Genomic DNA, 288,358 nt, shown 5'->3' on the forward strand with positions numbered 1-288,358 from the left:
AACCTTTGCCAATTATACATTAGGTAGTTCACTTGAAGTTGACTTGGGAAAATTCCCCCATCAAATGTTTATAAATGAGACAATTTTCATTGCATACTTACGTGGTCATATTTCAATAATATAATTTTTTTATTGATAATGATAAAAATTATTAATATTATGAAAAGTTTCTTTACATGTATGAAACAAAGTTTCATAAATATAAAAATTTTTTTTCATAAACGATCATATTCATACATTTTCTTTCATTAAGAATTTTAATTTTTCAAGTGTTTTACCTGTTGGAGCGAAGATCAATAAATTTAAAATTTTTTTTGTCTGTTTCTCTTGCGAGGCGAGCTCAATGATCGGAGATGCAAATGGAAAGGCAAAGCCAAAGATAGCAACACACACCAACCACTATGGGACGCGTCTTTGGTTAGAAAACTTTTAACCATAGTAGGTGTGATGGCTTCAAGGGCCGTGCGTTGGCATGTTGTATTTGAATCGTATTAGTAAAAGAGTTTTTGGTTTTACAACAAAAGGAAAGTCCTTTTACTATAGTCGAAGTTTCTAAAGGGTTTACGATAAACAAAGTTAGCTACGTTGAATAATACAACGTTTATGGATTACGTTTGATATGTTGAAGCAAAACTTTACACGGTTACGATAAAAGCAAAACCTCGTGATAAAAGTATTTTCTTTGTAGTAAAAATTTCCCAAACAATTTATTATTTTTTTTTGCATGCATACTTTGTTGGATCTCAGATCAATATTATTATGTGTTACAAACGGAATGACGCAATTAGTTTACCCCCATCCTATGGTAGAGCGTAGGTTTGGTACGTATGAGGTACGGATTGGGGTAAAGATTTGAAAATAATCACAAGTTGTATTTTTATGAATATTTAAGAATTCATTATAAAAACTGGAATGTTAAAGTAGACTAACTTTCCAAACTTGAGCACTAACAAATACATAAAAGAAACTATTAAATAAAGATTCAAAACTTGAAACTCTAGAGCTTAGGATTAGTAGAACAGTGCAGTTATGTAAAATTTCATAGGTAATTTGTTCAAAAATTAATTTTTTTAGTAAAATTAGTTAAAATTTTATCTCTATCGGAAATTTTTCTTAAATTTGATTTATATAGAAAATTTTTGTGAAAACTTAATTTCTATTAGGAAATTTTCTCAAAATTTGTATGGGAAATCTTAACAAAATTTTATTTCTATAGAAAACTAGATGTATCCTGCCCGCTCTGCTGCCCCTTCATTAGCCCCACGCAAATACCTGCCTACGGGAAATGGGACAGGTCCCAAACCTGTCACGGGATAGGTCCTCCCTCTGGCGATAGGGACCGGTCCCAGTCCTCCTCCTCTTACATGGAAAAAACCTATCACTTTTATATCGCTCGAGATGACGAATTGCCACCATTCTAACACCGAAGGACCAAATACCTCCCTACGAGAAATGGGACAGGTCCAAACCTGTCACGGGTTAGATCCTATGGTGATAGGGACCAGTCCCAGTTCTCGTCCGATTACATGGAAAAAACCTATCTTTTTTATAAGAGTTTGTCGCTCGAGGTGACGAATTGCCACCATTCTAACACGGTAGGATAGGTGCTGGGACAGTTCGAAAAGGATGAGTATAGTTTGCAAGTATTTTTAAGGGTGATAACAATTGTAAGCAAATATATTTAACGGATAAGCATTTTATCTGTTACTTTTTAAAAAATAATTAAGAATCTTAAGTTACCACAATAGAAACTTTTCATTCCCTATAGGATATGTCCTGTGACAGATAACTAATTCTCCAGTTTAGGAGCGATATATTTGGGATAATTGACTACACATTTGCTGTAGGGCTTTTATTGAACCCCATATAGCCATGATTGACAAATATCCACATTTTGGAAAGTGTTTTGAAGAGTAGGCAACCTCCTATAGCTTGAACCTGTTTTTTAATACCATATTCGTAGTCTACTTGCGAATACCTTTTATTTGAGTTATATTATCATGTTCGTCTTATATGCCGACTTGGGACGGTCTTGGTGTTGGGGCGACCCCCTTGGTAATTACACTCAATTTTTAATATTCGATAATCATACTCGTACTCTACTCTCAAAAACCTTTCATTTGGGCCCATATAGTCCCGATCGTTCCACTTTTGATTTTGGGCGGTTTTTTGTGCGTGTTTGGGCTTGGGGAGGGCCCTAGGTACTTGGATAATATTTATGACATCATATTCGTATTCTACTCTCAAATACCTTTCATTGGAGTCCCTTATTGTCCAGATCGGCCCACTTTGATTTTGGACGGTACTTTTGGTGCGGTTTTGGGCTTGAGACGGCCCCCTAGATACTTGGGTACAATTTTTAATATCAGATTCATACTATACTCCCGAACACCTTTCATTGGAGTCCTAAATTGTCGCGATTGGTCCACTTTTTATTTTGGGCGGTACTCTTGGGGCGACGCCCTCGGTACTTGAATCCAATATTCGACACCATATTCGTATTCTACTCCTGAAAACCTTTCATTTGAATCCCATATTGTCCCGATCGGTCCTCTTTAATTTTTGTCAGTACTTTTGGAGCGGTTTTGGGCTTCGTAGGAGTTTGAACCCAATTGGATCCAAAAACATCATATTCCTACTTTATTGCCAAAAACTTTTCATTTTAATTCTATATTGCATCGATCGGTCGTTTAACAAACGAACAACGCTTGCAAATTATTGAATTTTATTATCAAAATACGAGCTCTGTTAAGAAAGTTTATCGCGCGCTTCTTCCATTGACTGACGAAGCTTATTTTTGTCCCATGGGTACGTAAATAAGCAGAATTGTCGATTGTGGAGTTAAGATCAGCTAGAAGCGTTGCAAGCATTGGTAGAAAAACGAAAAAGTGACAGTTTGGTGCAGTTTATGGGCTGGTGGCATCATTGGACAGTACTTCTTCAAAGATGATGCGAATCGTAAAGTAACTGTAAATGCTGAGCGTTTGCCCAAAATGCAAGAGCATCACTTGCATGATATGTGGTTTCAATAAAACTGTGTCCCATGCCACACAGCAATTATCTGAATTTGATGCGTTTTTTTGAAAATCTTTCCTATAGTTCTTAAATATCACCCGTTATATACTTTATGGGGTCGCAGATCCATATTTCGAGGTGTTACAAACGATATGACTAGATTAATATATATTTTATTAATTTAAATTAGTGTATAAGAATTTGTACAATTTTATAGAATAAATATGGGTAAGTTTCATATTGAATATTTGAGAGGCATAAACCAAACTTACCGTCAATATATATCGCTCATATTTTGGAATAAGAGTGATCAATATATGCTTAATTCAATTTCATGGGCAATATTTTGATATACGAAACATAAAAAATTTCTAATTTCACACAACGAATGTCACAATGAATTTATTGGAAACCGAGTTTTGAGAACGTGTTATCGCACAAAATAGTGCAGTCAATTGGCCACCTTGGTCGTGCGATTTGACGCCTGTGGGGCTATGTCAAGCTCATCGTTGCCACTAAAAAAAAAATTTGTTCGCCCAAAATTTTTCAAAAAACCTACCTAATACCCCTCCCAGCCTACAAAATTTTTCAACTAAATAAAAATACACGCAATCTTCTTCTAATATAATATAAAACAAGTAAAGCCCGCCGAACTTTGAAGACACACTTTTTATCCATATTTGGTTAACATTTGGAATACAAGAAAATTTTTTGCGGGATATTTTTCTCTATTGGGTAAAGATGTTGATGTGGGCAAAACTACCCACTATTCTAAATTTTGTCAATTTAGGTTTTTATGAGTCCATGGCCTTATTAAGGTCTAATACAACACACTGTTCCAAATTTCTGTGAAATCTGGTTAAAAATGAGTTTCAGAAATCTGTCTAACTGTTATATGTATCCCAATATGATCCGATTTAGACCATACTCGACACGGGTATAGATAGGTTGTTGTTGTAGCAGTGTGTTGTACAACGAGGCGGCAACCCTTGCCGATGAAGGATTCCATCGCGACAACCGGATGCCATGGATGGGTACAGATAGGTCTAATAAAACTCTGTTCCACATTCCAGCGATATCGAGTAAAATTCACCTTCTAGAGGCTCAAGAACTTAAATCGGAAGATTGGTCTGTATGACCCTAACGCAACTCACTGCATCAGCAAATTCAGGTAAATGTTGCACCTTCTACGGGCTCAAAACCTCACATTAGCAGATTGGTTTATATGGCAGCTTTAATTAAATATACCCCAATATTGATCATATTCAGTCCGAAAATCTGGGGCTTATGACAACTCATTGATCTAAATTTCAGCGAAATCGGATAACAAATTAGGGTCTTATGAACTTAAGACCCTAAATCGGCAGATCGGTCTATATGGTAGCTATCAAAGAACTTAACCTGCGAAGAACTTAACCTCGAAGGAAGTGGCGTGACGGACGGACAGACACACGGGCAACGCTAAATTGTCTTAGAAATTTACTGCAATGAATAATATATTTATTCTGTAGAGTCGGAAGTGGATATTTGAATGTCTTGCAAACGGAATGACTATATAAAGTATACCCCATCTAACGGGGAGGTCACCGTAGCGCATGTCCGCCTATGACGCTGAACGTCTGGGTTCGAATCCTGGAGAGACCTTAAGAAAAAAATTTCAGCGGTGGTTTTCCCCTCCTAATGCTGACAACATTTGTGAGGTAGTATGCTATGTAAAACTTCTCTCAAACAAGGTGTCGCACTGCGACTCGCCGTTTGGACTCGAATATAAAAAGGAGGCCCCTTATCATTGAGCGTTAACTTGAATCGGACTGCACCCATTGATATATGAGAAGTTTGCCCCTGTTCCTTAGTGAAATGTTCATGGCAAAATTTGCATTTTTTATCCCATCCACCGGTGGTGAGTATTAAAATAAAATTTCTCTAAAAATCTGCCAAAATCGAAATGGGTTGTCCATCCGACCAAACCTTTAAAATTGAAAGTAAATGCTATCAAATTAGGTAGGAAAAGCCCCAAACAGCAAAGCTGGTCAAGTCTTTGGTCTATGTCCACAAGCCAGCGACGATTGATGAACTTCGTACGAATGTCGAAGGTGAAATTGCAGCAGATTTATGCTTGAAAACAGTCGAAAATTGGGTTCAGCGTCTGGACTTCTGCAAGAGTGCCCGTGGTGGCCATGCAAAAGAAATTGAGTTCCATACATCGTGCCATACATGTCATCGAACGTACTTTCACAGGAATAAAGAGTTTCATTGATATTCAAAACCGTTTTTGGTTTTGTTCGTTCTTTCGGAGAGGAATATTAAAATTTAATTCGCCTGTTAAGAATTAGGAATCTATCTGACCACGCAATAGTTTCACAATAAATACGGACCTAAGCATAAAGCGCCTCCTTTCGAGCGTTGGTAAGATAATAAGTTTCAAGCGGTTCTCGTAGGAAGGAAGAAATTCAGCCAAATTTCATGGTAAGCCCCTAACAATTAATCGAAGAAATTGTACCTGGACTGATTCAATCCCATGTGATTAGCACTTGTAGAATGGGCTACAAACCACACAACCGTATTCCAATGTAAGCCGGACTAAGCCTGTAAACAAACGCTTGGTCACATAAGGATCATCAAACTCCTTGGACCACCGTTTTATAAAACCCAACAACGACTTTGCCTTATTGATGCACAAGTCAATGTGCAAATTAAAACGTAATCGCCTATGACGCTGAACGCCTGGGTTCGAATCCTGGTGCGACCATCAGAAAAAAAAATTATCAGCGGTGGTTTTTCCCTCCTAATGCTGGCCACATTTGTGAGGTACTATGCCATGTAAAACTTCTCTCCAGAGAGGTGTCGCACTGCTGCACGCCGTTCGGACTCGGCTACCATTGAACTTAAACTTGAATCGGACTGCACTCATTGATATGTGAGAAGTTTGCCCCTGTTCCTTAGTGGAATGTTCATGGGCAAAAATTTGCAATTTTTTACCATCCAAAATAATACCAAAATCAGTAAAGGAATTCACGTTATCCAATTTATAAGAACCTATATAACAGTAGAGCCCTTCTGGAAAACCCTATGTAATTTTAAATTCCACATCACCACGCTTGCGCATATTAAGCCAAAAACTACTACGACTATTGTCACATTAAAATGCACTGACACGTTTGTCTGTTCCTTCAAACAACATCCTTTAAGTTTAAGTGTGAAGTTATGTCGTCATTGCTGAATGGGGGATGGCTGTTACAGTGTGCTTACTTTGTTCCACACTTTCAAACACATCCTTATTGTTGTGGGTGGCAATTGTGGAACACAAAATAACTGGGCGAGCAAAAGGGTTCCTGTGAAAAATGACCAAAGGCTTTCGAACAGTTTTAAGTTGGCGCTCGGTATAAACAGTCGGTCTTTAGCTGGTGAACAAGGATAATAGTGTTATTCACAACGGATAGTTAAAGTAAGAGACAACAGGAAGAAAGCAAGGATGGCTGGTGAAAAGAAACTTTCTAAGTAAACGGGAAACAAAATACGAAGCAACAACAATATGCAGTGTTGTTATTCATAGTTGTTGCGTTATTGTTATTTTTAAGCGAATCGTATGCTAGCTTCCGTGTCGGTTTTTTAATATAAATAGTCTGCAAAAGGACGTATTGTTGTCGTCATCATAAACACGGATGCAAGAAAATTAGAACTTTGTCATTAAGTCTTAAAGGTGTTAAAGTGCGGAAGTGTTAAATAAGTTATTAAAGAAAAGTCTCAATAGAAAGAAAATTAAATAAATATGTAACTTAACTATAAAAAAATTAAATAATAACAGAAAAATCTTTATACGAAAAATCTTACAAATTACAGTGAATTATAATTTTAATATAGTTCAGATTTTTATTTGAAAATTATAGTGAATTTTTTAAAATAGTAATAATTGTGCATTTTTTTAGTGAAAAAACTCTGTTTAAACAGAAATTTCCAGTTTTTCTAATAATTTTAATTTAGAAGTTCTCCCAATATAAGAAGAATAAAGCGGTGAAAAAAGAAATAGTGGTACTTACCCCTAAAGGATATATACAGCAAACAAACTCCAAAGTGAATTATTTTATCAACGGTCTAAGCCAAAGACTCGGCGATATGAATTTCACACGTTGTAGATTAAAGCTCTTGATTACCATTATGATTTTTGTTATCAATTATGGTGATAACACACGGAATACCTGCAAAGGTAAGTGGATTATCTTTCAATACAAACCAAAACAAATATATGATATAAAATTAAATACAACATTATTCTGATAGAAACGACAATCAATACAAAATAAAGAGAAAAAAATAAAATTAATACAAAACTTATCTAATCTAATCTATCTAATTTCAATATTTTATAAACAACTCAAATGTACATAAAATAACAAATTCTGTGAATGTTCGACATACATAGCAAAAATTCCTCTAAATTGGAATTCAAAAAAAAATTTTTTTAATTAGATTTTTATTGAAAATTTTTACGACAATTCAATTTTATAGAAAACTAGCTGACCCGGCCCGCCCCGCTGCGCCTTGTTTTACTTTATATGGAACAAAATTTTCCTTGCAATATTTATTTTCGACAATTAAAGAGCTTTTAGTGAAATACCATGCTACGAAAATATCCCATATGATATTTATTGGTCTACGAATTTAAGCTTGGATGTAAGGTGTACTCCATTCTTTAAATACTTTATTTCAGCCCGATATTCTCATGTTTTCTCTGATTTAGGGGTGTTTTCGGGGGTGAGGTGGTTCCCCAGACACTTGGCCCTGAAAAAATATCAGCATCGTGCTGTTCTTTCAAATACCATTTATTTAAACCTCATATTGCCATTGGTTTTGAGGGAAGTTTACATGATGAGGCGCCCCCAAATACATGGCCCCAAAATAGGTTATCAAATTCGTTTTTTAATCTCAAATACCTTTCATTAGAGCCACATGTTGGCATGATTATATTCCTATATTTGGATATCAAATTCGTATTCTACCCCCAAATACCTTTATTTGAGCCCCATATTGCGATGGTTGCTGTTTGTGGGGTATTTTTGGAAAGGGTTAGACCCCCAGAAAATTGCTCCCGAAAGTGGGTATCAATTCTTGCTCTACCCCCAATACCTTTCATTTAAGCTCCACATTGACATGGTCGGTAAATATGACCGATTTAGGGGTGTTTTAGGGATTGGGGTGGTCCCCCAAACACTTAGCCCGGAAAATATATTAGCAACGTGCTCTATTCTCATATAACTATATCTCATTTATTTGAACCCCATATTGCCATTGGCCTCAAAATTGGATATCAAATTCGTTTTCTAATCTCATTTAAACTCCTTATTGCAAAAGTCAGCAAATATGTCCGGTCGGGGTATTGGCCCTAAAAACTTTAAATATTTAGTTCCACTCTCTTTAAGACCCAAATTGTTTTGGTGAGCAAATACATCCTATTTGGGGGTTATGGTGGTAGGACGTCCCCTAGACAGTTGGTCCCTAATGTTCATATCAGATACGTGGTCTACTCCCACATACCTTTAATTTGAGCCCCATATTTCCATAGTCGGCAAACATTACCGGCTTGCAGGGTGTTTTGAGGGATGGGCGGCCGCTCAGTGAGTTGGCATTGAAAATATATATCGTATTCGTGTTCTACTCCAAAAACCCTCTTATTTGAGCCTCATATTGCAATAGTTAGCAACTATTTCCTACTTGGGTAGTATTGTGGGGGTGGGGTGGCCCCATAGACACTTTCCCAGAATATTGATATCAGAATCGTGCTTTACTCCCAAAGAGCTTTCATTTGAGCCCCATATTGCAATGGTCGTAAATTGTCCCCTTTGGGGGAGGTTTTTGGGGAGAAGCGGCCCCCCAAACACTTGGTCCCATATTTCGATAGCAGATACAAATTCTGCACTCAAATACCTTTTATTTAAGCCCCATAATCCCATGGTCAGCAAATAAGTCCTGTTTGGGGGGTGTTTTTTTGGGGAAGGGGTGGACCCCCAGAAACTTTCATTTAAGTCCCATATTGCCGTGGGCGGTAAATATGTCCGATTTAGGGGTGTTTTGGGGGTTGGAGTGGTCCCCCTAACACTTGGATCTACAATTGGATATCAGATGCGTTTTCTTATCCTAAATACCTTTCATTTGAGTCTCATATTGTCGTGATTGGTCTAAATATATGTTTGGTAGGTTTTAGGGTGGGGCGGCCCCCCTAGGTACCCCACCCGAAATTAAGATACCAAATTTTTATTTTTAGGGAACTATATGAGAGCACACAAAATTTCGCTTAAATCGCACCACCCATCTCCGAGATCTGGTGTTTCTGAAAATTAGGGTAAGGGGGAGGGTCCGCCCCCCCCTTCAGATATCAAAAAATGTAGTACCCTATTTTGACCACGGGATCATTATGCACCATCTGTGGAAATTTCAAGAAAATCGGTCCAGCCGTTTCTGAGTCTATAAGGAACACACAAACATATAAACAAACAAACAAACACAAATTGATTTTTATATATAAGATTAGTTGCCCCAATGTGCTCCCCTATACGCTAACGTAGCTTTTTTCAAATTTAATGTTTCTCTAAATATTCTCGGATCTGGATTACTTTATTTGTGTAGAGGCGTTTTGTGGTAGACCCTAGTTTCTTGTCACCACACAGAAAATATGAAAATTTATGTTCATTTAAGAAATTTGTACACTCAATTAAAAAATTCGTTGTAATCGGACCTATAAAGGAATTTGTGTTATTGATTAACAAGTTCGCAATTTGGATTTAGATTAGGTTAAGTTGAAAAGATTTTCACATGAAAAACTTACAACGGGTGTATCTCCTAAACTATGCGTCCTAGAAAGGATGGGCCTTAATTCGGTACTCCATCCAAAAAATCGGAATTTTATCGAAAATCCATCTGTTTTCAGATTACGGACGGCTGGAGGTGAGCGTCGGATTTTGAAGCAAGCGGCTCGCCACAGCGAGGGATACAAATGCAATCCCACGAAACCCATGCGGTAGGGGCGCTGGGCCAGTAACCCGCCCCCAGAAAACTATGAGAAACAAAGGAATAGTAAAAACACACCCCCCCAAAGTTGACGATCCACGCAAAAGAAAAAAGGACCATGATTTTCGGATCTGCACCTGGAATGTACGCACTCTTTATAGAAAAAGTGCAGTATACGCGCTGGCGGATGTATTAAAGAAGTACAACGCAGATATTACCGCCTTACAGGAAATGCGATGGACTGGGAATGGCGTCACTACAACACCAAACGGTGACGAACTATACTATAGCTGCCATAACACTAGGCATGAATTTGGCTGTGGATTTGTGGTTAGTCGCAGACTGAAATACCTTGTATCCAGCTTTACTTCGGTGAATGATAGGCTAGCCACAATCCGCATAAAAAACAAATTTGTGCCCATGCCCCGACGGAAGACAAGGACGAGTAGATCAAGGATATTTTTTCTATGAGCGCCTAGAGAGAGAATATAACCGCTGCCCCGCCCATGATATTAAAATCGCTCTGGGAGATTTTAATGCGAAGATAGGGAAGGAAGACATTTTTGGTCCAACAGTAGGAAAGATTAGCCTTCACGAGATAACGTCCAGTAATGAAAAACATTGTAGTAAGTAGCACCAGATTTCAACATAAAAATATTCACAAAGCAACATGGCTGTCACCCGATCAAAACATGATGAACCAAATTGATCACATAGTGATAGATGGAAAGCATTCATCTAGTGTGTTAGATGTACGATCGATCCGTGGAGCGAATATAGATTCGGATCATTACTTTGTTACAGCAAAGGTTCGCACCCGTTCGAACATAGCGAGGAAAGTACGATCTGATACTGCACGAAAGCTGGACATTGAAAAGCAGCAAACACAACAGATGGCAGCGGCATACTCCACTCGATTGACGCAAATGCTTGATGAAAGCACTCCTTGTTCCGATGATATAATGGCGCAGTGGCAAACTATTGTCCACTCCATGGAAAATGCCGCGAAATCCGTACTTGGGTACCGGAAGCCTCCTCTAAGAAACCCATGGTACGACCAAGAGTGTCGAGATGCTACTGAAGCTAAGAAAGCGGCATAAAGAGCAACCCTCCAATCAGTAGCAACGCGCCAGATGAAGGAGAGGTATCGGAAGAAAAGCAGAGAGGAGAAACGTCTATTCCGCAGAAGGAAAAAGGAAATGGAAAGACGTGAGTGTGAGCAAATTGAGATGTACAGGAGTCAGAATGAAGTCCGAAAATTCTACCAAAGCATTAAACATCAAAGCGATGGCTTTTGTGCAGGCACATCCTCCTGCAGAGACAAAGAAGGAAATCTGGTAACTGATACAGACAGCATGCTGAGGATATGGAAAGAACATTTTACCCAAATGCTAGTGTCCGACAATGGCGGCGAAGAGGATACCGCAGAACCAATTAATGATGATGGTATAGAGTGTTTACCTCCTAGTCAGAATGAGGTCCTTGTAGCAGTGACCCGACTAAAGAACCACAAGGCAGTAGGAGCCGACGGGTCGCCCGCTGAACTATTGAAGACCGGAGGCGACACGCTGATAAGGCGTATGCATCAGCTTATCTGCGCAATCTGGCTAGAAGAACGCATACCCGATGATTGGAACCTCAGAATACCATGTCCCGTACACAAGAAAGGAGACAAGACGGAATGTGCCAAAGACAGAGGAATAAGTCTCCTCCCCATCGCATACAAGATACTCTCGAGCGTACTGTGTGAAAGATTAAAACCTAAAGTTAATGAGATAATTTGGCCCTATCAATGCGGCTTTAGACCTGGTAAATCCACCCTAGATCAGATATTCACACTGCACCAAATCCTGGAATAGACCCGAGAAGGACAAATCAACACCTACCATCTCTTTGTTGACTACAAAGCCGCATTCGCTACTCCTTTACGTTCAAAGGTATTTCAAGTCATGTCTGAGTTTGGTATTCCTGCAAAATTAATAAGACTCTGCAGGATAACACTTGCTGATACGCGTTCCTCAGTAAGAATAGGAAAGAATCTCTCCGAACCATTTAAAACCAAACGAGGTTTCAGACAAGGCGACAACCTATCGTGTGATCTCTTTAATATCATACTGGAGAAGATTATACAAGATGCAGATGTGAATAGATATGGCACACTAATCACAAGAGAACACACGCTACTCGCCTATGCCGACGACATGGACATTATAGGTCGGTCACCGGAAGTAGTAACAGCAGCCTTTGAAAGAATCGAAAGAGTCAGTAAATATGGGTCTGGCAGTAAATTGAAATGAAACGAAATGGATGGTTTCAACTCCCAAAACGCATTGTACAGCCGAGCAGATAAAGAAAATGGAGGAAGTTGGGAACCACAACTTTGAGATAGTCCGTAACTTCATCTACCATATCACCGCCGTAATCGAAACGAATGACACCATTTTGGGATAAAGCGAAGAATAATACTGGCAAACAGATGATACTTTGGACTAAGTAAGCAGTTAAGAAACAAGGCCAACTCTCGATAGACGAAGATTATACTATACAAGACACTGATACTACCCGTGTTGTTATATGGTTCTGAGGCACGGCTACCTGTAAAAGCAGTGCCTGGAGTATTTGAGAGAAATCATTTCCAGATATTTATCGATATTTAATTTTTTAAATTTTTTCGAAATTTTATTTCCATAATTGTTTTGACTATATTTGGTCCACATATTTTATGGTTAGTCCTCCTATGGCAGCAGACACAGGATGTACATTAGGGTGGCGAACATTGTTGGTGTTTTCCAAATTGTAATCAACAACAAATTCTACGAAGTTTGACTGCAGAAATCATATATCTAATATCAAAGTCGAGCTTCCGCTTCTTTATGGCGAATTCGGGAGATCGATTTAAATTGGTCCAAAAGAAAAGTTTGCTGGCAAGCACCATAATACCAACTTGGGTAGAAATTCATAGAATTTGTTGTAAATTACAATGTTGACAATCAAATATTGTGCCACCCTAATGTACTTAATTGCGACACACTAAAGGTGTCTATGTGCTAAAATGGGGTATAACATTAATAATATTTTATAACCGTAAGTAGAATATCATTTCAATTAGCATATGTGGGGCCGGCCAGCCATAGCCGCTGTACGCAATAAAAGTGCGCGGTTAATATCAAGGTTGTGTGTCATGGGTTATGACCCAAAAACAGACAACTACAATTCCCATGGATGGGTGTTCGTAATGCAATAAAATAAGAAGCAGGAGTGTTCTGACAATAACAAACTGTGCCAAAAAATATTTTGAATATGTTAATTTGGAGTCTATGAGAAATTAAAGTCAAAGCTTACGACATTAAATGGCGGTAATGTAATAAATTCATCAATGGAATCTGTTAAAAGATATTTTGTATACGTAAGGTGCTTGGCTAAAACCATTTAATTTTTAATTAATGATACATATGTGGAATTAAACAAGTAAAAGCGTGTTAAGTTCGGCCGGGCCGAATCTTTGTAACCTTCAACCATGGATACTGCTAAAAATTTATACAAAATAAATTTATACAAACTTCTGCCAAACCAGCAAAAATTAAAGCTTCTAGGTACCGAACAAGGATGATCGAGAGATCGGTTTATATAGGAGCTATATCAGGTTATAGGCTGATTTGGCACAGTTGTTGGAAGTCGTAACTGAATATCGCATGCAAAATTTCCAAATCGGACAAAGGACTCAAGAAGTCAAATCGGGCAATCGGTTTATATGGGAGCTATATCAGGTTATAGACCGGTTTAGAGCATACTTTGTACAGTTGTTAATATACATAACAAAATACTACATGCTCAATTTCAGCCAAATCGAACAAAAATTGCGGCGTGTAAGGAATCCAGAAGTCAAATCGGGAGGTCGGTTTATATAGGAGCTATATCAGGTTATAGACCGATTCGGACCGTACTTGGCACAGTTGTTGGAAGTCATAACGCAACACCACATGAAAAATTTCAGCCAAAACGGGCAAAAATTGCCGCTTGTAAGGCCTCAAGAAGCCAAACCGGAGATCGGTTTATACGGGAGCTATATCAGATTATACACCGATTTCGACCGTAGTTGGCACAGTTGTCATAACATAACATAAGTCATAACAGAACACTACATGCAAAATTTCAGCCACATCGGACAAAAATTGCGGATTGTAAGGGCTCAAGAAGTCAAATCGGGAGATCGGATTATATGGGAGCTATATCAGGTTATAGACCGATATGGACTGTACTTGGCACACTTGGCTCCAAAATTGGATATCAAAATCGTTTTCTAATAACAAATACCCCAGCCAGCAAATATGTCCGTTTTGGGGTGGAGCTGGGTCCAAAAAACTATCAACATCGTGCTCCACTCTCTTTGGCCCCAAGTAGTCATGGTAAACAAATACTTCCTATTTTGGGGATTGTTAAGAAGGTGCGACGTCCCTAGATAGTTGGTCCCGAATGTTGATATCAGACTCAAGCTCTACCCCCAAAAAACTTATATTTGAGCCCCATATTCCCATAGCCGGCAAACATATCTGGTTTGGGGGGGGGGGGGGGGTTAGGATGTTTCGGGGAACGGGGCGGCCACTGAGTGACTCGGCTCTGAAAATAGGTGTATATCAGATTTGTGTTCTACTTTAAAATACCTTTTGCTTGAGCCCTATTTTACAATGGTCAGCTAATACGTCCCATTTTGAGGGTGCTATGGGGGAGGGGTGGCCCCACATACACTTTTTTCTGTTTATTGATATCTGATTCGTGCTCTACTTTCAAAGACCTTTCATTTGCATTTGAGCCCCATATTGATATGGTCATTAGATTTGTCCTCTTTGGGGGGTGTTTTGGTGGAGGGTTGGCTCCCTAACACTTGGTTCCATATTTGGATATCAGATTCGTATTCTACTCTCAAATACCTTTTATTTGAGCCCCATATTGCCACAAACGATACATATGACCGATTTAGGGGTGTTTTGGGGGCTGGATTGGTCCCCCAGATACATGGCACCACAATTGGATATAGCATACGTTTTTATTTGACTCCTTATTGGCAAACAAGGGATAATGGAGGAGAAATACTAAGCTAGTGGAGCTAAATCAAGTTTGAGTTTGATTGAGACCATATTTAGCTTGGTTGTTGGGGATCATAGTAGATGTCATTGTGCAAAATTTCAGCCAAATCGGAAAAGAATTGCGCCTTATATGGGCTCAAGAAGTAAAATCGGGAGGTCGATTTATATAGGAGCAATATCAGGTTAAGGGTTGATTAAGACCAAATTTAGCACATATGCTGAGAAGGAAAAGTCATAGGAGAAGTCGTTGTGCAAAAATTGAGCCAATTCGGACAAGAACTGTGCCCTCTAAGAGCTCAAGAAGTGCAATCGAGAGATCGGTTATATGGCAGCTCAAACTAACTTTTCATAGGCAAAATTTCAATAAATATCCTTTAAACGGAAAATTTCAATAAAATATGCTTTAGAAACCAAATTTGGCTCAGATCCGGGACCCTCTAAATAATTTTTCTAAAGACAAAATTTCACAGAAACTTTCTCTAAAGGATTTTTTTCTATAGACAAGATAAAAATTTTTGTTTGTTTCTCTTTCGAGACGATCTCTATGATCGGAGAAAGCCAGAGATCGCAACACGCACGCGTTTCGCAATTTGGTTTATAATTGCTCATCAGCCATATTAGGTGTGAAGGCTTCAAGGGCCTTAAGCTGGTTTGTTGTTATACCGAAATTATGTACTTTTCCCAATGCATGTGCTTCTGTGTAATGGCAGATTTTTTGTCTACACAAATTACACTACTCCCATGGTATGCACATGATTTTGTGTATCTGTTGGAAGTTGTTTTACAACGGCAACGGCTCTCGCTGTTGCTCCGTGTGCTCAGGTTGGAATCCCGGACATGCTTCGCCAAATTTTTCATTTTCAATTTTTTTTTTCCGCGTATTATTAAATTTTCCATTTTTGTTTATTTCTCTTTTGAGACGAGCTCAATTATCGGAGATTTTTATTTGCACATATCAAAAAGGAAAGCCAGAGATCGCAACTATGATATAAATACAACATTACTCGCGCTGAACAACCCTTCCCGCTAGCTGTTTCGGCAGAGCCCGGCCGGAATTCAAAACTGGGCACGCGGAGCAATAGCGAGAGCCGTTGCCGTTGTCTAGCGTTCGAAGCCATCAATAAAACTTTCAAAGGGTACACAGAATCATGCGTATGCTATGAGATTATATAGACAACAAATCTGTCATTACACAAACATATGCATTGGGAAGGAAAAAGCTAGCGGATAGGGTTGTCGAGCGTGGGTAATGTGGTGTTTATATCCCAGAGGCGTTTTCTCAAAAAATACGATATAAGTATAAGTACCAAAGACGAAACGCGTCCCGTAGCGGTTGGTGTGGGTGGTGAACTCAGGGTTTCCTTTTCCATTGCAGATTATCTCAGATCAGCTCGCCTCGAAAGAGAAACCTACGAAAGTTGTAAAATTAATATAATCTTCGCCCTTACATGTAAAAACAACTTGAAAAACAAGCAATGTAGCCATTCCACCACTTCCTTAATTGCAAGGATCTCCGCTTGGCATACACTGCAGTAGTCGGGTAACCTTCTCGATATGACCAGTTCTACAGGGTGGCTGATGAATATTGCTACAATGATGAATATTGCTACATTTTTTTTTCGGTGTATGGAATACATTTTTCTTTTATTCATGTTAAATTAAATTATTAAATTAATTATTAAATTATTATTAATTAAATTAATTAATTAATTAATTAAATTAATTATTAAATTATTATTATTAAATAGAAAAAAAGTTATTACATTTTTTTTTGGTAGCGGCTTTCATCAGCCACCCTGTAGATCTTTAGAGTACACCCCAAAGTCCACCAGGTCGTCTAGTTTGGAACCGTCCGTATAGAAGTTTATGTAGCTCCTATTACCAGGGATATTGTAGTTCCAATCGGTTCTATCAGGAATAGTTGTACAGTAATTTTTATCAAAAAGCGGCACAGGTAGGGTGTAATGCACACTGCCTGGAACATCGGATATTGTATCAAGGATAACACAGTGATGCCTTAACCTCACGGCAGTGGTCGCTGCAATTTGTCTAGCCATGATGTCCAGAGGCATAAGATCTAGAATTAAATTCAGTGCATTAGATGGTGTCGTTCTCAGTGCGGCTGTGATGCACAAACAAGCCATCCTTTGGATACGGTTAAGTATTGAGCAGAAGGTGGACTTTTGAAGCGCCGTTCACAAGACCACAACACCGTATAGCATTATAGGTCTGACAACTGCAGTATATACCTAGTACATGACCCGCAGTCTAAAACCCCAAATTTTGCCAGTGGCTCTTTTGCAGGTGCCACGTTATCAGCATACGCTACACATTTTTCTTCGAGAGACAATAATATATAGTAAATGGCTATATTCCAAAGTAGAGGAGACAGTACTCCTCCTTGAGGTGTTCCTCTGCCCACCCATTATTTTAAATCTACAGATTCAAAGCCTGCCGTAATGCATCTTTTAGTAAGTAAGTTATTAATAAACTTTCTTACGGTAGAGTTGGTGCCTAGAAACTCTAACTCTTTCATGATTGACGTCGGCTTTACATTATTGAAAGCACCTTCAATGTCAAGAAATGCTACCATTGTATATTCCCTGACAGCGAGAGAACCCTCTATGTAGCCGACTAGGTCGTGAAGGGCAGTTTCAGTGAACTAACCCTTACAATATACGCGCTGCAGGGATCTTTGTCCTATGATGTGTTTCTATCAACCTTTCTAGAGTCTTCAGCATAAAGGATGACAGACTAATAGAACGAAAATCTTTCGCTCATGTGTGGTTAAGTTTTCCTGCTTTTAGAATGAAAGTGACCGTTGTGTCCCTCCATCCCGGGACAGATATAAACGACATGGTGATACAAGCAGAATATATCTCCCTAAACCAAGGAGCCGGTCTATCGGTCACAGCTTGTAATTCAACCGGTGATGTATCACCTGGCGATTTAAAGGAGTCAAAACTTTTTATCGCCCAAAGGATTTTCGACTCAGACAAATTTTCCCTAATAACCTACGACGAATGCATATTAGTGATAACCTCTTCTCGCGCCATGTTTTCCGTTGGAGATTCTCCCGGGAATGTGTATAAACGAGTAGTTCTGGTGTTTTCTCACTAGACATTGTCCATACATATTCCGACTTCTCAATATATCCCATATATCGAGGATAGGCTCTTCCTTAGCCTAGAAGCCTCAGATGTATCCTCCACGGAGTTGCAGAATTCCACCCAGAATATGTTCTGAGCCTTTCTTAGCTCGTCCTTATATTTTCTTAGCTCAGCTTTATAGATGTTCCAATCGTGTAGTTCTATTGTGGTTTTCGCCCTGTTGAAGAGTTTTCTGCAGTCCTTCCTTAGACCAACCAGCTCTGTGGTCCACCATGGCGGTCGCGGTTTGTGTCTCTGCTAATTATATTCAGAATTTATTTTTATGAGCATAGTCCACGAATCATTCTTCCGCAGACTCATGGTTCCTGGACAAGAACCATGTCAAATTCTCCTCCCATCAGTAGAAACTCTAGTGCCGCCGAAGCGGCCTTACAATGGTGCAGACTTATATGCAGAAACCGGACCAACTGTTCCCTGCACGGGATAGCTGTGAGCACCACACAGTCTGGAACATTTTGAACTCAAATCTGTGCGGTGTTCATTGCTGTCACGAGAAGCTTAGCTGTGAACTACCGGGCGCGTCCACAGGTTGCGGATAGTGGAATGCTGCAATACGGAGTAGCTGTAACGACAATCGCGAACAATCAGCGGTATCGAGCGGAGAGTCTAAGTGAGGGGCCGGGCGGCACCGGCTCTTGCACAAATACTGAGTGCCTTTGATGCTCGATATGACAAGGCGAGTTATTGGCGCCTTTAAATTACAAAAGACCACTTTTTTCCCCAGGCGATCGGTCGTATAGACCGGAACGGCTTGCTCACATCAGGAGCATGACGAGGATCGGCACTTCGTTAGACTTCTGTTGCGTTAGACTACTACTCTGAGTCCCCCAGAAGTTCATCCTCACAACATCTGTTTAATCTAGTCATAATGAGTTTCCATACGCATTCAGGGGAAGTTAAGAAAGCAGTGGAGACACTGTTCTCTAGGACATTGGACACTTAAGGTGTGGACAACTCCTGCTTAGATGCTTCACTAGCTGCTGCTGTTGAATTCCGTCCTTCCCTGCTGGCGCACATCTTGAGCCAAATTCAACGGGATTGGGCTCAAGGCGCGGACCCTCCCCCGTCCCCTAATTTTCAGAAACGCCAGATCTCGGTAATGGGTGGTATAATTTAAACGAAATTTTGTGTGGTGTGCGGATGAGGTACCTAGGGGGGCCGCCCTACCCCCAAAACCTACCAAACATATATTTAGACCAATCATGACAATATGGGACTCAAACGAATAGTATTTAGGATAAGAAAGTGTATCTGATATCAAATTTTCGGACCAAGTGTTAGGGGGACTACCCCAACCCCCAAAGTACCCCTTAATCAGACATATTTACCGACCATGGCAATATGGTACTCAAATTAAAGGTATTTGCAAGTAGAATACGAATCTGATATACAAATATGAGACCAAGTGTTTTGGGGCCGCCCCTCCCAAAAACACCCACAAGTTTACGACCTTAGCAATATGGGGCTCAATTGAAAGGTAGTTGGGAGTAAAGCACCACCTTACATATTAATATTTGGGAAAAAGTGTCTTTGGGGCCACTCCATCCCCATAACTCCACACAAATAGGTAGTATTTGATGACCATTGCAATATGGGGCTGCAAGAAGAGGTATTTTAGAGTAGAACACGAATCTGATATATATTTTCAAGCCCAAGTCACTTAGTAGCCGCCCTATCCCCCCAAAATACCCCCCAAACCGGTCATGTTTGCCGACTATGGAAATATGATGCTCAAATAAAAGGTATTTGGGAGTAGACCACGAATCTTATATCAACATTCGGAACCAACTGTCTAGGGGACGTCTCACCATCATAACAACCCCCAAATAGGACGTATTTACTGACCAAGACAATTTGTGTCATCAAGACAGTGGAGCTCGATATTGATAGACTTTAAGACTCATACTCCAAATTGATAGCCACTTTCGGGATCAATTTTCTGGAGGTATCCCTTTTCCAAAATAATCCACAAACAGCAATTATTTGCTTACCATCGCAATATGGGGTTCAAATAAAGGTGTTAGGGAGTAGAAAACGAAACCCCTTCCCCATAACACCACCCAACGGATAAAAATTTTCCGACCCTGCCAATATGTTTGTCCTCTTTGGGTACTTAGACTACAAAACGAATTTGATAACCAATTTTGGGGCCAAGTGTTTGGAGGACGCCTCACCCATAAACTCCCCTTAAACCAATGGCAATGATATTTGAGAGAAGAGTACGACGCTGATATTATTTCAGGGCCAAGTATCTGAAGGACCACATCAACCCCTAAAACGGACATTATTAGAATATCGGGCTCAAATAAATTATTTTATGAATGAAGTGCATCTAACATCCAAACTTAAATAACCTTAAACACTCTGAGCAAATCCATAGGACAAAAAAGATCAGATGGGATTCAGATAAAGGCATTTATATTGATATACTGTTAGTCAAGCGATATACATTTACTCATTTCGTAGCATTCACAACAATCTCTTTGCTTGTCGAAAATAAATATTCAAAGGATAAGTTTGTTCCATATAAAGTATTAAAAGAAGGCGCAGCGGAGCGGGCCCGGTTTAGCTAGTTTCGTATAAAAACTTAAACCTAACAATATGTTTTTTATAAAACAAATCTTTGGTTTGTACCACCCTTATTGTGCCTGCATACTGAAAAAGAAGCTTATTTTTACGTACATATACCCATTTGGACCTAAAAGAGCAGTTTGCGTGTATGTATGGCCCCAAACATAATGCTCTGCATTCCCATACATAGAATGTCCATTCAAATTGTTTGTGTGGGAATAGGCGTCAGGAGGCGCGTCTTGTTTTCCCTTTGTCAGTGGTGTATTCCCAAACAAGTAGTTTGGTTAACCGGTAATGGCAAAGACCACCACCAGTTACGCGCTAAACCAGAAGCAAGCAAATATTATTTATTTTTTCCCCCCATCCCTCCACTTGCGGTCAGACGCATATAGAGAGATGGCACACCTTAGAAAACTGGCCGCAAGTCTGTCTAGCTACTTAGAAGGGTGGTAGTCCTTTACAAGAAAAACTTCATACTTTTCTTCATACTGGTGTAATGTAATCATCCAAGTTAACAATGACCCAACTCTCCCCATTTCTTTCAAAATCATTGACGCACCCGCTGTCTTTTTTCAGCTTGTTGTTTTGGAACAGCCAAAAATATTGAAATTGAAATATGCCCATGCTACCAAGTGGTTAGTTGAAATAGCTTTTCATTTGTATATCACATGCTTATGGGAAAACTACATAGCAAAAAAAGACACGCCACACCACAGGTCGGTCATTCAATCTGTCCATCATAAAATAAATCTTAAGGGAATGCATTGCCGTTGCGTTTAACCAATAATGTTTACCAATGGAGTCATTTCGTTGACTATCCCTAAATGTTAAAAATTATGGATTTTCCAACTTCCCCTTTAAATAGAAAACAAAATTTCCTTATGATGTTTTGTTGTTAATGAAAAGTGGCATTGGCATCTTTAAGATTTTGTATCCCTCCTCTGTTTCAATGACTTAGATATGCAGGGAAAATACAATTTGTTTATCTTTTACCCTAAACTTTGAAATGACTCATAGGGATGCAATGAACAAAGAACATGGGAAAACCCATAAGGAGTATGAAAACCCTTACATTTAAGATTTTTTCTCTACCACCCATCTATCATCATTAAAAAGGAGTAAGTTATTCAGGATAGAATTTCCATTAAATCACCATTTAATATCAACGACATCACAAGGTGTTGCAGCTAACTAAAAGGATAGAGAAAAGTGTCCTACATGATAATGTTTATGACATTAATTTAAGCCATGTACACATCTCCACCAAGAAAATTAAAAAAAAACTATTGAACTGGCAAAGTCATTTAAAATTTACTAAAACAAGACATTAACCGTACTGAAAACTTCTTAATTAAATCAAATCTTGCTTAAAATGTTGTGTGATTTAAAGCACTGCCTCAAGAATATCTCTTCACCTCAATATGGTTGCAAATTGCCCATGAACATTCTCTTAAAGAACTGGGGCAAACTTCTCACATATCAATGAGGGCTGTCCGATTCAAAGTTAAGCTCAATGATAAGGGCCCTCCTATTTATAGCCGAGTCCGAACGGCTTGCCGAGAAGTTTTTACATGGCGACGTACCTCACAAATGTGGCCAGGATTAGAAGGGGATAACAACCGCTGAAAAATTTTGAACCCAGGCGTTCAGCGTCATAGGCGGACATGCCAGCCTCTGCGCTACGGTCGCCTCCTTAATATGATTACAAATAGTACATATATCCCTGATCACCTGAGTCACGTACCCTGGCAAGCCGTCATTTCTTTGGAATCAGACCACCTCCCCATAATACTCACCATCAACCGACCACCCGACTTCATAACCTCTGAACGCCTGAAGTTTATCAATTAGAAAAGGATCGATTGGGTCGGCTTCAGAGAGAGTGCACCAATCGTCACTTTAGTGAGCTGGCTGCCATCTCCCTAAAATGGGATAGTTGATGAGAGGAAATTCCCCAAGTGTGGCCCAATTTCCCGGCGTAATGGGATTCGTTGGGATTCGTACGGTACCCACAGACCCAGAATCAGCGAGCTGAATCTGGAAATAAACAGGGCATCCAACGAAGATATGCAAAAATTTTGACTGGAACACTTGAAGCTATGTAACTGAGGTACCGTAGTAGTCAAGATGTGACTTACTGTAAAGTCACTCTCGAACCCCGTTGAAAGAAATGACGGGACCTCTGTCACTTTTGGCGACGTAACTGTGATTGACCCGAAGAAATGCGAGAAGACGAAGTTACGAATGTAATCCATGGGCGTAGGGATTCCTTCAGGGCGTTGAGCACCGACGGAATCTCTACATTAATACTAAATAATCTGGATATACTTGGAGTCGAGTACCTTAGAACTGTCCTCCACCTATCTTAGAACAATCTTATAGTATCCGATGTCTGGAAGATGGGCAGAGTGACCCCAGTACAGAAGCCTGGAAAGAACCGGAATAAGGGAGAGTCGTTCCAGTAGCTAAGACGCTTGAGGGACTACTCCTCCCGAGCCTCGTTACAGAACTTCCATTCGCCGCGAATCAGCATGTATTTCAAGGACTTCATAGGACCTCAGGCCCATTTTGGCGACGTAACTGTGACTGGCCCGAAGAAATGCGCCAGGTTGATCAATCGCAAATAAATTGAGTATTCCAACAGTTACAAGGCTAGGAGGAGAGCCATTTGTCGTATCCATGATCTACGAGGCGATGGACAGACATCACAATTTATCGTTGACGAAGTTAAGAATGTCATCCGTGGCCCCAAGTCATTCAAGGCATTGGGCTTCAACGGAATATCTACATTGATACTAAAGAATCTGGATCTACTTGGAGTCAAATACCTTACAACTGTCCTCAACCTGTATTTGAAGACTCTTACAGTACCCGATGACCGGAAAATGGGCAGAGTCATGCCGCTACTGAAGCCTGGATAGGGAGAGTCGTACAGACCGATCTTCTTTCTCTCACCAGTAACCAAGACGCTTGACGGACTATTACTCTCGAGCCTCGTTGGAGAATTTTCGTTCGCCGAGCATCAACATGGATTTCGAAGACTGCATAGCACAACAACTGCTTTGCATGCCACCACAGGACACATTTGCCGTAGCTTAATCAGCCTAAGCCATATGATAGGACGGTGCTCGTGGTACTGGACCTATCGAAGGCAATCGAAACGGTCAGCCATGCCAAACTATTTGAGAACATCGCCAACACGTCTCTCCAGCCAGGTCTGAAACGCTGGGTCGCGAATTATCTGTCTGGTCGTCAGTCTTTTGTGGGAATTAGGGATAAGAAGTAGAAACACCGTAGAGTGAGTTCCCAGCCTTGGGGAACTCCCTCTTTAACCTCTACCTAACCTCTATTCCACCACCTTCAGACGGCGTGGAGATCGTATCATATGAGAACGATTGTACGATCATGGCATCAGATCCACACCCATTTTTAATATCTGCGAGAGGTTAAGAATCTACCTCAGCCAGACGGCAAAGATCTTAATATATGCGGACTATGGTATGATCGTGGTATCCGGACCCTACCTATTGATGACATCTGCGATAGGTTAAACGTCAATCTCAACGAACTTGCCGCTTATTTCGCTGCCACAGATTTGAAGATATCAGCCACCAAATCTTCAGCCCATTGTCCACTATAAATACACGTGAGGTGAATGAGATGATTGTAAAAGTCGATGAAAAAACGATTCCGAACATCAAGTGTCCCAAAATACTTGGTGTCACATTTGGCAGCTATTATACATTCTCCACACATGGCACAACGATCTGCGATAAAGTCAAAAGTAGCAACAAGGTCCTCAAGTCACTTGCACTTGAGGTTCTGACAAATAAACGATGTTGACCACGTACAAAGCAATTGTCTGTGGTAAGTAATGCAGCGCCAGTGTGGTCTCGCCAGCTATATGACAGGCACGAATGCCGCTCTGCGAACTGCGACGGCCTGTCTCCTCTGTTCTTATATGGACCACCTTCATCAGGAGACAGAGATTCTAGCCATGCGAAGACATAACTACATGCTCCCCAAGCAATACTTCTGGGCTGATATCGCAGGGATCATCTAAATCATCATCTTATTGATGGGTGTCCATCGCCCAGAAGCCTTAAGGTGGATTTACATGATCTAGAGCGAGAGGTTCATCGGTACCAGAGAGAATCTCTAGATCAAGCGGCATATCAAGCAAGTTTAGACAACATTCACGCAGACACGGTAGCAGATGCGGTGAATAGCTTCCGGGTAAATGTAGTCCTTGTGGTCCGGCAAACTAGAGTAGTTCTGGCTCAATTACGATCCGGAAGATGCAGCAGCCACAACTCCTATAGAGCAAGGATTGATGCAACGCGCAGGATGTGTGTCCCAAACCTAGGACTACACGACATATGCCACATGTTTAACTGCCTAGCCAGACTCAGGACTTGTGTCTTGGCATAGGCGGAGCGATGAGGACCACGCCCACTAGGGCACTGGAGACTATTTTAGAAATCCGACCCATTGACATACAGATTTAGTGTGAGGCAGCCACTGTGGCTATGAGATATAAGGCGATGAGAGAATGGATTGAGGATGGGAGCAGCTCATACCATAGCGGTATAATCGAGGCGACGATAGAAAACCTGGAATAAAGGGAAGATTGCCGATCGGATACCTGAGATGAACCTTGAGGTCGAGTGGGAGGCACTGATGCCAGCAACACAGTCTTGGATTGATGGGATCTAATATTGCCATCTGGAAGATCATGTTACACGGATGGATCAAAGCTAGAGTGCAGAGTGGGCCTAGGTGTTTACATTGATAACCCAGGGACTGTGATCTGTTTTAGACTGCCTGGCCATAATGCGGTCCTGCAAACGGAGATCCGGGCGATCACGGAATGGGTGAGGTGGTGTGGTGCTAACGTGAGCGCGTCGAGTGTGAACATCTTTACGGACAGTAAAATTGCCATTAGGGCAATAACAACCAGGACGGTGAGGTCACGAACAGTCTTGCAGTGTAAGAAGGAGATTAACGCCCTCTCTGAGGATAGGAAAATCCGCATAGTTTGGGTGCCGGGCCATAACGGAGTAAGGGGAAATGAAAGGGCAGACGATTTGGCGGTGAAGGCCAAAGGACTGCCGTCAATAAACTTGGTTAACCCGGAACCTTTAGGGTCGACGAAGTCAGAGTTAAGGGCGTGGGCGACGAATGCCTATGCAACATCATGGAACAGCGAAACGGTCGGTAGGACGGCGAAAATCCTATTGGGGGGGATCCAGATCGTGAGAAGACGAGGCTATTACTGAAAGAATGAAAGAAGGAGGTCAGTATAGCTGTTGGTATCATGACGGGACACATAGGACTACGAGCTCACTTATGTAAATTTGGTGCGGCAAGTTATAGCATGTGTAGGGCATGCGCGGAAGATGATGAGACGTTGGAGCATTTTCTTTGTCATTGCTTGGCTTTCGCGTCCAACAGATATCGGTACTTAGGTGGAGACACAATATCAGACATGAAGCAACTAAGGGGAGTGGCATTGAAAACAATTAAGGATTTTGTAAGTAGTACGGAATTCCTAACTTAAAATTTTCTTTTTAGAGGGTACTTTATAGTTTTTAGAGTGCACAACAAGCCGATGACTGACTGGTGTATGTCCATAGTGACATGGGGCGGATTAATATCAGCACCCTCTTTTCAACCTAACCTAACCTAACCTATTCTTTTTATATAAACATGACCTTCTGATTTCATAAATTGGATCTCTCACGATCCCCGAATAAAAGTCTTGAGGCATTTTCCATCCGATTTTGATTAAATTTGGCACAGTGAGTTCTGGTAGACCCCTACCTAGGGATTTAAAGTGAAATTGACTTTTCACCTTTTTCTGATAGTCAAAAAGTCGACTTTTCGACTTTTTTTAAGGAGCCATATCGATTTAGATTTAGATACAGCTCACATATAAACCGATCTCCCGATTTGACTCCTTGAGCCCCTGGAAGCCGAAATTTGAGACAGGAAGTTGTACTAGGAGCCCCGATGTTCAAACAGAATATGGTTCATATCTAACTATATTTACATATAAATGCCATATAGACCGATATGCTGGTTTAGGGTCTTAGGCCCGTAACAGGCGCATTCATTATCAGATTTCGATGAAATTGGAAACGTCAGTTGTTTTAGGCCTCCCGATATCCGACTCTAATAGGGTTCAGATCGGACTTTATTTGGATATAGCTGCCATATCAACTGATTTGCCGATTTAGGGTCTTAAGCCCAAAAAAGACGCAATTATTACCCGATTTCGCTGAAATTTGAAATGGCCTCCCAACATCCGACCCAAATTTGGTGTTTATCTGACTATATTTAGATATAGCTGCCATATAAATCGATCTGCCGATTTTAGTCCTTGCGCCCATAAAGATTTCGCTACAATTTTGCACAGTGATCTATGATAGGCTTTTCGACATCCGTGCCATATATGGCTTAGATCGGTGTGTATTTGGTTATAGCTGCCATAAAGTCCAATATTGTTTTACAAACTTGAACAGTGAATTGTATTTATTAGACCACTTGACGTCCGTGACGAATTTGGTCCAAATCGGACCATATTTCGATATAGCTGCTATGGGTCATGATTGATCTATATATCAATATGACGGTTTTTGGGGGGGTGCGAACCCTATGCACCCCACTGGGACAATGGCCACCAATTTTTTGTTAAATAAGCTTATAAAAAAATTTGTTTTGCTTGGACCACCCATTTTCGAGATGTGGCGTTTTTGAAAATTAGGATAATAAAGTGTTCTTTTTTTTGGGGGGATGGCCCCTCAGAAATTGTGCCTAAGATATGGATATAAAATTCGTGCTCTACTCCCAAATACCTTTAATTTGAGCCCCATATTGCCATTGTCGAAAAATATGTATCGTTTGGGAGTGTTAAGGGATGCCCAAACATTTTCGATGTTGAGGTGAAGCGCCACCTAGATACTTGGATACAAGTTTTAATGTCATTTTTGTAATCTATTCCCAACTACCTTTCATTTGAGTCCCATATAGCCATTATCGACTAATAAGCCCATTTGGAGGGATTTTTGGAGGTGGGGCATAAAAATCAAGTCGAAGTAATGAACTTGATAATCTACACCCCAATACCTTTCATCAGAGCCCCATATTGGCATGAACTCCAATATGTCTGTTTGAAAGAGTTTTGGGGTTGGAGCGGCCCCATGGATACTGGAACTCAAGTTTTAATATCATATTCTACTCTTCAATACTTTTCATTTGAAGCCCTTACTGTCATTTTGGCTGGTGTTTTTGGGGTTTTGTGTTTTTTTTACTTTCTTTTTTAAACGCTCTCTTTCGAGTTATTTTTTTTCCTATAACGATCACGTTTGCACCTATAGCAACCATGGATTTTTTGGGAACCCACTACCATGGATTCTGCTAAAAATTATAATTTTATTCTACAAACTAAACTTCTGTCAAACTTCTGTCCAGGGGCCAAAAAATCAAATCGTGAGATCGGTTTATATGGGAGCTATATCATGTTATAGACCGATTTGGAACGTACCTAACACAGTTGTAGGAAGTCATAACAGAACACTACGTGCAAATTTTCAGCTAAATCAGACAAAAATTGCAGCTTTCAAAGTCAAACCTGGAGATCGGTTTATATAGGAGCTGTATCTAAATCTGAACCGATATGTTCCATTTGCAATCCCTAAAGATCCAAATCGATATTAAGCATCTATCTGTGCAAAATTTCAAGCGGCTAGCTTTACGCGTTCGACTTCTAGCGTGATTTCGGAGCTATATCATGTTATAGACCGATTTGGACCGTACTTAACACAGATGTAGGAAGTCATAACAGAACTCTACGTGCAAAATTTCAGCTAAATCAGACAAAAATTGCAGCTTTCAAAGTAAAACCTGGAGATCGTTTTATATAGGAGCTGTATCTAAATCTGAACCGATATGTTCCATTTGCAATCCCCAAAGATCTAAATCAATATTAGGCATCTGTGCAAAATTTCAAGCGGCTAGCTTTACGTGTTCGACTTCTAGCGTGATTTCGACAGACAGAAGGACGGGCATGGCTAGATCGATTCTAAACGACGATACGATCAATAATATATATACTTTATGGGGTCTTAGACAAATATTTCGAGGTGTTACAAAAGGAATGAGTATATAAGTATACCAAATTTTGATATAGCTACCATAAGGCCATAAAAGATCCATTTTTCGATGACCTGTTTGACTGACCTGTACTGGCGAGAAGTAGTTTAAATTCAGGTTTTATTTGTTGAGAAATGTTCTGAATTAACGGATGTCCAAATTATTGGGCTTTTTCAAGCGATCTGGATGGTTTGACGGTAGGAACTAGACAGCATCTTCCTTCTTCTGTTCCTGTGGTATCACAATGGACCAAAATGTCTAAAAAAAGTCTGAATGCAAATTGTCGCTAAAACCTTACCTACCTAACCGATGTTTTAAGCCTCATCGTGTTATTAAATGTTTCCTCGTATGCAAATGTGGAATAGGGCATTCTCCTCATTTTGGGTAACCTCATGGTGTGAACCTTCAAAAGACGATAATTCTCAACAATAATCCATGTACAGACTCTTTAAATTTTCAAAAACAATTCCAATTTCGTTCCACTGTATCATAAATGGCAACTAACAAATTCCCCAGAGATTTGTAACAAACCATACAATATGTTGATGTGCTGTGTATATGAGTCCCTCACTACCCTAAATTAATTTCAATGCAAACCATTTAAGGCCTATTTAGCTTCAAAATAATTTTAATTATATTTCCTACAGAGTGACGCAATTATTTCAATTTGAGTTTGAATTAATTAAACATTCAAGTTAGACTATTAATAAGGGGTAATTTTCCAAATAAATGTGCAAAATATCTTGGATAAGATAAATAATTTGGACCACAGCAAATTACATTGCACAAAATTAAGTAGACTGTTTGAAAAACTTTCCTTTAAAAAAATAAAAATTTATTAAAATTTTAAGCCAACATTTAAGTCATTATTTAGGATGCTTATTGTAGTCCCCCAAGTGTTCGTGGATTGAATTTCAGAATGTGGTGTTAAATGCTTGCAGATGGCCCGAACACAAAACAAGTGTCATATCCTTTGCTTAAGTTCAAAAAAAAAGGAAAATCCAAACGTGGTACATTGCATTGTTTGGGCGCCAAGCAGACGTCTTCCTTATGCTGGAATGTCATGGCATAGAGGATATTTTTCCCTGTTTCCTTTTGCTCTACTTTCCAACTAAAGGGAGTTTCATTCTAATGACAAACATTACTTTGCACAAAAATAACTTCACGCATACTCCACATACAGGCATACATGTATAAATATAATAGACTCACATTTTTAATATTTAACTGGGAGACGAAATGGTTGGAACATTCATGTGTGGTGCAGGGTGTTCAAAATCCTGGGTGTTTTACAAAAATTGTCTTCTTTCTGCAAGGTGCTGAGCCTTGTACTATCAGCAACAAACAAAATGACAACCTTCATGATCATGGAAATTAAGAGGGATTAAGAAGTAGACTAAGAGCTTGACTTTCAAATATGAAGAAGTATGTGGAAGTAGTTATACTCGTCAAACTCCTTTAGACAAAGAAAGCTCGTTCCGGCCCATAGAACCGATCGTCGCGGGAACGTGAAGCCCATTGGACGTTTAAAGGCGCCAAAGTTCGCCCGGCCTCTCACTGAGACTCTCCACTCAATACCCCTTATTGTCCTCGACTGCAGTTGCAGGGGGGCATACCACTATGCGAAACCTATGGACGCGCCTGGTATCTCCTAGTTAAGCTAAGCTCCTCGTGATAAAGATTGACATCACACTTGAGGTGTGCACTTGAGTTGTAGTGTCTCGCGTGAGTCATGCGATTCGTGAATTAGATCAAAATCCAATCACTATATCGTGCGTGACAGATATTAAATTAAAATTCCATGTGAGTGAGCGTGAGTGAGTGAAATCATGTTCACGACATGATTTCACTCACTCACGCTTATCGCGACTAAAGAGAAAATCACGTCACACGAGACACTTACCACTTACGAGACTCTCACGACTCCCAAGACACTCACGACACGTTTAACGAAAAACAAGTAAACGCGTGCTAAGTTTGGCTGGGCCGAATCTTATATAACCTCCACCATGGATCACATTTCTCGAGTTCTTTTCCCGGTACCTCTTTTTAGGCCAACAAATAATAAACAAAATAATTGCTATTCTATAGTAAATTATAATTAGACACGTATATTGAAGGCCATTGGAGAAGCCGTTGTAAAAAATTTCAGTAAAATCGGATAATAATTGCGTCCTCTAGAGACTCAAGAAGTCAAGATCTCAGATCGGTTTATATGGCAGCTATATCAGGTTATGGACCGATTTGAACCATACTTAGCACAGTAGTTGGAAGTCATAACGAAACACGTCATGCTAAATTTCAGCCAAATCGGTTAGGAATTTCGCCCTCTACAGGCTCAAGAAATCAAGAACCCAGATCGGTTTATATGATAGCTATATCAGGTTATGGACCGATTTCAACCATATCCAGCACAGTTGTTGGAAATCAAAACAAAACACCTCATGCTAAATTTCCACCAAATAGGATTAGATATGCGCCCTCTAGTTGCTCAAGAAGTCAAGATCCAAGATCGGTTTATATGGCAGCTTTGGCAAAACATGGACGGATATGGCCCATTTACAATCCCAACCGACCTACACTATAAAAAGTGCAAAATATTTTTTCGTGAGTCGTGAATGTCTTGTGAATTGTGATTTTCTCGTAAGCCGTGATTTTTTCGTTGTTATTGTTGTTGTAGCAGTGTGTTGTACACTGAGTCGGCAGTCCTTGCCGATGTGGGTCATCCGGTACGTACAACCGGCTGCCATGGGATTTTTTCGTGAGGCATCATAAGCCGTTATTGTCTCGTGAGTCGTGCGTGGGTGTGCGTGAGTAAAATATTCGTCTAGTGAGCGCACGTAAACGTGAGTCGAGTAAAATTATTTTCTCGTAAGCATGCGTTAGTGGAAAATCACTCACACGCACATCTATACACCACATAAATCGGAGCTCAAAGTTTCAGGCCGGTCATAGTTGGGCGCCCCGATAAACGCATTGGTAATGTGCTCGGATTACCAAAGCGAGGGTTGTGGACTCGATTCCCACCATACCCTTGGTCTGTTGCTACTATGGTATCACTAAGTGTCTCAGTGAGTCACTAAAGGACCGTCACTCGTACCTAGTCTCACACTTATTCCGTGCTGGAACGTTGGTCAAACGGCGAAAAAATTGGATAAAAATCCACAATTTTTATCTGTTGATCTGAGCGGGAAAAAATGTTCTAGACATTTGTAGAGTAGGACATAGGCTTTCAAGAGATGTCGTTGTTGGTCTTTATCTGTAAAACCGGGTGAGATACAGGCTGTCAGAGTTGACCACTTTCCACTTTTACTGACTCTCTTTAGATCCCTTCTATTCTTTCTTCTTTTCTATACTTATTGGGGAACATGCATCAGCAAGATACAAGAGATGGTAAGTGGTGATCTGTCCTTCTTGGGCCTTTCCCAGGATTTGGTGCAGTGCGAATATCTGGACTATGGGACGGCCCAGTAAGTAATCTCAACAGATTACTTCTCTTTAATTGGCTATGATCTACTGCGCTCCTTCTCCTTTCCATCGGACTTTTGGTCATTCCGTTTTGAGTCAACCACAGTGGTCGATTTCAAAAGACATTTTACGAATAATCTTTCTCTCAAACACTCAAATCATTTATTCTCTTGTGAGTAGTGTGCCATATCTATTCATATCCGCATCTCGTATAATCTTCACCAGCAGGATATTAAAGAGATCACACGATAGGCTGTCTCTTTCTCTGAAACCTCGTTTGGTATTGACTAGTTCGGAGAGATTCTTTTCTATTCTTACTGAGGCAAGCCAAATCGGAATTCTTACTGAGGCAAGCAAGTGTCATCCTGCAGATTCTTATTAATTTTGCAGGGATACCAAACTCAGACATGGTTTAAATTGCCTTTGACATATGGGGCTGTAGAAAGCTGTTTTGTAGTCAACGAAAAAATGGTAAGAGTTAACCTGTCCTTCTCGGGTTTTTCACAGGGTTTGAGGCAGTGTGATTATATGGTCTATGGTGGATTAACCAAGTCTAAAGCCGCAATGATAGGGCCCAAGCATACTATCTGCTTCAGTTACCAGATTTCCTTTTTTGACACTGTAGGAGAATGTTCCTCCACCAAAGCTATCGGTTTGATATCTGATTCTTTGGTCAAATATCCAGACTTCATTCCGACTCCTGTTCATCTTAATTCGCTTACACGCACATCTTTCCATTTCCTTTTCTTTCTGCGGAATAGACGTTTCTCCTCTCTCTCTCCATTGCGCCGTCATATCAAGCAGTTGCGTCATTGAAGTGCTGCTAACTACCATGTTATTTGCCGCGGTGAAGTCTATTAGCCTCAATCCATTATCGCAAGTTTTTTGGTGTAGGCTCGACTGTTGGACCAAAGATATTTTCCAATTTTCGCGTTAAAATCTCCCAGAACGATTTTAATATCATGGCCGGGACAGCTGTCATATTCTCTTTCTAGGCGTTCGTAGAAAATATCCTTTGTCTGTTCGTCCTTTTCTTCTTTCTGATTTTGACGAATTTGCCAATTATGCGGATTGTGGTTCGTCTCCCATCCACCGTAGTAAACCTGGGGACAAGGTGTTTCAGTCTCTGAGCAACAACAGTAGATACCTTTCTCATATCAATGAGTGCAGTCCGATTAAAATTTAAGCTCAATAATAAGGGGCCTCATTTTTTATGCCGAGCCCGAACAGCGTGACCCGTATAGCGACACCACTTGATAGAAAAGTTTTAAACATGGCAGCATGCCTTACCAATCTAGCCGGCATTAGTAACGGGGTAACCACCGCTGAAAATTGTATGATGGTCTTGCCAGGATTCAAACCCAGGCGTTAGGCGTCATAGGCGGACAAGCTAACCTCTGCGCCACGGTGGCCTCCAACTAGTCGCAAATCCACAGCCAAATGGCCAGATTTATGGCAGCTATAGTATAGGGCGTCACCTCTCGGTGTTTTTGTGGAGCCTTCCCAAGCCATCGCACTTCCTGTATGGGGATAATGTCTATCCTGTCTTTCTCCAATACATCCGCCAGTGCATATACTGCACCCTCTCCATAAAGAGTGCGGGTATTCCAGGTGCAGATAAGCAAATCATGCTGCTAAAACATTTGCAGAAGTCGTCAAAATAGTGGGAATCCGTTTTTAATCTTCGTAATTTGTTCAAAGTAATCTCTTCAAGTTTTCCGGTTGAAGGGCTTCTAACCCCACGCCCCAACCCATCTTTTTGTCGTTCTACGGGTGAACTCGTGGCACATTCTAGCTCACTACCTTTAACGGATCTTTAAGGTAGCTTCCCAGGTTTGTGTCCATATTCTAAATGCAGGAGGAACAAGATAAGCCTGGATTTTGCAAGTTAAAACCAATCAGAACCGTTGCTTGGTTTCCAACATCCCCAAGTCACGACTTCAAACTAATCCCTACGAAAATGGCTACACCACCACCACTCCTATTTTGACATTTCTGTGTACAACGTAACTAAAACCACCAAATCATCCGATGTCGAGTCGGATAGTCATGTTTCCGATACACAAATAACATCCATATTGAAATCCTCAAAAATAAACCTGCACTCTCATCAATTTATGTCCATATTTAGATCACCTTTGGACACTTTCATAAACATTTCGCATTTCATTTGACATTTCATCACCTATCATGTCATGACGATATGTTCCAGTGACTGTCAACTGCATAGCAATGCCGGATTATCATTAATATAATGTCGTGATCTATTTTAAATGGGGCATACAAACACAGACATTAAAGTGGGTAGGAATAATAAATACTTTCTTTTGAAAACAAATCAAATTTTTAAAAAACAAAAATATTTTTTAAGAAAATAAACTAGTAAAATTGTTATATAAAATGAGAGTATGCGCTGTTTTTTTGTTCCGAGTGGACTCAAAAACCATTTTCATGGAACTTTCACAGATGGTAGATATCCGCAAGGAAGGCGGATCCTCCCCCTAACCCCAATATTCAAAAACGCTAGATCTCGTTTTTCGATTTCGATTTAAACGGAACTTTTGTATACTCGCTTTTGGTAACCCAAAAACACAAAATTGGTATAAAACTTTGGGGTCATATAACCGAGGGGGACGCCCTACCCCAAACCCACCCAAACGGACATGTTTACCAATTGGGACAATATAGGTATCAAATGAAAGGTAGTGAAGAGTAGAGTTTGAACTTGTTATAAAAATTTGATCCCAAGTGTTGGGGGGCCACACCATCACCAAAAAAAACCGGCAAAAAATTACATGCTTACCGATTGGAGCAATATGGGCATCAAATGTAAGGTGATTGGAAGTAGAATACTAAACTTATATAAGAATTTGGGGTCAAGTCCCAGGGGGGCCGCCCAACCCGAAAAACCACCCCAAATGAACCCATGTAGGCCGATCGAAACAATATGGGATTCAAACGAAAGATACTTGAGAGTAGAATACGAAACTTATATAAAAATTTGGGGTCTTATACCCATGCGGGTCTCCCCACCCGAAAATTATGCACAAAATGGAGATGTGCACCGAACGGGACAATGTGGGACTCAAACGAAAGGCACATAAAATAGAATACGAAACTTACACACAAATTTGGGTCAATTCCGGGGATCGTCCACCACAAAATTAGGCCCCAAATGGGCATGTATACCAAAAGGAACAATATGGGATTCTAATGAAAGGTATTTGAGAGTTAAATACGAATATAAATTATTTTAAAATTTGTGCCATGCCAGGAAGCCACAGTAGCGCAGTATGTCCACCTATGAGGCTGAACGCCTCGGTTCAAATCCTTGTGAGATCATCGGAAAAAAATTTCAGCGGTGGTTTTCCCCTCCTAATGTTGGCAACATGTGTAAGGTACTATGTCATGCTTCTCTCCAATGAGATGTCCCTCTGCGGCACGCCGTTCGGACTCGGCTATAAAAAGGAGGCCCCTTATCATTGAGCTTAAACTTGAATCGGACTGCGCTCGTTGATATGTGAGAAGTTTGCCCCTGTTCCTTAGTGGAATGCTCAACGGAGCCGCAAACACTTAAGGGGGTAGCGAAGCACACTGGTCCAGCTAATATTTTATATAAAAACAAAAATTTAATTTCTGGAAGCAATTGTAGGTGTATGGATAAGAAATCCATCTCTACAACAGAATTTATGCAATGGAAGGAGGCAGCTTGTGTGACAAAGTCGAACTTGGTTAGTGTTGTATTCATTTCGTAACATTTTCGTCGCAATGGCTTCGATATAAGTACAACCTACTTATGAACGGCCTTTGAAGCCTCCACACCAAAATGGTATTTGATAATGGCCTCCATTACCAAGAGGTCGAAACGCGTCATACGATGGTTGGTGTACGGTATCCTCTGGCTCTTATTTCCCATTACATATAGGAATTTTAGATCATTAAGCTTGTCTCAAAAGTGTTATAAGCAAAGAAAAAATGAGATAAAAACAAGTAAACGCGAGCAAAGTTCGGACTGGCCGAATCTTGGGTATCTACCACCAGGGAATCCACTAAAGATGCACCCTTATTAACTGAGTTTGTATTTGAATTATCTAAGTCTCAATAAGTCATATCGGTACTTAGGGGGGCGATTCGGATAAAACTTGGCACTGAACATAGGTTTTTAGGACAAATTTCAGTCAAAACAGGTGAAAATTTGGGCTTCTTAGGTCTCAAGAAGTTAAATCCGGGGATCGGTTTATATAGGGGCTATATCTGTTTATATACCGATTCGGATCATACTTGGCATGGATGTTGAAAAATCAATATTTCGATGTGTTACAAAGGGAATGACTAGATTAGTATACCCCCATCCCATGGTGGTTGGTATAAATATATTAAATCAATTTTAGATAATTTTTAAGTCCAATGTGATATTGCAGTTGCGACAGACCTAGGCCTCTGGTGGGAATAGAACCCATGACCCCACCCCTGGCAATCCGAGCACGATACCAACTCTGCTCCCGAGGCGCCTTTTCACTGCACGCCCAGGACTTGCATATACTCCGAAAACCTGGCAGGAGGCAAGAGTGGTTTTTATACCCTCCACCATAAGATGGGGGGTATACTAATTTCGTCATTCTGTTTGTAACTACTCGAAATATTCGTCTGAGACCCCATAAAGTATATATATTCTTGATCGTCGTGAAATTTTATGTCGATCTAGCCATGTCCGTCCGTCTGTCCGTCCGTCCGTCCGTCCGTCCGTCTGTCCGTCCGTCCGTCCGTCCGTCCGTCCGTCCGTCTGTCTGTCGAAAGCACGCTAACTTCCGAAGGAGTAAAGCTAGCCGCTTGAATTTTTGCACAAATACTTCTTATTAGTGTAGGTCGGTTGGTATTGTAAATGGGCCATATCGGTCCATGTTTTGATATAGCTGCCATATAAACCGATCTTGGGTCTTGACTTCTTGAGCCTCTAGAGTGCGCAATTCTTATCCGATTGGAATGAAATTTTGCACGACGTGTTTTGTTATGACATCCAACAACTGTGCCAAGTATGGTTCAAATCGGTCCATAACCTGATACAGCTGCCATATAAACCGATCTTGGGTCTTGACTTCTTGAGCCTCTAGAGTGCGCAATTCTTATCCGATTGGGATGAAATTTTGCACGACGTGTTTTGTTATGACATCCAACAACTGTGCCAAGTATGGTTCAAATCGGCCCATAACCTGATACAGCTGCCATATAAACCGATCTTGGGTCTTGACTTCTTGAGCCTCTAGAGTGCGCAATTCTTATCCAATTGGAATGAAATTTTGCACGACGTGTTTTGTTACGATATCCAACAACTGTGCCAAGTATGGTTCAAATCGGTTCATAACCTGATATAGCTGCCATATAAACCGATCTTGGGTCTTGACTTCTTGAGCCTCTAGAGTGCGCAATTCTTATCCGATTGGAATGAAATTTTGCATGACGTGTTTTGTTATGACATCCAACAACTGTGTCAAGTATGGTTCAAATCGGTCCATAACCTGATACAGCTGCCATATAAACCGATCTTGGGTCTTGATTTCTTGAGCCTCTAGAGTGCGCAATTCTTATCCGATTGGAATGAAATTTTGCACGACGTGTTTTGTTACGATATCCAACAACTGTGCCAAGTATGGTTCAAATCGGTCCATAACCTGATATAGCTGTCATATAAACCGATCTTGGGTCTTGACTTCTTGAGCCTCTAGAGGGCGCAATTATTATCCGATTTGCCTGAAATTTTGTACGACGGATTCTCTCATGACCATTAACATACGTGTTTATTATGGTCTGAATCGGTATATAGCCCGATACAGCTCCCATATAAATCGATCTCTCTATTTTACTTCTTGAGCTCACAAAGGGCGCAATTCTTATTCGAATTGGCTGACATTTTACACAGGTCTCCAACATATAATTTAATTGTGGTCCAAACCGGACCATATCTTGAAATCGCTCTAATAGCAGAGCAAATCTTTTCTTATATCCTTTTTTGCCTAAGAAGAGATGCCGGGAAAAGAACTCGACAAATGCGATCCATGGTGGAGGGTATATAAGATTCGGCCCGGCCGAACTTAGCACGCTTTTACTTGTTATACCTAAGATAGGCAAGGCAAGTTATGCGACACCAAAAGGACTAGACCTATAAGCCTTACGTCCTTTCTACTCAAAACCATGGAACGTATTGTGGAAACCATGATAAAGAGTAGGACATCCAACGAACTGCTCAAATACAAACAGCATGCCTGTGTCAAGGGAAGGTCGATGGAGACTGCCCTGCACGAGGTTATGCATAAAATAGAAAAATCATTCGATGCCAAGACATGCACATTGGCGACATGCATTGACATCCAGGGGGCGTTTAATAATGTGCGGACCGACACATTGATCCGTTCCTTAGGCCAGTACCGGGTCGACTGGGTCCTTAGAGAATGAATAAACCATATGCTATGGAACAGGTGGATAAATTGCGTGTCCCATGACAAAAATATATGGGAGAAAGTGGCACAGGGCACGCCAAAGGGGGGCATTTTGTCACCACTCCTTTGGATGATCACCATAAATGACCTATTACGGATGCTGACTGCGGAGGGTATTGAATCCGTCTGATAGACGATGTTATAATACTTCTTAGAGGTAAGGATCCGAATCAGATATGCAGAAGGGCCAAAGGGTCTTGCAGATAGCATACGACTTAGCTATACCCAGACGTCTCAATGTTAATCCAGAGAAGACTGAAATCTGCCTGTTCACGAGAAAGCCGAAGGTGGGCCAATTTGACGTACCATGTTTCCTCAATAGAATGATTTCGATATCTGACCGGGTCAAATACTTAGGAGTGATCTTGGACAGAAAACTGAATTGGAAGTGTCACATTTAAGAGAGTACCGAGAAGGCTCACCGATTTTGGGTACTACCGAGAATAGTCCACTGGCTCTACAGGAGCGTGATTAGACCAATACTTACTTACGCCTCAGTTGTTTGGTGGACTGCGACGGAGAAAAAGCACAACATAAGGATAATACAACAGGTTCAGAGAACATGTTGTCTTTGCATAGGCGGGGCGATGAGGACCACGCCCACTAGGGCACTAGAGACTATTCTAGATATCCGACCTATTGACATACGAACATCTTTACGGAAAGTAAAATGGACATAAGGGCAACAACAACCAGGAGGGTAAGGTCACAAACAGTCTTGCAGTGTAAGAAGTAGATTAACGCCTTCGATTGACGATCTGACGATTGCACAATTCGCATTGTTTGAGTGCCGGGGGAATGAAATGGCAAACGATTTGGCAGTGAAGGCCAGAGAACTGCCAAAGCCTTTCAGGACGACGCAATCCGATTTAAGGGCGTGGGCGACAAACGCGACAAATACTGTGGAACAGCGAAACAGTCGGTAGGACGGAGAAAATCCTTTGGGGTGATCCGGACCGTCAGAGGACGAGGCTACTGCTGAAGGGAAGTAAGAATGAGGTCTGTATAGCTTTTGGTGTCATAACGGGACACATAGGACTAGGAGTACACTTATGCGGCAAGTGATAGCATGTGTAGGGCATGTGGGGAAGATGATGAGAAGTGGGGGCATTTCCTTTGTCATTGCCTGGGTTTCACGGCTAACAGACACCGGTACTTAGGTGGGGACGCGATACCAGACATGAACCAACATAGCGGAGTGGTATGGAAAACAATTAATCTAAATTATATGAGATTCGACCCGGCCGCACTTAACGCGCCTTTAATTGTTTATTTTCACTTAATTTTAAAATTTTATTTCAATTAAAGATTCTAAAACTTTTTCTTTCATTTATGTCTTCTTTTCAGGTTTTGAAGTTTACTTTCCCATGACTGCCATAGAGCTGAATTTACCCTTTAACGAGAAATCTCAAAGTATTTTCTCCAAGATACCAATTGGCCAATTTCAAGTTTTATCTGTCAGCGAAAATAGTCCAGCTTTGAATTACTCCTATGCCATGGAAGACAATGAACTGCTTAGGATAAATGAGACAAGTGGAGAAGTCTTTTTACGTGATGACTACAAACCACCTAAAGAGCCAACTAAATACACAATAACAGCCAAAAATGAACTCCAAAAGGAGAATACATCTAAACCTTCGCAAATGTCTTTGGAAGTGAGGCCCTTGTCAGAACAAGAATACTGTGAAGATTTGGAAAACATATGTTTTTGGTCTTCGGCCCAATACATTATTATGGAGGATATTCAAGTGCCCGCAAAAGGAAATTTAAATTTCAAACCCTTACTAGTGGGATCACTCAACCCCAGAGGTGCTAAATATCTTTGCCCTTATTTGGATTTAAGATATCAGCTACTGAATGCCTCCAGCATATTCACTCTAAGGAATAATCTGCTGATAACTCGTCAATCGCTGGATTATGAATCATTGGATTTTGCTCAACAAACCAATCTTTCGGTGGATATCAACTGTCTGGTGAAGATTACATCAAATAGAACTGAACAATTTCGTAAATTGATCAATATACAAATAATCGATCGCAACGACAATGGACCAGTATTGTTGAACGAGTCATCGGTGATCAATTTTCCCATGGAAAGTGCCTACTTTTATGTGGTAAGTTCTCAAAATAATTAAGTAAGTTGAGTGGAGCGGACGAATTGTTATTTCGCTCCGAAAGAATATTCTGCAATATGTAGAAGCTTGTTATTTTCGGAGAAAATTTTAAGCTACTCAAGAATAGCTACGATAGTGTTTTCCATAAGGCGGTTGATGATCTGCGTCTATTTCCAGTGGAGCGGTAGAGTAGGCTTAAAATGGACTCAAAAGACCCGACAGCGGCGGTGGTGGTATCAGGCTGTAGCATGTAGACTACTACTGAAAACTCGACTTGTGGAGCGGCTGCCCCAGGCACTAGCCGCCTGATCAGCAAGGGCTTTTGACGACGACACCTTCGCATGCCTATAATTAGCCTAGGCCATCATTCTTCTCCGGCAAACCAATACGATCTTCAAGAGGTTGGAATAAAAAAAAGGCGTATCGCTCTCAGGTTTATTGAGAGGCTTGGTGCGAATGAATTTTAGGCGAACTATAGTAATATGGGTTCAAGAAACTTTGCCGCTAAGAAAAGCTTGGTGATGGTAGTTGTCGACAAGGGAGAAGAACAGGGCTGCATACCTAGGAACACTTGGAGAGGGAAAATCAATAGGATTTCATCTGTATACATCGATGTCTTTGCGGATTTCCCTACGGGTTTGTGACGATACAGTCTTGTATCTCAATTGAGATGTATCGTTGCGCCCTAAAAAATTGGCGAGATCTGGCCAGGCGCACTGGATTTAGTCAAGAAGGAAGATATTCCTTCTCGACCAATTGCAAACGCTGGGATACAAAGGATTCCTCAGAATCCTGAATCCATACTGGAGAGATCCAATCTTTCAACCACCGACTGGAAGATCGGTAGATTGGATGAGGCTGACGGCGATAGGAGACATGCACCATTCGGAGTACACTCCGGCTCTCTCGCAAACCTCAACTAGTCTGTTAGAGCTGTATCCTTCGGATTCAAAAAGTTGAAACAGGTGTATAGAGTCGGTGTGGTTGTTTCAGGTTTCTTCAAATAAATCTCCACAATTGCAAGGCCGATTCGGCGGCACTAAAGGTCTTTCTGATGGCAGGAAGATTTGACGTGGTGCTTATATAGGAACCGAGGGTATGTGGAGGAATGGTTCGTGGACTAAATATTCCTGAACTCAAAGGTACGAGGAATGGAAAACACAGAGCCTGTATTGTTACAAAGAGTAGTCTTAATGTTTTTCTTCTCCCATTTTTTCATGTGACCAACACTTAAGGGATGTCCCCTATATATGCAGAAAGAGGGTCTAGTGTTTATTGACATTCGTCTTAAATTTCTGAACGTCAATGTCGGTGGGGAAGACATTAGCCGGAAGTCGACTCCACATACGAATGGTTCGTTCTCGGCAATGCATGGTTCAACTGACTGGCCAATCAATTACAAACGGGTGTGAGTTCTTGGCAAGTTTTGTATTCCTGGTGAACATCCTAACGTAAGGGATAGGATGACGAATATCCCTGGAACACACGCCAAGAAAATAACGATAGAGCAGTACAACGATAGCCACATTCGGACGATGTGCAAGAGAGGCACTAGAGTTGGATACTCTACTGTCCACAATCAACACCATCGCTTTCCGTTGAACCCGGTCAAGTAGCTCCAAGGATGGTTTTGAAGCTCCTGCCCATATATGAGAGTTATATTCCACCCTCGGCCTGATGTAGGTAGTATAGATATAGAAAAGATCAGAAGAGGTGAAATATTTCTTACACCGCCTAAGAAAGCCCAAACACTTGAATGCTTCTTGCGACATTTCGAATACGCTTTTGACCAGCGGACATCACATTGTATCGTCATGCCCAGAACATCAAGAGCAACTGATTGCTTAATACCTATACCATCGATAAATATCGACGATTGTAGTGGGTCAGTAAATCGCTTCTTCTGTGCGTTAAAGTCTACTCTGTTTATTCTACCCCACTTCGAAAATGGCGGACAATTCCTCAGAGAGGATCTCATCCATAATGCTTCTCCTGTCCACAATTTCTTGAGGACTGAGCCTATGGTCGAATGAATATGAATGACACACACTACTGTCATCGGCAAATGAGCAGACTGGATTCGAAGTCTGACCCAATAGATCGTCAATGAAAATAAGAAAAAGGGAAGAGGAAAGTACAGAGCCTTGTGGCACACTTGTGCCTTGTGTCAGTGTATAATCATCAGATGAAAACCCATCTACAACAACTCGTATCTGAGAAAGCTCGATATAAATCGAACGAACTTATTACCGACTCCAAAAACGACAAGCTTTGATAAAAGTGCACCCTGCCAGACCCTATCAGATGCCTCGGGAATATCCAGATCCACGACCTTACTCTTAGCTAACTGGTGGATACAGCGACTCCAACGTTCCGACAGAAATGTCATTAGGTCTCCCGTAGAGCGATTTCCGCGGAACCAATACTATCTATCGCTAAGAAGGCCATTGGACTCTCTCCAAAACCTTGTACAGCGCGGAGCATATCGCAATTGGCCAGTAATTCACAGGGTTGTTCGACCCACCGTTTTTGGGGATGGGCTGAAGATTGAAAAGATTATGTAATGGACGAGCAAGCGTCGAAGAACACTTACGAAGGACAAGTGTTGATATACCGTCCGGGCCCGGAGATTTATTAACGTCGATAAATTTTAGCATACATTCTGGCCGAATTTCCCTTCTAGACCAGAAAACGAAGCCCCGAATGATTCGCTTGTGTCAGCAATTCCTAGAGCCTAACCAAGGGGCAAACAGCGACCACCATGGTGGTACCCAGAACTGGTTCGTCTAAGAAAGGGCTGCAGAAAACTCTGATTTTCTCGGGAGTCTTGAGTGTCTCGTAAGTCGTGAGCGATTCGTGAGTTGTAAGTGGCTTGTGAGTCACAGGTGTCTTGTGAGTCGTAATTTTCTCGTGAGTCGTGATTTCACTCACTCACGCTCATGCACGAAGAATTTTAATGCCATCACGATCATGGATTTGGATCTCACTCACGAATCACGTGACCCACGCGTGATTCACGCCTGACACGCCCTATCGTGAAAGAACCCCAAATAATCATTACTATAGAAATTGTTTTGATAAGTTTCAGGAGGAGACTGTTCATCACTTGTTTTGTTAATTTTCAAGTCTACAGGGACATAGACTTTCCATCTAAGGGTTTTCTTCGAACTGGCTATCTTGCCAACATATCCTAAATGTTCCTTTGTAATTTAATATAGTATTTATATTTCCTTCATAATTTTTTCTTTTTCAGAACGACAATGTTGGTGAAAGAATTTTATTTGTTGACAAGGATTCGGTGGCCACCAATGTCCATCAGACGTATAAAATTATCAATGACACCAACGATTTGGTACGAGCAGTTTGCAATGTCTACGAAGGAGAATATCCCAGGAAAAGAAATACCATAATAAGCTGTCGTAAGTTTATTGAGTGAAAGACACCCAATCCATTTTTTATCTATAACTAAATGTTCTTCTTTCTCCACTCTCTACACAGAAATCCGATTTTCTCGGAATGGCATTGCCACTCAGCCCTCGTACTGTTTTGCTCTACAGGCCAGTGATGATACAATTGATGGACAAGCGAAAAACACGGTAATGTTCAAGAAATGCCTTCTTAAAAACTAAAATCAGGCTATTAATGTGATAAATACTCGACAACTTGCAACGTGGTTCCTGCTCTTTCTCGACGAACACCACAATAAGCGAACTCAGACAGATGGATAGAACTGCTCAGGCAGTTGCTAAATAGCTCTTGGATAAAAATAATATCGGAGCACCATTTTACCGTGGGGAGAAGTAAGATGGATAGACCGGATAGGCTTCTTGCTCCAGTGTCTTAGGCACACCAAGCTGTCCACTGGCTACTTTTGTTCTGGAGACTTGTTTATACATGACGTGACTTTAACACTACCTCACTGTAGTAGTGTAGGCTACCCTGTTTGGATATAAGTACCCAGCGGGAAACTTGAGAAGGACTCACATTTAGAAACCTTCCATAAGGCTTATAGTTCAACCTCAACAAAGCAAAACAAACTCTAAAGGCCCTTCTATATTTTGCCTTGCATATGACCTTTGATTGAATCTTTTTCACTTTAAAAAATTCACATCGTTCAAAAGAAGAAAAGAAAACCTTCATATTCGAAATCATTGTTCGGTGTGCGATAGCCCAGTAGATAGCACTGGCACTTAGGTTTAGCAAACAGAGGGTCGACTGATCACATCCCGGCGAAGGTAAATTAAGTTTTCGGAAATGTAAAATAAAAATAAAATCTCATTCTAAAAATAGATTTTCGGAGATTCCAAAGAGAAAAATTTAAAGTTATACTGTCTCTCTCAAATAAAATTGAGAGGGCATTTTTGTTTTCCTACACGTTCAAAACCTCCTCGCGCATATGGCCTTCTGTAAGCCCCACTTTTAGATATGAGAAGGGAAGACCTTACGCCTTGTTTAATAGCAAGGAGTAGGGAAGGTCTCTGGCATGTATTTTGACTCCAAAACAAGGCCTTTTAGAAACAGCTTTTATTCCTGAACTTTCCCGTTGGGTAGGTTAGGTTAGATTTAAGTGGCAGTCTGCCATCAGACTCACTTGGACTTTTCGTCCATTGTGATAGCAATAGAATGATAATAATAGAAGGAAAATGTCTTCGCTTAAAAAGCCCAATAACTTGCGAATGTTCACTTTCGCTAAATCAGACAGGTTCTCAAAGAAATGATAACCTAAATTGGAACTCCTTCTGACTGCTAGTACGGGACACACACTAAAGTATATTCTTCTTCGATGCCCTCACAGCTTCTCAAACGTCGTTGCTGGGAACTTTCAGTCTGTCAGCTCATGTCATGTTTTCCGATTAGACAGTGACCTGTCATGACGGACATAATAACTGAGAGGTCTTTTCTAGCCAATGACAGCAAAGCAGTAGACCTCTTCAAGTCTAGATTAGGCCACATAGTTTTGGAATGCTCACAGCATCCTCTTTGTGACCATCTTTCATTCGTTGTCCTTCGAGCCTGGTCCTGAAAACTTAGCTTACATAGAGGCATACTCACAGATTCCAGTATCCCTAGAATGTGTTGGGTAGTTCCTAGTCTCGCAAGCTCGTCCGCTTTACAGTTCCCTGGGATATCTCTGTGGCCCGGTACCCAGAACAGGTGATTTTTGAACTGTTCAGCAGCTCGTTGAGAGATCTCCGACAGTCGACAGCGGTTTTTGTGTTCAGAAATACCTTTTTCAGGGATTTAATGGCTGCCTAAAAAGATATTTATGCCAGTCGTCGTAATGACATTATATCTTAGCCATTCCACCACTTCCTTAATTGCAAGGATCTCCGCTTGATACACACTGCAGTGGTCGGGTAACCTTTTCGATATGACCAGTTCTAGATCTTTGGAGTACACCCCAAAGCCCACCTGGTCGTTTAGTTTGGAACCATCCGTATAGAAGTCAATGTAACTTTTGTTACCAGGGATATCGTACTTCCAATCGATTCTATCAGGAATAGTGGTACCGTACCTTTTATAAAAAAAAGCGGCTCAGGGAGGGTGTAATCTACACTGTCACGGCAACTCCCTTAACCTCACGGCAGTAGTGGTAGCCACAATGTCCAGATGTAGCATTAAATTCAGTGCATCAGATGGTGTCGTCCTCAGTGTGGCTGTGATGCAAACAAACCATGCTTTGGATTCGGTTAATTATACAGCAGTAGGTGGACTTTTGAAGCGCCGTCCACCAAACCACAACACCATATAGCATTATAGGTCTGACAACTGCAGTATATACCCAATGCATGACCCGCGTTCAAAACCCCCAACTTTTGCCAATGGCTCTCTTGCAGGTGTATAGGGCAAGAGTGGCCTTGCTTGCCCCTTCCAAAATGTTGGTTTTAAAGTTCAATTTCCTGTCCAGCAAAACACCCATGTATTTTGCGCTTTCTGTACATGGAACATTCCACCCAAGGAGACAGTAGGCAACTTGTGTCTATTGCTGAAAAGAACTACTTCTGTCTTGCACGGATTCATACCTAGACCACTTTCGGAAGCCCACTTTGCTGTTGCACGTAGAGCTTCCAGAAGTATATCATTTAGAGTGCTGGGAAATTTTCCCCTAACCGCAACTGCCACGTCATCACCACTTTTACGCCTTTTTCTTCCAGAGACAATAATATAATGTTAACGGCTATATTCCAAAGTAGAAGAGACAGTAAAACTCATCCGATCCACAGATCCCAAGCCTGCCGTAATGCATCTTTTGGTAAGAAACCCTTCAGCTCTTAGAAGCATCAATTTTCATCCGATTTTGCTGAAATTTGGAACAAAGACTTGAGTTCCACCTCCATGTCAAGTATGATCCGAATCGGTCTATAAACAGATATAGCCCCCAATATAAACCGATCCTCGGATTTAATCCATCCCCGGATTTGGCAGGAAAGTTGGAACAAAGACTTGTGTTACGGCTTCCAACATCCGTGCCAAGTATGATACGAATCGGTCGACCCCCATATAAACCCATCCCCAGATTTGACTTCTAGAACCCTCAATTTTCTACCGATTTGGAGGAAATTTAGAACAAAGACTTGACTAATGCCTTCCAACATCCATGCCAAGAATGATCCGACTCTGTCTATAAACAGATATAGCCCCCATATAAACCAATCCCCGGATTTGAATTCTTAAGCCTTTAGAAGCCTATATATTTACCTGATTTGGCTGAATTTAGCCCAAACCCCTATCTTAGGACTTCCAAACTCCATGCCAAGTTTTATCCGAATCGGTCAGTATGGTGATATGGCACCCCTAAGTACCGATATCTCGATATGACTTCTTGAGACTTCTTCGCTTAGCCAAAGTGACGCAGTGCTGTGTGTCTACTATCATCATGGAGGCTTCACTACACTACAATTCAACTGGCCTCAGTGTACAACACACTGCTACAACAACAACAATTCAGCTGTGCGTGGACGGGCGGATAGAAAGACGAACTAAACGGGCTATTACTGTGGAACTATTTATAAATTGGCCTTTTGCAAAACTTTTTAAGGCCCACCCTAAAAGCATCGTAGAGGGGTTCTGTAAGATCTCCGGACAAAATCACTGATTTAGCAAGCTTCAGCTATGCTCAAACATGATTTGAAAACTTCGATTGCACCTCAATGAAATGTTTATTTGCTACGTTATATTAAATTCGTCGTAAAATGCTAAAACGATTACACCATCCCCATACGTCTGTCTGTGATTCCATCTTAGATGACTTGTGTTTGGTTTTTCCTGTTTTTAAATTTCGACGCTAACTAAAGTGACATAAAATTGACCAATCTTCCTACTTTCTCCCATCTTCTAGGCCACCGCAAAAATTTGCCTAAAAACCGATCCCGAACTTATAGTCGAAGCTAATCATCCACAAGCTTTGCCCTTGCGTTCACGTCAAAATCGCAAAATGAGTGTGGTTAATACGGATGATATGGAACTCTTGAACTCAGATGGTTTTGGGCGTACCCTAACGCGAAGTATACCAAACACCTATCCCAAGGATGTATTTGTCTATCGTACCGCTCAGCCCATGTATCGGGTGACACAGCCGGCAGACTTTCGCAATCTCATTAGATTGCCCCAGTTGAAATTTACTCTGGTCGAAGATCGCAGTGATGCCTTTGGTATAACATCAGCAGCTGGAATTGTGTATGTTAAGGATATTGTGGCACTGAAATTCGCTCCGGAAACCATTTACTTGTAAGTGCATGAGAAGTTTTAAGGTTATATAATGCAGAGTACTTTTTTTTTCTTTTCCATCGTTCCTTAGTCTCAATGTTACTTGGCATGATATACATCAGCGCTCCTTTGTCATCAATGTCCATTTGATGGAAGGACGTCCCTCCAACGTCACCTGTGAGCATAAAGTCAAATCCAAAAGTCAGACCTGTGCTCAGATTAAATATCGCAAACAATGTCAGTTATTCTGTGGATTGGCCACTAATGGTGGCAGTTGCATTTGGCGAGGTACCAACAATGCTCGCTTTAGTTCCAATTATGCCTCTTGTGTTCCAAATGCCACTTTTTGTCCGGACAATATTTGTGATCCCCTGGAGGAGATTAATACATTTGCTTGTCCTCAGGATTGTACAGGCGGCAATCGAATACTGAGTCCCTTGGCAACGAATGATAAACGCAAAGGCATATCTTCGGCTTCGGGCACCTGCACCTGCGAAGACAATGGCAATTGTGCTTGTGCTCCCCTAGATGAGGATGAACCCAGACCGAAAAAGCGAAAACAACAGAAGAACGAAGCAAAAGTAGAACAAAATGCTTACCGATCAGAGCCGCCAGCTGTTAGTGAATCTCCATTGTTGGCTAATACCACGGCGAAGGATGAACCCCACAAGGTCCCCGATAGCCCTATTTTGTTAAAAGGTTTCGAGTGTAACCAAACATGTCTAGTTATAGCCATAGCTTGTCCAACCTTGCTGCTGCTTCTCGGCCTATGCCTGCTGGTATTTCGTGCAGGTGTCTTAAAAGCTGCTCGTGAGCGAAAGAAAGCCCATGAAGCTGCTAACGGTGGTAGCATGAAAAGGGATCTTTTAGACGACTGTGAATCACATTGTGGCACCCTACCTTTGGTGCAATTGGAAAACAGTTATACGTTCCATAGCTCGGTGGTCGATTCTAAATGGGAATTTCCACGCGAATCACTGGCCTTGGACTCGCTGCTGGGAGAAGGTGAATTTGGCAAAGTAATGAAAGGGTATGCCACAGATATTGGCGGCAATACCGGCTTAACCACCGTTGCGGTCAAGATGTTAAAAAGAGGAGCCAATTCTGTCGAGTACATGGCTTTACTCTCCGAATTTCAACTTTTGCAGGAGGTCTCGCATCCCAATGTGATTAAACTTTTGGGTGCCTGTACCAAAGGTGATACGCCCCTGCTTATTATTGAATATGCACGTTTTGGAGCTTTGCGTAGTTATTTGAGGTTATGCAGGAAAATTGAATATACTGGAGCAGAATTCACCGATGGCATGGAACCAATGAGTGTACGCAGTATTCTATCATTTGCTTGGCAAATTTGTAAGGGTATGGCCTACCTAACAGACATAAAGGTAAATATACGAAAATAAAAAGTAGATCAATCTTAGGATAACTAGTTAGTCAGGGTACACTAAGCACGGTAGTGAAGTGGATATAAAAAAATCTGCTAAAAATATAAAATTCGGTGGTACTTCCTTCGCAACTCAGATTATGGCAGAGAAATTAGACACCATTTTTCGAAGCTCTTAATATCAGAGCCCACGCAACTAGTAATTAGCTGGGCTAATGGCATTACCTTGCTTAGTGTACCCCACAGATTTAATCTACATCCTATACCCAGACTTAAAAATGCTCATAATATTTTGTTTTTATATTTTTATAACATTTCTAGTTGGTCCATCGCGATTTAGCAGCTCGCAACGTTCTTCTAGCCGAGGGTCATATATGTAAAATCTCAGACTTTGGGTTAACTCGTGATGTCTATGAAGATGATGCCTATTTGAAAAGATCAAGGGAACGTGTTCCAGTCAAGGTAAATTAATTAAATCAAACAATTAAAAGCGAGCAAAGTTCGGCTGGGCCGAATCTTGGGAGCCCACCACCACCATGGATTCTGCTAAAAATTTAAACAAAATAAATTGAGTTGAAGGGCATAATTTTATTCTCATAATAAACTTCTGTCAAACCAGCGAATATTAAAGCTTCTAGGAATCCAACAAGGATGAACGAGAGACGGCTTTATATGGGAACTATATCAGGTTATAGACTGACTTGGACCGTACTTGGCACAGTTGTTGGATGTCGTAACAGAACGTCGCATGCTAAATTTCAGCCGAATCGCACAAAAATTGCTTGTTTGTGTGGACTGAAGATGTCAAATCGATAGATCGGTTTGTATGGGAGCTAAATCAGATTATAGACCGATTTAGACCGTACTTGGCACAGTTGTTGGAAGTCATAACGAAATACCACATGCAAATCGGATAAAAATTGCGGCTTGTAATGGCTCAAGATGTCAAATCGGGACATCGGTTTACATGGGAGCTATATCAGATTATAGACCAATTTGAACCGTACTTGGCAGTTATTGGAAGACATAACAGAACATTAACTCCAAAAAAATTGCGGCTTCCAGGGGTTCAAGAAGTCAAATCGGGAAGTCGGTTTATATGGGTGCCATATCGAAATCTGAATCCAAACGACGTACATCAAAAGTTAGTATCTGTGCAAAATTTCGAGCGGCTAGCTTTACGCGTTCGACCGCTATCGTGATTTCGACAGATGGACATGGCTAGATCGACTCAGAACGTCGAGACGATCAAGAATACATGGGGTCTTAGACAAATATTTCGAGGTGTTACAAACGGAATGACTAGATTAGTATACTCTATATACCATTTCCTATTGTTGTTTCCACCGTTGAGTGGAAGGGACGCATATTTAATTCGCTTCGTCAGAATATTTTTGCACCTCGTACTAGGTACATGTTTTCTCAATAAATGTACAGCAACTCAGTATAGATTCAATAATATTATCCTCTAAGCAGTTAGAGGTCTGTTTTACAGTGTAAGTTGCAAATATGCCTACATTAAAAACTAACTCTTATGGCAGTCGATGATTGTCCAGAGTGGCAGTTGGGCAAGTGTGTTTTGGAAAACTACAATACAAAAGGAAAATACTCTTAAGAGCACAGTATCAACCCAGAAGACATTTGACAACTACTATTGATGAGTTTGGGTGGTACCAAACGAAATCGTGATCTAGAAAACCAGTCAAATGTTATTACAAGGCAAAAAAAAACATTTTCTGTCCAACGTAAAAAAAGGCCTTTTTGTTTTTCTATTTGTAATAGAAACAGATTACCCTATGGTCTGCAGCCGAACTATATCCGTTTGTATGAATTATTTCAAGAACGAATAATTTTAGCTCAAAATTTAATAAAAACAGATTACCCCGTGGTCCGCAAGGACAATATCCGATTGTATGAAATTTGATTTTCATAAAAATTTTCGTCATCATTTGATTATTGTTGAGTATTTCGATAAATATTTATTTCAGGAAAATTTCGTCGAAATTTGTGTTTCATAGAAAATTCCGTTAAAATTTGATTTTCATAGAAAATTTAGCCGAAATTTCATTTTCATAGAAAATTTTTTTCAAAATTTAATTTTCATACAAAAATTCCTCGAAATTTGATTTTTATAGTAAATTTCGTCAAAGTTTCATTGTCATAGAAAATTTTGTCGAAATATCATTTTCGCATTTTTTGTAGATTTCGTCGAAAATTGATTTTCAAAAAAAATTTCGTTAACATGTGACTTTCATAGAAAATTCGTCGAAATTTGATTTGCGTACAAATATTTCGTCAATATTTAGTTTTCATAGAAAATTCAGTCAAAATTTCATTTTCACAGAAAATTTCCTCAAAATTTAATTTTCGAAGAAAATTTCCTCGATATTTGATTTCTATAGTACATTTCGTCAAAGTTTCATTTTCATAGAAAATTTAGTCGAAATTTTATTTTCCTATATATTGTCAAATTTTTTCATAGATTTAGTCGAAATTTGATTTTCAAAGAAAATTTCTTCAAAATTAAATTTTTTCCAGAAAATTCGTCGAAATTTGATTTTCATAGAAAATTCGTCGAAATTTGATTTGCATACAAAAATTTCGTTAAAATTTGATTTTTACAGAAAAATCGTTGAAATTTAATTTTTATAGAAAATTTTGAAAAAAATTGATTTTTATAAAAAAATGTCGTAGAAATTTGATTATCATAGCCGTACCGCTCCGCAGCGCTTTCTTTAACGCTCATATGCCATTATTTGAGCCCTATATTGCAATGATCGATATAAAAGTCCAGTTTTGGTAGTTTTAAGATGAGGACATTTCGCCCCGAATGTGGATATCGATTCCGTGCCATTGAAGGGAGAGCAAGTCCGCCAATGATGCTAAACGCGTGGGAACAAATCCTGGCGAGAACATAGGAAAAATATTAAGTGGTGGTTAGGTTAGGTAAGGCAGTCTTGGATAGACTCCCTTAGACAATTCTAAGTCCATTGTGATACCACAGTAGCGACAGATCAAGGACTGTGGTGGGAATCTGGCAGTCCGAGCACGCTTCCAACTCGGCTAAAGGGGCGCCACTGTTTAACCACTTCTCGTGTTGGCGACATTTGTGAGGTCCCGGAGCGACACCTCTATGGGGGTAGTTTTTACATGACTTCTATTCATGGCATAGAATAGAAGTCATGTAAAAACTTTACCCCCATAGAGATGTCGCTGTGGGACGCCGTTAGGACTCGTAAGGACTATATAAAAGAGGCCCTCTATCAGTGAGCTTTAACTTGAATCGGACAGCACTCATTGATATATGAGAAATTTGCCCTTTTCTTTAGTGAAATGTTTGTGGGCAAACTGTTGCTCTACTCCATTTTATGGTAGTGGGTATATATGACCGGTTTGAGGTGTATTTTGGGGATGAGGTCGCCACCCAGACACTTGGCCAATAAAGTAAATATAAGCTTCGTGCTATACTCTTTACATGAGCCCCATACTTTTTACTGAGCCCCATATTAGCATAGTCGGTATATAAGCCATGTTTCGTTTGAGCCCTATATTGTAGTGATTGGTCTATATATCCATTTGACGGGAAGTGCTTTTTGAGGGTGGGATGGTACCTCAAACATTTCGCTCAAATTTAGATGTCAAATTCGTGCTCTACTCCAAATACCTTTCATTTAAGCCAAAAATTGCCTTAGTCGATAAATATGTACGGTTTGGAGGGCGTTTTGGGGTAGAAGGTATCAAATTTGTTCTTTACTCCCAAAAACCTTTCACTCGAGCCCCATATTTATATGTTCGGGAAAAAGTTCAATTTAGAGGGTGCTTACCCACAAACACTTGGCCCCAAAACTATATTCCTTTTCTACTCTCAAATACCTTTCATAACCTACAATAACCTATTTGAGTTGTTTTAAGGAATTTTAGAGCCACCTAGATACTTTAACACAAATTTTAATGTAACTATGCTAATTTAGGTTAGATTAGGTTGAAAATCGGGTGCAATATTAATCCGCCCTATGCCACTATGGCCATATACCAAAGCCAATAATCGGCTTGTTGTGCGCTCTAAATACAAAAAAGGTAACTTCGAATAGGAAAATCTAAGTTAGGAATTCCGAGCTACTTACAAAATCCTTAATTGTTTTCCATGTCACTCCCATAATTTACTCCCAAATTGTTTTCATTTGAGTCGCATATGAACCCCTATATTTCGTATTGATATTGTACGCCAGATTCGTAATCTACTCCCGAATACCTTTCATTTGAGCCCTGTATTGACATGAACTTTCAATTTGTCTGTTTGGAGGATTTTTGGGCTTAGGGCGCCTTCCTGGGTACTTGGAACCAATTTTTTATACCATATTCCTATTCCACTCTTCAATACCTTTAATTTGATACACATGTTGTCCGGATTGGTCCACTTTTGATTTTGGGTGGGGTTTTTGGGATAAGGGGGAGGGTCCGCCCACCTTCCGATATCAAAACCTTATATAGCCTATGTTTCCTTGCAGAGCAACCTACATAATCTGTGAAAATTTCACGATAATCGGTTCAGACGTTTTTGAGTCTATACGAAACAAACCGATTCATATATAAGATTTTCTCGAAACTTTTTTATACCCTCCACCATAAGGGTATAGTAATTTTGCCATTCCGTTTGTAACACCGCGCAATATTCGTCTAAGACCCCATAAAGTATATATATTCTTGATCGTCATGACATTTTAGGTCGATCTAGCCATGTCCGTCCGTCCGTCTGTCTGTAGAATACACGCTAAATTTTTGTAGGAATAAAACTAGGCGCTTGAAATTTTGCACAAATACTTCTTATTAGTTTAGGTCGGGTAGGATTGTAAATGGGCCAAATCGGTCCATGTTTTAATATAGCTGCCATATTAACCGATTTTAGGTCTTGATTTCTTGAGCTTCTAGAGGGCGCAATTCTTATCCTTTTTGGCTGAAATTAAGCATGAAACGTTTTGTTCTGACTTCCAACAACTGGGCGAAGTATAGTCTAAATCAGTTTGTAACCTGATATAGCTGCCATATAAACCGACCCCCAATTAAAATTCTTGAGCTTCTCGAGGACGAAATTCTTATCCGATTCTTGTAGCTTGTTTTGGTATGACTTACAACAACTGTGCCAAATATGATCTAAATCTGTCCATAACCTGATATAGCCGCCATATAAACCGATCTCCCGATTAGACTTCTTGAGCTTCTAGAGGACACAATTCTTATCCGATTTGGCTGAAATTTTGAACATATCGTTTTGGAATGACTTCCAACAACTGTGGCGAGTATGATCTAAATCGGTTCATAGCCTGATATAGCTGTCCCAAATTGACTTTCTGAGCCTCTTGGGAGCTCAGTTATTATTCAATTTGCCTCAAATTTTCGAGATGATGTTTTCCTATAACTTGTACGGCATGACAAGTACGGTTCATATCGGTCAATAACTTCATATAGCTCATATATATTAGCACGCTTTTACTCGTTTTTTTGTTTATTTGTTAACAGTTGCTCTGGCTTGAGGTCATATGTGAAACAATTTTAATTCGTTTTATTAACTTTTCATAGAAACATTTTTTCGGATTTAACTTTGATTTATTCCTTCCAGTGGATGGCCCCTGAATCCTTAGCCGATAATGTGTATACATCAAAATCAGATGTATGGGCCTTCGGTGTTCTTTGTTGGGAGTTAATTACTTTGGGCGCTTCTCCATATCCCGGCATACCAGTACAAAATCTTTATCATTTACTCAAAGGTGGATATCGCATGGAGAAACCTGAAAACTGCTCGGATGAAATGTAAGATATTTAGATGGGACAACTCAGGAAGCTCAATTACCTCATCAATTGTCATTTCAGATATTCCATAGTAAAAACATGTTGGATGGATGACCCCAATGCTAGACCATCTTTTAAATGCTTGGCCTCGGAATTTGAAAAACTAGTGGGAAATAATATAAAATTTTTGGAAATGGAAACAAAATCCTTTTCAAATCCCACCTATTGTCGGGAAGACGAAACTATCACCACGGAGGAAGACACTGCCGCTGGTAAAGACGAAAATATTACAGAGGATGCCGAAAATGATTTAGAGGAGCTGGATGCCATAGATCACTTATGGAAACCACCGAAAATATTATATGACATACAAGACTGTTCCAGTCGTGACACTTTCTCATTTTCCAGTAGTTTTCTGCCGCCCCCAGGTTATGACTTGCCAAGACCCTTACACGATCCCAGAACAGCCACACTGGGCTCGCGTTATGAAAATGACCTTAGGTTTCCCATGAGTTTACGCAAATCATCATTGGGAACGCCGTCGCGAGAAGTATATTCGTTGCCCGTGAAAAGGGGACGTTCGTATATGGATATGGCCACCAGGGCAAATATGGCCGAGAATTGTGACAAGGTTGAGATATCGAAGACTATATCCTTTAAATTTTCAAGTATACTCAACATGAATGAACAAAATGAAAGTACGGCCTAAGTATGATGGTCGTTTTAGATCGATAGACTGATTTTAGATGCATTTTTTTTTTTATTTAAGTATAAAAATAAATTTTGTTTATTGTTATAATTTTTTTTTTTTGAATAAAAATCATGTTTTTGCATTTCCTTTTTAAGCTACCTAGAAAAACAACAACAAATAACAGAACTTAAATCAAAGCATGATCTGGTGAACATGTGAACGTTGCACTATGATTTAAAATGCCCTTTTAAGTGAGTTTATGATTTAAGCAAATATTTATTGACAAAAAAAAACTGTAATGGATCCAGAATAGCGGAGTTGATAACATATTCGACTATCAATGGAAATAATAATCTGTAATCGTGAGTTCTCGTCTGCAACCATAAACCAAATGGTCTGAGCTACTTTACTTACAAGACCCTTAATATAATATTAAAATAACATAAAATTGTATTGTAATTCATTAATTAAATAAATAATAAACATTTATACATTAAACTTAACATACAATACTATCCTATTATTAATACAGATGCACAGAAATATGTGCAACATGGAAGTAGTGTAATTGTCGCAGAAAAAAAAGTCTGTCATTACACGAAAACACATGCATTGGGAAAAAGTACAGCTATTAGACAGGGTTGTCGAGCGAAGTTAATGTGGTAATTGTATCATAGAGTCGTTTTCGCAATTAATACGATTCAAATACAACACATCAATGCACGGCCCTTGAAGCCATCGCTCCTAATATGGTTGAAAAGTCTTCTGACCAAAGACGAAACCCGTTCCATAGTGGTTGGTGTGTGTTGCTATCTCTGGCTTTCCTTTTCCATTTGCAAAGAAAATCTCCGATCATTGAGCTCGTCTCGAAAGAGAAACAAACAAAATTAATAGCTTCTTATACGATATGGCAGTGAAGGCCACATGACTGACGTCAATAAAGTTGGTTTACCCGGAGCCTTTCGAGCGACGAAATCCTGGGGAAATTCGGACTGTGAGAAAACGAGGCTATTACTGGAAGAAAGTAAGTAGGAGGTCAGGATAGCTTTCGGTATCATAACAGGACACAAAAGACTACGAGCACACTTATGTAAAATCGGTGCGGCAAGTGATAGCATTTGTAGGGCATGTGGGGAAGATGATGAGACGTTGCACAGTGGGATAATATCGAAATAAAATAAAAAAAAATATGCCGTGTGAGAACGAGTAAAGAAATCTCTTGAAAATTCATAAAAAAAAAGCCGATTTCCAAGCCATCTTTGCCCGAAACGGGCATTTTGGGTGCCCGGGTAAAAAATTGATATGGTCAGATCCAAATATATCTTGGATAAGATATACTTGGAGCTTATTAGATCCAATATGATCTGCCATATCCAATTATATATAATTATATCTGATGCCATATATAAGTATATCCCGCTGAACCGATTTTCATGAAATTTTCACAGATGTCATAGTTTGAGCCCCCGGTGAAAAAAGGGTACTACATTTTTTGATATCCGAAGGGGGGGCGGACCCTCCCCTAACCACAATTTTTAAAAACGCCCCATCTCGGAGATGTTTGCACCGGTTTAAGCGAAATTTTCTATACCACCTCATGGAACCCCATAAACACGAAATTGGTATAAAATGTTGGGATCAACTAACCTGGGGGACGACCCATCTCAAAACCCAACCGAACGCAAATTTTTACTGACTGGGGCAATATGGGTATCAAATGAAAGGTATTTAAGAGTAGAGTACGAACTTGGTACACAAATTTCAATCTAAGTGTTCGGGAGTCTCCCACCCCCACAAAAACATCCAAACATGACACTTTCACTGCTTTGGACAATATGGGTATCAAATTAAAAGGTATTTAAAAGTAGTGTACAAATCTGACATACAAATTTAATCCTTGGTATCTGAGGTGCCTTCCCAACACCAAAACCCTCTGCAGGGCATATTTACCAATTGGGGCAATATGGATATTAAACGAAGGCTATTTAAAAGTAGAGTAAAAATCTGACATAATAAAACATTCCTCGGTGCCTGAGGGTCCTTCCCATCCTCCAAAACACCTCAACAGGACATATTTAACGATTGTGGCAATGAGGACATCAAATGAAAGCTATTTAAAGGTATAGTAAGAATCTGACATAAAAATTTATTCCTCGGTAACTGAGGAAACCCCTCCGCAGGGCATATTTACTGCCCTCGGTATCTAGAGGCTCAAGAAGTCAAGACCCCAGATCGGTTTATATAACAAAACACCACATGTCAAATCGGATAAGAATTGCGTCCTCTAGTGGCTCAAGAAATCAAGATCCCAGATCGATTTATGTGGCAGCTATATCAAAACATGGACAGACGGACGGACGGGCATCTAGCCATGTCGACTTATCGACTTAAAATGTCATGACGATCTAGAATATATATACTTTATGGGGTCTTAGACGAATATTTCGAGAAGTTACAAACAGAATGACGAAATTAGTATACCCCCATAAATCTGCACGAGTTTTTTTACAAAAATCCCCAAAATATCTGTTTCGGGCAAGGTGGCTTCCAAATTGGCATTTTTTAGTAAATTTGCTGTGGAGGCTACATATTGTTAGATGCAAAAAATTTTTTGCATTGGCTAAGGGGATATATGGAGTAAAAAAACATGTACCCAATTGGGGGATCTGGGAATTTTTGAACTGAAGGGATTTTGAAGTACATGTAGCTCCCGTTTGCTTAATTTTGGCTTACAAAGCATCTACAATATATCCTCTTCACAAACAAATAAAAGAAAAAACTAAGGTATTTAAACAATTTTTTTCATTAAACAATTTTAATCAATGAAAATACTTTTTTGACCAAAAAATTCAAAAAATACACTTTTTTCACATTTTTTGACATCCAAACTGTATAACTTTTAACTGAATAATCATCCGAGTAAAAACAGTTGATATGGTCAGATCCAATTATATCTGGCATCAGAAAAAATGGTTATAAAGGGTAATTTTTTAGCTATTATCTTTATGGCAACACTGTTTTGGTTTAAATAGCTCACGCACGTTTCGTGTTTCGTTTCACTGTCAAGCATCTTCAGGTTTGTCTATTATTTAACCATGAATCGTCTTACAACACACAGCGCTTGCAAATTATTGAATTTTATTCTCAAAATGCGTGCTCTGTTCAGAAAAAGTTCATCGCGCGCTACTTTCATTTCAAGGACGAAGCTCATTTTTGACTCAATGAGTACGTTAATAATAATTTTAGAGAGCATATCAGCCAGAAGCATTGCAAGAGCTACCAATGCATTCAGAAAAAGTCACAGTTTGGTGCGGTTTATGGGCTGGTGGCATCATTGGACGGTACTTCTTCAAAGATGAGGCGTAACGTAAATGTGAATGGTGAGCGCTAGCCTGAGATATATCCAACTTTTTTTGCCCAAAATGTAGGAGCTTGACTTGCATGACATGTGGTTTCAACAAGACGACAGCACGCGTAACAATGGACTTATTGAGAGGCGAGTTCAGTGAACATGTTATTTCACGTTCGGGAGCGGTCAATTGGCCGCCTAGATGCGATTTAAGGCCTTTAGACAATTATTTTGTGAGGCTATGTTAAAGCTTATGTCTATACAGACAAGCCCGATTCAATTGACGCATTGGAAGACAACATTGAAGCATTTATTCGGGAGAATGCCATAATTGGACTAAGCGGATGGACCATTTGAGGCGCAGTCACGGTCAACATTTGAATGAAATAATCTTCAAACATTAAATTATATGGACTGTTCTATCGATTCAAATAAAGATTTCATGCATTCTTCTGAATTTTAAAATCACCCTTCTTAGAAAATCACCCTTTATTTAAAAAAAATAACGTTTGTAGCGCTCTTATTGAAAAACCCTGTACAAAATTCATTGGGCAAAAGTCCCTCGTATATACTTCCGGGTCGTTTGATGTGTCGAATCCAAAAGTCGGGATTTTCCATATGTTTTGTCAAATAGTCGGGAGTCGAGATAGCCAGCGAAAGTCGGGATAGCCAGAGAAAGTCGGGATAATCCCGACCATCCGGCAAGCCTAACTTCCCAGCCTGACCCACTTGTCACAGACCCAGATCCCTCTGGACGCACCCACCTTAGTCGCAGAGTTTCTGGATCTGAATATTCAACAGAATCAAGCAGACGAAAGATAGAACACAACACATTGCTACAAGAACAACAACGTTCCGGGATTAATCCAGGATCATTCCTTACCAAGGACTGCGTTACACCCCCAAATCAGCTGCTACAACAACGACATCTGTTTCAATTGTTGTTAAAATTACTTAATATGGAATAAAAACTCATCCAAAATCTTGTCGAACGCCTTTTATGACGGATAATTATAGTGTATGGGCTTTCAATCATGATATATGTACTCTATATTAGGCTTTTACTTACCTTAATAATAACTTCTCGGAAAACGTTAGCTTATAATAAATGTGAGCGGTAATCCGAATTGCACTGAATTAAATTGAATTGACTGAATAGATATTTGCGCTAATAAACAAACAAACTTGATTGAAGAATGTCTATCTTTTATCTTTTGCTATTACTTTAGAATTTGCTTTGGTATATTACACTTTCCAATTGTCCAATTGCCAAAGTACCCTCCTTGTTATTATTGTTTATTTTGCATACCTTTAGAATATGGAAAAATGTATGTAAAATATTAAAATGTAAAATATTCAAATAAGAAGATATTTCAAAATTTAATTTTTTTATTTAAGCATTGAATATAATTTTATGCAACTGAAAAAATAATATTTTTTAGCAACTACCATTGAAAAGGGGAAAACATTTGTAACGAGATGTAACGAAATATCGATTCAATAAAAATGTTATTATTAATTCTTTGACAACATTTTCAAACTTTGTTACGAATTGAGTAAATCGTTCCTGCTTATTGTGTGTTTTTAGACAACGACGCGCTGTATTGCATCGTGAGGTTTCCGCAACCTTAAGACAGGTGCGGAATTTGAGCATTTATTTGTTTTACTTAGAAATCTGAAGCTAATCCAGTTGTGTTGATTATAAGAAGGAAAATATATGTATAAAAGTGCGGATTAATGAAGTGATGGTTGTAACGTATCCAAAGCACCCTGCCCAGAAAATTGAGTGGCCAAAACTCCCTGATCTTGAGTCGATGGAAATTTGACCCTAAATTTCGCAGAGTCGGCTTTGAGATCTGTCAGGGGTTGCAGCCCCAGTCATATCACTGCCAATGCCTTTGATGTCGAGCAGTAGTTCAACATTAGGACCACTTGTTTTAACTGCCAATTTTAATTATCCTCAACAATTTATAAGATTTTCTCTTTAGCGCCTGCTTAAAAAATCATTGAATGCGTTTTTCCCCAACAGATTATTTTTTTTTGTTTTAAATCTTATTTAAAATTTTTTTAAAAAGTCTTACAACTAAAATTTTAATAAAAACTAAGTCATTATTGCTATTTCTAACTGAACAACGAATCTCAATAAAATGTTGTGTTAAAATTACCTAATCGTCGGGAACAGCCAAATTTAAATTTGCCTTGCCAGAAACACTGCCAATGAACATCTCTTCGTCGCCACGCAAGGAGAGTACTTCGGGTCCAGTTCCCACCTTACGTTCGCGTATCATGGCACATCTTTCCCATCTAGAGCTCTGACAGTTGGAGCAGCAAGTTTTTGGTAGCCTAAATACGGAAGCCGTGCGATTGCCACAGTCTTTGCATTGGAAGAAACGTTTTTCGGCATCGACTACTTTGAGGGGATGTCGTTCCTGTTTACAACGATCGGCCGCTGAGAAGGCGGTATATTTGCATAATTTACATATAACCGCTTTGCAAGGCATTTTATAGGTTTGCAACATTTTCTCTTCCAAAGCCTCTTTTTTCTCCAGCTTGCTAAAGTATTTCTCCTGTTCCTCACGTTCACGCATGTCAATTAAGTTGGTGTGCGATGATGTGGCATCCATAATGCGTTGTATACGACTTTTACGCTCTTGCTCCTTTAGCTCCTCGTCTACTTTTTGTTTTTTTGCCTCTTGACTCATAAATTGCTCGTTGAGATCATCGATGGCCCTTCGTTTGCCGTCCTTGGTGCCACGTGTGGAATTGGGATCGGCTTTCTTTATGGGTTTATTTTTCAGTATGTCCAAAGCCTTTTGTTTTGCCATGGACGCCCGTCGCTCCCCGATATTAACCTCAAGAGAAAAATTTTCCCTAGAAAGAGATGGCGATTTGGCGCTAAAGGAAAACTCTCGATTTTTAAATTTTTCTGGTACAGCGGTGAATGATGTGGAAAATGAACTAGATGCAGCAGATGGTGTTGAGGGTGTTAAGGGCGTGCTTGGTGATTTTTTCTGACTACTCAATGACTCATTGGCCTTACTTGTTTGTGGTGTATTCGGTGTAGAGCTAGAGGGTGATCCACTCCTTGCTGATTCCGCCTGCAGAATCTGTAGCCGTTCTATATCTTTTAGCCGCTGTTTTCTTGAAGCTTCAACATTGCCAGCTATTTTTGAAACGGGACCTTCACGTGCAGCATAGGGAATAGTTGTTACATCACTCTTTGCTTTGGATGTATGATTGACGGAACCGGCAAAGGGCGATATGGCATATTCAGATAAACTACTTATTCTCTGGCTATCTTTGGAAGTCAACTTAGCGCTTTTGCGAGCCGGAACAGCAGTAAATGATTGACCACCATAGAAAACTTCCGACTTACCCAACACTTTGTCACGCAAATCTTGTAGTCCACGACCAGCATTGGCCGATTGCAATTCTGAGCGTTTGGACATTTTTGAGAATTCCTGCTTCATATGAAAAACACAAGTATCGCATTCGCTTAAGTTGACCAGAGCATTGCAAACTTCACCGTTACGTTTAACTGCCTTACATGCCCCCAAGTCTTTGGACTGGCCCAGTATCATCACTTTAGCCGCAGTATCTATTGACAAGCAAGCAACATCTTTGCTATCTGCACGCTTTTCAAAAATGGTGGGATTAAGTACAGCAACACAGGTTCCTTGAGCTGTTTTCCAAAGCTCCTTGTATGCTCCTCCGAAAAGAAATAATGACACAGTCTTCATTTCACCCTTTAAATCTGACAACTGCCATATACAAAATGGTTTGTTCTTCTTTGTCATTTGAGTGTTGCCCTTGCGAGTGAGTACTGCACCTATTACCCAATCTTTGGTTAGATCGCCCCTTTGCACATGAAAGGCAATGGCTGAGAAAGCCACAGGTTGTCGCCCAGCCATTCTTTCTTTCAAAAGGGTACTTGATACCAATGGCTTTATTATACGCAGACCAAATATAGGGTCCATGTACACGGAACTTTGGGTACTGTTTGAAGGAGTTGGGTGAGTATCCGCTAAAGTTTCTGGGTGTTTAACGGTTGCCTTAAAAGAATTTGTTATAAGCGTTTGTCTTTTTATGGGATTGTGAGGATTTTTTATATGCATATCAAAGTTTCCATTTCTCTTTTCCTCCGCCTCGTTTTGCTTTATGGCTGCATTGACTTCTTTCTCAATTCTCGACTCTTTAGCAGCATCATTCTGTTGCTTCAATTTTTTGTTAACATCCGATCCATACTCATTGTATTTTCTCTCCAGAAAATTTCGTATTTCTTCATCATCCGAAGAGTCTACATCTTCCATGCGACTCTCCACCTCTTTGGCCGCTTTAGAGGCCAACTGTGTATCCACTTCATAACTGAAGGCATCTGCAAACGTGCTGTCCTCACGTAGACGTGGCACACTGGGCTTACTTTTCTCCTCGTCAATTTTTTGTTCTTCTGATGTAGGTTTCCGGCCTTGTTCTTCGGCATCTGCGAGAAGTTTCTCCAGAGCCAATAATTCCGCATCATCGTCAATAGATTCATCATTGTTTTTTTGTTGGGGACTCATTTTTGTTGACTTTTTGATAGAAACACTAGTTTTTTATTCACAAATTCCACAATTTTCTTCGAAATAGGTAAGTAATCATGGAAATGGAAAATTGGCGCTATTTTCTATAGTGATGACAACTGGCTAGTTGTTGTAAATACAAAAGCAGTTATCGATAAATATAATCAATAAAAACAAATACGAAGTTTACACGAGGCCATAGAGTCACAAGGCATGCAACAGGACAATGTTATGTGGAGTTTATGTGATAAATTAATTTTATTCATATTGCTTATTGCTATTGCTATTGCTATTTTGACCAAAATTTTCCACTCATTTTTTACTTTATTTTGGACTCCCCTTTGTTTTTTAAGATCTGTTAAGTAACGATAACACATTACTGTTTAATCAATAGTGGGTTGCTCCCTTGATTTTTAGCGATAACTGATCTTGTTTACGCGGGACGCATACACTTTTAACAGAGGCAAGGAACACTAAGGAACAGAGGCAAACTTCTCACATATCAATGAGTGCAGTCCGATTCAAGTTTAAGCTCAATGGTATGGGGCCTCCTTTTTATAGCCGAGTCCGAACGGCGTGCCGCAGTATATGGATTTGTTATTTTCTTTGATTTTATTTATTTTTTCATACTTTACTTTCTTAACATTGAATTTCGTTTCTTAACCTTATTTGTCACAGAATGTGTTTTTCAATATCTGTCAATTTACGATTACATATTTCTTTGTAAACGGTAATCGATAGACGTCATTCATCGAAAAAAATTAAATGAATGTGAAGAAAACACCTTTGTTTTCACTAATACTATTACAATGACCATACATCAGATGTGCCATGGAAACTCTGCATTAGAATGTTTACAGTTTGAAACCATATGTCGATATTTTGACACAACTAGGCAAACGCATCCCATAAGGGGCTGTGTTTTCTTTTTCACTCCGACCGGTATTTTGTTTTTACGTGTACCGTCCTTGCAGACTCACAAGGAGTTACTATGGCGAAAGGAAGCCTAATATTGGAATTGTTGCTATTGGCATGTTATATAAGCTTGGCTGTGGCTACAATAACACCTGGGAAAAAACAAACAGCACCAAAAGTTAAGACCGGCCCATCCGATTTAAGCGTTTTTGACTTGGACTTGATACAACAAGAACCAACTTCAAAGGAAATATTAATAAACTGTGGTGCCTATTATAAAGATACCACAGTTCGAAATTTCAATGGAACGGTTTTGGGATTTGTTACACCGGTAAGCTTTTTTCCAACAGCATTACATCCCGCAACTAATGGATCTTCAAAATGTAGTGGAATTCACATGGCTACGATGTAGCAAAACTATTCGCCATGAAATTTGATATCATATCTCCAGTATGGTTTCAAATTGTCAAACACGGAGAAGCCTATAAAATTCAAGGAACACATGATATTGATGCACGTTGGATGAAAACGGTACGAGACAAGGGAAAAACTGCAATTGGGACTACATCATGTAAGTCTTTGCCAGCTACAATGACATTCATATAGACATACATATGTATATATGTATCTTTTTTATTTCAGTTTTTCCTAGATTTCTTTTTGAAAACTTTAGGAATGAGGATTTCAACAAATTGTTCACATCGGAAAAGGAAAAAAATAAACTAGTGAATGTTTTAATACAAACCTGCGTGGAGCATGGCTTCAACGGTGTTGTGTTGGAATACTGGTTGCAATTGGCCGGACATGTTAGTGACAAATTTCTACTTAAACTTACCATTGATCTCAGTGAGGCTTTAGCAGCAAGAGATTTAAAAGTTATACTTGTCATTCCGCCATATAGGCAACAAATGGAAAATATTTTTACGAGTTATCATTTTGAGCAATTATATCAGCATGTATATAAGTTTTCTCTTATGACATACGACTTTTCGAGTGTGCAACGACCAGGAGCAAACTCCCCTATGTATTGGATAAAGCAATCCATAGAGCATATAGTACCTTCCAAATCCGAGGAACAAAGAAGTAAGATTTTAATGGGTCTAAATATGTACGGTAATGACTATACACCCGATGGTGGTGGACCCATTGTATCTGGAGATTATTTGTCCTTACTTAAACACTTAAAGAAACGTTTGGTTTTGGATGAAAAAGATGTGGAAAATTTCTTTGAAGTCAAGTAGGTTTTTATTAAAACAAAAAAAAAATTGTCAATGATTTTATCGTTTTATTCTTTTCAGAACGCACACTGGCCGCCATTACGTTTTTTATCCTACCCTATTTTCAATACACGAAAGACTTAAATTAGCTCAGGAACTTGGAGTTGGCATTTCAATATGGGAATTGGGTCAAGGGTTAGACTATTTCTACGACTTATTTTAAGTTTTGCAATATCCAGTCAACTAAGTTGCAATGCAGTTTCAAAGAAAGTAAGTAAGAAAGCTTAGTAAGAACTTTTGGCATACAAATTCCCATGATCCTACTTGAACTCCTCGCTCTAAAGTATAATCAATGTAATAAAATAATAAATTTTATCGAAAGCATTGGTTTTTGGGTTCAGACTGGGACATAGAGTAACCCAAAAACTCATTCGCTTAAAAAATATTAAGTTTTTTTATATAATTTATTATGTATTTATTTTTGATGTAGAAAATAAAATATATTCATATAGGTACTATAACTTCTAACTCTTTTAGTATGCTTCCAACTGCTCCAACGGCAACCATTTTGAACTTTCTAATGCGTCGTATAGATTTCTATCGGAATCTAGACTCTCGCGATTCATTTTCTCCACATCCAGTGTATATTTATGCTCCACTAATGCATAGTTATCTTCTTCCTCTGTGGCTGCTGCAGCTGCTGCACTTTGCTGTTCGTATTGTGCACTGCGTTGTGCACTCCAAGCTTCTGCATGCATTGCCAATGTCTGAGGATTCGAATGGGATTGGGCCATGGTTTGCTGATAGTATGCACTTGTAGGATCCGCAGAACTAGTACCCGAAGCATCGTAGTAGTTTTGCCATGCATTGTAACCTTGCCAATATGTAGAGCTAGGATCATAATACTGTGTGTAGTCTGCACCACTTGAAGTACTGGTGGCTGTTGTTGGGCCGGAGCCACCATAACCGTAGTTACTATTATTAGTTCCCAGAGCAATGCCTAATTCACTTTTTGGTTTTGGTACAGCATTGCAAATTTTTAAAGGTTTTGATCCAAGACCAATATATCCATTCATATCGTACAGGGCAGACTGTTGTTCATCTTCAATGCCAAAACGTACAAAACCATAACCTTTGGAGAACCCAGAACTATCTATGATAACTTTTGCTGTCTTTATTGATGTGTACTTTGATGAAAATGCCTTGTACAATTGATAGTCATCCACATCGGAACTTAGATCTCCTACCCAAACGCTGAATTCCCTTTCGTTTCCAGGCATTTTATAGGAATTACTGGCACTGTTGAGACGAAAACGAACTATGGGATTTGTACCGGGAATTGGTTTTCCATTTAATTTATGCATTGCATCCATGGCCCTTTCGTCCGTGGAAAAATTTACAAAGCAATAGCCAGCTGGTTCACCAGTATATTTGTTACGCATTAGGCGAACCGTAGTTGGATCCTCTCCCATTTTTCGAAAGGCAGCAATTACGAAATTCTCCGTCATATAAGGCTCCAGCTGCAAGAAAATCAATAAAAGCCGGATTCAAGACCCCATAAAAGTTAATCAGACCAAGAACACAATAATCGGAATGCAAAACACATAGGAAATGATCTACTCTTAAATATTTGGTTTTAATACTTACGCTGCCCATCCATAATTGGCAGTGTACAGATGAAGACATGTTTTTTTTTTTTTTTTTTTGTTTGTACCAAACACGAGAAATTAATGTATTTACGGTTTGCCTTGTCGCTTAAACAATGCCGTCTATTTATTTATTTTTTGTTTTTTCAGGTGATGCCACCTAGCGTTTGTCCAGAACTTCTAACAAGCATATGGAATGTTCACACACAAAGACTAATTCTTACATCTGATGTACATTAGCAGTGTTTTGTTGTATTACTACAAAGTGCAGTATAATGAAATATGTATGAAAATGACATCTATCCAGGATAACGAAGTTCTGGATAAATAACCAGAAACGTACTACGAAACAATTTTCAAGTATTTTAAAATTAAAATTAGTATTATAAACTCTGGACCAAATGAACCATTTGCAACAGCCAACGACCTACATCAATAGCTGTGTTTTATTTTAATACTACAATATATAATGCAATGCACCAAAAAATTTATGGAAATGACATCTAACCAGCATTTACTGAATAAAATTAAGCCAAGCGGCCAGCCGACATTCATTTATTTTTTTTTTAATTGGCAGTACTTGGCATTGAGGATGTCAACTTGTTCTCCCTTTACATTCACTCTTTGTTTACTTTTTCTCTTATAGGATTACATTTACAATCGGCAGATTTGACATCCTTAATGAGCTTCATGGGGCCTATACACTTTATGTTTTCACATGTGACTTAACCTTTTATTAGTGAATACTGACATCTATCCAGGACAACGAAGATTTGGATAAACTACCAGTACAGGCTGCTAATATTTTCGTTTTCCACAATTGAAAACACACATTTTTCACGGAAACTCTTTTGAAACACTACAAAAATATCTATGAAAACATAAAACTTTTATGAAGATTTTTTCATAAGTAATGAGCGAATGTCCCACTGAATGAAATCAGCAAGCCTTTTTCCTTCAAAATCTATTTTCTAAAAAAAATAGTCACGAAAAAAAGTCGCGAATAACGAACATAGTACAAGCCTTTATGTAGAACATTTGTCGTCAGGATTGCCATGATATGTTTTGCACAAATAAGTGTGGCCACCCCAAGATATCCTCTATTGTGAATGACTAACAACTTAATAATATTAAAACCAAATATTTATAAAATTGCTGGCTATCAATACTAAAAACAACACGGCAATTGAGATTTGTGTAGTGTTTCAAAAAATAATCGCGAAAAACATGTGTTTTCAACTGTGAAAACAGACAAAGTACCAGCCATAAAGAAGCATTAAACACTCAAACAAACATTAAATAAGATAGAATAAGTTATTTTTTTTTTTTTTTTTTTTTTTTTTTGGACTTTAATCGAAATGGCAGAGTACGACTCTATATGCCAGGTTGTACTTCCTAAGTTGGTGTCCCCACCAACTGTAAATTAAAACACGTGTATTAAAAATACAGAATTAAAACCAAAGTACAGTTATAACTGTACTGTGTATAACGATGACTAAGCATCGAATCCCGAAGCGTCCGCTTCAGACGAATTCTAAATGCAAAGTGAATAAGTTATTTAGAAATAAATTTGTTCAACGTCCTGTTGCCCAAATTACCAAAATTATGCTACCCTTGGCTAGTATGATATCCATGTTGACAAACAACTCTGTTATAAATGGCGCGCGATCTGTACATCTATTAGTCTCTTTTACTCTCACATATCACAACGGTTTTTGCAAAATTCCAACAAAACATAAACCAAACAAAAATTAGTACCAATCGAAGTACCGAGTACTGCGACACAAGCATACATATATAGCTGCAAGAACATAAACAGTTATATCTCCATGTTTCCATTGAATTCATGTACTTTTGAGTATTTGCGTTGTAAAACTATAAAATAAATGAAAAAAGAAAAATAAAATTTGCCGGCACATCGTAATTGTTGAAAGCAAATCAAGTTCACTACACATTCCACCAAAATAGCGGCTGCAAACGGAATCATGGCACGCGATCGGGAGCCACCACAATCCCACACACAAGGAGCCACACAGAGCCAGGTGTCTAATTTGTGGAGTCAAGTTGAGAGCCAACCAATTGAGAACATAGTTTGGGGTCGACTCTATGGCAAGAACGTGAAAGTGAAATCACTGGGTAGGACCAACGATTATAAGATTCTGTATCTGAATACGTCTTTTTCTGTTGGTAACATTTTGTTTATTTGTTCTTTAAATTTTGTAAAAGATGTAAATTAGTATGTAGTAGTTTATATTAATTGTCCTTGGTGTAGATCTGTTGATAGATGCTTTTGTTGTTTGTCAAAGTGCGTATACATTTGGATAGAAAAGTGTGTGCTGTAACAATGGTATCCAATTACAAGCAAGCTTCTTGCACAATGGTCGTTGCTAGATTTAGAATTTGAAGATGCTATGGTACCAGGCTAGAAGGTTTTTATAATAATCTCAACATATTTGTTGCTGTACTGTTGAGATACAAAAGTGGTAATTTTTAGTTAAGTACATAAATAAGCCTTTGACATTTGTTATCTCTGAATAGAAGTTCATGATAACTGCGCTAACGTTGGGTTGCAGGGCGGATAGGTTTGGAGGTATGTAAGTGGTTTGGAGTAGGTAATACGACTCCGGCCCGGTAAGACACTGCAGCCCTGCATTTGGAGGTGGCGATCCTCGTCAAGTTCCTGTAGGTGAGCAAGCTCGTTTCGGTCCAAATGACCGACCGCTGCGGGAACAGTGTGGTTATTTAAAGTCGCCATAAACTCGCCTCGTCATATCGAGCATTAAAGGCTCTCAGTATTTGTGTAAGAGCCGGTGCCGCCCGACTTCCCACTGAGACTACGCACAATACCGCTGATTGTCCGCACCCTGTGGACGGGCCCGGCAGCTCGCAGATAAGCTTCTCGTGACAGCAACGTGAAAGCAACACCACATAGAACGGAACTTAATGTTCCGGCCTGTGTGGTGCTATCCCGTGCCGGGAACCGATTGTAAATAATTTACCGATTTTCATTGCGTTTTTGGTCTGGCCGCCATATATTCGGTTACATAAATAAGCTTTTCATAAATCATTCTTTAATTATTGAGTTAAAGACGTCTTACAGATTAGGGCATCTTGATCTATTGTGACGCTAACTAGATAAAAGAGACGGCCTTGTAGTTCCGAATTGATTGCTTTTAATAGCCTCATAATTTGCAAATGTTCACCTCTGATTATTCAGACAAGGGGAACTTCTTATTGCTGGTACGACATATGCAGACAATATAGGTTTTATAGTTTCCACCTCATTTGGGTGGTGACAAAAATAACCAGCATTTCTGGTTAGTTGTGGTCAAGTCTCTTTGGAAGCCTGGTGCAAGGAAAGATACGATTTATCAGTTTTGTCGACGTAGTGACTTACCCGCTTGGCAGTTCAACCGTTAATTGATTAATCATCCCGAGAGCGATAGGCTAGGATCACAGTCAGTGACAAAGTGGGGAGTAGAAAAAAATTTTCTCCAACCCCAAACCGGTAGCAGTTGGGGAGCAGGCAAAGAAATATTGTTCACTATTGGTCGGCAACGACTGTGTGGTATCCTCAGTTCAGCGATACACAGGGCTGTAAGACTTCTGTTCTACGATACCAACGTGTCAGATGTGGGTCATCCTTTTAACCAAAAGTCACACGGCATACGTAAACTGTTTATCTGTTTAGCTAATCTTACAATCATATCTCACTCGCAACAACCTTTTCAAGTTGCAGTGTTTTTATAGACTATCCAACAACAAGCCTTTCTGGAACTAACAACTCGTATATACAGACAAAGGATATCGCGGGATATAAACACCCGGTGTTTATCAATAGCCTTCTGCTTTTGTATAGGGCACGAATTACCTTTTCGACCTTTCCAGAGAGTTCGACTTGATTGACTTTCTCTGAAAGTACCCATGTCACGTTTGCACTTTGAATTGTAGAATTGTAATTGTTGGAGGCCACCGTAGCGCAGAGGTTAGCATGACCGCCTATGACGCTGAACGCCTGGGTTCGAATCCTGGCGGGAATATCAGAAAATTTTTCAGCGGTGGCTATCCCCTCCTAACTAGCGACATTTGTGAGGTACTTTGCCATATAAAAACTTCTCACTCTGCGGCACGCTGTGGTATTTGGCTCTTACCCTGGAAACATCCAGTTTTCTTCTCCTAGTGAGGAAAGGCACTCCTGCTTTGGGTAAACACACTTTCATATGAAAACGAAATAGAAAATATTATTTCATTTAATGTTTTCGTAGAAAGAGAATTGAGCTCTCAACCAGGGTTTTGATAAGGGCTGAGTATCTATTAAGGAGGATTTTGGGTTAAAATTTTTAATTTTATCTTTAAAATTTAATATTTTTATAGTAATTTTTGATAAACATTAAGATAATAAAAATCGGAAGCAATCCCATGGCACCTGATTGACCCGATGGGTTTTTTTCATCGGCAAGGGCTGTCGCATTAGCATACAACACACTGCTACAACAACAACATCAATCCCATGGCAACCGGTTGTTCCTACCGGATTGACCCGATGGAATCCTTCATCGGCAAGGCCTGCCGCCTCGATGTACAACACACTGCTACAACAACAACAATAACATAAATCGGAAGCATTTACACCACGTTATACTTACTGTGTTTTAGGAATATATAGTGCAAGTCATGATTAATCAGTTATTATTATCTGTCATCGCATGATATCGATAACTATTCAAGACATCTTTGCACCGAAATTCTCTGCAGAAGATTGGATTAAAATAAAAAACTTGCTGTGTTCTATTTTAATCCAATGCAAGAGCGGGGCAATGGCGATATGGGACTCAGCAACCGCTATGGCGCTCTGGCCCGTCGTCGACCGAAGGAGTTACTGGCTTTCGATAAGAGGTTGCTGAACCGGACACTGCCATAGGCTGCGTGGCAGTGCACCTGAGTATACCGCACAATGACTTCTGCAGACGTTTTCTTGATGAGAAAAAGGGGGAGACTATCAAGCACTTGCTCTGTTCATGAACGAGTCTGCTCTCCTTTCCATAGAAGCGGTTATTTTGTGATCTGGATGATATGGCGAACGTACCTCTGGGAGGTCTCCTCAGATTTGTGGACAGGACGGGATGGTTTCGACGGAGGGTACGATAAGATACGGCTAGGTAAATATGTGCTGCGTCAGGGATAGGCGTTTCACCCCCCGTGCTGATTGTCCATTCTTCGAGGTCTCACACCTTTCTCTTGTTTCTCGAAACTTTTCAGGCAGCTTCTAATATCAAAACGAATTTAAAAAACTTCCCTGTTCGATACATATATACTCAAATGTAAATATGTGCTGCGTCAGGGATAGGCGTTTCACCCCCGTGCTGGTTCTAAATTCTTCGAGGTCTCACACCTTTCTCTTGTTTTTCGTAACTTTACAGGCAGCTTCTAATATCAAAACGAATATAAAAAACTTCCCTGTTCGATATACATATTTTCAAATGTTCTTAAAAATCTAATTTCAACAAAATTTTTATAAAAAAAAAAAAATTTCTAAAAACATTAGTTATGGACTCTAATACAACTATGAACTTAAAGCAAAATTAATGTTGCATATGATTTGAATTTTAGATTTAAACAATGAAAGCTTTACTGCTGGTCGGGGAGAAAACAATGATCTTATGCTGACAACTAGTGACTTACCCGAGAAGATATTGTGCCGTATATCCAAAGTACATTTTATTATAAAAAGGGCCAATTGTGATCTCTCAAATCCAGTTTACATAGAGGTAAAACGAAAATTTCATTTAATAATGGATTCAGTTGATATATTTTTATTGCCATGGATAGGATCATTCACGTAATGGAACATTTGTTAACAGTGAACGAGTCGGTACCAATAGTCGTCGTATCTTACAGAACGACGACATAATTTCACTCTCTCATCCCACCTATAAAGGTAAGTTTTGTATTCCAAAAAATATTGCTGAAGCTTCAATATAGGTGGTTGTTTTTAGCCTTTGTCTTTAAGGATCTCAGCCCAAATGAAGCTATGGGCTTGCCTAAAGAAATAACATCAAACTATTATGTTAGTCGTAAGCTAGGATCTGGAGCATGTGGTTTGGTACGGCTAGTATACGACAGACGATCGTGCCAGGAGTACGCTATGAAAATTGTAAAGAAAAATATGTTAGCCACTAGCACAAACCCCAATAATTTAACTGATCCCAATAGGGTAATGAATGAGGCAAAAATAATGAAAAACTTAGATCATGTAAGTAAATGAAAGCAAATTAAAAACTGAAACAGAATTTTCCTCTTATTATTCTCTTAATCATTTTAGCCCTGTGTTATTAACATGCATGACATTGTCGATAAGCCAGATTCTGTCTACATGGTTCTCGAGTTTATGAAAGGTGGTGATTTACTTAATCGCATTGTGGATAATAAAAGATTATCCGAAAAAATTTCCAAATTATTTTTCTACCAAATGTGCCATGCTGTAAAGTATTTACACGATAAAGGTAAAAAAATAAAAGTATGAAGGGAGAAGCTTATAGAAAGAAATAAAATTTTATTTTACAGGTATAACTCATCGAGATATAAAACCTGATAATGTTCTACTAGACTCTGCAGACGAAGAAACTTTATTAAAAGTTTCCGATTTTGGCTTGAGCAAATTCGTGCAAAAAGATTCTGTTATGCGTACCCTTTGTGGCACACCTCTGTATGTTGCACCAGAAGTGTTGTTGACAGGCGGCCGGGGCGCTTACACCAAAAAGGTGGACATTTGGAGTTTGGGTGTAGTTTTGTTCACATGGTAAGTATTGCATATTTTAGAAAGGCAAAAATTGAGAAAAACTAAAAATTTAATCAGTTACCATAGGGCGAATATTAATCCACTTCAGTAATAGGCTTGTTGTGCGCTCTAAATTCTTAAAATACCTCGAAAAAGGTAAATCTTAGTTGGGAATTCCGTGCAACTTACAAAATCCATAATTGTTTTTCTCACCATGTCCCTAAGATGATTTATGCCTGGTATTGTGGCCCCACCTAAGCACCGTTGTCTGTTATCCGCAAAAGCCGGGCAATGACATAGGCCACTTGCCACACCTATTATGCATAGGTGAGTTCGTAGTCCTATGTCTCACGTTGGGATCAGTATTTGCCACTCAAGAAAATTATTTCCCACCAAAATTTAAGAAAAATCCTACAAGCCAAAAATGCGGTATATGTTTCCACACACACCACCGAAGAGTTGGCTATTTTGCTATTCCATTTGCAAAACATCAAATTATAAATTTTAACATACAAAATTTAAACATAAAAAGTAAATATACAAGATTTCAATGAACAACTGTGCCGAGTTTGGATAAACTGATCTCCCGATTTAAGGGATTGCTCCCAGAAATATGCTTTTACTACCCATTTTCGCTGCTAAATACTCAGACGTTGAAGGTTGCATACACCCTTCAACGTCTGAGTATTTACCAGATCTAAACATATTTGTATGCAGCTGACGTGTAGCCCTATTTTCCGTTTGAAGGCATTGAACAGACGAATTTTAAACGCACAAAAAAATCCGTATTTCTTACCCCGACGAAATTTGGAAAAGACCCCTTAACACTCGTAGGAGTTACTGTCAATAACAGAACTTACGCCTTTTTTCAAAAATTTTTGGTCCCTCAAAATCTATTAACAAATATACACACAGATAAAAATAATTTTGAAAAACAACAACATTTGTCGACGACGAAATTTGCAAATTTTACTGCAACAATTTATTTTGATTTCAACGACCTAAAGTACAAATGTGTTGTTGAAAGGCATTCTTGTCTCGCAACTTCAAGAGATACATATGCAATTAGACAAACTAACATGGTGTTAGAGCGCTGGTGGGGCATTCTATGAGAAAACGAAAAATAATAGGCAAACGGGCTCCCCTAAGGTCAACGAACCCTGCAAACGAATTAAGGACCATGGTCTGCAAAGTGCAGCATACGCACTGTGATATGTTTTGGAAAAGCTCAGGAAGTGTGATGGATTGAGAGAGCCGTCACTACAGCACCGAAGTGTGTGTGAGATTTCACCACTTGAAATGCACAAGATTGTCCCCCAAACTACAAGTGTGAAACCAAATTGATCACATTGTAATATATGGCAGCCATTCGTCGAGACTTTCGAATTTGCATCATTACCTTGTTGCAGCAAAGGTTCGCACCCCCCTAAGCTTAGCGAGAAAAGTACGATCTGACAGTGACAGTAGGTTGAAAAGCTGCAGGCCCAATAAATGGCAATGGTATAATCAATTGACCCAACTGTTTGATCCAAGTACTACTTTTCTCGTAGTACAACGCCTAGAGCTGGCAAACTATGAATAATCTCAACATTTGATATTTACAATACTTTTAATATTAAATGCCGATAGTATCGATACCAATATTTCAAACGAAAATGAGAAGTTAAAATCAGTATATCGATTTATATAGATGCAATATCAATGCACAGACCGAACAAAAAGTAATTTAATAAATTCAGTTGGAATGCATGGGAGGAATCATCGTACAAAATGTTAACCGAGACGGATTAGAATAACGCCCTCTATAGGCACAATGTATCTTATAGGATAGATTCAGTGTCGGATCGCTTATTTTTGTTCAATTTGCAAAAAAAAATGAACTTTGCCGACATTATTGATAGGAAAAAATCAATCGATATTCAGACAAAATAATGACGCAATGGCAAACCATGGTCCATTCTATGGAAAATGCCGCGAAATCCATTCTCGGGTACCAGAAGCCTTCCCCAAGAAACACATGGTAAGACAAAGAGTGTCAAAATGCTACTGAAGCCAAGAATACGGAATACAGAGCAATAATTAGCAACGCGCCAGCCATATCTGACGACGCTTGCTGTCATACGTTCGTCAGTAAGAACAGTAAAGAACCTCTACGAACCGTTCAATACGAAGCGAGGTTTCAGACGGGGAGATGCTTATCGTATGGAAGATTATACGAGATGCAGGTGTGATCAGCACCCTACTAACGAGAGATTTCTTATATGGTTCTCAGAATTCGGTCGTCGTATAAACCACGAGCTGTTTGACGACGTTAGCACAGTTTAACATATCAAAATATTAGCATTGCGTTGTCGAGGTCATTCTGTCTGAATGAACGAAGAACCTTCGGTGAAGAATCTTTTAAAGGTTAACATTATGGTACATGCACACCTTTTTTATGTAAATGAAACAATTTCCTCACTTTCTTTAATAACTCAATTTAAATTAATATTTCACATGTAAAAATATCCTTTTCAAATTTCCTTTTCAGTCTAAGTGGTACATTGCCATTTTCTGATGATTACGGTTCGCCAGCATGCGAACAAATAAAACGGGGACATTTTCGTTTTAATCATCCATCATGGAAGCAAGTTTCGCAAAGAGCTACTTCCTTAATTAAGAATATGTTAATTGTAGATCCCCAAAGAAGACCAACCATAGATGATGTACTACAAAGTAGCTGGCTCAAAGATGCAGACATGTTAAGAACTGCCAACAAGCTAATGAAAATTGAAGCTATGGAAACCGAAGATGAAGAGAATTTTTTAGAGCCACCCATGAAACGTTCCAAAAGATAATTTATCCATTTTTTGTTTTAAGTATATATGTTATTATTAATTATCTTTAAAAAGAATACTCTCGCCAGATGCCAAATAGAGTACTAATTTATTACTTTATTATATGCATTTTTTGTTCCTTGATTTTATTTTATTTTTTTTTTTTAATTATTTACATCATTCATTGGATATGAAGTGAAAAACATGAACCCCAACAACACATACAATATGCCAAAATTACATTGGACAAAATATTAATGTTCTAAATATGGCATTTGAAATAATTTGTAAGAGTTGTACTCTAATTAATTTTTGTTAGATGTACTCAGCATATACATTGTTACTTATTCATTGAATCTATTTCTATGATTATTATTACTTTTTTACCTCAATATATGTATGTATTGTACTGTTTATGTTGCGTCATTGTTATAAGAGCTTTTAAAGGCTTTTAGTATTCCAAACATTAACTGAAGGGCTGTGATTCGCCTTCATTTCAATAAACTTAAAATATTTTTATGCGGAAAATGTTCTAATTGGTTATACATATTTTTATAACGACTTTTAATCCTTGATCGTATGTGGACATATGTCTGGCAACAACACATGGGATAGCAGTGAGCACCACACAAGCTGGAACATTGACTTCCGATCTGTGTGGTGTTCATTGCTGTCACGAGAAGCTTAGCTGCGAGCTGCCGGGCGCGTCCACAGATTGCGGATTGCTCCATCCGGAGTAGTTACTGCAGTCGCGGACAATCAGCGGTATCGAGCGAAGATTCTGTAAAAGGTCGGGTGGCACCGGCTCTTGCACAAATACTGAGTGTTTTGTTATAATTTCCAACTTCCATGCTAAGTACCGGTCCTCCGATTAGCTGTCTACGACCCCTAGAAGTTAAAATGTTTGCCTGATGTGGAAGAAATTGAAATTGACTAAACATACCAAAAATTAAGGTCAGTATACTAACTTACAAAGAGAACAAAAACCTACCAATTTTGGTAGGAATCTACCAAAAACGGCAACAGTGATTACAACTACAGGGGATAATTAGCGGTATCTTTCTTAAATACTGAGTGCATCTTTCATAAATACTGAGTGCATGCTAATTAAATCCGGATTTAGTGCTCTCGTCAGCTGATTTTATGGAGGGAAAACTGATGATCGAGCCATGTTGGATTTAAAGAGCATTGCAAACGGAGTTTGATACACTGGATAACATTCCAGTGGAATACTTTAATGCTTGTTGCTTGTGCCGTTTGTTTACCTACGCAAGTTTTGTTTGGCTTAAGTCCTTTTTCTAATTACATTCCAATTCATTCGGATGTTTTTAATTAATTTATTTTTATTTAATTCGGAATAATTTAAAATCATGCAATAATAACACCTGATTTATACAGTTAAAACAACAGCAGTCATTTGAAGGCGCTGACGCTTTGATTGGGTTTACAACAAAAGTAGTTGCCTAGTCAACGAATACTGGTTATTAATTTGTTTTATATGTATATCCCACGAATTCAGCGTGTTTGCGCTACATATCAAAAAAATATACCAAGCTGAAGGTACACGCCGAGGAAAGTTCTTAAATTCGTGCTTGCGTAAAAAGAAAATTGCGAAATTCCAGTAAAATTTGCTAATATTGACAAAGCATTCACAAAGGTAATAGTTGTGTTAAATTTTGTTAAAAATGTAAGCTTAAAATCTTGAGTTTATTAAGTTTTCTGGCATTGAGAAAGCACCGGTGATTAATTTATCTAACCTCATCATGTTTTTTAAAAATGGCGTCGGCCGGTGAAAATATGCCAATTCCATTGACAATGAAAATGATTGTAAATGTGTGTTTGAGTTGAATTTCATATTTTTGTGTTTTTTCTTTTTTATTAGCACAAAACCGCGGCTTAATTTATAGATATAAAAAGCAATAAAAGAAAGACAAAACAAAATGGCTGATAATGATGATCTTTTGGATTACGAGGATGAGGAGCAAACTGAGACCACTGTAGCGGAAACGCAAGAGGCTCCCAAAAAAGATGTCAAGGGTACTTACGTGTCTATACACAGTTCGGGTTTTCGCGATTTTCTCCTAAAGCCGGAAATTTTAAGATCCATTGTGGATTGTGGTTTTGAGCATCCTTCAGAAGGTGAGAAACTCATTAGCTTTATTCAATAGTTTGACCTAAAATGCTACTTTTGTTCTTTTTTTTTAGTACAACATGAATGTATTCCTCAGGCTGTCTTGGGCATGGATATTCTCTGCCAGGCAAAATCTGGTATGGGTAAAACTGCTGTATTTGTGCTCGCCACCCTTCAGCAGCTGGAGCCCACCGAGAATGTTGTCTATGTTCTAGTCATGTGTCATACTCGTGAATTAGCATTCCAAATTAGCAAGGAATATGAACGTTTTTCCAAGTATATGCCTTCCGTTAAGGTAAGCGGTACAATACGAAATAGTTAAATGTTTACTGTACATTAAAGTTTTATTCTTTTTTACAACTAGGTTGGCGTTTTCTTTGGCGGTTTGTCCATACAAAAAGATGAAGAAACATTAAAGAATGTTACACCCCATATCGTTGTCGGCACACCAGGACGCATTTTGGCTTTGATACGGAATAAGAAATTAAATTTAAAGCATCTGAAACATTTTATTCTCGATGAATGTGACAAAATGTTGGAACAACTTGGTAAGTGCTTTATTATGTTACGAAGAGTTTAAAATTTAATTTGTGTCGTAAATTATAGCCAGATATTTTTAATTCCAATACATTCAGGTTGCAATCAAATTTCTTGAACATCAGATTAAAAATATTGCTAAATTTAATGATTGTATCCGCTTTAGATTTGGACAGATATTGCCATGTAGTCAGATGGTGCACCATATCATTTAAGCTTGTTGGTGACAAAAAAAATTAACCATTGCATACTAGGTTGAATTGAGCTGGTAACGCTGTTTGTCCAACTGTGAAAACAATGCAGAAAAAAACGGAATATTTGTGAAAACATGTGCGGAATTTCATGAATAGATTTCAACCTAACTCCGACTTTAAAAACAGCTGCATTTTTTCAGTTTATAGATTAAATTATAAGCCTGTACGAAAATTACTATGTTGTTTTGTAACTACGTATTTGCATGTAAATGTAGCTATCCTCGCCAAGCTCGAATAGATGAGTGTTTGCAGAGTTAGAGGACTTATTGAGCCCTGTTAAACAAAGATATGCTCTACTCCGTAATCAATAGTCTGGGAATGTAGGTCACCTTAATCAATTTGACAAAGGTGGTGATAAAGTTACATGGTGTAACAAAAATCGCAATCAACCATCCAGTCAAAGTATTTTGAGTAATAACACACACTTGTTCAATCTTTTATAAGCTCTTTGCTATGCTATTCTTTGAATAGAAAGCATTGCATATGATCTCGAAAAATCACCAAAAATTTCTCCACTAAGTGTCGCTCTGCCTCACGCCATTCGAACACGGATCCGCAATTACTTTTTGGACAAACCAATATATGCGCCCTTCTGAACACCTCAGATTTATGGGTCGATTATGGATTGCTACTCAACTCCAGTTGCGTTGCCAGAAGATAAAACCTTGATATAAAAATTTTTAATTTAATTTGCTCATTTATTAGTCAAGTCGTTAGACCATATATGACTAAAACACTACAAAATTAACAATTTATTAAAGATTTCTTAAAAATTAATCAGGAATTAAATACTACTCAAAAATAGTAAATCTCATAAATTTAACTAATTTTACCAAAAATAATTTATAGTACATATAACAAAAGTTTACATTAAATCTTCTCTTGAAAAATAAATTAGTTTAACGTTGAAGATTTTTGTGAAACTACAAAGTAAATTGCAAAAAATGTAAGCAATTCCAAAAAGAAATGGAAATTTTTATTACAAATTTGCCTGTTGGCAAAGCAACTGAAGCTGGGTTGCTATCCGTAATCGACCCATTAGAAAAAGACATCACTTAGAGATATGGCCTAATTTAATTTATAAGTGTAAGATATTATTTCCGTTACTAAAGTATTCAGTACTTTCCCTTGTTTTACATTTAAAGGTTTAACTTACGTTATAAGTAATAATTTGTAACAAAAGTTCTTAGATACAAACCAATTTCTTCTTAAAATATTCGAATTCTTTCATGTTAATGTGCAGTTTGCAATATCTCGGTTACGCAAAAATGTAAACAAACATTATGGGAACTTTACATGGCACATCATGAAGCGAGGGTGTATGCGTTACATATATCAGTCATGGCTAAAAAATCAAATTCATTTGATTTTTTTATGATTTACGACTATCGATAATGGTTTATAGAGAAATGTGTAACCATTACTTCACAGATATTGAAAAATACTTTCTGTCCAAAATAAAGTTATAAATATAGAAGAAAAGTCTGAAAAATTAAATAAAATCAAAGAAAATACAAAATAGATAGATAGTATTCAACACGTACACACTACGAGCACGATCATGATTTGGCGTGTAAATGGCCTATTAAATGGCGCTTACACAAAAACCATATTCGCTCTCATTTCATAACGGTACATGGTATAGCTCCGATATTATGAAAAACGAAAAATCGATAAAATGTCGGTTACATCGTTTTCGCAGGAAGGTCTCGATATCATTAACGTAATAATTAAAAAATCTTGTAAGCCAGCACTAACATCAGATGGTGCGGTGTAAACGCAAGAAGTCGTTCAAAAGTTATTTGAGTGTTAATATGTATTTTTGAGTACGAAATTTGAAAACCCTCACATAAAATCGATTTATTAAGCAACAAACTTTGTACTGTGTAGTTAAACCCGATTTTTGCGAATAGTGTTGTGGGGAGTAATTATAACTATTATTTTTTTAATTTTAACGTTTTTTTTATCCTTTTTCAGATATGCGCCGCGACGTTCAGGAAATTTTCCGCAGCACACCTCACGGAAAGCAAGTTATGATGTTTTCCGCCACACTAAGCAAAGACATTCGTCCGGTTTGCAAAAAATTCATGCAAGATGTAAATATCAACAACGTGTTTATATCTCTATCCATACTTCTACTACTACTATACCTAGTTGTTGCCACACAAATGTTACAATTAATTACGCCACCACAAAGCACTATCTCAAATACTAAAACAATCCTGAAACCTTGCATTTTCATCAAATACCTACGACCGCCGGCTATGTATTTCAAATTTTTATTTAAAAGAGAAAAAAACTAAACGACAAAGAAAACTGGTCGTGAGCTAAGAAAAAAAAAGAATTGCGGGCTTTCGGCAAATTTTAACATACTTTTCTCGGAAAAACTTAAACGTTAAAAAGCATTTTAAATGCTGATAAATACTAAATTCGTCGCGTGACATCCCCCATCGTTCGTTTCGATGGTGGATAGTAATGTAATAAAACTTTAAACGGTATGCTCAAACGTTACATAATATAACATTATATTGCCTCTCGGTTAGTAACACACTGATCCACAGTGATCTAAAAATAATGTTCGTTTTCCGCGTACATAACAACTGGAGAAATTTTGTCATGCTTGGTTCTTGGCTAATGGGGCAAGAACTATCAACGTTTAGAGTCAGTTCTTAGTGACAAGTTCACAACAATATGATCAGCAAGTGGAAGGTCTCAGATGACTGCCCAATTTCTGATCACATGTATATTGACTTCGAACACTTCGACTTGGAAGCAGATAGGGAGAAAAAATCCTCAACAGGAGAAAAACAAACTGCACAGTCTTCGCACAGGCCTTGGCAAGCTGGCTTCCCATCTGTCCCAGTTAGACTGTAGTGGAATGCTGACATTGCTAAAAAAACGCAAAGCCTGCAGGAAGCGACTATGTTTTAAGAGAACGTCTTTGGTGGTTGTGTGTAGCCGTATGTAGAGTAAACTAATTAACCACATAGGTTTAAATAATACAAATACTACAGAAAAATTTGTATTCTCCCAACTCCTTTACATAGTTTTATTATTCTAATAATTTACATTTATTTGCATTTCTCAGCCCATGGAGGTATATGTAGACGATGAAGCCAAGTTAACCTTGCACGGTCTGCAACAGCATTATGTCAAACTAAAGGAAAATGAAAAGAACAAAAAGTTATTCGAACTTTTGGATGTGTTGGAATTCAATCAAGTGGGTTACCAAATCATATGGACAATTGGCCAAATCATTTAAATTTACCTTTTTAACAAAAACTTTTTTGTTTTAACTCCTAGGTGGTTATATTCGTTAAATCGGTACAGCGTTGTATGGCTCTGGCTCAACTCTTGACAGAACAAAATTTCCCAGCCATTGGCATACATCGTGGCATGACTCAGGAGGAACGTCTTAATCGCTATCAACAATTCAAAGATTTCCAGAAACGTATTTTGGTTGCCACAAACTTGTTTGGCCGTGGCATGGATATTGAACGTGTCAATATTGTTTTTAATTACGATATGCCAGAGGATTCCGATACTTATTTGCATCGCGTAGCTCGCGCTGGACGTTTTGGTACCAAGGGTTTGGCCATTACATTTGTTTCCGACGAAGCCGATGCCAAGATTCTGAATGAAGTTCAGGATAGATTCGATGTTAACATTACAGAATTGCCAGATGAAATTGATTTGTCATCCTACAGTAAGCCCTTTGCCATCATGTAGTTTGTTATAATTCTAACGATTCATATTTTTTACTTTACAGTTGAAGGGCGATAATTGGAGATTTTCATAAACATTTTATGGATAGCTGCTAACCAATCGGTTTTTCATGTCCCTTTGGATAACAGTATAATAAGAGTATCTCCTTCCCAACACAAAGCAACAACCATTTATCCTTGACTCTTAACTGAAGAAAATTCAAATAAACTCAACAAAAACACCCTATGCATTCATCTTTAATTTATGGTTATAAGAAAGATACGTGTTAATAATAATTTAACAATTTTTTTTTACTAAAACTAATATTTGCTTATTTTTAAAGCAAAACAAATAAAAAAGTAACCATCAAAGTTTTTGATTGATGGACAAAACAATACAAAGAAATGTTTTAATGTGAATTTGTACATAAGGTTGCAGGGAGGATCAATGTGAAGTTGAAGTACATTGGTAAACATTAGGATCCACCCCCTATTAGTGAATTGGGTTGATAAGACTGGAAGGCCTTATCATCAATGCCTCATTGGCGAATGCCTCGATTAGGAAGATTGAGATTTGGGTAACTCCGCGATTAGGGGCTTATCCCGTCTTTGGGATTTCAATTTGATTCTCGTCTTTTCAGAAGTACAGGATGACGTCGCTGTTGTTGTAACCACATATTGACGTGGAGCAAGCTCGTCCCGATCTAAAGGACCGATCGCCACGGAAACAAGGTGGCCATTGGTTATTTGAAGGCGCCAATAACTCGCCTTGTCACATCGAGCATCATAGACGTTCAGTATTTGTGCAAGAGCCGGTGCCACCCGACCTCCCACTGACCACTCGATACCGCTGATTGTCGGCGACTGCAAATACAGCTACTTCGTACGGAGCATTCTACTATCCGCAACCTGTGGGTGCGCCCGGTAGCTCGCAGCTAAGCTTCTCGTGATAGCAATGAACACCACATAGATCCGAACTCAATGTTTCAGCTTGTGTGGTGCTCACAGCTATCCTCATCATTATGGTATGTGGCCGATTCCTCTACTTCAACGAAAATCTTTCAGGGAGCATGGACGAAGCTGTCTGCATTGACAGGCTTAGTGTAACTGAGCCAGTACTTTTCACCAGCAGGCGAAAGCTGGGTGTTTTTAGGAAACCAGTTCTTGATGGAGTGTAGCTGTTGATCTCTATCTAGAGCCCAAGAAAATTGGCTTGATTCTTGGATGGCACTATAGCGCCTGAGAGGCTGAACGTCTGGGGCCTTATTCTCGCATCGAAGAATAATTCCGTTCCGCAAGTACATTGGATCGTGGCTTGCAATTGTAAGTTGTCAAAAAGTTATCGATTTCGGGAAGAAAAAAAAAATCGATCTGCCGAGCATATTTTGCCATCTCAAAGGTAAACAAAGTAAATGGTGGTTGTTAAAAAGTGATTATTAGAACAAAAATAAATAAAAACACAACTAAAACAATAAGTCATTGTTTTTTAAAAGATATGTTACAGTTTTTACGCAATAAATGGTTGTTTTATGTGAAAGAGGATTTAAAAAAGGTAGCTTACGTCGCGTCCCTCTAACACAGCCAACAGTGCTTCTTTGTTTTTTACGGGCAGGAATAAGGAGAACAACTGCCAAAGTACAATGTACAATTGGATAAGGTAAGAGGCTCTTCCTTGAAAAAATATCCTGCTGCATTAATTTAGTGGTTAAGCGACACAATTCTTGGTTTGGTCATGTTTTTAGATAATTTGCTTTGCCAAATTTGGTTAAGCACAAAGATAACTTTTGCCCAAATTTATTATTATAATCATAATTTTATTTTATAAAATAAATGCTTCGAAGTCCTATTTTTTGTCTATTGTCTTGAAAAGAGACGAAAATTTGTTATTTACGATTGTTCAGAGTTGTTTATTCCATAATAATGCTGGCGACATTTGTTAGATGTCGCACTGCGGCAGGCCGTTCGGACTCGGCTATAAAAAGTAGGCTCCTTATCATTGAGCTTATACTTGAATCGCGTAGCACTCATTGATATGTAAGAAGTTTGCCCTGTTCCTTAATGGTCTACCCACCAACAAATGCAGCCGAATCTTGGCGAAATGCAAGAAGTAGCTATTCGCACCTTTAATGGTTACACGTAAGACAAGAGCCCTCTAAAGTTTACCTCAAATCGGCCAAAGTAAATGCGGCTTACTGTCGGGAAAACATAAAGGAAGCTACTTTGGAGTATTCGGCGGCAATAATTTCGGTCGTAGACATTGGACGTGCCAACTAGACTCGGTACCGTCAAATAAAGCATGTGTGATCCTAGAATGACTGAAAAATCTTGTTCCTCGTTTCATCTGGTCCACACTGTTGCTGTCCAATTCGCCAAATGCCAATCCGATGGACTTTTCTATTTTGGAAATATGCCCCACCATCGATGCGTTTAAGAAAACTATTGCACGGGAAAGGACAAATTACAGGCAGATTACATACGTGCAGCTTGCAACTCGTTTTTTTACGACATGGAGCAAATTTCAAGGTAAAAGGTGTTCATACTAAGCAAAAGTGAAGGGTTTCAGAAATTAAGATTACTTCCAAACATTTATGTCCTTTAAAACAACACAAACTAATTTGGAACAAAAAATTTGTCATTTGAATTTTTAGCACTTGTATCAACTGCCCTGTAAATCTAAATAACACGCATTTGTTAGGTTAGGTTAGGTTTAAGTGGCAGTCTGTCATCAGACTCACTTAGACGTTTTCGTCCATTGTGGAGGAAGAAGGAAGATACCTTCTAGTTCCTACCGTTGAACCATCCAGATCGCTTAAAAAGTCCCAATAACTGAATGTTCACATCCGCTAAATCAGACAGGCTCTCAAAGATGTGAGAACCCAAAGTTGAACTCCTTCTGACTGCTAGTGCGGGACACACACACAGAAGGTTTTCTATAGTCTCTTCTTCTTCGATGTCCTCACAGCTTCTGTCGTTGCTGGTAACCTTCAGTCTGTCAGCATGTATTCCGATTAGACAGTGTTCTAGCCAATGACAACAAAGCAGTAGAACTCTTCACGTCTATATCAGACCACATAGTTTTGGAGTGTTCACAGCCCCTCTTTGTGACCATCTATCATCCGTTGTCCTTTGGGTCTGGTCCTGAAAATTTAGCTTACATGTCGCTAGAGACAAATCCACAGATTCCAGTATATCTGAAATATGAAGGGTAGTTCCTAGTCTCGCAAGCTTGTCCGCTTTACAATTCCCTGGGATATCTCTATGGCCCGACACCCAGAACAGGTGAATTTTGCAGTGTTCAGCCATCTCGTTGAGAGATCTGCGATCAGGGATTTAATGACTGTCTGAGAAGATATTTTTGCCAATAGTCTTAATGACATTATATCTTAGCCATTCCACCACTTCCTTAATTGCAAGGATATCCTCTTGATACACACTGCAGTGGCCGGGTAACCTTTTCGATATGACCAGTTTTAGATCTTTAGGTTACACCCCAAAGCCCACCAGGTTGTTTAGTTTGGAACCATCCGTATAGAAGTCTATGTTACTTCTGTTACAGGGATATCGTAGTTCCAATCGGTTCTATCAGGAATAGTGGAGGGGAAAATGCACTTGACAGGGCGCACTCCCATTTTTTTTTTTTTTTTTTAATTTTTTACACCCCCTCCAATTTTCACCCCAGGAGAACGAATCTGAAGTCTGAATTTGGAGCAAAGGCCTCATGGACCCAACTACGTGGTCAAGTCCCCCTCCGCCTTGGGGGAGGAATTGTCGAGTAGATTACGAAGAAACTGTGGTAAAATTGGTCCATACAAGGAGTAACTTTTGTAGTTGGCGCCAGTATTTGAAAAATATGGTAAAAAATCAAAAAATCGAGGTAAACATTTTTAATTTTTGCTATATATAAAAATTTTACTCGTTCACGTAAGCCGTAATTCGACCCTTGGTATATATTTACATGGATATTGTGAATATGCATGGATATTGGGAATATATACGGATACTGTGAATATACGTGGATACTGTTAGTAAGTATCGAACGCGTTGTTTTGTTATCAAACGTGAAATTTAGGGTGTCAAACATGTGTGAACTTTTTCATGTGCATTTATGTATGCAAACGAACATTTACTTTGTGCCATGTCGAACAGTAGCAAATGTTAATAAAGGGAAGTTATGCAGCGCCAGTGTGGTCTCATCAGATTTGTGACACGCAGTGAAATAATATTCAGATCTGTCAGTTCTCATGTGAACCACTTCCATCAGTGCGAAAACATAACTAGATGCTGTCTAAGTAATACCTTTTGGGCTGTAATAGCATAGAGTCTAAAAAAGTCTTAAGGTAGATCTACATGATCTAGAGCGTGAGGTTCGGCGCTACAAGAGAGAGAACCTCTAGATCAAGCAGGTCTAGACAACATTCATGCAGACACCGTAGCAGATGCGGTAAATGGCTACCGGGTGAATGTATAGTTCTTGGAGAACGACTGCCTCCCATTGCGCCTGAAGAAATTTACCTCCCCCGGCAAACCAGAGTAGTTCTGGCTCAATTACGTTCCGGCAGATGCAGTCGCCTCAACTCCTACAGAATAAAGATTGATATCGACGTGCAAGATGTATGTTCCGATTGTAACCAGGGACCGCACGATACACGTCGCCTGTTTAACTGCTCAGCAAGACCCACTCGACTCAGACCCAGATCCCTGTGGACGCACCCCATCTTAGTCACAGAGTTCCTGGGTCTTAACACTCAACAGATTCAAGCAGACGAATGATAGAACAAAACAAACTGCTACAACAATAACAACAAGGGAAGTTGCAGTATTATGAAGCATGTGGAATAAGCATGAACTGGCACAATACACTTAGCATCCATACTCATCGAACACTTTATCATTCTCTGATGCATTTCATGATGTACAAAAAAAAAAAAGAACTGGAAGAACGGAACTATAATACTGGGACAGCAGCACTTGGCAGATGAATGGTTCCTTCGTGTCAGTTCGATGCATAGAAACTATTAACAAGTGTTTGAGCATCTCCTCATTAAAGTTGAAGACAGTTTATGTTCAGTTCAGTCTTGTTCAACTCGCCTACAACGAGGTGTCGCTCTGCAAATCGACTATCGAGTCATTGAACTAAAACTTAAAACCTCTTTAGTGGAAGCTTAATCTTCTTCGATGAGTTTAAACATTTACAAACTGCTTTCAAGAAAAATACTGGAACCATTTAAATAAAATTAAAAATTTATTTTTCTTCTCATTTCATAAAATTTGGGATTTCAAATGATTATTTAAGTTTGTTTAATAATTGAAATACAGATTTTGTTGTTGTGTTTGTATATATATATGCATTGTTTTCTTTCTAAGAAATTGTCATTTTTATATATATTACCAAGCGAATATTACAATAACTGCCAAATAATGCAGTTATTAAAGAAATTCTTTTCATAAATAAAAACTTATATGGGAGAAGCGGAAGAAAGGCAGACTTCTTATTATTTACACATACATACATACATATATGTATATTTTGTATAGGTATAGCAATAAACGACTGTTTAAAATATTGAACTATATTTATGTATATTTTGTTTTGTTGTGTTTTTTTTTTTTTCAATAATATATAGTATGCATATTGTTGTTGTTGTATAAAAAAGTGATGATTTTATAAAGTTAAAAAAAAAATTATAACATCATAGTATATATCAAAACAAAAACAAGCTCCTAAAATATTAAATACATCAATCATATCATCAAATGAAAAGTTGTAATATTGTTTCAGTTGTGGGTGGTGCAGTGGAACGAATATGTCTTTTCGGATATTCATATATATGAATTGGGACGCGATAAATGTTTCGGATAACGTTTTACAACAGTCGAGGTCGAATGCTGCAAGCTGTTGTTGGTAGTGATGGAGTTGGTTGTTATATTGGTGGATGTATCGGAGTGCGGATGATAATCGCCTGATAATCATTTAGCTTTTTTAGACTCCTTCTTTTTGTTGCTGCTGTTTTCCTTGTTCTCTTTCTTTTCTGGCTTTTCCTCGGGATGATCTTCATATCTAGTATAAGAAAATTTCATTATTATACACCACACACATGGCCAGCATAACACTTTACTTACGCAAATAAGGTCCTAAGTTCACCGCGCACTATAGCAACCAATAAGGGTGTACCCATGCAGGCAGGAACCAAATACAACAAAGCTGGTTGGGCATGTTTAAAGACATGCATTACAAAAATGGTGGCCATTAGTCCCACGAAATATGCTGTCAATGTCGAAAGGAAATAGATGCGGTTTCTACGCTTTGTGCTCTGATCAAAGCGTAGCAACAATGCTATGAATATGCCAGGAATAACGATATCTCCCAAACCAAGCATAGCAAAATTGGAGGCGCTCAAGCCATTGGTGATCAGATCCTGTGGAAAGACTAGCTTAATGGGTGCTTCAAAACTTTTGGCCACGGTGACCATAACATTTGTACCAAACACCCAAAAGATGTCATAGAAGAACAATCCACATAATAGGATGCATCCAGTCACGACATTGTTCAAGTGTAACATTTCCACGGCATTCACAGCAAAAGCTATCCCAAACAGATTATTGGCTATCCAATGTTTTTTCAATAGATACCAAACACCAATAGCAGTGGATAGAACTAGACACACAACGTCGTGTGTGGAAAATTTGTAATTAATGAGATCTTCCTTATTTTTACCTTCACCTTTAGTAAAGTGTATTTGGAATGGTATTTTTGGCACAGCGGCTGGCACCAATGAATGCACTACGGGACTGAGCAAATGCGCCAAAGCGATGACGCCCAAAAAGAAGAAATATACAGTCAATAAGAGATTAATATGATCCTTCGAGAACACCTTGAAAAATGTGTATAAACCAAAAAGAGATATGGACGCAATGATGGGGAAAAACAGGGCATCCTTCTTTGTCATGGTATCCACCTTTTCACCGGTTATCTGAAATAGAAAAATAAAAATAGAGTTAAATTGAAATTTATGTTTGGTTTATGAATAAAACATGTTATGCTATAACTAGCAAAGTCCATCTGGGTCAACCATTGAATATCCACAACCCTATTAAGCCATTTGTAATCTTATCAGCGTTTCTGGATTTGTATGCTTGTATGCATTTAATTGGTAGCAAAACCGCTGAAACCATTTTCTTCGTATTTTTTACCGAACCTGCAAATTATCCAAGTATGAGGTCTTTCAGCTAAAGGTCCAACTCCATTTAAACTCGCTGAGGCCCATAAATCTCTATCAGGACAATATGGAAGCATAACAGATTTCGTTGTGAACTGTCGGGAAAAAAATTCTACTGGTAAAAAAATGTGTCACAAAAGCACACGGACACAGAGTTCCGAAATTCGCTCCGAATTCTATCAGAACTGTCCTAACAGTTAAAACAACGAAATATGTGAAAACCAATCACAAACAGACAACATCCGAAACGGAGTCCAGACGTCGTTCCGAGTTCCATCCACCATCCAAAGAAAAATTAAAAAAAATCTTTACGGCATGGCGTCCAGACATCGTTTAGAATTCTTTTAGAAATGTCGGAATACAAATTCCTACAGACAAACATTGCAGAAATAGTTCAGAATTCCTTCCGAAGAATTATTAAAAAAAAACCAAACGAAAAGACGTTCAGACATAGTCCAGATTTCTTTCGGAACTGTCGGTACTTGTCGGAAGGTTTCAGAATTTGTTCAGATTTGTTTGATATTGAAGATTTGGATTGCTGGGAATGTTCTACGTAAGGTTTGTGCACTAAAGAACAGCAGCAAGCCACATTAAAAATAAGTCCACACGATAGATATGACGCTCACACCTTATACCAGCAATCGTCAATCGTACCTGATCGACCCGATGAAGTTCTTCTTCGGCAAGGGTGTACAAAACACTGCTAAAACAATAATCGTTGTTGACGCGTTTGAATATTTGCCACATTCAATGCGCAGAGTCTACTCAGAAAAATTGATGAATTATGATATATATTTGAAACGTCAGGAGTCGACATTATCTATTTGTCCGAAACTTGGTTTAGCCCCGCTGTGTCAGATTGTATGATTGGTACACATGGTTTTTAAGTTTTTCGAAACGTCAGATGTTCCCATTTAAGGTTGTTCGAAAATCAGACACGAATGAGAAAGTAGAGTCAATATTTGTGGAAGCAATTGCAAATTCACACAAGTTGCTTCTTAGGTGTATTGATAGACTAAACAAATCCATACCATAAGACCCATTAATAAGCACTTTACTTGATATGTCCGTGAATAATTATGAAATTGTACTTGGTGGTGATCTGAATTGGAATCTTTTCCGAGAATTTACACTTATAGATAAAATAAATCATCTGCTATGCCAACAAATTTCAAAATGCTACAAATACAAAAAAGAAGTGGAAAACTATATAGGAAATAGGAATTGCTGAAAATACACCAGTAATAAAATTTGGGGATCTTGATAAAATTAATGAAGCTTTCATAAAAGCGCCACATAACCTAAATGCCCAAAGCTCATCATTTACCATCACCAACATAGACAGTCCAATGCTGCCCATAGCGAATGTATTTCCAATGTACTCTTCATTTGAATTCTCATGCGTACACGCCAGAGATGTAGCAAAATGTTGGTAGTCTATTAAATCTGATGCTGTAGGATTAGACTCCATAAACTCAAAATTAATCAAAATTATTTTAAAGTTTATACTGCCATTCGTAACGCATATTTTAAATACAATTTTAACAACCAGTCAATATCCAAGAAGCTGGAAATATGCTAAAGTTATGCCAATCCCCGAAACTGCAAAGGAATATCGACCCATATCAATCCTACCTTTCCTGTCAAAAGCTTTTCAAAGAGTTGTTCATCAGCAGATATATGAGTATTTAAATGAACAAAAACTTCTTTCAAGTAGACAGTCTGGTTTTCGACCAATACACAGCTGTATAACTGCACTTTTCAATGTCACCGAGGAAGTAAGATCAAGTTTGGATGATGGAATGCTTTCCTGTCTTGTATTGCTAGATCACTCCAAAGCATTTGCCTGTGTTGACCATAGCATATTATGCAGAAATCTTAAACATTTTTTCAACTTTTCAAGTATGGTAATCAAGTTAATATCTAACTACTTACGGGATCGTATCCAGTCTGTCGTTGTAGGAAATCGCGTTTCCACACCATTGCATATAATGCAGGGAGTTCCTCAAGGGACCATTTTGGGACCGCTTCTATTTTGTATGTATATAAATGAACTGTCAACCAGACTGACAAACTCAAATATCCAAATCTATACAGACGATATACAAATCTATCTGAATTGCTCAAAGACAGAACTATGTCATGGAATAGAGAAGCTAAACACCGACTTAAGAAATATCAAAATGTGGGCTAAGGAAAACAAACTGCACATAAATCCAAACAAATCAAAGTTCATTATTTTTTCAAACCCCTGCCAGCAAGTGGTGTGCAAATTGTAAATAACGCAATCAAACAGGTATATAAAGCAAAAAATCTTGGTGTAATTATTAATCAAACACTAACATGGAAGGCCCATATCATAACGGCGACAGGCAAAATCTTCGAAATGTTAAGAACATTCTATAAAACACATTTATACACACCACAGAACATCAGATCGCTTTTAGCGAAATCATATCTTGTACCTACATATACTCCTATATGGCTGTGAGATGTTTAGCCAATGTGACTCGAGAAGCAGAAATCGGTTGGAAATGGCACATAACGCTATAATAAGATATGTCTATGGCCTAAGGAGATATGCAAGTGTTTCAACTTTTACGAAAAAGTTGCATGGTATCGCATTCGGCGATTTACTTTTTACAACAACACTTTTCATGGAGGCCACCGTAGCGTAGAGGTTAGCATGTCCGCCTATGACGCTGACCGCATGGGTTCGAATCCTGGCGAGACCAACAGTGGTGGTTTTCCCCTCCTAATGCCGGCAACATTTGTGAGGTACTATGTCATGTAAAACTTCTCTCCAAAGAGGTGTCGCACTGCGGCACACCGTTCGGACTCGGTTATAAAAGGGAGGCTTAAACTTGAATCGGACTGCACTCATTGATGTGAGAAATTTGCCCCTGTTTCTTAGTGGAATGTTCATGGCAAAATTTGCATTTACTTTTAATGATACATAAGTTAGTGTACAACAGAACTCGTGAAAATCTTCACGCCAAACTTAAAATTGGTAGATCTAGCAGAAGAAATGTAATAGTACCCATTCGCTATCGTTTCCTTATATCTGAATGACAATTTTTCTACAATGCAATTCGTCTTTGGAACTCTCTGCCTCCTCATATTCAATTAATTGGCGACACAAATGCTTTTAAGAAAGCTTTATATGATTATTTCTAATCATTTTGTTACCTTGTATTTATGGTAAAAATTGTCTACTTATGAGAGGAAACTTATTTATTAATTTGGTTACTTGTTTAATTATCTTATCTAAATTTTTTTGTTAAATGCGATTATTTTCAACACAAATTTTATTATTAAATCAACTATTGTAACAATCTTATTATTACAAAAAAAGTCACATACTATAATTATAAGATTTAAAATCTTGTTGTATGTGAAACTGAAAACAAATAAACAAACAAACTCTCAACGACCAAACATAAAATGTTCCTTCAAATTCGTTGCCCTATTTTAAGTGTTTTTGCTGATGAGCATAATATGATTTCCAATCATATTTTGCATTTTAAGCAATACGCAGTACGGGCTCACATTGAACGCAACCCAAGACACACACACACACATAGCAACTATTCAAAGTTATGAGAGCTGAAACTAATGTTCGTGCTTTAATGGCTTGGGAAAAAAAAATTGGAACAGACTGAAACAGACAGCACGTACGTCACTGATAAAAGCAATTCGATGGATACCTATCCACAATGTAGTGATGGGGATGGTCTCTGCAATAGCAGCCCAGCATGTAGTTGTGCCTTCGCACGGATAGGATCTTTGTCTCCTAATGGAGGTGAACCACTTGAGAACTGAGGAGACAGCTCTCTATATTTCGTAGGGCAGCATTCTGACAGGTCTAAATGTTATTCCACTCCGGCGCCTCCTAATGAAGGTGATCCACTTGAGAGAGCATAAAATGATTTTCAATCATATTTTGCATTGAACGCCACTCAATATACACACACACACATACAGCTACCTTTCAAAGTTATGAGTGGTGAAACTAATTTACGTGCTTTAATGGCTTGGGAAAGAAAAAACAAGTCAGAGAGTGCTAATTTCGGCCGGACCGAATCTATCTGGTTATATACCGATTTGGACCGTGTCGATTTTTCAGCTAAATCGGACAAAAATTGCGGCTTCCAGGGGCTCAAGAAATCAAATCGGGAGATGGGTTTATATGGGAACTATATCAAGTTATACACCGATTTGGACGGCACTTTGCTGAGTTGTTGGAAGTTACAACGAAACACTATGTGCGAATTTTCAGCCAAATCGGACAAAAATTGCGGCTTTTCAGGGGCTCAAGAAGTCAAATCGGGAGATGGGTTTATATGGGAGCTATATCATGTTATATACCGATTTGGACGGCACTTTTGCAGAGTTGTTGGAAGTTACAACGAAACACTATGTGCAAATTTTCAGCCAAATCGGACAAAAATTGTGGCTAGTAAGGGCTCAAGAAGTCAAATCGGGAGATCGGTTTATATGGGAGCTATATCAGGTTCTTGACCGATTTAAACCATACTTGGCAGAGATGTTGGAAGTCATAACAGAACACCACATACAAAGTTTCAGCCAAATTGGTCAAATCGGGAAATCGGTTTCTATGGGAGCTATATCTTAATCTGAGCCTACATCAATATTTATTATCTGTGCAAAATTTTAAGTGGCTAGCTTTACGCGTTCGACCGCTATCGCGATTTCGACAGACGCACGGACATGGCTAGATCGAATTAGAATGTCGAGGCGATCCAAATATATATACTCTATGGGTTCTCAGATCAATATTTCGAGTTGTTGCAAAAGGAATGACTAGATTAGTATACCCCCATCCTATGGTGGTGGGTATACAAATTGAGGTAAGTCTGTGACTTTGGAACAGACTGAGACAGACAGCACGTACGTCACTGCTAAAAGCAGTTCTCATTCAAAAATAAAAAAAGTAAAAAAAAAACAACGGAGTATATCTATCAACAACACTTGATGTCTCATTTTTCTGATTGCTTTAGCTTCACATGGCTCTGGCTTCTGAGTGGTGTTCATTTACCAACAAAACACGATATCCGTCGACCAAATTGAAAAACACATCCACTGAACCATTACTATAACGTTTGTGCGTCTCTCACTCTATTGTATAAGTGCGTGTGTTTATAACTTTGTTTTTAGGTAGCATGCGTAACAGACAATTGCTTTGGCCAAAGCGGCTGTTGAGTGCCAAAATTTGGGTTTCATGCAATTCTCAGTTGCCCACATTATGGTGGAGATTTAGGTTTCCGTGCCGAATAGACCGATACTTTTGCAGTGTGAGGCTGCAGCCCTTATCGATGAAGGACTTCATGGGGTCAATCCAGTACGTACAATCGGCTCCCATGGGATTAAACATGTATGTACCACCGATCGCTATTTGTATATCACGCTCATGGGGAAAGGTAGAAAGGGTATAGTTTTGGTAGAACAGTTGGACGTTTCGACGTTTTGCACGATGAAAGGGAATGCTTGCAGCAATTCAAAATATATATTCACATTATCTATATAATGACGCATTCTAGCAGGCCTCATTTTATTAGGACCGAACACTTCATAACTCTTACTACGCAAGCATCGAGGTTCACAGATGAGCGTAATGGAATACGCCAAGGTAATACTAATGGTAGGATCAAATGCAAATTTTGCCATGAACATTCCACTAAGGAACAGGGGCAAACTTCTTACATATCAATAAGTGCAGTCCGATTCAAGTTTAAGCTCTATAAGAGGCCTCCTTTTTATAGCCGAGTCCGAACGACGTACGGCAGTGCGACATCTCTTTGGAGTGAAGTTTTACATGGCATAGTACCTCACAAATGTTGCCAGCATTAGGAGGGGAAAACCACCGCTGAACATTTTTTCTGATGGTTTCGCCAGAATTCAAACCCAGGCGTTCAGCGTCATAGGCGGACATGCTTAAATCTGCGCTACGGTGGCCTCCTCCAGTGAAGTGGGGGGCTAGATTATTTATTCAGTAGCTGTTCACCGCCACTGCTACCATGTCTTCGTGAAACGCCGCCTGATCTAGAAGTTCGCTCTTGTAGCACTGAACCAAACGCTCTAGATCATGTAGATCCACCTTGAGGTTTCTGGGCGGTGGGCACCTACCCACAATTTAGTGATGGGGATGGTCTCTACAATAGCAGCCCAGCAATTTGATAAGATTTACAACATTATACTTTCTGTAGTACTGCAAGATGGGACCCTTCTCCCGCTTCACTTTAGTTGGTCAAGCTGCAACATCGCCCACAAACAAGAAGGTCACGGGATAGCTGTGAGCACCACACAGACAAGAACTTTGAGGGCCCATTTGTGTGCTGTTCATCGTTGTCGCGAGATGCTTAGCAGCGAGCTACCAAGAGCTTCCATAAGTTGCGAATAGTGGAATGCTCCATACAGAGTAGCTGAAACGGCAGTCGCGGACAATCAGCGTCATCGAGTGAAGAGACTCAGTTAAAGGCCGGGCAGCCGGTTCTTGCAAAAATACTGAGTGCCTATGATGCTCGATATGACAAGTGAGTTATTGGCGTTTTTAAATAGCCAAAAGGGCATCCTGTTCCCGCGGTGATCGGTTGTTGTTGTTGTTGTAGCCACATGAACGTTCCGGCTCAAACGACCGATCGCCACGGGAACAGGGTGGCCGTTGGTTATTCAAAGGCGCCTATAATTCGCCTTGTCGTATCTCATCGAAGAAGCTAACATTTACGCCTATGTCCTAACGTCTGGGCTCGAATTGCGCCGAGAACATCATAAAAATATTTTTCAGACTCGCCAATGCTCGCAAAGAAATAGCCTTATCATTGAGTTTAAACTTGAATTGAATCGTACAGAATGCATTGATATGAGCGAATATAGGGTCAGGGATGAGAAAAGAAAATATCAAGGGTTTAGGGATGAAACGATAAAAAACAAAATGATTCTTCGAGTCAATTTCAACAACCTCTTGATCTAGCAAGAGCAAATAAGTGCAAAAGTCTTTCGTTGGAAGCATTTTGGGGAAAGAAAAGAAAATAATAACAACGACCTATGTTCTTGGACTATATCTTCCCAATGCTGCTTAGAGTAACATTCGACAACTCAACAACAATAGGAAAGTAAGGACTCGCAAATAAATGCGAAAGGAACACATCGACAAAAGGCAAGCAGATAATAACGACTTGTAAGGCGGTCAGTCGTTCACTTGTTGATTACGCCTACTTTTTATGGTCTCCGCCGAGAGTGAGACGCAATCTGGACGACTTCAAAACAGGCACGAAATGTGCACTTGCCCATAACAACCGATAACCATTCCAAGACCGCAAAACTAACACTATAACCGACTTCACGCCACACTTCAACAAGGCGACTACTGTCGGCAAGAAACAAACTCATAAGGACAGAGCTAAGGGCATATTATTGCCACAGCCAATGCAATCCCAAACAGGGACATCCAGGCGGCTATAATTCTTCATCAACTAAAGATAAGCACAGGCATATGTTATGTAAACAAACAAAAAAAAAAAAAACATTGAACAAGTTTGAGCTAAAGGTTCATTTATAAAACCATCTCATTTAGTGGAACGTAGTTAATATTTCAAAATAATTTCTTTGTTGAAATTTCTCCGTAGAATGAAAACAGGCTTTGTTCATACACGTAACGTTTAAACATTGTGCTGATGTGGTCTAAAACGTGAGTTGTTTAAATTAAAATAGTGTAAACAGGCTTCGTGTATTTGTTTCAGCGATTAATGACGTGTTTATCTGAATACTTGTACAATACAATCACTAAAAATCCCCTTTTCACCGCACACAAATATTATTTAAATAATATGTGGTATCTACTAACGCCAATACCCTTTAGAAGAAATACATTCCGGCTGAGTGTTAATATAGCCTCAATAAACCCAAAGACATTAAATGTCATCCATGGTCTACTCACCCTCCTGTTTTTGTGCAGTTTGACTGAGCGTATGGAACCAAATACTATGGGTAGCACAGCCATGATCACCAAACTACTATAGGCCAGAGCAATTCCTTCCTGCAAATATATGCCGCATAAATATTGATATACCCAATATAGGTTAATTAGAACTTAAATAAGCCGTAATATCTATGCAATATGTTTTACTTACAGGTGTTGAAGGTACTTTTGCATTTGTTATCGTCTCGCTGGTTGCATTATTCTCAAGTGATTCCGCTGCATCTTTAACTACTTCGACCACTTGGTCAACTATTTGTTCCGACATGTTTGTGCTTGTTTAGCTATTTATATAAGATTATATTAATGCCTTTTACTAAAATTATTGAGATTTTCCTACGATTTTCTTTTTTAAAAATAAAAAATATGTGAAGAAAATCGTTGCACAGGAAAACTGACACGCACTCAAGATGTTGTGTAGTTGCAAAAAAAAAGAGTTGTCAGGCACTTGACGTGTCAGTAGCGCATAGTTGCACCCTGTTTGACAAAGTGGGGTTTCTTAAAAGCTTAGTTATGCTCACGTAAAGGCTACGTTGACGTATAACGTAGCGGATGGTTTTATGCTGATGGAAAGTTTACATCATGGTTGAATTAAGATGTTTGGCTTGCCCAACTCCAACTCCAGAGTTGTATCCTAATCTCACTAGAACGCCAAATGCTTGGTTTGGACTTTAAAACTTTCATATTTTGTTCCTTTTTCACATTTTAATTATTTTAATTTATAATTTTTACATTTATAATCATAAATCTTTCGATCTTGTGGCTGCTACCATGAGATAATTACCAGGTAGTGTACCGTAAACAGCTGAGTATAATTTTTTCTCTTGAAGTGCACTATCTGTCAACGAGTTTTGGTTGTGTGTGTGTATTATAGTTAAGTACCATCTCACACAAACACAAACAACGAAAAATGGCGTGAACTATTGGGTTGGCCAAAAAGTTATTGCGGATTTTTTAAAAGAAAGTAAATGCATTTTACAGAAGAAAGAATGCAATTACAGAGTCACAAGCTGTGAAAAAATTTGTCAACGCCGACTATATGAAAATCCGCAATTACTTTTTGGGCAACCCAAAAGTAACATACACGAAATCAGATTTGCACTAATCACATCTTTTGACAGATAGTGTACTCAATATTTTGTTGTTGGATATCTGCCACTACCTGCAAATAAATATATCTTGGCTGCTACCCATGATAATGCAAATAAAAACTATTGGGTTGCCCAAAAAGTAATTACGGATTTTTTAAAAGAAAGTAAATGCATTTTTAATAAAACTTAGAATGAACTTTAATCAAATATACCTTTTTTACACTTTTTTTCTAAAGCAAGCTAAAAGTAACAGCTGATAACTGACAGAAGAAAGAATGCAATTACAGAGTCACAAGCTGTGAAAAATTTGTCAACGCCGACTATATGAAAAATCCACAATTACTTTTTGGGCAACTCAATAGTTGGTTTCATTGTTGTTGGGCACGTGACTGTATCTTGTATAAATTTGCCTAGCTATATACTTTTATAATTTCCTCAGAAATTAGCGAATCGGGTAGCAATGAAGATTGCAAGACTCATGCCCATCAACCTTATGTATCCTAGTTTTTTCATTTATATAATTCAACAATTCGTTTTAAAATGTGAACGACCCCTTAAATATTTCCCAGCATGAATAATAATTGAAATGTGGCATCTTTGGAAATGACTTGACGCGAAAACACAGTTGTCATTCCGGCTACAATTTTGAGTGATTTCGCTTTCTGCAAATTATAGATTCTTTTTTTTTAATATATCCCACATAATTAAATATTAAATAAAAATGGAAACTATTTTGGGTATACGTGGTCCTGATTTTGTTATGGTTGCTGCAGATACTACACAGGCGCGATCTATTATTGTAATGAAGGAAGGTGAGTGTATTCCCTATTGCCAATGACTTTACAAAAAAGCATGAAAAATAACATACCGAAATATTCATATTCAATTTAGATGAAAACAAAATAACCAAGATTGCAGACAATTTAATGTTTGCCACTATTGGTGAGTCTGGCGATACAGTACAATTTACCGAGTTTATTGCAAAAAATATAGCGCTGTACAAAATGCGCAATGGCTATGATTTAAGTCCTAAATGTGCAGCTCACTTTACACGCAAAAATTTGGCCGATTATCTGAGATCCCGCACTCCTTACCAAGTTAATATGTTTGTGGCGGGGTATGTGAAAACTAACTATTCGACTTTTCAATATAATTTACTACAAAAAATTTGCTTGTTTTGCAGATATGATCCCGTAGAAGGACCTGAATTGCATTATATTGATTATTTGGCAAATGCCAAGTCAATGAAATACGGCGGCCAAGGTTATGGTGGCATGTTTTGCGCCAGTATCTTCGATAGATACCACCACGAAAATATTACCCAGGAAGAAGCCTATGATGTGCTAAAAAAATGCGTGGTGGAAATACAAAAACGTCTGGTTATCAATCTGTCAAAGTTTAACGTAGCTGTAGTCGATAAGGATGGCATTAAGGATTTGCCTCAGATCACCTCACAAAACCTGATTGGTTATAAAGCTTAGTTTATTATTGGGCATTGGAAATGCTTGTTTATGATTTAGAACATGTGGTAAAAAATCTTTTTGTATAAATTTGCGCAAACATGAATAAAAAAATACAGACATACATAAATACTTATATTTCAAGTATTTTAACTTTATTTAGTTTCCTGCCCAATGCCATTGTCGATTTCTTTGGGCCAATCTAAATCAATTGCCAACACGTCCAGCGCTAAAATATCCACCGGCTGTTCAATGATAGATGAAACTGATGGTGTCGTCCGTCCAAACTCGCCATGTACCAACTCCTTGATGTAGGTACCAGCCTGACTAACAACATCCAATACCAATAAACGGGTATCGTTTTGATGGACCCATGCTTTCATTTTAAAAATAGTACGTGGTCTGGTGTGCAAGGGTCGACGATGCAAGACTCTTATAGGGGTTTTCTGTTGAATTTCGAAGCCTTCGGGTAGATCTAGTTTTCTTAATAAATCAATTGTGGCCGGATCTCTTAGTTTGCACAGTGCTCTGTAGTATTTTTTCTTTTGCTCTTCGCCAGATTTTATATGTACTAGTTCTTCTCTGTTAACCATTTGTAAATTACGCACAGACAACTTTAAAGATTTATCGATTTCACACTCCATGCGGTAGGCTTCCGTTACCGGCAAAGTAGTGTGAACGGAATTGGGAATTTCTAATACAAAGGGTCGACCTTTGCCTAAGCAACGAACATCAACATCTTCGCGGCCACTGGACATAAATATTACTTTTGTTGTATCATTACTAAAATATACAGAAATTGATAAGGATTGCTAGCTTTTTCTTAAACAAAACTTACCAGAAATAGGGGGCTACCGATTTTATTATTATTTCCTCAATGCTGTCTTCCATTATGCGTTTGCCATTTAAAACCCAAGGCGTATGCGACATTTCCCTTGTAATTTTCCTATATCTACCTGCCACAAACACCGTGGGACCAGTCAACTCCATAGACTCTAAGCTCAATATATCATCTACTGTTGGTGGTGGTATGGGAAAAAATTCCTGAAATAATTCTGGTTTAAGTCGTTTGGGTGTATATTGTTTTTCCAATACACCACGCGATACAGGCTGGCGTTTAGCATTGGGCGGTGTGGGAAATGCCTTCTCATGCAATTGTTTTAATTGCTTTAGATTTTCCTCTTCTAGACTATGGGATAATTGTATGTTTATCATAATGCCATTGCCATTGGGCTCATATTTCTTTTTTAACTCTTTGCATATAATGGGATTTATAATCAGTTTTACAGCTTCTTTTAAGGGCACATCTGGAGCACGCTCCTTCTCGATTTGTGTTCCAAACTTTTCCAACAAAGCATACCACATGGAGAGTTGTCTTGTCTGCACAAGCATTGGCATACATATAGCTACGACAATGTCGTCACATTCAAATTTTTGAATGTCTGTTTTAAGGATTCTTTCTATGAGCAGCGACTGAAAGCTATGGGAGAATAGCCCTAAGCAACATGGGCAAACTTCCAGCTTTGGTTTTTTGCAAAGCGTTTCGCTGGAATCTGTTTCGTATTTCACATTCAGCTAGATTTTGTTAATATTTTTAAAATTAATCGAAGATAAATGGTTTAGTGAGTAGTAAATACCTTTTCAAAGCTCTCCTTTAGATCTCTATATTCGTTGCCTCGTGCCTTTAAATATCTTAATTGGCATATATCGCAAACTCCTTGTCCTTTAAGGAAATCCACCAATTCTTGATGTATCATATTTGTAGATAAATAACTAAAAAAAGCAAATTGATAATTATTATATGTTAAAAATGCGGCGGCTCATGGACAAAGTTGTGTCAACACGTTGTTTGTAAACAATTATGACAAATAGCAATTAGTGGTAACGTTAAAGCAACGTGGAGTTCAGGAGTCCAAAACAGAATTTGGCATGCAGTTTACGTCATTTGCATTTTCTAAATATGCATTATTTCCTTTCCCATGAAGGAAACTATGGGGTAAAGCACGTATATAGGGTTTCGGCAGTCGTAGTTTCCAATGTGTGTATTTATCTTTGTTTTCTTTTTGTCTAAATTTATTTTTTTTTAATTTTTTCGACAGAGCTGCTTGCTTCAAAAAAAAAAAAAAATTGAATATTTACCGACACCAATTATAATAGTGGCTGTTGCCCAACAACAAAATATTGAGTGCACTATCTGTCAAAATCAATAAAAAATAAAATAAATCAGAGCTGCACCAGCTCTGATTTTGAGTATGTTACTAGTTCGCGCCATTTTTCGTTGTTTATATGTATGGTTCTTAGCAATAATACACACACGCAACTAAAACTCGTTGACAGATAGTGCACTTTGCAAGAAAAAAATTGTACTCAGCTGTTAACGGTACACTACTTGGTAGTTATGTCATACGTACAAGCGGCTGTCTTGAGATTATCCATGAGACTTACTAGTGAGGGCGTGAACATGTTGGAAATTTGTGTTATTCTAGACAAGTGAAGAGCTCACAGATTCTATGATATAGAGCAGAGGGGCGTTCATTTGACAGACATCGGTGCTGCATTTATTTTAAGTGAATACATTCCGTTTTTGACTAATTAGTATACGTTATGTCGCTTGTTCTGTTTGTTTGGCCAGCTTATATTGAGATCAAAAACATATGTCACACTACAATTTTTATCAACTGCTACTGGAATTTTGTTGTGGCCGTTCCTAGGAATCGGATCTCTTCCAATATTTAACAATTTATCCAGATTTTACATAAAAGGTAATTTTAAACACAGTAAGAGTTAAAACTACAGTTTGTCTTGAAAAGATGAGTGTTTGGATTTGTGCATTTGAGAACAATTTGAGCGTATTTTGAAAAATCTTATGTTACGTCACCTCGAATCCAGCTAGTGTTCTCATCAGCTGTTTGGAAACATATTTTAATATATTTTTTTATTAATGGTTTTATTGCAATCAATATTTTTTTAGCTCACGATGCCTATTTCGCCCTTCCTGCAGACTCCTTTCACCGATTTAACTGGTAGTTTGATTAACCATCAAACATACGACAAATGCGGTGAAATGGAAATGAACATGATGGACTGCTTGGAGGCCTATGGTGCTGAGCGAGGCAAAAAAATGTGTAAGGATTTAGTCGATGATTTCAATGAGTGCTTTACCATGCACAAACAGTTGAAACGATTCTATGTATGTCACATCTAAAGTTCCAGAGACAATTTGCCATCATATGTATAATTTTAATTTTTGTTTTCTATTTAGGCTATGCGCACCGAACGCATGAGACAATATTGGTCTGGCGAACGTAAAAGCGAGGAGTTGTATGCTCCACCTCCAAGAGTTGATGCTTATTAGAGATTGCGTTTTGATCATTGTCCTATAGTAAAATAAAAAGAAATTATTGAAATATGAATGGAATCCCCTATATCAGCTATAATACTTATGAATGAAGCAATACCAAGGACTACACAATAGTTAAATGGCCAAATAAAAACTAAATACCTAAATAATGGGTTGAATGAAGCAATACCAAGGACTACACAATAGTTAAATGGCCAAATAAAAACTAAATACCTAAATAATGGGTTTAGAACAGTGACCTTCAAATTTGATAGATATAAAAATGTATACTTAAAGTACTAATGTTTGAACGCCGTTACAGCATTTGCTGATTTACCACGGGTATGTGTATCAGAAGTTCGTTTTCGGGGTATAGGCCCATGTGCTTACGTATAAAGCCCACCTAAAGAGTGAGGCACCTTGAGTTCTTTGAAGTTTACTCTTCTGTTGTGAGCTGGGTGATGTTGTAGTAGCAGTGTGTTGTACACTGAGGCCGCAGCCTTTGCCGATGAAGGATTTCACTATGTCAATTCTGTACAACCGGTTGCCATGGGGTTGGTTGGAAACAGGTGGTAGGGTATATGCGACACGTCGAAATATGTACCAGGAGGGTTCTGACTTTTTGACCATTTGGACGTTTCTTTTTCTGAGAGGGTCTCTGGGCTGGAGTTCTCCCAGATTTCGCTGGACCTTCTGTATACGAGGTTGGCTACAATTTGCCCATTAAATATTCCATTGGAACAAGGGCAAACTTCTCACATATCAATTATTTTAAGCTCAATGATAAGGGACTTTATAGACGAGTTTGTATGTCGTGCCGCTATGCGAAAGCTCCTCAGGGAGAAGTTTTTTCATGACATAGTACCTCACAAATGTCGCCAACATTCGTAGGGGATAATCACTGTTCAAAATTTTTTCTGATGCTGTTGTTGTCATAGCCACATATGCATGTGGAGGTGGCGTTCTTCGTCAAGCTCTTATAGGGGATCAAGCTCGTTCCGAAATGCAGGACTGATGGCCCCGGGAACCTGATGGCCATTAGTTATTGAAAGGCGCTATTAACTCGCCTTGTATCGAGTATCATAGGCACTCAGTATTTAAGCAAGAGCCGGTGCAACCCGGCATCTCACAGAGACTCTCCACTCGATACCGCTGATTGCCTGCGACTGAATTTGCAGCTACTCCGTGTGGAGCGTTCCACTTTCCGCAAATGTGGACGCGCCCGGTAGCTCCCAGCTAAGTTTCTCGTGATAACTAAGAATCCCACACAGATTGGAACTCAAAGTTCCAGCCTGTGTAATGCTTATAGTTATCCCATGCCGGATTTTCTGATGCTCTCACCAGGATTCGAACCGAGGAGTTCAGCGACATTGGCGGATAAGCTAACCTCTGCACTACGGTGGCCTCCGAGGATAGCTCCAAATTGAATAGGAGCATGAATCTTCATAGAGTTCTAACAATTAGGTATAGGCTCCTACTCGGGTGTAGCGTCTTTTAAATATACATTGTTCTGAATGTTCGAAAAACTAATTTGATACAAAAGCAATTGACCTATCGGAATATAACTATATACGTGAACAGTCAGATAGGGCATCAGAAAGCGGGCTTTCGGGCCATCAAGGACTGGCGGGCAAGAAGGCCGAGCACAGACAGACGAGCAAGCCAGGGCAAAGCCAAATATTGGCATGTGGAGGTAGCGATCCTCGTCTAGCTTCATAGGTAAGCAATGTCCCCGCGGAAACGTATTTAAGCATGAGCCGTTTCTGCCAGGCCTCTTACTCAGACTCTCCACTCAATAACACCGAGCCTGCCATTGCAGGTACTTCGTATACCTTTGCAGCATTTAACTATCCGCAACCAGTAGATGCGCCAGGTAACCCTCATCTGAGATTCTTACGATAACGATGAATACCTCACAAATAGGCGTTCAGATTTCCAACCCCTGTGGGGCTCATTATTTGCAAAAACTCTCGACCGGAAGTGGGGCGGGGAGGAAGTTGGGAGATGGCGCATCTTTTATTGGGGCTCAGAGTTCCAACCCGTGTGGTGCTCTTTATTTGAAAAAACTCTCGAGCGGTGGGGAGGAAGTCGACAGAGCGCATCTGGAGGGGAAGTCCCCAAGTTTGTTTCTCTCTCCTGATAGTTGCCATCATGCTATGGTCTATGGCCTTCGTCATCGAGAGCTTAATTTCTACGGTCGCTAACGTGTTAGCTTCCGCACTTTAAAATTACTCTTCTCAGACTCGTTCCTGGTCGTAAGTAGATTCTGTCGTGGGTAAACCGTGGGACCATAATGACTTTTATGTAGACCTCAAGAACAACATTCGCGACTCCAATGCCAACTACCGATTGACATTTCGGCATGGGATAACTGTGAGCACCACGCTGGCTGGAACGTTGAGCTCCAATTGGTTTGAGGTTCGTTGCTGTTACGAGAAGCTTAGCTGCGAGCTACCGGGCGCATCCACTGTTTGCGAATAGTGGATTGCTCCTTACGCAGTACTGCAACGGCAGTCACGGACAATTAGCGGTATTGAGCGGGGCCTTTGCCCCTTGTAATTCGTGTTCTGAGGTCAACCCACATCTACATACCAAATTTCAGCTAGATCGGGGGTGTGCCCTGTGAAGTGCATTTTTGCCTAGGCTTATGTTCTAGTAGGTTAATTTAGAGTTAACCAGATCTAAGATTACTGAACTGCCATGAAGATCTGTATTCAGATCAGTGACGGACATACACATACATACAGTAATAATTCCCCGTGTAAGGTAGCAACCAACACAAATTTGTCTTTGTAGAAACAACAAAGTCCTACAAATAAGCTTACTGTGTACATTTCTCAATACTACCCAAGCAGCATTTGATTCCCATGTCCATGAGCAAAAGTTTTTGCAAACATGTCCGTGCGAGCCTAGAGCAAGTCAGGTATCCCACACATATATAGCCAGGATCGAGAAGTAATTCTGACCAAAGCAGGCATGTTTGCATTTTCCATCTCTGCTTTCGATTTATAATATCGAATTGTTATCACAAATCGATGCTAAGGTTTTTATTATCTTAAAACGATTGCAAACTAATCGATTACGGCATAAATAGATTTTTTGTCAAAGCAAGCAAAATAAAAATGTTGTTAAAAATATTGCCGGCAATAGCAATTTACTTGTGTTAACAAAATTAAAAAACAAAAACTTAAAGGCACAACAGCGTTAACGTCCTTGTAAACAGAAGGATATTTATATTTAACTAAAACAAACGAATGTTGAATCAACAATTTCCATGAGAAGTGAATGAGATAAAGGATTACTTAAATACTCCAAAATCAAGAAAGTAAACAGTCTAAGGTGATTATAAATAAACGCATTTTAATGACTTTTATATGGACTATTAAGACAATGGAAATCCAATCACTGTCGTTTTTCGTTATGTAGTTACAATTAAAAAGAAAAATTCGGCAACATAAACCGCACACCGACCGACCTTCACACAACCTTCATTCCATCATCACTACACCACCACACACCTCTCGGATATGCACAACCCGGACATACGGACAAATAATATTTGGTGTTCACGTGTACATGATGAAAGTGTTTCTTTGCTACCAAATTCGATTGATTCCCCCTTGCGGTTTCCATTGCGAAATTGAAATTATTAATCACTTTGTTGTGTCCTCCATTTGATAAAACAAAATGAGCATTGAGAGCAGCTACAAAGAATGTGGCAGCATTTATCAAATGATGCATGATGCCTTCTTCGATGGGCTTCGAAGAATGGCCGCTGCTAAGTAACATGAAATAAACAACTCGTTGTTGACTTGGCAGGTCTAACTAAAATATCTCCGACGACAAAATAAACAAAAATATTGAGCACCTATTCGAAAGAGTCAGTTTATACGCGCCTCTTGAATAAGTCAGAAGACAACCAACCAACTAACCGACAACAGTCTCTTCCTGGACGACAAAAAGCAAGAACAAGGAATAACACTGTGTTAAAAAAATTGTGCTTCTGTGTCATCCATCCATTCCATGTGCTTGTGTGCTTGAGTGTTTGCTCCAAGTGTTAGTAACGGGGTTGGGATTGTGTTGTTTACTTTTCCACATCATTGCAATAACGTAAAAAATGTTCATATGGTTATTAATTTATGTTTGCTTTTATGTGCATACTATGTGTTGCTGCCACTGCTTGAATGATGAATGGCAGTTGAATAATATTTTGAAATCTTCTTTTATATGAAACGTTGCAAAATTCATACTTGTAATGTTAGCTCCCTCCTTCCCCTAAAAAAAAACTTATTTTCGTGGATAAGAAAAATAAAAGGAAAACAGAAATTGGATGCACCTTGCTATATATGTGTCATACTTTCTTTAATGGAAGCTTTCTCAACCCATAGTGCCCTGAATTGAGTTGCAAATCAATTTTTATTGAAAAGAAATCACAACATTACCTAAGTTATTCCACGTTACTATAAAGACAGAGTTGAAATCAAAATTGCCATACTTTTTTTCTTTTATTGGAAAATTGAGAATTTCTATTTTCAATTAATAAGCATAGCCTTCTGGTTGAGACATTGTGGTGCATGAGTTGCCATTATAACCCATCGCCACCAATATGATTTCTTGAGCTACTGGAGGACGTAATATTTAGATGATTAGAATTGCGAAGTTTGATCTGATATGAATTCATTCCCTTCTAAAGTTTCCGTTTGTACCGATCCTCCTGTAAGACTTCTTGACCTTCTGGAAAGCGCAATTATTAACAAATTTTGCTGAAATTTTGCCATTGGCGTTCTGTTATGACCTTCAATATCCGCACCGAGTTTGGTCTTATCTTCTGTGGTTCGACTTCGGCCTTAAATAGTTTAGCTGGCAACCCGTCGGCTCCTGTTGCTTTTTTGTTTTACAGCTTTGTTTTTGCAATGATGGCCTAATTTACGCTAGGCGGTATACTTTCTGTTGCCAGACAATCCCATGGCAGCTAGTTGTACGTACCGGATTGAGACGATGGAATCCGTCATCGGCAAGGGCTGCCGCCTCGGTGTACAACACACTGCTACGACAACAGCTGTCGCCAAAAATTGATTCTTTGGTATTGTCATTGCCACCCCAATCGGATACCAGCATCAGAGAAAAATTGTCTCCATATCCTTAGCTCACTATATATGTATGGATGTTCCTGTATTTCCTTCTGCAGTAGGATGTGCCTGCACCATAGCCTTCGGTTTAATGTTCAAATCTTTGGTACATCTCAATTCGCTCACATTCACGTCTTTCGATTTCATTGTGCGGTGTAGACATTTCAATGTGGTGTAGACATTTCTAATCTTTCTTTCTCTCACAATACATCTCCTTCACTTGGCACGTTGGTATTGATTTCAGCGTTGCTTTGTATGCGACGTTCTTGGAATCAATGTTTGGTTTTTGTAAGCCAAAGACCCAAAATCGGTAGATATGTCTATATGGCAGCTATATCGAAATATGTTCCGATCTGGATCGATCGGTCATCATAGGGCAACTCATTGTTCCAAATTTTATAGAAATGGATTAGTAAAGGCTGAAAACCCAAAAACGAGAAATCGGTCTAGTACAACTCGCTGCTTCGAATTTCAACGAATTCGAACAACAAATGTGAAGAAATGTGTCTAAGACCCTTAATTGGGAGATCGGTCTATGGTATACGGTATATAGCCAAATATAGTCCGATTTGGCCCGTTCAACTAAGTATGTATATGAATATAATTCGAATAGCGTGATTATGGGCAAATGGCGATCAGAGTCAGAAATGAATATTTCGATGTCTTGCAAACGGTAGGTCTATATGGCAGCTATATCGAAATATGGTCCGATCTTGATCAATCGGTCATTATAGGGCAACTCATTGTTCCAAATCGGTCTAGTATAACTCGCTGCTTCGAATTTCAACGAATTCGGACAACAAATGTGAAGAAATGTGTCTAAGACCCTTAATTGGGAGATCGGTCTATGGTATACGGTATATGGCCAAATATAGTCCGATTTGGCCCGTTCAACTAAGTATGTATATGAATATAATTCGAATAGCGTGATTATGGGCAAATGGCGATCAGAGTCAGAAATGAATATTTCGATGTCTTGCAAACGGTAGGTCTATATGGCAGCTATATCGAAATATGGTCCGATCTTGATCAATCGGTCATTATAGGGCAACTCATTGTTCCAAATCGGTCTAGTACAACTCGCTGCTTCGAATTTCAACGAATTCGGACAACAAATGTGAAGAAATGTGTCTAAGACCCTTAATTGGGAGATCGGTCTATGGTATACGGTATATGGCCAAATATAGTCCGATTTGGCCCGTTCAACTAAGTATGTATATGAATATAATTCGAATAGCGTGATTATGGGCAAATGGCGATCAGAGTCAGAAATGAATATTTCGATGTCTTGCAAACGGTATGACACCTATGGTGCTGAGTATAATACTACTTCTAAATTTCCTAGGAACATTCCAGTAAAGAACAGGGAATATTTCCTTCATATCAATGAGTGCAGTCCTAATAAAGTTTAAGCACAAAGATAAAGAGCCACCACTTGGTAGAGAAGTTTCAATATAGAAGATACTTCACAAATGTAGACAGCATTAAAAAAGGGATAACCACCGCTGAAAATTTTTCTGATGTTCACGCGGGTTTTTGAACCCAGGCGTTCGGCATAACAGGCGGACATGCTAGTCTCTGTGATACGGTGGCTTCTTTGTTGGGTATAATAAGGGCAAGAAAATGTGCCTTACAACAACTTGAGCCTCGTGCTTCCAGTGCCTGTCTGAAATCAGACAGGAGAATATATTCAAATTGCAAAGCAAAACACTGCAGCAGTACACTTCTTACGGCCAGCGCGGCATCAGTATCTGACTATGCAGAAGCAAGTAATAACCTCTATACGCCGCTTTTCAGGTCTAAAATGAGAATGTCCTCCTCCTCGAGACATGGACCATCAAAACTTGGTCATCCTGCAATTTTTGGCTTAAGCTCACGCCCCTTTCGCGCCGTCGTTGTAGTAGTTTGTTGTCCAGATCCAGGAACCCTGTGACCAAGATAGGGTTCTTCCAGAGGGATCTGGTTCTGAGTCAAGTGTGTCTGGCTGGACAGTTAAACAGTTGACGTGTGTCGTGTGGTCCCTGATCACAATCGAGACATACGTTGAGGCACCTGCATCTGTCTGATTGTAATTGAGCCAGAACTACTCTGGTTTGCCGGGGGAGGTCAATTCTCGTCGCCATTGTAAAAAGTGTATATTCTACTAAAATGACAGGCAGGTGTGCGACGGATATTTCAATAAAGAGGATCACGTCCATTAGTTATCCACTCTTGGCCAGCTCGTCAACAAACTTTACCCGATCCCTCATGTTCCGAGATCCAGCATAACCTGAGAGCAGTTGCCACGTTGTTGTTGATGTAGCAAAATTACTCTGGTTTGCCGGGAGAGGTCAATTTCCGCCGTCATTGTAAAAAGTGTATACTCCACAGGTGTGCGACGGATATTTCAATTACGAGGATCACTTCCATTAGTTATCCACTCTTGGCCTGCTCGTCAACAAACTTAACTCGACCCCATGTTCCGAGATCCAGCATAACCTGAGAGCAGTTGCCATGTTGTTGTTGTTGTTGTAACAGCGTGTTGTATTCTATCTTTCGTCTGCTAGGTTCAGATCCCGGAACTCTGCGACTAAGATAGGGTGTGTCCAGAGGGATCTAAGTCTAGTGGTTCTGGTTGGGCAGTTAAATTGGCTTCGTGTGGTCCCAGATGATATTCGAGACACATATCCTGTACGGCTGCATATGCCGGATCGTATTTGAGCTGGAACTACTTTGGTTTTCCTCAAATCGTGATCGTCTGATAGGGCAGATGCTCCAGCTTCGAAATCCTAACTACATCCCGGACAGTTGGCAAAGAAAAACGCTACGCCCATTAAGAGTCGAAGTCATAACCTAATTATAAAGAACCCAATAAAGACAAACCAAGTATGAGGATCGGCAGAACTACAGCAGTCGACATGCAGTGTACCGTTTCTGGTGTAAACCCCTACTGTAACTATTAGAGCTAGCAAACTAACGATACTCGCGGCATTCGATATTTTCAATATTTCGATCTACCTCTTCCCTAAAAGACCCCACAAACAGGAATTATTTACTAGCCATGGCAATATGGGGCTCTAATAAAAGGTACTTGGAAGTAGAAACGAATCTGATATTTAACTGTGGGACCAAGTATTCGGGGACCGCCCCTCTCCCATAACAAACCACAAATACCTTTCATTTGGCCAGCTTTTTGCAAAAGTCCGCAAATATAACCGGTTTGGGGGTGGGCCCTAAAAACTATCAACATCGAGCTCCACTCTCTCTGAGTCCCAAATTCTCATGTGAGCTAATAAGTCCTATTTGGGGGTTGTTATGGGGTTGGGACGTTTGGGGGTTGTTTTGGGGGATGGGGCGTTCACTCAGTGACTTGGCCTTGAACACGTTGTTTAATTTGTGTATAATATGTTCTCAGACGTCCTACATGAAAGTTTAGTGTTATTTATATAGGGAGGAGAGTGTCGGTCCCCCGACGCTAAGACCCAAAATACACCAAGAAGTACATTTTTATATTAGCTTTTTACACTATTTTTAAATACCATTTGATATCCATATTATCCCAACAGGTAAATATGTCCTTCTGGGGTGTTTTGGGACACCAAGGAATAATTTTTTATGTCAGATTTGTACTCTACTCCTGTTGGGTGGTATTTTTGGGGGTGGGGGACCCCTGACACTTATGGTAATGCCAAGTTCGTACTCTTCTCTTAAATATCTTTCATTTGATACCCATATTGTCCCAATCGGTAATAAGTCCGTTCGGGTGGTTTTTTGGATAGGGCGTCCCCCCAGGTTCTTTGATCCAAAAATTCTGTACCAATTCCGTGTTTTTGGGGTAGCATAAGGTGGCATGCAAAATTTTGCTTAAATCGGTGCACCCATCTCCGAGATTTGGCGTTTTTGAATATCAAAAAATGTAGTACCCTATTTTCACCAGGGGTTCAAGGTCTACCATATGTGAACATTTCATGAAAATCGGTTCAGCCGTTTTTGAGTCTATACGGATCAGACAAACAAAGCACAACAATTTGAATATTGCTCAATATCACGGCACGGGATAGCTTTGAGCACCACGCAGGCTGTAACGTTGAGCTCCAATTTGTGTGGTGTTCATTGCCGTCACGAGAAGCTTAGCTGCGAGCTACCTGGTTGCGGATAGTGGAATGTGCCATACGGAGTAGCTGCAACAGCAGTCGCGGACGATCACCGTATCGAGCGGAGAGTCTCAGTGTGAGGCCGGTCGAAACCGGCTTCTGCACAAATACTAAATGCCTATGATGTTCGATATGACAAGGCGAGTTATTGGCGCCTTTAAATAACCAATGGCCAACCTGTTTCTGCGGCGGTCGGTCCTTTGGACCATAACGAGCTTGCTCACTTACAGGAGCTTGACTAGCCACCTCCACATCGAATTGTGGCTACAACAACAACAACATTTAATTTTTATATAATAGATATCAATGCACAGAACGAAAAAAACCAAATTTAACAAAAATCAGTCGGAAGTCATGACAGAAATCATTGTATAAAACTTTAGCCCAAAGGGATGAAAATAGATGGCACACTCTATATGCCCAATGTATCTTATAGGTCACATTAAGCGTCAAATCGCATATTCTTGTCCAATTTTGCAAAAAATTTCACTTTGCCGATAATATCGATAGGAAAATATCAAGCGATGTTCAGACAAAAATTTATTTAAGTAGAGGGCATTCAATCCCATATCCTTGAAGTTTGCTCTCCAGTTCTCCGATCAACATCCTGATCAAAAATTATGCCCAATTATTTTGCTTCACAAGTTAGGGGCATCACAAACCAGCCTAGGGCCGGTTTCCTAAAAACGCCAATCTTCCTTTTTTTCTCGCGAACAGCACCAACTCAGTCTTTCAGGGATTAATTGGTAGACTGAGCGCCCTCTAAACGATTTCTATAGTTGTAAATAAAATTTACCTCCCATCATAATGACAGCATCGTTTGCTTATGCAACATCGTCATTTTCACTCGTTCCTCTTCAAAGGGTCAGAATACCTCATTGACACTAAAACCTTGATCAAAAGATGCTGAAGTTTAAGATTTACTTTTTTCAAAATCAAAGTGGTACATACGGAGGTTAGCATATCCGCCTATGATGCTGAACGCCTGGGTTCGAATACAGACGAGACCATCAGAATACAGCTTGCTCACAGCGGTGGTTTTCCCCTCCTAAAGCTGGCAACATTTGGGAGGTACTAAGCCGTGTAAAAACTTCTCTCCAAAGAGGTGTCGCACTGCGGCACGCCGTTCGGACTCGGTTATAAAAAAAAGCGTCATATCATTGAGCTTTAAATTTGAATCGGACAGCACTCAGTGATATGTGAGAAGTTTGCTCAAGTTCCTTAGTGGAATATTCTTGGGTAAATCTGCATTTGCTTGCCATGTAAAAACTTCTCTTCAAAGTGGTGTTCCATTTCGACTAACCGTTTGGACTCGGCCATAAAAAGGAAGCCCCTTATCAATGAGCATAAACTAGAATCGGACTGCTCTCATTGATATGTGAGAAGTTTGCCCTGTTTCTTAATGGAATATTCATAGGCAAAATTTGCAATTTTACGTTGTCTCGGACCTATATGGACAAGATTTTAAATGGCTTTCTTTACACAAAAAATGTTGTTATATATATTTTTATATGCACTATATAATAACCACGATAGATCTTTTCAATAACATTAAAACTATAATTTCGCGCACCAATAACATCGGCTATAAATCAATTTCGTAGACATTTTTTCCGGTTAAGCACATGCAATACAAAGTCACCAATGCGTTACCTATTGATTCCAGATGACCACTTCAATATATTGATATAGACCACATATACCCCCCCTGAACTTCTTCAGCATACATGGACTGATTGTTGTCTTAGCGATCCTTGGTCAACATCTTTTGCTGAGCGTGGGGATAACCAAGTAAATATATTGATATAGCCCACATACACCTCTCAATAACTTCTTGAGCTTGCATGGAGTGGTCTTTGTGTGTCTTAGCGACCCTTGACCAATATATTGATATAGTCCACATACACCTCTCATTAACTTCCTGAGCTTGCATGGACAGATCGTTGTTTGTCTTAGCGGCCCTTGGCCAGCTTCTTTTGATGACCTGATTTGTTGAGTGCATAGGCCCGACCGCTGGGTAATATGCACAATTGCTTATCTAATATGTAGGTGTGTGTTGTGAACCGATCTCGCGAATGGAATGAATAATTTTCTATTTTCATTTATTAATTCCTTGATTTTAAAGGTGTTTGCTACCGACAGATATTTCAAACGAACTTATGCCCAATTTTGACAGTGCATGCAGGATTTACAAGTTTTTTGTTATCAAAGCTTGAACTTAAAGTGGAGAGAGATTGTAATCCTTACCCTTGAAAAGATAAACGATATTGAGTCACGAGGATTTTGTGTTATAGAGAAGTGGATTGCGATGAATCATCATCTACCTGTTCCTTAAATATGCCTTTGCTGCTCCATAACGTTTTGTTGCTGCTGCTGCTGCTCTCAATCAATGCCCATCAACAATCTGATAGTTCAAACCTTTCTTTGCCACATACACACGCGAATAACGACAATGATTGTTGGTTTCTAGTGTGCTTATCGATGGTCATGAGATTCATATATGCCTACATAAATATGAACGTATAAACCATCCGATCGATTCTCTATATAGAACTGAGAGTTTGTTGTTTTTGGCATGATTCATTATCCTACATCAATCTCTATCTCTCTCTCTCTTTCTTTTTGTACCCTCAATCTATTTTCAGTGGCTATAATAGGAGCTGAAAGCTGAGAAAACACACAAATCTCGTAAAATTCTTTCGTTTATACATTTCGAATGACGATAGCGGGTATTTGTTCTTCGATACGATGGCATTGAATGGCTTTTTAGAGTTCTTCCAAAAGGGAAAGACATTTAGACCAAAGAAGAGATTTACAGCGGGCACCATACGCTATTCCTTGCACAAGCAGGCCCAGGCAAGCCTTCAGTCGGGTATTAATTTGCGCCAAGCCGTGTGTCTGCCCGAAGGGGAGAATCTCAATGATTGGATAGCGGTGCATGTAGTTGATTTTTTCAATCGTATCAATCTCATATATGGAACAGTTTCGGAATATTGTAGTGAGATAACGTGTCCAACAATGAGCGGTGGGTCACGCTATGAGTATCTATGGGCCGACTCTGAAAATTATAAAAAACCCACATCGCTACCAGCGCCGAAATATATCGAACTGCTAATGGATTGGGCAGAGGCTCAGATAAATAATGAGACCGTGTTTCCGGTATCCACAGATGTACCATTTCCAAAAACCTTTCCAACACTATGTCGCAAAATCTTAACACGACTATTTCGAGTGTTCGTACATGTCTATATCCATCATTTTGATCGTATAGTCAGTATTGGAGCAGAGGCGCATGTAAATGCATGCTATAAACATTTCTTTTATTTTGTAAAGGAATTTGATCTGATCACAACCAAGGAGCTGGAGCCATTGCAGGAAATGTCCTCAAAAATATGTAAAGATTAAAATAAAAAATGCCAATAAGAAACTCAATTTGAAAAATGTTTGTTCCATTTAAGAGAAAAGTAATAAAAGTATTTAAAAATGTATGTGCAAACGAGTATCAGCATTTATCTAATCACGAATGTCTGTAGAGTGTTTTGTTTTGGTTATAAGTCCGAGGATTTTGGGAGCCCAATGAAGAATTCTATAATTCAAGTGAATATGAACTAAATTGATCTCATACTGATATAGTTCCCAACGATTTTACTAAACTTTAACAGCTAAACGAAGTTCGTTCTAAAGTAGGAAATATGACCATAGATGACAATGCGGAATGTTTAGCAGTAATACTGAATAGGTAGTCGCATTGAAAGTTCCACATACCAGAAAGAGATCATAAGCCTCATAAATGCAGGCCACTTTATAGAGCGAAGAGCCGAAGATCATAGGCAAGATAAGGGTCTTAGACTCTTACTTTTCAAGGCGCACCGCCTTTGTTTTTGTTTTTTTGCTCCAACCATAAGGTTGGAGCAAGATATCCATTAATAATATAAGTGCGCTTTATAAAGTACAGTTTTGCGTCCTGTTTGAAGTAAGCGAAATTAATACTGTCTGACATACTAATAGATGTATAAACTCGAACCTAAAGCCATTGGAACAGTGTCACTCAAACAAGTTTTTTTCGTTCTCTTGGGAAAATTACTGTATTGATAAAGGGAAATCCAGGGAAGATAAGCAAACGGTATCCGTTAAAATCACATAATTTTAGTGTGTTTTATTTTTCCGAAAACGAAAATTTAAATTGAAAAAATTCTAAGAAAAAAACGTATAAAGATATCTTAATGGTTCTTTTTGAATTTTGCAGATAAAAGTGTCTTAAAAAACGAAAAAATAAATTCTGCCCGAATTTTTGTGCAAAAATCTGCAATATACCCATTTCGGGGAAAGATGATTTCAAAATCGGCATTTTTTAGTAAATTTGCTGCGGAGGCTACAAATTTTGTTTGCTGCAAAACATATTTTTGGATGTGTTTAAGGATATATGAAGTCAAACAAGTAAAAAGTGCCGAGTCAAATCTTTGAAACCCACCACAATGGATTCTGCGTAAAATTGACAAATAAAATTAGTTGAAAGGCATGATTTTACTCTACGTATCATATTTCTTCATACAACCGGCTGCCATGGGATTGCGATTTATATGGTAGCTACATACGGTTAAAGACCGATTTGGAACGTACTTGGCACAGTTATTGGAAGTCGCAACAGAACACCACGTGCAAAATTGTACCAAAATGGAACAAAATTGGCTACGTTAAATCGAGAGAACGGTTTATATGGGTGCTATATCAGGTTATCGACCGATTTCAATCGTACACGGCACAGTTGGGAGTTGTAACAGAACAGTACATGCAAAATTTTAGCCAAATCGGACCAAAATTACGGACTGCAGGGACTCAAGATATTATTGGATTGCCCAAAAAGTAATTGCGGATTTTTCATATAGTCGGCGTTGACAAATTTTTTCACAGCTTGTGACTCTGTAATTGCATTCTTTCTTCTGTCAGTTATCAGTTGTTACTTTTAGCTTGCTTTAGAAAAAAAGTGTAAAAAAAGTATATTTGATTAAAGTTCATTCTAAGATTTATTAAAAATGCATTTACTTTCTTTTAAAAAATCCGCAATTACTTTTTGGGCAACCCAATAGATTGGTATATATGGGAGCTATGTCAAGTTATGGGTCGATTTTAATCGTAAAGCACGTTTACATTGAAAATTTTATTACTTGGATTTAACTAAATCCAAAAATAAATCTTGTCCGTTTACACTGCGTTTTTGGGGATTTAAGTGACATACACAAGCGTAAATCCGTATATATGATTGTGCATATCACACACACCTATACACAATTCTTGAAAACAGTTGCATATTTTGGTACTTGTATCGAGTATTTAGCCAGATAATCGTGTTTATTTGGGATTTAAAAATAAATTCTGCAAAAATGGGATTTATTTTTGTATGGTAAAACCTTTAATAAACCAGGATTTAGCGCTTAAATCTCGAAAAGCCTATAAATTCGAATTTAGTGGCCAATGTAAACGTATTTGAACTTAGCACAGTTGTTGGAAGTCGAAACAAAACACTACATGCAAAATTTTAGCCAAATCGAACGAAAATTGCGGCTTCCAGAAACGTACACTTTCCCAAGGAAAAGTTAAAATTCATTTTCCTAAGGAAAAGTGCCTTTTCCCAAAACGTACACTTTCCCAAGGAAAAGTTAAAATTCATTTTCCTAAGGAAAAGTATGGTTAAAGTTCATTTTCCTAAGGAAAAGTATGCTTGAAGTTAATTTCCCAAAAAAATGTATACTTTAAGGTAATTCTCCTAAGCAAAAGTATGCTTAAAGCTCATTTTCGTATGGAAAGTGTGCTAAGGGGTAGTTAGCACACTTTCCATTCCAAGTGAAAGTGTACTTTCCAAAGTGAAATTGTGCTAAAAGTAATCTTTCTGAAGTGAAGGTGTACTTAAAGTAGTCTTTCAAAAGTGAAAGTGTTTTCAGCACACTTTCACTTTGGAAATATCTTTCAATCAATCAATCTTTCCAAAAGTGAAATTGTACTTAAAGTAATATTTCAAAAGTGAAAAAGCATTAAAAGTACCATTCCCCAAGTGAAAGTTTACTAAAATTACCCTTCCCCAAGTGAAAGTATACTATAAGTATACTTTCCCAATAGGAAGTGTACTAAAAGTACCCTTCCTTTTCCAAGTTAAAGTGTACTAAAAGTACCCTTTCCCATGTTAAAGTGTACTAAGAGTACTCTTTTCCAAATGAATGTGTACTAAATGTACCCTTTACCAAGTGAAAGTATACTAAAAGTACACTTTCCCAATAGGAAGTGTACTAAAAGTACCCTTCCTTTCCCAAGAGAAAGTGTACTAAAAGTACCCTTTCCCATGTTAATGTGTACTAAGAGTACTCTTTTCCAAATGAATGTGTACTAAATGTACCCTTTACCAAGTGAAAGTGTACTAAAATTACCATTTCGGAAGTGAAGAAGTGTAATCGGAGTATCCTTTTCCAAGTAAAAAGGTACAGATAGAGTGTGCTCTAAGTACCCTTTCTTAAGTGAAAGGGTGCTAGAAGTGTCATTTCCCAAGTGTAGGCTTACCTAAAGTTCCCTCTCCCAAGTGAAACTGTACTAAAAGTACCCTTTCCCAAGTGAAAGTATATTGAAAGTTCTCTTTCCCAAGTGAAAGTGTACTAAAAGTACCCTTTGCCAAGTGAAAGTGTACTAAATGTACCCTTTCCTAAGCAAAAGTATACTTAAAGTACATTTTCCCAAGGTAGAGTGTACTAAAAATGCCCTTTCCAAGGGAAAGTGTACTACAAGTGCCCTTTCCCAAGTGAAAATGTACTAAAAGTAATCTTTCCTTAGTGAAAGTGTATTAAAATTACCAAAAGTACCCTTTGCCAAGTGAAAGTGTACCAAAAGTACCCTTTTGCCAAGTGAAAGTGTACTAAAGTACCCTTTCCCAAGTGAAAGTGTATTAAAACTTCCATTCTCCAAGAGGAAGTGTACTAAAAGTAATCTTTCAAAAGTCAAAGTGTACTAAAAGTAATCTTTCCAAATAGAAAGTGTACTTAAAGTAAAATTTCCAAAGTGATAATGCACTAAAAGTACCCTTTCCCAAGTGAAAATGTTCTAAAAGTATCCTTCCAAAAGTGAAAGTGTACTTAAAGTACCCTTTGCCAAGTGAAAGTGTTTAAACGTAACATTTCCCAAGTGAGAGTGTACTAAAAGTTCTCTCTCGCAAATGAAAGTGTTTTAAAAGTACCATTTGTCAAGGAAAAGTGCATTTCAAGTTCGCTATCCCAAGGGAAGTGTTCTAAACCTACGCTTTCCTAAAAGAATGTGTAGTTAAAGTGCTCCTTCCCAAGGGACAGTGTACTAAATCTCCAAAGAGAAAGAATTGTACTTGAAGGGATAGAAATTGTACTGAAATGTACTAAAACTACGCTTTCCCAGAGGAGAGTTTACTAAGTGTTTCCTTTTCCCAAGGAAAAGTGTCTTTTTTTTTCTTGCAACAAAAAACTGCATATGTATGCCTTTAAATCTGTTATCGCATCATACCCTTTGCGACTTCCTTCTTCAAATCACGGGGATCTGCAGTCAAGATATTTTCATAATGGTTTCATATTAATGCAGTTGACATAAAATATGTACAATTTAAAGGATTATTTATATTGATGTTATTTTTCTTTGTGCCAACAAGGTATGTGTATATTTAGCAACAAAGTTGCATGCAAAGTTTGCCGGATTAACTTAGGATTATAAAATATTTGATATATATTACGTATATAATACATTTGTGCACACATATTTTGATTAATGCTAAATTTCCCTTTGTTTATATTCCACAACGTTCTTGTGAATAAAGAAACATTTGAACAAATAAAATAAATAACATTTGTATTTAGAATGCTTAAGATTTTTGTTATTATCTTTCTGTGGTCTTAACTGGCATATGTGTGTTCTTTCTACGATCTATTTCTCATTTAGACACAAATTTATAAATCTCGAAAGGATCAACGTTAAAAAATCCCAAGTGCTAGAAAAAAATTTGATTTATTTTAAAAAATATATCAACTTAAATTTAGATGTTATTTTATTTTGTGAGTGACTTGAATGGTAAAATATTTAAAACAAGTAAAAGCGTACTAAGTTCGGCCGGGCCGAATCTTATATACCCTCCACCATGGATCGCATTTGTCGAGTTCTTTTCCCGGCATCTCTTCTTAGGCAAAAAAGGAAATAAGAAAAGATTTGCTCTGCTATTAGAGCGATATCAAGATATGGTCCGGTTTGGACCACAATTAAATTATATGTTGGAGACCTGTGTAAAATGTCAGCCAATTCGAATAAGAATTGCGCCCTTTGGGGGCTCAAGAAGTAAAATAGAGAGATCGATTTATATGGGAGCTGTATTGTGCTATAGACCGATTCAGACCATAATAAACTCGTATTGTGATGGTCATAAGAGGATCCGTCGTACAAAATTTCAGGCAAATCGGATAATAATTACGACCTCTAGAGGCTCAAGAAGTCAAGATCCCAGATCGGTTTATATGGCAGCTATATCAGGTTATGATCCGATTTGAACCTTATTTGACACAGTTGTTGAAAGTAAGAATAAAATACGTCGTGCAAAATTTCAGCCAAATCAGATAGGAATTGCGCCCTCTAGAAGCTCAAGAAGTCAAGTTCCCAGATCGGTTTATATGACAGCTACATCAGGTTATGAACCGATTTGAGCCATACTTGGCACAGTTGTTGGATATCATAACAAAACTCGTCGTGCAAAATTTCATTCCAATCGGATAAGAATTGCGCACTCTAGAGGCTCAAGAAATCAAGACCCAAAATCGGTTTATATGGCAGCTATATCGAAACATGGACCGATATGGCCCATTTACAATACCAACCGACCTACACTAATAAGAAGTATTTGTGCAAAATTTCTAGCGGCTAGCTTTACTCCTTCGGAACTTAGCGTGCTTTCGATAGACAGACGGACGGACATGGCTAGATCGACATAAAATGTCGCGACGATCAATAATATATATACTTTACGGGGTATCAGACGATTATTTCGAGTAGTTACAAACAGAATGACGAAATTAGTATACCCTCCATCCTATGGCGGTATATTTGGGGCAATTGACTACACATTTCCAAATCGGATAGGAATTGCGCTCCCTAGAGCCTTAAGAAGTCAAGACCCCAGATCGGTTTATGTGACAGTTATATCAGGTTATAGATCGATTTCAACCATACTTAGTATAGTTGTTGAAAATCATAACAAAATACCTCATGCAAAATTGCAGCCAAATCAGGTAAGAATTGCCCCCCCTAGTGGCTCAAGAAATCAAGATTCAAGGTCGGTTTATATGGCAACTATATCAAAACATGGATCGATCGAGCGCCCATTTACAATGCCAACCGACCTACACTAATTAGAAGTATTTGTGCAAAATTACTCCTTCGAAAGTTGCGTGCTTTCGATAGACAGACGAACGGGCGGACGGATAGACAAACGGACATGGCTAGATCGATTTAAAATGTCATGACGATCAAAAATATATATACTTTATGGGTCTTAGACGAATATTTCGAGGAATTACAAACAGAATGATGAAATTAGTATACCCCTCGTATGGTGGAGGGTATAACAAGTAAAAGCCGATATGACCGTAGATGTCAGATGTCATGTAAAAGTTGAACTGTTAGAAGGCATAACAAATACTACGTACTTAATGTCAAACAAATTGTATAATAATTGCGCTCAGCATTAATGAATCGAATTGGGCGATCGGTTTATATGAGAGACTTATAAAGGTACTTAAGACTTGAAAGTCGAAATTTCAACATACAAGGGCTGCTATATAAGTTTCTGAACTAAGCAACATCAAGTGTTGCGTACGACCATCATTTGTGTGGTTTGGAGTGACTTGCAAAAATTAATTTGATTAAATAATGGTATTTATGTGTGAAATTTTTTGTATAACCTTTTGTATCCTGGCAACGCAACTGCAGTTGAGTTGCAGTCCATAATCTACCCATAAATCTTTGCATGGCGATGAAGCACAAGGTTCAATGTACTCAGCCGTGATTGACGCTTGATCAAAGTCGAATTTCGTGAAGGACGTCCAAAAACGGCCATTTTACCACAGAACATTGATGGCATGCGTGAATTTATAATGCAATATCGTCATGTGACATACCGTGAGATAGAGGTATCCTTAAGCATTTCTTCGACCAGCATACATTCGGTATTCCATGAACACCTTGCCGTAAAAAAAGTTTATATTCCGCACAATTTGATAAATTTGATAATCACTCAAAACATGGCTCGTGTCGATTAGTGTGAAAAAATGTAAAAAAAATATGATCGCGGTTGAAGCATCGTTTATAAGATTCTCACAGCGGGGTGGATCTATCCGTATTAGCCCGAAGTAAAACAATAATCGACCGTGTGGGTCTTTGAAGTCGATGCAAATCCAACGAAAGTTGTTCGTGGAAGAAGCATCCAGGCAAATGATCGCCTGTTTCTTCGGCATCACTGGTCATGCTGCGACTGTCCCCATGGGCAACGTAGGTCGGTCCATTTGAGTGGAATATAACAATTTGATTGCGTGAAGTACTTACTTTTACTTTAATTAGCTATGACAGAACATTTTTTCCACTAGCCGAACGTAGAATAGCGTTCCAAGCGCCTCGATCTTCTGCGCCCGTTCTAAAATCTCTGACACCAAGTTTCGAGGTGTCTCCCACCACTTGATTTTTCCATCGGGTTTTTGGTTGTCCCGGTTTGTTTTCTACCACCGTTTGGCCTTCAAAAGACTTCTTTGCTTCTTCATCCATTCTGACAACATGACCTAGTCAACGCAACCATTGATTTTGATACGTGTAACTATGCTATCGTCGTCATACAGCTCATACAGCTCGTGGTTCATACGACGCCTATATTCTCCATTAACGCAAACTGGTTCATATATTTTACGAATAATCTTTCTCTCAAACACTCCAAGCACTGCTTCATCTGCTTTCAAAAGTATATTTGATTAAAGTTCATTCTAAGTTTTATTAAAAATGCAATAACTTTCTTTTAAAAAATCCGCAATTACTTTTTGGGCAACCCAATATATGTGGTTCCCAACTTTCTCCATTTTATTTATCTGATCGGTTGTACAGGGTGCTTTGGCAGTTGATACCATCCATTTTGTCTCATCTCCATTTACTGCCAGACCCATTTTTACAGACTCTCTTCCGATTCCTTCATCTGCTTTCATAAGTACCCATGCCTCAGAATCATATAACAACACGGGTAGTATCAGTGTCTTGTAAGTTGTGGTTGCCAACTTACTCCATTTTATTTATCTGATCGGTTGTACAGGGCGTTTTGGGAGTTGATACCATCCATTTTGTCTCATCTCCATTTACTACCAGACCCATTGTATAGACTCTCTTTCGATTCTTTCAAAGGCTGCAGTTACAACTTCCGGTAACCGACCTATCATATCGATGTCGTCGGCATAGGCGATAAGCATTTGTTGTCTTGTGAGTAGTGTGCCATATCTATTCACATCTGCATCCCGTATAATTTTCTCCAGCAGGATATTAAAGAGATCATACGATAGGCTGTCTCCTTGTCTGAAACCTCGTTTGGCCTTGACTAGTTCGGAGAGATTCTTTGCTATTCTTATTGAGAACGTGTATCAGAAAGTGTCATCCTCCAGAGTCTTATTATTTTTGCAGGGATACCAAACATGGACATGGCTTGAAATACCTTTCTTTGTTGGTAACAAAGTGATGGTAGGTGTTGATTTGTTCTTCTCGGGTCTTTTGCAGGATTTGGCGCAGTGCGAATATCTGGTCTGGTGTGGATTTACCAGGTCTAAAGCCGCATTGATAAGGTCCAATTATCTCATTGAATTTAGGTTTGAATCTTCCACACAGTACGCTCGAGTGTATGCGATGGGGAGGAGACGTATTCCTCTGTAGTTGGCACATTTCGTTTTGTCTCCTTTCTTGTGTAAGGGACTTGGAACCACAGCATACAGGTTCCAATCATCGGATATGCGTTCTTCTATCCAGAGAAGCTGATGCATACGCCTTATCAGCGTGTCGCCTCTGGCCTTAAATAGTTCAGCGGGTAACCCATCGGCTCCTGCTGCCTTGTTGTTCTTCAGTCGGGTCACTGATACCCACTCGATCATCATTCGAAGGGCGAAGTTGTGTTGTTTAGAACTAAATACAACACCAGACTTCCATAGGTGAGAATCGGCCTTACCACCGACGAAAATTTTCAGTGTACCATCCCTGGACTATGTTCCAGACTCCTTCCTATCGTGTTACGCCTGGGGTAGAACGCATTCTGTCCCCTTTTGACCCTTTGAAGTACTTTGCCAGCTTAGCCTTTGGCTAGGAATCATGCCCATGTACTTGGCATCTCCGCTCAATCCAGGATTGATCCCCTGAAGACACCCAGTTTCCGCCTCCTTGCCTTATGCCAACCCTCCCAGAACGAGGTCTGTTATTGTAGAAGTACAAGACTCGACCATTCACCACAATGATGACATCACGAGTTTATATATCCCGGCACGGTATAGCTGTGAGTCCCACACAGGCTGGAACATTGAGGTCAAATCTGTGTGATGTTCATGGCTGTCACGAGAAGCTAAGCTGCGAGCTACCGGGCACGTCCACAGGTTGTGGATAGTGGAATGCTCCATACGGAGTAGTTGCAACGGCAGTCGCGGGCGATCAGCGGTATCGAGCGGAGATTCTCAGTGAGAGGCCGGGCGGCACTGGCTCTTGCACAAATATTGAGTGCCTATGATGTTCGATATGTCAAGGCTGGTTATTGGTGCCTTAAAATAACCAATGGCCACCCTGTGTTAGCGGCGATTAGTCCTTTGGACCGGTACGAACTTGCTCACCAATAAAAGCTCGACGAGGATCGCCACCTGCACATGACAACTTGGCTACAACAACAACAACGGGTTTATATAAGAATAAAGCAAAAATTTGCATAAATCGTTGCACCTATCTCCGATATCTGGGGATCGGTCAATATGTTCTCAAAACTTGAAATTGTGCAATTACCTGTTTAACTTCTCAGCTTAACCCCGTTCAATAATGACAGACTTATTGCCATTTCCATCCTCTGTATCGAACATTGCAAAAGAAGGGGCTCTAGATTTGATTTATTGCTCCTCTAGGAGCATCTTTTTCGAACCGATCATGCTTGGTGCGATTTTTTTGCTCTTATTTGTTTACCCGCCATCAAATGGAGACACCCTATGTATGGATACGGATCTGTGTTTATGACGTTGGCTTTTTATACCCACCACCATAGGATAGGGGGTATATTCATTTAGTCATTCCGTTTGTAACACATCGAAATATCCATTTTAGACCCTACAAAGCATATATATTTCAAAATTCTAAGACGATTTAACGATGTCCGTGTGTCTGTCAGTTGTAATCACGCTACAGTCTTTAAAAATTGAGATATTGAATTGAAATTTTGCACAGACTCGTATTTCTTCTGCACAGACTCGTATTTCTTCTCCACAGACTCGTATTTCTTCTATGGTTCTTGAATGGGTTACATCGAGCTATATTTGGATATAGCTTCAATATAGACCGATCTGGCGATTTAGGATCTTCAGCCTATAGGAGGCGCATTTATTACCCGATTTTCCTGAAACTAAGAACATCGAGTTTTATTAGGCCCGCCGATATCCGAACCCAAAATGGTCCAGATCGGAAAATATTTGGATGTAGTTGCCAAGTAGACCGATCTGCCGGTCTTGGGTCTTAGGCCTATAACAGGTGCATTTATTACCCGACTTCGCTGAAATTTGGAACAGTGAGTTACAATATATCAAGACTCCCAACATCTGTCCCGAATATGGGCTAGATCGGGCTATATTAAGATATAGCTGCTATAGAGACCGATCATCAGCTTGAGGGTTTATAGACCATAAAATTGAAACAGTGATTTGCTCTAGGGGCGTCGACATCCGACCCGAATGTGGTGTATATCGGCCCATATTTACATATAGCTGCCTTATAGACCGGTTTTATTGGGCCCGCCGATATCCCAACCAAAAATGGTCCAGATGGGGAAATATTTCGATATAGCTGCCATATAGAATGATCTGCCGATTTGGGGTCCTATGCCTTATGACAGGCGCATTTATTACCCGACTTTGCAGAAATTTGGAACAGTGAGTAGTTATTAAGACTCCCAACATCTAGATAGATATAGCTGCCATAGAGACCAATCGTCAGCATTTGGACCTAAAGACCACAAAGGCACATTTATTCTCGAATTTTGAAAATAAACAGTGAGCTGCTTTAAGCCTCCCGACATGCAACCCAAATATGGTTCAGATCGGACCATATTTAGATATAGCTGTCATATAGATCGATCATCGGAATTAATCACATAAACGGCGCACTTATTACCGGAATTTCGAACTGTTACTTGTATAGAGCTTCTCGGCATCTGAATCAAATATGATTAAGATCGGACTATATTTGGGTATTAATATCGATATAGTAGCGCTTTAACAAATTTTGATAATAAACATATCCATGGTGGTGGGTATCAAAAATTCGACACGGCCGAACTTAATGCGTTTTTACTTGTTTTGCTTGGTTATTTGTTTAGAATTTGGTACATTCAATGATGATGATTTTAAGCAAAACGCTTCAATTGAGAAAAGCCAAAGGCATACACACACAGAGAGTTGGAGGCGCATCTCAACGAAAGAGAAACGAAACGAGAAACTATTCGAAAGTATTTTTAAAAAAATCACGTTGTGAGTCATTTATGACCTATGCCAATATCTAGACATTTGTACGCGCTGATTTTCGTTTTTTTTTTTTCAAATGTTGGCACAGTTTAATGACACGAAAAGATAAATTAGGTAAATAGGTGTATCATTTTTGAGTGGAAACAATAAATAATGCCAAGTCGATAGGTTGGTTATTTTAAAGCATGCGTTTTATTTTATATTTGCAATAGAATTAATCAAAATTAGTAGACATATCGTGGGAATAGGTTGGCATTTTTTTAGCTTTCATGTACTGTTGTTTAGTGGCTTATAGTAATATTTGATGAGGAATATTTTTATACACATCACCATAGGAGGGGATTATACTAACCTAGTCATTTATAACACATCGAAATAATGATCTGCGATGGTCTCGACATTCTGATTCGATCTAGCCATGTCCGTCCGTCTGTCGAAATCACAATAGGGGTTGAACTCGTAAAGCTAGCCGCTTGAAATTTTGCCCAGATTCTTTATATTGATGTAGGTTGTTGGGGATTGCAAATGGGCCATATCGGTTCAGATTTGGATATAGCTCCCATATAAACCGATCTCCCGATTTGACTTCTTGAGCCCCTGGAAGCCTCAATTTTCATCCGAGTTGGCTGAAATTTTACATGTAATGTTCTATTGTGACTTCCAACAACTGTGCCAAGTACGGTTCAAATCCGTCTTTAACCTGATATAGCTCCCATATAAACCCATTTCCCGATTTGACAAAACGCAATTTTTGTAAATTTTGTATGCGGTGTTCTATCACGACTTTCAACAACTGTGCCAATTACGGTCCAAATCAGTCAATCACCTGATATAGCTCCAATGTAACCCATTCTCTCGATCATCGTTGTTCGGTTCATAGAAGCTTTAATAGAATAAAATAATGCCCTTCAAATAATTTTTTTTGTATAAATTTTTAGCAGAATCCTTGGTGGTGGGTTCCCAAGATTCCGCTCGGCCGAACTTAGCACACTTTTACTTATTGTCTTTGACGTTATTCTCCTAAAACTAGGTACATATTTTGGAAGAATTTTTCATCAACTCTTGGATAGTAAATGGCTTACTGCTTACAAGCTAAAAAAATCTCTACAAGATGGAGAGTCTGTGCTCCTGCGGATCAGGCGAGGAACACAGCAAGTCATCAACCTGATCCATACAAATTAGCTTCAAGCTTCTTGTCACTAAGCGCGACTAATATCTGTGCCTTTAAAAAGCTTATCACAAAGTATTCGGTTATGCCTCCAGCCAAAGCGCTAAGTGAGCTCCTGCCTAAAGCAAGCAATTCGTTCATCCTTCTACGATCGAAGGCAGGCTACAGTATTCTGGCCTATCTGCATCCGTGTATATGTAGTTTAACGGATATACCAGCGTAAACTTGGTAACACTTTGTTGCAGCTACCCTATATATTGCCACCTCACCACCTACGCACTACCCATACCTTCTGATAAGTTCAGTAGCTCAACAAATGACAGATACGCAAGACTGGTGACCAGTTCGCTCGTTACTCAGGAACTCTTTCATATTCGGAATAACATCGCAACCCAAGTCCGTGCTATATCATGAGAATGGAGTCTATTCAGGGGCTCTAAACATTTGGTCATGTACATTGAATTCACCGTTCACGAATTCGAATTCCAATCCCATTGCAGCCGTTTGGGTTGTACGTACCAGATTGACCCGATGGAGCCCTTCACAAGAACAACAACGACGAATTCAAAGCTTTGTATGCCGCCATACGTACATAAATTGGCTATGACAGAACATTTGTCCCATTTGCCGAACGTAGAATAGCGTTCCAAGCGCTTCGATCTTCGGCGCTTTTTCTGAAATCTCCGACACCAAGTTTCGAGGTGTCTCCTACCACTTAATCTTGGTCGTCTCGGTTTGCGTGTGGCACCGTGATTAAAATACTTCTCTGCTGGGACTTCTTCATCCATTCTGATAACATGACCTAGCCAATGGAACCGTTGCATTTTGATGCGTTTAACTGAGCAATCGTCGTCACACAGCCCGTGGTTCATACGACGCTTATATTCTCCATTAACGCAAACTGGTCGAAATATTTAACGATGGATTTTTATCTCAAACACTCCAAGTTCTGCCTCACCTGCTTTCGCAAGTACTCATACTTCGGAGCCACACACCAGCACGGGTAGTATCAGTGTCTTGTGTAGTGTAATTTTCGTCCATCGAGAGGTGGCTTTGCTCTTGTGTAATGTACTGCTTGTGGATATACGACGCTTATATTCTCCATTAACCCAAACTGGTCCAAATATTTTACGAAGGATTTTTCTCTCAAACACTCCAAGTAGTGACTCATCTGTTTTCGCAAGTACCCATGCTTCGGAGCCATACGACAGCACGGGTAGTATTAGTGTCTTGTGTAGTGTAATTTTCGTCCGTCGGGAAGTGGCTTTGCTCAGTCCAAAGTAGCATCTGTTAGCCAGTATTATCCTTCGTTTTATTTCAAAACTTGTGCAATTTATTTCAATTATGGCGGTGCCGAGGTACATAAAGTTGCTGACTATCTCAAAGTTGTAGTTCCCAACTTTTTCCATTTGCTTTATCTGATCGGTTGTACAAGATTTTCTGGGAGTTGCTATCATCCACTTTGTCTTATCTGCATTTACTGTCAAACCCAATTTCGTTGATTCCCTGTTTATACTTTCAAAGGTTGCTATTGCTTCTTCCGGTGACCGATCTATAATATCGATGTCTCGGCATAGGAGAGCATACCTGCATCTCGTATAATCTTCTCCAGCAGGATATTAAAGAGATCACACGATAAAGAAATCAAACCTCGTTTGGTATTGAATGGTTCGGAGCGTCATCCTGCAAAGTCGTATTAGTTTCGCAGGGATACCAAACTCAGACAAGTCTTGAGTTTATGCTGTCGAAGGTAAGTTTTATAGTCAACGAAAAGATGGTAGGTGTTGATTTGTCCTTTTCGTGTCTTCCAAGATTTGGCGCAGTGTAAATATCTGGTTTGTGTTGAATTAAGCATTTCTAAAGGCGTATCGATAAGGCCCAATTATCTCATTGATTTTAAGTTTTAATCTTTCACACAGTACGCTCGAGAGTATCTTTAATGCGATGGAGAGGAGACTTATTCCTCCGTAGTTGGCACATACTGTCTTGTTTCCTTTCTTGTGTACGACACACAGTATGATGAGGTTCCAATCATCGGGTATGCGTTCTTTTTCTTCTACTAGCCAGGCAACCCATCGTCTTCTGCTTCCTTGTTGTTCTTCAGTCGGGTCACTATTTCTTCGACCTCATCTTGACTAGGTGGTACACATTCTATACCATCATCATATATTGGTTCTGCGGTGTCCTCTTTGCCGCCATCATCGGACAGTAGCAGATTTCCTTCTTTGTCTCTGCAGGAGGATGTGCCTGTACCAAAGCCGTCGGTTTGATGCTTAATGCTTTGGTAGAATTTTTGAACTTCACTCTGGCACCTGAACATCTCAATTCGCGCACACTCACGTCTTTCCATTTCCCTCTTCTTGCTGCGAAAGAGACGTATAGAACGTATAGCCGATAGTGTAGCTGCGTAATAGTGGCAGATCTCCCTCAGCTTAAGAGATACCTTGGCGGAACTGTTCCGAATATGGACCACAAAAGTCAACGAAAAGCAACCCTCCCGTGATCCCGATATAAGCCAGTCTTCACATCCCTACGCGATGCAAGTGCTCCACATTTCATAATCTTTTGGGTGAACTCCTGCCTGCTTCCTAGCCAACATCATCCTTCGAAAAATGTTGAGCGATCCTGTCCATACTGAAATACTGTCCACATAAAAACTTGGTGTTTAGGGTGAAAGATTTCTCTACAGAATTTCTAATGCGATATTTGTTATGGCATATTTGCCTAAAAGTTCTCACATTCTTCCGGTTGTACCTTCCGAAATCACTTGACTTAGAGGAGACCTACTTGTCTCGTCTTTATGTAGGTACTATTGGTGAAAATCCTCAAACACTGTATCCGCTATCCAATCTTTGCTATTGCATATGTGTTCCATGAAAATACTATCATGAAAAGGTTTCCATGCCATGTACTCTGAGACCCATTCCACCTACTACCGAACATTCTTCTGCAGTAACGTGTCTTACGGCTTTTTCCTCTGTCACAGTGCCTTACGGATTTTACTCTGTCTTAGTCCGCCAGAACAGCATTGAATCAAAGACCACCCGGTATGGTCCTGTAAGCGTGGTTGTGGGGGCCAATTGACTGATGTGCCTCAAGTTCCTATGGTGCACTTCGTTTCCATTCATCTGACTTTGAGGTATGACTGCGCTCACATTCAAACCAATCCGTATTTCCATTTTTGGAGCATTAACTAAGGCAGATTTATGGGCCTATAGTTTTTCGTAGACAAGACTAACTTGACTGCTATGTCAAGTTCGACTTGCCCAATAATGCGTTTCAGCAGGGTTTCCGTCCGATTAAAACGGCTGTTAGCTGTATACCGCCCACATTATCTTGTAGTCATCGACATTGTCCCAAATAGGATTATCTGCGGGTGTAACTTCCGTACTTATAGAGCTATATTGCATCCACCAATTTAATTCTGGCTTCCAAAATATCCCTCACCATCAAATGTTAACCCTGTTTATTCTTACTGAAAGTTCCATTGTGATTTCTCAGGAAGCGAGAAGTGTAACGTTGCATATTTGCACTGCTTATATGCTTCTGAAGAGGCTAAAGGCTGCGTAGTATTCGTTCCTGCATTCTGCCGTGTTCTCTTTTTTAACTTTTGACATGTTTCGGGGGATTTCTACAGCAGTGCAAAGATGATTCCTTTCGGCCTGACCGTTTTAAATGGCTTGTAGCTTGCAATATCCTTGCAAAGGCAGCTCTTGTGGCTCTAGTTGTTGCCGACCATATTTTTGCTGCATGTAAAATTTGTCTCTATCCAAAGACGTTTGGTTATACTTGAAGCAAGTCTCATGGCTGGTCTAAGGAAGCTGTGTATGATGGGATCCTTAGAAAACATTTTGCGTAGTTAAGATGTCTTAGTATATTGTTTTAATTCCTAACAGAAGAACAAACTCCGCTAACATTCCATTAAGGGACAGAGGATACTTCTCCCATATCCATGAGAGCAGACCGATTAAAGTTAAGTTCAATGATAAGTTGCGTTCGCAAAGCGACACCTCTTAGTAGAGAAGTTTTAACATATGGGCATACTTCACAACTGTAGCCAGCATTAGTAAGGTAATAACCACCGCTAAAAATTTGTGTGGTGTTCATGCCGGGATTTAAACCCAAGCGTTCGGCGTCATAGGCAGACATGCTAACCATTGCAAAAACGTCCGCTAGTTTCGAATGCCGAGAACATTCAGATCGTGAGCTTGACCCTCAAACTTCACCTTCTACCTACGAGCTTCTGGTGAGAGTATAGATTTCATTTTCAGTCTTCATTCCATTGTAATTTTCCGCCTACGAATGAACTGAACCAGTTCCGCCCCTCCCGCATTTATACCGAGGCCACAGCCCATAAGGCCATGTTGTAGAACCTCCATATATATATGTGGATATATATTTATATATATCCACATATATATATATATTTATATATATATTTATATATTGGGTTGCCCAAAAAGTAATTGCGGATTTTTCATATAGTCGGCGTTGACAAATTTTTTCACAGCTTGTGACTCTGCTTCGCAGCTTGTGACTCTAGCTTGCTTTAGAAAAAAGTGTAAAAAATTATATTTGATTAAAGTTCATTCTATTGGGTTGCCTAAAAAGTAATTGCGGATTTTTTAAAAGAAAGTAAATGAATTTTTAATAAAACTTAGAATGAACTTTAATCAAATATATAATTACCATTTTGTTCGATAACCTTTTGCCATCTTCCTGGCAAATTTTGTATTCCACGCTCATAGAACTTCTGGCCTTTATCTGCAAAAAACTGAACCAAGTGCGATTTTATAGCCTCATCATTGCCGAAAGTTTTACCATTTAAGGAGTTCCGCAAAGATCGAAATAAATGGGAGTCTGATGGTGCAAGGTCAGGGCTATATGGTGGATGCATCAAAAGTTCCCAGCCAAGCTCACTCAGTTTTTGGCGAGTGACCAAAGATGTGTGCGGTCTAGCGTTGTCCTGGTGGAATATGACACCTTTACGATTGACCAATTCTGGTCGCTTCTCCTTGATGGCTGTATTCAATTTGTCCAATTGTTGACAGTAAACATCCGAATTAATCGTTTGGTTCCTTGGAAGCAGCTCAAAATATACCACACCCTTCCAATCCCACCAAACAGACAGCATAACCTTCTTTTGGTGGATATCAGCCTTTGAAGTGGTTTGAGCTGGTTCACCATGCTTGGACCATGATCGTTTTCGACTAACGTTGTTGTAAACAATCCATTTTTCATCTCCAGTTATGATTCGTTTTAAAAACGGATCGAATTTATTGCGTTTAAGGTGCATATCACAAGCGTTGATTCGTTTTGTTAAATGAATTTCTTTCAATACATGTGGTACCCAAATATCAAGCTTTTTCACCAGTCCAAGACTTTTTATGTGATAATGAACAGTTGATTTTGGTATATTTAACTTCTCTCCTATCTCACGCTCAGTTACATGACGATCCAATTCGATTAATGCTTTGGTCATCATCAACTTCATTTGGCCGACCGAAAAATCTGCAATTACTTTTTGGGCGACCCAATAGATATAGGTGTCATATATGTATATCGCCCGATTTTTACTCGAAGAGCCACTGCTGCAAGCACATCTTTTGACCAATCTTGTAAAAATTTTACAAAACGCTTTCATCGACGACTACCACAATATCTGAGAAGTATGCTTCAAATCGCTCCAGAATTAGATATAGCTCCCAAATATATATGTTCGTCAGATTTTGGGTAATTTCCAATAATGTTGTCATTTGTCAACCGTTTTTATTACAGTTTGAACACATTTGCTACAAATTTGATACGGATTGTTAATAACCCATCTGAAAAGATCCGCCAAAATTGGCTCAGAATTGGATATAGTTCCCACATTATACTTAAAGGGTAGGTGTAGGGTATTATACAGTCGGGACCGCCTTACTTTTGCCATTCCTTACTGGTTGAAATTACATATGACAAGTCTTGTCATATGTAATATCAGCTTTAGCTACATAATTGATTGCATCAGCCACTTTTGTAATTCAAGTTTGCAAGCTATTGGCGTATCAGCTGGTTGCAAATACAATTTCAGGGTTGCCAGATGCATTCATTCATAAATGAGTTTATGTAGTGTGGGAAGTGTTTTTATATAGGCATGATAAAGGCCGCTCAATGGGGATATTCCGGATATTCCTCATTATCATCTTCCTCTTGATGATGAAAAGGCCCTCCTCCTGGCATTTTGTCACTTGTTTTTTTTTTAGATTTTGTTTCAATTTCAAGTGACATAAGTAAGCAACACATCATAAAATAGAGCCATAGGGTATGAGAGTTGTCGCATTTAAAATCATTTTTTTTAATATTTTCTCTTTTTTTTTGGCTGTGGAATTTATTTTTGCCCATGATTATATGAGGGAATTTGCTCCATTTATGTTCCATATTTTTTATAGCTTTCATTTTATCTACTCAAATATATTTCTGTTTTGTTGTTAATAATGTTAATATTTGTTTTTTGACAATGTAGTGCAAATTGCTGTAAAATTGTGATCTTGGAAAGTATCGCATCGCAACGCATCACCATCACAATTAATCAGCAACTTGATTATATGGCAATATTGCCGCTATATTGTTTTATGTTTTTATGGATTATAGCCGACAATGATAACTGTGGTACGCGCCACTAGAGTGGGAGACAGAGCGATATTCAGCTAAAATTTGTTTCGCATAGCAGCAATGTTTCTCCCCATTGTTGTTGTATTCTAATCTGTTTTTTTTTGCAAAAAAACTAAACATTTCGCTCTCTCTCTCAAAAAAAGTTTTGTATTGTTTTTTGTGTTTTAAAGCAAAAAGAGAAAGATCTGTCTGTCTGTCTGTATGTCTATTGATCATTTTGCCGCTTTTTTGCTCAAAGTTGTCATGACATTGAAGCGAATACAAAGTGTATTGAAATGCGAAATCAGTAACCGTTTGTACGTTGAACTGGAACGTTGTTAGTGTGGGGTGTGTAAGCTGCGTGTATGGTTGTGTGGTGGATAGAACTGTTGTGAACCGAATATTTTTTTTTTTTTTAATTTGCAGTTGGTGTTCAATAATTCGAAAATTGAAATTCAATTTTCTGGTGCTGTGCGTTGTCCGGTTTATGTTCGGTCATTGTCGATTAAAGCAATTAATGAGTTGAATTAAAATGTGTATTTTTTTTCTTGATGTTTTTCCCCGCTTCCCTTTCACTATGCCTCTCTTGTTTCTGTTTTAGAAATTAACAAAATTAAACAATCAGCAAGGCGCAACGCTCTGGAAAACAATTGTGAAAAATATTCAAAACAAGAGCAAAAAAATTAAAACGGCAAAATTTATGAAAAAAAAAATTATAATATTGAATATTGTTTATAAATATTAGAAAAAAAAGAAGTCGCAATTGATTGAGAAGAATCTGTAAAAAAAGAGGAAGAAAAAATCAATAACAATAAAATATAAGTGTCGTCTTGTCATTATATTATTATCTATCAGAGTTTTGCCGTTGTGACGACAAACAGCCGAGCGACATGAGTGACCGTGAATTGAGTTGCAGTAATTCAGGCGTTGGACAATTCATGGATCGTGGACGCATGAATCAGAATGGCGTCGTTCAGCCATTGCTAACAGGTAAGTCTTCTCCACATTTGTATGCTACACATTATATATCAGTATTTTTTTTAAACCCTATACCATAGAAAGGGGAGTATATATAGCCACGACCATCAGTGTGCTGAAAGCAAATTTTTCTTTAGAAATTTTATACAAACAAGTAAAAAGCCGTTAAGTTCGGCCGGGCCGAACTTTGGATACCCACCACCTCGGGTATATAGGTAAACCACCTTTCGTCAATATCCGTTGAAAAATTCATACCTTATGACCCATAGTTTTGGACAAAATACTAATAAGTACAAGGCATTGTTCAATTGTATATAACAAAATATTGGCCTTTTTAGTAGCTATATCCAAAAATAAACCGATTTGAACCATATACGACACGGATGTCGAAAAGCCTAATTTAAGTCACTGTGTCAAATTTCAGTGAAATCGGATTATAAATGCGCCTTTTATAGGGCCAAGACTTTTAATCGAGTTATCGGTCTATATGGCAGCTACATCCAAATCTGAACCGATCTGACCCAAATTGAAGAAGGATGTGGAAGAGCCTAACAAAACTCACTGTCCCAAATTTCGGCGAAATCGGACAATAAATGCGCCTTCTATGGCCCCAAAACCTTAAATCGACAGATGGGTCTATATGGCAGCTATATACAAATCTGGACCGTTCTGAGCCATATTGCAGAAGTATATCGAGGGTCCTAACTTAACTCACTGTCCCAAATTTCGGCGAAATCGGGCAATAAATGCGCCTTCTATGGTCCCAAAACCTTAAATCGAGCGACCGGTCTATATGGCAGCTATATCTAAATCTGGACCGATCTGGGCCAAATTGAAGAAGGGTGTCGAAGGGCCTTACAAAACTCACTGTTCCAAATTTCGGCGACATCGGACAATAAATGCGCCTTTTATGGGCCCAAAACCTTAAATCGAGAGATCGGTCTATATGGCAGCTATATCCAAATCTGGACCGATCTGGGCCAAATTTTGGCAAAATCGGACAATAAATACTCCTTTTTTGGGCCCAAAAACTTAAATCGAGAGATCGGTCTATATGGCAGCTATATCCAAATCTGGACCGATCTGGGCCAAATTGAAGAAGAAAGTCGACTGGCCAAACACAACTCACTGTCCCAAATTTCAGCAAAATCGGATAATAAATGTGGCTTTTATGGGCCTAAGACCCTAAATCGGTGGATCGGTCAACATGGGGGCTATATCAAGATATTGTCCGATATAGCCCATCTTCGAACTTAACCTGCTTATGAACAAAAAAAGAATCTGTGCAAAATTTCAGCTCAATATCTCTATTTTTAAAGACGGTAGCGTGATTTCAACAGACAGACGGACGGACATGGCTAGATCGTTTTAGGGTCGGAAATGGATATTTCGATGTATTGCAAACGGAATGACAATATACCCCATCCTTCGATGGTGGGTATAAAAATTTATGGGTTTGAAGTGAATGGGCAAAATTGGGCCTTAGTTTGATATAACTTCCACAATTAAATTTTCTGTTTAAACTTCTTCAGATATTTGTATTCGATTATAAAGGGTGATTTTTTAAGAGCTATAGGAAAGTTTTACAAAAAAAACACACATACAATTCAGAATAAAGCATGAAATCTTTATTTGAATCGTTATCGTTAACGTTTGTTGATTATTTCATGCAAATGTTGACCGTGACTGCGCCTCAAATGGTCCATCCGCTTAGTCCAATTTTGGCATACTCTTTCCAACATTTCGGCCGGTATCTCACGAAAAAATGCTTCAATATTGTCTTCCAATGCGTCAATTGAAGCGGGCTTATCTGTATAGACATGAGCTTTAATATAGCCCCACAAATTATAGTCTAAAGGCGTTAAATTGCACGATCTAGACGGCCAATTGGCCTGTCCTGAACGAAAAATAAAATGTTCACAAAAATGGCCTCTATTGTTGCGTGTTGTGTGGCATGTGGCCCCAACTTGTTGAAACCACATGTCAAACATGCATTTTTGGCAAAAAAATGTCGGATATCATTTCACTGTAGCGCTCATCATTCACAGTTACGTTACGATTCTTATCATATTTGAAGAAGTACGGCCCAGTGATGCCACCAGCCCATGAACCCCAACAAACTGTGACCTTTTCTGGATGCATTGCTAGCTCTTGCAATGCTTTTGGCTGATCTTCACTCCAAAATCGACAATTTTACGTATCCAATGTGCAAAAATGAGCTCTTGATGAGTTAGGTTAATCCGCCCCATGCACCATGGACATACACCTAAGCCAGTAATCGGCTTGTTGTGCGCTCTAAATATAAAAAAAATAACCACAAAAAAAAATCTAAGTTGGTAATTCCGTGCTACTTACAAAATCCCAAATTGTTTTCCACGCCTCTAAGTTGGTTCATGTCTGTTATTGTGTTCCCACCTAAGTGCTGGTATCTGTAAGACGCGAAAGCCGGGTAATGACAAAGGAAATGCTCCAACGTCTCATCATCATCCGCGCCTGCCTCACACATGCCATTACTTAACGCACCGATTTTAATAAGTGAGCTCGTAGTCCTATGTGTCCCGTTATGATACCGATCTCCTTTTTACTTCCTTCCAGTAATAGCCTCGTTTTCTTACCCTAGGATTTTCGTCCTCTTACCGACCGCTTCGCTGTTTCACAGGGTTACATGCGCATTCGTCGCCCACGCCCTAACTCGGACTGTATCGACCCGGAAGGCTTCGGGTTAACCAAGTTTATTGACGGTAGTTCTCTGGCCTTCATCCTCAGAGAAGGCGTTAATTTCCTTCTTACATTCCAAGACTGTTCACGAACCTGTTCTACTCGACGTCTTCGCGTTAGCACCACACAACCTCACACATTACGTGATCACCCTTATCTCCGCCTGCAGGACCGTATTATGGTCAGGCAATCTAAAACAGATCTCTGTCCCTGAGTTCTCCGTCGCCGTCTATATCGGACTATATCTTTATAAAGCCCCCATATAAACCGATCTCCAGAATTCACTTTTTGAGCCTCTAAAGTGCTCCATTCTCAACCTATTTGGCCAAAAAATTCTAAAATCTGTTCCTTTTATAACCAAAATTCTTGACAAGCAATCGGTCCATAACCGTATATAGCTCCCATATAAACCGATCTCCCAATTGTATTTCTTGAGCCTCTTGAGGGCGCAAATGGTTGAAATTTTGCATAATTTCTCCTACGACCTCTAAAATTTTTGCAAAGTATGGTCTGAACCTATCTAGGTTAGGTTAGGTTTAAGTGGCAGTCTGCCATCAGACTCACTTCGACGTTTTCGTCCATTGTGATACCACAGGAACAGAAGAAGGAAGATGCCTTCTAGTTCCTACCGTTGAACCATCCAGATCGCTTTAAAAAGCCCACTTACTTGCGAATGTTCACATCCGCTAAATCAGACAGATTCCCAAAGAAATGAGTACCTAAAGTGGAACTCCTTCCGACTCTAGTGTGGGACACACACGCAGAAGGTGTTCTATAGTCTCTTCCTCTGCGATGTCCTTACAGCTTTTGCAAAAGTCGTTGCTGGCAACCTTCAGTCTGTCAGCATGTTTTCTGATTAGACAGTGATCTGTTATGACGGACACAATGACTAAGACGTCTGTTCTAGCCAATGACAGCAAAGCGGTAGACCTCTTCAAGTCTAAATCTGGTCACATAATTTTGGAATGATCACAAACTTCCCTTTTGTGAGCATCTATTATTCGTTGTCCTTCGGGCCTGGTCCTGAAAACCTAGCTTACATGTCGCTAGAGGCATACCCACAGATTCCAGTATCCCTGGAACGTGTAGGGTAATTCCTAGACTCGCAAGCTCGTCCGCCTGGCTCCCAGAACAAATGAATTTTGAACTGTTCAGACATCTCGTTGATAGATCTGCTATAGTCGAGGGCGGTTTTTGTGTTCAGAAATACATTCTCCAGAGATTTAATGGCTGCCCGAGAAGATATTTATGCGAAGCGTCGTTATGATATTATATCTTAGCCATTCCACCACTTACTTAATTGAAAGGATCTCCGCTTGATACACACTGCAGTGGTCGTGTAATCTTTTTGATATGACTAGCCCACCTGGTCATCTATTTTGGAACCATCCGTACAGAAGACAATGTAACTTCTTTTACCAGGGATATCGTAGTTACAATAGTATCGTTAGTACCATCGATATTTTGCCAGCTCCAGGTCTAACAGAACTCATTCTGTTCCAAATTTCAATGAAATCGAGTAATAAATATGTAGGCTTAAGAATCGAAATCTCCATATGGGTCTATTAAGCAGTTATATCTAAACATAGTACGATCTGGAGCACAACTCACTGTTCCAAATTTTAGCGATATCGGGCTATAAATGCCCATGTTATGGCCTTAAGACCCTTTACCAGGAGGCGTTCTATATTGCAGCTATACCTAAATAAAGCTCGATCGGGACCACATTTGACAAAAAAAACTCACCGTTTGAAATTTACTCGAAATCGGATAATAAATTCGGCTTTTTTGGGCTCAATACATTAAATCGAATATAATATATCCAAATATGGTCCATTTAGTCTTATTAAGAACATAGCTTGTGTACGGATAAAATACGAATCTGTCAAAATTTCTCTCCCACTCCGGCAAAAATAGGTCTGCTCCTCTCCGCTCCACGCTCCACTGCCTACAATCAAAGTTAGACCAATCTGCATTTGGCACAGTTGTAGATAGGTTTTATAAAATTCCTATTCCAAATCTAGGATTCTTAATTTGGAGATTGGTCTATATGGCTGCTATAGCAATCTCTCCTGCCTACAATCAAAGTTAGACCAATCTGCATTTGGCACAGTTGTAGATAGGTCTTAAAAAACTCCCCATTCCAAATCTGGGATTTTTAATTTGGAGATTGGTCTACATGGCTGCATGCAAATCGATTAAGTAGGTCTACGGTTATTGCTCCTTGAAAGTTGGAGAAGTGGTAAGTGTTCAATTTTGACACCCGATATATCACACTGTATCTAAAATATAGACCAACAAAGTCATTTTTCTGAAAGCCTATGTTCTTATCTACAAATGTCTAGAAAATTTTTTACCGCTCAGATCAACAAGTAAAAAGGTATTAAGTGCGGCCGGGCCGAATTGGATACCCACCACCTCGGCTATACATGAAAACCCCTTTTCGTCACAATCCGGTGAAAATTGGATATCTTATGAATCCAAATTCGGCACGGACATTGAGTGGTCTAAAAAATATAAGTCACTGTTGAATTTTGTGTTTCAAATTTCAACAAAATCGGGTAATAAATAATGCTTTTATGAGCTTCAAGCCCTTAATCGACATATTGGTCAATATGACGGCTATATCTAAATACAGTCCGATCTTTACCATATTTGGGTCAGATGGCGGGTGGCCTAAAACTACTTACTGTTTCCTATTTCAGCGAAATTGGATAAAAAATAAAGCTTTATGGGCTTTATACTCTTTATCGGGAGATAGGTCTATATGGCAGCTATTTCTAAATATAGTCCGATCCGAACCATATTTGGGACGGATGACCTAAAACTACCCACTGTTTCAAGTTTAAGCGAAATCGGATAACAAATTAAGCTTTTGTGGACTTTAGACCCTTTATTGGCAGATTGGTCTATATGACGGCTATATCTAAATATAGTCCGATCTGAACCATATTTGGGTCCTATACTGAGAGGCCTAAAGCTACTAACCGTTTCAAATTTCAACGAAATCGGGTAATAAATAATCCTTTTATGGGCTTCAGACCCTTTATTGGCAGATCGGTATATATGGCAGATATATCTAAATATAGTCCGATTTTAACCATATTTGGGTCAGATTTTGGGAAGCCTTAAGCTACTCACTTTTTCAAATTTCAGCGAAATCGGATAAAAAAAAGCATTTAAGGGCTTCAGACCCTTTATCGGCAGATCAGTCTATATAGCAACTATATCCAAATATGGTCCGATTTGGACTCAACCAACCGTTCAAGGAAGGACTCAACCAACCTGCATCATCAATTTCAGCTCAATATCTAAATTTTTGAAGGCTATAGAGTATTTACAACAGACGGACGGACAGGCGTATAGACGGACAGACACACGGACATCGTTAAATCGTCTTAGAATTTTACGACGGTCCGATATATATATACTTTGTAGAGTTGGAAATTGATATTTCGATGTGTTGCAAACGGATTGAGTAAATGGATGTATCCCCTACCTTACAGTGGTGACTATAAAAAGTTGTGGACTTATTTCCTATTTTTTCACCGTTTTGCCTTCTGTGCGACGGGGAATAAATTTAGTTATTCCGCTACCGGGTTATCAGGGTATTCTAGTTGAAGGAAAAGCGTCTTGTCGAAAACAAAAAGCAGAAAGATCTACCGATTTCAATATTTCAAAGCTTTAACGATCTGAAATTGTGACTTCATTCTGAAGCGAATTGAATTCATTTGATTTTAACTCAGAGAATTCTTTCTCTACGCCTATCTATGCTGCAGGGTATTTTAAATTTGCCTTAGACAATCTTTACATACAACGTCATATTTTGACTTTGTTGTGATTTGCACATATAGATGTTTTCACTTTCGAACTTTTCTGTTGTTAAGCGAAAACGAATGAGTGCGAAAAAAAAAACATCTGCATATTCATACATATATCGGTCCATACGTATATCCGATGCATGCGTATCCATATACAAAAACACAAAACATTAGGAATCATCAGCATAAATTATAGACTCCTCCATATCGTGATTATATTAAAATAAAAAAAAGCATGCATACATATATTGAAAAAGTTTTTTGAAATTTCATAAATCAAGATTATTAGGGTGGGTCGATGTGGACACAAAGAAATTATAGTCCATAGAAATATTCGAGAAATGTTGTTAATAGTGCAGCCAAATCCAACAAAAGTTATTCGTAGAAGAAGCACCTCAAAGCAAATGGTCGCCTGTGTCTTCGGCAAACTGATCATGTGGTGATTGTTCCACTTGAGCAATATAGGAGGTCAATTCTGAGTGGTACATCTCATTTTGATTGCCGAAGCCTTGGAAGAAATTCGGAAAAGCGAACAAGAGAAGACGAATCATTGTTCACCATGACAATGCGAGCTCTTACATATCGATTGAAACCAGCGCAGACCAAAACGTCAAATTGATGGATCATCCGCTGTACAGCCCTGACTTGGCACCCAATTACATATTTTTATCCCTTAAGAGGTCAATCATTTTAGTCATTAGAAAATTCTGTTTAAGCGTTCAATAACCATGTTTTGGAGGTGTCTTCATAGGTGTGGAAAAAGGGCTTCGACTATTGGTTTTAACGCATGCAAAAGTGAATAAATCATACTGGAGGATGCAAAAGCAAATTTGCCCCTGAACATTCCATTAAGGTACAGGGGCAAACTTTTCATATATCAATGATAAGGGACCTCATTGCAACAGTTTGGAGAGAAGTTTTTAAATGGCTGCCATACCATTTTCCCAAATGGCATAGTTCTTCACAAATGTTGGCAGCATTAGTAGGGGATAACCAACGCTGAAAATTTTTCTCGCCACCCAGGCTTTCAGCGTCATAGGCGTATATGCTAACCTCTGCGCTGGAGGATACTTTGAAAAACAATAAAACCGTTTTTGATAATAAAAATTTGCATTTGGATGATTAGGCCAGAAATGTATATAGCAGCCCTCGTATAAAGTCTATCTCTGTGACTTTTTTTAACTCTCTATACTTTTAACTTTGGCCCTTTATTACAATGGTGGGCAAATAAGTCTTGTTTTGGGGAAGTTTTAGAGTAGGCACATTTTGCCTCGAATGTGGATATCCAATTCGTGCCCTACTCCCAAACACCTTTCTTTTAAGTCCTATATTTGCAGGATTGGTAAATATGTTTGGTTTGGGTGGTATTTTGGACGTGGGGTGGTCACTCAGACACTTCATCCTTAAAGACAAAATGCAAATTTTGACCACACACATCGAAATACTGATCTGAGACCGAACAAAGTATACATATTCTTGATTGTCTTGTCATTCTAAGTCGATTAAGCCCTGTCCGTCCATCTGTCGAAAGCACGCTAACATTCAAAGGCGCATGAAATTTGGCATGAATACTTCGCATTAGTGTAGATCGGTTGGGATTGTAAATGGGCTATATTGGTCCATGTTTTGATATAGCTGCCATATAAACCTATCCTGCATCTGGACTTCTTTAGCCTCTAGAGGACGCAATTCTTATCCAATTTGTCTAAAATCTCGCACGAGGTGTTTTGTTTTGTGTTACAACAACTGTGTCAAGTATGGTCTAAATCGGTTCATAACTTGATATTGCTGCCATATAAACCGATCCTGGATCTTGATTTCTTGAGCCTCTAGAGGATGCAATTATTACCCGAAGTGGATGAAATTTAGCATGTGGTGTCTTGTTATATTTTCTAGATTTCTAACATCTGTGCCAACTGTGTATGGTCCAAATCGGTTCATAACCTGATAAAGCTCCCATATAAACCGATCTTCTGATTATACTTTTTGAGCCTCTAGAAGGCGCAATTCATATCTGATTTGGTTGAAATTTTCTACAACGACTTCCTCTATGACCTTAAACATACGTGTTATGTATGGTTTATATGGGCTCCCATGTAAACAGATCTCCCGATTTTACTTTGTCATGATTGGTGTATATATCCATTTAGTGGGTTTTAGAGGTGAAGCGGCACCCGAGGCAAACCACCCAAACAACAGATGCCAAAGTTTATTTTTAAATGCAAAAAAATGTCGTTAGAATCTCACCATCCATCTCCGAGAACTGACGTTTTTGAAATTAAGGTAGTGGGGTGTGCTTTAAAGAGGTGAGATGGCACCTCGGACAACTCGACCCAAATATGAAAATCAAATTCGTGCTCTACTCCCAAATACCTTTCATTTGAGCCCCATATTGCCATGACCGCTAATTATATATGGGTTTGGGGGTATTTTGGGGCTGGGGCGGCCACCCCATAACTTTGCCCTGGCAATAGATATGATATTCGTTTTTTATTACCCAGCACCTTTCGTTTGAGCCCCATACATATTATCATGGTCGTAAAATAAGTTTAGTTTAGGGAGTGCTTTGGTGCTTGACCAAAAAAATTGGATATCGTTTTTTAAACTCATATACTTTTAATTTGAGTCCCTTATTGCCACGATAAGTCAATTAACCTATTTGAGATGTTTTTAGAGGGTAAAGCGCCACCTCGATACTTGAATACAAGTTTTAATGTCAAATTTGTAATCTACTCTCAAATACCTTTCATTTGAGTCCCATAAAGCCATGATCGGTTACTCTGCCCATTTGTTTTTGGGGATGGGCATAATGGGTCAATTAACCCATGTGAGGGTTTTCTAGGAGGAAACGCTCCATCTAGGTACTTGGACACAAATATTAATGTCATATTTGGAATTTACTTCCAAATTCCCTCCATTTATTACGCATATATAAGACAAACTCTACCATCTGTTAAAAATTTCTTGAAAATCGGTTCAGCCCCATACATATTATCATGGTCGTAAAATAAGTTTAGTTTAGGGAGTGCTTTGGTGCTTGACCAAAATAATTGGATATCGTTTTTTAAACTCATATACTTTTAATTTGAGTCCCTTATTGCCACGATAAGTCAATTAACCTATTTGAGGTGTTTTTAGAGGGTAAAGCGCCACCTCGATACTTGAACACAAGTTTTAATGTCAAATTTGTAATCTACTCTCAAATACCTTTCATTTGAGTCCCATAAAGCCATGATCGGTTACTCTGCCCATTTGTTTTTGGAGATGGGCATAATGGGTCAATTAACCCATGTGAGGGTTTTCTAGGAGGAAACGCTCCATCTAGGTACTTGGACACAAATATTAATGTCATATTTGGAATTTACTTCCAAATTCCCTCCATTTATTACGCATATATAAGACAAACTCTACCATCTGTGAAAATTTCTTGAAAATCGGTTCAGCCGTCTTTGAGTCTACTCGAAACAAACAAACAAAGCGCAACACTTTCATTATACCCTCCACCATAGGAAGGGGGTATACTAATTTCGCCATTCCGTTTGTAACACATCAAAAATGACATCGCCATGACATTTTAAGTCGATCTAGTCATGTCCGTCCGTCTGTCCGTGGAAAGCACGGTAACTTTTGAAGGAATAAAGCGAGGCGCTTTAAATTTTGCACATATACTTCCTATTAGTATATGTGTTCTCGCCAGGATTCGAACCAAGGCATTCAGCTTCATAGGCGGACATGCTAACCCTTGCGCTGCGGTGGCCTCTATATATCTATATAAATAAAAAAGTATTTGTGTTTGTTTGTATGTTTGTTTGGGAAGGAACAGTAGACGATATGATTTTTTGATATCGGAAGGGGGCGGACCCTCCCCCTTACGCCAAAAGTACCACCCAAAAATAAAATTGGATCAATTGGGACAATATGTGACTCAAATGAAAGGTATTCGGGTGAAGGGTAGGAATGCGATATTCAAAATTGAGTTCAAGTACCTAGGTGGTCGACCCGAGACCAAAACAGCACAAAAAGTACCGCCCAAAATCAAAAGTAGATCGGTCAGGCCAATATGGGACTAAAATAAAAGGTATTCGAGAGTAGAGTAGGAATTTGATATTAAAAATTAGGTGTAGGTAACCAGGGGGCATCGCCGAGCTCGCTCGCCCTTTTGATATCAAAAAACGGAATCCAGAACTGACATTTCGGTGAAATTTAGTTTTCATCGAAAATCTCGCTGAAGAAAAAAAAATCCTATAATTTTTTCCCCCTAAAAATGTTTCCATAAAATATATATTTTTTCGGTACACCCTATGATGCACATGTGCCCGCCTATATGAATTCATTGATGATTCTAATATTATTTGCGTAATCTTTTACATCTTTTTATTATAGTTGCGGAATGTGTCGTCTTTATGACAAATTTCGAAGACAGGCGTGTCTAAAAAAATAGCAGTGCTTTAATAGTTTTTCTTTCTACGTCTTAATTATTTTCCAATAGTGGCAACAAAAAAATAAGTTCATATTTAAATTCGAGCGGGTGTCATAGTAGGGCACATAAACTAAATTTAGCTTTACGATTTTTTTTTTGAAGATTTGTTTAAATATACTACGAGTATTTGTTCGAATTTTAATCCTTTAAAGCAAATTTTATCAATTTTTTTTATTCTTTTACTAATACTTGAATGTATGATCCTGAAGTGTATCTATCATGTCAATGCCACTTCAAGGCCACACGTGTATATTTTTATCAAACGCAATGAAGATCTTTTGGGCAGATGTCAATGCACTAGAGAATAAATCAGTATTATCTTGTGCCTTGACATCTGCCCATAAGACCTGCATTGTTCGCAAGATTAATTTAAATGCTCCCACAGATTTGCATACAATTTCATTGCTAACATATACAATTTTATTGGATTCTCATACATTGTTGCAGACCATCGCCTAACCTTTGATCAAATGTTATCAAAATGTTTTTGTGCTTTGCTCAAACATTATTTTTGTTTAAATGATTTTCAAATTCTTAGCACAGGTGAATAACTTTTTGATGACATCTTTATGAAAAGCTTGTGCTATGTTTCTTTGTTTATTTGGTAATGGTGTCAGGAACATTTTGAGAATAAATCATATGTTAGACTGACATTAATTAAATGACCATCCGGCTTACATTAAAATGTAGTCAAAAATTTGAATACAAACTTGGGTTCAAATTAGATTAGATTGCCGTATAACACTTCTCTTATATCAAAGAGCTTTATGGTTTTTAAAGATAAGATACCAAGTTCGAACTTTGTACCATAGATGGATATGTAAAAATACGTCTAGAAGGCTCTTAGGTCGAAAATAGTGACCTTGACAAGAAAAGCCAGACCCATGATTTAGAATATGTGGGCAACATCAAATAGGACATTAGAGGTGTGCACGTGAGTAGTCGTGTCACGCGTGAGATCCGAATCTAATCACGTGATCGTGCGTGATCTTTATTGAAATAAAATTCTTCGTGAGTGAGCGTGAGTGAGTGAAATCATGCTCACGACACTAATCACAATTCACGAGAACATCACGAGACACTCACGACTCACGAGATACTCAGGACTAACGAGACACTCACGATTTGGGTCAAGTTGCAGAAAATTTCATAGAGCCTAATACAACTCACTGTCGCAAATTTCGGCGAAATCGGACAATAAATGCGCCTTTTATGGCCTCAAAACCTTAAATCGAGAGATCTGTCTATATGGCAGCTAAATCCAAATCTGGACCGATCTGAGCCAAATTGAAGAAGAATGTCGAAGGGCCTAACACAACTCACTGTCCCGAATTTCGGCGACATCGGACAATAAATGCGCCTTTTATGGGTCCAAAACTTTAAATCGAGGTATCGGTCTATATGGCAGCTATATGGAAATCTTGATCGATCTAGGCCAAATTGCAGAAATATGTCGAGGGTCTTAACTTAACTCACTGCCCCAAATTTCGGCAACATCGGACAATAAATGCGCTTTTTATGGGGCCAAAACCTTAGATCGAGAGATCGGTCTATATGGCAGCTATATTCAAATCAGGACCGATCTGTGCCATATTGCAGAAATATGTCGAGGGTCTTAACTTTACACATTGTCCCAAATTTCGGCGACATCGGACAATATATGTGACTTTTATGGGCCCAGAACCATAAATCGGTCTATATGGCAGCCATATCCAAATGTGATCCGATCTGGGGCAAATTGAAAAAGAATGTCGAAGGGTCTCCCATATTTTGGCAAAATCGGACAATAAATGCGCGTTTTATGGGCCTAAGACCCTAAATCGGCGGATCGGTCTATATGGCAGCTAATATATCCAAATCTGGACCGATTTGAGCCAAATTGAAGAAGGATGTCGAGTGGCTTAACACAACTCACTGTCCCAAATTTCAGCAAAATCGGATAATAAATGTGTCTTTTATGGGCCTAAGACCCTAAATCGGCGAATCGGTTATATCAAGATATAGTCCGATATAGCCCATGTTCGAACTTAACCTACTTATGACTGAAATTTGGCATGAAGTGTTTCGTTATGACTTTTAACAAATGTGCTAAGAATGGTTTATATCGGTCCTTGGGTTTTGACTTCTTAAGCTTCTAGAGGGCGAAATTCTTATCCGATTTAGGCGAAATTTTGCGTGAAGTGTTTTGTTTTGACTTCCAACAACTGTGTCAAGTATGGTCTAAGTCATTCCATATCCTGATATAGCCGCCATATAAACCGATCTCCCGATTAGACTTCTTGGGCTTCTAGAGGGCGCAATTTTTATCCAACATGGTTGAAATTTTGCATATATCGTTTTGGTATGATTTCCAACAACTGTTCCAAGTACGGCCTAAATCGGTATATAACCTGATATAGCTGCCATTTAAACCAATCTCACCGTTTGACTTTTTCAAACATCTGGAGGGCGCTATAATTACTCTATATGCCTGAAATTTTGGAGTTGGTGTTTTTCTATGACTGATGTTTTTCTATTTGAAAATTTCATTCAAAGAACTTGACAAATACGATCCATGGTGGAGGGTATATAAGATTCGGCCCGGCCAAACTTAGCACACTTTTACTTGTTTATGCTATTTATTTGTCTTTCTTCAAATACTACCGCCTAAATGGTGGCTATTCGGTTATTTACCCATTGGTTTAGTTTTGTTTATATTTTGTTGTCGTCGTCTTGTTTCTTTGCTGTTATTACTTTTTGTTTTACTATTTTGATGTTTGTACTTAGACCATTGTGCCACCAAACTCAATCAATGGTGAGAGTGATCAGTTTTTATATTTTTCTATAGCTTTAATACTTTGTTTTTCTTAAGAAGTAGAATTGCTCGTCTATTTTTATTGATTGCAGGTTTTTGGCTTTTTTAAAAGTCATCAAACAAAAATATTTGCTCGCGATAAGAACATAATACCCTGAATTTGTTTGGCTTAATGGAATTCATTTCATTTCAATGATTAGGTGAAACATGATGTGGATTTCTTTGAAATGATCTAATAATATTTGTATAACAGTTATTTAAGGTATTTGGGTGATATTTGATTAGAAAGTATTATGTTATGGTTTAAGGCTACCACCAATGTGGTGCAAAGGTTGACATATCAGCTTATGACAAATTTTTCTGCTATGGTTATCTCCACACAAATGCCGGCAACATTTATGAGATCTGCCGCCATGTAAGACTTTTTAAAGAAGAGCACATTGGTATGGAAAACAAAAAAATCTCGAAAGAGAACAGAACAGAAAGGTTAACATCTGAAATACTCTTACTAATCTAATTTCTAGGATCCTTAGAAGCTTTAATTTTTATCCGATTTGGTTGTAATTGAGTATGAGAAGCATGGTTATGCCCTCCAATACCTTTATTGTGGGTGTTGGAATATTTCATTACAGGGGCAAACTTGCCACATATCAATGAGTGCTGTCCGATTCAAGTTTAAGCTCAATGATAAGGGACCTCCTTCTTATAGCCGAGTCCGAACGGCGTGCCGCACTGCGACACCTCCTTGTGGAGAAGTTTTCACATGGCATAGTACCTCACAAATGTCGCCAGCATTCGGGGGGATATCCACCGCTGAATATTTTTTCTGATGTTCTTGTCAGGATTTGAACCTTAGTTTTTAGCGTCATAGGTGGACATGCCAAACTCTGCGCTATGGTGACTCCCATATAAGCCGATCCCCCGATTTGTGGTCTTGATCATCTAAATGCCCACATTCTGCCAATTGGCCATTTATTCTGAAAAAATGGGGCATCATAAGGAAAAAAGTTAAGGCGTGCTAAGTTCGGCCGGGCCGAATCTTATATACCCTTCACCATGAATCGCATTGGTAAAATTCTGTGGCCGATATCTCTTTATAGACAAACAAAGTATAAGGGATAGGAATTACTATGCTATTTCATCTATACCAAGTTATGAAGCGATTGGAGCCGTACTTGACTGTTGGCGATCAGTGGAATTCATTGTGCAAAATTTCAGCCAAATCGGATGAGAATTGCCCCCTCCAGAGGGTTAAGATGTATAATCGGGAGATCGGTTTATATTGAAGCTATATCAGGTTGTGAACTGATTTGGGCCATACTTGGTACAGTTGTTGATAGTCAAACCAAATCACTTTATGCAAAATTTCAGCCAAATCAGCTAATGATTGCGCCCTCTAGAGGCTTACGTAGTCAAGATCCGAGATGAGTTTATATGGAAGCTATATCAGGTTATGAAACGATTTGAACCATACTTGGCGCAGTTGTTAGAAGTTGGAACAAAACACTTCATTCTAAATTTCAGTCAAAACGGATAATAATTGCGCCATCTAGCAGCCTAAGAAGTCAAGATCCGAAATCGATTTATATGGGGGCTATATGAGGTTAGGAACCGATTTAGACCATACTTGGCACAGTTGTTGATGGTTAAAAATGGCACTTCATGCAAAATTGCAGCTAAATCGGATAATAATTGCGCAATCTAGAGGTTCAAGATGTCGAGATCCGAAATCAGTGGTGGGTATCCAAGATTCGGCCCGGCCAAACATAGCATATTTTTATACCCACCCCCATAGGATGGGGATACACTTATCTAGTCATTCCGTTTTGTAACACCTCGAAATATTCGTCTAAGACCCCATAACGTATATATATATTCTTAATCGTCTCATCGTTCTGAATCGATCTAGCCATGTCCATCTGTTCGTCCGTCGTTTGAAATGACGATAGAGGTCGAACGCGAAGAGCAAGCCGCTTGAAATTTTGCACAGATACTTAATATCGATGTAAGTCGTTGGGGATTGTAAATGGGCCATATCGGTTCAGATTTAGATATAGCTCCCATATAAACCGATCTCCCGATTGGAGTTCTTGAGCCCCTGGAAGCCTCAATTTTCATCCGAGTTGACTGAAATTTTGCATGTATCGTTCTGTTATGACTTCCAACAACTGTGCCAGGTACGGTCCAATTCGGTCTATAACCTGATATAGCTCCCATATAAACTGATCTACCGATTTGACTTCTTGAGACCTTACAAGCCTTAATTTTCGTCCGATTTGGCTGAAACTGAGCATGTAGTGTTTTGTTATATCTTCCAACAACTGTGCCAAGTACGGTTTAAATCTGTGTATAACCTGATGTAGCTCCCATACAAACTGATCTCCCTATTTGACTTCTTGAGTCCTTACAAGCCCTATTTGACTTCTTGAGTCCTTACTACTGTGGAACAGGGTAATAAAACTTATTGAATTAGTTGGTAACTGCCAAAAGGAAGAGAGATAGACCCATTGATAAGTATACCGATCGACTCAGAATCACTTTCTGATTCGATTTAGCTATGTCCGTCTGTCCATGTTAATTTGTGTACAAACTACAGTTCGCAATTTTCATCCGATCCTCTTCAAATTTGGTATGGGCATGTTTTTCGGCCTAGAGACGAAGCCTATTGAAATTGAAAAAAATCGGCTCAGATTTGGACATTGCTCCCATATATATGTTCGACCGATTTGCAGTTATACTGCAATAAAATTGTCATTTATTAACCGATTCTCTCGAAATTTGGCAGGAAGGATTTTCTTGCGAATCTTTATATTGTTGGTGAATTTCGTAGAAATCGGTTAAGATTTAGATATAGCTCTCATATATATATTTCACCCGATTTTGACTCTTGGAGCCACTGCAAGCGCATTTATTGGCGAATCCTCCCAAAAATTTTCACAACCTCGACGACTTCCATAATACCTATAAAGTTTAGTTGAAATCGGTTCAGATTTGGATTTAGCTCCCATACATATGTTCGTCCGATTTGCAGTAATAATGCAAAGAAATGGTCATTTGGTAACCGATTCTCTCGAAATTTGACAGAAAGGATTTTCTTATGACTCTCGACATTACTCGTGAATTTCGTAAAAATCGGTTCAGATTTAGATATAGCTGTCATATATGTATATCGCCCTATTTTCACTTCTAGAGCCACTGCAAGCGCATTTTTTGATCAATTTTGCACAACGCTTTTCTCGACGAGTACCATATTATCTGAGAAGTTTGCTCGAAATCGATTTAGAATTAGATATATCTTCCATATATGTGTTCGTCAAATTTTGGGTAATTTCCAATAATGTTGCCATTTGTGAATCGTAGTTATTACAGTTTAAATATATTTGCCAGAAATTTGATACGGATTGTTTAATAATCCATCTGAAAACATCCGGCGAGGTCTATCAAAACTGTTTCAGAATTAGACATAGCTCCCACTTTGTACCTATAGGGTAGGTGTAGGGTATTATAAAGTCAGTACCGCCCGACTTTTGCCTTTCCTTACTGGTTTTACATTATTACAGGTCATCGGAGCGGGATAAGCTTGTTCCAAAATGCAGAAGACACAGAAATAACATTAAAAGATCTATACTCGGATACATACTGCTCTAAAGATTACTGCAAATCTAAGATTTTTTTCTTCATCGAAGAACTGATTTCGTTCGAAAGAAGCAAGACTTCAAATAAGGATGTTATCTTAAAATTAAAGTCTCCATGTGCGAACGGGAACAACCTTTTACTTCGAAATTCGATCGCTGAATTTCGTTAAATGAGATTTACATTTAACTTCAAAAATGACTGCCGATTTCCTCCACTATTTGTAAGGCTTTTCTTTTTCTCTTTCCTTAACTATATCACAACATTGTTCTTTTCGGCTATGTTTCGATATTCATCGATTTTTTCCTTTAAAAATAAGATGTAAAGTTAAGGATCAATATTATACTATCATTAAAAATAAAATTCATCAATATGAAAGTTAAAAATTTAGTTAGGACAGAACATTTTTCAGTGTAGTATATATATTTATTTCTGATATTAATGAGTAGTGCAATGAGTAAGTAGCACAACATTGTTTTAACTCCCAGAGGCTGAACAAATATAATTCCATTGGTATTTTCACTGGAAAAGTATTTTTTCTTTTAATTTTGTGGTGAATGAGTAATAAGTCTTGAATTTCAAAATTGAATCATATAATAGTCATAGAAAATGAAAGAAGATCAAATGGGATTCGATATTTTCCATTGCGGTCATACCTTAAGTTAGGTCATTTCATTATCATTTGATATCCTTAGGAAATTGTACAAGGTTAATACTGACATTTGTGATGACGGAAGTCGCTGGCTCGTTTCCGTCCACACCCAGTGGCGTCTCCATTCGTGTTTAACCTGTGTTGCCTTTTTATGTTGAATTATTTAAAATGAATTTGGGTTAATGAATTTGAATTAATGAATTAATTTAAATGAATTATTTTTCTCAGTGTACTTTGTAGTAGTAACTAATCGGTAATTTCTCACAGTGTATTCGCTGTGTGTACGCCTTGCCAGTATCGATTGTTTTGCCCATGACCATTTTATCAGTTTGTTCCCAAAAAAAAAAGAAACAGGCAGTGATTTCCCGCCTGAATGAGTGGCCCTCATACTTGTTTACAAGTTAGCTCCAAAAATGATCATAACAAGTTACCGTATGACTACAAACAAAATAGCATAGCCAATGGTAGTGATATTCACGGCAGCCAGACACCACGGCGACACTCAGGATGGGTAGGCAGCCACCAACGACAACGAACAAACGCATGCACATGGCTGTTGGATAGACAAAGGGCTCTGCTGATGCGTCGGTCAGCCAGCCACAACAAGGGACACACACACGCACATGTGGTTGGCATAGGCAAGGGCCCCACATGATTGTTGGTCAGCCAGCAACGACAGCGACCATACGCATGTACATTGGATGGTTGAAGGGAGAATGCCTGGCGTTGGATGATCGCTGCTGTGGTGAATTTGAAAACCAGGTATGAGCGAGAACGAATAAAAGGAGGGGTGCAACAGGCAAAGGAGATCAGAAGTCCACCGTCGGAGGCGAAGCAACGAGTGTGAAGCCAAGGAGATATCGGTGAGTAGAGTGAAAAGTGCTAAGTGACATGGACAAAAGACTAAAGTGACAGTGTTCGAGAGCCGGGTATTATCGTTAATCTTTGCCGTCTGAGCCCCGTAAACAGTGAACTTTCGTGGTCACTGCAACGTAACCGCTTCGTTAGACCTTCCCGCAAACAGTGAACTTTCGTGGTCACTGCAACGTAAATGCTTCGTTAATCTTTGCCGTCTGAGCCCCGCAACCAGTGAACTTTCGTGGTCCCTGCACCGTAGACGCTTCGTTAGACCTTCCCGCAAACAGTGAACTTTCGTGGACACTGCAACGTAAATGCTTCGTTAATCTTTGCTGTCTGAGACCCGTAGACAGTGAACTCTCGTGGTCACTGCAACGTAACCGCTTCGTTAAACTTTCCCGCAAACAGTGAACTTCCGTGGTCACTGCAACGTAAATGCTACGTTAATCTTTGCCGTCTGAGCCCCGCAAACAGTGAACTTTCGTGGTCACTGCACCGTAGACGCTTCGTTAGACCTTCCCGCAAACAGTGAACTTTCGTGGTCACTGCAACGTAAATGCTTCGTTAATCTTTGCCGTCTGAGCCCCGCAACCAGTGAACTTTCGTGGTCCCTGCACCGTAGACGCTTCGTTAGACCTTCCCGCAAACAGTGAACTTTCGTGGACACTGCAACGTAAATGCTTCGTTAATCTTTGCTGTCTGAGACCCGTAGACAGTGAACTCTCGTGGTCACTGCAACGTAACCGCTTCGTTAAACTTTCCCGCAACCAGTGAACTTTCGTGGCCACTGCACCGTTTTAGCCTCGTGTTTCCCGCCGACACCGCGAACGTCCGTGGGCAGTTTGTTTTGCGCCACATTGGGTACGCCGCGTTAGCGATAGACCCCGACCGACACCGCACGGTAGGGACATAACTGACGAAAGACGGACGGTCCCACGATCCCACTTCGCGGACCCCACGCCAAGCCACTCACCAGGGTGCAAGAACCGGTCCAGGTCTTCACCCATCTCGCACTGCGATCGTCCACGCCAGCAGGACCCCTTCCTCAGAGCGGGTTGCCATAGTCCTCTTACGCCCCTGTCCAGGGACATCCGGGCTCACAGCTGAGAACCGTACCAGGTCTCATACAACCGGGAACCATACCAGGATTCGTACAGCTGAGAACCGGGCCAGGTCTCATACAACCGAGAACCGTACCAGGCCTCCCAGACGCGGCCACCATCGAAGTACACCCGGGTTCCCACACCAGAGAACCGTACCAGGTCTCACGAGCGCAGCCACCGTCGAAGTACCCCTAGCTCGGCACAACAGAGAACCATCCCAGGTCTCGGCCTTAGTGTTTAAATCGTTAAGGAACTTTTCCTGAGTTAAATAAACAGATTTGTAAAACCAAAACCTGACTCCGTGTTCTCTACTCTAGTCTCGGCAAATATAAATTTCTGTGACGGACCCTTCCCCGCGAGTTATACCCCAGCACACGAGGGGAAACCTGTCGTTACAGTGGCGCCCGAGCAGGGACCTGAGTAGAGAAACAAACAACCGCACTAGCGAAAGGAGTACCACAATCTGTTTATTCGACCACTACAACGAGTTGAATCCTTAATATGACAACTACACTGCGCACATCGTGGGTCTATAACTTACGGAAGGAGGAATTGGGAAACTACCTCAGCGAATTTGGCCTGGAAATCGGTGGAACCGTCGATGAGTTGCGGCGCCGTTTTAGCCAATTCATAGGTGGGCAGCACGACCAAGACGTCCTCAAACGCCTTCTGGGGCTGCAAGCGACACATGAGACCGTATCTTCCAAACGGGATAACAAGACGGATACGACCCCATCTAAGGATCCCGCAATCGTTATTACCGAGGCGACCGACCCGACGCCGACTGGAGGCCAAGCCACCGACTACACATCGATGCCGAGTGCGGCCCCGGAACATGGTGAATCAAGCGTAGAGACATATTGGCGACTCCAGTCAGCAAACACAGAAACACATCCACGGCCCCAGACACAGACACCCGCCACCGATATTCGTGCTGTAGCGGATCAAGTGCGGAAATGGGGTGTACATTTCGACGGGGAAAAGGAACCCTTAGAATTTGTCGAGCGAATAGAGGAGCTTTCGCAGATGTACGACACCGATATGAATGTCCTCCCGAAGATGATGCCCGAGGTGCTACGAAACCGAGCGTTGGTGTGGTACCGGAATAATAATCGGTCGTGGCGTAATTGGGGAAGCTTTAAAACGGACTTCCTAAGGTTCTTTCTCCCAGTCCGGTTCTTCGAGCAACTGGATGACGACATACGCAAGCGACGACAAAAACAAAGGGAGTCGTTCAAAAACTACTCGCTGAGCATGCAAAACCTGATGAGGCATACTAATTACACGGAGGAACAAAAGGTCGAAAGAATATTCCGTAATGCCCTGCCAGAGTACTTATGGTACATCCGCAGACGTGATTTCCGCACACTACAAGATTTGTTGGAAATGGCTGACGACCTGGAGAGCCTGCCCGCACTGACGCCGCCGGCGCGAGAGCAGCACCGAAGAATAGATCCGGAAGATACTCATGAACCCCAAGCCGCTCGTATCAACCCACGCACCGCGTGCCGCCGTTGTGGTCAAGATGGGCACTTCGCAGTTCAGTGCCGAAACGAGCCCGTTCTCTTCTGTTGGGACTGTGGACGGCGCGGCATCCGCTCTATCCATTGCTGTCGGAAAACATCGGGAAACGAGAGCCGGACCCGCCAAGAACCGGGGGAGACGGGTCCCCATACAACCTCCAGCCCCCGCGATTGAATGCCACTTTGCATGTAGAGCCTACCCGACTGGTGGCCACCATCGGGATAGGGAATAGACGCACAGCGGCCACTATTGACACCGGAGCAACCTGTTGTTTTATCAGCGAATCATTTGCGCAGGCCATAGAGGAATTCCATCCAAAGCTCCCATACACAACGACAGTGCTGCTGGCAGACGGCTCCCAGCGTCAGGTGCAGCATGCAATAGAGGCCAACATCGATCTGGGAAACCAACATGTACCAATCAGGCTCCTAGTCATGCCGGATGCCACAGAGGAAGTAATCATAGGATTGGACTTTCTCGCCAAAGTTGGAGCGCGACTCACCCTGGCCGGCATGTCCTGCATATTCTCTTCCCTGGGATCAGGATTAGATACAGCTCCTACCACCGAACAAAATCGGGTGATCAGCGTAGTTTGCCCATGCGAAATGCCGTATCCACTTTGCCGCCGGACCTCCGAAAGCCCGTCGATCCTAACGCATGGACAGGTGAGTGAGCATAGCGATCACGACCAAGAAAGAATTCAAGCCTTCTTAGATGAAGAATTACAACAGTTCCGCGATATTCAGGGACCCTCGACAGCCGCCACCCATCGCATCGTAATGACGGATGATCGGCCTTTTAAACTAAGATATGCGGCACGAAACCCTGCCATGCAGGCCATAATTGACGCGAAGATTAACGAACTCCTAGCTAGTGGATTTATCGAACCGTCCAGAAGTGCCTACAGTTCGCCCATTACCTTGGCCCAGAAGAGGAATGGTACCTGGCGTCTCTGCATGGACTTCCGCCACCTGAACAGTAGGTCCGATCCGGATGCCTACCCGCTGCCACGTATTACTTCAATCCTGGACCGCTTGCGCGAAGCCAGGTACGTCAGTAGCTTGGACTTGAAGGACGGGTATTGGCAGATACCCCTCGACGAAGACAGCAAGAAATATACGGCCTTTACTGTCGCGGGGCGTGGCTTATTCCAGTGGCGAGTAATGCCATTTGGCCTGCATTCTGCGCCCGCAACGTTTCAACGAGCCCTCGACAGTGTAATCGGGCCTGAACTCGAACCCTTCGCCTTCGCCTATTTAGACGATATTATTGTCATTGGAAGAACACTGGAGGAGCACCTGGCTAATTTGCAGGAAGTTTTCCGCCGACTTCGGGCGGCCAATCTGCGCATTAATCCCGAAAAATGTGAGTTTTTTAAACGAGAAACGAAATACCTTGGACACGTGGTCAGCGGACAGGGCATACATACCGATCCAGACAAAGTAGCTGCAATACAAGAAATGAAAGCGCCCACGACTCCGAAAGAGTTAAGGCGATTCATGGGAGTAGTCTCGTGGTACAGACGATTTGTCCCCGAGTTTGCCACGACCGCACATCCTCTGACGTCACTCCTGAAGAAGGGTAAACACTGGCGGTGGACAGAGGAACAACAAACGGTGTTTGAACTTTTGAAAGCGCAATTAACCCAGGCGCCGGTGCTAGCGTGTCCAGATTTCGGGCGGATGTTCCTCCTGCAAACCGATGCGAGTGACTACGGTCTTGGCGCAGTACTTACCCAGGAGTTCGAGGAAGGTGAGCGGGTTATTGCCTATGCCAGCCGAACTCTGAATGCGGCCGAGAAGAACTACTCGGCAACTGAAAAGGAATGCCTGGCTATCGTGTGGGGAATAAGGAAAATGAGGCCATATCTCGAAGGATACCAGTTCCAAGTGTTAACCGATCATCTGGCGCTAAAGTGGCTCAACTCCATCGACAACCCAACCGGCCGATTAGCTAGATGGGCTTTGGAGCTACAGCAATATACGTATACGATCAAGTACCGTAAAGGAGGACTCAACGTGGTGGCAGATGCCCTGTCCCGTCAACCCATCGAAACTCTGCATAGAGCCGTGGCGGAAACCACTGAAGACTGTTGCTGGATCAAGACACGACTTGCCGAAATGCAAAAGAACCCAGCAAAGTTTCCCGACTATTCCTTGGTTGGTGGCCAACTCTATCGGCATATCACCCGCCATCCCACTGATGTGGATTGCACACCTTGGAAACTCTGCGTCCCGACCCCTCTACGTTCCCGTGTGCTCCACGAGAATCATAGTCAGCCAGCGGCAGGTCATCTGGGTGTACGGAAGACAATCAGCCGGGTATGTAGTCGGTACTACTGGCCGGGAATGCTGCGGGATATATCGAAATTCGTCAAGAGCTGCGAATCCTGTCAACGGTACAAACCAAGTCAGCGGGCACCAGCAGGAGAAATGTTACTGAGTATTCCAGAAGAGCCGTGGGCAACCGTGTGCGCCGATTTTGTGGGCCCGCTCCCAAGAACCAAGCATGGGAACACGACGTTGCTGGTGTTTATCGACCGATTCTCCAAATGGGTTGAGCTGGTGCCACAACGGAAGGCAACTGTCGAGGGAGTGGTCAAGGCATTTCGTGAGCGAATACTTGGTAGGTTTGGTACTCCGAAAGTCTTTATCACCGACAATGGCAGCCAGTTTACCAGTCGAGTACTGGAAAAATACCTGCAAGAGATCGGTGTGCGAAGACAATTTACCGCGCCATACACTCCGCAGGAGAACCCCACGGAACGAGCCAATAGAACCGTGAAGACTATGATAGCTCAGCTCTGTAAAAATCAACACAACAAATGGGATGAGCACATACCGGAGATAAACCTCGCGGTCAATACGAGCACATCCGAATCTACTGGCTACAGCCCCGCATATTTAGTGCAGGGTCGAGAACCTCGTTTGCCTAGCGCTTTGTACGACGAATGTGCCATTGGAACTGGCACAAGGAAGCAGGACCCCAACGACAAAGCCAAGGAACTTCGCGAAGTCTTCAAGATTGTACGCAATCAGCTGGGACGATCGGGGGAAGATCAAAGAAGACACTACAACCTGAGGCGAAGGTCATGGAAACCAGCAGTAGGAGACCTGGTGTTAGTTCGGCAACACCCGCTGTCCAAGGCCATCGATAGCTTTGCAGCGAAGCTCGCCCCAAAATACGATGGCCCGTACGAGGTTCTGAGTTATCCGTCCCCAGTAATAGTCAGTATACGTGGACGTGTCAAAGGAGACGTCCGAACAGCCCATCTCAGCGAGATAAAACCTCTTACTACAGCGGACGAAGTTGACCAACACACTAACGCGAAAAGAACGGTAGAACATTGCTTAAGTATTACCTCTCCAATCTCTTCTCGCCCGTCTCTAGATACTTCACCTACAGCGTTACCGCCGCACCCAATCATGGATCCCGAACAGACCCCGGTGAAAACAAAGGCCTATTTCAAGCAGCAGTGGCAACAGCAAGAGACTGCACAAGGCAGCCGAGGCCCCGGCCGATCAATTCCCCGCAGAAGGCGCCCGCTAGAATCCCGCAGACGGACCTCGAAGTCTCCTCGGCCACAGTAGTTGCAGCTACCCCCGTGCTACGTAAGGCTGGAGAGGATGGTGACCAAGCCCGTCTCGCGCCCGGTAGTGGCGGTGCGACCAATACCCAGGCCAGCCATGGCACCGGGGCAAACTAGCGGTGAGGCGCAACCCAGGCTGAGGCCAGCAACACCCCCGGCACAGAGACCGCTGGTGGAACCCCTAGTGCGTAGGCCGACCGCACCCATCCAGGGCACAATCGTCCTGTCGTCAGACTCCGAGGGGCCGCCGACACCGACGCGGCCATACCGGTTGCTACCTAGACGTCCACCGACGCCCCCGCTGGAGGTAATACAAATTGTGGAATTGTCATCCGACGAGGAGGTACCGCCAAACTCGCTACCGCGCCCCTTCAGGTTCGTACCCTCAAATCCACCGACCCCGCCGCCCGAGGTATCCCCAGCTCAGAGTTCCGATGAGTCATCAGCTGAGGAGCTAGGCGTGATGGGACCTGCACCGGCTGTGTCGACGTCGCCGCGTTACGTTGATTCGACCGCTTCCGAGACGGAGATGCCGACGTCCAGGCGAAACCCACGCTTGACAGCGACCCGGGTCCCGACCCCGCCACCAGCACGATTGTCCAGCGCAATTGTGGTACCGACGCCACCTCTACAGCGGAACTACGCCTACAACTGCCAAGAGCGCTTGCCGGACGAGGTCCAGCCGGCCCTCCAACGCCACATCCGGGTAGCCCTAGCCTTCCATGTGCCGCATCGGCAGTACAAGAAGGTAGTGGAGATCTGCGGCCGCCGCTACCGCATTATGGTTAACCGCCAAGGGAAGGTGTTCGTAATGCCGAGATGAACCAGCTCTTCCCGGAGGAGGGGAGTAGTGTGATGACGGAAGTCGCTGGCTCGTTTCCGTCCACACCCAGTGGCGTCTCCATTCGTGTTTAACCTGTGTTGCCTTTTTATGTTGAATTATTTAAAATGAATTTGGGTTAATGAATTTGAATTAATGAATTAATTTAAATGAATTATTTTTCTCAGTGTACTTTGTAGTAGTAACTAATCGGTAATTTCTCACAGTGTATTCGCTGTGTGTACGCCTTGCCAGTATCGATTGTTTTGCCCATGACCATTTTATCAGTTTGTTCCCAAAAAAAAAAAGAAACAGGCAGTGATTTCCCGCCTGAATGAGTGGCCCTCATACTTGTTTACAAGTTAGCTCCAAAAATGATCATAACAAGTTACCGTATGACTACAAACAAAATAGCATAGCCAATGGTAGTGATATTCACGGCAGCCAGACACCACGGCGACACTCAGGATGGGTAGGCAGCCACCAACGACAACGAACAAACGCATGCACATGGCTGTTGGATAGACAAAGGGCTCTGCTGATGCGTCGGTCAGCCAGCCACAACAAGGGACACACACACGCACATGTGGTTGGCATAGGCAAGGGCCCCACATGATTGTTGGTCAGCCAGCAACGACAGCGACCATACGCATGTACATTGGATGGTTGAAGGGAGAATGCCTGGCGTTGGATGATCGCTGCTGTGGTGAATTTGAAAACCAGGTATGAGCGAGAACGAATAAAAGGAGGGGTGCAACAGGCAAAGGAGATCAGAAGTCCACCGTCGGAGGCGAAGCAACGAGTGTGAAGCCAAGGAGATATCGGTGAGTAGAGTGAAAAGTGCTAAGTGACATGGACAAAAGACTAAAGTGACAGTGTTCGAGAGCCGGGTATTATCGTTAATCTTTGCCGTCTGAGCCCCGTAAACAGTGAACTTTCGTGGTCACTGCAACGTAACCGCTTCGTTAGACCTTCCCGCAAACAGTGAACTTTCGTGGTCACTGCAACGTAAATGCTTCGTTAATCTTTGCCGTCTGAGCCCCGCAACCAGTGAACTTTCGTGGTCCCTGCACCGTAGACGCTTCGTTAGACCTTCCCGCAAACAGTGAACTTTCGTGGACACTGCAACGTAAATGCTTCGTTAATCTTTGCTGTCTGAGACCCGTAGACAGTGAACTCTCGTGGTCACTGCAACGTAACCGCTTCGTTAAACTTTCCCGCAAACAGTGAACTTCCGTGGTCACTGCAACGTAAATGCTACGTTAATCTTTGCCGTCTGAGCCCCGCAAACAGTGAACTTTCGTGGTCACTGCACCGTAGACGCTTCGTTAGACCTTCCCGCAAACAGTGAACTTTCGTGGTCACTGCAACGTAAATGCTTCGTTAATCTTTGCCGTCTGAGCCCCGCAACCAGTGAACTTTCGTGGTCCCTGCACCGTAGACGCTTCGTTAGACCTTCCCGCAAACAGTGAACTTTCGTGGACACTGCAACGTAAATGCTTCGTTAATCTTTGCTGTCTGAGACCCGTAGACAGTGAACTCTCGTGGTCACTGCAACGTAACCGCTTCGTTAAACTTTCCCGCAACCAGTGAACTTTCGTGGCCACTGCACCGTTTTAGCCTCGTGTTTGCCGCCGACACCGCGAACGTCCGTGGGCAGTTTGTTTTGCGCCACATTGGGTACGCCGCGTTAGCGATAGACCCCGACCGACACCGCACGGTAGGGACATAACTGACGAAAGACGGACGGTCCCACGATCCCACTTCGCGGACCCCACGCCAAGCCACTCACCAGGGTGCAAGAACCGGTCCAGGTCTTCACCCATCTCGCACTGCGATCGTCCACGCCAGCAGGACCCCTTCCTCAGAGCGGGTTGCCATAGTCCTCTTACGCCCCTGTCCAGGGACATCCGGGCTCACAGCTGAGAACCGTACCAGGTCTCATACAACCGGGAACCATACCAGGATTCGTACAGCTGAGAACCGGGCCAGGTCTCATACAACCGAGAACCGTACCAGGCCTCCCAGACGCGGCCACCATCGAAGTACACCCGGGTTCCCACACCAGAGAACCGTACCAGGTCTCACGAGCGCAGCCACCGTCGAAGTACCCCTAGCTCGGCACAACAGAGAACCATCCCAGGTCTCGGCCTTAGTGTTTAAATCGTTAAGGAACTTTTCCTGAGTTAAATAAACAGATTTGTAAAACCAAAACCTGACACCGTGTTCTCTACTCTAGTCTCGGCAAATATAAATTTCTGTGACGGACCCTTCCCCGCGAGTTATACCCCAGCACACGAGGGGAAACCTGTCGTTACACATTAATGTATGTATAAATAAGAGTATTTTTTCCATAAATTTCCAACGATTTACTTCGAGAGTTGCTAAGACTATTAAACAGAGGCTTGAAAATAACTAGGCCCATTCTTTGCTGGAATTCTCCATATTCGTATACTGTAATGATAGAAACTCATACTCATAACAAATGAACAGGTGCTAGGTTTGGCCGGGTCGAATCTTGGGAATCCACCACCATGGATTCTGCTAAAATATGGGATCTTTATCTAGTAGACCGAGTTGGACCGTACGTGGCGCAGTTGTTTAGAGTCATAACAGAACACTATATATACAATTTCAGCCTAATCGAAAAAAAATCGCGGCTTGTAAGGCGGCTCAAGAAGTCAAATCGGGAGTTCGGTTTTTATGGAAGCTACATCGGGTTCTTGGCCGATTTGGACCATACTTGGCTCCGTTGTTGGGAGTTATAACAGAATACAATGTGCAAAATTTCAGCCAAATTGGACAAAATTGAGGCTTCCATTGGCTCAAGAAGTTAAATCGGGAGATCGGTTTATATGGGAGCTACATCAGGTTCTTGGCCGATTTGAACCGTACTTGGCACAGTTGTTGAAAATCATAACAGAACACTATGTGCAAAATTTCAGCCAGAAATTGTGGCTTCCAGGGGCTCAAGAAGTCAAATCGGGAGATCAGTTTATCAGCGATATCAGCTTCATAACCGATTTGGACCGTATTTGGCACAGTTGTTGGAAGTCGTAACAGAGCACTATGTGCAAAATTTCAGCCAAATCGGACAAAAATTGAGGCTTTCATGGGCGCAAGAAATCAAATCGGGAGATCGGTTTATATAGGAGCTATATACAAATCTGAACCGATATGGCCCATTTGCAATCCCCAGCGACCTACATCTATATAACGTATATGTGCGAAATTTCAAGCAGCTAGCTTGACGCCTTCGACCGCTATCGTGATTTCGACAGACGGACGGACGGACATGGATAGTTGGAATTAAAATTTCGAGACGATTAAGAATAAATATACAATACTTTATGGGGTCACTCTTGACTGTTTTTATATCCTCCACCATAGTATGGGGGTATATTCATTTAGTCTTTCCGTTTGCAACACAGCGAAATATCAATATCCATATGACATTTGGCACAGATATGTCTGTTTGATGCACGCTGGTTAAGTTCTTGATCTGGCCAAATCAGACAATATTTGGATATAGCTGTCATATAGACCGATCTGCCGATAAAGGCTCTGAAGCACATAAAAGCTTTTCTTATTACCCGATTTCGCTGAAATTTGGAACAGTGGGTTAATTTAATCCTCCCGATTTCTGACCAAAACATGGTTCTAATCGGACTATATCCGATTTCGCTGAAATTTGAAACGGTAAGTAGTTTTAGGCCCCCCGACATAGGACCCAAATATGGTTCAGATCGGACTATATTTAGATATAGCTGCCATATAGATAGATCTCTCGATAAAAGATCTGAAGCCCATAAGAGCTTTATTTTTTAACCGATTTTTCTGAAATTTTAAACAATGAGTAGTTTTAGGCCACCCAACATCGGACACAAATATGGTTCAGATCTGACTATATTTAGATATATAGAAAAAAGTGTAAAAAAAGTATATTTGATTAAAGTTCATTCTAAGTTTTATTAAAAATGCATCTACTTTCTTTTAAAAAATCCGCAATTACTTTTTGGGCAATCCAATAGATGCCATTTAGACCGATCTCCCGATTAAGGGTCTTGAGCCCATTAAAGCTTTATTTATTACCCGATTTCGCTAAAATTTGAAACAGTGAGTTGTTTTCAGCCTCCCGATACCCGACCTTAATATGGTTTAGATTGGACTATATTATGATATAGCTGTCATATAGATCGATCTGTCAATAAAGGGTCTGAAGCCCATAAAAGCTTTATTGTTTATTCGAAATTTTAAACAGTGGGTTGTTTTAAGCCTCTCGACATCTGACCTAAATATGGTTCAGATCGGACTATATTTAGATATAACTGCCATATAGACCGATCTCCTGATAAAGGGTCTAATGCCCATAAAAGCATTATTTTTCATCCGATTTCGCTGAAATTTGAAATAGTGAGATGTTTTGAGCCTTTCGATATCCGCCCCAAATATGGGTCAAACCAGACTATATATTTAGATATAGCTGTCATAAAGACTGATCTTTCAATTTAGGGTCTTAATCCCATAAAAAGCAGATTTATTGTCTGAAAATGTTACTTGTATATGAGTTCTCGGGACCTGAATAAAATATGATCGAGACCAGCCCTGTTAAGATGTAACTACGTATATACTAGTGGAGTTATAATAAAATAATATGATTATTATATCCTTGCTTAATTTGGTCGACATCTGTCCAGTTTTGTTTAAGGGCGCCATATAGAAAGAACTCTCGATTAAAAGTCTTGGCCCTATAAAAAGCGCATTTATTATCCGATTTCGTTGAAATTTGACGCAGTGACTTATGTTAGGCTTTTCGACATCCGTGTCCATAAGATTGGTCTATATTAAAATATAGCTGTCAAAAAGACCAATATTTTGCAGCACAAAATTGAAATGACTTATATTGGGTTGCCCAAAAAGTAATTGCGGATTTTTTAAAAGAAAGTAAATGCATTTTAAATAAATCTTAGAATGAATTTCAATCAAATATACTTTTTTACACTTTTTTTTAAAGCAAGCTAAAAGTAACAGCTGATAACTGACAGAAGAAAAAAATGCAATTACAGAGTCACAAGCTGTGAAAAAATTTGTCAACGCCGACTATATGAAAAATCCGCAATTACTTTTTGGACAACCCAATATTTATTAGACCACTCAATGTCCGTGCCGAATTTGGGTGCATACGTTGTCCAATATTCACCGGATTGTAGCGGAAGGGGGTTTACATATATACCCGAGGTAGTGGGTATCCAAAGTTCGGCCCGGCCTAACTTAACTCCTTTTTTTTGTTACAAAACAAAATTGCCGTTTCATGATTGCACCAAAAACCAGCGGCATCATTCCAATTGATTCAAACCACAATCTTTTGAACATCTGAAAATTTAATAATTTTACTCTTCTTAATGAACTCATCAAAGTTTAAACAACGTTAAGAACATTTTCGTAGAAACTACAACATAAAAATAATTGCACTCTATCTTATATTTTGCATATTTTGCTACCAACTGTCCCACTGTGCTCAGGTATTCAAATAAAAACTATGTATGTACATATGTATTCAAATCAAGTACGTTTCCTAATCTTAAATGCAACAATGTATGCTGTCAATGCCGTTTTCGTTTTTTAAACGTTTATTTCCTGATGACATTTTTGTTACGCAGTAATCGAATATCATGAAAGTCATCTCAGAGTGTTTTGATTTTTTCATTCGACGTTGGCATGAAGGAATGGCTACTCGTCGCTATAAATGTTTTTGTTTTTCTTGTGATTACAATAGATTACAATAATTGTTCTCTGGCTATCGCAGACAAGATGTAGTAAAACTAGAATTTTTCTGTAGATAGCGCAATTTTTTTTTCAAAGTACTTCGTTTACCCCCTTATATAGAGATGGTTGTTTATTGGAAATCTTTAAATATGTTACAAAAGGTTTGTTGTGTTGATGTGTTTTTAATTTCGCCTCATTTGTATATTGTATCCATTAAATGGATCAACGTTTTTATCTTGCTGTGATCTTTAGCTGTAGAAAAGACAATATTTTAACTGTAGCAAGACTGGAAATAACTGATGTTAAAATTTTAGTGTTTTTCAAAGTACTTCGTTTACCCCCTTATATAGAGATGGTTGTTTATTGAAAATCTTTAAATATGTTACAAAAGGTTTGTTGTGTTGATGTGTTTTTAATTTCGCCTCATTTGTATATTGTATCCATTAAATGGATCAACGTTTTTATCTTGCTGTGATCTTTAGCTGTAGAAAAGACAATATTTTAACTGTAGCAAGACTGGAAATAACTGATGTTAAAATTTTAGTGTTGCTTTTTTTATTGTCAACTATTTAAAATTGTACTATAACAAGTAAAAGCGTGCTAAGTTCGGCCGGGCCGAATCTTATATACCCTCCACCATGGATCGCATTTGTCGAGTTCTTTTCCCGTCATCTCTTCTTAGGCAAAAAAGGATATAAGAAAAGATTTGCTCTGCTATTAGTGCGATATCAAGATATGGTCCGGTTTGGACCACAATTAAATTATATGTTGGAGACCTGTGTAAAATGCCAGCCAATTCGAATAAGAATTGCCCGATTCAGACCATAATGAACACGTATGTTGATGGTCATGAGAGGATCCGTCGTACACAATTTCAGGCAAATCGGATAATAATTGCGACCTCTAGAGGCTCAGCTTCAGCAGGGTTGTCGAGCTTGGTTAAGGTGGTAATTGTATCACAGATGCGTTTTCGCTATTAATACGATTCAAATACAACATACCAACGCACGGCCCTTGAAGCCATCACACCTAATATGGTTGAAAAGTCTTCTAACCAAAGACAAAACGCGTCCCATAGTGGTTGGTGTGTGTTGCTATCTTTGGCTTTCCTTTTCCATTTGCAACTCCGATCATTGAGCTCGTCTCGAAAGAGAAACAAACAAAAAAAAATTAAAATTTAATGATCTAGCCCTAACAGGCAAAAAACTTGTAAAATTAAGAGTATTTTTTTCAAAGGAAAGGGTACTAAGCAGACTTTTTCTCAAAAAAAAAAAAAAATAAAAAGAATATTTTATAAAGAGTATTACAAATACTTATTCCCAAGGAAAAGAAATTTTCCATGGGAAAAGGTGTTAAATGAAAATAACTGAAGGAGTATTTTAAATCTCTCGTCACGAAAAAAGCTTTTCATAAGGTAAAGATTACCAAAAGTACTCTTTCCCGACAAGTGTTAAAAGTACCCTTTATCTTAAGAAAACTGTCTTTCTCTCGAGAAAAGTGTCTCATATTTTACTCCCTTTTCTAAGGAGTAAAGTATGAAGTATTCTTAAAACAAAGGGTAGCAGAGTAAGCCTTCTCTAAGAAAAACTAATCTTCTTGAGGGAATGAATGTCAAGAGTACCGTTTCCCAAGGTAAGGAGAACCAAATGTACCGTTTCCTAAGAGAAAAAGTATTTAATATACCCTATCCCAACGTAAAGTGTGCAAAAAAAAAATCCGAAGTAAAATGTATCAAAAATAACCGATCAAAAAGTACCAATGCCAAGAGAACCAAATGTACACTCTCTAATGGAAAGATTCTCCAAGATGCTAAAGATACCTAAAATAGCCTTTCCCAAGGAAAATTTACCAATTGAAACTTATCGCAAAGAAAGTATACCCTTTCCCAATGGAAGGTGCACCAAAAGTTCGCTTTCCAAAGATAAAGTGTAGTAAATGTACCCTTTTCAAGGGAAAAGTGTATTAGATTAATCTTATCCCAAAGAAAATGTAGCTTTCCCAAATGAAAGTGTAGCTTTCCCAAAGTAAAGTGTAGCAAAAGTTCCCATTCCGAAGGCAAAAAGTACCAAATGTAACTTTTCGCATAGGAAAGTTTAGTAAAAGTGACCTCTCCCAAAGGAAAATGTAGCAAAAGTACCCTTTCCCAGAAGAAAGTGTGGTAAAAGTACCCTTTTCCAAAACAAAAGTGTGCTAAAAATAATCTTTCCCAAAGCAAAGTATAGTAAAAGTCCCCTTTTTTATAGGAAAGGGTAGTAAAAGTACCCTTTTTTAGAGGAAAGGGTAGTAAAAGTACCCTTTTCTTCAGGAACGAGTAGTAAAAGTACCATTTCCCAAAGAACAATATACTAAGAGGCACTTTTCCAATGAAAAGTGTACTATGAGACCATTTCCCAATGGTATCAAGAGACACTTTTCCAATGGAAAAAGTTTAAAAAAAGTACCCATTCTCATGGGAAAGTGTGGTAGAAAGTACCCTTTCTCTAACGAAAATGTACTAAAATGACCCTTAACTAAATGAATGTGTAGAAAAAGTAACCTCTCCTAAAGAAAAGTGTACCAAAACTACCCTTTCCCAAAGGAAAGTGTACTAAACTTTCTCTTTCCATAAGGAAAGTGTACCAAAATACCTTGCAATGTGTACTTAAAGTACCTTTTCGTCAATGAAAGTGTACTAAAGCTACCCTTTCCGGATGGTAATTAGAATAAAAGTACCATTCGCCAAAAGAAAGTGTGGTAAAAGTAAGAAGTGAAAGTTTCCCAAAGGAAAGTGTGCTAAAAGTATCTTTTCCCAACGGAAAGTGTACTGAAAGTAGCCCTTCTCAAAGGAAAGTGTACTAAAAGTACCCCTTCCCAAGGAAGGTGTGCTAAAACTAGCCTTTCCAAAGGCAGTGTTTTAAAATTACCCTTTCCAAAGGAAAAGTGTACTAAAAGTACTATTTCCATACCTAAAATGTACTAAAAGTACCCTTTCCAAAAGAAAGTACCCTTTCTAAAGGGAAAACGTTTTAATAATACCCTTTTCCAAGAAAAATCTTACCAGAAGTACCTTTATTCCAATATAGTATTGAAAGTTCCAATTTTCAAAGGAAAAAATTACTAAAAGCAAAGTGTACTAAAAGCACCCCTTTCCAAAGAAAAGTGTTCTTAATGTAACCTTTACCAAAGAAAAGTGTAGAAAAAGTACTTTCCCGAAGGAAAGTGTACTAAAAGTAAAAGTAACTCTTTCCCAGTGGAAAGTGTACTGAAAGTACCCGTTCCCAAGGGAAAATGTACAAAAAGTACCCTTGTCCAAGGGAAGAGTACTAAAAGTATCCTTGCCCAAGGGAAAAAGGCCATAAATACCCTTTCCCAAGGGAAAATTTACTTAAGCACCCTTTCTCAAAGGTGTATTAAAATTAACCTTTCCCAAAGGAAAGTATACTAAAAGTACCCCTTCCCATGGGAAGAGTACTGAAAGTACCCCTTCCCATTGGAAGAGTACTAAAAGTACCCCTTTCTATGGGAAGAGTACTAAAGTTCCCCTTCCCAAGGGAAAGGGTACTAAGGAAAGTGTATTAACAGTACTCTTTCCCAAAAGAAAATGTACTAAAAGTACTCCTTTCCCAATGGAAAGTGTACTAAAAGTTTCCTTTTGCAAAGGAAAGTGTAGTAACAGTAGCCTTTCCCTATGGAAAGTTCACTAAAAGCACCCTTTCCCAATGGAAAGTGTACTTAAATTTACCTTTCCTAAGGAAAAGTGAACAAAAGAACTTTCCCAATAGAAAGTGTACTAAATGTACAATTTCCCAAGGGAAAGTTTCCCAAGAGAAAGTGTACGCTTTCCCAAGAGAAAGTGTACAAAAAGTACTTTTTCCCAAAGGAAGGTGTAAAGGAAACTCTTTCCCAAGGGAAAGTGAACAAAAAGTACCCTTACGCAAAGTAAAGTCTACTAAAAATACCCTTGCCCAAGGGAAGGTGCTCTAAAAATACCCCTGCCCAAGGGACAGTGTACAGAAAGTACCCATTCCGTAGGCAAAGTATACTAAAATTACCCTTTTTTAAGGAAAGGTTTTCTAAAAGTATCCTTTCTTAAAGAAAAGTGTACTCAAAGTAACCTTTCTTAAGGAAAAGTGTACTAAAAGAACGCTATCCCAAGGGAAGGTGTAGTAAAAGTAACCTTTCCCTGGGGAAAGTGTGCTAAAAATACACTTTTCCATGGAAAATCGAACTTAAAGTAAATGTTTCCCTTAGAGTATTAAAAGTTTCATTTCTCAAAGGACAAATGTACTAAAAGCGCGCTTTCAAAAAGGAAAGTGTACTCGAGTACCCTAAGTATAAGTGCTCTGATAGTATCCATTTCTCAAGGAAGAGTGTACTAAAAATACCCTATCCCAGTGAAAATTGCACTAAAAGTTTCCTTTTCCAAGAGAAAGAAAGAGAGGTTACTACAAGCACAGTTTCCCAAGGGAAATAGTTCGATAAGTACCCTTTTCTAAGGGAAATAGTACCTAAAGATATAGTTCCTAAGGGCAATAGAACTGAGTGCACCATTCCTAAACTAGATGGTATGACAAACGTACTACTTCGTAAAGGCAATTGGACTAAGTGTAGAAAGGTAGATAGTATGACCCAAGGAAAGAGTGTCAAAATAAACGTTTCCCAATTGAAAAAGAGTACCAACAGTATCAAAAGTGAAAGAGCACGTAAAGTACTCTTCCCAAAGAAGATTGTACTAAAAGTACAATAGTACTCAAGCAATATAGTACTAAAATGAAATCACTCTTTTTCTAAAGGATATAGTACCCTTATCCTCTTATCCTAGTGACAGGGCACTAAAAGAATATTTCATCCATAAAAGGAAGTATACTAAAAGTGTATTTCCCAAAGTGAGCTACAGCGGAAGCGCTTTAACCTTTGCTAAATTCTACTAAAAATTACCTCATGATATAGAATGTTATAGTTGAACATTTTGATTACCCTCACTTGCTTAAATTTTTCTTCTAAGAAGCCTGATAATTTTTAATGATTTCTTATTGATTGTTTTCTTTTTTCTTGCAACTTTTTCAGATTTATATCAAATCACTATGGCCTATGCGTATTGGAAATCCGGCAAAACAGATGATCATGCAGTGTTTGATTTATTTTTTCGCACAAATCCATTCCATGGTGAATTTACCATATTTGCAGGTTTAGACGAATGTCTAAAATTCCTCGACAGTTTTCACTACAGTGAAAGTGGTAAGTTTAAGTCAGTACTTCATTCAATGGTAAGCAGATAACAAATCGTAATGAGATGAGAACGGTCTTGGTCTTAAGAAACAACTAAAAGTTCCTTAGAGGATACCAGTGTGAATGTTGCTCTTTGACATCTCCAAACACTGAGTTTTTCGGCGTTTTAACCTAAAAGATCTCCAGCTACTTGATATTCAAGCACCGGGTTGATGCAGACATCTACAGACACCGTGTTCTCCCGTCTTTCTACCTGAAAGTTTTGGTTGTCTTTACATGCCCATTTGTTGAATTTTTCACAACAACTTTCTTCAAATATTCTTTCCTAATTCTCTTTCCATTTTATTTCAGATATTGAATATTTAAGACAAACATTACCTGAGGGCACAGAAAATGAATTCTTCGACTATTTGGGTAATTTAACCGCCAAAGATGTTACCCTATACGCCATCGATGAGGGGACCGTGGCATTTCCACGAGTGCCCATAATAAAAGTCGAAGGTCCTTTGATCATAGTACAAATATTGGAAACAACGCTATTGACGCTCGTGAACTATGCAAGGTTAGTTGATTGAAGTTTCAAAATCGTTTCTCTTGAATTCGATTAGAATTACAAAATCACCTACATACATACATATATATGTAAAGGGTGATTTTTTTGAGGTTAGGATTTTCATGCATTAGTATTTGACAGATCACGTGGGATTTCAGACATGGTGTCAAAGAGAAAGATGCTCAGTATGCTTTGACATTTCATCATGAATAGACTTTCTAACGAGCAACGCTTGCAAATCATTAAATTTTATTACCAAAATCAGTGTTCGGTTCGAAATGTGTTCATTCACCGTAACGTTGCGTCCAACAGCATCTTTGAAAAAATACGGTCCAATGATTCCACCAGCGTACAAACCACACCAAACAGTGCATTTTTCGGGATGCATGGGCAGTTCTTGAACGGCTTCTGGTTGCTCTTCACTCCAAATGCGGCAATTTTGCTTATTTACGTAGCCATTCAACCAGAAATGAGCCTCATCGCTGAACACATGAATGAACACATTTCGAACCGAACACTGATTTTGGTAATAAAATTCAATGATTTGCAAGCGTTGCTCGTTAGTAAGTCTATTCATGATGAAATGTCAAAGCATACTGAGCATCTTTCTCTTTGACACCATGTCTGAAATCCCACGTGATCTGTCAAATACTAATGCATGAAAATCCTAACCTCAAAAAAATCACCCGATACTTCAATTGAATATGCATATGCAGATGTATTGTATGTTTGTCTATATTGCAATGCTCATGTATGCTTTTGTCTTCTTTTTTCGTTCTTTTGCAGTTTAATGGCAACAAATGCGGCACGTTATCGCATGGTTGCCGGCAAACATGTGAAACTATTGGAATTCGGTTTAAGGCGAGCTCAAGGTCCTGACGGTGGTCTTTCCGCCTCCAAATATTCCTATATAGGTAAGTGTTGTTGTTGATGTTTCATACCTCTGTGTGCATTCATATCTACCAGTGAATTATGAACTTCATAAGGCAATTTTCCTTTAGAGCCATGTGTTAAATGATACTTGGCATGATTGACAAATAAGGTCATGGATTTTTTGGAGTTTTGCCCACACGAAGTGTCATATGGCAGCTAAACTGTTAAAATATAACCTATGAAATAAAAGGATTTAAATATGAAAATGCAAATAAAAAATGTTTTGGTGTTAAAAGAGAAAATCAAAAAATGTAATCTATGAACATATTCTGATTTTTATACCCACCACCGTAGGATAGGGGATATAACCATTTAGTCATTCCGTTTGCAACACATCGAAATATCAATTTCCGACCCTACTAAGTATATATATTTCGGATCCGAGTAAAATTCTAAGACGATTTAACGATGCCCGTTTGTCTGTCCTTCTGACTGTTGTAATCACTTTACAGCTGAGCTGAAGTTTCGCACAGATACGTCTTTTTGATGCACGCTGGTTAAGTTCTTGAACGGGCCAAATCGGACCATATTTGCATATAGCTGCTATATAGACCGATCTGTCGATAAAGGATCTGAAGCCCATAAATGCTTTATTTTTGCTGAAATTTGAAACAATGAGTAGTTTAAGGCGTCCCGACATCTGACCCAAATATGGTCCAGATCGAACTATATTTAGATATAGCTGCCATATAGACCGATCTGCCAATAAAGGGTCTGAAGCCCATAAAAGCTTTATTTATTACCGATTTCGCTGAAATTTGAAACAGTGAGTAGCTCAGTGTCTCCCAACATAATATCCGAATATGGTTCAGATCGGACTATATTTCGATATAGCTGCCTTGTAGACCGATCTGCTGATAGAGGGTCTAATGCCCATAAAAGCTTTATATTTTGACCGATTTCGCTGAAATTTGAAATAGAGAGTAGCTTTGGGCTTCCCAACATAATACCCAAATATGGTTCAGATCGGACTATATTTCAATATAGCTGTCATATAGACCGATCTGCCGATAAAGGGTCTAAAGCCCATAAAAGCTTTATTTATTACCCGATTTCGCTGAAATTGCAAACAGTGAGTTGCTTTAGGCCTCCCAACATAGGACCCAAATATGGTTCAGGTCGGACTATATTCAGATATAGCTGGCATATAGACCGAACTGTCGATAAAGGGTCTGAAGCCCATAAAAGCTTTATTAATTACCCGATTTCGCTGAAATTTTAAACAGTGATTTGCTTTAAGCCTCTCAACACAGGACCCAAATATGGTTCAGGTCGGCCTATATTCAGATATAGCTGGCATATAGACCGATCTGTCGATAAAGGGTCTAAAGCCCATAGAAGCTTTATTTATTATACCATTTCGCTGAAATTTGAAACAATGGGTTGATTTGAGCCTCTTGATATGCGAGCTTAATATGGTTGAGGTCGGACTATATTTAGATATAGCTGTCATATAGACGTTTCTGCCGATAAAGGGTCTGAAGCCCATAAAAGCTGTTTTTATCTGTTTTCGATGAAATTTGAAACAGTGGGTAGTTTTAGGTCTCCCGACATCCGTCCCAAATATGGTTTGGATCGGAATGTATGTAGATATAGCTATCATATGGACCGATATGCCGATTAAGGGCCTTAAGCTTATAACAGCTGCATTTATTACCCGATTTTGTTGAAAGTTGGAAATACAAAATTCAACAGTGACTTATATTTATTAGACCACTTAATGTCCGTGCCGAATTTGGGTGCATAAGTTATCCAATTTTCACCGGATTGTGCCGAAAGGGGGTTTTCATATATGCCCGAGGTGGTGGGTATCTAAAGTTCGGCCCGGCCAAACTTAATGCATTTTTATTTGTTTTTTTATACCCACCACCTACGGATGGGGGTATATTCATTTTGTCATTCCGTTTGCAACACATCGAAATATCCATTTCCGACCCTATAAAGAATATATATTCTTGATCCCTTCGACATCCTCCGTCAACTTGGCCCAGATCTGTCCAGATTTGGATATAGCTGCCATATAGACCGATCCTCCGATTTAGGGTCATAGGCCCATAAAAGCTAAATTTATTACCCGATTTTGGTGAAATTTGGGACAGTGAGTTGTGTTAGGCCCTTCGACATCCTTCGTTAATTTGGCACAGATCGGTTGAGATTTGGATATAGCTGCCATATAAGACCGATCCTCCGATTTAGGGTCTTAGGCCCATAAAAGCCACATTTATTATCCGATTTTGCTGAAATTTGGGACAGTGAGTTGTGTTAGGCCCTTCGATATCCTTTGTTAATTTGGCTCAGATCGGTTCAGATTTGGATATAGCTGCCATATAGACCGATCCTCCGATTTAGGATCTTAGGCCCATAAAAGCCACATTTATTATCCGATTTTGCTGAATTTTCAGACAGTGAGTTGTGTTAGGCCCTTCGACATCCTCCGTTAATATGGCTCATATCGGTTCAGATTTGGATATAGCTGCCATATAGACCGATTCTCCAATTTAGGGTCTTAGGCCCATAAAAGCCACATTTATTATCCGATTTTGCGAAAATTTGGGACAGTGAGTTGTATTAGACCCTTCACCATCCTTCGTCAATTTGGCTTAGATCGGTTCAGATTTGGATATAGCTGCCATAAAGACCGATCTCTCGGTTATAGGTTTTGGGGCCATAAAAAGCGCATTTATTGTCCGATGTTGCTGAAATTTGGGACAAAGAGTTAAGATAAGCCCCTCCACATATTTCTGCAATTTGGTCTAGATCGATCAAGATTTGCATATAGCTGCCATAAAAACCGATCTCACGATTTAAAGTCTTGGCCCCATAAAAGGCGCATTTTTAATCCGATTGCACTGAAATTTGACACACTGACTTATGTTATGCTTTTCGACATCCGTTTCGTATATAGTTCAGATCGGTTTATTTTTAGATATAACTACTAAAAAGGCCAATATTTTGTTATATACAATTGAACAATGACTTTTACTTATTAGTTTCTGGTCCTAATCGGAACATACATTGATATAGCTGCTATGGGGCATAAGGTATGAATTTTGCACCGGATTTTGAGGAAAGGTGGTTCACATATATATCCGAGGTGGTGGGCATCCAAAGTTCGGCCCGGCCGAACTTAACGCCTTTTTACTTGTTTTTTAATATTTTTATGAAAATAAAATTTTAATAAAAATTAAAATTTTTGCTTTGATTTTGGGTTTTCCAACTGCCACAGAAATATTCTCCTTATTCTTAAATTACCCATGTGTATTTTGTCCTTTTTTGTGTTTGTAAATTTGTCTATCATAGGCTGGTGGGTTAGGCACCCACTCATGTGTAGTGTTGCACTTTTCAACCGACTTCCTTCTTACCATGATACTCGTAGGTGATTTATATCTTCAGCTTAATGCAGCTGTGCTTAAATTGCCCCATTTCAAACAAGAAAAAAACCAAAGGAATGTTTTTGTTCAATTTCTTTTTACAGGGGGTTTGGGTCGATTTATAGGATTGCAATGCCATTAACGTCGCAAATACATGCAAGGCGTTCGAAAATGACGTAAACGGAAATTCCAATTCCACCAAGTTGGTCATGAAATGTTAGTAGTATATAATTTTTTTCTATAAAAGTTATTAATGCACTCGATTTGTCCTTTAGAATGTGGAGCCATTATTACTTCCGCTATTTTAATGCCGTATGTGTTGTTGTTGTGTTATGTTCTATCATTCGTCTACTTGATTCTGTTGAGTGTCCAGATTCAGGAACTCTGCGACTAAGATGGGGTGCATCCAGAGGGATCTGGGTCTGAGACGAGTAGGTCTGGCTGAGTACTTAAACGGGTGACGTGTGTCGTGTGGTCCCTGGTCACAATCGGGACGTACATCCTGCAAGTTGGCATCAATCCTTGCTCTGTAAGAATTGAGGCGGCTGCATCTGTCGATACATGTTCACCGCATCTGCTACCGTGCATGAATGTTGTCTTGATGCGCTTGATATGCCACTTGGTCTAGAGGTTCTCTCTTGTAGCGCTGAACCTCACCCTCTAGATCATGAAGATACACCTTGAGGCTTCTGGGCGGTGGATACCTATCCACAAGATGATGATTTGGATGGTCCCTGCGATAACAGGTCAAATGTATTGCTTAGACACCATTTGGTTGTGTCTTTGCACGGGTAGGATTTTTATTTTCTGATGGAGGTGATCCACGTGAGAATCGAGAAGACAGCCCTTCGTAGTTCGAAGAACGGCATACTGACATATGTGAGTATTATTCCACTGCGTGTTGCAATGTAACACTGTTACATAGATGATGATACCACACTGGTGCTGCATAACTTACCATAGACCGGCCAATTGCTTTGATATTAAGTTCCCTACTCACCTCACGCGTATTTGTAGTGAAAAATGTGACAGATTTTTTTTTTGATATCTACAAATCTCTTGCATCACAATAAGCGGCAAGTTTGTTGAGATAGAGGTTTAACCTATCGCAGATGGCATCAATGATTGGGGGCCTGATGCCATGATCATGTCCATGGCCATGGCTCCGTCGAGTATACCTGTATGTCTGGCCGGCAAACTCCGAAGCTGACTCAAGTTGTGACAGCTTTACCAGTGTCCAATTGGTCGATTCGTCAATAGATCAATGGGTTGTACATCTAGCAACACCTCCCCTTACCCTAATTTTCAGAAACGCCAGATCTCGGTGATGAGTTGTGCAATTTAAGCGAAATTTTGTGTGCTCTCTTTTAGTAACCTAAAACCAAAAATTTAGTATTCAAATTGGGATGGGTTACATAGGGGAGCCGCCCACCCCTAACACCTACCAAATATATATTTAGACCAATTCCGATAATATGGGATTCAAATGAAAGGTATTTAGGATTAGAAAACGTATCTGATACCCAATTGTCGGACCAAGTGTTATGGGGACCACCCAAAACACCCCTAAATCGGACATATTTACCGACCATGACAATATGGGACTCAAATGCAAGGTATTTGCGAATAGAATACCAATCTGGTATCCAAATGAGGGACCAAGTTTCTGCCCTAAAACACCCCCAAGCAGGACTTATTTACTGGCCATGTCAATATGGGGCTTAAATAAAATGTATTTGAGTGTAAAATACAAATATGATATCCAAATGTGGAGCCAAGTGTTTGGGGAGCCGCCCCTCCCAAAAACACCAACCAAAGAGGTCAAATTTACGACCCTTGCAAATGCGACTCAAATGATAGGTCTTTGGGAGTAAAGCTCGAAATTGATATCAATATTCGGGAAAATCTATGTCTATGGGGCCACGCCACCCCCATAATACCACCCTATAGGACGTACATGCAGACCATACCCGTACATGCAGACCATTGCCCATACCCGAAACCATACATAGTTGCTGACTTTTACAATAAGATGTTTAAATGAAAGGTATTTGAGATTAGAAATCTGGTAACTGACACAGACAACATGCTGAGGATATGGAAAGAACATTTTACCCAACTGCTAGTGTCCGATGTTGGCGGCGAAGAGGATACCGCAGAACCAATCCCTGATGATGGTATAGAATGTTTACCTCCTAGTCAGAATGAGGTCCAAGTAGCAGTAACCCGACTAAAGAACAACAAGGCAGCAGGAGCCGACGGGTTACCCGCTGAACTATTTAAGACCGGAGGCGACACGTTGATAAGGCGTATGAATCAGCTTATCTGCGCAATCTGGCTAGAAGAACGCATACCCGATGATTGGAACCTCAGCATACTATGTCCCGTACACAAGAAAGGAGACAAGACGGAATGTGCCAACTACAGAGGAATAAGTCTCCTCCCCATCGCATACAAGATACTCTCGAGCGTAGTGTGTGAAAGATTAAAACCTAAAGTCAATGAGATAATTAGGCCCTATCAATGCGGCTTTAGACCAGGTAAATCCACCCTAGACCAGATATTAACACTGCGCCAAATCCTGGAAAAGACCCGAGAAGGACAAATTAACACCTACCATCTCTTTGTTGACTACAAAGCCGCCTTCGATACAACTTTACGTTCAAAGGTATTTCAAGCCATGTCTGAATTTGGTATCTCTGCAAAATTAATAAGACTCTGCAGGATGACACCTGCTGATACGCGTTCCTCAGTAAGAATAGGAAAGAATCTCTCCGAACCATTTAATACCAAACGAGGTTTCAGACAAGGAGACAGCCTATCGTGTGATCTCTTTAATATCCTGCTGGAGAAGATTATACGAGATGCAGATGTGAATATATATGGCACACTAATCACAAGAGAGCACTAATCACTCGCCTATGCCGACGATATCGATATCATAGGTCGGTCACCGGAAGTAGTAACTGCAGCCTTTGAAAGAATCGAAAGAGAGTCAGTGAAAATGGGTGTGGCAGTAAATGCAGATAAGACGAAATGGATGGTTTCATCTCCCAAAAAGCCTTGCACAACCGAGCAGATAAAGAAAATGGAGAAAGTTGGGAACCACAACTCTGAGACAGTCGGTAACTTTATCTACCTTGGCACCGCCGTAACCGAAACGAATGACACCGGTTTTGAGATAAAGCGAAGAATAATACTGGCAAACAGATGCTACTTTGGACTAAGTAAGCAGTTTAGAAACAAGGCCACCTCTCGAGAGACGAAGACTACACTTTACAAGACACTGATACTACCCGTGCTGTTATATGGTTCTGAAGCATGGGTACTTGTGAAAGCAGATGAGACAGTGCTTGGAGTATTTGAGAGAAATATATGGACCAGTTTGCGTTAACGGAGAATATAGGCGACGTATGAACCACGAGCTGTATGAAGACGATGGCATAGTTACACGCATTAAAATACATAGGCTGCGTTGGCTAGGTCATGTTGTCAGAATGGATGAAGAAGCTCCAGGAAAGAAGTCTTTTGAAGGCAAACACGGTGGTACACGCAAACCGGGAGGACCAAAAGCCCGATGGAAAGATCAAGTTGTGGGAGACACCTCGTGAGGTACTATGCCATGTAAAACTTCTCTCCAAAGAGGTGTCGCACTGCGGCACGCCGTTCGGACTCGGCTATAAAAGGGAGGCCCCTTATCATTGAGCTTAAACTTGAATCGGACTGCACTCATTGATATGTGAGAAGTTTGCCCCTGTTCCTTAGTGGTATGTTCATGGGCAAAATTTGCATTTGCACAATTGAGGAAGTCCGTTTTGTGTTTAACACTAAGGTAGCAAGTCCATTATAGTTTTTTGTCTAATTGTAAAGCTAATCGAACTATTTTAAATGTTAATATTATAAATGGATAGATAAGTGCTGTCAGATTAACTTAATGATAACATTTCTTAGAGTTATTATTACATACATGTAGTAGTCTCATTTTATGTTTTGTACTATGCACAATAACATGGGGGTAAACTAAACATGTCATTGTTAAACAATTGCAACTTGTTCCAAGATCCCATACGCTTAAAGGAAACACTAAAACTATCTCTCGAAAGAAACCATTCGCTTGTGCTTCCGATAAATGCAATTCGTTAGAGATTTTAAATGTCTTCATCTTATTTCCCTTAAAATATCATGCAAATACAAATAAATACTATAAATTGTTCAGAAATTTGATTTATAATAAACTCGGTCTGCACGTATTTGATTTTGCTCCGTATATTCAAAATTAATTGCTTGAAGCCTAGAATTCTTCATATGATATGTGTATGTTATTTAGTTTATTATTGTTGATAATCAACTGATGTTGCCCATGTAGGTTAGGGTGCGTGCTTCCAAGTCTACCACCTTTAAATCTAGGTTTTCTTCTGAAGGAAGGTGTTTTATTGATTTATACATCTTAGGTTTCAGTAACATTATTTGAAACATATGATAGAAAACTAACGAACTTTTCTTCGATTGATGATGTTTGGGGTAGCATTCATATTCATGATGACAATAAACACAAAATTATATGACGTTTACACTGGCAGTAAAAGCTGTATGTCAATTTTTATAACAGTTTTCTTGTAGTTTTTCTACCCGTCGCCAAAGTAGGGTTTCTAGTTGCATACGTGTCAGAATGGATGAAGAAGCTCCAGCAAAGAAGTCTTTTGAAGGCAAACACGGTGGTACACGCAAACCGGGAAGACCAAAAGCCCGATGGAAAGATCAAGTGGTGGGACACATCTCGAAACTTAGTGTCAGAGATTTTAGAATGAGCGCAGAGGATCGAGGCGCTTGGAACGCTATTCTACGTTCGGCTAGTGGAACAATTGTTCTATCATAGCCAATTAAAGTAAGTAAGAACCAAACTCAGACATGGCTTGAAATACCCTTGAACGTAAAAGGCTGTCGAATTCGGCCTTGTAGTCAACTAAAAGATGGATGATAAGTGTTGATTTGTCATTCTCAGGTCTTTTTCAGGATTTGGCGCAGTGTGAATATCTGGTCCAGGGTGGATTTACCAGGTCTAAAGCCACATTGATAGGGCCCAATTATCTCATTGACTTTAGGGTTTAATCTTTCACACAGTACTTTCGAGAGTATCTTGTATGCGATGGAGAGGGGACTTATTCCTCTGTAGTTGGCGGCGCATTTCGTTTTGTCTCTTTTCTTGTGTACTGGCCATAGTATGCTGAGGTTCCATTCATCGGATATGCGTTCTTCTATCCAAATCGTGCAAACGAGTTGATGCATACGCCTTATCAGCGTGTCATCTCCGGTCTTCAATAGTTCAGCGGGCAACCCATCGGCACCTAGTGCCTTGTTATTCTTCAGTCCGGTCACTTTTACTTGAACCTTATTCGATTAGGAGGTAAACATTCTATACCATCATAAGGGATTAGTTCCGAAGTATATTGTTCGCCGCCATCGTCGGACACTAGCAGCTGGATAAAATGTTCTTTCCATATCCCAGGCACACTATCTGTATCAGTTACCAGATTTACTTCTTTGTCTCTGCAGATGAATGTGGCCTAAAAGCCATAGGTTTGATGTTTGATTCTTCGGTAACATTTTTGGGCTTCATTCGGACTCCTGTATATCTCAATTCGCTCATACTCACGTCTTTCCATTTCTTTTTTCTTTCTGAAGAATTGACGTATCTCCTCTCTCCTTTTTTTCCGATACCTCTCCTTCGTCTGACGTTTCGCTACTGTCTGTAAAGTTGTCCTATATGCCGCATTTTTGTCTTCAATAGCTTTTTGGCTACTGACTTTGGTCGTAATATGGCTTTTTTGGGGGAGGCTATAGGTACGGATATTGCGGCTCTTTCCACGTAGTGCAGGCTAAATTTACCGACTGTTAGACCAAAGATGTCCTCCTTCCCTATTTGCGCATTTAAATCTCCCAAAACGATTTTAATATAATGGGCGGAACAGCGTTAATATTCTCTTTCTAGGCGCTCGTAAAAAATATCCTTAGTCTGTTCGTCCTTGTCTTCCGTCGGGGAATGGGCGCAAATAAGACTAATGTTGAAAAATTTGGCCTTTATTCGTACTGTGACTAGCTTCTAATACACCGGAGTAAAGCTGGACAAATTCACAGCCAAATTCATGCCTCGTGTTATGTCAGCTATAGTATAATTGGTCATCGTTTGATGTTGTGGTTACGCCAATCCCGATCGATCGTGCTTTCTGTGAGGCGGTAATATCTGCATCGTTCTTCTGTAATACAACAGGGGAAAATTTCCCACATATCAATTAGTGCTGTCCGATTTAAGTTAAAACTCAATGATAAGAGACCTCCTTTTTATACCCGAGTCCGAACGGCGTGCCGCAGAGCGACACCTTTTTGGGGAGATGTTTTTTCATGGCAAAGAACCTCAAAAATGTCACCAGAATTAGGAGGGGATTACCACCTCAGAAAAATTTTTTCTGATGTTCTCGCCAGGATTCCAAGACCAAAGGGGGACATGCTTACCTCTGCGCTACGGTGACCTCCAGTGCGTATACTGGACTTTCTCTTCAAAGAGTCCGTAGCTTCCTGGTGCATATCTGCAGATCATGGTTCTTTTTTTGTTTGCTTGTATCTTTTATGGGTTTTTATATCCACCACCATAGGATAGGGGGTATATTCATTGAGCCATTCCGTTTGCAATACATCGAAATATCCATTTTCGACCCTACAAAGTGCATATATTTCGGATCGTCGAAAATTTCTAAGGCGATTTAACGATGTCCGTTTGTCTGTCCGTACGTGTGTCCGTCAGTTGTAATCACGCTACAGTCCTTAAAACTTGAGATATTGAGTTGAAATTTTGCACAGACTCGTGTTTCTTCTATACGCAGGTTAAGTTCTTGAATGGTCCCAAATTGGACTATATTTGGAAATAGCTGCCATATAGACTGATCTGGCGATTTTGGGTCTTGAGCCCGTAAAAGCCGCATTTTTTTTTGTCAGATTTCGATGAAATCTGAAATAATGAGTTGATTAAAACCTCCCGGTATGCGACTAAAATATGCTGCAGATCGGTCTATATTCAGGTATAGCTGTTACATAGACCGATCTGCCAATTAAGGGTTTGTGCCAATAAAAACTGCATTTATAACCCGATTGCGCTGAAACTTGAAACGATGAGTTGTTTTAAATCTCCCGATATCCGACTCAAATATGGTCCAGATCAGACAATATTTAGACAAAGCTGCCATATAGACCGATCTGCCAATTTAGGGTCTTAAGCCCGCAATTTTTATCCGATTTCGCGGAAATTTGAAATAGAAGGTTGTTTTAAGCCTCCTGACATCCGACTCATATATGGTTCACATTGGACTATATTTGGATGTAGTTGCCATTTAGACCGATTTGGCGATTTAGGGTCTTGTGCCCGTAAAAGCTGCATTTTTCCCATTTCGCTGAAATTTGTAACTGGCTGTACCAAGTCCCCGATATTCAAACCGAATATGGCCCATAATGGACCATATTTGCATATAGCTACCATATAGAACGATATGCCGGTTTAGACTCTTAAACCAGTAACAGGCGCATTTATTATCCGATTAGAAACAATGAGTTATTTTAAGCCTCCCGATATCCGACTCAAATATGGTTAAGATCGGACAATATTTAGATATAGTCATATAGACCGATTTGCCAATTGAGGGTCTTAAGCCTATAAAAGTCGAAATTATTACCAGATTTCGCTGAAACTTGAAACTGTGAGCTGTTTTAAGCCTCTCGACATCGGACTCAAATATGGTTCAGGTAGGACTATATTTAGATATAGCTGCCATATAGAGCGATCTGCCGATTTGGGGTCTTAGGCCCATGAAAGCCGCAATTATTAACCGATTTCGCTAAAATTTTAAATAGTGAGTTAATTATAGCCTCCCGATATGTGACTCAGATATGGTTCAGATCGGTCTTTATTCAAATATAGCTGCCATATAGACCGATCTGCCGTCTTGTCTGTCTTAAGTCCATAAAAGCTACATTTATTAGCCGACCAGCATATGGTCCTGATCAGTTTATATTTAGATATGGCTGCCATATAGACCGATCTTCCAATTTAGGGACTTAATCCCGTAAACAGAGGATTTGTTGCTCGATTTCGCTGAAACTGCGACTTGTATAAGATTTCTCGGGACCTGAATCAAATTTGATAAAGCTCCCAGCTCCCTATTTGCATAAAACTATGGATGTGGTAGTGGAGTTGTTATAAAACAGGATGGCTAATTTATCCATGATGTTAATATTCTTTTGTTTCTCAGAGTAACAGTTACAGTTTTCCGGGTGCGGGTTACTGCCCTTCATGGGTTATGTGGGTATTCCTAGATATCGCGAGTCGCTTGCTCTAAGAACGGACGCTCTCCACCAGCCGCCCCTAACCTGGGAAACGACGCTGATGTTGGCCCCTGAGAATCTCCTCTTGTAATCGCTGTCTGCCGGCGGCCGCATTAGCAGCTAATCCGCATCGGACAATTCTTATTCTTAAACTCACTGAAAAGAAACCCAAAATTCAGCTCTTTAGAGCTAATTTGACCCTTGATCACATATCTTATTTTTGTAATGTGCTAAAATACCTTGAGAATATGCATTTTGTACTATTCTTACCACATTGCAAGTAATTTGAATATTATCAACTATTAAAGTAAGATTTTTAGCAAATTGTTACCATATTCAAGTGCTTTACAGTGTTTATAGTAGTTCTGGTTCTGGTCTTTTGATGACGTGGGTGATTTTGTTATGTCTACAAACTTTCTTTTTGGCAGCGAAGACTGACGGACGGACGGACGGACGTTCGTTTGAACATTATCATGGTATAAACTTCCATTTTTTAACGCTTTTACAACATTGAGTAGCTAAAGTTGAGCATGTAAACATGTCAACGTGTTCAGCGTTCCTAGTTCCTAGTTCTTTGTGCATGTGGGCATGTGCCATGCCATCCATGTCAGTGGTTATGTGTTAACTTTTTACGTTCTCCTTCGTTGTTTTTCTTTTTTTCTTTCGAATGGTGGTACCACTTTGTGCCAGCAGGATATATGTACATATGTTCGCCTTTTTTGTTCGCTGGTTCTTTACGATTTTAATGATTGCGCAAATGTGTTCGCTTTGAAATAACACGTCGTAAATCATTTCTTCCTCATACCTTGAATGTTCAGTCCAAGGTGGCATATGCTATATAGAGTGAATTCATCACAGGTGATTTGCTGGGAAAGGGTTATGGAATTTCCATTATTAGGGCTTAATGTCGTTTAATTGTTCAATCATCATCATGGAGCTTTTGCTTTTTTGCACTGTTTTCAAAATTGATACTGCATTGAGGATTTTTGTTGGCGCTGATGTGTAGCAATTGCAAGGTAGCAGCATGTCATCACTGTGATGATTGGCGCATGTTGAATATTTTGTTTACCAAGTAATTAGCCCATGGCGTAATTAATTTGTCAGTTATGCCATAAATGCTAATGATTTTTGTTTTTTTTTTTTTTTATTATATTGCAGCAGCTTGAAAAGGGTTAACACATGACAATTATCACTTATTTCCGTGCCAAAGAGCAATTTTTTTGTGTGTCTTTGATGACTAAGGCCCATAACAAGTATATGATGTTGATTGTCAGAAAAGAAAACTAACCTTTGTCTGGTCTTTTTTTTTAAATACCAATCGTGGTCCATATTTTGGGGCTTAAGTAAGTAAAAACATATCCCAAGTACCCGTAAATCAATATCACTTTTAATGAATGGTCCTAAAATTTTTAGCGGGTAAAGCTGCATACTTTGTAGTACTACACAAAACTTTTCAACAGAACTGGGGCTGCTATAATCTGTCATAGGGATTTTAGCGAGTAAAAACTTTTTAAGTTCCGCTGGGCCGAATATTTGTTTTCATAACACCCGACACAGATCTTGAAGCAACCGGCTATAAAAAGTAGGCTCCCTGTTATTGAGCTTAAACTTGAATCGGACAGCACTCATTGATATGTGAGAAGTTCGCCCCATTTCCTTAATGGAATGTTCATGGGCAAATTTGCATTTGCATTTCAAGGCGGTTAGCGTCGCTCTTAAAGGTACTAACTTGAACTGGAGTCGAAAAAGTTCTATAATACTGACTTTTCCATCCCTGATCCGTACTTTGGTCAGGGAATAGTAGCCCAATTATGAGTGATTTGCATAATGCCTAGCAAGTTTTTCTACAACCATTTGCCCCCAGAGGGCATGATACAATTTTGACTAGTTTGCATTTTTCTCTACTAACTACAAGACGGGTTACCCCAAAAATGAAAGAAACCTGCCATATATATCAAGTTTACCTGCAACTTGGCTCTTAAAAATTGCAATTGCGTTGAGAACGAGTGTCCACAAAATTAATAACTTAGATTTCATTTTATAAGAAACTAGCTGACCCGGGTCCGCTCCGCTGCGCCTTGTCTTACTTTATATGAAACAAAATTTTTCTTGGAATATTTATTTTCGACAATTAAAGAGCTTTTAGTGAAATACCATGCTACGAAAATAGTATATCGCTTGACTAACAGTTTAACAATATAAGTACCTTTATCTGAATCCCATATGATCTTTATTGGTCTGCGAATTTATGTTTGGATGGAAGGTGTACTCTATACTTAAAATACTTTATTTCAGCCCGATATTCTCATGATATCTGATTTAGGGGTGTTTTTGGGGGTGAGGTGGTCCCCCAGGCACTTGGCCCTGAAATACCATTTATTTAAAACCCATATTGCCATTGGTTCAGGGTAGTTTACACGATGAGGCCCCAAAATAGGTTATCAAATTCGTTTTCTAATCTCAAATACCTTTCATTTGAGGTACATATTGACATGGTCGAAAAATGTTTACCCTTTGGGGTGTGTTTTGGGGAAGGGGTGATGCCCTAAATACATGGTCCTATATGTGAATATCAAACTCGTATTCTACTCCCAAACACCTTTATTTGAGCGCCATATTGCGATGGTCAGTAAAAAATTGCTGTTTGTGGGGTATTTTGGTCCCGAAAGTGAGTATAAATTCTTGCTCTACCCCCCAATACTTTTCTTTTAAGCTCCACATTGACATGGTCGGTAAATATGCCCTATTTAGGGGTGTTTTGGGGATTGGGGTGGTTCCTCAAACACTAAGCCCGGAAAATATATCAGCAACGTGCTCTATTCTCAAATAACTATATATCATTTATTTGAACCCCATATTGCCATTGGCCTCAAAATTGGATATCAAATTCGTTTTCTAATCTCATTTAAACTCCTTATTGCAAAAGTCAGCAAATATATCCGGTTTAGGGTATTGGCCCTAAAAACTATAAATATATATAGTTTCACTCTCTTTAAGACCCAAATTGTCTTGGTGAGCAAATACGTCCTATTTGGGGGTTGTTATGGTGGTGGAACGTTCCCTAGACAGTTGGTCCCTAATGTGGATATCAGATACGTGGTCTATTCCCACATGCCTTTAATTTGAGTCCCATATTTCCATAGTCAGCTAACATGACTAGCTTGGGGGGTGTTTTGGGGGATGGGTGGCCACTCAGTGAGTTGGCCTTGAAAATATATATCGGATTTGTGTTTTACTCTAAAAACCCTCTTATTTGAGCTTCATATTGCAATAGTCAGCAAATACTTCCTATTTGGGTAGTGTTGTGGGGGTGGGGTGGCCCCATATACACCTTTTCCGAATATTGATATCAGATTCGTGCTTTACTTCCAAAGACCTTTCATTTGAGCCCCATATTGCTATGTTCGTAAATTTGTCCCCTTGGGGGATGTGTTTGGGGAGAGGCGGCTCCCCAAACATATTCCTATGGTCAGTAAATATGTTTTGTTTGGGGGGTGTTTTGGGGAAGTGGTGGACCTCCAGCAACGTGGTCCCACATTTGGATATTAGATTCGTATTCGTGGGTTGGCCCCATAGACACTTTGATCATGAATATTGATATCAGATTCGTGCTTTACTCCTAAAGATCTTTCATTTGAGCCCCATATTGCTATGGTTGTAAATTTGTCCCCTTGGGGTATGTTTTTGGGGAGAGGCGGCCCCCCCAAACACTTGGTCCCACATTTGGATATCAGATTCGAATTCTATACTTAAATATCTTTTATTTAGGCCCAATATTCCTATGGTCAGTAAATAAGTCCTGTTTGGGTGGTGTTTTGGGGAGGGGGTGGACCCCCAGAAACGTGGTCCCACATTTAGATATTAGATTCGTATTCTACTCGCAAATACCTTTCATTTGAGTCCCATATTGCCATGGTCGGTAAATATGTCCGATTTAGGGGTGTTTTGGGGGTTGGGGTAGTCCCCCTAACACTTGGTTCGACATTTGGATATCAAATACGTTTTCTTATCCGAAATACCTTTCATTTGAGTCCCATATTGTTGTGATTGGTCTAAATATATGTTTGGTAGGTAGGTACACTATCCGAAATTGGGGTACCAAATTTTTATTTTTAGACTACTATATGAGTGCACACAAAATTTCACTTAAATCGCACCACCCATCTCCGAGATCTGGCGTTTCTGAAAATTAGGGTAAGGGGGAGGGTCCGCCCCACCCTTCAGATATCAAAAAATGTAGAACCCTATTTTCACCACGGGATCATTATGCGCCATCTGTGAAAATTTCAAGAAAATCGGTTCAGCCGTTCCTGAGTCTATAAGGAACACACAAACAAACGCAAATTGATTTTTATATATAAGATTTTGGGGTAAGTGGGAGGGTCCGCCGCCTTACTATATCAACAAATTCTATAGCCTATTGCTCCTTCCAGACCATATTCATAATCTACTCCCTAATACCTTTCATTTGAGTCCCATATTGTCATTATCGTCCAATATGCCTATTTGAGGGGGTTTTTTGTCGAGGCGGCCTCCTTGGTATCTTGATGCTCTGGTATCAAATAGCATTCATTTGATACTCATATTGTCATTATTGGTTAATATTTCCATTTGGCGGGCTTTGTAGGTGGGGCGGCCCCGACTTAGTTATCCTACCCTAAATAAGGATACTAAATTTCTGTTTTTGAGGTCTGGGGGTTTTGAATAAAGGGTAAGAGAAGGGTCCGCCCATTAAATTTTGGATACAAGATCCCCTTCATTTTCTTGGTTTTGGTGGTGGATTATAGTAGCCAAACTCTGCCCCAAAAGTGGATATCAGATTCATACTCTACTCCCAAAAACCACATTGGAGCTACATATTGCTATAGACTATATATATGTGTAGTTTAGGGGGAGTTTAGGAGATGAGGCGTCCCTGAAACACTTGGCCATGATACAGATACAGATTTTAACCCCTTTTTACCATAATCCACAAATATGTCCAGTTTCAATGGTATGTAGGGGTGGGGCGGCAACCCACGCACTTGCAAAATGCGAATTTGCCCATGAACATTCCACTAAGGAACTGGGGCAAACTTCTCACTAATCAATGAGTGCTGTCCGATTCAATTTTAAGCTCAATGATAAGGAATCTCTTTTATAGCCGAGTCCGAACGGCGTGCCGCAGAGCGACACCTCTTTGGGGTGCCCTTAGCCCTGAAAAATATCAGTATCATGCTCTACGCTCAAATTTCTTTTATTTAAGCCCCAATTGTCATTGGTTTAGGGTGAGCTTAATGGGTGAGACGACCCTCAAACACTTGGCCTTTAAATTGAATATCAAATTCGTTTTCTACCATCAAATACCTATTATATTTTGCCAAAGAAGACACACATAGCCGGTTTGAAAAGAGAAGTTTTGAGCCCCATAATGTCATGCATTTTGAAGGTGGCGATCAAGATATTCTGGGCTACAGGTCTCGTTCAGATCCACACTAATTATTTTTTTGTATTGGTTGTCTACATTCAAAATCATATTTCGAAGCTACCTCTTGGGATACCACATTTTTAAAGATACGCAGGTCCTCCTGTATCCATCCCAATTTGAGGGTAAACATTGTACTCTACTACCAAAGACCTCCTATTTCAGTCTTATTGTATCCTGATCGGCCTTCATTTATTATTTTTAATTCCTTTTTTTTTGGGGTAGGATGGGGGGGAGGGCGATTGCCCACTGACACGTCCTTTCATTTGAGTACAATATATTCTCGGTTGTGCTACATGACAGTTTGGTGTTGTTGTTATTGGGAGGATCGTTCCCCCCGACACTATGAGTTTTTTTACTGTCGCGATATACATGTCCTGCTGACTTCAGGAGGCTGGACCATTTAATTTAATTCGAACTCTACTGAACTTTCTTTTAATTCACATATTATTCCGCTCGAACTACACGTCTTATAGAAGGGTATTTAGTGGGCGGGCCGGTCCCAGACTCTATTCCAAATATGTATACCGAATTCATAGTTAACTCCCAAAGACCTTTCATTTGATACCCATTTTTTGGGGTTGGAGAGGCCCCTTAGATACAATGGACCTAATTCTTATAACAGATTTGTTCTCAAATTCCAGACACCTTTCATTTGATATCCATATTATTCCAATTGGTAAATAAACCCTGCTTGAGTTTGGCTTGGTTTTAGGAGGCCCCTCAGACACCAAGGAATAAATTTTTATGTCACATTTGTACTCTACTTTTAAATACCTTTCATTTGATACCCATATTGCCCAAAGCAGTGAAAGAGTTCTGTTAGGGGGATTTTTTGGGGGTGGGGGACCACCCCGAACAATTTGGGCGAAATTTGTATCTCGTACTCCACTCTTAAATACCTTCTTTTGATACCCATATTGTCGCTATTGGTAAACATGTCCTTGCGGCGACACCAAGCAATACATTTTATGTCAGATTTGTACTCTACCTTTAAATACCTTTCATTTGATACCCATATTGCCCAATGCGGTGAAAGAGACCTGATGAGGAGTTTTTGGGGCTGGGGGACCCCCCCCACAAGACTTTTGGCGAAATTTGTATACCAAGTTCGCACTCCTTCATTTAATACCCATATTGTCCCAATCGGCAAACATGTCCCTTCGGATGTGTTTTTTTGGGCGCCCCCCAGGTTAGTTGACCCAAAATTTTATACCAATTTCATGTTTTTGGGGTGGCATGCAAAATTTAGCTTAAACCGGTCCACCCATCTTCGAGATCTGGCGTTTTTGAAAATGGGGGTATAGGGGAGGGTCCGCCTCCCCTCAGATATCAAACAATTTGCTACTCCATTTTCACCGGGGGCTTAAATTCTACCGTCTGTGAAAATATCAATATTTTGAGTCTATACGGAACAGACAAACAAATCGCAACAATTTCATTTTTATATAATAGAAGATAATATTGGGTTGCCCAAAAAGTAATTGCGGATTTTTCATATAGTCGGCGTTGACAAATTTTTTCACAGCTCGTGACTCTGTAATTGCATTCTTTCCTCTGTCAGTTATCAGCTGTTACTTTTAGCTTGCTTTAGAAAAAAGTGTAAAAAAGTATATATGATTAAAGTTCATTCTAAGTCTTATTAAAAATGCATTTACTTTCTTTTAAAAAATCCGCAATTACTTTTTGGGCAACCCATTAATAGATTCCTAATGACTATATTGTCTTTTTTGTCAAATTTCTTAAATACCATTTTTTTTTCATTATTAACAGGTGGTTTTGATGGTACCTCCAATGTATTGGCCGGCAAACTTTTCAATATACCCGTCAAAGGAACACATGCTCATGCCTACATTACATCATTCTCGGGGATAGGAGAATTGAAAACGCGGCTTTTGAAACATAAAACTACGGGTAAGCAAAAAACCATTTCACACAAAACCAAAATTAAAATTAATCTGTACTTGTCTGTAAAGGCATCACCGGGGATCTTTTGGATCTTGCGGTTAAATATCGGCAATCCCTTTCGCAGGTTTTGGATGTCTCCATGGAAGAATCATCAGAAGGTGAACTGGCTGCCATGGTCTCCTATGCCATTGCATTCCCCGATGGCTTTATGGCTCTAGTCGATACGTACGATGTTAAGAGGTATTTCGCTTTTAGGCAAATTCTCTCGGAACAAACCCAACTTTTTTTGTTTTGTATATTTTGTGTGTTATCTATTTTTTCAAAACTCAAAACTCCTAGCAGATGTTCATCATCTACTATATATCAAGTATAACTATCAATACTAATGGAAAATGCACTTAAACTTTCTACCTTTCCTAGTGTTTGTCATAGACCCTCTGTTTTATGTTTGTGTACTCTAGCTTACTTCTACCATTGAGTACTTGTTCTTTTCACTTTGAGGGGTATTAAAGCAAAGACAAGAGGATCTGAATGCATAGATTGGTTGTAATTAAATAGATATTAATATACATACATGTTGACTTCGAAAATCGTTACAGAAACTAATCATTCTGAAAACGTATCTGCTAGTCTTCAAGTTGATTGGTAAAAGCCTATGAACATAATATATTGACGCAGATTTCTATATAAAAATTAAATTTCAATGAAATCTTTATTATAATCAAAAATTCGATTTTTTTTAATGAAAATCAAATTTTGAAAAAAATCTTATAGGCCCTTTTGTACGACACATCGTGATCGTACTCAACGTTGCTTCGACTTTTTCTTTTCATTGATTTTATTTAATTTTCCCTACTTTTCTTCTCTTGTAATAACTTTATTTTGTACAGAATGTGTTTTTCAATATCTGTCTAGTTATACTCGTAGACGTCAATCATCGAAAAAATCAAATAATTTTGATTTTTCAGCCATGACTGATGGTTTTGTGTACATGTGACGCATACACCCTAATTTTCACCAATAACCATGCATCAGATGTGCCATGTAAACGGGCCATTATAATTAAAAATCAATTGGTGTTTGTTTGTCTGTTTGTTCGTTTCTTCCGTATACACTCAAAATCGGCTGAACCGATGAACAGATTTTCTGGAAATTGCAGAATGGTGAAAATAGGGGACGTATCCTTCCTCTTACCCTAATTTTCGAAAAACCCCAGACCTCGAAGATGTCTGGACGATTCAAAGGAAATTTGGTTTATATCTTATAAAGCCCTTAGGGGCGGCCCATTAGGCATCACACCCTCAAAACCACCCAAATAGATATATGACCCATCATGACTACGTGAGTCCCAAATGAATGGTATTTGAGAGTAGAAAACGAGTCTGGTATCCAATTTTGGGGGCCAAGCTTTGCGGAAGGGTGGTGGGGAGGAAGTCCCACGCCAAAAACTGCTTCTAAACTGAACATATTTATCGACTAAAATTTTGGGAGTAGAGCATGTAATCGATATTTACTTTCGGGACCAATTGTCTGGAAGGAGCAATATGGTATAGAATTTGTTGATATCGTAAGGGGGCGGATCATCCCCCTTACCACAAAAGCAAAACCCAAAAATAAAAGTGAACCGATCGGGACAATATAGGACTCAAGGTAATGGTATTAGGAAGTAGATTACGAATATGGTCTGAAAGGAGAAATGGGCTATAAAATTTGTTGCTAGAGTGAGGGGGCGGACCCTCCCCCTTATCCCAAAAGCAACACCCAAAAATAAAAGTGGATCGATAGGGATAATATGAGCCTCAAATGAAAGGTGTTTGGGAGAAGAGTATTAGTTTTATAATAAACATTGGGTCCAGGTACCTAGGGGGGCATCCGACCCCAAACCCCTCTTAAATAGGCATATGGGACGATAATGACAATATAGGACTTAAATGTAAGGTTTTAGGGAGTAGATCACTAATATGGTCTGGAAGGAGTAATAGGCTATATTATTTGTTGATATTGTAAGGGGCCGGATTCCCACCCCTCCCTACCTTCCCTCCCTCTCCTCCCACTCACACCAAAAGCACCACGTAAAAATAAAAGTGGACCGCTCGGGACAAAAAGGGACTCGAATGAAAGGCATTAGGGAGCAGATTACGATAATGGTCTGGAAGAAATATTAGGCTATAGAATTTGTTGATATCGTAAAGAAGCAAAGGCGGTCGCGGACAGACCGAGACCGGTCGACACTGGCTCTTGCACAAATACTGAGTGTCTATGATGCTCGGTATGACAAAGCGAGCTATTGGCGCCTTCAAATAACCAATGGCCATCCTGTGCCCGGTCATTTGGACCGGATTTGGACCGGAACTTGCTCACCTACAGGAGCTTGACGAGGATTGCCACCTCCACATGAAAATGTGACTACAACAACAGTTGTGGTGTAGGATATAAATATTTACTTCTGTCTTTGCCTTTTAATACCCCTCATTATTTTATATCTCTAAAAACAACAAATAATATATGTTTATCTAAATTTTCAGTTTTTTTTAACAGTTTTAGTACCAAATAAGACATAAAAGTATCTAAACATTTATGTTTCGTTTTTTTGTCTTAACCAAATGTTTGTGTCCCGTCCTGCCAAACAAAGTTTATTTTTTTTTTTTAAATATTTAAGTTCATTATTTTTTTTTAACTCGAGTGGATTATAAATATTTTAAAAATATAGAAATTTTTATATTTATTTTTCTTTAAAAAAATCCTAAAAAAAAAACAAAACAACAATGTTAATATTCCCAACCCTCCTCTGAACAGCATAAAAGCAAAAAAGAATGCCAAAGATTTTGATAGGAATTTGAAAAATTCCACTGCCATTCGTTCGTTAAAATCATCCAAAATTGTTGATGTTAAAAATTATAAAAATATGCCACAAAAACAACAAAATGTTGGCAAAAAATTCTACGGAACAACTTCATGGTCACCGCCAACGCCGCCCATGACGCCGCTCATGAATGGATCTTCACCCTCACAATCGTATGACGAAGAAGAGGCGGAAATGCAGAAATCAGCTTCTGCTGCTAATGCTGCCACCACATCTGTGACCGATATGAATGGCTTACATTCGACAAAGTCCTCGAATCTTAAGAATAATTTTCACATTTCCAAAGAGAACATTTCAAAATTCTCATCTAGAACATCATCACAAGAAACGTTACCACCTCCCACACTGCCAAAGTCACAGCCAATTGCGTCATATCAGCCAAAATATGCCGTGAAGTCATTCAGGTAATTTTCTTTCTCTCTTTTGCTACAAGTCCCACACTATTTTTGAGAATATCCGCTACTCTCTATTTCCTCTATGGGGTGTATGCTCGTCGCTTTCGCATACACAAAGACACTAATTATTATTATTATTATAATTATAATTTTATTCTTATCGTTTTCACACTTGATTTTACATAATTAAGTTATCTATTGGCTTAGCTCTTGGAATTGCATCAGCTTTATCGTTTTCCCCCCTCTTTTTGTTCTAGTTTATATTTTTTTAGCTTTACAACCTAAAGTTTATATTTGTTGTTATTTGTTTGCATGCTTTTTATTGAATTGTTTTATGCTTGTTTCTTTTTAGCTTGTTTTGCTCTTTCGCACAATATTTCCTTACTCTTATAAAAAATTAAAAAAAAAAATTTAAGTTGTACAATAGTTTCTAGAATGTCTACCATTTTCGATTCGATTATACATTTGATAAGAGACCAGTATAAACAAAAGCATGACTGGAAGACTACAGAGTTTTGCTTTAATGACGGCTTTAGTAATTTACATAATAATTGCTCCCCAAAGGGGTGTCGCCCTGCCCCCGGACTCGCCTATAAAAAGAAGGTGCCTTTTCATTGACCTAATACTTGAATCTGACATCTGTCATTGATGTATGAGAAGCTTGTCCTCTGTTTCTTAATGCTAATCAAATTTAGCGTTATCTCATAAGCTTGGAGTCTTATCATGGATTCAAAACATTTTTCCAAGCTTTTCGACCTAACTGTGCTCGAAACCGAAGACTATAGCGCCATCATACTGCCCACATAAATCTTTAGTTTCGAGGGTGTGTAATCTTTTTCCGGGATTTTAGTTGCTGCTTTTGTAAATAACGCCGCCAAATTTCTCCCATTGATTGCTGATATCGTAATTGCTCACGTCTCTGCCTGAAAGACTGAACACTTGTCCGGCAGTCTCTGCCAATATCGAGTATACCAATATCAAGTGCATCACTCCCGTCCTCGTCCTTTCCATCTTGTCGCCATTATTAAAGACCAAGGTCTCATCGTCCTCAAATACAGCATCTGACTCCCAGTTATCTCTGCCGGAAAAGCAAAACCTTAAGATACCATCTCGAACCTAGATAGTATGAAATCTTTTTCAGCCTTCCTTCTGTCATTTCTTTAGAATTCCGAGGTCCCAAAGCGCAATCTCTGCCAATATCGAGTTTACCAATATCAAGTGCATCACTCCCGTCTCTCTGCCAATATCGAGTGTACCAATATCAAGTGCATCACTCCCGTCCTCGTCCTTTCCATCTTGTCGCCATTATTAAAGACCAAGGTCTCATCGTCCTCAAATACAGCATCTGACTCCCAGTTCTCTCTGCCGGAAAAGCAAAACCTTAAGATACCATCTCGAACCTAGATAGTATGAAATCTTTTTCAGCCTTCCTTCTGTCTTTCTTTAGAATTCCGAGCTCCCAAAGCGCAATCTTTGCTGCACATATCTTAATACAGATGTCAATAGGCTTTACATTTCCAAACCTATCTGTGGTATAGACGTCAATGCTCCCGTGATTTTGACGCAGGTCAGTATTTGGAACTTATTTAACTCCCTAAGACGATTCCCCTTTCACCGTACGAATGACCCATATGGCACCAGTAGCCGTAGAATGGCCGCGAACATCAAGCAAATTAAAATCCTCATTCAGGTATTTCGCCTCCTTTGGTAACCTTAAATCCGTTAACTTATGTCTAAATTATCTTTCCATGATCTCGCTTAGCGTAGATACAAATTTACCTGGGATTTGCAGAATGGCATCGCCGTTGCTTAGACAGCATGTAATTATGAGACAGCCCGGCGCAGTTCGAAGAGCGTCATTCTGATATCTGAAAATTATTGCACTGCGTGTCACATAGCTGACAATACCACATTGGTCAACCAAGTTTCTTTGTCAGAACCCCAAGTGCTGCCGGCAAATGACTTGAAGACCTTGTTTTTATTGCTGGATGGGGTGGAATGGAGGATAGGTAAAGATTAAGAGTGCCGGAGATATCTTCCCCCGTTGGGGAACTCCCTGTTTCACTCTACGTTGTTTCGAATTTTTATACCCACCAACATAGGATGGGGGTATAGTAATCTAGTCATTCCGTTTGTAACACCTCAAAATATTCGTCTAAGACCTCATAAAATATATTTATTCTTGATCGTCTCGACGTCTTGAGTCGATCTAGCCATGTCCGTCCGTCTGTCGATATCACGATAGAGGTCGAACGCGTAGAGCTAGCTGCTTGAAATTTTGCACAGTTACCTAATATTGATGTAGATCCTTCGGGATTGTAAATAGGCCATATCGATTCGGATTTGGATATTGCTCCCATATAAAACGATCTCCCGATTTGAATTCTTGAACCCTTGGAAGCAGCCATTTTTGTTCGATTTGGCTGAAATTTTGCACACAGTGTTTTGTTATGACTTTCGATAACTGTTCCAAGTACGGTCCAAATCGGTCAAGAACCTGATGTAGCTCACATATAAACCGATCTCCCTATTTGACTCCATGAGCCCATACAAGCCGCAATTTTTGTCCGATTTAGTTAAATTTTACATGTGGTGTTCCGTTATAACTTTTATCCACTCTGCCAAATACGGTCCGAATCGGTCTATTACCTGATATAGCTCCCATATAAACCGATTTCCCGTTTTGACTTCTTGAGCCCTTACAAGCCGCAATTTCTGTCCGATTTGGATGAAATTTCGCATATGGTATAACGTTATGACTTCCAAAAACTGTGCCAAGTAGGGTCTAAATCGGTCTATAACCTGGTATAGCTCCAGTCCCTTGATCATCCTTGTTCGACTCCTAGAAGCTTTATTTTTTGCTGGTTTGACAGAAGTTTGGTATGTAGAATAAAATTATGCCCTTCAACTAAATTTATTTTATATAAATTTTAAGCAGAATCCATGGTGGTGGATTCTCAAGATTCGGTTTTAGCACGCTTTTACTTGTTATCTCTGCTTTGTTGTAATTCAGGCGTGTTGCTGCTACTTATACCGTCATCACGCATTTGTCCTTTGGTTCTTGGTCGCCGCCACTATCAGAAATCAGCATTTTTAAATAAGCCAGCTGGGTGCCCATCGGTTCTTGCTGCATTGTTGTTATTCAGCCAGGTAACTGATGCGTTGACCTACTTCTAACTAAGCGTTTTACATTTTATGCCGTCATCAGGAATTGGTCTTGTGATATCCTTGTCGCCTCACCTATCGGGTTCCAGTTGTTTTATATAGTTTAGCTGGCCTTCAATCGGCTCCTGCTGCATTGTTGTTATGTACCCAGATTACTGCTATGTTTAGCCCATTCTGACTAAGCGGTGTACGTTTTATACAATCATTAGGGATTGGTACTGTGGTCACCATATCGCCGCCACAATCGGATACCAGCAGTCTTAAAGAGTAAAGCAGGGAATCCATCAGCTCCTGCTGCATTGGCCCATTCGCAATCCCTAAAGATACATATACATCAATAAGAAAACAGATATCTACATTCGTAAGACCGCTCTCGTGATTTCGTCAGATAGACAGAAGTACATATGCATGGCTACATCGACTTAGAATGTCAAGACATATAAGAATATTTATACCTTCTGGGGTCTCAGATCAATATTTCGAGATATTACAAGCTGAAAGCCTAGATTAGAAGATGCGTAACTTTTCAGCTAGGTTATTGCTACGTTGTCCTCATACCAACTAGACGGTAGACATTGTATTGTCCTGTAGTATGGTCGATTTCTCCACTATCGGATGCCAGCAGGTGGAAATATTTTAACAGGCAACCCACCGGCTTCTGCTACATTGTTGTTATTCAGCCAGGTTACTGTTACGTTGACCCTAATCTGACTAGGTAGTATTCGTTCCATATCTTTATCAGGGATTGATTCTGTAATATCAACATCGCAGCCGCAATCGGATACCAGCAGTAATAAATATTAGTAAATTAGGCAATCCATCGGCTCCTGCTGCATTGTTGTTATTTAGCTGGATTACTCCAACGTTGACCTCATTCGAACTAGGTGGCATACATTCTATTCATTCATCATGGATTGGTCCTGTGTTATCCACGTCCCCGCCACTATCGGATACTGAATAGTTGAGGAGGCATCCTATCGACTTCAGCTGTTTTGTTGTTATTTAGCCGAGTTATTGCCACAATGACCCAATTCTGTGTAGGCGGTCTTCGTTCTATACCAACATCCAGGATATTCTAGTGGTATCCACGACGCCGCCACAACCGGATATTAGGGTCTTAAATCGCCTAGCGGGCAACCCATTGTCTCCAGCAGCTTTATTGTTATTCAACCGGGTTATTGCCACATTGACCCTATTCTGTCTAGGCTATCTTCATTCTATACCATTATCTGCGATTGATCCAGAGAAGGCGCCGCAACTATCGGATACCAGATATCTTAAATAGTTCAGAAGGCAAAACATCAGTATCGGCTGCTTTGTTGTCATTCAGCCAGGGTAATTGTACGTTGAAATTCGTAATTACATTTCATACCGTTATCAGGGATTGGTTCTGCGGTATCCACGCCGTTGCCACAATTGGATACCGGCCGCCTTAAATAGTAAACCAGGCAATGCATCGGCTTCTGATACACTGTTGTTATTTTGTCGGATTAGTACAACGTTGATCTCATTTTGACTAGGCGTCATGTATTATATTTAATCATCATGGATTGGTCCTGTATAATCCACGTCGCCGCCACTTTCTAAGGTCATAAATAGTTGAGTAGGCAAACTATCGGCTTCAGCTGCTATGTTATTTTTCAGACGGGCTATTGCCACATTGCCCCAACTCTGTCTAGGCGGTATTCGTTCTATACCATCATCTGGAATTGGTCCAGTTGTTTACACGTCGCCGCCACTATCGGATACTAGAGGTCATAAACGGTAGAGGCAATCCATCAGTTCCTGCTGCATTGTTGTTATTTAGCCGGATTACTGCAACGTTCACCTCATTCTAACTAGGCAGCATGCATTATATTCGATTATCATTGATTGTTCCTGTGTTACCCACATCACCGCCACTATCAATCATAAATAATTGAGCAGGAAATCTATCGGCTACTGCTGCTTTTTTGTTATTCAGCCGATTTACTGCTACATTGATCTCATTCTGACTAGACGGTATCCATTCTACACCATCATCATGGATGCCCCATGTTATCCACGTCGCCGCCACAATCGGATGTATATGCAATTTTGCCCATAAACATTGAACTAAACAACAGGCACAAACTTCTCACATATCTGTGAGTGCTGTCCGATTCAAGTTTAAACTCAATGATAAGGGGCAAATGCAAATTTGCCCATAAACATTACACTAAACAACAGGGGCAAACTTCTCAAATATCTGTGAGTGCTGTCCGATTCAAGTTTAAGATCAAGGATAAGGGGCCTCCTTTTTATAACCGAGTCCGCGACGACTATTTGGGGAGAAGTTTTCACATGGCATAGTACTTCACGAATGTTGCCAGGAGGGGATAACCTTGATTGAAATTTTTCTTCTGATCTTCTCACCAGGATTCGAACCCAGGTGTTTAGCGTCAAAAGAGGACAAGCTAACCTCTGCGCTACGGTGGCTTTTCCTCGGATACTAGAGGTCATAAATAGTTCTGCACGCAATCCATCGTTGCCGCTTGTGTTCTTGTTATTCGGCCGGGTTACTCTCACGTTGTCCCCATTCTGACTAGGCAGTATGAGTTCTATACCGTCATCAGGGACTTTTACTTTGATATCCTCTTTGTCTTCATTATCAATTGGATTGGAGACAACCTTCTGGGAAATGGAGGCCACCGTAGCGCAGAGGTTAGCATGTCGGCCTGTGAGGCTGAACGCCTGGGTTCGAATCCTGGCGAGACCATCAGAAAAACGAGGTGTCGCACTGCGGCACGCCGTTCGGACTCGGCTATAAAAGGGAGGCCCCTTTTCATTACGCTTAAACTTGAATCGGACTGCACTCATTGATATGTGAGTAGTTTGCCCCTGTTCCTTAGTGGAATGCTCATGGGCAAAATTTTCAATTTTTACCCTCTGGGAAATATATTCTTTCATATCATAAGCAAGGGCTGCAGGAGGATGTGACTGTATCAAAACAATCAGTTTGTTTTGAAATTTCTTGTTAGAATTTCCGGTCTTTATTCTGACTTCTGAGCATTACCGGGAATACACGTTTTTCCTCTCTCACTTTCTTTGATAACTCTCTTTCGCCTGGGACGCCAAGGAAATACGGGGCTGCTTTGTATGCCGCATTCCTGGTAGCTTTTAAACATATTTGGTTGTACGGTGGCCACCGTAGCGCAGAGGTAAGCATGCCCGCCTATGACGCTGAAGGCCTGAGTTCGATTCCTGGCGAGATCATCACGTAAAATTTTCAGCGGCGACATTTGTTAGGTACTATGCCATCTAAAAACTTTTCTCCAAGAGGTCTCTCACTGCGGCACGCCGTTCGCTCTCGGCTATTAAGAGGAGGTCCCTTATCATTGCGCTTAAAAACTTGAATCGGACTGCACTCATTGATATGTGAGAAGTTTGCCCCAGTTCCATAGTGGAATATTCATGGGCAAAATTTGCAATTTTGTTCGTACATTGACTCTCTGAGATAGACTTTTGGTACCCAAGTACGTATTTCGCAATATTTTTCCCCCTTTAAACAATTTGGTTAGTCGAGTGGGGGGTTGTCGTTGCAATCTGCTACTGTTGTGTTTCTATTGGGTTGCCCAAAAAGTAATTGCGGATTTTTAAAAAAAAAAAAAAATGAATTTTTAATAAGACTTAGAATGAACTTTAATCAAATATACTTTTTTTACACTTTTTTTCTAAAGCAAGCTAAAAGTAACATAACTGACAGAAGAAAGAAAGCAATTACAGAGTCACAAGCCGTTGAAAAAATTTGTCAACGCGACTATATGAAAAATCCGCAATTACTTTTTGGGCAACCCAATATTTTGTAAGGCGGCTTATATACAATACTGTACATATGGATCCCCAATATTGCAATGCATTTCTTACTCTTAGTTTAAATACATGTAAACATACATTTTCTGTATTGCCTTTATTTGTCACTAATTTTCATTTTGTTTTGTATTTGTATTCACTAACATTTGTTGCTTTTAATGTTTGATTTTCCAAAGTTTAATTCATTCATATGTTTCTTGTTGTAGTATTGGCTTTATTCATATACCAATCATTATTAATTTTTAATTTGATTTTTATTTTCTCTTATTTTCTTTTTTTTTCCTTTTGATCTAAATTTATTCGCTAAACCCATGACGAATGACCAAAATTTTTAAAATTCCTCATATTTCTATAGAAGCATTGTTTAACAAACATTTACCCCCCACTCCCTTCCAAAAAATACTCAAAAACCATCCAAAACAGAAAATGAAAATTTCCTTAAAACAAAATTAATAATGACTTCCCGGCACTATTTTGGCAGAGGTATGTAAAACACTCATCTTAAAAACCAAATAAAAACCGTAACATAAATTTACCCAAATGGTAGAAACCCCAAAATTCATGAAAACCTTAAACAAAATCCATTTAAAACTATTTTTATTATAAAATTTTTAAATGTGTATGTCTGTGTTTGTGTGCGTGCGTATTTAAGTTACATATATAATTTTCCCAACAAACAAAGAACAAAAAAAAAAGTTTAAATATTGCTAAAATGTCTTAGTCCTTAGCACAAACCCCTTACACCACCTCTGTTTTTTAAGGTATCTAAGTGTGTATTTGATTTGTATCAATCATTTAAATCTGATTTCTTTTCACTTTTTGACCCCTTTTTAATGTAAAGGTCGTCTGCACTTAGACAACAACAATATACAATAGCAACCCATAATGTATCGCCAATCTGCATTGTGCACCCCATTTTCACTTTATGTGGGCTTATCATCTTCATTGCCATTATTTATGGCTGGCTACGTCATCTCATGCCATGCCATGCCATGCTACCGATATTCTTCACTTCATTTCTTATTTTGAACACCCATTTTTAGTACAATGGTCCGAGAGATAACACTGCATGGCTTTTGTAAAACAAACCTTGTTGAAGCCGCTGTTGTTACCCATATTTTTGACCTTTTTCTCTGTATCTTAAGTTCAAATTTTGATTGATTGAATCCAAGCAAGGCTTTCGTAAGCACTCATACTTTGTTTCAAATTTTTTTTTATTTATTTTGTATACAAAAAGATTGAGAAATTAAAAAATTCAACACCACTAAAATTCATACGGGTAACACAAACTGGTAGTCTATATATAGATGTAAGCTATGTCTTAATATTACGTATTTCGAGGAACCCTAATACAACGTTCTATTCGAAATTTCATCGAAATCGTATGGAACTACACTACTTTCAAAAGCTCAAACGGTAGCTATACCTAAATAAAGGGTGATTTTTTTGAGGTTAGGATTTTCATGCATTAGTATTTGACAGATCACGTGGGATTTCAGACATGGTGTCAAAGAGAAAGATGCTCAGTATGCTTTGACATTTCATCATGAATAGACTTACTAACGAGCAACGCTTGCAAATCATTGAATTTTATTACCAAAATCAGTGTTCGGTTCGAAATGTGTTCATTCACCGTAACGTTGCGTCCAACAGCATCTTTGAAAAAATACGGTCCAATGATTCCACCAGCGTACAAACCACACCAAACAGTGCATTTTTCGGGATGCATGGGCAGTTCTTGAACGGCTTCTGGTTGCTCTTCACTCCAAATGCGGCAATTTTGCTTATTTACGTAGCCATTCAACCAGAAATGAGCCTCATCGCTGAACAAAATTTGTCAAAATTTGAACACATTTCGAACCGAACACTGATTTTGGTAATAAAATTCAATGATTTGCAAGCGTTGCTCGTTAGTAAGTCTATTCATGATGAAATGTCAAAGCATACTGAGCATCTTTCTCTTTGACACCGTGTCTGAAATCCCACATGATCTGTCAAATACTAATGCATGAAAATCCTAACCTCAAAAAAATCACCCTTTATGATCTGATTTACACCATAAGTTAAAAATTCAGCAAAATCAGGTAAAAATAGACTTAGGGAGATCAATCGGGAATCGGCCTATATGGCTTCAATACCCAGCTATAGTCTGATGTGTATCATATTCCACAAGGGTCTCGAGTGATCTCTTTCAATTTATGCTGAATAGTATACGAAATCTACCTTTTATGGGCCCAAAAATTCTCAATCGGGTAGACCGATTACACAATGGACGTTTTTTTACACCCTTCACTCCGATCCACGGCGGTTAGCTATGTCCGTCTGTCTGTCCATCTGTCTGTCTGCCTGTCTCTCCATGTTAATTTGTAAATTCGGCACATAATTTTTATACCCACCACCAAAGGATGGGGGTATATTCATTTTGTTTCCGTTCCGTTTGCAACACATCGAAATATCCATTTCCGACCCTATAAAGTATAGATGTTCTGGATCAGCATAAAAATCTAAGACGATCTATGGTTGCCCAAAAAGTAATTGCGGATTTTTTAAAAGAATGCATTTTTTATAAAACTTAGAATGAACTTTAATCAAATATACTTTTTTACACTTTTTTTCTAAAGCAAGCTAAAAGTAACAGCTGATAACTGACAGAAGAAAGAATGCAATTACAGAGTTACAAGCTGTGAAAAAAATTGTCAACGCCGACTATATGAAAAATCCGCAATTACTTTTTGGGCAACCCAATAGACATGTCCGTCCGTCTATCAGTTGAAATCACGCTACAGTCTTCAATAATAGAGATATTGAGCTGAAACTTTGCACGGATTCTTTTTTGTCCATAAGCAGGTTAAGTTCGATAATGGGCTATATCAGACTATATCTTGATATAACTCCCATATAGACCGATCCGCCAATTTAGGGTCTTAGGCCAATAAAAGCCACATTTATTATCCGATTTTACTGAAATTCGGGACAGTCAGTTGTGTTAGGCCCTTTGAAATCCTTCGTTAATTTGGCTCAGATTGGTCCAGATTTGTATATAGCTGCCATATAGACCGATCCTCCGATTTAGGGTCTTAGGCCCATAAAAGCCACATTTATTATCCGATTTTGCTGAAATTTGGTACAGTGAGTTGTGTTAGGCCCTTCGACATCATTCGTCAATTTGGCTCAGATTCGTCCAGATTTGTATATAGCTGGCATATAGACCGATCCTCCTATTCAGGGTCTTAGGCCCATTTATTGTCCGATGGCGCCGAAATTTGGGACAGGGAATTAAGTTGAGCCCCTTGACATACTTCTGAATTATGGCACAGATCGGTCCATATAGACTGATCTCTCGGTTTTAGGTTTTGGGCTATCGATATTTTTCACTTCATTTCTTATTTTGAACACCCATTTTTAGACCGATCCGCCGATTTAGGGTCTTCGGCCCATAAAAGGCACATTTATTATAAGATTTTGCTGAAATTTGGGACAGTGAGTTGTGTTAGGCCCTTCGACATCATTCGTCAATTTGACCCAGATTGGTCCGGACTTGGATATAGCTGCCATATAGACCGATCCTCCGATTTAGGGTCTTAAGCCCATAAAATCCACATTTATTATCCGATTTTGCTGAAATTCGGGACAGTGAGTTGTGTTAGGCCCTTCGACATCATTCGGCAATTTGGCTCAGATTGGTCCAGATTTGGATATAGCTGCCATATAGACCGATCCTCCGATTTAGGGTCTTAGCCCCATAAAAGCCACATTTATTATCCGATGTTGCTGAAATTTGGTACAGTGAGTTGTATTAGGCCCTTCGACATCATTCGTCAATTTGGCCCAGATCGGTGCAGATTTGTATATAGCTGCCATATAGACCGATCCTCCGATTCAGGGTCTTAGGCCCACAAAAGGCCCATTTATTATCCGATGTTGCTCAAATTTGGTACAGGGAGTTAAGTTGAGCCCCTTGACATACTTCTGCATTATGGCACAGATCGGTTCAGATTTGGATATAGATGCCATATAGACCGATCTCTTGATTTAATGTTTTGGGCCCATTAAAGGCGCATTTATTGTCCGATGTTGCCGAAATTTGGTACAGGGAGTTAAGTTGAGCCCCTTGACATACTTCTGCATTATGGCACAGATCGATCCAGATTTGAATATAGATGCCATATAGACCGATCTCTCGTTTTTAGGTTTTGGGGCCATAAGAGGCGCATTTATTGTCCGATGTTGCCGAAATTTGGGACAGAGAGTTAAGTTAAGCCCCTCCACATATTTCTGCAATTTTGTCTAGATCGATAAAGATTTGCATATAGCTGCCGATACTCGATTTAAAGTCTTGGCCCCAAAAAAGGGGCATTTATAATCCGATTTAACTGAAATTTGACACATTGACTTATGTTAGGCTTTTCGATATCCATGTTGTATATGGTTCAGATCGGTTTATTTTTAGATATAGCTACTAAAAAGACCAATATTTTGTTAAACGAAATTGAACAATGACTTGTACTTATTAGCATTTGGTCCAAATCGGATCATATTTCGATATAACTGCTATGGGACATAAGGTATGCAATTTTCACCGGATTTTGATGAAAGATGGTTTACATATATACCCGAGGTGGTGGGTATCCAAAGTTCGGTCAGGCCCAACTTAACACCTTTTTACTTGTGTTTTTTTTAAGGTATAGACGAAATTGGAAAATATCGGTTCAGATTTGGATATAGCTCCCATATATATGTTCGTCCGATTTGCAGTAATAATGCAATAAAATGGTCATTTGTTAACCGATTTGGCAGGAAGGATTTTCTCTCGACTCTCGACATTATTGGTGAATTTTATAAACATCGGTTTAGATTTAGATATAGCTCTCATATATATATCGCCCGATTTTCACTCCTAGAGCCACTGCAAGCGCATTTATCGACCAATTTTACCAAAATTTTGCACAACGCTTTTCTAGACGACTTCCAAAATATCTGTAAAGTTTGATCGAAACCGGTTCTGATTTGGGTATAGCTCCCATATATATGTTCGTCCGATTTTGAGAAATATTGGAAAAAAGTGCTCATATGTTAACCAATTCTCTCGAAATTTAGCAGGAAGGATTTTCTTATGACTCTTAATTTTACGGGTGAGTTTCATAGAAATCGGTTCAGATTTAGATATAGCTGCCATATATGTATATCACCCGATTTTCACTTCTTAAGCCACTGCAAGCGCATTTATTGACCCAATATTGTCAACATTTTCCACAACTCTTTCCTCGATGTCTATCACAATATCTAAGAAGTTTGGTCGAAATAGGTTTAGAATTAGATATAGCTCTCATACATATGTTTGTCAGATTTCAATAATCTTGTCTTTTGCCAACCGTAGTTATTACAGTTTGAACGTATTTGATATAGATATAGTTCCCACTTTATACTAATAGGGTAGGTGTAGGGTATTATACAGTTGGCTCCGCCCGACTTTTGCCTTTCCTTATTGGTTTCCTCAATTTGTTTGCAACACATTGAAATATCGATTACAGACCCAATAAGGTATATATTTTTTGATCGTCGTAAAAATCTAAGACGATCTAGCCCGTTTGTCTCTCCGTCTGTCTGTCTGTTGAAATCACGCTATTGTCTTTCAAAATGGAGACTTTGCAAAGATTCTTTTTGTTTTGTTCATGGGCAGTTTAAGTTCGATGATGGCTATATCGGACTATATCTCATTAAAGACGACCAGATATTCACCGACCCGGTTGATAAGGCTAACCTGCTGGCTAACATGTTTGCGGGAAATTCTTCCCTGCCGGAAAACGATCAACGTTATTGAAGACCTATCTAGTTCCATGCCTTCAATATATTTTCGAACACGTGGAGTCAAAAGGGTTCTTGCAAATCTCGAGTTAAATAAATCCCCGGGCCTGGATGGCATATCGTCAATTGTTTTATTCAAGTGTTCTTCTACGCTCGCTCGTCCTTTACGCAATCTTTTCAACCTTGCTTACCGTGCAGGTATTTTTCCAGCGCGTTGGAGGATATCGAACGTGCAGCCTATCCCCAAGAAGGGTGAGGTAGCCGACCCTGCGTATTACTGACCAATAACGTTATGCTCCGCGCTTTCCAAGGTTATGGAGAGCATGGTTAATTACCATCTTGTGAGATACTTAGAGTCCAATGGTCTTCTTAGCGACCGACAATATGGGTTCCACAGAAATCGCTCCACAGGTGACCCGAAGGCATTCCTGTCTGAACGTGGCAGTCGCTCTATTCACCAGTTCGATGAGAGTAAGGTCGTGGCTCTGGATATCTCCAAGGGATTTGATAGGGTTTGGCACGGTGCACTACTTTCAAAGTTTGTCGCTTTTGCTGTCGATAATAACTTCGCTCGATTTATATCAGGTTTTTACAGAGATCGTACTATAAGAGTTGTTGTAGATGGGTTATCATCTGGCGAATATAGATTGACCACAAGGCTCTGTCCTTTCTGCCTCTCTTTTTCTCTTTTTTTTTCACTGACGATCTACTGGGTCTGACTTCGAATCCGATCTATTCGTTCGCGGATGACAGCAACCTCTGTCATTAATTTTCATTCGACCATAATCCGAGTCTTCGAGAGATTGAAGACAGGAGGCGGATTATGCACGTAACACTCTGCCTGGGTTTGCTGCCCATTTCTGGATGGGGTCGAATGAACAGAGTAGATTTGAATGCACGCAAAACGCAGTGTTGTTTGTTGTCTCACAAACGATTCATTGACACTTTAGATATCAAGCAGTCAGAGGCTCTTGATGTTCTGGTCATGAAGATTCAATGTGATGTCCGTTGGTCAAAACATGTATTCGAAGTCTCAAAGGAAGCATTCAAGTGCATTCGAAGGAAGCATTCGAAATGTGGGTTGCTTGGCGCTGTTCTATTTCTTCTTCCACGGTGTGTGTTATTTGGAAATCATCCTTCTGTTTCCTGACTTGAGGTTATTTGTCAGAAATACAAGATTTTCTAGAAGCGCGCAACGGTTTGTAATCGTTTGGCCAGCTGATCGGACCATGCACACCCAAGAGAATTATGTTCTTGAAAGAACAGTTCGTATGTGGAATCAACTTCCGGGGGATGTCTTTCCCTGTACTTACGACATCCAGAAATTTAAAGCAAATGTCAATAGACTCTACTCTCTCTTTCCCCTCTCCGATCCTTAACTATGCTCTCCAACGCAATGCACTGCATATATAAGGGACTTCCCCTGCGTGTTGGTTGACTGAAAAAAATTTGGTCCATATCAGGCTATAACCTGATATAGCTCCCATAAAAACCAAATTCCGATTTGACAACATTTAAGCTCAACCAATATCACGAAGATTCCTCATATGATTTTCGAGATCCATGTTAAGTGTGGTCCAATTTTTTTTTGATCCATAAAAACAAATAAAATTTATAACTTTTGGATTTTTTGTTATGAGCTCAAAACATTTGCTTATTGTCAGGAGAAATACACTCTCCAATTGTCTCTATCCGCTAATTCAGACAAAAAGTCGAAGTATGAAATATAACTTCTTCTGATTGGAAGTAACCAACACATGGTATTTCCTCTTTCTAGTTGTTCTACCGTATTTCAAAAATTTCCCTATAGAATGACTCTTCCCGATTTGATAGATGTTAAATAATGCAAATACGAACTAAAGGCAAAGTTTTAGCGGAATCCATGGTGGTGGTTACCCTAGTTTCGTCCCGACCGAACTTACACGATTTTTAATTCTTTTGTACTCACCACCGAAGGATGGGGGTATATTCATTTCATCATTTCGTGACACATGTAAATATTCTTTCCTGACCCTATTAATTATATAGATTCTTGGACGTCCTAAAAAGTTAAGACGATCTAGCCATGTCCTTCCGTCTGTTTGTTAAAATCACGCTGCAATCTTTAAAAATTAAGATATTGAACTGAAACTCAATTTCTAGATTTAGGGTCTTAGGCTTATAAAACGACTTTAAAACTGATTTCGCTGAAATTTAGCTCTGCGACCTGTACTAAACCCATCGACATTCGTAACGAGTACGGTCCGTATAAACCGATTGTCAGATTAAAAATTTTAGGCACATTACAGCCTACAGAAATTTTGCGACGCTCATACCGAGTATGGTCCAGATCGGACTGTATTTGGATGTAGCTGCCATATAAACCGATCTCCTGATTTAAGTTCTTAGGCCCAAAAAAGGCTCATTTATATCTCGATATTACTGAAATTCGGCGCATTGCGTTAGTGCCTTTGACACCCGTGTTTACTATGGTCCGGATCGGTCTATATTTGGGTATATCTGCCCTTTTTACCGATCTGCCGATTTAAGTCCTTGGGCCTAAAAAAGGCGCATTTATTAGAGATTTTACTGAAATTCGACGCATTGAACTGGTTTAGAACTTCCGACATAAGTTTTCAACGAATAAAAGCGTGCTAAGTTCGACAGGGCCGAATCTTATACCATGGCATTTGTCAAGTACTTTGCACGGTATATCTCTTTGAACAAACAAAGGGTCATAGATAAAAATTGCTATGTTTTTGAAGTTATAACTGGTTATAGACCTAATCGGGTCATACTTGGTTTGGATGTTGGACACCATATTAGAAGTCATTGTACAAAATTGCCGCCAAATCGGATAATAATTACGGCCTTTAGAGGCTGTTGAAGTACAGAGATCGGTTTATATGAGACCTATATCACATTTTGAACCGATTCAGACCATATTTGGGCTTTATCATATGGGAGCTATATCTAAACATGGACCGATTTGGATCTTTTACAATCCCAACCACATTAATAAAACGTATTTGTGAACAATTTTAAGCGGCTAGCTTTACTCTTTCGACAGACGGACTGACATGGCGAGATCGACTTAAATGACGATCAAGAATATATTTTATGGGGCCTTAGACGAATATTTCGAGGTGTTATAAATGGAATGACGAAATTTGTAAACCCCCATCTGTTGATCCGACTTCATTTGCATAAAGGATCCATCGATACCTATCTCCCCATTTATGGTCTTGGTACCATAAAAGGCATATTTATTACCCGATTTGGCACAGTGAGCTGTATTAGGCCCCTCGATGTCCGTGCCGAGTTTGATGCAGTTCGGATCAACTGCAAATAAAGGATAATGGATAAGAATTGCTATGCTACCGGAGCTATATCAAGTTATGAACCATACTTGGTTTGGCTGTTGGAGACCAAAATGGAAGTCATTGTGCAAAATATAAGCCAAATTGGATAAAAATTGCGCCCTCTAGAGGCTCAAGAAGTATAATAGGGAGACCGGTTTATATGAGAGCTACACAAGGCTATGAATCGATTTAGATCATACTTGGCACAGTTGTTGGAAGTTAAAACAAAGCACTTCATGCAAACTTTCAGCCAAATCGGGTAGTAAATGCGCCCTCTTGCGGCTCAAGAAATCAAGATCGGTTTACATCGGAGCTATATTAGATTATGAATTTATTTAGACCATACTTGCCACAGTAGTTTTTAGTTAAAGAAACACTTCGTGCAAAATTTCAATCAAATCGGATAATAATAGCGCTCCCTAGCGACTCAAACAATCAAGATCAGAGCTTTATTAGGTAATGAACCGATTTGAACCATACATGGAAAAGTTGTCGAAAGTCATAACAAAACACTATGTGCAAAATTTCAATCAAATTTCAGTCTCATTGCGGCTTGTAAGAACTCAAGAAGTCAAATCGGGAGATCGGTTTATATGGAAGCTATATCAGGTTATATATCGATTTGGACCGTACTTTGCACATTTATTGGAAGTCATAAGAAAGCACTACATGTTTAATTTCGGCCAAATCAAACAAAAATTGCTGCTTCCAGGAGCTCAAGAAGTCAAATCGAGAGATTGGTTTATATGGGAGCTACATTTAAATCTGAAACGATATGGCCTATTTGCAATTCCCAATGACCTACATCAATATAAAGTATCTGTGGAAAATTTCAAGCGGCTATCTTTTCGACCGCGTTCCACCGCTATCGTGATTTCGACAGACGGACGGATGGAAGGATCGTCATGGCTAGATCGACTCAGCACATCGAGACGATCGAGAATATATTGGGTTGCCCAAAAAGTAATTGCGGATTTTTTAAAAGAAAGTAAATGCATTTTTAATAAAACTTAGAATGAACTTTAATCAAATATACTTTTTTTACACTTTTTTCTAAAGCAAGCTAAAAATAACAGCTGATAACTGACAGAAGAAAGAATGCAATTACAGAGTCACAAGCTGTGAAAAAATTTGTCAACGCCGACTATATGAAAAATCCGCAATTACTTTTTGGGCAACCCAATACATTTAAATCTGAACCGATATGGCCCATTTGCAATTCCCAATGACCTACATCAATATAAAGTATCTGTGGAAAATTTCAAGCGGCTATCTTTTCGACCGCGTTCGACCGCAATCGTGATTTCGACAGACGGACGGATGGAAGGATCGTCATGGCTAGATCGACTAAGCACATCGAGACGATCGAGAATATATATACTTATGGGGTCTTAGACGAATATTTCTAGGTGTTACAAACGAAATGACTAGATTAGTAGCCATTCTATGGGGGAGGGTACAAAAACTAATTCAGCTTTTGAAAGCTTCAGCCTCACAGAGACTTTCGATTTGATTGAGGATTTCACATTTGTTAAACTTCACCATATAAACAGTCAAGGCTCTACGACCAGTAGATCCAAAGTAATGACGATAGTTTGGCGATAGCTCTCGATTCTGGACCACTCTGCGTCGCTCATCGAATTGTCAGAGGACGTTCGGCCGTTGTTCATTGCAGCACACACAGTGGCACAGAAAAGTCTACATACCTCACTCAGAAACACGTTTTATAAAACAAAGTTTTTGTACAAAAAAATTTTTCTGCCAAGCATCTATTGTTGCTAAAACTGTTTAAACACCAGTATTACAATTAGTTAAAAAATTGTTAGGGTTACATATTATCCTAACTGCGTTACTGTCAGCTAACTTAGCTGCTATTTATGAAAAGGTTTGTATGTAGACATATCTATGCCACTGTACGTGTAACATACAATATTTTTTAATAGTGATTATATCTCTGGGAGCATCAAAATTTAGTTTTAACATTTTGTTCTTAGTATTTTTTAATTAAACCATAAAAATTTGTTGAATTTTCTTCATTTACAAAAAAAAAACTTATTTTAACACCCCAATTTTTCACAAAATTATTGAAAGAAAACCCACCCAACACCAATAGCAATGCAATTCAATAAAACAAAATTGTTTAATTCTTTTTATACCCCCATCAAAATATCCTTTAATAGAAATGTCTTTACTTAAATTTGTTTTTGTCTTTTTTTGTTTTCGCCTTAATTTTTGTTTCACCAGGAGTGGCCTGCTTAATTTCTGTTCGGTGGCCTTGGCTCTTAACGATTTGGGCTACCATGCGGTTGGTATTCGTATTGATTCCGGTGATTTAGCCTATCTGTCTTGTTTGGCTCGAGAGACATTTGAAAGAGTGGCGGAAAGCTTTAAGGTCTCATGGTTTAATAAACTCACCATAGTGGCATCGAATGACATTAATGAGGATACCATATTGAGTTTGAATGAGCAGGGGCATAAGATTGATTGCTTTGGCATTGGTACACATTTAGGTAAGTAATGCGATGAAAAGATGTTATGGCAATAATGTTATGAAAAACGAATTTCTTAAGAAAAGTTAAATCTTTGATTTTATTATAAAAATTCTGGTTTCAATTTCATTTTTGCACTTCAGTTACATGTCAGCGCCAACCTGCCTTAGGCTGTGTTTACAAGTTGGTCGAAATCAATGGCCAACCCAGAATAAAATTAAGTCAGGATGTGGAAAAAGTAACAATGCCTGGACATAAGAATGCTTTCAGGTAAGTTTTTGTCTGTATAATAGGAAGCATCATGGCTTAACTATTTAAAGGTTGTCTCATTTGTACAACAACATAGAAATCATATGGTAGATACCCACAGTATTCGCCATTTTGTCATCAATTTACAAAATCGTCTAGATTGTCACCACAAATCAAGAAATTAGTGCGAGTGTGTCAAAATATGCGAGAAAGAAGAAAAGAAGAAAATTAACGTGAACAAACAAACGAACAGCTGTTAACAGTAGAGCTGGCAAACTATCGATAATAGCAATATTCGTTATTTTCGATATTTTTTGTAATAAATAACGATAGTATCGATTTTATCGTAAATTTCCCATCAAACGAAAATGAGAAGTAAAAATCAATGGATCGATTTGTATAAAAGGAATACACATACCGAATAAAACCAAATATAAAAGTCTGTTGAATGTCATTAGAGAAATGATTGTAGTTTGTTTTAGCTCAATCGGATGAAAATTGCGCCCTCTATAGGCGCAATGTATCTTATAATTTTGAATACATTCACTGCTGGATGCCCTCGTTTTTGTTAAATTTTGCAAAAAATTTAACTTTTCCGATAGTATCGATAGGAAGATTATCAATCGATATTCAGACAAAAAAATAAATATCGATATTTTGCCAGCTCTAGTAAACAACTTGACTAACAGCCGTCAACAGCTGTTCGCGTGAGACAACCTTTAAAATGATTGATCCCCGACGAAGTATGGACTTTTCTCCTTATCTCTCTATCCCTTCTTCCTATACAGATTATATAGTGCCGATGGTCATGCCTTGATTGATCTTTTGCAAAAAGTCACCGAACCCCCTCCGGCTGTGGGGCAAAAAGTCCTGTGTCGCCATCCTTTCCAAGAATCCAAACGTGCTTATGTCATTCCAACACATGTGGAGTCGTTGTATAAAATCTATTGGCAAAATGGCAAGATTTGCCAACAGCTGCCCAGATTAGAACAAGTGCGAGAGCGTGTACAAATGTCCTTGAAAACATTGAGAAATGATCACAAACGTACACTGAATCCTACACCCTATAAGGTAAGTGTGTCAATAAAAATTTTATATTCAAAAGACAACAAAATTACAATACTCGTAAGTAGGAATAACAATTGTGCGTATATTGATACTTGCATATCCCTGGACTAGGGAAAGGGGTTTAGTCACCATATCTTTATGTCCCACATCTCAGACGAAGTAATTACTATTACTCATAATTCTGGCTGAACGTTGATTCATCAAATTGCTTTGTCAAAGCTATGTTCCTCTGGTCAAGGGAACTGATGTCGGGTTTATAATTTAGACAAAAAACTAACTGACGTTATATACACGGTCAGTAGGTCTACCCCGCAATTGCAAATTTGTCCATGAACTTTCCATTAAGGGACAGGGGCAAACTTCTCACATATCAATGAGTGCTGTTCGATTCAAGTTTAAAACTCAACGATAAGGGACCACCTTTTTATAGAAGAATGTTGAATGTGTCGAAGGCGTAAAGATTTTGACCACCAACTAGCCCAAAATACTCCCTGTCACCTTTGGCAGCCTTTAAAGACCTTCCGCTCATGCAGCTGGAATTTGTGCCAAAGTCACAAGTAGAAACAATGTCCACAAATCGCTTGCCGGCAACAGTTGGGGTTCCCACGCTCTTCTTTCATTGGCAAGGGTTGCCGCCTCAGTGTAAAACACATTGCTACAACAACAACTTGGGGTGATGACAAAGAAACCTTGTTGACTACATACAAAGGAATTGGTCGGTCAGTGATATAATATGCAGCGCCGCAGCCGTAAACTTGTCAGCTGAGCGATGCGGAGTGAAAAAGATTCAGACCTGTCAGAATGGGGATATATACACTGCGGCGGGCTGTCTTCTCAGTTCTAATGTAAACCACCTTCATCAGAGGTTAGCAAGTCCGCCTCTGACACAGAAAGCTTGGGTTCAAATCCCGGCAACAACATCAGAAAAAATTTTAGCGGTGGTTTCCCCTCTTTGTACAGACGACACTTGTGAGGTATTTATCTTTAGTAATCAGCCGTGTAAACTTCATATGAGAGAAGTATTCCCGCTGTTCCTTAATGGAATGTTCATGGGCAAATTTGCAATTTGCGTAGGCTACGATCTTCACTGCCCCTTTCCTTCTCAAAACACCTGAGAATCCCAAAGACAACCAGAAGCCACAAAAGGGGGAGTCGGGGCACGCGTGCTCAACTTCGAACCGAATTCCGACTGCTCAATAGCCCGACACCGGCCTCAAAACCTCGACTTCTGTCGACTCTGCAGCCCTGCTTACTAGCCCAAACAAGCACGCTCCGCTGTGCATTCTAAAATACACAGAGTAAAAATTACTAGGTCTCATGGGTGTATCTTGACTTGAATTAGAGCTGCCAAAATATCGATTTCACTATCGATATTTAATTTTTTGACTAAATATCGATTGTTATTTTTCCGATGGATGTTATCGCAAAAGTTCAATTTTTTGCATATTATTTGTAGGATTCGTACCCTTCTTCATTAATTAATGTCCCATATTGTTATTATCGGGTCATATGTCCGTTCCGGTGGGAATTGAAGGAGGATCGAGTGCTAGAAACTTGATTTTATATAGCCATTTCAGGTGCTTACCATTCCTAATGTTTCGATACTTTTAATGTTGATGAAACATATTTTTACCCTGCTGCCATATACCCTTCATTTTAATATCATATTGCCATATTGGGCTACATGTCCTTTCGAGCATGTTTGGAGGGCCTTGAGATTGTTGGGCCAAAATTCCTTGTCGAATGCCTACTCTATTCTTAAATAACTTGAATTTGAGCACCATATGGTCATAGTAAGGCAATATGGTCCGTTGGTGCCTTTTGGGTAAAACTCTCTAAAAGTTGAATCCATATTTGAAATTAAGGCTCGTACTCTACTTGTAAAACCCTCATTGTCACGATATGTGGTTTAAGGAAAAGAATGACCTCCAAACACTTGACGTCATATTTTTATGTCAAATTCATTCTGTCTTCCATTCGAGACCCCATATTAGATGCCGCTTTGGGTTGTTCAGTGGCAGTGTAAAACTTCTGACAACCCCCTTCTTATATTGAAATATAAAGTGTAATATTTTGATCACATGATCATTATAAACTATCTGAATATTCCAAGAAGTTAATCTTAGTCTATATGAACATACAAATATACAAAAAGGTATAGATTTTTTACCTTAAATCATATGGGACCCATCACATAATGTATGCTAAAATACTGCACCCTCTTTTCTTTATTTGTTTTAACTCCCCGCCGACTATTGCCACAATTAGTTACTTTGACTCCTTTTGATGTTTATTTCAATGTTTAAATTAGTGCGTTGCCAAAGTTGTATTTAACCGTTGCCAACATATTAAACGGCAAACGTCATTGTCCATAGCCGCAGCTTAAGCTACTGACTGACCTTCATGCCAAAGAACACCAAGTAGGGCTACACAAAACACACGACCACACTGCTGCACCCTAATAGTGACCTCTTTTAGCATACTCTTTCTCTTCTCTTCTTACCAGTCACCTCTCGGACTCTCACCACCAATATTCCACCCTATGGCTTTGCATTCACAAAAAATTAAGCAACAACAATTTGAAGTTTTCAGCTTCTTCTTTTATTAATAATTAATTCCTCATTTTCATGGATTTTCTTTTCGGAAAATTAATTTTCATATACATATATTCTGCACATCTCTGGAAAAACATTTTTCGATTGATACCAATTTCATAAAAATTCATGTAGTCGTTTGGCCGTAATATGTACCACAAACTCGCCACCTACTGCATAGGATCTGTTGTTATAAAATTGTTTGTTTTGTTGTGCAGCCTCGAAAAACATATACAAACAACAATAAATGCAACTGCCTTGCACGTCAATGCCGAGCCTTAAGAAATTGGCTAACCTACATGTGTGTGGCCCTAGCACATCACACCCCCACAACACCCTCACCCAAAATAGTAATACTCTTACTCTCGCACCATTTCTGTTTCTCTTACTCCCACCACTACTACTCCCACTTATGGCTATGCATTCACACTCACAACGAATGCTTTAGAAAAAAACCAACAACAATTTGCTGTTTGCGCTTCTTCTTCTTCTTTCAATGAACATTAATTCCTCATTTTCATGGTTTTTCTTTAAGGAAAATTAATTTTCATATATATTCGTCACTTCTCTGGAAAAATATCTTTCGTTTGAGGTCAATTTCATTAGGCCGTTTGGTCGTTTAATAATATATATTAGAAGGTTTCAAATCATTCCAAAGTATATTTCCACATTAACTTTCTTCTTCTTCTCCTCCTTTTCTTCTTACAGGTGGCTGTCAGTGATAACCTGTACAACTTTATTCATGATTTATGGCTACAGAATGCTCCAATTGGGGAACTTTCATGATCTATATAAGGCGTATTTGGCTGCGACAATACCGAAAGATTTCTTTGCATACACCGAAAATTACTACAACACAAAGGCCACCCATTCCAAAGTGGAAACACACACACAAACATCCTGTACAGTTATTGAGAAGGAAGAAAGAAGGTCATTTTGTTGCATGATGGTGGCGTTATTGTTGTTAATTTTTGTATAACTATTTTTTTTTAATTATTTAAAAATTTGATAAAATGATTTGGGCAATATTTACAATTACGAAATATAGAAAAAAACAAAAATTATAAATAAGTACCAATTGTAACAAACACTAAAGCAAATCTATGCGTATGTATTTGTATATGTACGAGTACACAACTAAACTAAAGCAGCAAAAGGAAATGGAGCTGGATAATTATATTACATAAAAATATATTACAAAGAAAGAAAAAACTGCTACCCTACATCATCACCCCCCCCCCCCCCCCCCAATGTGGGAAGAACATTTTGTTGTAGCATTGTTGTTATATGCAAACAGTAGTCATAATTTGTAAGCATCTACTTTTAGTTTTGTTAACAAGTGTTTGAGCCATTGTCATTATTTTTACGCAAAATAAAACGGAAGACGATAAGTGTTGTTTTCTAGATGAGTTAAAGATAATCCTAGTTACCATAGCATAGTCAGTCAGTCCATCTACTTATATATAATAAAAAACAAAACAAAACAAATACTATATTAGACACAAACCTACATACATACATACATCTTACCTAATCTAAATACCACTTACCTATATACATATATATATACAAACATATAAAAATACTTACATTTACACACCAAAAACCACACACACCCACTCACACACACGCATAAGATTACAGAGATTTTCAAGAAACTTTCACCTTTAGTTGTTTAAGTTCCAACATTGTTTTGAAACACAAACGAAAACTGCAAAAAGCACAATCTGTTAAAGAAATTTAAGATAAAGACACCAAATACAAAATTGAAAAAACTTAAGAAAATAAATTATTTTACAAAAACCCACCCAAAACCGATGTTTAATTATGACCAGACTTCAAATATTAAAAATGTGGGAAACTTTATAGTAATAAGTTCCGTTGCATTAGTTAAGGCGTTTTTATACCCACCACCATTGAATGGAGTTATACTAATCTAGTCATTCCGTTTGTAACACCTCGACGTATTGATCTAGGACCCCATAAAGTATATCTATTCTTGATCGTCCCGACATTCTGGCTCGAACTAGTCATGTCTGTCCGTCCGTCTGTCGATAGCGGTCGAATGTGTAGAGCTGGCCTCTTAAAATTTTGCACAGATACTTAATATTGATGTACGTCATTGGGGATGGCATATGGGCCATATCGGTTCAGATTTGGATATAGTCCCCATATTAGGCGATCCCCAGATTTGACTTCTTGAGTCCCTAGAAGCCTCAACTATCATCCGATTTGGTTAACATTTGGAACAAAGACTTGAGTTATGACTTCCAACATCCATGCTTAGTATGATCCGATTCGGTCTATAAACAGATATAGCCCCCATATAAACCGATCTCCGGTTTTGACTTCTTGACCCCCTAGAAGCCTCAATTTTCATCCGATTTGGCTGAAATTTGGAACAAAGACTTGAGTTATGACTTTCAACATCCATGCCGAGTATGATCTGAATCGGTCTATAAACAGATATAGCCCCATATAAATCGATCAACGGTTTTGACTTCTTGAGTCCCTAGAAGCCCCAACTTTCATCCGATTTGGTTAAAATTTGGAACAAAGACTTGAGTCATGATTTCCAAACTGCATGCCAAATATGATCCGAAACGGTCTATTAACAGATACAGCCCGCATATAAACCGATCCCCGGATTTGACTTAACAGATACAGCCCGCATATAAACCGATCCCCGGATTTGACTTCTTGAGCCCTTAGAAGCCTCAATTTTCATCCGATTTGGCTGAAATGTGGAACAAAGACTTGAGTTATGACTTTCAACATCCATCCCAGGTATGATCCGAATAGGTATATAAACAGATATAGTTCCCATATAAACCAATCCTAAATTTTCCCCGGATGTGGCCCAAAAACCTATCTTAAGTTTTATGCGAATCGGTCAATATGGTGATATGGGTGCCATAGGTACCGATTTGACATCTTGAGACAAAAATAATTAAAATACAACCTCAGATAATACTGAAACATTTTTAGCAGACTCCATTGTGATGGGTACCTAAGATTCGGCCCGGCCGAACTTTGTATGCTTTTACTGGTTTTAATTTTTATACCCTACACCACCACTGTGGTACAGGGTATTATAAGTTTGTGCATTTGTTTGCAACGCTAAGAAGGAGGAGATCTAGACCCATTGATAAATACTTTGATCGACTCAGAATCACTTTCTGATTCGATTTAGCCGTGTCCGTCTATGAGTCCATGTATTCTTGTAATCAAATTGTAGGTCGTATTTGTTATCCAATCATCACAAAATTTCGCAAATATCATTTTTTTGGCCCAAGGACGAACGCTAATTATTTTTTAAAAATCGGTGCAGATTTAGATATAGCTCCCATATATATGTTTCGCCCGATTTGCACTTAAATGGCCGTAGAAGCTACAACTTTCAACCGATCTGCACAAAATTTGGCATGTAATGTTTTGTTACTGACCTTAACATATTTGCAAAATTTAAACAAAATCGGTTCCGATTTATTGCCCGATTTCCACTTAGTTGGCCGTAGTAGCTTCAATTTTCCACCGATCTGCACAAATTTTGGCACGAATTGTTTTGCTACTGATGTTAATATATGTGCGAGATTTCATCAAAATCGGTTCAGATTTGAATATTGCTCCCATGTATATGTATCGCAATATTAACACTTATATGGCTGTAATATACACAATTTGTAACCGATCTGCACAAAATTTGGCATGGATTGTTTTATTATTGATCTTAACACATCTGCAAGATATCATCAAAATCGGTTTAAATTTGGATATAGCATCCATACATATTTATCGCCGGATTTGCACATAAGTGACAGTACTAACAACAATTTTTAAACAGTCTGTTTGAAAGTCAAGTAACTCAATTATTGCAAAATCTTCCAAAGAAAACTGTGGAGCATTACTGCAACCAGCATTACGGAAAAAATATTTGCTCTCTAGTCCAGGGATGCTTTCGGGTTTTCGAAAATACGAAGTATTTACAGTATTATCGAACTCGGTCTCATGATATGTCATTAAAACAACGCTGCTTTGCTAATTGTTCAAAGATAACAAGAGATTTTTCGCAAGTTAGCACCAAAATGCAAGGAGCTTATTTTTCGAATCCAATGGTGTTTTCAGAGTTTTGAACTTCGAAAATCTAAGGAATAACACCAATTTTAGTCTTTTATAGATTTTTTGCCTTTGTAAATATCAATTATGCGATTATAAGCTTGTTTTTTTAAGAAAACACTGGGGGATTGATTATAAACGCATTTTTTCGCCATAAACTTCACTACTGCATACTCAACTCAAAATTTTTTGGGGCATCAAAAATTGAAAATTTCAAAAGGCTAACCCCTTTGCTCAAAAAATGCAAAAAAATCGAAAATGAAAATTTTAAGAAATTCAGTTTATATTACGATACCTTTTCGAATTTCGAACCGAGGAATGCGTTTAGATTTTCGAAATTCGAAAAAATGAAGGAGTTGCAGCCTTTTCGAACTTGCACATTTTCTTAAACCCGAAGGCATCGCTGGCTTAGGGGCCAAACATTCTTCTCGTAATGTTGCTCATTGAAGCAATACTTCACAGTTTTCTTCGGAAGTATTTTCAATAACTGAGTTTTTTTGTGGGAGTTAATATTTATGACTAAATATTAACTCCCACAAAAAAACTCAGTTATTGAAAATACTTCCGAAGAAAACTGTGAAGTATTGCTTCAATGAGCAACATTACGAGAAGAATGTTTGGCCCCTAAGCCAGCGATGCCTTCGGGTTTAAGAAAATTCAAAGGTATTATTGCCTTTTCGATCTCGGGCTTTTGGCATGTCATTAGAAAATTTAATTTTACTAATTTTTCGCAAATTACAAATGAATTTTTCCGCAAGTCAATATCAATATGGAAAGAGTTAAACCATTCATATCAAGTCCAAAGGTGTATTATAAATTTGTAAGTTCTAAAGTATAAGAGAGTTACAGCAATTCAAACTTTAATTTTTTACATCTTTGGATATGAATAATTCGGTTTTGAGCATATTTTTATGAAGAAAATTCTCAGGGATTGTGCTAAACCTCATTTTTTGCCATAACCTTCACTGCTGTATACTCAACTCAAAAATGTTTGGGGCATCAAAAATTGAACATTTCCAAAGACTAACCCCTTTGCTCAAAAAATGCAAAAAAAATCGAAAACGAGAATTTTAAGAAATGAAGTTTATATTACGATACCTTTTCGAATTTCGAATCGCGGAATGCTCTTAGATTTTCGAAATTCGAAAAAATGAAGAAGTTACAGCTTTTTTGAACTTGCACATGACCTTGAATATTAACTCTCACAAAAAACACAGTTATTGCTAATTCTTCCAAAGAAAACTGTTTAGCATTGCTTTAACCAGCACCATTACTGAAAGAATATTTGCAATCTTTTCCGGGAATACTTTCAGATTTTCGAAAATGCAAAGGTATAACAGCATTTTCGAACTCGAATTCAAATTAAGTTTTGCTGATTTATCGCAGATTAGAAATGATTTTTTACACAATATGGAAGGAGTTTTACCTCTCGAATTAAATCCAAAGGTGTCTTTTAAGAATATTAAAGCAATTCAAATTATCCTAGATTTCTAAAAAATAAAAATGCGGTTTTGAGCTTATTTTTAGAATAAACTACATGGGGATTGCGCTAAACCTCATTTTTCGCCATAACCTTCACTGCTGTATGCTCAACTCAAAAATTTTTGGGGCATCAAAAATTGAAAATTTCCAAAGGCTAACCCCTTTGCTCAAAAATTGCAAAAATTCGAAAATTGAAATTTTAAGACAAACTGTTTATTTTACGATTCCTTTTCGAATTTTGAATAGCGGAATGCTTTTAGGTTTTCGAAATTCGAAAAAATGAAGCAGTTACAGCTTTTTTGAACTTGCAAATGACCTTGAATATTAACTTCCACAAAAAACACAGTTATTGCAAATTCTTCTAAAGAAAACTGTGAAGTATTGCCTCACCGAGCAACATTACGAGAATAATGTTTGGCCTCTAAACCAGCGATGCCTTCGGGTTTCCGAAAATGCCAAGTTATTATTGCATTTTCGAACTCTAATTCGAATTAAATGTTGCTGATTTATCGCAAATTAGAAGTGAATTTTTACGCAAGTCAACAACAATATGGAAAGAGCTTACCCTTCGAATCAAATCCAAAGGTGTCTTTAAAATTTGGAAGTTCGAAAATTTAAGAAATTTACAGCAATAGCAATTCAAATTGTCCTAGATTTTTGAAAACTGAAAAATGCGGTTTTGAGCTTATTTTTTTAAGAAAATACTTGGGGATCGCGCTAAACCTCATTTTTCGCCATAAACATCACTGCTGTATGCTCAACTCAAAAATTTTTGGGGCATCAAAATTTGAAAATTTCAAAAGGCTAACCCCTTTGCTCAAAAATTGCAAAAAAATCGAAAATTGAATTTTTAGGACAAATTGTTTATTTTGCAATTCCTTTCGGAATTTCGAATCGCAGAATGCTTTTGGATTTTCGAAATTCGAAAAAATTAAGAAGTTACAGCGTTTTTGAACTTGCACATGGCCTTGAATATTAACTTCCAGAAAAAACACATTTATTGCAAACACATAATTTTTACTCAAGTCAGCACCAATATGGAAAGAGTTTTACCTCTCGAATCAAATCCAAAGGTGTCTTTAAAATTTGGAAGTTCGAAAATTTAAGAAAATTACAGCAATTCAAACTGTCCTAGATTTTTGAAAAATGTGGTTTTGAGCTTATTTTTTTAAGAAAATACTTGGGGATTGCGCTAAACCTCATTTTTCGCCATAAACATCACTGCTGCATGCTCAACTCAAAAATTTTTGGGTCATCAAAAATTGAAAATTTCCAAAGGTTAACCCCTTTGCTCAAAAATTGTAAAAAAAATGGAAAATTGAAATTTGAAGACAAACTGTTTATTTTACGATTCCTTTTCGAATTTTGAATAGCGGAATGCTTTTAGGTTTTCGAAATTCGAAAAAATGACGAAGTTACAGCGTTTTTGAATTTGCACATGACCTTGAATATTAACTTCCACAAAAAACACAATTATTGCAAATTCTTCCAAAGAAAACTGTTTAGCATTGCTTTAACCAGCACTCTTTTCCGGGAATACTATCAGATTTTCGAAAATACAAAGGTATAACAGCATTTACGAACTCGAATTCAAATTAAGTTTTGCTGATTTATAGCAAATTAGAAATTAATTTTTACGCAAGTCAGCACCAATATGTAAAGAATTTTACATCTCGAATCAAATCCAAAGGTGTCTTAAAAATTTGGAAGTTCGAAAATTTAAGAAAATTACAGCAATTCAAATTATCCTAGATTTTTGAAAAATAAAAATGCGGTTTTAAGCTTATTTTTTAAAGAAACTATACGGGGATTTCGCCAAACCTATTTTTTTCGCCATAAACATCACTGCTGTATGCTTAACTCAAAAATTTTTGGGGCATCAAAATTTGAAAATTTCAAAAGGCTAACCCCTTTGCTCAAAAATTGCAAAAAAATCGAAAATTGAATTTTTAGGACAAACTGTTTATTTTTCAATTCCTTTTGGAATTTCGAATCGCAGAATGCTTTTAGATTTTCGAAATTCGAAAAAATGAAGAAATTACAGCTTTATTGAACTCGAAAAAAGTAGTTAGAGGAACTTAAAACTCTCATAGATTTTTGTAGCAATATTTGTTTTTTTTAAAGAAAATACTCAGGAATTACCCCGAACCTCATTTTTACGCCATCAATATCAATGCTGTATGCACAACTCAAAAACACCTACCCATACTTCTACCCCTAATCCTACTCTTAGACTTACTCCTATTTCTACTCCTGCTTCTACTCCTAATCCGACTCCTACTCCTACTCCTACTCCTACTCCTACTCCTACTCCTACTCCTACTCCTACTCCTACTCCTACTCCTACTCCTACTCATACTTATACTCCTACTCCTACTCCTACTCCTACACCTACTCCTACTCCAACTCCTACACCTACTCCTACTCCTACTCCTACTGCTACTCCTACTCCTACTGCTACTCCTACTGCTACTCCTACTGCTACTCCTACTGCTACTCCTACTGCTACTCCATCTCCTATTCCTACTCTTACTCCTATTCCTACTCCTACTCCTACTCTTACTCCTACTCCTACTCTTACTCCTACCATACTCCAACTCCTGCACCTACTCCTTCTCCTAATATACTCCTACTCCTAATCAACTCTTACTCCTAATCAACTCCTCCTCTACTCCTAATCTACTCCTACCTTACTCCTTCTCAACACCTCTATTCCTACCCCTTCTCCTACTCCTACTATATTCCTACTCTACTCCTAACCTACTATACTCCTACCGTACTCTACTTCTATCCTACTCCTACTCTACACCAACTCTACTGTATTTTATTCTACTCTCATCCCTTCTCCTGTCATCCCTTTTTCTTTACCGGTTTTTGATAGGATACATTATCTAAATCTATCTAAAACATTCTACTTGCTACAAGCAAAATAATACAGCCAAAATCTGCATCAAGAGAGGCACCCTGTGCTCAGTCTTGCAACGGAATGAAAATACGTCCACACCCTGTGTTGGTATTGTGAATAATCAATGTTTCATTTTGGTTGCAAAATAGACTAACCTTCTCCCATTCTTATTACGTGTTAGTAATGCTATTTACCTAAAGGTGGCGCAGCATGAGTGCTTTTTTGCCCAATAATCGAATATTCTTCTACATTTTGTCCTGTAATGCTAAAACAAATAGAATGAACTCCAAGACACAGTTACAAGTAAAACATTATATCTCGGAGATTGTGGAACGAATGCCTTAAACAAGATTTTATTATTGAAATGTGTGGTCAAAGGTATGGGGGCCTCCCTACTCCCAAAATCCGCCAAAAGGATTTAGGCCAATCATGACAGTGTTGGACTCAAATTAAAAATATTTGAGATTAGAAAACGAATCTGCTATTCAATTTTAGAACCACGTGTTTGGTGGTGACGCCCAACCCTTTAAACTCTCCCTAATTTAGACATACTTAAGAAAGACATGCAGTATATCAATTGCGCCTTTTGGATGCCAGATGTCGTTAAAAAAAGCATCCCATCTTATGTTATATTTTAGTTACATGTTGTGGTCAGCAGGTGTCGTTGGTCAAAATGAACCAAATGTTTTAACGATTTTCCCAAAATTTGATATTTAAAGTATTATTTAACAGCAGTGAGCCCTTAAAAATATTTTCTAGTTGCCCAATATCTTCTTTCAAAGTACCAATTACAACACAACTAGTATGTTTTTTTCCGCATATCTTATTTTTGTCAAGACTGCGATAATGTTTGTCAAATTGCTTAGCAGTTCTCGTTCGCTGTAGGCGAAGATAATCTATTTCGTACTATTTTGTACTTTTTGGTACCGAAATGTACGAAATTTGAATGTCAGCCATTATTTTGTACCTACATCCCTCTAGTCTCTAGACCTCTCGTTCTATCTCTAAAGAATGTACCAAATGGTTCCAATTTTGGTACCAAAATGTGCGAATGTTGAATAGATCATTTAGCACCCCATCATATATTTTTTAGTTGTACCTACATGCCAAATTTCAGACTTCTAGCTCCATCTGAGCAAAAAGTACCAAATGGTAACAACTTTGATACCAAAATGTAGCAATTTTGAATAGAATTTTGAATTAGTCATCCATCATTTATTTTTAAGTCGTACCTACATGTCAAATTTCGGACCACTAGCTCCATCTATAAAGAAAGTACCAATTTTGGTACCAAAATGTTCGAATTGTGACATAATAATTTAGTCACCCATCACCTATTTCTTAGTTTTACCTATATGACAAATTTCAGACCTCTAGCTCCATTGGTACAGAAAGTACCAAATGGAACCAATATTGATACCAAAATGTACGAATTGTAAAAAGATCGTAGTCACCCTAGCCCTAGTAGTACCTACATGCCAAATTTCAGATCTCTAGCTCCATCCATGTAAAGAAAGTACCAAGTGGTACCAATTGCGGTGCAAAACGTACATTTCCTCCCGCTGCCAGTACTATTTTTCCATTTTTTCTTTTCACCCTCATCCTTTTGCGCCAGATGTATTTTAAATAAAATCTCAAAATTCTACAATACATCCACCTGCCATCGTAGCGCAGAGGTTAGCATGTCCGCCTATGACGCTGAACGCCTGGTTTCGAATCCTGGCGAGGCCATCAGATAAAATTTTCAGCGGTGGTTTTCCCCTCCAAATGCTGGCAACATTTGTGAGGTACTATGCCATGTACAACTTCTTTCCAGAGAGGTGTCGCTCTGCGGCACGCCGTTCGGACTCGGCTATAAAAAGGAGGCCCCTTATCATTGAGCTTAAAATATGAATCGGACTGCACTCATTGATATGTGAGAAGTTTGCCTCTGTTCCTTAGTGGAATGTTCATGGACAAAATTTGCATTTTTTTACCTCCAACCATCCGCCCAATACAAAGATTACCCATTTTGTACCTTTTTGGTACGTTTTTTTAGTACCTTAATGTACAGATTTCCAAAAACTTTAACAATCACTCAATTAAGGTTGCCATAGTGTACGTAAGTTCCAAAATTCAGAGCTCTAGTTCAATTTACAAAGACAGTACCAAATAGTACCAATTGCGGTACTAAACGTACTATTTCTTCCACTTCCAGGACGATTTGCCAATTTTTCCTTCATCAAACCTAATTTTTTCGAGACGTTCTTTAATTTGAGCCCAAGAACATTATTCCAGCACTTTCTGTTCGCGCTGGGCAAATATGTATCATTTCGTACATTTTTTAGTACCTAAACGTACGAATATCACCAAATCCAGCTTATCGCATGCCCGTGACCCAAGACTAACTTTTGCGCGACATTTCATAATTCTAGCTTTCGCCGTTTAAGCTGGCCGCTGATTATTCAATCAGTCACGCAACTCTTGCCAATGAGTACAGTGCCATCTATGCGTTCAAATTTATCCCTAATCGACCTAATCGAAATGCGTTATCTTTACATATTGTATGCCTTTGTATTTACCGTCCTTGGCAATATGGGTCTCAAATGAACGGTATATGGGTGTAGATCACAAAATTGATATCCGCTTTCAAGACAAAGTGCCTGGGGATGTGCCCCAACCCAAAACACACACCAAACTGGATTTGTTAATGGCCACATTGATATGGGGTTCAATAGAAGATATTTAAGAGACCACCAAGGCAATGTGGGATTCTAATAAAGTAGAAGGCATTTGAAATGCAAGTGGGTTCATCCCACTCCCAAAACACCCCAAAGACGAGTTATTTACCGACCAGGGCAAATATTCGTGTTTCCCGATTCAGCTAGCAGACAATTTCAGTAGCTGACTGGATGTCGGGTCCATCAATCCACTGATTGTTGTCGTCAAAACAGCATGAAAGGCGGTTCTTTCTGGATCTGGATGTTTTTGCAAACGTATCTCTGAAGATTTTCCTCAAATATATTAGCGGGACGGGATAGTTCTGCGTTTTGGCGGTGCGAGAAGATCCTCCTCTACAACGGCCGATGTCGCTGGTATGAACGCAGAGACTGGGCTCTTAAAAGAGAGAGCATCTTCATGATGCCCCTTCATGATGCCCACACATGTCTTATTCCCCGATGGTAGCAACCATTCTTTTCATACAACCCCTTACCTGTTAACCAGGATGAGCCAAGTGTAAGCTCAATAAAATATACAAACAAAATATACAAACAATTACCCAGAAATCACTGAATAATTCATTGCATTTTAAATGAGTAATAAAAATGCCTTCATGTTTTTTTTTGGTTTATTTTTAGTTAAATTGTTTTATTTGCATAATATTTATTTATTTATAACTTTTTTTAAATTTGGTTGGTTTTGTTTAAATTTACATACGCTTGTTGCTGTTGTTGTTAAGATTTATTTTTGTTTTTTTTTTATAATTAAAATGTAATGAGAATTTGTTTGTCATCATTATTAATCAAGTGTTTTTGTTTTCATTGATTTGTGTTTTTTCATAATGCTTTAACATTTGTGTTGACGATAATAATGTGTAAGTTTGTGTTGGTGTGTGTGTGTGAGTGTCTGTCTGGTTGTATTTACTTTTGTATATTGTGGGGGGTATTGTATCTTCGATTTGTTTTTCTTCTTGTTTTGAAAAAGGGGTTATGCTCTACAATAAGATGAAACGGTTTCGATTTTGTTTTCCTCATATAAGATTTTGAATATTTTTTGAGTGTGTTTTTATTTTTTAATATTTTGAAACGTTTTTTTTTTCGTTTATCGAGACTTGGTTGTTTTTTGTTTTTGTTCATTGGAGATAAATATTTTTGTAGATAATGGATTTTTGTGTTTCATATAATTTTTTTTGTTTATAATTTTAAATTTGTTTTAGTAATAATTTTGTAGTTTTTTTTTGGGTTTTTTTTTTTAAAAAATTGTCTAACGGAGGTGCGGGGAAGTGGGGTTCTTCATTTTTGTGGATAATGTTCAAAACGCATTAACTTTATTAGCTGTTGCTGAGTTTTGTGTCATATTTTAAATGCTGTATGGTTATAACATAAAATTTGTACATTTTTAAAAAAAAATTTAATTTTTTATTTTGTGCTATGAGGATGTGGAATTTTGTTTACAGTTGCTGATAAAGTTGGATTTTTAGAGGTTTGTCAGGGGGGAAGGGGGGAATAAGGGGGTGTTTATAGGCATGGTATTTTCGAATTTCGAAAATTCGAAAGCATCCCTGGATTTGAAGGGCATATGCGTAACGGAGCTGGTTAAAGCCTATTAAGGTAGTGTTGATATCGGGGCCGAGAGCAGCACTTAACGCGACACCAGAACTTTGCACTCTTATGTAGAGGTCGTGGCGTTGCCTTCTAACTGAGGGAGTCAGGGACATGAGGTTCTTCCGATTTCGGGCATTCTTTGGTTTTGCAAAAGGCCACTGGAGTGGAACGATTACGTGGCTTTGCCGATGCCGGTATACAGTCCCAAATCTCTTTTGCAAAATTTCCAAAGAATCGGTTAACAAATGAGCAATTTATTGCAATATATCTCAAAATCTGACGGACATAAATAGGGGAGCTACATCTAAATCTGAACAGATTTTGAGCAACGGAAAGCTTTGTGCACAAAGTGGGCAAGAGTGGTCAACAAATGCGTTTGCAGTGGCGCTAGAAGTGAAAACCGGGCGATATATATATATGGAGGCTATATCTAAATCTGAACTGATGTCTATGAAATTCACCAGTAATAGTAAGAGTAACAGGAGAATCCCTCTTGCCAAATTTCAAGAGAATCGGTTAAAAAATGAGCAATTTATAGCAATATTTCTCAAAATTGGGCTAACATACATACGGCAGCTATATCTAAATCTGAATCTGAGAGGTATAGCTCTTTCCAAATTGGTGTTGATTGGAGAAAATCGTTTGTTGTTTAAAAAAAAAATCATGAAATTTAATTTTCCAATGACATGCCAAAGACCCGAGTTCGAAAGTGCTGTAATACCTTTGCGTTTTCGAAAACCCGAAGGCATCGCAGGGGCCAAATATTATTCCCGTAATTGTGCTGGTTGAAGCAATACTCTACAGTTGTTTTTAGAAGAATTTCAATTCAAGATCATATGCAAGTTCGAAAACGCTGTAACTTCTTCATTTTTAATAATTTCGAAAATCTTAAAGCATTCCATGTGTCAAAATTCGTAGAGGAATCGTAAAATAAACTGAATTTCTTAAAAATGTCATTTTTGATTTGATTTTTTTTTGAATTTTTTGAGCAAAGGGGTTAGCCTATTGAAATTTTCAATTTTCGATGCCCCAAAAATTTTTGAGTTGAGCATACAGCAGTGGTGTTTGTGGCGAAAAAATGCGGTTTATCGCAATCCCTGAGTATTTTCTTCAAAAAATATGTTCAAAACCTCATATCTAAAGATGTAAAAAAATTAATTTAGATTGATTCCTTAGATTCCTTATATTTAGAACTTGCAAATTTTGAAGACACCTTTGGACTTGATTTGAGTGATTTAGTTCTTTCCATATTGCTGTTGACTTGCTGAAAAATTTATTTGTAATTAGCGAAAAATTAGTAAAATTCAATTTTCAATTCAATTTTTCAATTTTTTTTTTTCAATGACATGCCAAAATCCCGAGTTCGAAAATGCAATAATACCTTTGTATTTTGGAAAATACAAAAGCATCCCTGGCCTAGAGAGCAAATATTCTTTTCCTAATAGTGCTGGTTGCAGCAATACTTCACAGTTTTCTTCGGAAGAATTTGCAATAAATATTGAAGGTCATGTGTAAAGTCGAAAACGCTGTAACTCCTGCATTTTTTCGAATTTCGAAAATCTAAAAGCATTCCGCAATTCAAAATTCGAAAAGGAATAGTAAAATAAACAACATTTCTCAAAATTATCATTTTCGATTTTTTTGTATTTTTTGAGCAAAGGGGTTAGCCTTGTAAAATTTTCAATTTTTGATGCCCCAAAAATTTTTGAGTTGAGTATACAGTAGTGAAGTTTATGGCGAAAAAATGCGGTTTGGATCAATTCCTGAGTGTTTTCTTCAAAAAACAAGCTCAAAAATCGAATAACTAATATTCACAACAGCAAAAAATCTATAAAAATATTAAAATTGGTGTTACTTCCTTAGATTTTCGAAGTTCAAAACTCTGAAAACACCATTGGATCCGAAAAATAAAGCTCTTTTCATATTGGCGCTAACTTGCGAAAAATCTTTAAGTATTTTTGAACAAATAGCAAAATACCACTTTTTAATGACATACCAAGAGCCCGAGTTCGAACATTCTGTAAATACTTTGTATTTTCTAAAATCCGAAAGCATCCCTGGTTTAGAGAGAAAACATTCTTTCCGTAATGGTACTGGTCGAAGCAAATCTCCACAGTTTTCTTTAGAAGAATTTGGAAAGTCATATGCAAGGTCGAAAACACTGTACCAAAAATCCAAAAGCGTTCCATGATTCGAAATTAGAAAACGAATCGTAAAACAAATTTCCTAAAATTGTAATTTCTGATTTTTTTTGGCACTTTTCGAGCGAAATTTTCATACCTTGATGCCCCAAAAATATTTTAGTTGAGGATACAGCAGTGATGTTTATAGCGAATATATTATGGTTTAGCGCAATCCCTTAGTATTTGCTTAAAAAAATAAGCTCAAAACGGCATTATTCAGATCCAAAAATCTATAAGAGTTTGAATTGCTGTAACATCCTTAAATTTTCGAACTTCCAAAATTTTAAGACATTTTTGGATTTGATTTGAGAGGTCCAAAAAGATTTCCTCGTTTCGAAATTGAAAAAGAAATCATTTCTTAAAATTTTCACTCGATGTAATGTCCCTTTTCCCTAATATACCAGTGGACTGTGCAATAAGGATTATAGAAAGTAAGTGGGCAATTCTTCAAAATTTTACAACTATGGCGAATGGCCTCTTCTTGAGAGTTCTACGATTTTGCATCCAAGAAAATCGATATTTTAAATATAAGGACAAGTTTTGCCTATGGGATCGGCAGCATCACCAATCGTGGCAGACATTGTAATGGAGGAGCTGCTGAATGAAGGCCTTTCAAACTGTGATATTAGACCTAGGATCTTGACAAAATATGTGAACGACTTTTTTGGGGATAAGCAAAACAAGCGCAAAAGAACAAATCTTGACAACATTCAATAATTCAAGCATAAAGCTTACAATAGAAAAAGAAGAAAACAATAGTTTACCATACTGGGTAATGCAATTAATACGGGAAAACGGCAATATTTTAATCGACTGGTATCAGAAGACTTCATCATGGGGCCGAACATTAAATTATCATTCAAACCGCCTAAAAAGAATTATTTTAAATACAGCTTTAAATCTTAACAATAGAGTTAAAAATACAAGTGACGAAAGATTCCACCAAAAAAACACAAGAAAAATCATCAATATCCTTCAAAATAATACTTTCCCATTAACAGTCATTGAATCATTATTAAAAAAATCAACAGTAGGCCATAATCAATAACATACAAATCCATAATATACATATGTACCAAAACTGTTAGAGAGATTTGAAAACGCAAATTGCATAGACAAATCAAAATATCAAACCGCACGCAAAACCACAAACACACTTAGATCCTTATTTACTGACACAAAGACGAAATCAGACAATATGGAGAAATCGAATGTAGTAAACCAGATCAAATGCCATGGAGATGGAACTACCAGATGCCAAAAATTATATATCGCAACCACCAAAAATAAACAAAAAACTAGGATGGCAGTGCATAAATCTGAAACAAAATTAAGGAGTAGAAATACACACCAAAAAACGGCATTAGCAGAACACTGTGCAACAGAACACCATGAGCCACACTTAGAGAAGAGAGTAAGAATAATAGATAACGAGATAAATTACAACAAGAGACTAACACTACAAACGCTACACATCATCAACACGACAACAATAAAACGCATGAATTACAAAGCAGACACAGAGGGATGCGCGAGCAACTATAGACTGTTGGTACAACGAGTGAACAAAGACCAATAAGAGAAACTACAAAACAGTAGCAAAGCAGACAACGGCCATTGAAGACGATGGCATAACTATAAAGCTTTTGTTTGTGTTTTGTTTCTCATTTAGATGTGTAAGTTAAATAACATAGAAACAGTGATGTCAATAGTTTAAAAATACATTTAATTTGTTGTAGAGCATATCATGAAAATGCATTTCACTGAAATGCGAATTATCGATGCATTATTAATAAAGAAAAGAGAAAAACCAGAAATACCTCGAGTTTGAATTAAAAACAACAATATTAGAAACAACAATATTTAAATTTACATTTTTGATTTTTTTGCACTCTTCGAGCAAAGGGGGTAGGCAGCCTTTTGAAATTTTCAATTTTTGAGGCAAAACATTTTTTTTGAGTTGTGGGCACTGTGGTTATTTTGATGGTGAAAAATGCGGTTTGGCGCAACTCCTGAGTCTTCTCTTCAAAAAACAAGTTCAAAATCTCATAACTGATAGCAGAAAAATTCGATAAAAATCTGAGAGTTTCAAATTGTTGTAACTACACAAGATTTTCCATCTTCAAAAATCTAAAGGCACCATTCCATTTGAGAAGCAAGGTTGTGATCATATTGGTGGTAACATGCAAGTAAATCTTTTATAATTGTTGAAAAATTATCAAAATACCATTTTTAATGACAAACCAAAAGCCCGAGTTCGAAAATTTTGTAAATACTTCGTATTTTCGAAAATCCGAAAGCATCTCTGGACTTGAAAGCAAATATTCTTTTTGTAATGGTGCTGCTGGAAGCAATACTCCACAGTTTTCTTTGGAGTATTTTGCGATAACTGGGGTTTTTGTGGAAGTAAATATTCAAGGTCACGTGCAAGTTTTAAAACGCTGTAACTTCTTCATTTTTTCGAAATTCGAAAATCAAAAAGCATTCCGCGGTTCGAAATTTTAAAAGGAATCATAATATAAACAGCTCTTCTTAAAATTTTCATTTTAGATTTTTTTGCATTTTTCGAGCAAAGGGGTTAGCCTTATAAAATTTTCAATTTTTGATGCCAAAAAAATTTTTGAGTTGAGCATACAGCAGTGATGTTTATGGCGAAAAAATGGGGTGTAACGCAATTCCTGAGTATTTTCTTCAAAAAACAAGTTCAAAATCTCATAATTGATATCCAAAAAATTCAACAAATAGCTATGAGAGTTTCAAATTGTTGTAACTTCACAAGATTTTCGAACTTCAAAACTCTAAAAACATCATTCCATTGGAGAATCATAGCTGTTTCCATATTGGTGCTAACTTGCATGGAAATCTTTTGTAATTTTCGAAAAATAGGTGAAATACCATTTTTAATGACATACTAAAAACCCAAGCTCGATAATGCTGGAAATACTTCGTATTTTCGAAAACCCGAAAGCATCCCTTGACTTGAGAGCAAAAATTCTCTCCGTAATGGTGCTCGTCGAAGCAGTACTCTGCAGTTTTTTGGAAGAATTTGCCATATTGAGTTTTTTTGTGGGAGTAAATATTCAAGGTCATGTGCAAGTTCAAAAACGTTGTAACTTTCTCATTTTTTCGAATTTCGAAAATCTAAAAGCATTCCGCGGTTCGAAATTTTAAAAGGAATCGTAAAATAAACAGTATTTCTTAAAATTTTCATTTTCGATTTTTAAGCATTTTTCGAGCAAAGGGGTTAGCCTTATAAAATTTTCAATTTTTGATGCCAAAAAAATTTTTGAGTTGAGCATACAGCAGTGATGTTTATGGCGAAAAAATGGGGTTTAACGCAATTCCTGAGTATTTTCTTCAAAAAACAAGTTCAAAATCTCATAACTGATAGCAGAAAAAATCGACAAAAATCTATGAGAGTTTCAAATTGTTGTAACTACACAAGATTTTCGAACCTCAAAAATCTAAAGGCACCATTCCATTTGAGAAGCAAAGCTGTGCTCATATTGGTGCTAACATGCAAGGAAATCTTTTATAATTGTTGAAAAATTATCAAAATACCATTTTTAATGACAAACCAAAAGCCCGAGTTCGAAAATTTTGTAAATACTTCGTATTTTCGAAAATCCGAAAGCATCTCTGGACTTGAAAGCAAATATTCTTTTTGTAATGGTGCTGCTGGAAGCAATACTCCACAGTTTTCTTTGGAGTATTTTGCGATAACTGGGGTTTTTGTGGAAGTAAATATTCAAGGTCATGTGCAAGTTTTAAAACGCTGTAACTTCCTCATTTTTTCGAATTTCGAAAATCAAAAAGCATTCCGCGGTTCGAAATTTTAAAAGGAATCGTAAAATAAACAGCATTTCTTAAAATTTTCATTTTGGATTTTTATACATTTTTCGAGCAAAGGGGTTAGCCTTATGAAATTTTGAATTTTTCGGGCAAACATTTTTTTTTGAGTTGGGTGCACTGTAGTTATTTTGATTGCGAAAAATGCGGTTTAGAGCAAATCCCGAGTATTTTCTTCAAAAAACAAGTTCAAAATCTCATAACTGATAGCAGAAAAATTCGATAAAAATCTGAGAGTTTCAAATTGTTGTAACTACACAAGATTTTCCATCTTCAAAAATCTAAAGGCACCATTCCATTTGAGAAGCAAAGCTGTGTTCATATTGGTACTAACATGCAAGGAAATCTTTTATAATTGTTGAAAAATTATCAAAATACCATTTTTGATGACAAACCAAAAGCCCGAGTTCGAAAATTTTGTAAATAATTCGTATTTTCGAAAATCCGAAAGCATCTCTGGACTTGAGAGCAAATATTCTTTCCGTAATGGTGCTGGTGGAAGCCATACTCCACAGTTTTCTTTGGAGTATTTTGCGATAACTGGGGTTTTTGTGGAAGTAAATATTCAAGGTCATGTGCAAGTTTTAAAACGCTGTAACTTCCTCATTTTTTCGAATTTCGAATATCAAAAAGCATTCCGCGGTTCGAAATTTTAAAAGGAATCATAATATAAACAGATTTTCTTAAAATTTTCATTTTCGATTTTTTTTGCATTTTTGAGCAAAGCCTTATGAAATTTTCAATTTTTGATGCAAAAAAGAATTTTGAGTTGAGTATACAGCAGTGATGTTTATGGCGAAAAAATGGGGTTTAACGCAATTCCTGAGTATTTCCTTCAAAAAACAAGTTCAAAATCTCATAACTGATAGCAGAAAAATTCGATAAAAATCTGAGAGTTTCAAATTGTTGTAACTACACAAGATTTTCGAACCTCAAAAATCTAAAGGCACCATTCCATTTGAGAAGCAAAGCTATGCTCATATTGGTGCTAACATGCAAGGAAATCTTTTATAATTGTTGAAAAATTATCAAAATACCATTTTTAATGACAAACCAAAAGCCCGAGTTCGAAAATTTTGTAAATACTTCGTATTTTCGAAAATCCGAAAGCATCTCTGGACTTGAGAGAAAATATTCTTTCCGTAATGGTGCTGGTGGAAGCAATACTCCACAGTTTTCTTTAGATGAATATGCGATAACTGGGGTTTTTGTGGAGGTAAATATTCAAGGTCATGTGCAAGTTTTAAAACGCTGTAACTTCTTAATTTTTTCGAAATTCGAAAATCAAAAAGCATTCCGCTGTTCGAAATTTTAAAAGGAATCATAATATAAACAGCTTTTCTTAAAATTTTCATTTTCGATTTTTTTCCTTTTTTTCGAGCAAAGGGGTTAGCCTTAGAAATTTTCAATTTTTGATGTCCCAAAAATTTTTGAGTTGAGTATACAGAAGTGATGTTTATGGCGAAAAAATGCAGTTTACCGCAATTCCTGAGTATTTTCTTCAAAAAACAAATTCAAAATCTCATAATTGATATCCAAAAAATTCGACAAAAAATCTATGAGAGTTTCAAATTGTTGTAACTTCACAAGATTTTCGAACTTCAAAACTCTAAAAACATCATTCCATTGGAGAATCATAGCTGTTTCCATATTGGTGCTAACTTGCATGGAAATCTCTTGTAATTTTCGAAAAATAGGTGAAATACCATTTTTAATGACATACCAAAAACCCAAGCTCGAAAATGCTGGAAATACTTCGTATTTTCGAAAACCCGAAAGCATCCCTTGACTTGAGAGCAAAAATTCTCTCCGTAATGTTGCTCGTTGAAGCAGTACTCTGCAGTTTTTTGGAAGAATTTGCCATAATTGAGATTTTTTGTGGGAGTAAATATTCAAGGTCATGTGCAAGTTCAAAAACGCTGTAACTTCTTTATTTGTTCGAATTTCGAAAATCTAAAAGCATTCCGCGGTTCGAAATTTTAAAAGGAATCATAATATAAACAGCTTTTATTAAAATTTTCATTTTAGATTTTTTTGCATTTTTTGAGCAAAGGGAAATTTTAAAAGGAATCATAATATAAACAGCTTTTATTAAAATTTTCATTTTAGATTTTTTTGCATTTTTTGAGCAAATTTATGAAATTTTAAATTTTTGATGCCAAAAAAATTTTTGAGTTGAGTATACAGCAGTAATGTTTATGGCGAAAAAATGGGGTTTAACGCAATTCCTGAGTATTTTCTTCAAAAAACAAGTTCAAAATCTCATAATTGATATCCATAAAATTCGACAAAAAACCTATGAGAGTTTCAAATTGTTGTAACTTCACAAGATTTTCGAACTTCAAAATTCTAAAAACATCATTCCATTGGAGAAGCAGCTGTTTCCATATTGGTGCTAACTGGTGCATGGAAATCTTTTGTAATTTTCGAAAAATAGCGAAATACCAAAAACCCAAGCTCGAAAATTCTGTAAATGCATCGTATTTTTGAAGAGCAAATATTCCTTCCGTAATGGTGCTGGTTGAAGCAACACTCCACAGTTTTCATGTGCCAGGCCGAACACGTTGTAACTCCTTGCTTTTTTCGAAATTTGAAAACATAAATGTATTCCGCAATTCAAAAAAGAATCGTAAAATAAACAGCATTTTATAAAATCATTTTTGATTTTTTTTTACATTTTTTGATAAAGGGGGTAGGTAGCCTTTTAAAATTTTCAATTGTTGTTGCTCCAAAAAATTTTGACATTGAGCATTCAGCAATGAAGTTAATGGCATCAAATACGACTTAGTGGAATCTCTGGGTTTTCTTTAAATAACCAAACTCACAAATGCACCTCACGATTGGGATGAAAGAGACATACCTTAGGGCAAAGATCGCTGCAGATCGCCTGTCCCGGCAACAGCATGCATTCAGTAAGTCCTCTGAGACAGGCCTTCACGACCTAGTCGCCTACATAGAGGTCTCTGTCGCTGTCAAGGAATATATTTACAATGGTAGCATTTCTTGGCATTGAAGGTACTTTCAATAATGTAAAATCAACGTCATTCTCTGGAATATAGCCATTAACAATATACTAGCCCACCCAAGCACGCTCAGCTGTGTCTTCTACAATACACAGAATAAAAATTATAGGTCCCATGGTTGTATCTTGACTTCATTTTATTGGCATATACAACATATTAAACCGCAAACATCGTTGTCCATAGCCGCAGCTTAAGCTACTGACTGACCTCCATGCCCAACAGCAAGTAGGGCCACACGCATCTTACATTCTCTTTCTCTCGCACACGCCAGTCACCTCTCACACTCTCAGCTATGGTTTTTTCTTCACACAAATAACGGATGCTTAAGTAAAAAGCAACAACAATTTGCTGTGTTTTTATTTCTTCTTCTTTTATTAAAAATAATTTCCTCAATTTCATGGATTTTCTTTATAATTTTAATATATTTATGTATATTCTGAACATCTCTAGAAAAATATCTATCGATTGATGCCAATTTCATTAAAAATCCATTCAGCCGCTTGGTCGTAATATGTACCACAAATTTGCTTTTATAAATTCCACCACCTACTGCACATGATCTCTGGCTATAACATTTATTGTATTGTTGGCCAGCCTCGCAACAATACAAACAACAACAACAAAAATTCAAATGCCTCGTACGCCAAAACCGAGTCTTAACGAATTGACTAACCTACATGCCAAATAGGGCCACACACATCATACTCTCACCTAAATAGTGATACTCTTTCTCTCACATCATTTGTTTCTCTTACTCTTACCACCAAACTCCCACCCATAACGAAGGCCTTAGAAAAAACCAACAACAATTTGTGTTTTTATGTTTCTTCTTCTTTTATTGAAAATTAATTCCTAATTTTAATGGCTTTTCTTTAAGGAAAATTTGTTTTCATATATATTCGTTGCTTCTCTGGAAAAACATTTTTCTATTGATGCCAATTTTATTATAATCCATTCGGACGTAAGTAATAGCCATACCACAAAATCGCCTGTATAAAACCCTTGGCTGTTTAATATATATTATTGCCTCTGGAAGAAAAATTTATAAAAGTGGTTGCGTATGCAGATGACGTGGCTATCCAGCACTCTTAGAGATATGTTTCTGGAAGATCTATGTGCGACAGCGATGTGGGCTACCGAAAGTGGGCTAGGCGTAAATCCGTGTTAGACTGAAGTAGTTCTTTTCAGCAGGAGGTACATGTTACCTACAGTGGCACCTCTCTCATTGGAAGGAGAGAATGTTCCATTTATTGCAAGCGCAAAATACGTGGGTGTTTTGCTGGATAGGAAGTTGTAATTCAAATCAAATATTTTGGAAAGTGTAAGAAAGGCAACTCTTACCCTATACTCCTGTAGAGAGCCCTTGGCAAAAGTTGGGGGGTTTAAAACGCGTGCAGTTGTCAGACCTATAATGCTATATGGTGTTGTAGTTTGGTGGACGGCGCATCAAAAGTCCGACTATTGTTCGAAACTCAGCCGAATCCAAAGGATGGCTTGTTTGTGCCCACAGCCGCACGGAGGACTAACGCCATCCGATGCACTGAATTTTATGCTACACCTAATGCCTCTGGACATTGTGGCTAGACAAATTGCTGTGACCACTGCTGTGAAGCTAAGGGAGCTTTCTCTATGGGCATGCTGCGGCCACGGATACTGCGTTATCCTTCATAAAAATGTCCGATGTTCCAGGCAGTGTGGATTACACCATACCAATATTCCTGATAGAACCCATTGGAACTACAATGCAAATTTGTCCATGAACATTCCACTAAGGAACTGGGGCAAACTTCTAACATATAACTGAGTGCTGTCCAATTAAAATTGTAAGCTCAATGATAAGAAGCCTCCTTTTTATAGCCGAGACCTAACGGCGTGCCGCATATCTCTTTGGGGTGAAGTTTTTACATGGCAAAGTACCTCAGAAATGTCGCCGGCATTAAGAAGGGATTTGAACTCAGACGTTCTGTTCCCTGCTCATAATCGGGACATATTCTTGCACGTAGGCATCAATCCTTGTTCTGTAGGAATTGAGGCGGCTGCATCTGCCGGATCGTAATTGAGCCAGAACTAGTCTGGTTTGCTGGGGGAGGTCAATTTCTTCAGGTGCAATGGGGGCAGTTGTTCTGCAAAAACCACATTCACCGGGTAGTTATTCATCGCATTTGCTACCGTGTCTGCATGAATGTTGTCTAGGCCCGCTTGATACTCCAGACTTAGAGAAGAGAGTAAGAGTAATAGATAACGAGATAAATTACAACAAGGGACTAACACTAGAAACGCTACACATCATCAACATGACAACAACAAAACGCATGAATTACAAAGCAGACACAGAGGGATGCGCGAGCAACTATAGACAGTTGGTACAACGAGTGAACAAAGACCAATAAGAGAAACTACAAAACAGTAGCAAAGCAGACAACGACCATTGAAGACGATGGCATAACTATAAAGCTTTTGTTTTGTTTCTCATTTAGATGTTAAGTTAAATAACAAGTAGAAACGGTGATGTCAATAGTTTAAAAATAAATTTAATTTGTTGTAGATCATATGTTGAAAATGCATTTCAATGAAATGCGAAATATCGATGCATTGATACTAAAGAAAAGAGAAAAACCAGATAGACCTCGAGTTTGAATTAAAAACAGCAATATTAAAATTTTCATTTTAGATTTTTTTTGCATTTTTCGAGCAGCCTTTCGAAATTTTAAATATTTGAGGCAAATTTTTTTCTGAGTTGGGTGCACTGTGTTGAAGTTGATGTCGAAAATTGCGGTTTGGCGCAACTTCTGAGTCTTCTCTTCAAAAAACAAGTTCAAAATCTCATAACAGATAGCAGAAAAATTGGACAAAAATCTTTGAGAGTTTCAAATTGTTGTAACTACACAAGATTTTCTAGATTAAAAAAAACTAAAAACACCATTTCATTTGAGAAGCATAGCTGTTTCCATATTGGTGCTAGCTTGCAAGGAAATCTTTTGTAATTTTTGAAAAATTGGCCAAATACCATTTTTAATGAAATACCAAAAGACAGAGTTCGAAAATTCTGTAAATGATTCGTATTTTCTAAAATCCGAAAGCATCCCTGGACTAGAAAGCAAATATTCTTTCAGTAATGGTGCTGGTTGAAGCAATACTCCACAGTTTTTTTGGATGAATATGCGATAACTGGGGTGTTTGTGAATATGGTCATGTGCAAGTTCAAAAATGCTGTAACTTCTTTATTTGTTCGAATTTTGAAAATCAAAAAGCATTCCGCGGTTCGAAATTTTAATAGGAATCATAATATAAACAGCTCTTCTTAAAATTTTCATTTTCGATTTTTTTCCTTTTTTCGAGCAAAGGGGTTAGCCTTATGAAGTTTTCAATTTTTGATGTCCCAAAAATTTTTGAGTTGAGTATACAGAAGTGATGTTTATGGCGAAAAAATGGGGTTTAACGCAATTCCTGAGTATTTTCTTCAAAAAATAAGTTCAAAATCGCATAATTGTTATCCAAAAAATTCAACAAATAGCCATGAGTGTTTGAAATTGCTGTAACTTCTCAAAATTTTCGAACTTCAAAAATGTAAAAACACCTATCCATTTAAGAAGAATAGCTGTTTCCATATTGGTGCTAACTTGCATGGAAATCTCTTGTAATTTTCCAAAAATAGGTGAAATACCATTTTTAATGACATACCAAAAACCGACCTCGAAAATGCTGTAAATACTTCGTATTTTTGAAAACCCGAAAGCATCCCTTGACTTGAGATCAAATGATCTCTCCGTAATGGTCTAATCTAGTCTAAAAGCATTCCGCAATTCAGAATTCGAAAAGGAATCGTAAAATAAACAGCATTTCTTAAAATGTTCATTTTCGATTTTTTTTGCATTTTTCGAGCAAAGGGCCTTATGAAATTTTCAATTTTTTGGGCAAAAAATTTTTTTTGATTTGGGTGCACTATAGTGAAGTGGGTGGTGAAAACTGTGGTTTGACGCAACTCCTGAGTCTTTTCTTCAAAAAACAAGTTCAAAATCTCATAACTGATATCCGAAAAATTGGACAAAAATCTTTGAGAGTTTCAAATTGTTGTAACTACACAAGATTTTCGAACTTCAAAAATCTAAAAACATCATTTAGGAAATCTTTTGTAATAATCGAAAAATAAGAAATAGATTTTTATCTTTAGTAAAGAGACTGTTAGTAAAAAATCTTTTATCAAAGGAAATATTTACTTAAAAGTTTAAAATAAGGTATGTTATTAGCAAAACAAAAATTTAAATCTGGTTTTAGATTTTAAACTAAAAATGAAAATTTAAAGGTTTTTTTAAGCCGGAACAATGCACAAACTTTTTTAGTAAAAATTTCGTTTAAAAAATTATTTTTTACTCGTTGTGAAAGAAGTTTTTTCTTAAATGGTGGTAAAAAATACTTAACAAATCTGTAAACTATTTTTATCAGCAACTGCAACAGGGGGAATAAATTTAAATTATATATAAATATATGGCGAAGCATTGTTGTCAATGTTATGGAAAAATGAAATTGAATTGTGGTTAAGAAAGATGCCAAAATGTTGTCAGAGTGTAAGGGGTAAGGGGTAAGTGGTAAGGGGGGGTATGGGGGCAAATAGGTTGAAGGCGTAATTAATTAGCACTTAGTTTATGAAAAAGGAGTACAAAAAATGATTGTTATTTTGCCTTTTGTTCTTGTAGATGTTGTTCTGGTTGTTGTTGTTGAAATTGTTCTTGTTGATGCTGTTGTTGTTATGAACTTATAACGATTTTAAAGATTTATTTGTTGTTGTTATTGTTTAATATAAAATTTGTACTGAAAACCTTTAACTTTCTTAAGTCATTCTTTCTTTTCAATTTTTGTTTTGTTTTTTTTTTTCAAGATTTTGGGATTTTTTTATTGGATATTTTTTTAAAGGTTATAAATAAGAATAGAAATATTTTTTTTTTATAATTTTTTTTTTCGATTTATATAAATTCTTTGGGTTTTTTTCTAATATTTTTCCTGGGGGGGTTTCTTGGGGGATTTTGGGGAATTTGCTTTCACTTCCATTGTTTATTGTTAAGAGTAGAAATTGTTATAATTATTTTAATTTATTTTTTAATATTTTCATTTTTGTTATTTGTTTGCTGTTGTTGTTTTCTTTTTTGGCCATAATAATTAATGCTAATTTGAATACCATTTGTTTTATTTGTTGTTGTTGTTGTTCTTGGTTGATGTTTTTGAAAATTCGCCTGGTTTGTTTATTTGCAAATATGTATATGTGTGTGTGTGAGTTTTACTTCTTATTTCTTTTTGCTTCTATAATGAACTTGATTTTTTTTTCTTAAAATGGGATTTGATTTTTTTCTGAATAAGTCTTTTTTTTTTGAGAAGAATTGGAAATAAAAAACATTTTTGCAAAGAATTTTAAAATAAAAAAAAATTTTTGTTATTATTTATGTTTATTAATTTTGTATAGCTTTGCCTTTATAACGAGTTGAAATTAATTTTTCTTTATTTTTTTAGATTTTATTTCGAAATTTTCTTGTGAGTTATGGGTGATAAAAAGTATAAAAAGTGAACTAAAAAAAAGAAATAAACAAAAATGAACTAAAATAATCAAATGTATTACTTTTAATAATAACTTAAAAAACACATTTTCTGGATAGTTAAGTTAAAATAATAAAATTTATTGAAGTTGGGCCATGAAGGGTTGAACATATTCCCTTCCAACTAATGGGTTCAAAATATGATTAACTTTTATTTATAAACTCTCCAATATCTTTTTAGGGTGGAGACTCTTTGCCCTGAAAGCGGATATCGAATTCGTGCCATTGCAGCCTATGACGCTTAACACGTTCGAATCCTGGCGAGACCATCGGACAAAGCGGTGTTTATCCCCTCTTAATGCTGGCAACATTTGCGAGTTGCAATGCCATGCATGGTCATTTAGAAATTTTTCCCCAAATGGGGGTCGCACTGCGAGACGCTGTTCGAACTTGGCTGTAAAAAAAGATCTCTTTTCATTGAATTTAAAATTGAATCGGAAGGTTCCTGTTGGCAATGTTCTTCCATAGGGTAATGTTTCCATTAGGGGACATTTCGACTCAAATATAGATGTAAAATTCGTGCTGCATTTCCAAATCCCTTTAATTTGAGCCCCATATTGCCATGACCGGTAAATATGAACCGTTTGGAGGGTGTTTTGAAGCTGGACCGCCCCATAGATATCAAATTCGATCTCTATTCCCAACTGAAATGAAGTTGAGTTTATGGGGTTCTTTAACGCGTATCCCAAAACACTTGGCTCCGAAATTGGATATCAAATTCGTTTTCTACTCTCAAATACCTCTTTCATTTGAGTCCCATATAGCCATGGACGGCTAATATGTCAATTTGGAGTCCCGTATAGCCATCTTTGGCTAATATGCCCATAATAAGGACGCTGGGTACTTGGACCCAAATTTTGATATCATATTCGTGTTCTACTCTCTAATACCTTTTACTTGATGCCCTTATTGTGCCTATCGGACCACTTTCGGATATGGGTTGCGTTTTTGGAGTAAGGGGGAGGGTCCGGGTCATAATGGGTCTAATGGCGTTTTTGAGAGGTGGCGTGACCCCCTATACTTCGAACTGATTTTGTATGCCAGAATGACAATTTACTCCCGAATACCTTCCATTTGAGCTCCATATTGAAATGAACGTTCAATATGTCTGTTTGGGGGAGTTTTAGGGTTGGGGAGGCCCGATAGATACTTAGACTCAAATATTAACACCATATTCGTATTCTACTATCCAAAACCTTTCATTTGATACCTATATTGTCCTGATCGGTCCGCTTTTGATTTTGGGTTGTGTTTTTGGCATACGGGGGAAGGTCCGTCCCCTTCCCATATTTATATATACTATACATCGACATGAATTTGTATGTCAGATTCGTTATCTACTCCCGCATACTTTTCATTTGATACCCATATTGTTCTTATCGGTCCACTTTTGATTTTGGGTGGTGTTTTTGGGATAACGGTGTAGGGTCCGCCCCCTTCCGTTATCAATAAATTATAAAGCCTATTCCTACTTCTTGACCATATTCGTAATCTACTCCCGAATACCTTTCATTTGAGTCCCATATTGTCATGATCGTCAAAAAAAACCTATTTTTTTAGGGGTTTTGGGGCTGAGACCGCCACCCAGGTACTTGGATCCAACTTTTATTATGAAATTCAGACTCTACTCTTGAATACCTTTCATTTGAATCCCAAATTGTTGCGATCGGTCCACTTTCATTTTTTGGGTAGCACTTTTGTGGTGAGGGGGAGGGTCCGGCCCCTCCCGATATCAAACCAACCTACACAATCTGTGAAAATTTCAAGGTAATCGGTTCAGCCGTTTTTGAGTCTATACGGAACAAACAAACAAACAAGAACAAATTGAATTTTATTCCAGGGTCAGGGTTTCTTGTTTCCAACCTGTCCACAGGAGACGATTTTTTTATGATTTCAATGAAGTTTGACTTATGGCATGTGTTATCTCTCAATTATAGCTTGAGATCACAGATCATAATTTGCAAAATTTTGGCTTCATGTTGCGTTGTGAACTTTGCACAATGCAATAATAGTTCTCTTATTAGCTAACAGTAGGTTAACTGAATAATATACATCATTATGCTGTTATAGCAAAATGTTTGGTAATTCAAAACAGCAGGCAGACTGATGGTAAATCAATAGTTTCTTAAAAGATATCCGCCAATTAGTTTATGGTGAGATTGTTAACGATTATTGTAAATAAAACAAAGTCTTCGAAGAATTATCCACACTCATAGAGAAAAGTCTGCTGATAGTAGCAAACATTGCATGTTGACTGTTAATAGTTAATTTTGATGATATTTTAGCAGTAGGTTTGCCATAACACCATTGATTTTGCAATTCCAGAACATCAGGCTGACTGCTGAAAAGTCTGTTGCTCGCTGAACATGACTGCTGCTTAATTTTGGATGGAGCTTTTAGAAGAGTAAACCAAAATAAAACCATTAAGGACGGGCTAAATTCGAGCGAAGCCGATCTTTTGACACCCTATACCATATTGGATATGCAGGCTAAGTCGTCGAATTTAAAATTAGCTTAAATTTGGTTTTTTGAGAAGATCGATTGATAAATGGGTTAGCAAAGGCATTAAAAGTGAGTTCTTATATCAATATTAGATTCGAACTCTACTGACACCTTTCTTTCAATTCACATATTATCCCGCTCAAACTACTCGTCTTATTGAGGGGTATTTAGAGCGTGGGCCGGTCCCAGACTCTATACCAAATATGTATACCAGATTCGTAGTCAACTCCCAAGACCTTTCATGTGACATCCATTTTGCGACGTTGGGAATTCAAATAAGTATACCAAATTCGTTGTCAACTACAAAAGACCTTTCATGTGATACCCATTTTGCGACGTTGGGAATTCATGCCCGTTTAAAAGGTTTTGGGGTTGGGGAGGCACCGTAGACACCTTGGACCAAATTCATATAACACATGTGTACTCAACTTCCAAACACATTTCATTTGTTATTCATATTGTCCCAATTGGTAAATGAGCCCTCCTGGAGGGTGAGGAGGACCCTCAGATACCAAGGAATAATTTTTTATGTCAGATTTGTACTCTACTTTTAAATACCTTTCATTTGACACCTATGTTGCCCAAAGCGGTCCTGTTGGGGGGTTTTTTGGGATGGGCAACCCCGTTGAACACTTTGGGCGAAATTTGTATACCAAGTTCGTACTTCATTCTTAAATAGCTTTCATTTGATACCCATATTGTCCCAATAGGTAAACATGTCCGTTCGGGTGGTTTTTGGGTGGGGCGTCCCCCCAGGTTATTTGACCCAACAATGGTATACCAATTTCGCGCTTTTGGGGTACCATAAGGTGGCATACCAAATTTCGCTTAAATCGGTGCAATCATCTCCGATATTTGGCTTTTTTAAAATTGTGACATGGGGGAGGGTCCGCCCCCCTCCCCCTTTCGATATCAAAAAATGTAGTTGCCTTTATGCATCAGGCGCACAAACTTTATCATCTGTGAAAATTTCATAAAAATTGGTTCAGCCGTTTTTAAGTGTATACGGAACACACAAACACACATTTATTTTTATACCCTCCACCATAGGATGGGGGTATACTAATTTCGTCATTCTGTTTGTAACACCTCGAAATAAGCGTCTAAGACCCCATTAAGTACATATATTCTTGATCCTCATGTCATTTTAAGTCGATCTAGCCATGTCCGTCCGTCTGTCCGTCCGTTCGTCCGTCTGTCCGTCCGTTCGTCCGTCTGTCCGCCCGTTCGTCAGTCAGTCCGTCCGTTCGTCCGTCTGTCCGTCCGTCTGTCCGTCCGTCTGTCCGTCCGTTCGTCCGTCTGTCTGTCGAAAGCACGCAAACTTTCGAAGGAGTAAAGCTAGCCGCTTGAAATTTTGCACAAATACTTTTTATTTTTATTTATTGTAGGTCGGTTGGTATTGTAAATGGGCAAAATCAGTCCATGTTTTGATATAGCTGCCATATAAACCGATCTTGGGTCTTGACTTCTTCAGCCTCTAGATGACGCAATTTTCGTTCGATTAAACTGAAATTTTGCACGTAGTGTTCTGGTAGCACTTCCAACCACTACGCTAAGTATGGTTTTAATCGGTCCATGTTTTGATATAGCTGCCATATAAACCGATCTCGGGTCTTGACTTCTTGTGCTTTTAGAAAGCGGAATTCTTATTCGATTTAAATGAAATTTTGCACGTAGTGTTCTGGTAGCACTTCCAACCACTACGCTAAGTATGATTTAAATCGGTCCAGGTTTTGATATAGCTGCCATATAAACCGATCTTGGGTCTTGATTTCTTGAGCCTCTAGAGGGCGCAATTCTCGTCCGATTTGACTGAAATTTTGCATGAGGTGTTTTGTTATGACTTCCAATAACTACGCTACGTATGGTTTTAATCGGTCCATGTTTTGATATAGCTGCCATATAAACCGATCTGGGATTTTGACTTCTTGAGCCTCTAGAGGGCAGAATTCTCACCCGATGTGGCAAAAATTTTATACAACGGCTTCTCTCATGACTTTCAACATACGTGTCCAATATGGTCGGAATCGATCAATAGTTTGATACAGCTCCCATATAAACTTATCTCTTCATTTTGCTTATTGAGCCCCTACAAGGCGCAATTCTTATCCGAATGAACTGAAATATCGCACAATGACTTCTATAATGTTCAGCATTCATATATGATCCGAATATACAACTACAATTTGATATAGCTCCAATAGCATAACAGTTCTTTTTCAATATTCTGACTTGTTATATATAAGAAGAAGATTAGATAGTGAAACCCATACTCACTCGAATGTGAATGACTACCATTCTTTCTCATGGTTTGTCACTCGGCTAAATGAAACAGGCTCTTTATGTGATACTTAGAGCCAGGACCAATAACACTTTGTCACTTGACTTGACACTTAACAATTCATTGAAATCAGCTGATTTTGCGGAAGGAAAATAAATGATTTTGATGATGTGTTCCTGCTCCTTAAATGGCATGAATTGGGTAGAATTAAGTTTTAGTTTTCTTAATGCGTTATTTGACACAATACATGTTTGGGGGATTCACATTCACTCTGCAACTGCAAAAGTTTCCTAAGAAACCCTTCCATGGCTGTCTTTGGATTTCATATCCTAAAAAAATAAAAATGCATTTATAATTTTTTTTTCTTTTTTTGATTTTCAAAAATCTCTATTTAGCAAATTAAAAAAAAAATGACAATAAAGAGAAAAAACTTAGGCTAAAATAAATCAAAACTATATACACAAATTAACAAATAAACACTATTAATTTATATATAAAAAAAAAATAAAATTTAATAATATAATTTATACTTAATAAACTTTGAGCTTAAGAATGATGTATATGTAATTGTTAAATAAAAAAAAAATACACACATTCAAATTAAAAAAAGCAAAATAGTTAATAAATTGAAAAAAAAAGAAATTAAATATTAAACACCAAAAACTAACATATTGTTGTGATGTTAAAACATTTTAGTGTATAATACTTAAGAAAATTTAATAAATAAATAAAAAAAGAAGAAAAAACAAACTCAATGCTAAAGTAGTATATACTCGTACTCGTTTATTATAAATTAACTCAATAAATTACTGGTGGGTTTGTCTGTATTTGAAGTATATATGTATATATATATATAAATATGTTTATTCATATTTTTGTTTTTGTTGTAACTTAAAGTTAACATAATGGTCTTATTTTTTTAGTTTTTGATAATTCCTCCAACGAACTTTTAAGGGTTAGGCTTTGTGGAAGAGCAAAACAGAGAAAGAGGCATAGCTTTCACGAAATTTTCCAAAAAAAAAAACAAAAATTCTTAAAAAATTGCTATAAACAAAAAGAGTGTCTCTTTTATGGTTTTTTTTTTGTTTATTTTTGTTTTTAATATTTTGTCTGTCTGTTTGTTTGTCGTTTTTGTGTGAGTGTGGGTTTTCTTTAAAATTTTTTTTTTTGTTTTTAATAGAAAAAAGAAATATCTTCCCTTATATGCTAAAGACAATAAGTGTGTATGTATTGTTATTTTTGTTTTTTTAATTTATTTTTGTTTCTCTTTTTATGGTTTTTTTACTTTTTTGTTTTTCGTCAATATATAAACTTAAAGCGATTCAGAAAAGCCTAAATGAATACTAATAGTAGGTTAATTTAATTTAATTTAATCGTATGTTTTTGTCTCGTATGCCTATGTTTTCATATATGTATTGTATATATAAAAAAATTTACTAAATATTAAGCCTCACTTAAAAATTATTTTTTTTTTATTTTCTCATACTTATATATGTATCGAAAAAAAAAAATAAATCATATAAAACTAAAGTTATCAACTAAAAACAAATTATTACTTAATTGTTTTGTATAATTTTTGTTTTGTTTTTCATTCCAAATATTTACATTTAGTACTTAATGAAGTGTAAGAAAACTTTTTTGTTTTTTTTTTTTTTTACTTTGTCTCTTGTTAAATTATTTAAAAATTTAATAAAGAAATTATTTTTTTTTGTTCTTGTCACTTTTTTTCCATTTCATTTTGTTTCAGATAATTTTTTTTTCTTTTGTAATTAAATTTAAAGCTTTGGTTTCAATAATGATTTCTAGAGAAATAAACGCTCAGCAGCAGCAATGTATCCTTAAACCTCATTAGCTCGTATGACGTGCATCCAGGCCATGTGGTTGCTTGCCACTGTGAAGTTTTAATCAGAAAACAATTTCTTTTTTTTTTTGTTTTTCTTTTTAAATTAGAATATAAATAAGTAAGTTAAACAGTTATGTTTATTTTATATTTTTTGAGAAAATTTCTTTTCATTTTGCTAATTAATTTCAAATTGGCACATTTTGTTTAACAAAATTTTTATGTTGTTTTTGTGTGTGTATGTGTGGGTGGTGTATGGTGTGTATTTTTTTGTAAATTCTTACATAAATGTCAATATTTTTAAACTCTTTTTAAAAAGTTCTTTAAATCTTTTTTAAAGATTTTAAAATTTCTTAGTTTGGACTTTATATGAAAAAAATTTTAATTATTTTTTTTACACTGTGAAAAATTGGGAAATCATGTATGGTCAAGAGCAAAGGCAATTGCAACGTTAGACAAAGGTGTCATATGACTCACCATTCTAAATTTTCTTTTCCATTTGCATCTTCGATCATTGGGCTCGTCTCGAAAGAGAAACAAAGAAAAATTGTAAAACTGAATGATCTCGTCCTAACAGGCAAAAAACTTGTAAAATAAAAAAATTCGCCAAAGTCCGGCCAGGATTCGAACCTGGGTACACGAAGCAACAGCGAGAGCCATTGCCGTTGTCTAAGCGTTCGAAGCACAGATGCACAAAAATCAAGTGTACTACGGAAGAAGTGTAATTTGTCACAGAAAGAATGTCTGTCATTACACAAAAATACATGCATTGGGAAAAGTACAGCTAATAGAAATAGGGTTGTCGAGCGTGGTTAATGTGGTAAATGTATCATAGATGCGTTTTCGCTATTAATACAATTCAAATACAATAAACCAACGCACGGCCCTGGAAGCCATCACACCCTAATATGGTTGAAAAGGCTTCTAACCAAAGAAGAAAAGCGTCCCATGGTGGTTGGTGTGTGTTGCTACCTTTGGCTTTCCTTTTCCATTTGCATCTCCGATCATTGAGCTCGTCTCGAAAGAGAAACAAAGAAAAATTCAAAATTTTATCGAAATTGTATAAAAACCAGCAAGGAAAGGCAAAAGTTGGGCGGAGCCGACTATATAATACCCCATACCTAAATTTGGGCAATATACAAAAATATATGTATATGAGAGCTATATCTAAATCTGAACCTACTTTCAAACAGATCGTTTGAAAATTGTTGTTACTAAGGCCATACAAGTGCAAATCCGGGGATAAAAATGTATCTGATTTTGATGAAATTTTGCAGATATGTTAAGATCAGTAACAAAACAATCCGTGTCAAATTTTGTGCAAATCGGTTGAAACTTGCAACTAATACGGCCTTTTAAGTAGAAATTGGGTGATACATATGCATGGGAGCTATATCTAAATCTGAACCGATTTTGATTAAATCCTGTTCATATATTAAGATCAGTAACAAAACAATCCGGGCCAAATTTTGTGCAGATCGGTTGAAAATTTTAGCTACTACGGCCATTTAAGTGGAAATCGGGCGATACATATGCATGGGAGCTATATCTACATCTGAACCGATTTTGATGAAATTTTGCAGATTTGTTAAGATCAGTAACAATACAATCCGTGCCAAATTTTGTGCAGATCGGTTGAAAATTTTAGCTACTAAGGTCATTTAAGTGGAAATCGGGCGATACATATATATGGGAGGTATATATAAATCTGAACCGATTTTGATGAAATTTTGCAGATTTGTTAAGATCAATAACAAAACAATCCGTGCCAAATTTTGTGCAGATCGCTAGAAAATTGTAGCTACTACGGCCATTTAAGTGGAAATCGGGCGATACATATATATGGGAGGTATATCTAAATCTGAACCGATTTTGATGAAATTTTGCAGATAAGTTAAGATCAATAACAAAACAATCCGTGCCAAATTTTGTGCAGATCGGTAGAAAATTGAAGCTACTACGGCCATTTAAGTGAAAATCGGGCGATACATATATATGGGAGGTATATCTAAATCTGAACCGATTTTGATGAAATTTTGCAGATATGTAAAGAACAGTAACAAAATTATCCGTAACAAATGTTGTGCAGATCGGTTGAAAATTGTAGCTACTACGGCCATTTAAGTGAAAATCGGGCGATACATATATATGGGAGCTATATCTAAATCTGAACCGATTTGTACCAACACCAATAGCGTTCATCCTTGGGCCAAAAAAGAGATACGTGCAAAGTTTGGTGATGATTGGACAACAAATACGACCTACACTTTGATTACAAGAATACATGGACTCACAGACGGACATGGTTAAAGCGAATCAGAAAGTGATTCGATCGGTATACTTATTAATGGGTCTAGCTCTTCTCCGACATCTCCGGATGTCGAAAAGCCTAACATAAGTCACTGTGTCAAATTTCATTGAAATCGGATTATAAATGCACCTTTTATAAAGCCAAGACTTTAAATCGAGAGATCGGTTTATATGGCAGCTATATCCGAATCGGAACCGATCTGGGTTAAATTGTGGAGAGGGGTGTCGAAGGCCCTAACACAACTCACTGTCCCAAATTTCAGCAAAATCGGATGATAAATGTGGCTTTTATGGGCCTAAGACCCTAAAATCGGCGGATCGGTCTATATGGCTGCTATATCCAAATCTGGGCCGATCAGAGCCAAATTGAAGAGAGATGTCGAAAAGCCTAACATAAGTTACTGTCCCAAATTTCGGCGACATTGGACAATAAATGCGCTTTCTATAGGCCCAAAAACTTAAATCGAGACATCGGTCTATATGGCAGCTATATCCAAATCTAAACCGATCTGGGGCAAATTGCAGAAAGTTGTCATAGGCCCTTACCTAACTCACTATGCCAAATTTCGGCGCCAAATATAAGAAGGATGCCGACTGGCCTAACACAACTCACTGTTCCAAATTTCAACAAAATCGGATGATAAGTGTGACTTTTATAGGCCTAAGACCCTAAATCGGCGGATGGGTCTATATGGGGACTATATCAAGATATAGTCCGATATAGCCCATCTTCGAACTTAATCTGCTTATAGACAAAAAAAAAAAAGGATCTGTGCAAAGTTTCAGCTCAATATCACTATTTTTAAGGACTATAGCGTGATTTCAACAGACAGACGGACGAACATGGCTCGATAGTCTTCGATTTTGGCACACACTCTCCTGATACACGACAGCCGGCAGGGTAATGGTTTTGTATAAAAACAAATTCAAAAGCTGTTATTTTTTCACACCGCGCTTCTACAAGAAAAACTAGAGACGTCGTAGATCTAGCAGAAGTGAAAGGATAGCAGGTGACCTTAAATATCGCGACGCTGAGTGAGAAATGCGAACAAATGACTTAAGAGTAGAAAAGACTCATAGCTAGGAAGAGTCACCTCGAATATTGTCGATATGCCCAGGGTGCGAGTCCACTATACCGGACACTACATTTGTTTCTGAGGATATCGTCCGAAATACTTACGAATGGAAGGTATTTCGGTCACCATCAATACATCTCGTTCAGCTTAAGAACCGACAAAACGTCCCAGTAATAAATGGAACCTCAACTATCGAGACGAAACACAGTGGGATAGAATCGAAAAACAACTAAAAGAGTGCTAAGTTCGCCCAGGTCGAATCTTTTATAACCCTCCACTATGGATCGTATATGTCAAGTTCGTTGCCCGATAACTATTTAAAGGCAAACAAAGGATAATGGATAGGAATTGCTATGTTATTGGAGCTACACCATGTTATAAACCGAGTAGAGCCATAGTCATTGTGCAAAATTTCATCAGCATTTGGTCAGAATTGCGCCCTCTAGAGGCTCAAGAAGTATAATCGGGAGATCCGTTTATATGGAAGCTGTATCAGGTTATGAGCCGATGTAGACCATACTTGGCACAGTTGTTGGAAGTTAAAACAAAACACTTCATTCTAAATTTCAGCCAAATCGGGTAACAATTGCGCCCTCTAGCGGCCAAAATCTGAGATCTGTCTATATGGAAGCAATATCAGGCAGTGAACCGATTTGAACCATATTTAGCACTGTTGTTGGAAGATAAAACAAAACTCTTCATGCAAAATTTCAGCCAAATCGAATAATAATTGCGGTCTCTAGCGGCTCAAGAAGTCAAGATCCGAAATTGGTTTATATGGCACCTATATCAGGTTATGCACCGATTTGAATCATACTAAGCACAGTTGCTGGAAGTCATAACAAAACATTTCATGCGAAATTGTGCAAAATGTCATCAAAATTTTATAAGGAAAAAAAAAGTAGTAAAAAATATGGCATATGAGAACGGATAGAGAGAACTATTTGAAATGGTTGAAGCTGAGGTGTTAAGGAGATCGTGTACAAAATGTCAAGGCCTCAGGCTGAGCGGGCGTCTTTTGGCAGGCCTCCAAACTGCTCACCTCCGTATTTCGAAAATTTGTTGGGGCTGCCAAATCTTTGTTTGTGGTTAGATTCCCACAATGTTGCTGCATAGTGCTTGAGGTCATAATATCTCGTCTTGTTTGGGGGTATTTTGGAGATTTACATAAAAAAGTCTGGGCAGAATTTTTTTTTTTGGTATCTAGGAAAATTTTATCTGCAAAATTCAAAAAAAGAGAGATATGTTTATTGTTTTTTTTTTATAAAATTTTTTCGGTTCTATCCCACTGTGCGTCTGCGCCGGGCGGACCGCTCATCGGTCCTGACTACGTGCCATTTGTCGAGCTAATGAACACAGTAGAGGGGACGGCCAGGGCAGCGTCGGTGGCGAGATGAGACTCGGTGGATGATTGCCGGACTGTAAAGACGCTATGGCAGCCCAGTCATCGTCCAGAAGAGAACGAGGGAGTTGCTGGCATTCGATAAGAGGTCGATGAGTACCTCGACAGGGGTCATAACCGGACACTGTGCCATAGGCCACATGACGGCGGGCAAGGGGATGCCGCCACAAGCTGTGGCGTAGGTACATCCGTACTTGCGGGGGGACGGGCGTTTTTTCAAACATCGCTCGGGTTCTCCACTTCTCCTGTCTTTCTTTTATTCGTGTATAACCTCTAATCTGAGGTCTCACATCTCCTTTCTCCAGGATACCATAATGGGCCAAGCTGCCCCCGAGTGAACTCACATTTGGTGGGCAACCCATTCAACCTAACCTAACCATCCCACTGTGAGACAGTGCTCCTAGCCGAAATTAAAAGAAGCTTGGGAAAAGATCAAATCAGTGCAGATGCTATACGCAAAAAAAAAAAAAAAAAAATAAAACGTCTGGAATATCTTGGCGACCAACAACTCTGTTTCATGGGGGAAGTAATATTTTTATTGTAACTGGACAACATTTCCCTCCAGCGTTGAATGTAAGTCGTGAATTCGCCACATTTTGATGTAAAAGTCATTATGGTTATGGTGAAACTTTCGTCTTTTACGCGAAACCTAAAAAATTCTTTAAAGCCAAAAATGGTTCCTTTACAGCAAAAGTTGATATGTTACACCAACAAATGATTCGTTTGGTTTCGTTTGTATCTTTTGTGTCTTTCATTTGGCCGAAAGCTTAGCTAAGAAAGACTAATTTTTGAGTTTAATACATTAGGTAAAGCTCAGTCAGTCTGCCAGCAGTCAGTTTTGCATTCCTGTGCGGCTGTCAACTGGGAAAGTTAAAATTTTTGAAATTTTACTTTAAGTAAAAAAAAAAATGCTGGTAGTTATAATACTTACTAAATTTCCCATGAACATTCCACTAAAGAACAGAGGATACTTTTAGATTAGAGTATAAGCTTAATAATAAGGGGACTCCTTTTTTATGCCGAGTCCGAACGGCATACCGCATAGCGACACCACTTGATGGAGAAGTTTTTACATGGCAGAATACCTCATAAATGTAGCCAGCGTTAGTAAGGGGATAACCACCGCTGAAAATTTTTTGATGTTTACGCCGTGGTTTGAACCCAGGCATACGGCGTCAAAACGGCGGATATGCTATCCTCTGCATCACGGTGGTCTCCGAATTTGTAATAATACAAACTTCACACCAAACGGCGCCAGGCTGGAGACAATAAGAATTCCTACCGAGCATAAATTGTTTGACAATCTTGCGAGTAATGAGTTTTATTTCTAGAGCGGTATTCTCAATCAGAGAGTAAAGACATGCAGATGGTCTTTAAATTTCAAAACGATCTAAAACAAATTTTCTTTTAAGAATCGGAAATCGTTTTTTTTTTCCTTATAATTTTTGCAAACTCCAAGACCAAATTTGTACTATATGCAACATAATGTACAACATCTAAACGAAACCAAGTAAGGTTATGTCTTTTAGCTTACAATTGCCTTTTGCCAATACCAAATAACAATTTAAGGTTTTTAATTTCATAAAATGGCTGAAATCTATTATATCTGTGTGACTATGTGAGATAGTTTGAACGCTAAAAAAAGCTTTTAGCAAAATTTCTTTGAAATATGAAATGTTCGAAAGGGAAGCACTTATTTCGGAATTTTGTATTTATTTTGAAAATTTACAAAATCGTTTTTCTTTTATTTTAATGTATGAAATATGTTCCACATACTTTGGTTGTTTCATTTCTAAATATTAAAAAATTTTTTTTTTTTTTTTTTGGATTTCATTGTAATGAAATTTGGATTGTTCTTAAGCTTTCACTAACTGAAATCTTTTTTGTGTGGGGGTTTTTCGAAAAGGGAAGCACATCATTATCATTTGTGTTATGAGAACAAATTTAAAGGTTTCTTTTTTGTATTAATATTTGTCTAAATTTAAAATTTTTCTTTTTGGTATTTACATAAAATTTTTAATTTTATTTAATAGAATTTGTCGAATTTAAAATTTTAAAACTTTGGTTAATTTTCGAACAATTTGGTTAGTTAGAACTGCATGATTGTTAGAAAAGGGGAAATATGTTAGTGTTTAAAAGTGTATGCTTAAATTATTTTGGTATGGGTTTAATGAAAGATGAAGATGAAGGCTTTGTTGTGGCGTTTAGAAACTATTGGGTTGCCCAAAAAGTAATTGCGGATTTTTTAAAAGAAAGTAAATGCATTGTTGATAAAACTTAGAATGAACTTTAATCAAATATACTTTTTTTTACACTTTTTTTTTAAAGCAAGCTAAAAGTAACAGCTGATAACTGACAGAAGAAAGAATGCAATTACAGAGTCACTATATGAAAAATCCGCAATTACTTTTTGGGCAACCCAATATTACATACAATTTTCAATATATTGATTCATAGATGATGAGCACATGGCATATCGGACATTTTTTTTATAAAAATCATGTCTTTGAGATGTTCGAAATATGAATATAAGTCAAAAGTATCTATTGATGTTGTATACAATTTGTCTGTTCGCGAATATCTTTAAGATGTTCGAAATATGAACATAAGTCAAAAGTATCCATTGATGTTGTATACAATTTGTCTGTTCGCGCTCTCTTTCTTTGGTCTTTAAATCCTTTAGAATATTTAGATGCCACCCAGAAGCCTTAAGGTAGATGATCTAGAGCGTAAGGCTCAGCGATAGAAGAGAGAACATCTAGAGTAAGCGGGTCTAAACAACATTCATGCATACATGGTAGCAGATGCGGTTAATAGCTACCGAGTGAAAGTGGTATCGATTTACAACCGCCTCCCATTGCACTTGAAGAAATTGAAATTGAACTCCTCCGCTAAACCAGCCGCCTCAACTCCTATGGATCAATGATTGATGCCGACGTGCAGCATTTACGTCTTGATTGTGAGCAGGAACCATACGACACATGCCACTTGTTTAATAGTCCAGCCAGAACCACTCGACTCAGATCCAGATCAGACGCACCCCATCTTTGTCGCAGAGTTCCTGCATGCTCAACAGAATCAAGCAGACGAAAGATTGAATACACTGCTACAACAACAACAACAACATGCCGTCATCAACCAGATTTTTCAAATAGGTAATTGTGCTCTACATAGCCACTACTAGTGAGTACAGTGTAGAGCACACAACTGTTTTCGTAGCAGAGCTCTTCTAGTTTACCTTAACCGTAATTTCCTCGTTCTTCACTAACTTATCCACCTTCTTATATCTCCCGAGCAGTCATATCTTCCAATCCTGGATAATATGATATTCAAACGAAGGGATTTTGAGAGCATATAACATATGTTCAAAAGAAATTATGGAAAGGCCCATATGAGAATATTAAAGTTTTGAACTTACTCATATGACAGAGTCGAAAACAAGATAGGGCTCAGTTTTTCGTACCCTTGTCATTGATATACCTTTCATGTTTGTGTTTAAGTTCAAATGATTGGCTTGTTCCTTTCTCTACCCTCCTCCTTTGAGCTTATTCACATAGCTGGACGTATAGGGAGGAGCTCTTATAATTTTCCCACAACCTACCATGGAGCTTGTTCACTAGCTGGGATCGTAGGGGGATTCTTCCCATTAGCGGAAATTCCTCTACAACCTCTTCTTGGTCTTGTTCGCTTAGCCGCACTGTAGGAAGAACACTTTCTCTTTCTACAACTCTCTTAGAAGCGTGTTCGCCTAGTTCGGATGTAGAGAGAGAGAGAGAGAGAGAGAGACTTCCAATATCAAAATGACGCCTCGAGCAACTTCAGTGCTTTTTCCAAAAACATTCGCAATCTAAGTCTCATCTCTCTCCCTTTGTCTTTAAGGTAACTATCGCCTAATCACCGGTGTTTTATTTGCTTTTAAATCTCTTTTACCCACGGCCCGCTCTCACCGGTACTTTAACAGTGTGTATCTTAAAATGTTAAGAAGTTACTTGAAAAAACCGAACCAAATGCAGGGCTGTCCTATCGGTCCTATATGTGGGTGCAAAGTCAAACATCTCATCTGAGATATATGGCCAGTTTTAACTTTTCCCAACTAGTGTTTTGTCACAAAGCCAATTTGAGATGAGTTGGTTCATTACTTGGTTTTACATGTGAGGGTAAGGGGGATTATTTAAACTGTAGGATAATCGCCAAGCAGGTTGTTCTTGTCGAAGCTCTTCATATTTCTTGAATCATATTTTTAAAGTACAGATCAGCATAATGGTCTTCACCAATGCTTAGAATAAGAAAATGTGGCAGAAAGGGTTACAAAACTCTTCAAAAAGGCAAAAACCATAATGACATGCACAGGACGTTCCAGTCCGTTCAAAACAAAATCTGAATGAGCTTCTGTAGCTCGGCAGGAGCGTACATTTGGGAGTCAGAGACTGGGGGGACAATGTCTAGTGAGAAAACACTGGCATTACTTCAGAATACACATTTTCAAGGAAAACTCTTTAACGGACAATGCGACACAGTAAGAAGTTGTCATTGATATGTATGTAAACTTAGACATTCCAAAGGAAATGAAATCTGAGGTATTCATTGAGATTAGACCCCATGTAAAATTATCTCAAAAAAAGAAAATTGAAAAAAAAAAACGTCAACAATGGCCCTGAACAATTGTGGGTTTTACCAAAATGTGGGGGAGGATTTTTCTACAAACAGCATTTTTGGCGTGAGATTACATTTCAATGAATATGAAGAGTGTCCCCTAACATTGTAATTGCAATAAAGCACAAAAGAATCATAAATAGGAATAAAGTTAGGGCAAAATCGCTTAACCTATTTTTAAGGCCATAACTCATATTACATTTTACCCAGATTTGGGAAAACTTTTCTCCATATCCATTTGGGCCCATATTTGTTGAGGTAATTTTTCGCATAGTTTTCACAAATCGGGGACAAAAAAAAGAAAGAGAAAAAGAGGGACAAAAAATCCTAAACATTTAATTAAGTAAGGCAAAAAAGCTTCACTTATGTTTGGGGCCATAATACGTAATGCATTCCCCCAAGTTTGGGGACATTTTTCTTCATACTATTTGAAGCCATATTCACTGGGGTCAGTTTTACCGTAGTTTTCACAAACTGGGGACAAAAACTAGTCGATGTCAGTGCAGAATAGTCCTATGTTGAAAGTCATAGTTCATAATGCATTTTCGTCCAAATTAAGGGACATTTTTCTCCATACTATTTGGATCATATTTTACTGGGGTGAATTTTCGAGTAATTTTCACAAACTGAGAACAAAGAGTCCCAAAAATCCCAAAAACCGCATTAAGTCAGGCCAAAAACGCCGGATTTTTGGTTGGGGATATAATTCATAATGCATTTTCAACAAAAATTGTGGACATTTTCCATACAATTTGGAGCCATGTTTCTTGGGGTATTTTTCGCGTAGTTTTCACAAATTGGGACAAAAAAGACCAACAAATCCTACAAACTACATTAAGTCAGGGAAAAAACATTTGATTTCTGTTTGAGCCATACTTCATAATCCATTTTTCGCTAAATTTCTACATAAATTTTCTCCACACAATTTGGGGCTATATTTAATTGGGCAATTTTTCGCGTATTTTTTACAAATTGGGGACAAAGACAACAAATATCCAAAAATCCTAAAATTTGCATTAACTCACGACAAAAACGCTTGATTTATATTTAGTACCATTATTCATTTTAAAAGTTCACAAAATTTGGGGACATTTTTCTCCATACTATTTGGAGGCGTATTTGGTGGGGCCAATTTTTTACAGTGTTTTAACAAATTGGGGACACAAAAATACAAAAAAACCTAAAAATTGCATTATGTTTGGCCATAATATTTGATTTATATTGGCCTTGATTTATGTTTGGGCCATAATACGTGATGGATTTTTCCCCAAATTTGAATAAATTGCTTTCCATACTATTTGGGCCATATTTGGAGGAGTAATTTTTATGGTATTTTTCACAAATTGCGGCAAATAAATATATAGAAATTATAAAAGCCACTGCAGAATCTTGACTTGATCTATGTTAAGGACCATAATTCACTATATGAAATTGCCCCCCAAGTTTGGGGACAATTGTCTCCATAATACTTAGGGCCATATTTGTTGGGGTAATTTTTCTCATAGTTTTAGGAAATTACATTAAGTAAAATTCGCCTGATTGTTGTTTGGGTCTATAATTCATAATGATTTCTTTAATTAATTTCGGGCATTTTCTCCATAATATTTGGGGTCATATCTTGTTGGGGTAATTTTTTGCGTCGTTTTCTCAAATTGGGGTAAAAACAAAGGTCCCCATGTTTGGGGACAATTTTCTCCATATTACTTAGGGCCATATTTGTTGGGGTAATTTTTCTCATAGTTTTAGGAAATTACATTAAGCAAAATGCGCCTGATTGTTGTTTGGGTCTATAATTCATAATGAATTTTTTACAAAATTTGGGGCATTTTTCTCCATAATATTTGGGGTCATATCTTGTTGGGGTAATTTTTTGCGTCGTTTTCTCAAATTTGGGCAAAAACAAAACAAAAAATTCTAAAAATTGCATTATATTTGATGCAAATTGTTTGAGTTATTTTTGAGGCCATAATTCATATATCATTTTTCGCCAAATTTAGGGAAATTTTTTCCCAATATTTGGGGCCATATTAGGCAACGTTTTCACAAATTGGGGCGAAAAAAATTCCCAAAATTTTTTAAAGTCAATGCAGAATCGCTTGACTTATATCTAGGGCCATAATCCGTTATGAATTTCTCAAAATTTTTTTCCCTATACTACTTGGGGCCATTTTTGCTAGAGTTTTCACAAATTGGGAACAGAAAAAACCCCTATAAAAACTCTTTTATTTTGGGGCCATAATTCGTAATGAATTTTTATAAATTTGGGGCCATTTTTGGGGGAGTTTTCTCGAACTGGGGGATGCTCCATATTATGTGGCCAAATATGAACTAAAAGGCGGTATTGTAGAAATAGTTTGTTGTGTGTTCATCCCCAATTTTCTTGTTGGGTTCTATAGACATTCAGATCTAGAAATCTTGGAGGCCACCGTGGCACAGAGGTTAGCAAGTCCGCCTATGACGCCAAACGCCTGGGTTCAAATCCCAGTGTGAACATCAACAAAATTTGCAGCGGTGATTATCTCCTTGCTAATGCTGGCTATATTTGTAAGGTATCCTACCATGTTAAAACTTATCTACAAAGTGGTATCGCACTGCGGTGCGACTTTTGGACTCATTGAGCTTAAACTCTAATCGGACTGCACTCACTGATAGGAGAGAAGTATCACCTGTTCCTCAATGGAATGTTCATGGGAAATTTACTAAAAATCTTGTAACTTGGGTGGGATGCGTCTAGATTGATTTGGTACTAAGTAGATAAGGATTGGCTGGACAAATAAACCAATGATGTATGGTCCCTGGTTATAAGCGGGTTATACAGCTAGCATCACATTGGTATCAATTCATCAAACCTAGGATGATCGGCTCGGTGTTTGAAAACCAGATTTTTGGTCTGAGTATACCAATATGTGTTTTGAAAATTACTAATGGTTCATTTTACAAAATTTCTTCATATTTTCAATGTAAAATTTTGATGAATGTTCTGCATTGAATATTTAAAGAAATTTTTTACTTTTTTTTACAGAATAATTCATACCAAACTTTGTCTTTTCAGAAAATTGTATACAATTTTTTTTTTTGGTCTGGATGGCGTGGTAACTCCACTCTCTCTTTATATGCCAAATACTTGGGCGTGGTTCTTGACCAGAAATTTCAAAGAACGGATCGAAAGGCGACTGAATGCGCCCTACTACTGTCTCAACTCGATAGGAAGGAGTTGGGGCCTATAGCCGGGGACGATTCGATGAATATTTACGGTGGTCGTTCGACCAAATCTCAACTATGGTTGTTTGGTGAGACACAGGATGATCGAGAAGGCACAGGGTACCGCGGCAGCGCTAATTTTTGGGGCAAGGTGACATCCTACCTTCTTTTGTTGGGTAAGGTAAACAAAAAAATTCGGTGAGTCCGATTGTAGACTTCCACTATAACATATGTTTGGTGCCTGTGTGTAGCTTGCTATACAATGAGGCCTGAACGGTTGGTGGTAGGTTTTTAAACCACCATTAGACGTTTGACGCCCAGATGGATTAGATCATAATATGAGAGCCTCATCAGACCAAAATATTGGGTTGGGTTGGGTTGGGGTAATGCATTTTTAATAAAACTTAGAATGAACTTTAATCAAATATACTTTTTTTACACTTTTTTTCTAAAGCAAGCTAAAAGTAACAGCTGATAACTGACAGAAGAAAGAATGCAATTACAGAGTCACAAGCTGTGAAAAAATTTGTTAACGCCGACGATATGAAAAATCCGCAATTACTTTTTGGGCAACCCAATAGGATACTTCTTCTTAAAAGACGATTTTATGATATAATATCTGGTGGGAAGTAATTTCTGTGCCATTTGAAGCTTATCTGATGTGAAGAGAGTTTAAAACGTTGGCCTTATCGCAAGTAAGAGTATGAGGGGTTTAAGTGAAGCATATGTTAATGATGAAGACCAAGAACAAAGCCAAATGTGTGGGAAAATGGATAAAGACCGGGACCACTAACAAACTGTCACTCGATTCGTTCGCCAACACTTTGAAATCAGATGAACTTTAAGGTAGGAAAAACAGGCGATTTCAATGAATTGGCGAATGAATTGTTAGTGGACCCAAAAGAATTCGTTAAAGTTTCAACTATGAAGTTTTGATTTTTTTTTTTAATTTTAAGAAATTTTAAGAAAACGAAATTAACCACAAAGCTTTGTGTCATTAACCCAAAAAGCTTTTAAAAATGCCTTTTTACGTTTTTTTTTCAACTGTTTTTTCAAAACAGTCAATGAAAGTCATAATTTTTCCAGGTTAAAAGTTTTGAAAACACAATTTTGACCAAGAATTTTAGTTTTAGTTTTTTTTTTTTTACAAAAAGCTTTAGCATAACGTATGACGTTTATGAACACAAGAGCTGTTACAAATTTAAAAAAAAAAGAATAAAATAATTAAATTTTAAAAATCACATAGTATTATACAATATTATAATACAAAAAAATGGCTTTGTTTTCTCACATTAGCAGGCTAATAGAAACAATTTTTGTTTGTGTGGTTATAGCAAATATTCCAGAGTTGGTTAGGGTATGGGGCTTGCTTGGTAGTAGGTAGGGGAATAATGATTTATGATGTGTTAAGGCTTAAATATTAAAACAAATGGGGTTTAAAGCAAGAATTTGGTAAACAGTTCTGTAGATGGTTTTTGCCAAATATTTTCCATGAATATGCACAAAAAACCTAAAGGTAAGAGAAAACGTTGCGTTTTCTTAATTTGAATTTTTTGTTTGTTAATATGTTAGTGTTTTCGTTTTTGGTAGAGAAGAAGTGGGGTTATTTTTAAGCTTTTAAGCTTTTGTTATTGTTAGTGTTTAAGTGTGTTTTCAACAAAAAATAATTATTTTAGGTTAGTTTTTTAGTTTTGGGTTTTTTCTTTCTAAAGAAGTAGGGAGGGCTTTGTGATTTTTTTATGTTTATGTTTTGGTTTTTTTTAATATTTTTTTTTTTTTAGGTCAAGTTTTTAAAACTCAAATATGATGTACACTTTTTGTTGTATGTTTTTGTATGTAAGTGTATTTATATATGTGTGTGTGTGTGTTTATTATTTTTTAAATACATAATATGTTCATAACTTTTTGTTTTTTTTTTTTAATTAATTTTTTTTTTTTTGTAATCTCACAGATGACTATATATTTGTTTAACTATTTTTGTTTCTTTTTTGTTTTGTTGTTGTTGTTTTGCCTGTTTAGATTAATTTACAAATATTTTTGCTGTATTGTTGTTGTTGTTTTTGTTTGTTATTTATATATATATATAAAGAGTTATTTTTTGTTTTGTTTTTTAAACAAACTTTTGTTGTTGCTTTTGTTATAACGTTTTTTGTTGTATTTTTGTACTTAAACATCTAAAGAGAAACAAAATCAACCTATGAGAGAGATGTTGCTTTTGTTTTGTTTGTGTGTGTGTGTGTATGTGTTTGTAATGCTTTTTGTTTTTTGTTTATGTATTAATCAAAGCTTTGGCAGAAGCAAAGCTTTAAAGCTCAGCAAAGTAGTGAAAAAAATGTGTAGGCATAATATGTAGATGAATATCTTGAAAGTTGTTTTTTTTTTTACAAGTTTGTATAGATCAGTGTATGGGGCGAAGGTAGGGAGAAAGTGAGCCTGGGGGATAAAAACTCTGCAAAGTAAAAGATTTTTCAAACATTGAAATGAGCTTTGGGTTAGAAGCTATTTGTAGCTAAAATCACTAAGACTTTGTCACTAGAACGAAGAGCTTTCGTTGATTTCGTAGTATACAAACAGCTGATTTAGGTATAAATAAACAGCTGATTTGTCAAGCAAATGAAAAACATTCAAATGATTCACATATTCTATGTGGGTAAGACTTTTATTGTTTGAGAGTATTGAACACACTTTAAATGAGTTAGTTTACTCATACATTTTTCGAAAATTTTTAGAAATTCTTACTGAAAGCAAGCATATTTTGGAAAGTTTTCCCCAGCAGAAATTTGCAGCATCGAACAGCTGCTTAATGAAAATCAGCTGTTTAATTCAAATAAATAACAAATGGGATAAAACGTTGCTCTTACTCTCCTGTAAATGTTTACTGGCAACTTTTTTCTGGAAAAGTACGCAAACAGACCTTTTGTTATTCGATCTGCTGCTGTTTTAGTGAAAATCAGCTGTTTTCATCGTTACTAAACAGCTGATTTGTATAAACCAAACAAACAAAAACTATTTCATAGTGAGAAAGAAAACAAGTAAAATCGTGCTAAGTTCGGCCGAGTGGGGAGAAGTTTTTATATGTCGCCAGCATTAGGCTAAAAGTGTTTTCTGACATTCCCGCCAGTATTCGAGCCCAGGCGTTTAGTGTCGTAGGCGGACATGCTAACCTCTGCGCTACGGTAGACTTGACTCATGCACTCAACTCCAATGATCGCTTTATATGGGATCTATATCAGTTTATGAACCGATTTGAACCACATTGTGGTCAATCTAGGTGCACACATTAAACCAAATCGCTTTAAACTTGTTATGCGCTGGCTGTTTGCTGCAGTCGTCAGGCTTTATGGTGTTTTGGTTTGGTTGATAACCGAATTCAAAATATGGATTTGGCCTCTGCCTATATTCCTGTAAAAGGGTGGGCTATTGCAAACGTTGGAGGTTTTAACCGCGTTTCATGCGCCGGCTGTATACAGCAGTTGTCAGACCTAAAATCCTATTTATATGGTGTTGTGGTATGGTGGATGCCACTTTGAAAATCCAACTACTGTTCTGGGCTGGCTCTAAAGTAGTAAGGGACAAATAAACACACGTGTTTAACCTCGTGCCATGAACTGGCTAGGTACAGCAATTGTCAGACCGTTTAATGCCATATAGCATTGTAATGTGGTGGACGGCACTTTAAAAATCCACCTATTGTTCACTATTCCCCCGAATCGAAAGCATGGCTTTGAATCCAGTCTATACACTTGTAAGAACTACTAAAGCCGTCACGGAATCGCTGTGTGCACCACACAAGCTGGAACTTTGGGGTCCGATCTGTGTGGTGTTCTTTGCTGCGAGGTACCGAGCGCAACCACAGATTGCGGATAGTGGAATGTTCCATACGGAGTAGCTGCAACGGTAGTCGCGGACAATCAGCGGTATCGAGTGGAGAGTCTCAGTGAGAGGTGGGGTGGCACCGGCTCTTGTACAAATACTGAATACCTGTGATGCTCGAAATGACAAGGCGAGTTATTGGCGCCTTTGAATAACCGATGACCACTCTGTTGCCGCGGCGATCGGTCCTTTGAACCGGAACGAACTTGCTCACCCACAGGAGTTTGACGAGGATCGCCACCTCCACATGAAAATATGGTTACAACTTCTTAAGACAATCATTGGGGCTTAAAGAGCGTGTCTTGCGCTGGTTGTGTATGGAAATTGCCAGACTTATAATGCAATATGCCTTTGTGATCTGGTGGACTGCACCACAAAAATCCACCTACTGTTCAATACTTGAACAGAACTAAAATGTTCCTTTGGGGTTTGAATAGCTATATATATGTAGACCTACGACTATATTGGTTTATGGGCTGTTGGACGCCGTTCAAAAATCCACCTACTATTCAATACTCGTGTCAAAAGAATGAATTTGACCCTTGTCAAAACTGCGTTGTTATGAGTTGGCAGTATATGGCAGTTGTTGGACCTATAAGGCTATATGGTGTTATGGTCTGGTGGACGGCGGAATCCAAAATATGGATTTGGTCCTTGCCTACACAACTGTAAGAGGGCTATTGCAAACATTGTGGACTTAAGTCGCCTGTCATAACCTGTCTGTACACTGCTGAAGTAAGACCTATTATGCTATATGGTGTTGTGTTCCGTAGGACGGCACTTCAAAAATCCGACAACTGTTTAATACTCTAGCAGATCCTAGAAGTGGATTGTTTGTACATCAGAGTCGCATTGAGGACGACACAATTTTTGCAGGGATTTAAATAAAACCCAGTTAGAAAGGGCAAAAGCCGGGCGGTGCCGAGTGTATAATACCCTACACCTACCCTATAAGTACAATGTGGGAGCTTTATCGATTCTGAACCAATTTTGATGGATTTTGGGGGATGTTTTCAGATGGATTAATAAACAACATATTTTGGGCAAATATGCTTAAACTGTAATAACTACGGTTGACAAATGACAACCCTATTGCAACATTTCTCAAAATCGGGCGAACATAAAATAATACAGGCTTATTTTGATTTTTCTAAAATCGGACCACAAAAGCTCCTAGCACAGTTTTAACAAAATTAGATTTGATTTGACCAACATTGAATGTCCCTCGGACCACGTTGGACCCTGAAGTTTAGAGTATCAATCTGTTACTCTCATCAATAGACGTAATTCCAATTTTTCGTATTTCCGAAGCCACTGTGGATTCGTTAGATCGACTTAGTGGGTCTAAGGCTGTAAGAATTTATTGCCAAACAGGCAAACCCACAATGTTATATTTCCTCTTATTTGCAGCATCAATGCAAATCAGCTGTTCTTTCATTTTAAAATCAGCTGTTTTCTCACTATAACATCAGCTGTTTTCCATTAAAAAAGCCAACGAAAGCCTCTACTTTGTGTTACACAGCCTTAGTGGTTTTAGCGGCATGTTTAAACCTATAAAGGAAGTATGACAGACATAAGTTTGTAGGGGGGAAGGGGGGATTTGGGATTTTTCTGATTTATATAGTACTTAGATTTCTAAACACATTTATCGGCACATTTCAGTTTGTGGTTGCTTTAATTATAGATATTCCTGTTTGATTTTTATATCATTATTCGTTGTTGGCGTTAATTTCTTGCTGGCCTTGGTGGCCAACACAACCGTTGTTGTAGTGGTATTGGTGTTGTTGTTGCTGCTGCTGCTGCTATTTCTATGTATGTGATTGTTAGCAGGCGTCATTGTATCCGAAGAGCTTTTCTCCACACGAAAATGCAAATGTTGGGAAGTTTTTCTCAAATGCCTATTATCCTCAGCATCCGCATTCGCATCTACATCCGCATCGTCTTCATCCTCCGAGCTTTCGTCGGCCGAATGTGAAATGGAGCTTTGTTTTCTTGTCTTTAGTGTTTGCTGGGTATTATCATCGTCTTCGTCTTCATCCTCTTCCTCCTCCTCCTCCTCCTCATAATCGTCAACAATTTGATTATGGGACCTTGAGTTCTCGCCAGCGCCCGTCACCTCATCATCTTCAACGCCATCATTGGTTTCGGCATTCATTTTGGCCAAAGCATTTGAAGCAGACATTTGAGCTTTTTTCATAGAAGACTCATCACTGCTGTTGCTGCTGTCAAATAACTGGCCTGCAGTGGCAGCAGAGTCCGGGGACAAGGGAGTGGTGGCCGTGGGAGGTGTATTCAAAGCATTGCTGTGAGGGGCTTGCACTCTTTTGTGGGTATCAACTTCATCCTCCTCCTCCTCATCATCTTCATCATCTGGCTCATCACGTTGGCCTTGATTGACCCTAAGCCCATTATTGTGCTCCTCAGCCTCATCTTCACTTTCACTTGCCTGATTATTCTCACTTTTCACTCTCTTGGGACTTCCTGACCTCTCCTCCTCTTCCTGCTGCTCCTCATCCTCACTATCCGCCATGGAAGAGGCTTTTGGTTGATAGCCTAAAAGCTTTTTAAAGCTTTCAACACTTTGAGATCGCTCCCTTGGACTTTTGGGGGAAGACATTTTTGTATCGCCATCCTGATCTAATTCCCCATGGGCATTATTACAACTTGGCGCTGCGCCGTCATGTTCTTCTTGTTCGGACTCAGAGCCTGAGGAGTCATGATGGCTGTTGTGTTCACCAGTATTTAAGCGTTGAGAGCTTTCGACGGGCGTTCGAAGAGAACTTTGTACAGGCGATCTACGATGATGATTGTGCATCTCTTCATCCTCTTCCTCATCCTCCTCCATGGACTCACTCAACTCCCGTTTTATTTGATGTTTCATGTTATGCTGAAAGCTTTCCTCTACACTGCTGTTGTGATGTTGAAAGCTTTCATGCCTATCATGCGATTGACGACAATCATCTCTTTCAAAAGTTTCGGGTTCCCTGCGCTGGGATTTCTTTAGAGGCACTCTTAACATCAGCTGATCATCATCGATGGTTTCCTTGCGCAAAGCTTTGGTGATTAGGCCATTGCTAAGGCCCCCATTAGAGGCGGAGGCAGAGGCTAAAGAGGATGCCGACGCCGACGCCGACGCCGTTACTACCATTGGATTGGCTGGGTGCTGTGAGCCCAGCTGCAGGCTGGCCAATTGTCGCTGACAATGTTGCAGCTCATTTTGCAATTTGCCAATCTCCTCGTTTCGTACTTCGATCAGTTCTTTCAGCTGGCGATTCTGCACGCGGTAGTGCTGATTCTCATTGAGCACACGCTGCAGCATATTCAGCAGACGTTCTCTTTCCTTGGGTCGTGAGTCACGCAGTGCTTCTATGGCCAATTCCCAGGGTGTTAGCGAGTTGCTGCTATCGGGCTCACCATCGTTGACACTTTCATCGTCGGTGTCGGTCGACAGCTCAAATTCACAATTCATGGCCATCGCAGGCAGGCGGCGTCCATTGGCCAATGGATGGTGGTACTGGTGATGCAGTTGTTGCTGGTGCTGGTGCTGGTGGTGGTGATTGTGATGGTGTAGCTGTTGACTCATGAAGGCGCTGGCCGCCATCGACTGAGGCGGCATTCTCAGATTGTGGGGTGCCTTAAGGCAATTGTCTAAATTTGCCGTCGCATTGGGGGAGGGCGCAGGGGGGCCGCCTTCTATTGTCGTGGCATTTGCCGCAGCATTTGTGGTTAGATTTAATCCGGAAGTTGTATTCGCCGCATTGGAAGACTGTGATGGTGAGTTATGATTATGATTCTGTGCAGGCTGTGGGCTTTGATGGCGTTGACGTTGTTGCTGCTGCTGGTGGTGATGATGCTGCTGATGATGTTGTTGATAGAAGCGCTGATTTTGTTTGTAAAACTCATATTGCTGTTGTTGATTTGTTTGAGCTGCCATTGGGTTGTTGGGACCTCCAGGCTGTTGTTGATGTTGCTGTTGTGCATGTGGATGTGTTCTTGCTGCTGCTGTAGCTGCATTATGATGGCTGGGAGGTGTAGGTGAGCGTATGATGTTATTCTGATTGATCAGATTTTTGCTGATGCGTATGCGACCGGGCATTTCGTTGTGATGTCCTGCACTGCTCAGATTATGATGATGATGCTGCTGCTGATGTCCCATAGAGGGCAGCAGCTTGTTGTGATGATTGACCGTGGCAATAATTGTTTGTGCATTATGCTGTTGTTGCTGTGGCAAAGGTGATGTCGAAGAGGTGATTTCATTGGAACCACCAAATTCCGCGGGACTACGGGGATTTGTACATGTAGCACTATTGCAGCGCCGATTTGGCGAAGGTGATTGTCTTAAATAGCTTTGGGGTGTAGCTGTTCGGTTTGCGGGTGATGAGGTGTTGTTGCTGGCAGCCGCCGCAGCAGTGGTGGCAGCTCTCTGCAGTTGCGCTTGGCTGGGGGGATTTGCAGGCAAATTTGGCGGGATAACATGATGAGGCTTGGGGGCAGGAGGCGTTGTGGGTGTCGTTGTTGTGGAGCAAGCCGAAGCCGAAGCCGAAGCTGAGGCCGAAGATGCTGTTGATGAATTTGAAGCTGTGCAGGTGTTTTGTAAAGAAAGTCTTCTCGTTTGCATATCTAAATGGGGCAAATGGTGATTTGCCGCCAAGGCTTTTGTACGACTCAAGGAGAGAGGGGACATTAGGGGTGCGTCGGTGGCCGCTGCACTGGCGGCCTCATCGTCTTGGCAAGAAGGTGGCCTGGGCCGACTGCAGCTACTGCTATTGCTGCGCCGTTCCTCCTCCTGCTGCAGGTGAGTGTTGTGGGGCGGGGGTGTGGGGCTACTGCTCATTTCGTTGGGTGTGGGGGCGCGTTCTTGTTTGATTTGTATATCGGCCTCACACAAATTGGAAACCTGTGCTGCTTGTTGTTGTTGTTTGATTTGCTGCTGTTGTTGCTGCTGCTGCTGCTGCTGCTGCATTTGCAAATGATGCTTTTTGGCCAATTCTCTCTCTCGCAGGTCTCTCTCACGCTCGTATTCCCTTTCACGTTCTCTCGAACGTTCTCGCTCTCGTTCGCGTTCTCTTTCGCGCATGCGTTCCAATTCCCTTTCTCTTTCACGCTCCATGCGTTCCCTCTCTCGCATTTCCCTTTGCTCCTTTTCACGCTCTTGCGTCAGCAGGGTTTTGCGGGGAGCCAGAGCCACATTGGGCTGAAAGGTACGCTCAAAACGCTCACGATCCGTGCTGCGTACCACACGCTCGGGATTTTGCAGCACCGGTGGTTCCTGACTCAAATAGGGCAGGTTAGACAAGGCAGCCACAGTGGCCGCATTGTAGGCATGCATGAAATTCTTTGGCTGTGGCCAAGGTCGAAAGGCCGACATTTGACCTGCGGCAGCCATACGCTGCTGTTGGGCACAATGGACAAACATTAGCGATTGATAGTGCTGATAGTCCAGCTGATAGGCGGCATCATCCACCAGGCCTTTGGTCTTCTTGGTCGTTGGAATGTCCAGTTGATCGCCGGCTCGATGCTTGCCCCCCACCATAGAAGGCGGCAAGAGCTGGTGGGGTGGAGGCGGCAGACCCATAGATGGCACTAATAGTGAGTGGTCCATATGCATTTCGGCCTGTAAGATGGAAAGACAAAAAAAAGTAAAATTAACTTGGAAACTTTTGCTATGCTAAAGAATCTAAAAGTTTTAGTTTCCCTAAGTCTCTTTGTTTTTTGTTTTTCACTATCCTCCTCTGTTATAGCTGTTGTCTACCCATGATTATGCATATGGGCAGGCCATGTCTAGTAGATGGCGCCATAACTGCGACGTTGTCTATTGGAAAATTATGAATCCGTTTCGGCATCGTTAATAGTCCCATACAGGCCATAGAGCCAGATAATTGGTTGTCAGGCTTTTGGTCGGCTGTTAGCTATCTCTCTCTCTCCCTCTCTCTCTCTATCTCTCTCTTGCTTTCGGTGTCTGTCTCTGTGATGCCATAATCACCATCATCTTCATCGTGATGATGGTGTTTTTATGGCAAAACACTTTGTATGCGTGCAGTTAAGTGCCTTAGAAGAAGAAGAAGAACTCCCAGTCTCTGTTGCTTGAAACCGGTATCCTGTGCCTACATAGTTTGCAGGCATAATTGCTGCAACTCCTGGCCCCCAAAAGTGGTTGCTGCACTTCCTGATGAGTCGGTTGGTTGCATGGGCTGGGTGGATGACTGCTCTCCTTGCTATGCCAGGAGTCTGTACGAAATATTTTTATGTTCATCTCTAGTAGCTACTGGTTTTTGTCTTTCTGTTATCAATGCCAGCGACTACTACAAGAGAGGCGGTGTACCTCAACTACTTCTACTACTACTAACTACTGCCGAATCATCGCTATTATTGGAATTTATGTTTTGTTTTCTTTTTTTTTTCCTCTCTCATATGAGGGGCCAATGTGTCCATGGCATAGCCTGAGGCTGCTTTAATGATTTTTTATGGCTTCATTTTTGAATTTCATTAGAAAGACAAATCTATGGTGATGATGGCTCTATTGAATGGTTCCATTTAAATGCGATAAAAACGAACCCCAAAACATGAGAGAACATGTATTTTATCATTTTTCCCTGCCCAAGTTATGCCTGGAGAAATTTACATTTGAGCATTTAATTGAATGAAACATTACGATTTGGGAGAAATGATGTTTAATGCAGAGGGAAGAGACCAAAGCTCCTATGGGAAAAACCAGTAGAGAAAGTCATCTCAAAACTAAGTCTCATAAACTGGAGAGGGAGCCTTTAAAATTGCGGTGATTTCAAAACTATTCTTCGTCCGTGGGAATAAGGAACCAAAAATACCTCCTAGCTTCTTTTCTAGCCGGTCAAGACAAACTTTTACTTAATACGAATAGTTCGCTTATGCAAATGGTTCGCTAATGCGATTTGTTCGCTATTCATTCACTTTAGCGATTCGTTCGCTTGCGCGATTTATTCATTTACATATGCGTTTATGCGTTTTTTTTGCTACGGTATTTATACGCAATTAGGTTGCTTACTTGATTTGTTATCTTACGCGATTCTTTCCTTGTGCGATTTATACGCTTACGCAATTTGTTTGCTTACAAAATTTGTTCGTTTACGCAATTTGCTCGATTCGTCGCCAGTCAAGACAAACTTTTACTTAACACCAATAGTTCGCTTATGCAAATATTTCGTTAATGCGATTTGTTCGCTATTCATTCATTTTGGCGATTCGTTCGCTTGCGCGATTTATTCATTTACATATTCGTTTATGCGATTTATTTGCTACGGTATTTATACGCAATTAGGTTGCTTACTTGATTTGTTATCTTACGCGATTCTTTCATTGTGCGATTTATGCTCTTACGCAATTTGTTTGCTTATAAAATTTGTTCGTAAACGCAAATTGCTCGATTCGTCCCCTATGTAAATTTATGCAAATAGTTCAATATTTGCATAAATAGTTCAATATTTGCATAAATTTACGGAACGCGAATGAGCCACATAGGGGACGAATCGAGCAAATTGCGTAAACGAAAAAATTTTATAAGCATACAAATTGCGTAAGCGAATAGTTCGCTTTTGCCAAAGGTTCGATTTATACCTATTCGTTCGTTTAAGCGAATGATTCGCTTATGCGAATAATTGGTAAACGCTTTTTTTTCTCTTTTTCTAATTGTTCGCTTACGCGATTCGTTTGCTTTTCATTTACTTTAGCGATTCGTAGGCATATGCGATTCACTCGCTACCGCGATTTGTTAGCTTATGCAATTTGTACGTTTACGTGATTTGTAAACGTACATCAAATTTCCGCTACGCGATTTATTAACTTACTCGATTTTTTAATTTACGCGATTTGTATTGTTATCTTATATTACACAATTCGTTCCCCTAAGTAACTCATTCGCGCTTCATTCACTATTCCTTTACTTTCTCGATTCGCAGGCTAATACGCTTCCTACGTTTGCGCGGTTTATTCGTCTACGCGATCAATTCGCTATTTATTCGCTTACGCGATTTTTTTTGTTTACGCGGTTTATTCGCTAAATGGATATATTCGCTTACGCAATAAGGTTGCTAACGTGATTTGTTACCTTACGCGATACTTTCTTTGCACTATTTGTTCGCTTAAGCGATTTGTTAGCAAACAGGATTTGTTAACTTACGCTACTCTTTCCTATCCACTTTGTTGCGTTTCGTTCCCCTACGGAGCACATTCGCGTTTCTTTCGTTAATGCAAATTATTTGATTATGCGAATAGTTCGCTTATGCGAAAGGCTCGCTTATGAGAAAGGTACGCGAATATTTGGTTTATGCTATTTTTCCCCTTTTGCTAATTGTTCGTTTATTCTATTCGTTTGCGTTTCATTTACTTTAGCGATTCGTAGGCATACGCGATTCGCTAGCTAACGCGATGAATTCATTTGACTAATTTATTCGCTTACGCGATTTCTTCGCTCACGCGATTTATTTACCTCCGATTTATTTGCTTACGCAATTTGTTCACTTAGAGATTCGTTCGCTATTCATTCATTTTCGCGATTCGTAGGCTGATGCACTTCTTCCGTTTTCGTGATTTATCGATTACGCGATTTGTTTGCTTAAGTGATTTGTTTACTCACGCGAATTGTTAACATGCGCGATTCTTTCCTTTCGTGATTTGTTAGATTACGTAGATCATTCGTGTTTCGTTCGTTTGTGCAAATAGTTCGATTATGTGAATAGTTCGTTCGTTCATTTGCGCGATTTATTTGCTTACAACATTTGTTTGCTTACACAATTATACGCTTACGCGATTTATTCATTTACGCGATATATTCTCTTACGCCATTTATTAACTTACGCGATTTGTTGACTGACGCGAGTTTTCGTTACGCCATTTTTTCACTCAGTCGACTCGTTTCCACGCGTATCTCATTTGCGTTTCGTTCGCCTATGCGAATAGTTCACAAATGCGATTTGTTTGCTTTTGTTAATTGTTCGCTTTTGGGATTCGATCGGTCTTCATTCATTTTCGCGATTATTACGCCTATGTGATCTTTTCACTAACGCGATTTATTCGCTAAAGGAAGTACGGAATTTGATTTAAAAACTAAAAAAGCTTGCATTTGTGCATACATTCTTCTTAGTTATGTGGGTCGTTGGAGATTACTAACGGGCCATATTGTTAAAGATTTGGATATGGTTGCCATAAATATTGGTCCTCGACTTGATATCTTGAGCCTTTAGAAGTTGCAATTATTTTCCGATTGGGCTGAAATCTTGCACTTAGTGTTCTCTTACAACTTCCAACGATCGTGTCAATTATTCTTGAAATCGGAGAACAACCTTATATAGCTCCTAAAAGAACCGATCTCCTGATTTCACACTTTGGACCCCAGGATGCTTTGTTTGTTATTCGATTTGTCTGATCTTTTGCACTTAGTGTTCCGATATGACTTCCAACAATCGTGGGCAATATGGTACAAATCGGTGTATTATCTGATATAGCTCCCATATATCCCAATCTCGCGATTTGACTTCTTGAGCTTCTAGAAGCAGAAATTTTTATTCAAGTAGGCTGAAATTTGGCACTTGGTGTTCTGTTACGACTTCAAGTGGTCCTACCTTATATGGTCCAAATCGGTGCATTACCTAATATAGCTCCCATATAAACCGTTCTCCCGATTTGACTTCTTAATCCGCCAGACGCTGCAATGGCTGGCCGATTTGGCTGAAACTTTGCAAGTAATATTTTTGTATGACTTCCAACATCCTTGGTATGTATTGTCCAAAACAGTCTATAATGTTAATAATCTTGTAATCCTGATAAGCCTGCAACTGCTTCTAGAACTCTAAATTGTTAGCTGGTTTGGCAGAAATTTGGAATGCTCTTCAAACAAGTTTAGTTTGTGTAAATTTTTAGCAGAACCCATGGTGATGGATTGCCAAGATGCGGCTTGGCTGAACTTATTATGTTTTTACTGATTCTAGTTATTGAAGAATAACTTATCTTTCCCTTAGATTTCAAACACACTCCTTATTCTAAAATATCTGCAGAAATCTCTTAGGATTCACAATTGCATCCACATCTAACTGATGTGTTAGTTACCATGCCACAAATAATCAGATTTTGCTGCACCCAGCACGATCAATGTCAAAACCAAATAGACTATCTAAACGGCAAACAAAAACCACAAAAAAGCACAAAAGATAAAAAAACTTGGGAAAATAAATGAATATGTACACAAATAAACAATGATGTTGACAAGGAACATACTAGAAAACATGGCCAGCAATAGCACAACGAGAGAAAAACAATCAAGAAAAGCCAAAAAAAACCAAGAAAATGATCAAAGTCATCATGATGATCATCTTCAGAATCATCATGAAATAGACAAATAGACAGACACTAATGCCACCAAAAGTTCTTTTGCAATACAGCAGCAGCATTAACATCCTCATTATCATCATGATCAGTTGCACTTTATATCAATTCAACTGTAAACTGAAACCATTCAAATATTATTTAGCAAACTACCAAAGAGCGAATCTATTTGAAAATGCCATAGACCAGGCAGGCATCTACGATTATAGCTGTAACTAAAAGTGATCTATCGAACAATCTGTCCATCAATGTATGGACCTCCATACACCGCACCTATGCGGGCCGCAGTAAGCTGCCATTATCAAGGTCTGGGTAATACATCACATTGTTTTACGTCAACGAATTGTGGAACAGAAGTTGCAGAGTTTTGGCTACAGCCTTTCCAATGCTGTTCCATTCAAAGTTTTTGTGGCTTGCTTGCGTTTTCATCTGTAGTAACCAACAAACATCAAACTACCATCAAAACTGTCGATTATGATTAAGATAAAATTGATGCTGTACATTTTAAGAATCGGTAGATGGTTTCATGTGGCACAGTGGGGGATCAGTAACACACAAAAGGGGAAGTTTACACTGTGGATAAACAAAAATATTTACTAGCAAAAACTAGGTAAATCATGAAAGAGGACGTAAACATCATATTTTATGTTTAACCCCAATTTTCTTGAAATGTTTTAAGGGGTAAGGATGATGGTATAGTCCTCTATCAGAAATCCCATAATCCTAAAAGATTAATCACCCTAACAACACCCTTTTGTTTCGGCACTTTGCCAATTTGACCGCGAACATTCCATTAAAGAACACCATAAAGAACACTCTCATAATAATTAGTTCTGACTTAAGTAAAACTTATTATTATGCTAAGTTCGGCCGGGCCGAATCTGGAGGGTATCACCATGGATCGCATTTGTCGACTTCTTTTCCCGGCATCTCTTCTTAGGCAAAAAGGATATAAGAAAAGATTTCCTCTGCTATTAGAGCGATATCAAGATATGGTCCGGTTGGGACCACAATTATATGTTGGAGACCTGTGTAAAATGTCAGCCAATTCGAATAAGAATTGCGCCCTTTGGGGGCTCAAGAAGTAAAATAGAGAGATCGATTTATATGGGAGCTGTATCGGGCTATAGACCGATTCAGATCATAATAAACACATATGTTGATGGTCATGAGAGGATCCGTAGTACAAAATTTCAGGCAAATCGGATAATAATTGAGACCTTTAGAGGCTCAAGAAATCAAGATCCCAGATCGGTTTATATGGCAGCTATATAAGGTTATGAACCGATTTGAACCTTATTTGACACAGTTGTTGAAAGTAAGAATAAAATACTTCATGAAAAATTTCTGCCAAACCGGATAGGAATTGCGCCGTCTAGAAGCTCAAGAAGTCAAGTCCCTAGATCTGTTTATATGACAGCTATATCAGGTTATAAACCGATTTGAACCACACTTGGCACAGTTGTTGGATATCATAACAAAACACTTCGTTCAAAAATGCATTCAAATCGGATAAGAATTGCGCCCTCTAGAGGCTCAAGAAGTCAAGACCCAAGATCGGTTTATATGGCAGCTATATGAGGTTATTGGCCGATTTGAACCATACTTGGCACAGTTATTGGATATCATAACAAAACACGTCGTGCAAAATTTCATTCCAATCGGATAAGAATTGCGCACTCTAGAGGCTCAAGAAGTCAAGACCCACGATCGGTTTATATGGCAGCTATATCAGGTTATGGACCGATTTGAACCATACTTGGCACAGTTGTTGGACATCATAGCAAAACACGTCGTGCAAAATTTCATTCCAATCGGATAAGAATTGCGCACTCTAGAGGCTCAAGAAGTCAAGACCCAAGATCGGTTTATATAACAGCTATATCAAAACATGGACCGATATGGCTCATTTACAATACCAATCGACCTACACTAATAAGAAGTAATTGTGCAAAATTTCAAGCAGCTAGCTTTACTCCTTCGGAAGTTAGCGTGCTTTCGACAGACAGACGGACGGACGGACGGACAGACGGGCAGACGGACGGACATGGCTAGATCGACATAAAATGTCGCGACGATCAAGAATATATTTACTTTATGGGGTCTCAGACGAATATTTCGAGCAGTTACAAACAGAATGACGAAATTAGTATACCCCCCATCTTATGGTGGAGGGTATAAAAATGCGTTCTCTCTTAAAAAAGTTAATCGCGCGTTTCTCTCATTTTATAGACGAAGCTCATTTTTGGGTCAATGGGTACATAAATAAGCAGAATTGTCGATTTTGAAGTGAAGATGATCCAGAAGCATTGCAAGTGCTACCATTACATCTAGAAAAACTCACAGTTTGGGGCGGTTTATGGGCTGGTGGCATCATTGGAGCGTACTTCTTCAAAGATGTTGCGAATCATAACGTAACTGTGAATGCTGAGCGCTACAGTGAGATGATATCCAACTTTTTCGCCCAAAATGCAAGAACTGTACTTGCATGACATGTGGTTTCAACAAAACGGTGTCACATGTCACACAGCACGCGTAACAATGGGCTTATTGAGAGGCGAGTTCGGTGAACATTTTATTTCACATTCGGGACTGGTAAATTGGCCGTCTAGATCGTGCGATTTAACGCCATTAGACTATTTTTTGTGGGGCTATTTAAATGTTAACGTTATTGTCAATACAGACAAGCCCTCATCGGAAGACAACGTTGAAGCATTTATTCGTGAGCTACCGGCCAAAGTCTTGTTGGAAAGAGTATGCCAAAATTGGACTAAGCGGATGGACCATTTGAGACGCAGTCCCAGTCAACATTTGCAGTTGACTGGGACTGCAGACAAGCCCGTATCGGAAGACAACATTGAAGCATTTATTCGTGAGCTACCGGCCAAAGTGTTGGAAAGGGTATGCCAAAATTGGAAGAAGCGGATGGCCCATTTGAGGAGCAGTCCCAGTCAACATTTGCATGAAATAATTTTCAAACATTAAATTATATGTACCGTACTATCGATTCAAGCAAAGATTTAATAAATTTTTCTGAATTTTTAGTGTTTTTCTTTTGAAAAATTTTCCTATAGCTCTTAAAAAATCACCCTTCAATTTGCTTCAATGATCTGTTCGTTAACCGATTCTTTCGGTTAAGCGATTCTTTCGCTCTCGTGCTTTATTTCTCTTCTCTCTCCATGCACTTTTTAGTATTGCACAAACCCAGTACTTAGTTGCGACACAGTTCCTCGGCTAACGCGTATAGCTTTGTTCAGAGATTAATTCATTTTCTCGACTATTTCGCTTAGGCGATTACTTTTCTTATTCTTTCGCTCTCGTGCTTTATTTCTCTTCTCTCTCGATGCACTTTTTAGTATTGCACAAACCCAGTGCTTAGGTGCGACACAGTTCCTTGGCTAACGCGTATAGCTTTGTTAAGAGATTAATTCATTTTCTCGACTATTTCGCTTAAGCGATTACTTTCTTATTCTTTCGCTCTCGTGCTTTATATCTCTTCTCTCTCCATGCACTTTTTAGTATTGCACAAACCCAATACTTAGGTGCGACACAGTTCCTTGGCTAACGCGTATAGCTTTGTTAAGAGATTAATTCATTTTCTTGACTATTTCGCTTCGGCGATTAATTTACTTATGCTATTAGTTTGCTAATGTATTAGTTGCGTTATATGAAGACTTCATTTTTGCAAGCGTTTGGTTTGCTATCCCAATTTTGGTCTCTAACGCGATTTGTTCACTAAAGAGACCTTTAGGTCCCATACTCTACTAGTTTACCTACGCGACTAGTTTGCTAATATGGGCTGTTTGCTAACGCGATTTGTTCGTCTACGAGATTATTGTTGTTGCAGCCACATTTGTATGCAGATGTAGCGAGATTCGTCTTCTTTCACTCTTCGATCGTTTATGCGATAAGTTTGCTCCACTCCATATGTTCACGTATGCGATCTGTTCAAATCCAAATTTTCCCATGAATGCAAATGCAAATTTTGCCCATGAACATTCCACTAAGGAACAGGGGCAAACTTCTCACATATCAATGAGTGCAGTCCGATTCAAGTTTTAAGCTCAATGATAAGGGGCCTCCTTTTTATAGCCGAATCCGAACGCCGCAGTACAACACCCCTTTGGAGAGAAGTTTTACATTGCATAGTACCTCACAAATGTTGCTAGCATTAGGAGGGGAAACCACCGCTGAAAATTTTTTCTGATGGTCTCGCCAGGATTCGAACCCAGACGTTCAGCGTCATAGGCGGACATGCTAACCTCTGCGCTACGGTGGCCTCGATTTTCTCATGAGCATTCCATTAAGGAACAGGGGCAAAGTTCTCATATGTCAATGAAAGCTGTCCGATTCAAGTTTAAGCTCAATGAGAAGGAGCACCCTTTTTGTAGCCGAGTCCAAACGATGTGCCACAGTGCGACCCCTTTTTGAGGAGAAGTTTTTACATGGCTGCCATACCATTCATCATGCGATTTTTTCCCTTATGGGAAAAATTCGCTAACACATAAGCACGTTTGCGCAACTAGAGTGCTTGTGCGACAAGTTCGCGAACATAATTTGATGTTCGATCCCTTACGCGATAAGTTTGCTTACGCGATAAGTTTGCTTACGCGATAAGTTTGCTTACGCGATAAGTTTGCTTACGCAAAAGTTCGCTTACGCGACAAGGTCGCTTATAGGATAAGTTCGCTTATAGGACAAGTTCGCTTATAGGATAAGTTCGCTTATAGGATAAGTTTGCTTATAGGATAAGTTCGCTTATAGGATAAGTTCGCTTATAGGATAAGTTCGCTTATAGGATAAGTTCGGTTGTAAGAAAAATTCGCTTATAGGATAAGTTTACTAACATTCACCTACGGCCTCCAATATTCCGAATCGGTCCACTACCTGATATAGGTCCCATATAAAACGTTTTCCGGTATGTACCTTACCCTTGAGACCATACAGAGGGCAATTCTTTCGTTCGATGTGACATTAATTCTGCACTAGGATTTTTACTATGACCTACAACATCTGAGTTTGTCCATAACTCCATATAGCTTCCAAATAAACCGATCTCTTGATTTTATGACTTGAGCTCTTGTGTGGCGCAATTCTTGTTCGATTTGACAGATGACTCTACTCTAATATGATCTGAATCGGTCCATTACCTGATATAGGTCCTATATAAAGCGATCTCCCTATTTTACTATTTGTGGTTTTGCGTTATACACACACTCCGTCCTTCGTTATACCAACACTCCACCCTTAGTAGCTCTTTTTAAACTTCCACCGAGCTTCTGTTTTTTGCGTAAACCGATCTGGGGTCTTGACTTCTTGAGCCTCTAGAGGGTGCAATTATAATCAGATTTGGCTGAAATTTTGCATGAAGTGTTTTGTTATGGTTTCCAACAACTGTACTAAGTATGGTTGAAATCGGTCCATAACTAAATAGAGCTGTCATATAAACCGATCTGGGGTCTTGACTTCTTGAGCTTCTAGAGGGTGCAATTATAATCAGATTTGGCAGACATTTTGCATGAAGTGTTTTGTTATGGTTTCCAACGACAGTACTTAGTATGGTTGAAACCGGTCCATAACTTAATATAGCTGTCA

General features: G+C 38.8%; 14 protein-coding genes across 28 annotated transcripts in view; 9 read left to right on the forward strand and 5 right to left on the reverse strand.

The window, feature by feature from the left end:
* Positions 1-6,396: 6,396 nt before the first annotated feature.
* On the forward strand, positions 6,397-56,690 carry LOC106083080 (uncharacterized). Its single transcript, XM_013245918.2, has 10 exons — positions 6,397-6,460; positions 6,997-7,219; positions 40,306-41,072; positions 44,326-44,491; positions 44,571-44,668; positions 48,412-48,800; positions 48,871-50,164; positions 50,485-50,625; positions 55,781-55,971; positions 56,032-56,690. The coding sequence occupies exons 2-10, from the start codon at positions 7,129-7,131 to the stop codon at positions 56,657-56,659; spliced, it is 3,765 nt and encodes a 1,254-aa protein (XP_013101372.2). The 5' UTR covers positions 6,397-6,460; positions 6,997-7,128; the 3' UTR covers positions 56,660-56,690.
* A 4,372-nt stretch (positions 56,691-61,062) lies between these two features.
* Positions 61,063-64,635, reverse strand: LOC106083081 (protein MCM10 homolog). 2 transcript variants are annotated; one of them, XM_059365913.1, is made up of 3 exons: positions 61,440-64,635; positions 61,215-61,299; positions 61,063-61,158 (listed from the first exon to the last, which is right to left on the reverse strand). In XM_059365913.1, exon 1 carries the CDS (start codon positions 64,547-64,549, stop codon positions 62,156-62,158), a length of 2,394 nt encoding a protein of 797 aa, XP_059221896.1. In that variant the 5' UTR covers positions 64,550-64,635; the 3' UTR covers positions 61,063-61,158; positions 61,215-61,299; positions 61,440-62,155. The 2 variants fall into 2 exon arrangements, with proteins under 2 accessions (XP_059221896.1, XP_059221895.1); XM_059365912.1 differs by having other exon boundaries at positions 61,063-61,299.
* Positions 64,636-65,423: 788 nt separating this feature from the next.
* On the forward strand, positions 65,424-68,875 carry LOC106083083 (chitinase domain-containing protein 1). Of its 2 annotated transcripts, XM_013245926.2 has the most exons (5): positions 65,424-65,795; positions 65,852-66,035; positions 66,107-66,701; positions 66,763-66,951; positions 68,478-68,875. In XM_013245926.2, exons 1-4 carry the CDS (start codon positions 65,541-65,543, stop codon positions 66,902-66,904), a joined length of 1,176 nt encoding a protein of 391 aa, XP_013101380.1. In that variant the 5' UTR covers positions 65,424-65,540; the 3' UTR covers positions 66,905-66,951; positions 68,478-68,875. The 2 variants fall into 2 exon arrangements, with proteins under 2 accessions (XP_013101380.1, XP_013101378.1); XM_013245924.2 differs by lacking the exon at positions 68,478-68,875 and having other exon boundaries at positions 66,763-67,202.
* LOC106083084 (tRNA selenocysteine 1-associated protein 1) lies at positions 67,127-68,480 on the reverse strand. Its single transcript, XM_013245927.2, has 2 exons — positions 68,329-68,480; positions 67,127-68,201 (listed from the first exon to the last, which is right to left on the reverse strand). The coding sequence occupies exons 1-2, from the start codon at positions 68,365-68,367 to the stop codon at positions 67,215-67,217; spliced, it is 1,026 nt and encodes a 341-aa protein (XP_013101381.1). The 5' UTR covers positions 68,368-68,480; the 3' UTR covers positions 67,127-67,214.
* A 1,040-nt stretch (positions 68,876-69,915) lies between the features above and the next one.
* Positions 69,916-78,440, forward strand: LOC106083079 (ovarian-specific serine/threonine-protein kinase Lok). 2 transcript variants are annotated; one of them, XM_013245914.2, is made up of 7 exons: positions 69,916-70,514; positions 73,938-74,095; positions 74,157-74,265; positions 74,324-74,580; positions 74,650-74,830; positions 74,892-75,126; positions 77,636-78,440. In XM_013245914.2, exons 1-7 carry the CDS (start codon positions 70,313-70,315, stop codon positions 77,940-77,942), a joined length of 1,449 nt encoding a protein of 482 aa, XP_013101368.1. In that variant the 5' UTR covers positions 69,916-70,312; the 3' UTR covers positions 77,943-78,440. The 2 variants fall into 2 exon arrangements, with proteins under 2 accessions (XP_013101368.1, XP_013101371.1); XM_013245917.2 differs by having other exon boundaries at positions 69,919-70,463.
* A 998-nt stretch (positions 78,441-79,438) lies between these two features.
* LOC106083074 (ATP-dependent RNA helicase WM6) lies at positions 79,439-84,794 on the forward strand. The gene is made up of 8 exons (XM_013245904.2): positions 79,439-79,578; positions 79,804-80,060; positions 80,127-80,347; positions 80,417-80,600; positions 82,821-82,939; positions 83,932-84,063; positions 84,147-84,549; positions 84,613-84,794. Exons 2-8 carry the CDS (start codon positions 79,862-79,864, stop codon positions 84,624-84,626), a joined length of 1,272 nt encoding a protein of 423 aa, XP_013101358.1. The 5' UTR covers positions 79,439-79,578; positions 79,804-79,861; the 3' UTR covers positions 84,627-84,794.
* Positions 84,795-89,770: 4,976 nt separating this feature from the next.
* LOC106083075 (minor histocompatibility antigen H13) lies at positions 89,771-100,198 on the reverse strand. The gene is made up of 4 exons (XM_013245905.2): positions 99,915-100,198; positions 99,722-99,820; positions 90,668-91,518; positions 89,771-90,605 (listed from the first exon to the last, which is right to left on the reverse strand). The coding sequence occupies exons 1-4, from the start codon at positions 100,026-100,028 to the stop codon at positions 90,515-90,517; spliced, it is 1,155 nt and encodes a 384-aa protein (XP_013101359.1). The 5' UTR covers positions 100,029-100,198; the 3' UTR covers positions 89,771-90,514.
* A 1,253-nt stretch (positions 100,199-101,451) lies between these two features.
* Positions 101,452-102,447, forward strand: LOC106083061 (probable proteasome subunit beta type-2). Its single transcript, XM_013245885.2, has 3 exons — positions 101,452-101,663; positions 101,743-101,968; positions 102,035-102,447. The coding sequence occupies exons 1-3, from the start codon at positions 101,573-101,575 to the stop codon at positions 102,330-102,332; spliced, it is 615 nt and encodes a 204-aa protein (XP_013101339.2). The 5' UTR covers positions 101,452-101,572; the 3' UTR covers positions 102,333-102,447.
* On the reverse strand, positions 102,434-104,174 carry LOC106083059 (putative tRNA pseudouridine synthase Pus10). Its single transcript, XM_013245883.2, has 3 exons — positions 103,949-104,174; positions 103,150-103,886; positions 102,434-103,094 (listed from the first exon to the last, which is right to left on the reverse strand). The coding sequence occupies exons 1-3, from the start codon at positions 104,066-104,068 to the stop codon at positions 102,467-102,469; spliced, it is 1,485 nt and encodes a 494-aa protein (XP_013101337.2). The 5' UTR covers positions 104,069-104,174; the 3' UTR covers positions 102,434-102,466.
* Positions 104,175-104,963: 789 nt separating this feature from the next.
* LOC106083063 (uncharacterized) lies at positions 104,964-105,736 on the forward strand. The gene is made up of 3 exons (XM_013245886.2): positions 104,964-105,073; positions 105,283-105,501; positions 105,574-105,736. The coding sequence occupies exons 2-3, from the start codon at positions 105,289-105,291 to the stop codon at positions 105,664-105,666; spliced, it is 306 nt and encodes a 101-aa protein (XP_013101340.1). The 5' UTR covers positions 104,964-105,073; positions 105,283-105,288; the 3' UTR covers positions 105,667-105,736.
* Positions 105,737-108,899: 3,163 nt separating this feature from the next.
* Positions 108,900-118,401, forward strand: LOC106083060 (MOB kinase activator-like 3). The gene is made up of 2 exons (XM_013245884.2): positions 108,900-108,990; positions 117,559-118,401. The coding sequence occupies exon 2, from the start codon at positions 117,662-117,664 to the stop codon at positions 118,316-118,318; it is 657 nt and encodes a 218-aa protein (XP_013101338.1). The 5' UTR covers positions 108,900-108,990; positions 117,559-117,661; the 3' UTR covers positions 118,319-118,401.
* On the forward strand, positions 108,902-223,057 carry LOC106081747 (nicotinate phosphoribosyltransferase). 3 transcript variants are annotated; one of them, XM_059364247.1, is made up of 12 exons: positions 108,902-108,990; positions 138,084-138,472; positions 175,265-175,435; positions 175,778-175,988; positions 176,766-176,893; positions 195,891-196,031; positions 196,094-196,265; positions 198,822-199,292; positions 217,670-217,935; positions 218,058-218,184; positions 218,952-219,234; positions 222,534-223,057. In XM_059364247.1, the coding sequence occupies exons 2-12, from the start codon at positions 138,373-138,375 to the stop codon at positions 222,609-222,611; spliced, it is 2,148 nt and encodes a 715-aa protein (XP_059220230.1). In that variant the 5' UTR covers positions 108,902-108,990; positions 138,084-138,372; the 3' UTR covers positions 222,612-223,057. The 3 variants fall into 3 exon arrangements, with proteins under 3 accessions (XP_059220230.1, XP_059220232.1, XP_059220231.1); XM_059364248.1 differs by lacking the exon at positions 108,902-108,990 and adding an exon at positions 137,747-137,830; XM_059364249.1 differs by lacking the exon at positions 198,822-199,292.
* On the forward strand, positions 156,718-165,665 carry LOC131995535 (uncharacterized). Its single transcript, XM_059364250.1, has 2 exons — positions 156,718-157,421; positions 163,434-165,665. Exon 2 carries the CDS (start codon positions 163,670-163,672, stop codon positions 164,453-164,455), a length of 786 nt encoding a protein of 261 aa, XP_059220233.1. The 5' UTR covers positions 156,718-157,421; positions 163,434-163,669; the 3' UTR covers positions 164,456-165,665.
* Positions 223,058-273,483: 50,426 nt separating the features above from the next.
* LOC106081733 (protein split ends) overlaps positions 273,484-288,358 on the reverse strand; it is a 651,487-nt gene continuing 636,612 nt past the window's right edge. For all 10 annotated transcript variants that reach the window (XM_059366029.1, XM_059366027.1, XM_059366024.1 and 7 more), the window contains one exon: positions 273,484-278,024. In XM_059366029.1, coding sequence (XP_059222012.1) covers positions 274,089-278,024 — 3,936 coding nt within the window. In that variant the 3' untranslated portion in view covers positions 273,484-274,088. The remainder of the gene's footprint in view (positions 278,025-288,358) is intronic.

Source organism: Stomoxys calcitrans, chromosome 3 (genome assembly GCF_963082655.1).
Source record: "Stomoxys calcitrans chromosome 3, idStoCalc2.1, whole genome shotgun sequence".
Classification (NCBI taxonomy): Eukaryota; Metazoa; Arthropoda; class Insecta; order Diptera; family Muscidae; genus Stomoxys; species Stomoxys calcitrans.

What these genes read in the sequence shown, in the direction of transcription:
- LOC106083080 (XM_013245918.2), top strand. Translation starts at nt 7,129, where the DNA reads ATGAATTTCACACGTTGTAGATTAAAGCTCTTGATTACCATTATGATT. An exon ending in AAATACCATAATAAGCTGTC is followed by an intron (nt 44,492 to 44,570) that starts GTAAGTTTATTG and finishes CTCTCTACACAG; the next exon opens with AAATCCGATTTTCTCGGAAT. An exon ending in GAAAACTGCTCGGATGAAAT is followed by an intron (nt 55,972 to 56,031) that starts GTAAGATATTTA and finishes TTGTCATTTCAG; the next exon opens with ATATTCCATAGTAAAAACAT.
- LOC106083081 (XM_059365913.1), bottom strand. Translation starts at nt 64,549, where the DNA reads ATGAGTCCCCAACAAAAAAACAATGATGAATCTATTGACGATGATGCG.
- LOC106083083 (XM_013245926.2), top strand. Translation starts at nt 65,541, where the DNA reads ATGGCGAAAGGAAGCCTAATATTGGAATTGTTGCTATTGGCATGTTAT. An exon ending in TTTTGGGATTTGTTACACCG is followed by an intron (nt 65,796 to 65,851) that starts GTAAGCTTTTTT and finishes TTCAAAATGTAG; the next exon opens with TGGAATTCACATGGCTACGA. An exon ending in TGCAATTGGGACTACATCAT is followed by an intron (nt 66,036 to 66,106) that starts GTAAGTCTTTGC and finishes TTTTTATTTCAG; the next exon opens with TTTTTCCTAGATTTCTTTTT.
- LOC106083084 (XM_013245927.2), bottom strand. Translation starts at nt 68,367, where the DNA reads ATGTCTTCATCTGTACACTGCCAATTATGGATGGGCAGC. An exon ending in GCCAATTATGGATGGGCAGC is followed by an intron (nt 68,202 to 68,328) that starts GTAAGTATTAAA and finishes ATTTTCTTGCAG; the next exon opens with CTGGAGCCTTATATGACGGA.
- LOC106083079 (XM_013245914.2), top strand. Translation starts at nt 70,313, where the DNA reads ATGGCACGCGATCGGGAGCCACCACAATCCCACACACAAGGAGCCACA. An exon ending in GAATACGTCTTTTTCTGTTG is followed by an intron (nt 70,515 to 73,937) that starts GTAACATTTTGT and finishes TTTGAATTTTAG; the next exon opens with ATTTAAACAATGAAAGCTTT. An exon ending in AAAGTATTTACACGATAAAG is followed by an intron (nt 74,831 to 74,891) that starts GTAAAAAAATAA and finishes TTTATTTTACAG; the next exon opens with GTATAACTCATCGAGATATA.
- LOC106083074 (XM_013245904.2), top strand. Translation starts at nt 79,862, where the DNA reads ATGGCTGATAATGATGATCTTTTGGATTACGAGGATGAGGAGCAAACT. An exon ending in CAAAATGTTGGAACAACTTG is followed by an intron (nt 80,601 to 82,820) that starts GTAAGTGCTTTA and finishes ATCCTTTTTCAG; the next exon opens with ATATGCGCCGCGACGTTCAG. An exon ending in GCAAAAAATTCATGCAAGAT is followed by an intron (nt 82,940 to 83,931) that starts GTAAATATCAAC and finishes TGCATTTCTCAG; the next exon opens with CCCATGGAGGTATATGTAGA.
- LOC106083075 (XM_013245905.2), bottom strand. Translation starts at nt 100,028, where the DNA reads ATGTCGGAACAAATAGTTGACCAAGTGGTCGAAGTAGTTAAAGATGCA. An exon ending in CAAAAGTACCTTCAACACCT is followed by an intron (nt 99,821 to 99,914) that starts GTAAGTAAAACA and finishes ATATATTTGCAG; the next exon opens with GAAGGAATTGCTCTGGCCTA. An exon ending in AACTGCACAAAAACAGGAGG is followed by an intron (nt 91,519 to 99,721) that starts GTGAGTAGACCA and finishes TTTCTATTTCAG; the next exon opens with ATAACCGGTGAAAAGGTGGA.
- LOC106083061 (XM_013245885.2), top strand. Translation starts at nt 101,573, where the DNA reads ATGGAAACTATTTTGGGTATACGTGGTCCTGATTTTGTTATGGTTGCT. An exon ending in TATTATTGTAATGAAGGAAG is followed by an intron (nt 101,664 to 101,742) that starts GTGAGTGTATTC and finishes TATTCAATTTAG; the next exon opens with ATGAAAACAAAATAACCAAG. An exon ending in GTTAATATGTTTGTGGCGGG is followed by an intron (nt 101,969 to 102,034) that starts GTATGTGAAAAC and finishes CTTGTTTTGCAG; the next exon opens with ATATGATCCCGTAGAAGGAC.
- LOC106083059 (XM_013245883.2), bottom strand. Translation starts at nt 104,068, where the DNA reads ATGATACATCAAGAATTGGTGGATTTCCTTAAAGGACAAGGAGTTTGC. An exon ending in TAAAGGAGAGCTTTGAAAAG is followed by an intron (nt 103,887 to 103,948) that starts GTATTTACTACT and finishes AACAAAATCTAG; the next exon opens with CTGAATGTGAAATACGAAAC. An exon ending in TCGGTAGCCCCCTATTTCTG is followed by an intron (nt 103,095 to 103,149) that starts GTAAGTTTTGTT and finishes TGTATATTTTAG; the next exon opens with TAATGATACAACAAAAGTAA.
- LOC106083063 (XM_013245886.2), top strand. Translation starts at nt 105,289, where the DNA reads ATGCCTATTTCGCCCTTCCTGCAGACTCCTTTCACCGATTTAACTGGT. An exon ending in AACAGTTGAAACGATTCTAT is followed by an intron (nt 105,502 to 105,573) that starts GTATGTCACATC and finishes TTTTCTATTTAG; the next exon opens with GCTATGCGCACCGAACGCAT.
- LOC106083060 (XM_013245884.2), top strand. Translation starts at nt 117,662, where the DNA reads ATGGCATTGAATGGCTTTTTAGAGTTCTTCCAAAAGGGAAAGACATTT.
- LOC106081747 (XM_059364247.1), top strand. Translation starts at nt 138,373, where the DNA reads ATGAGTGACCGTGAATTGAGTTGCAGTAATTCAGGCGTTGGACAATTC. An exon ending in GATACGTACGATGTTAAGAG is followed by an intron (nt 196,266 to 198,821) that starts GTATTTCGCTTT and finishes TCCTCTGAACAG; the next exon opens with CATAAAAGCAAAAAAGAATG. An exon ending in TGGCATTGGTACACATTTAG is followed by an intron (nt 217,936 to 218,057) that starts GTAAGTAATGCG and finishes TTTGCACTTCAG; the next exon opens with TTACATGTCAGCGCCAACCT.
- LOC131995535 (XM_059364250.1), top strand. Translation starts at nt 163,670, where the DNA reads ATGGTGACCAAGCCCGTCTCGCGCCCGGTAGTGGCGGTGCGACCAATA.